Genomic DNA, 235,270 nt, shown 5'->3' with positions numbered 1-235,270 from the left:
AAGTACGCATACATTTTGGAATAGCTAAATCCAGCTGATTAACATATGTATTACTTCACATACTAACATTTTTTTTCTGGTGAGTATACTTAAAATCTACTTTCTTGGCAATTTTCAAGAATACTATACATTACTGTACAATGTATTTACTATGCATCATTATTAATTGTGTCATGTTATACAATAGAACTCTGGAACTCATTACCCCATCGGTCAGAAACTTTTTGTTCTTTGACTAACATATCTGTTATAGCTTCTTGATGATTGATTCTTTTTTTTTTTTTTTTTTGAGATGAGTCTTACTCTGTTGCCCAGACTGTAGTGCAGTGGCTCAATCTCGGCTCACTGCAACCTCTGCTGTCCAGGTCAAGCGATTCTCCTGTCTCAGCCTCCTGAGTAGCTGGGACTACAGGTTCATGTCACCATGCCTGGCTAATTTCTGTGTGTGTGTGTGTAGTTTTTTTTTTTTTTTTTTTTTTTTTTTTGCGATGGAGTCTCACTCTGTTGCCCAGGCTGGAATGCACTGGCACCATCTCAGCTCACCACAGCCTCCGCCTCCTTGGATTCAAGTGATTCTCCTGCTTCAGCCTCCCGAGTACCTGGGATTACAGGTGCCTGCCACAGCGCCTGGCTAATTTTTGTATTTTTAGTAGAGATGGGGTTTCACCATGTTGGCCACCAAGACTGGTCTCAAACTCCTGACCTCAAGTGATCTACCCGCCTTGGCCTCCCAAAGTACTGGGATTACAGGTGTGAGCCACTGCGCCAGACCTATGATTGATTCTTATGTCAATATATAATATCTTTGTCTCTTGCACCTTTTGACTTAAAGTTTATTTGTCTGACCTAAAGTCACTTAAGTCTGATATGAGTGTAACTACGCTAGCTCTCTTTTGGTACTATATGCATGGAATATTTTTTTTGCATACTTGCATTTTCAGCCTATTTGTGTCTTTGGATAGGAAGTGAATCTCTTCTAGATATCATAATACACTTGGATCATGTTTTTTAAATCTATATTACCAGTCTTTGTCTTTTATTGGAGAATTTAATCCATTTATATTTAAACTAATTACTGATAAGGAATCACTTCTGTTGTTTTGCTGTTTACTTTCTATATATTTCTCTTTTTCTTTCATTAATGCCACCTTTTATGTTTATTTTCTTGTAGTATATTGTTTTAATTGCCTCCTCATTTTCTTTTCTGTATATTTTTAAGTTATTAGTGATTACCCTGGAGGTTATAATTTATATCTTAAATTTATTTATTTATTTATTTTGAGACAAGAGTCTCACTCTGTCGCTCAATCTGGAGTGCAGTGGTGTGATTCAGCTCACTGCAACCTCTGCCTCCTGAGTTCAAGTGATTCTCCTGCCTCAGCCTTCTGAGTAGCTGGGACTACAGGTGCCCACCACCATGCTTGGCTAATTTTTTTTGTATTTTTAGTAGAGATTGGGTTTCGCCATGTTGGCCAGGCTAGTCTCAAACTCCTGACCTAAGATGACCCACCATCCTTGGCCTCCCAAAGTGCTGGGATTACAAGCGTGAGCCACCTCACCCAGCCTCATTATTATACAGTTTTAATATTTTGATTATTTATTGACCGTGTGTCATAGTCATGTTGATTTGAATTCTTTCACTATTGAGTTTGAATATTGTTGTTTTTTGTAAACTGCCATTTCCTTTGATCATTAGACTCTTTGTTAGCCTTTCATCTGTGTTGCAGTTTATCTGAGCCTTGGCTTGATCCAATGAGAGATGTCTGCATGTGTGGGATGGTCCATCTTGACTGGGGACAGGCAGTTCCTCCTGCTGCAGGACGCTTGTTGGGCCAGCCCCAGGATCTCTTAAATCACTTGTTCATTCAGTGGAAATGCACAAATACCTACCATGTTCCAGGTCTGTGCTGGTGCTTGGGAAATGGCAGGAACCAGACATCCCTGCCCTGCCCCTTGTGAGCAAACAGACTTACCGGGTGGCACCAAGTAAGTAACTTGTGTGGGGTGTCATCTCAGAACATAGCCTTTCTGCTGAACTGTGCCGGTTTTAATTCTGTATGGGTTTAGAAAAATGTTGATGTTGGCCGGGCGCAGTGGCTCATGCCTGTAATCCCAGCACTTTGGGAGGCCGAGGCGGGTGGATCACGAGGTCAAGAGATCGAGACCATCCTGGCCAACAGGGTGGAACCCTGTCTCCACTACAAATAAAAAAATTAGCCGGGCGTTTAGCACACGCCTGTAGTCCCAGCTACTTGGGAGGCTGAGGTAGAAGAATCGCTTGAACCCGGGAGGTGGAGGTTGCAGTGAGCCAAGACTGTGCCACTGTGCTCCAGCCCGGCGACAGAGCAAGACTCCGTCTCAAAAAAAAAGAAAAGAAAAATGTTGATGTCAACCAGGTGCTGTGGTGCCTGTCTGTAATCCCAGCTACTTGGGAGGCTGAGGCAGGAGAATTGCTTGAACTCAGGAAGTGGAGGTTGCAGTGAGCCAAGATTGCACCACTGCACTCCAGCCTGGACAATAGAGCGGGACTCCATCTCAAAAAGAAAAAGAAAAATATTGATGTCCTCACATTTGCCTGTCATGTCCTGGAAATGAAGTCAGGCTGAGTCCCCTCCATCTCAGCCGCTTGACCTTGGTAGGATCAGGAGGCCCAGTCCTCAGGGTGAACCTGGAGAAGGAATCCCTCTTGGGCACAGTGGGCCCAGGCCCTCCGCTGTGGGAAGCACAGGGTTTCAGAGGTTTTAGCTTTCTTCTGGAGGTTTGCCTCCCCTGACAGGCTCTTCCTTCCAGGACAGACATCCCACTGCTTGTAGATGGCTGGACCCCAGGAGACCGTGCCAGCCCTTACTCTGAGAGAAGGTAGGCATCCCTCACCTGCACAGGTAAAGCCCCACTGAGATTTGGGGGAAGAGGAAACAGAGAACCCATGCCTGAAGAATGTCCCTTACATCCTGCCTGCAGCAACCCCAAGTTGTTCCCTCACCCATGTGCCCCTCTTCTCACCCAGTGTGGCTTGGTGTTTGGGACGGTGGCAGGTGGGCAGGGGCACCACAGTATTCTGTCCTCTCTGCAGGGGTGCAGACAGCTGCCACCATGCCCGTCCTTCTGCTCAGCCTAGAGGATGACTTGTCAGACCATCCCCTGGACCAGAGGCCCCCCCACCCAGCCCGGCGGCCCTGCATTCCCACCTTGGCTCCAGCTCCCACGTTGCCAAAGAAGCCCAAGACGCAGGCGCCTGAGGAAACATTTCCCACCGACTGGAGCCCCCCACCCGTGGAGTTCCTCAACCCGAGGGTGCTGCAGGCTGGTCGGGAGGCCCCGGCCCAGAGGTGGGTGGGTGCGGTGGGCCCCCAGGGCCTGAGGAGACTGGCCGGTGAGCTGCCCGAGGAGTTGGAGCAGGAACACCTGCACTCAGACCCGGAGAGGGACCTGCCCTTGCTGGAAAAGCTGTTCTGGAGTGCGGCAGGCCCGAGCCAGCAGGCTGCAGCCCTAGAGGTGAGCCTGTGTCCACCCCTTGGCCTCTCCTCCTTGGCTACCCATCTTCAGCCACCCATTCTCAGTCACCCAGGCCAACCCCCTCCTTGGCCACCCCCCAGCTGCCCTTCTCAGTCACCTCCCCTTGACTACCGCTCTTCAGCTGCCACTCCCACCCCTCAGCCCTTGGGCCCTTGTGGCTGGGAGTGCAGGTCCCCAAGGCCAGGATGCACCTCGCCCTGTGTTTCCATCAGTAATTCCTGCTGACAGATGGCTTCGGGTGACACCAAATTCAATGCCACTTCATGGGGTCCCTTGAGGCTTTCATGGCCAGGGTTAGGGTTATGGCCCCGGAGCAAGAGGAACCTCAGGGCTGAGGTCTGGGCTTAGTTGTCCGCAGAGACTCAAGCTGACTCTGGTTCAGTGGACTGGAGTTCTAAATGGAATTTGAGTGATGAACTTCAAATTGGGAGTAAGCTCAAGAACACTTAATTCTAAGAATGGGCTTCAGCAGTTTGTAACAGCCTAAAGTAGGGGGAGGGAGAGGGGAAGGGGGGACAGAGGGAGGGAGAGAAGGAGGGACAGAAGGAGAGGTGGGGGAGAGGGAGAGAGAAGGGGAGAGGGAGGGAGGAGTGGGGAAAGGAAGGGGGGAAGGGAAAAAGGGGGAGGGGGAAGGGAAAAAGGGGAAGAGGAAGGGAGAGGAGAGGAGAGGGCAGTGGGGAAGGGGACAGTAGGGAGGCGGGAGGGAAAGGGGAGGGGAGAGGAGTTCTTTGTCTTTGATGGGGAATGGTGTTAGATCATGGAGAATGAAAAGAGTGCATGCAGGATAGAGCCTGGCGCAGGACAGGCTATGTGGTGTGGTGTGCTGGCACCTGTGATTGTTGTCGAAGTATCTCTGAAAGCATACGAGGAATGCCCACCCCATGGGCACCTGTGAGGAGAGAACAGGTGGGGGTGGGGAGACATTTTACCGTGCATCTTTACACTTTTTTATTTTTTAATCATATGAACATAGTATCTTTTCGGAAAAGCAAACAAAATAAATAAAGGGCTTAATTTAGTTTTTTTTTCTGTTTTCCCCATCTTTGTGCTTCTCTTCGGTCCCTCCTTCCCATGTCCTATTTCTCAGTTCCCCTCAGGGGGCTCAGGAAGCTACTTCAACAACCTGGACTACTTACTGCAGGAGAAGAGGTGAGCACAGGGCGGGGCCGTCAGGGGGCCCTGATGTCTGCAAGGTTGCAGTAGTCCTGGGACTCACTGCAGAGTCTGGTCAGAGTACAGCCGCCTCCCACCCAGACTCAGCCTGCCCTGCGTGCTCTGATCAGTAACAGGCACCGTGGGATGGTCGCCAGGTCAGGGGGTGGTATCACCAAGGCAGAGAGCCCCCAGACTCCCACCTCGAACAGACTCCCCCTCCGGGTCCTCTCTCCACCTTGGCTCTATTCTACCCGACTCCTGCCAGTTCAATGGTGTCTCCTCCCACTCAAGGGTTCCGTGAGAGGGAAGTGGAAAAGCAGACAGCTTTGCCGCTGAGGGTTACAGCCTGGCTATGACTGGAGAGGGTCATGCTGGGCAGACAGGACTTCCTAGCACTTCTGCCGCTGCCTTCTACCCCAGCGCGCAGGCACGCTTTGCCCATTTTCCCATCCACTCTGTGAGTTTCACACCTGCCTTCTCCCAGCATAGTAGCTTCTAACCAGCTCTCTCCGGGTCTACCCTAAGTAGTTTCCAAAGACAGCAGGTGTTCGATGAGATTGGAAATACCTAGGGAGGTGCAGGTGGCTGGGCCTGACAAGGGGCAGGGTGCCCTTCATAGGGGCATGCTCTTTGGTGGCACGTGAGCAGACTGCTCACATTTCCTAAGTCTTTGTCCTCTCCCATGGTTGTGTTGTGTCGTTTTCGTTCAGTGTATTGTGTTTGCAGTTAAGTGTAAGTGGGGGCGATGCCACCCTGGAACACTGGGGGTTCTTGCCCCAGCTCTCCTGGTGGGAGGACTGATTCCCACTCTCTCCACCTGCCTCAGGGTTCCCAGCCCCATGGCAGGGAGCTCCTCGTGCACTGGGATGAATTGTTCTTTGGTGTGTTCCTGGCCCCCGGCCTGCCCTGGAGTCATCTCGTCTGCCTCTGCTGTGCAGCCCTCTGGGCTCCTCCAACCTGGGGACTTGTGTTGTTTAGCTCCTTCCCCTGAATGGATTTTCTCCCATTAGATCATATGTTAGGGAAGAGACCATGCGTATATATTTCCATGGTGCCTAGCACGGTGATGTACATTTAGTAGATGCTTGAAAATACTGGCAGGAAATGAGCAGCTGGGGCCTCCTTGTGCCTACTCCTCAGTGTGCCTGGCATTGCGAGGGTCCTGCTCTATGCTAGTCAGCTTGGGCTGCCGTAACAGGATGGCACAGACCAGGGGGCTTAAACGACACAGTTACTTTTCACAGTTTTGGCAGCTGGCAGCCCAGGATTGAGGTTCTGGTCAGTTGGTTCCTGGTGAGGGCTCTCTTTCTTGCTTCTTGCTGTGTCTTCACTTGGCAGAGAGAGCACAAGCTTTCTGGTGTTTATTCTTTTAAGGATGTTAATCCTGTGGGTTCAGGACCTATCCTATGACCTCATTTTACCTTAATTACTTTCTTACTCCAAATACAGCTACACTGGTGTTAGGGCTTCAACATAGGAATTCTGGGGGACACAGACATAGTCCAGAACACACTGTGTGCTGTGCCATGCCAGACTCAGGATAGTGGAGCTGATGGTGCAGCCCCTGCTCCCCTGGCAATTTAGCATCATTATCTCATACTCCCCACACTGTCATGTTGCACAGAGGAGCCCAGAAGAGTGACACCTAACTTAACCTGGAGTTGGAAAAGGCTCCCAGATGCATCCTCGTCACTGAACTTTGCAGGAAGGGAAGTGTTATTGGTGGGAGGGGGATGACTGCACATGTAGAGGTGGGTAAGACAGACCATGCTGGCCAAGATCCAAATTCTCAGTGCAGAGAATTTAGATGGGCAAGGCAGGAGATGCAGCCAAGATGTGCATGGGGCTGGAGCCTGAGGGGCCTTGTGGGCACAAGGCTGAGTCATGGGAGAAATGTAAGCAGGCAGAGATATGTTTTCTCTTGTTTAAAAAAGTGCACAGCCGGGCACGGTGGCTCATGCCTGTAATCCTAGCACTTTGGGAGGCCAAGGCAGGTGGATCACGAGGTCAGGAGTTTGAGACCAGCCTGGCCAATATGGTGAAACCCCGGCTCTACTAAAAATACAACAAAATTAGCCAGGTGTGGTGGCATGCACCAGTAGTCCCAGCTACTCAGGAGACTGAGGCAGAAGAATCGTTTGAACCCTGGAGGTTGCAGTGAGCCAAGATCGTGCCCCTGCACTCCAGCCTGGGTGACAACAAGATTCTGTCTCAAAAAAAAAAAAAGAAAACGCGCAGGCTGCATTTGGAGAAGGAGTGGGAAGGGCAAGAGAGGGACAATGATGAGGGGCTGAGGGGGGCCTGGGACAGGGCTCACAGCCGGGAGGCCCCTGGGAGGAAGGCAGTGGGGCTTCTGTTGAGTCTGGTAGCCTGGGTGGTAGACATGGGGCATTGGAGGGTCCCAGTCACGTTCAGCTGGAAATCACCCAGTGAGTGGCTGTCTAGCAGGATCTGAGCTCACGACAGGCCTGGGATGGAGAGAAAATGTTAGGGAATTGAGGACCCATGGGCACAGCCAGGGTGGGGCAACTAGAGGGGCCGGACAAGGATTGGGGAGGCTCCCAGGGCTCTCTCCACAGCCTGGGAGCAAGGACAGGGAAGGCTGAGTTGGTTTGCAGGGCAGGAGAAGGGTGAGGGGTCGGAGCTCTGGCAAGGTAACAGGTGTGTGGGGCCTATTGTGGGGGCCAGTTGAAAGGAAGTGAGGCATGCAGGCGCTGGTGGCGGAAAACAGAGCCCCAGGAGCCAGGTACAAAGGGTAAGGAGAGAAAGGTAATGAGCAGGAGCAGAGGGACTGACCTAAGCGGCTGCAGATTGAGGCGAGCACATGTTGGGGATGCCAAGGAGCCAGGGCACGGGATCTTTCCAGGTTATGTGGCTGAGGAGCAGAAGGGCTAGGCCCAGGCTTTAGTGTGTTAGAAAAAAGAACTGGCTGGGCATGGTGGCTCACACCTGTAATCCAGCACTTTGGGAGGCCGAGGCAGGCAGATCACGAGATTAGGAGATCGAGACCATCCTGGCCAACATGATGAAACCTTGTCTCTACTAAAATACAAAAAATTAGCCAGGTGTGGTGATGTATACCTGGAGTCTTGGCTACTCAGGCTGAGGCAGGGGAATTGCCTGAACCAGGGAGTTGGAGGTTGCAGTGAGGCGAGATCACACCACTGCACTCCAGCCTGATGACAGAGCGAAACTCCATCTCAAAAAAAAAAAAAAAAAAGGCTGGGCGCGGTGGCTCACGCCTGTAATCCCAGCACTTTGGGAGGCCGAGGTGGGTGGATCACAAGTTCAAGAGATCGAGACCATCCTGGTCAACATGGTGCAACCCTGTCTCTACTAAAAATACAAAAATTAGCTGGGCATGGTGGCGCATGCCTGTAATCCCAGCTACTCGGGAGGCTGAGGCAGGAGAATTGCCTGAACCCAGGAGGCGGAGGTTGCAATGAGCCAAGATCGCGCCATTGCACTCCAGCCTGGGTAACAAGAGCGAAACTCCGTCTCAAAAAAAAAAAAGAACAGAGCTGGGTGCATGGCTGTTGTCCCTTGAGAGGCTGAGGCATTTGAGGCTACAGTACACTTTTGTCGTGTCTATAAAAAACCACTGCACTGTGGCCTAGGCAATACAGTGATGCCTGGTCTCTCTAAAAAAAAAAAAAAAAAAAGCCAAAACAGGGTACACAAGACACAAGAAAATATGCATTGGAAATCATGTTGTGAGAACCATCTCCTCCTGGCCTGCCTGCTCCTGTCTACTCATTTGGGGAAAGCATGGTCTATGTAATGCAACCCATCCCATTGCTTTAAAAATCTGTGTGAGTGGCAGGACAGCGTGGCCCTCTGGTCCCGAGGTCTTGCCGTTTTGGTGGGAATCCCTGACTCCCAGCTCTGGCTCTCATATTCCTGCAGGGAACAGGCCCTGGAGCAGGAGCAAGAGAGGCTGCTTCTGCAGAAGTGTCTCCATCTCAACCCCTTGGATACTGATGAAGATGAAATGCCACTCACACCCGAGCACAGGTGAGGGGCAGGGGCCTGGCAGCAGCCTCTGAAGGGGAAGGACTGAGGTGCCAACCCCCTCTAGTTTTGGAAAGAGTTTTGACCAAAATGGTACAGCAATTCGTGTACTATTTGTAAATTCTAAAGCTGCCTCCTTCTCTTAAAGCCACATTTACTCATTGATTTGAGAAATATCTGATCATCTACTGTGCATCAGGGTCTTGTTTGAGCCTTTGCTACACAGGGATCATAAACCATGGCTTGCTCTGCCCCAATTATCTGCCCAAATTCACAAAAACCAGATCTCTTGGGAAAATAACTACACAAAACCACAATCTAGATGAAATCTGCTTTCGAGGGGAGGTTACGACCACGTGACATTTTTCATCTTCCCCTGACGGGAGAAGAGAAGGTAGCTCTGGATGAGGGTCCTGATTTAATTGGGCCTTTGGCTGGAGGGAGGGCTGGCTTCATCTCTACCTCGGAGCATCAGAGATGCCCAGGCCACAACCAAATCCATCTTCAGGGCACACTGTTTTCCATCTGTCTTGGTCTGTTGGGCTGCTAGAACAAAGAGCCATAGACTGGTGGCTTCTAAGTAGCTGAAGTCTGTTTTCCATAGTGTGGAGGCTGGAGGTCTGAGATTGGAGAGCCAGCGGGGTTGGTCCTGGTGAGAGGGCTCTTCAGGGTTGCAGACTGCCTAAGTCTCTCTGTCCTCACGTGATGGAAAGAAGCAAGAGAGCTCTCTGGGGCCCTTTCATAAGGGTGCCAATCCCATTCGTGAGGGCTCCACCCTCATACCTCATCACCTCCCAAAGGCTCCACCTCCTAATACCTTCACGCTGGGGGTGAGGATTCAACACATGTATTTTGAGGGGGACACAAACATAAGCCCCTAACACCGTCCATTCACCCATTTGTCCATCTGTCCATCCATCCATTCACCCAACAGACGTTTATGGAGTGCCAACTACATGCCAGGCTCTGCTGTAGCTTCAGGATATGGCTGGAACAAAACCAGACAGATCTCTGCCTTTCCACTACTTGCGCTTTGGGTCCAGAGACAAACAGTAAATAAGATCAGTGAAGGTGTACCACAAGGGCTCCTGAGAAAGGCTAGTGCTGGGGACATAAGGAGTGCTGGGAAGGGTGTGGGGCTCTGATGAGGGCTCAGGGAAGGCCTTGTGAGCAGATATTTTAAGCAGCATCTGGGGGAGGTGAGAGCCAACTCTAGAGGCCCTGGTGTGGTAGTGCACCTGGCGTGTGGGAGGCTAGAGGAGGGGGCTGGTGGGGGACAGGAGGTCAGGGAGCCCAGGGGTAGACACAGGGGAAGCTCTTGGAGGCTTTCCTCTGAGCTGATCGGACATCGTCTGAATGGGACCCTCTGGATGCTGTGTTGAGTATAGACCAGTGAGGTGTGGGGGCCAGGGCAGAAGGGAAGGGTCCAGGGGCAGAGGAGGCCTCAGCAGGAATCCAGAAGTAATGACAGTGCCTGGGAATGGGGTGGATGCTGAGGAGTGGGCAAATTCTGGGTGTATTTTCAGCGTAGAAATGACAGGGTTTGCTGATGAATGGGTGGAGGGTATGGGAGAAAGAGAGGAACCAAAGCAGGGAACCCCAGGGACTTGGGTCTGAACAACTAGAAGGTTGGAGTTATCTTTAAATAAACTGGGGGAAGCTGGGCATGGTAGCTCATGCCTGTAATTGCAACACTTTAGGAGGCCAAGGCAGGAGGGTTGCTTGAGCCCAGGAGTTTGAGACCAGCCCCAACATAGGGAGACCTTGTCTCTCCTAAAATATTTTTTTAAATTACCCAGATTCTGTTACCTTGAAAGGTGAAAAAAAAATTACCCAAATGTGGTGGCACATGCCTGTAGTTCCGCTACTTGGGAGGCTGAGATGGGAGGATCACTTGAGCCTGGGAGGTTGAGGCTGCAGTGAGCTATGATCGTACCACTGTGCCACAGCCTGGGTGACACGCAAGACCATATCTCTTAGAAAAAAAAAAAAAAGGTGGGAGACTGAGTGCACACTGGGAATGGGGTGGGCTTTGAATCAAGGATTCATTTGGGGCATCCTGGGGCATCTCCATCCAGGAAGGCTACTTGGAGAGGCAAGCTTTGGAGTTACTGTGTACAGATGACATTTAAAGCCACAAAACGGGCTGGGCACGGTGGCTCATGTCTTATAATCCCAGCACTTTGGGAGTCTGAAGCAGGTGGATCACTTGAGCCCAGGAGTTCGAGACTAGCTTGGCCAACATGGTAAAAGCCCGTCTCTACTAAAAATACAAAACTTAGCTGTGCGTGGTGGTGCGTACCTGTAATGCCAGCTACTCAGGAGGCTGAGGCAGGAGAATCACTTGAACCTGGGAGATGGAGGTTGCAGTGAGCCAAGATCACGCCACTTCACTCCAGACTGGGCAACAGAGTGAGACTCCATCTCAAAAATAAAAATAAGTAAAAAATAAACAGAGCCACCACACTGGATGATCACCTGGGGAAAGAGAAGAGCAGAGGCCCAAGGGCATGGGGCCCATGGCATTTGGTGGCCACAAGGAGGAGATGGTAAAGGAGACTGAGCAGGTTGGGGGAAGCCAGATGCCCAGGTGCCAGGCTGCTGGCCCAGAGTGGGGATGATTGACATGATTTAGAGGTCGCAGTGCCCTGTGCAGGAGCAGCTCTGCTGGAGACAAACCTGACTGGAGTAGGCTCCTGGAAAAACAGGAGAGGACGAAGGAGAAGAATGGCAGTAGCTGAAACGGGAAGCGGGGTCAGATCCGTGGGATGGTTCCTTTCTGTCTTCTTTCTCTGTTTCTCTTTCTTTGATAGAGGGAGTAATAGCATGTCTGCAGACTAATGGTAGTAACCAAGAGAGCAGGGAATCGATGCTAGGGAGGCTGGAGGGGAAACTTGAAGAACATGTGCCTAAGAGAAGCTGTACTGAGCTGCAGGGGAGGAGGTGGCCCCAGCCTTGTGGCCAGGGCAGGTCAGGCAACACACCCGGCTCCTCTGCCATCCAGGCCTTGCTGCTTCTGTGAGCCTGGCCGAGGTATTATTTAGCGCTGCTGTAAGTACCACATGAGCGAAGTTCTGGTGCACACCCTAGGTTAGCAGTCTGCATTTACTCCTGAAGGGCCTGTTGAGTGACAACACACAGATTTCCTGGTGGTGGGAGGAGGTGGCCTGCTTTAGGATCCCCACATTGCATAGGTACCTAGAGATACTTATGAGCCACACCTGGGCTGGCTGTTTGCCTTTTTTTGAAGTTATTCTGATAATCTCTTCCCCTGCCCCTGAGATGGAGTCTCACTCTGTCGCCCAGGCTGGAGTACAATAGTGAGATCTCAGCTCACTGTAACCTCCGCCTCCTAGGTTCAAGTGATTCTCATGCCTCAGCCTCCTGAGTAGCTGGGACTACAGGTATGCGCCACCACCACTCCTGGCTAATTTTTGTATTTTTAGTAGAGACAGGGTTTTGCCACGTTGGCCAGGCTGATCTTGAACACCTGGGCTCCAGGGCTCAAGTGATCTGCCTGCCTCAGCCTCCAAAAGTGCTGGGATTACAGGCGTGAGCCACTGTGCCCAGCCTATAATCTCTTGACTAAATCAAGGATCAGCAAACTTTCTGAAGTTTGTAAATAGCAAATCTTTTAGGCGTGTAGGACCAGGTGGTCTCTGTCAACTCTGCTACTGCAGCAGGAAGCTCCCACAGATGCTGGGTGAATGAAGGCGCCTGGCTGTGCTGCAGCGAGCCCTTGCAGAAACAGGCCCGGTGCAGGACTCGGCCTGCAGGCTGTACTTTCGCTGGCCCAAATTAAAAGGACCCCTGCCTCCTGACTGGTGCTGGTTTGTTTTTTTGAGACAGAGTCTTGCTCTGTCACCCAGCCTGGAGTGCAGTGGCGTGATCTCGGCTCACTGCAGCCTCCACCTCCTGGGTTTAAATGATTCTCCTGCCTCAGCCTCCTGAGTAGCTGGGACTACAGGTGCTTATCACCATGCCTGGCTAATTTTTGTATTTTTAGTAGAGATGGGGTTTCACCATGTTGGCCAGGATGATCTTGATCTCCTGACCTCATGATCCACCCGCCTCTGCCTCCCAAAGCGTTGGGATTACAGGCGTGAGCCACCTCGCCCAGCCTGGTGCCAGTTTTTACGGTGGAAGTTTGGGAATGTGTTCTGACTTGAGCAGCTGTTACAGCTGGACAAAGAGCTCCTTGCACCCTGCCCGGAGATCCAGGGAAAGGCGGCCGTGAAGTCCCACATGGACTCCCACACAGGCAGATGCTGCTTCCTGTCTGATGCCACAGGAAGTATGACATGGTGGGGCATGAAGACTGAATTTAATTAGCGTGTTTAAGGCCAAAGGCCTCCCTCGGCAGGAGCACTTTGGCAGCATTATATTTGATGAAAGCAACTTTCTCTCTGAGCTGAGGTGCCTGGATATGGTTTCCAGGTTCTCCACTCACTAGATACATAGCCATGGACTCAAACCTTTTAAAACCTTTTTAAAATCTCTGCAGCAAGAGTAATTCTTCCAGCTCTGTATCTTTCTACCGAGTACATCAGCATTCCAGAAGTCATGGCTTGGATGTTTTGAAATTCCTCACAAAAAGGGAGTTGTCTGTGCAGCCAGCTTAACGCAGAAGGTAGTGCTGGCTTTGAAATCACTGGTAATTTGCTGGGCGCATGACGTTTTCCAGTGGTGCTTTGAGAAAGCCTCTTTGACAACAGCCACTTTGAGGTGGTGGTTTTGATGTGAGATCATTTGGATGGGACTGTTCAACTTTCTGTTTTACAAAAGTCCCTCACCAGTGTACAAAGCCAGCAGCCTCTTCCATCCCTGAATGGGGCCAGGGAAGGGGGTGGAGGTCAGGAAGGCGTGCTTAGGGTGGGAGCTGATCACTGACTGCCAGACAAGGCGTCATCTAATTGCCACAACTGCCCGTCACAGAAACGACCCCGGGAGTCCCAATCAAGCATCTGTGCATGCTCTAACAATTGGCTTGCATCTTGAATGGGTGGCATCCTCAATTCTCCATTTCTTAAAGTTAAAAGACCTTGCGTGTGTGCTGAGCCTGGGGCAGAGGCAGTTACTTAAACCACAACATCATCCTTTATTCTCAGCTCTAGGCTGCACGGGAAATCCCCAATTAGATGTGTAAGAGTCGCCTCATAACTCTTAATAATGTACATACATTACAGCCAACATCACAGAAGCCCCTTTAAAAGATGGTTTTGGGGACAGAGCTAGGACTCCTTTATAGATTAGCTTAGTTCTTACAGGGTTTTTTTTGTTTTGTTTTGTTTTGTTTTGTTTGGTGAGACAGAGTTTCACTCTGTTGCCTAGGCTGGAGTGCAATGGCGTGATCTTGGCTCACTGCAACCTCCACCTCCCGGGTTCAAGCGGTTCTTCTGCTTCAGCCTCCTGAGTAGCTGGGATTACAGGAGTGCACTACCACAGACAAAGAGAGCATGTGCCACCACGCCCGGCTAGTTTTTTATATCTTAGTAGAAATGGGTTTCACCATGTTGGCCAGGCTGGTCTTGAACTCCTGACCTCGTGATCCCCCCACCTTGGCCTCCCAGAGTGCTGGGATTATAATCCAGCACTCTGGGAGGCCAAGGTGGTGTAAACCATGGCACCTGGCTGGCTGCCTTTTTTTTTTTTTTTTTTTGAGACAGAGTCTCCGTCTGTCACCCAGTTGAATACAGTGGTGCAGTCTCGGCTCACTGCAACCTCCACTTTCCAGGTTCAAATGATTCTCCTGCCTCAGCCTCCCAAGTAGCTGGGATTACAGGTGCCCGCCACCATACCTAGCTAATTTTTGTATTTTTAGTAGAGACAGGATTTCACCATGTTGGCCAGGCTGGTCTCGAACTCCTGACCTCATGATCCACCCACTTCGGACTCCCAAAGTGCTGGGATTAACAGGAGTGAGCCACCGCACCTGGCCTAGGCCTTTAATAATTTGTACATTTTTTCAAACTAAAAAAGAACTCAAGGAATAGATACAAAACTAATGGCAAAGAAATGAACCAAACAGGAAATTGTTTCACCATTTGTGCAAAAGTTTGGTGAGATGCTTCCCGAAGCCTGCAGGGTCAGAGTCCTCCTGAGTCTGTAGCATCGTTCCCCTTTGTTGTGCCATTTCATCCTCGGGACCACCCTGTGATGTGAGGTCAGGACTTTACCTTGGGTCACTTGTCCAGAAAGTGAGACAGGTTCCACGTGCTAGGCTGGTGGGTCACAGGCGACACCACGTCACGCCCAGTGCCAGCTGCTCATGTCCAGATCCTAAGGAGGCTTCTAGGCTGTCTACCCTTGGGTTTGCTGTCTCAGACAGTGGACCTGGCTGGGAACCTGGGAATGGGCTGTCTCCTGCTCAGAGGAAGAGAGGCAGTGTCCAGAGCTTATTTTATTTTATTGTTCCTGTTGTTGAATATGTGTTATATTGCTATAAAATCAAGCAGAACACAGTTATATGAAGTAAACAGGAAATTGCCTTCTCTTCCTCTACCCTCCCTCTGATTCTGCTCCCTGGGGTGACCCTCGATCATACTGGGATATGTCATATGCTGCAGGTGGGTGCCGCATGTTCTGAGCACATCTGTGTCTGTGCATATGTGTGTAGGTGTGTGTGTGTACACACACCTCTGCTGCTATTTTCACCCATGAACTTAGTTGACTCAGGCACGTTGCTGGTCCTTCTTCATGTAAATTTAGCTCATTTTTGGGAAACATCTTTGCTGCCTCCCTTTTCCCCATCTTCATTTCAGTGGATCATTAAGTCCTGTCATTTTTCCCCTCTCTCCGATACTGTTGAAATGTATCCCTTCTCCCTGTCCCTTCTCCCTGTCCCTTCTCCCTGTCCCTTCTCTGTCCACAGGGCCAGCTCCCAGCCACTAAATCAGACTCTGTGCCAGGCCAGACCAGGATCTGCCTTGCAGCAACTGCCTGGGTGGTCCTTGGAGCCCTGGAGCTTGATGACTGGTGGCCCAGAGGGAAAGTCTGGGCTCCTTCATCTGGGCTTAAGACCCTCCTGCTGCTGCCTGCTTCCGCCCACCCTCGTGCTGCCCACTTGCTAGCCTTCCTGCCACTCCCAGGATGCCCTCCCTGACCCTCGCCACACCCAGTGCTCCTCTCCTGTGCCCTTACAAAGCTGCCCTGTAGGCCTCTCTGTCCACTTGTCGGAGGGGATTGCAGTGATTTGTTTATGCTCTTCCTGACTCACCTTCTGCACCTGGCATTGTAGACCTGCAGTGAAAGTTTGACCTGACAAAGCCACTGGGTGGGGTTGGATCTTCTGTCTGCTGGACTGGTGCCCTGAGCAAGGGATGGGCCATATTGATGGGAGAGTGAAGGTCTCCTGTGTGTCCGGATGAGCTCTTCCTCCAACAGCAGGTGGCACTGTCCCCCTGGGACTGAAAGGCAGGAAAGCCCCTGGGGCGTGCCCCTCCCCCCTTCCTCCCTTCCCCCCTTCCCTGCTTCCCCCTTACACCTTCTGATGTCCCGCCCCCGGTGCACCTTTTGATGCTCAGCCCTCCTGTCCCTTGCCTTGCCAGAATGCCGGTGGAAAAGTACTCAGTGTCCCTGGAGACCATCCCGCCGGTCCATCCAGGTGAGACGGTGTTTCTGGCCAGGCGTCACCCCCTGCCATGCATCCTGGACTCCTCACACCTGAAGCCACGTAGCCACCTGGAAGGGCTGTTCCTCAGGTAAGTGTGGGGAGGTGGGGTGAGGGGGTGGCACAGCCTGTCCAGGCCTCTTCCCTTCTGGAGCCTGGGGATACGGGCCACCCCAAAGGGGGAAATTTGAAGAGGTGATCAGGCCAATTTGAATGTATCAGCTTTCAGGGATATAGGTGACGCTGTCTACTTACAGTATTTCATTTACTAATTTTGTTGCACATACTTTAAAAATACCCACATTATAGCAGACAGCCAGTTGTGCATTTACAGGTTCATGTTGCTTTTTCCTTCCCCACGCCCCAGTGTCACAGAACAGCTTGATTCAGACTCACCATGCGTGCCTTGGCGCTGTGTCTTTGTCAGCACTGAGGCCCCTTCCTGGGCCATCCAGGGCATATGACGGGCCCTTCCACCTGCTTGTTGGAGGCACTGCACTTCAGTGTGTGTGATGCCGACGCTGAAAAGCCTGTCCCCAGCCACAGGCACGCACTCTAACAAAAGGGAGTAAATTCATGATCATTATCACATAACCACTGACTATGTTTCTTTTTGAGAGAAAAAGATTTACCACAATCATATCCAACACTTGGGATTAGGAGCTAATATATTTAAGAAGAAGAAGAAGGAAAGCCCGCAGGGTTCAGTCAGTGGCACCTACCGGGTGCTCAGGCAGGCTGGTGCTCCACGGGGCTGCCCTTGCCCACTCAGTGAGGAGCACAGAAGTGGGGCTGCTTCTGTGGTCTCTTTGGCCACCTGAAGATTTGAACACCAGAGTCTTGCTCTCTTTTCCAGTTATTCAGGGCTTATGTTTATTTCATGAATTCCAAGTCCATCTTATTGTACGAAACAAAGATTACTCTTAACATTGATATGCTTCCTTTAAAAGTTTTTATTGGGCCGTGCACGGTGGCTCACGACTATAATCCCAGCGCTTGAACCCAGGAGGCAGAGGTTGCAGTGACCAGAGATCACACCACTGCACTCCAGCCTGGGTGACAGAGTGAGACTTTGTCTCAAAAAAAAAAAAATGTTTTTATCATGGAAAGTTACAACATATCAAAGTATAGAGAACCATATACTGTCTCTGCACACACCCATCACTCACTTCCAACAAGGATCAACTCCAAGCCAATCTTGTTTCCTCTCAACCTCTGCCCACCAACACCATCAACTCGGGATTACTTTTAAGCAAATCTCAGACACACAAAATGTAATCTACAACTACTTCAGTTTGTTTCTAAAACATAAGACTCTATTTTTAGGCATAACTTCAATATCATTATTATACCTAAAGAAATAGTACTTTCTTAATAGCACTAATAACAGTGTTCAGATTTCAATGTTCTTTTTTTCTTTTTCGCAATGGAGTCTCACTCTGTCGCCCAGGCTGGTATGCAGTGGCGCCATCTCAGCTCACTGCAACCTCTGCTTTCCTGACCGAAGCAATCCTCCCACCTCAGCCTGCTAAGTGGCTGGGGTTACAGGTGTGTGCCACCACTCTAGGCTGAGTTTTGTATTTTTTGTAGAGATGGGGTCTCACCGTGTTGCACTGTGTTGCCCAGACTGGTCTCAATCTCCTGGGCTCATGTGATTCACCTGCCTCAGCCTCCCAAAGTGCTGGGATTACAGACGTGATCCACTGTGCCCGGCCTTCAATTTTCTTGAGATGTTTTTTATAGATTGTTCAAATCAGAATCTGAACAACATCTAAGCATTGCAATTAGATGATAAAATGTTAATAAAGAAATAATACTTTATTACATTGATGCCCTAACATATTTAACCATTTTCCTCATTTTTTGGACATAAGTGTTTTTTCCACCCTTTATTATAAATAATACATTAGGGAATATTCTTATATATAAGTATTTGTCTGGAGGTCTAGAATGTGTTCATAGCTGCAGTGTGAGGTATTGGGTCTGAGTGTAAGAACGTTAGTAAGGGTTCACATCACCATGTTCGAAAAGTATTTAATAAAGAGATAGATGATGAAAAAAGAACTAGAGAAAGGAGAGATTGAAAGAATGGTTGGGCAGGAACTGAGGCGGTTGGTGGAGAAAGCAAGGCATTTCCTGGGCTGCTTCAGCCACAGAGTTTGTGCCGACAGCAGGTTTTCTGTCCTAAACTGGATGGCAAGCAGGAAGTGTTTGACAGATGAGATGGCCCATGGAGCGGTGACCTGGGATCAGAGCAGGCCTGCCAAATGGAACCAGGTGGCTGCCCAGCTTCCCTGGAGTGAGGGCGTCAGACCCTCCTCCCTCAGATATGCTAATGAGGCTCAGTAGAGAGGATGTTGCCAGCGCCTCAGATCTGCAGCCTTGGGAATCCGCTTTAGGCCTTCTGGGGGGAATGCCCTCTGTGTGACTCTGACTCAGTCCTGGGACCTCTGCCAGGGAGGGGTAAGGCACACTACCTGGAGGTCACCATATAGCCCTGGGTCATCTTTCATTTCCTGCTTGTGCCAAGGACTTCAAGACCAAACACAAGAGTGTTCGAAAACACTAGTCAGTCGTCGAATAATGGCTTTACCATATTCAGCAGGAAACATGGCCATGGAGGCGGGTGACAAGGTTACTGGAACTCTTAAGAAGCAGTCAGCGGGCATGGTGGCTCGCACCTGTAATCCCAGCACTTTGGGAGGCTGAGGCGGGAAGATTGCTTGAGCTCAAGAGTTCTAGACCAGCCTGGCCAACATGGAGAAACCCCATCTCTACCAAAACCTCTGTCGCCCAGGCTGGTATGCAGTGGCAAAATGCAAAAATATTAGTCAGATGTGGTAGCATGCCTGTGGCCTCAGCTACTTGCCGGGCTGAGGAGGAACGATTGCTTGAGCCTAGGGAAGTCAAGGCTGCAGTGAGCCGTGATCATGCCACCGCACTCCAGCCTGGGTGACAGAGTGAGACCCTGTCTCAAAAACTAGTAACAAAAAGTCATCAGTCCAATTTCATACTCAGAGTTATCACTGTGGTCTGTGGCTGTGCCCTGAACATGCCCAGTGTTCTCTCAGAGGCTGAGCAGGGTCTGGCCTGGTTAGTACTCGGATGGGAGAAAGTTCACGCTGTGAGCTGACAGCCAGTTTTTCATTTTCCTCATTATACCCGCTGTATATTCCTAACTTTATACAATGAACATATATCATTTTTATCATTAGAAGGGGGGAAAGTAAATGCCATTTTTTAAAAAATCAGCTCTTGAAATAGATTCACTCCTTGCCCTTCTGTGAAAAGGGGAAAATATCTTTCTTCCCTCTGAACAAAGTAGGCAATGGCGCAAATTAAGCAGTTTGTTTTAGATTGCAGAACGAGCACGAGTGGGCTTGGTGTCTGCACCCCAGCAGCTGCCCTGTTGGATATATTCAGGTTTATGTGCAAGAACCCCCTTCCTGGGTAGCCTGCCTTGGAAATGCACCTGGTCCAGATGACTCCCTCATCCATCGCAAGCTAGCTGTGCATCCCAGGGTCGGTCCCCGGCCACCAGAGTCACATGCCATTATGCTGGAAGCTGGTACCAGCTGATTACAGAAATGGAACTTTTTCCTCCTCCCTTGACAGTAATTGAAAAGGAAATCCGATGCTCCTTGATGGAAAAGCGTCAGGACCAAAGCCCGCATCCCACTCAGGCAGAAGTTGGAAGGGTGGAGTTTGCCTGCCCTGCTCAATTAGTCATAGGCTCCTCCATGGTGTTTGCAAGGACATCGGGGTCTGCGTTTGTCCTCTGAGTTCATCTGCCGTTGGTGTAAGCGTGCTTTCTGGAAGCCCAATGCATGGGCCAGGGTGTTCCTCCATGAATATCCAGCAGGCAGGGGAAAGAAGGAGGTGGATGAGGCTGAGCTTCTCCCCAAGGCCTGGCAACCCCAACTCTTATTTTGCCATGAGTTTCTCTTCCTGGAGGAAGAGGCCAGGGTTGAAGCCCAGGTGCAATAAATCCAGCAGTTATGGAGTGTGGAGAGGGCTGAGCCATCCAGCTGGCTGCATCTGCCCCCCAAAATAAAGAGCAAGCGGAGGCAGCAAGCAGGGCTGTCGTGGGATCGTGGGATCCCTGAGTTTCTGCCTGTGGTAACCCTCGATTATTTTTATTTCATTTTTTTCTTGTCTTTAGACAGGCTCATGCTCTGCTGCCCCATGCTGGAGTGTAGTAACATGATCACGGCTCACTGCAGCCTCCAAGTCCTGGCCCAAGAGGTCCTCTTGCCTCAGCCTCCAAGTAGTTGGGACCACAGGTGTGCACTACCATGCTCAGCTAATTTTCATTTTTTTTTTTTTTTTTTTTTTAGAAACAGGGTCTCACTATGTTGCCTAGGTTGGTCTTGAATTCCTGGCCTCAAGCTATCCTCCTGCCTGGGCCTTCCAGAGTTCTGCAATTATAGACATGAGCCACTGCGCCTGGCCTCTCTTCCATGTAAACAAAGGAAAGAAAAAGAAAAGGGCCCTAGGTAAAAGCTTTTGGTTGCTATTGGTTTCTGTTGTATTTAGGCATTTTATTCAGACTGATTTGAGTAACTTGGCAAAGGCCCAGGAACTGATACTTATAAATAACTGCACTTGGTGTTTATCCTTCAGCCATCACTTGGGATTCTCAAGGCATTCAGAGACTTTGCCTTCTGGGACTGCTGCCCTTAAAATAAATGAGGTTGAGGCGGGAAGAATCTTCCCTTGGGCATCATGAGGAACAGAAATTCCAAGATGAAGTCAGTAGGAGCTCTGCTCGGGAAGCCCCGTGTGCTGAGCCCAGCTGCCCCCATTTGGTGTCACTGGTTCTGTGGGTTTCCCCGTTGTAGCTGACGTCCTCCCCTCGCTTCCTTCTGCTCCAGTGGGTGGCGAGGGTGGAGGCAGACACCTGGCCGCTGTCATTGCTGTCATGGCTGGGGATTAGCAGTGTTCTGACTGCGGCTGCTCCCTCCTCATCTCCAGTCACAGCTGGGGACTCCGATGGGAACCTCCCTTCGTGGGATCCTCAGGACTGACAGCTGGGGCTTCCCACTCAGCCAGGCCTGTGTGACATCTGCCGACGGAGACTGTCCCTCCGTCTCTCCCTCCGGGGTCCTCCAACATTCTCAGGATAACTTCTGACCTCAGCATTGGCTTGGCCATGGACAGAGGCACCCCCTTGGACCCAGCATCCGTGTTCTTGATGTGGGGATGTGACTCCTGACAACAGCTGATAATGTCACCCAAGGCGTTTGAGCTTTCACTGCACATGCCTCCCACCCGTTTCCCTTTTCCCTTTTCCTCCAGGCTTCCCAGCCCAAGTGCTGCTGTTGGGACCCTCCTTCCTTCCCCAGAGTTAGGGCATTGTCTGTACACAAGCCCCATTCCCTGCCCCCACTACCCTGTGCCATCTAGAAGGGCTTGTGGCTGAGCCAAGGAGACCCCTTTCCCACTGAGCGTGTACTCAGCCTTCAGAGGAGATTCCTTGCCTCTAACCCTAAACACAGAGTTCCTTGAAAGCGATTCACCCCAGGGCAGAGCAGGACTGTGTCCTTTCTGTCTTTCTCTTGCTTCTGGTTCCATAGACAAAATTTTCTCAGCAGCAATGAACTCAGAGGCCAATGAATCATTTCTCTGGCAGAAACTGCAAGGCCCACGTAGCAGAGGGGAGACATTGCAACTGTGGGGTCTCTCCCTTGGAGCAGCAGTTAGAAATGTGTTGATCTGAGCCAACAGGGCCTTGTACAGTCAATTCTCCCACTAAGAAACTGGCGGGGTGCCCCCTGCGGCAGAATGTCAGAGCCAGAATCTCCTCAGAGTCCCTGAAGCGCCAGCCTCCTCACCACATGGCCTCTCGGGGTTCTACCAATTTGCAAGGTCCTCCCGTCATTGTTTGCATAGGTATTGTCTGCATTCAGGCTGCTGTGCATGTTCTTGAACCGTGCATCTTGTTGGGGTCAGTCCATGAAAGTCTCCATGTGACCAGGCACGTGGATAGAGAGGAGCATGCCAGCAGTCCCGGGGTGCACACGTGTTTGTATGTACAAATGAAGGTCTATTTCAGGGCAGTAAACTTCACAACCACAGGAACAAAGCTGCTTTCTCCTCTGAACTTAAATGACTTAGAGAAAGAACATGCAATTTGTAAATTGCCTGGACATACTCAGAGAGACAGCAGCTTGACTCAGAGGATAATCTTTGTTTTGTAGCATTCTGTTCCTGGCAGATTAAAGTCTGATGTTCTTTTTAAAAAAGGAGGAGGAGGAGGAGCAGAAGGAGGAAGTTGGGCTGACTAAAAAACTTTTTATTTAGGGTGGCAATGTTAAGTACTATCTGAAACGTTCTTTGCGTGCATTTGGGCCATTAAAAAGAACAGGCTGGGCACAGTGGCTCATGCCTGTAATCCCAGCACTTTGGGAGGCCAAGGTGGGTGGATCACGAGGTCAGGAGTTTGAGACCAGCCTAACCAACATGGCGAAACCCTGTCTCTACTAAAAGTATAAAAATTAGCTGGGCACAGTGGCACGTGCCTATAATCCCAGCTACTCAGGAGGCTGAGGCAGGAGAATCACTTGAACCTGGGAGGCAGAGGTTGCAGGGAGCTGAGATCGCGAGACTGCACTGAAGCCTGAGCGACAGGGCAAGACTCCGTCTCAAAAACAAACAAACTAAAAAGACGTGAACTTACGTTTCCATTTCCTGGAATCCATGATAATTATCTTTGGGATGTGGTCTAGAGAGAGCAAGCAAAGAGGGTGGTCACAAAATGCACAGGACAGGAGAATCCTACCCCAAACCCAGCCTCTCTGGGGATGACCAGGAGCTCAGGAATGGTGACAAAGTCCAGCTAACCCCTCTAAAATGACTTCTGAAGCACCTTCTACCAGAGGCTCTACAACCACATGAAATATTTCAACAACTCATTTTGCAGAGATCTAGAACCGTGTAGCTCAAGGTGATCTACCAGGTCAGTGATTCCCAGTGCAGGACTCATCTCCACACCAGCGCTGATTTTGAGAGCTCCTGTTAGGAGGGAGAGGCCAGAGGGGTACACAGTCACTGCCACAGCCACGTGGCTGGTCTGAGTACACCCCCATCTCCGGAATCTGGGACACTTGCAGATCACGTGGTTTCTGAAGAATCCATGGAACTGTCGTTTGGTATTTCCTTCCCAGAATGTCTTCATCCCGGGCCGCTTTTTGTTATTTTCCCGTCTTCTCAGGTGTCCCCTTTGTGTCTGAAAAACATAAGGCAGAGCAGAAATGCCCTGTGTAGCCAGAGCCTGAGACCCTGGTCTTGCAGGGGTAATCCTGCCCACCCCTCGCAGCTGGAGGAATGCTAAGATGCCCGCTCCTGGGCTCACTCCTCACCTTTCCACACCCCTGGCAAATACCTCACTTTCCCCCTGTGGTCTAATGGAAAGGGCAGACTGCACTTTCCTGCTGTGTGTGTGTGTGTGTGTGTGTCTGTGTGTGTGTTTGAGTGTTTCTGAGTGTTTGAGATGGAGTCTCCCTCTGTTTCCCAGACTGAAGTGCAGTGGCACAATCTCGGCTCACTATAACCTCTGCCTCCCAGGTTCACGCAGTTCTCTTACCTCAGCCTCCCGAGTAGCTGGTATTGCTTGCTCCCGTCAATTTTTGTATTTTTAGTAGAGACAGAGCTTCATTATGTTGGCCAGGCTGGTGTCGAACTCCTGACCTCGTGATCCCACCCACTTCGGCCTCCCAAAGTGCTGGGATTACAGGTGTGAGCCACCACGTCTGGCCACCCACCATGTGTTTTAAACACTGTGAGGTGTGTTCATGCAACATGCGAGAAGAGCAGATGATTCTGATACTAGCCTGGGTTCTTTTCCTTCCCATAGATCCATGTATTGAGGTCTGGAAAAGCACATTTGTCTGTAGCATTACTGATATACTTCCCAAACAGCCAGTGAAGCTGGGTAGTGACAGTCTCCCGGTGTGTTGGCACAGAGGCCCCCCCTAACCTGAGCCCTCTTTCCCCAGCTCCTCACCGGCCCAGCAGCTCTCCTTCCTGCGGAGCGGCCTCCTGAGCACCCTCTACCTGCACGTGCCCGACTGCCCGGTGCCCCTGCTCCAGTGGCTGTTCCAGGTGAGGACTACAGGCCTGCCACTAGGTGGCGGGAGCGCTGCAGCCTGGTGGCCTGGCAGGCCCACAGGCCGAGGAGTGGGCATTTCACCTCTTCTTGCCTTAGATGCTACTTGGCTGGGCTCAGACTGGGAGGAGGCAGGAGAGCTGATTGGGCATGATCCCCACCATAGTGCTAAGGATGCCAAGGCCAGGGGGGTTTGCCTGTGGTCTCCCAGAACAGCGAGCACTGGGAGCTTCTGCTTCCGCTGAGGGTGTGTGTGTGTCTCTGGGTGTTGCCTGTGCCCTCACGTGGCTTTCCTGAGGGACCTAGTGGTCCCAGTGGTTTTACAGTCTAACCTCTCAATGAATCTGTCTAAGCCCCTCAACAAGTGCTTCCAGTGCTCCAAAGTTAATTTCTTCACCAATGGTCACAGGTCCTTTATCCCATAAGCAGCGGGAGGGCCACTCAGGGCCCATGGCAGCCTTGCAGTGCCCCTTGAAGTGTGGGGCTCTCATGAATTTGGAGCCGAGGGTGCTTGGGTGTTTGAGTGTGTGTGCTTCCCGTGTACAGTTGTAGGTTGGCTGGGAAAGCCTCAATCAGCTGCTCCGGCTGCCCTGTTTCTTCCCTCCTGGTTGCTGCTAAAACGTTTTGCCATGGGGGAACATACATTCTGCTTGGGACTTGACACCTTTGCACAGAGGGAGGCAGTGAGAAGCCAGCAGGGACGCCCAGGAGCTAACCGCTGTGATCTGAATGCCAGGCATGAGGATGCCATCCTGGCCTTGGCTTCCACCCAGAATCATCCCTGTCTAGGGACAGGCGGGTCACAAGTTCCAGCTGGTCCCATTCCTGCCAGTTGGAGCCTGGACCCCAGCTGTAAATCAGAGCCATCATGAGGGGTGGATTATTCCGGGAACTGCTTGGCAAGCTGGCTGCAGTCCAGAGAGAGCCCTCCAGCTCTCCCTTCACACTCTGAGTCCTTTGCCTTGCTCCTCTCCACCCTGGAGGAAGAAGACACACAGCTCCTAGGGCTCTGGTGTGTAGCTGCTAACCTTGCCAGCCCCCAGACCCTCGCCTAAGGCCCAGAAGGAACAGGAGTTAATGGGGAACAGTGGGGCCATTATTCTCCATGCTGGCTGGTGCAGCCCCTGCTCCTTGCACAGTGTATGACAGAACGCACAATTGAGCATTGGGAGGCACAAAGGGCCTGTCTGAGACAGTGCCCACAGAGGGGCCCTGTGTGACCCTGACACGGCGTGGAGTGCCTTCCCGGGGGCGTGTTGGTCTCCTCCAGGTTCAGAGACCCCCATCAAGGCACGGGCAAGCCCCGCCCTGTCTGTTTCCCCATCTCCATCATGCTGGGAGGGGGCTAGAGCAGAGAGGAGTGTGGGACCCAGCCCTGAGGTCAGACAGACACAGACTTGGTGTGAGTTCTGGCCCTGCCACGCTCCTGTATTGCCACGGACATGTTTTTTAGCATCAGCTCTGCGCCTCGGAGCCAGGCGTGATGGGCCCATGTGGAGGTGAGGTGGACATCCTGTGAGCTGCCTTGCCCTTGTGGTGCCCCCGCAGAGTTCTGCTCTGGGCCTGGGCGTCCTCTGCAAGGCACACTGTTAGTGCAGCAGTTCCAGCTCACACTCTGCAGGACAGAGAAACAAAAGCTCCTACCCCCATGGGTGAACTCAGATCTTGGCTTTAGGGGGCCTTATTGGCAGTATCCTCGGGATTTAGAACCTCGAGTAATTACTGGGGATGGTGGTTGTGGGAGGCAGAAACCCATAGGGGCTGCCTTCTGTAGGTGCAAGGGTGGTTCCTGGGATCCCAGGACGGGGGCGTGCTGAGCTCCAGGAGGAGCAGGACCCAGGGGTGAGGAAGGGTCAGGATCCTAGGACCGGCCTCTGCTGCTCTCTCACTTCAGGCTCCATGGCCAAGTATGGCCAGACTCTGTTCCCAAATCTGGTTCCTCAGGAAGGAGAATCTGGTTAGGCTAAGAGGAGTTAAGTGGTCCCCTTGTCCAGTCAAAGGCAGCTAGGGAAGTGGGGTCCCAGGGCTGCTGGGGCCAGGCCTGTACCTTCCGAGAGCCAGGGCGTGGGTGAGGTGGGCAGACTGCTTCAGCCCTTCTCCGTCGACATTCTTGGAAAGGACAGCCTGAGTCCTCTCAGGGACTTGATCACGTGCCTCCCAGAGGCTTTAGTAGGGTATGCATGGGCACTGGGTGAACTGTGCCCTCATGTGGGCCAGCCTTGCCAGGAGAGTAGACATTGGCAGGAGGCGTACACCCTCAATGAATGTATGTTCTTGGGAGAGACTCAAGCATTCAGCCATGAAAATGTAAGAAGTTATGAAAGGAGGCGGGGCTCTGTGGCTCACACCTGTAATCCTAACTCTTAGGGACGCCGAGACAGGAGGATAGCTTGAGCCCAGGAGTTTGAGACCTGCCTGGGCGATATAGTGAGACTCTGTTCTCCACAAAAAGACAAAAGTAATAATGATAATAATCATAAGAAGTTACGACAGGAGGAGAAAGGCAGAGTTCTAGATGCCGAACTGAGGGCTTCCGCGCAGGCTTACTGGGGAGCGCACTTTGGAATCTCACCTGTGAGGGAGGGAGAGCAGTTGGTCCCAGGCAGTCCCGCCAGACTCTGGAGCCCCGTGACCCAGTTGAGGCAAGCTCTCCAGCCTCAGCCAGTTATCAGACACTTGGTGAGGGCTGTGACCTCGGACCAAGTGCTCCCTCCAAGGTCAAGGCTCAGAGAGGGCCTGGACTCAGGGCCCCAACAGTGACAGTGCCCAGCCCCTAGGAGAGCAAGAGCCTTAGTCCTGAAAGGAGATGTGGCCACAGCACCCACACATCAGGCTTTTCTGGGAACTGAAAAGGAAGGATGTCCTGCACAGCGTGGTGGCCACGGTCGCTTGCTAAGTGCCCAGACCAGATGGATCCTGTGAGCTGCTGCTGTCCCATTGCTCATCCCCTTGTCAGCCTCTCTGCATGTTCCAAACCCCAGCTTCTGACTGTCAGGCTCCAGGAGCATTCAGGTAAGGATTCCAGAGCGGGGTTACCACCCCGCTCTTGTTTGAGGACCTGTGCTCGGTACCAAAGACCTTCCAAGCTGATGGTCTCAGATGACAGTGAGTGAAGGTGCTGACCTGGAAACGATTCGAGGATCTCAGAGAGGGTCCACCCTGTGATTGTCCTGCCACCTGTGGTCAGTGCAGGCATGCTTTCTCTCCCTTATCCCAGGTCCTTCCCTGGAGAGGCATGGCTGTGACCACAGGGAGCTAGGGGCAGAGGAACAAAGACTCCCATACCAGAGGTGGACAGAGTAGGAGGTTTCAAGTGACACAGACCTGGGTGTCTGGGCTTGAGTGCTGGCTTTGCTGCTCACAGGCTGTGTGACTCTGGGGAAGTTTGACCTCTCTGAGCTTGGTTTCCCCGTCTTTTAATTGGCAACAATGACAGTCACCTACCATACAGACTTGCGAGAATTAAATGGGATTTATTTAATGTGGAGTAATAGAAGTTTGCTAGCATTGCTTCATAGGAATGACCCAGGTAACCAGCTATTTTTTTCCACCTAGCTGCTGACATGGCCTCCAGAAACGTCTTTGGGAGCCTTTGGTCTTCTGTGGGATCTCAGTGTGGATGAGCTCTTCCTTCAGCCTGGTCAGTACTGGAATGCAGGGTGGAGACTGGCGTGCTGAGCTCCCAAGCCTTTGATACATGACTCTCAGTGCCTAGAGCCCAGCAGCAGGGGAGATGCTGGTGGGGACATTGCATCACCGGGATGTGGAAGCATCACGCCATCTTTGGCTCAGGCTCCAGCATTAGTAAAATGCTGAACCAACAGGCCCCTCAGCATCTTGAACTGGCCTCAGATCTCGGTCCCTGTGGCTATAGCCAGACTGACCTCACAGGCTCTTGGGAGCCCAGAGCAGTCCAGAACAGTGGGTTCAGACTGAGACAGTCTCTAGGTCTGAGGAGACGGCTTGCCCCCAAGTCCTTCCTGAGAGCACTGGTTAGCTTGGGAGGGTTTCAGGAAAATCCACATCAAATCAGGGTGCTCCTTGGGTTGGAGTCACCAAAGGGAAGAGTCTGAAGCTATCTCCCCCAGTGACAGCCTTCCTTGGCTGCTGGGACATCTGCAGTGCCCCTGAGTTTGGTCTGGGTGGGAATGAGAGCCTCAAGCTGGCACCTTGGTTATGGCATTTAGGAGGTGTATTTAATTCCTCTTTATAATACTTTTGGATGTTCAGAGTTCCACAGAAGGAATTAATTTCCTGCTCCCGCCACCCCAGTGGCTACACCCTCCCTAGGCTGTCGTCATTTGGTACCTGAACCTAGACACTTTGGCACCAAAAAATATCATGTAACCAGTTGAAAGTTGCTTAGGCAGACAGTGAGAGGGACTCCCAGGTGGCCAGACCCCACCTCCCTGCCAGTTGTAGGCTGCTCATCCCAGAGCACAAAAGCGCAAGGCCTGGAAGGCCTAAGGCTGTAGCCCCAGGGTGCACCATGAACCCCCAGCCCTTCCAGTTTCTGCTTTTGTACCTCTTCTGCTTCAGGAGTTGGCTGAGCTGAGGCCATCTGTCAAATTAAATCATTCCAGACTCCTCCACCCCCCACTCCATGAGCCCTCTAACTGAGGTCTTCTGAATAGCACCAGTCTCAGCACCCTCTCCCTTTTTATAACCTCTGCCCCTGCTGCCCCTGATGCCCTTTGGAGCCCCTGGGGCCGCCTCTGCAGCATGCCTGCCCTTTAGGGGAACAGAGGCCTCCCTTGTCCTGCTGTTCTGCTCTGTGCAGTGGTATGTGTGTCCTCCGCTGAGGCAGAGGGGACACCCCACTCTCCTTTGCTTCTTGCCGTGTTGTCTCTGGTGTGCCCCCATTAGGAGAGGTCAGAAATGGGCTCTTGAGTCCCCTGTCAGCTTAGCTTATCTCTGGCTCCTCCAACTCCAGAGCATCTCCTGTGGACACCACCTGAGAGCCCAGCCTGGGATTCTGTTTTCCTGCCTGGGGGACCAGGGGCTGACCTAGAGAATTCCATGCCTGAAGGTGGGATCTTGACTGGTATGGGCAAAGTGAGAGGCCAGGTCCATTAGAGAACTGAGGACAGGGTCTCAAGTGATAGTTGCGTACCCAGTTTCTTAGCAGCATTAGTCATAATAGCTAAGAGGCAAAAGCAACCCAAGTGTCCATCCATGAATGGATAAACAAAATGTGGTATATACATACAGTGGAATATTATTTGGCCTTAAAAAAGAAGGAAATTCTTTGAATGTCCATGATGTATTATTTAAAAAAAAAGAGGAGGAAATTCTGACATGTACTATAATACGGATGAATGTTGAAAACATTATGCTAAGTGAAATAACATACAAAAGAACAAACTGTGTGATTCCACATATATGAGCTACCCAGGGGAGTCAAATTCATAGACACAGAAAGTGGTGGTTACCAGGGGCTAGGGGAAGGAGAGAATGAGTTACTGTTTAATGGGTACAAAGCTTCAGTTTTGCAGGAAAAAAGAGTTCTGGAGATGGATGGTAGTAGTGATTGTACCACGCTGTGAATGTGCTTACTACCACTGAATTGTGCATTTAGAAATGGTTAAGATGGTAAATTTTATGTTATGTATATTTTACCACAAAGAGGAAGGAAATTCTGACACATGCTACACGATGGATGAACGTTGAAAACACTACGCTAAGTGAAATAGCATGCAAAAGAAGTTATTTTTAAAAAGCTAGGTCAAGAGCAAAAGGGCCAGGTTCCTAGAGAGAATCTGCCAGAAGTTAGAACTAAAGATCAACTGCCAATTCAGGAAGCATTTCCTTTTTTTTTTTTGAGACAGAGTCTCGCTCTGTCACCCAGGCTGGAGTACAGTGGCACAATTTCAGCTCCCTGCAGCTTCCACCTCCCAGGTTCCAGTGATTCTCCTGCCTCAGCCTCCCGAGTAGCTGGGATTGCAGATGGCCACCACCATGCTCAGCTAATTTTTGTGTTTTTAGTAGAGACAGGATTTCATCATGCTGGTCAGGCTGGTCTCAAACTCCTGATATCAGGTGATCTACCCGCCTCCAGCCTTCCAAAGTGCTGAGATTAAAGGCGTGAGCCACCACGCAAGGCCTCAGGAAGCATTTCTAAGGTTAAGTTAGATCCAGAATTGATGCAGAAGGAAGTCAAGCTCTACAGGGTTTCACTAATATCCTGGGGCTCTGAATGTCTGAGAGGACAGCAGGCCTCTGGGGCACAGAGCTCAGGGAAGACAGGCTGCATCCCTTCCCTTGTAGCTGTGATTTGTGTGTGCGCCTCCGTGTGTGTTCAAGGCGCTTCTCACGTGTAAACGGGAGATTTGTGTGTGTGTAAACTTCCATCCTTTCCTGGAGTTTGTGGTGACCAACAGTTCTTCCCAGACTGTCTTGAGGAGAGTCTTGTGCGATCGCCTTTATCCTAAACTGCTGAGTAAGAGAAGAGCTGAGGGGCCCAGGACAGGTCCTGGAACCAGGACTTCAGAGCATTGACTATTACGGGTGTGCTCCACTGACTGTGTGTGTGGAAGGAAAATAAAATGAAATAAAATAGAACAGAATATAGTTTAAACAATAAGCATAACACAAGTAGTAGTTAACTAAAAGTAAAGGCCATTTAGAATTGTACGAAGACTAAGGAATTTGAGTAACCTCCCCCTAGTGAAGCTGTAAGCTTATCTTGCATTCTAGGCCTAGTTATAAGCTGTATTCAGAAAAGGAACAGGCTAGCAGACCTGGCATCACCCTCTCTCTGTATAGATAAGAGCACCAGAGCACATCTTTAGGTCTGTAGCCTGCACATTCCTGCATTTCCTGTTCTTCTGATCTCCCTGGATGACCTCCCCCCACCTTTCGACCCCCTACCTCAGCTGCAAGACTATAGAGTCAAATGACCATGAAGCCCAAGATTGTAAAACTTGACTGTCTGTGTCTGAAACGCGCTTCCTGACTTGATTTCCTGCCTCAAACAGCATGTAAGCTAAACTGCCTTCTTGGTCGGGGTCGGCGGCCATTTTAGGTGTGAGCCTCCTCCTGGCCTGGGCCCAAAATGAAGTTCTCTTTGGTCTCCATCAGTCTCTTTGTCTTCTTAAGCTGGAGTTTTGCTATAACAGCCATGTTGGCCAGGCTGGTCTTGAACTTTTGGCCTCAGCCTCCTAAAGTGCTAGGATTACAGGCATAAGCTACCGTGGCTGACCAGGATATAGATTTTATGTGAGATGTCCTCTTGGTAACTAAGTTAAAATAACAGGCTGGGCGAGGTGGCTCACGCCTGTAATCCCAGCACTTTGGGAGGCTGAGGAGGGCAGATCACGAAGTCAGGAGTTCTAGACCAGCCTGGCCAACCAACATGGTGAAACCCTGTCTTTATTAAAAATACAAAAATTACCCGGGTGTGGTGGTGGGCACCTGTAATCCCAGCTACTTGGGAGGCTGAGGCAGGAGAATTGCTTGAACTCTGGAGGTGGAGGCTGCAGTGAGCCAAGATCACACCACTGCACTCCAGCCTGGGCGACAAAGTGAGACTTTGTCTGAAAATAATAATAATAATAATAATAATAAAGGGTAAGATTCAGTGGTTTTTAGTATATACAGAGTTGCTGAATCATCACCACTGTCTTCTTCCAGAACATTTCATCTCCCCAGAAAGAAACCTCTTTCCCATCAGTGTCACTCCCCAGTCCTGCCTCCCCTATCTCCTGGCAACTGTTAATCTACTTTTAATCTCTATAGATTTGCCTATTCTGGACATTTCATATAAGTAGAATCATATACTATCGTATATACTAATCGTGTACCTTTTGTTCCTCTTTTCTTAGCAATGCTTTCAAGATTCATGCATTTTATAGCATATGTCAGTCATTTTTCATGGCTGAATAATACGCCATTTTATGGATATACCACATTTTACTTAGCTGTTCATCAGTTGATAGACACTTGGGTTGTTTCAACCTTTTGGGTATAATGAATAATAACAAGTTTGGTGTGGTGGCTCATACCTGTAATCCCAGCACTTTGGTAGGCCAAGGCAGGAGGATCTTTTGAGTCTAGGAGTTCAAGACCAGCCTGGACAACATAGCAAGATCCTGTCACTACAAAAGTAGATTTATTTTAAATTAGCGAGGCATGGTGGCGTGCCCTGTTGTCTCAGCTACTGAGGAAGCTGAGCCCAGGAGTTAGAGGCTGCAGTGAGCCATGATTGTGCCACTGCACTCAGCCTGAGCAGCAAAGCAAGACCCTGTCTCCAGAAATAATAATATTCTGAACATTTGCATACAAGTGTTTTTATGGACATATGTTTTCAGTTCTCTCAGGTATATTCTTGAGTAGAATTGCTGGGTCACATGGTAATTCTACGTTTAACTTTTTTTTTTTTAAAATGGAGTTTTGCTCTCGTTGCCCAGGCTAGAGTGCTGTGGCGCCATCTCAGCTCATCACAACCCCAGCCTCCTGGGTTCAAGCAATCCCCCTGCCTCAGCCTCCTGAGTAGCTGGGATTATAGGCATGTGCCACCACGCCCAGCTAATTTTATGTTTTTAGTAGAGATGGGGTTTCTCCTTGTTGGTCAGGCTGGTCTTGAACTCCCAACCTCAGATGATCTGCCTGCCCCAGCCTCCCAAAGTGCTGGGATACAGGCTTGAGCCACTGTACCTGGCCTACATTTAACTTTTTTACAATTTATTTTTATTTTCTCTTAGAGACAGGGCTATGCTCTGTTGCTGGGCTGAAATGTAGTGGCATGATCATGGCTCACTGGAGCCTTGAACTCCTTGGTTCAAGTGATCTTCCCACTTCAGCCTCCCAGGTAGCTAGGACTGCAGCCACATACCACCATGCCTAATTTTTTTGTTTTTTTCAGAGACTGGGACTCGCCATATTGCCTGGGCTAGTCTCGAACTCCTGGCCTTAAATAATCCTCCTGTCTTCACCTCCCAAAGTTCTGGGATTACAGGCATGAGTCACAGCGCCCAGTTCTATGTTTAACCTTTTGAGGAACTGCCAAGCTGTTTTCCAAGGTGGCTATATAATTTTACTTTTCATCAGCAACATATGACAATTTTTCCACATCCTCCTAAATGTTTGTTATTGTCCATCTTTTTGACACTAGCTATCCTAATGGGTGTGAAGTGGTATCTCATTGTGGTTTGGATTTGTATTGCTCTGGTGTCCAGGCATGTTGAGCTTCTTTTCATATGCTTATTGGCCTTTGTATTTTTTTCTCCAGGGAAACTTCTAATCAAATGCTCTGCTGTTTTTGTTTTTTGTTTTTGTTTTTTACTGAGTTGTTTTCTTTTGTTGAGTTGCAGAAGTTGTTTATATATTCTTGATACTAGACCTTCGATTTGAAAATGTTTTATATCATTCTATGGGCTTTCTTTGCAATCCTTTAATAATGTCCTTTGATGTACAAACTTTTAAAATTTTGGTGAAGTCCAACTTACCTATTTTTTTCCTTTGCGGCGTCAAACTTAAAGACATCATTTTCTAGTCTCAGGTTATGAGAATTTTCATCTATGGTTTCTTCTAAGAGTTTTATAGGTTTTGTTTTGTTTTTTGTTTTTGAGACAGTCTCGCTCCGTTGCCCAGGTTGGAGTGCAGTCATGCAATCTCGGCTCACTGCAACCTCCGCCTCCTGGGTTCAAGCAATTCTCCTGCCTCAGGCTCCTGAGTAGCTGGGATTACAGGTGTGTGCCAACACGCTTGGCTAATTTTTGTATTTTTAGTAGAGACAGGGTTTTACCATGTTGGTCAGGCTGGTCCTGAACTCCTGACTTCGTGATCCGCCTGCCTCAGCCTCCCAAAGTGCTGGGATTACAGGTTTGAGCCACCGTGCCCGGCCAAGTTTTATAGTTTTAGCTCATAAATTTAGGTCTTTGATCCATTTTGAGTTCATTTTTGCATGTGGTTTGAGATAGGAGTCTAGCTTGGTTCTTTTGCATGTGGATATCCGGTTGTCTCAGCACCATTTGTTGAAAAGACTATTCTTTCCCTATTGAATTATATTGGCACCCTTGTTGAAAATCATTTGACCATAAATGTAAGGGTTTATTTTTGAATGCTCAATTTTATTTCATTGGTTTATATGTGTACTCTTATTCTAGTACCCTAAATTTTTTATTAGTATAGCTTGTAGTAAGTTTCAAAGTTGGGAAGTGTGAGTCCTCTAACTATACTTTTAAAAAAATTGTTTCAGCTATTTCGAGTCCCTTGCATTTCCGTATGAATTTTAGGACCAGCTTGTTAATTTCTGCAGCATTGAAAGCTGGGATTTTAATAGTGCTTGTTTTCAATCTACAGATAACTTTGGATAGTATTGCTATCTTAATAAAAGTAAGTCTTCCAATTCATGAACATAGGATGTCTTTCCATTTATTTAGATCCTCTTTATTTTCTTTCAACAATGTGTTGTAATTTTCAGTGTACATGTCTCACATTTCTTTGGTCAAATTTATTCCTAAGTATTTTATTCTTTTGGTGCTATTAGAAATGTTTTCTTAATTCCTTTTCAAATTGTTCGTTGTTCGTGTGTAGAAATACAGTCGACTTTTATATATTAACCTGCTGAACTTGTTTATTAGCTGTAATAGTTTTTTTGTGGTAGAATTTGGTTTTGAAAGCAAACATACTCTTGTGCAACTAATTGGTTATTAAGAGAAATGACCTCATGTTTTTTTAACAAAAATGTTTTGGGTGAGCCAGTGTATGACTGGCCGTTAACCTAGTGCCAGTCTTGAACCAGTTCCATAGGAAAAGGGGCTCTATCAGCAACATCAAAATGCTTTAGAAAAGGAGCAGAGCACGCGTAGGTTCTTTCACATTTGCTTCCAAGACAATTGTCCATTTTTACCTACCCATTCCATTCTCTATTGGCTTCTATAATATTTGTGTAGGAGGAGGGGGATATAATAAAATAGAATGACCCTTGCCAGTACATTCTTTGGATATTTTGAAAGTGGGCGAGAAGTTTAGCTCCAAGAACAAAATTTATTTCACGTTCTTGAGTAGAGTCTTAGGACACTTTGTTCTTCCTCACTTGATCACACTTTTCCCTTTGTTCCTGGAGCTCTGGGATCGCAGTCACTGGGGCCTTGGACTTCTGTACAGGCCCCTTTTTGTGGGTTACTTTCTTTTCTGCTTGTTGCATTCTCCTTCCTTTATCTTTATTCCTCCTTCCCACTCTTCCTCTCAGATAACATACATAAAGTTGCTTCTTGTAAAAAGAATAAAGTGCAAACAAAATGGCCAGTAATCTTACCACCCAGGTAACCCCTGTGATTTTTTTTTAAAGTACTCTATGTACCAAGTTTAGCAAATTTAAATACTAGAGAAAGATGTAAAATAAAGAATGAAAGCTTTCTTCCCAGCCATTCCCCACAACCACTTCTTCCTCCCAAGTACTCATTAGTAACAGTTTCTTGTGATTATTTCCAGGAACAAAATTAATGCACAATCCACATTTTATCTATATTTTTGTGTTTATGTATTTGTACCGTATTTCTTTTGCCACATTGGTATCCATCGGAAATTACCTCCAGTGTCAATTGCTCTTCTCAGAGTTTCCCAGTTCTCCCCACTGGTGTCTGGAGAAGCCACACCCTGCATGAGGAAGGTCAGGCAGGGCTTTCTAGACCAGGGGTCTGCCAAGTGGGGAGTCCTGGAGGTGGGATGAGCCACTGGGGTGTAGAAACAAAACATTTATACATATTTCTATTTTAGTTCATCCTTCTTTAAAAAGCAACTTTATTGAGGCATAACTGAATATATTAACTTGGGGACATTTAAGTGTATAATTTATATACTTGACTTAACATACGTACCTGTAAAACCATTGTTACAATCAAGCTAGTAAATATATTCCATGGCCTCCAAAAGTTTCCCTGTGTGTCTTCATGATTGATCCCACCCCTACCTCTTGTCTGTAGGAAACCACTGATCTACTTTCTGTCACTACAGATTAGTTTGTATTCTCTAGAATTTATATAAATGGAATTATGCAGTAGGTACTCTTTGTGGGCTGTGGGAGGAAGGGTCTGGCACATTTCACACGGAATAATTATTGTGAAATTTAAGCAGTCTTTAGTCTGTCTATCAGGTTGGCACTCTGTGTTCTTCACCATCTTATTAGGAAGTGTCCTCGCCTCAACCGATCTGCCTTTCTTGTGGTTCACAGGACAGCCTCCTGCTGTGGGGACAGGAAGCAAGCCAGTCAGAGCCCCCAGAGTGGAGGCCCTGCGACCCTCTCATCTGCAGGTTGCATCTCCCAGCTGCTGCCCACACATGTGAAGCACTTAAGTGCCTGGGCCCTGGACCCAATGCTGTTCTCATGCTGGGTGCCCTTCACTCCTGGGTTCCACAGGGCTGGTCCCATTGTCCCTAGCCCCAGAGAGGCTGGCTGGGATCCAGGTCTGCCACCCCAGCTCCATTCCGTCCCCACACTGGTGCTGTGAGAATGTTGTCTAGACCCAAATGGGCAGGAAAACACTTGGAGGACCACCCAGGAGACCACAGGACCCACAGCTTTATTGGAGCTGTAATGTGCTTGACATAGCCCCTTCAGTCTCCAGTTAAAATTCGATGATAACAGTAATTCAGCGTCATAATTTACCTCTGTTTTAAAAAAATGTATTATTCTTGGATATGATAATAAAAGTAGTTTAATTGAAAAGAATAGGTAACGTTTCCAGAGAGCTTAATTTGTGCTAGGCACCAAGACCAGGGCTTGGCCTATCTCATTTAATCACCACAACAACCCTATAAGTAGATACTTTTTTTAAAAAAATTTTTTATTTTTTTTTAGAGACAGGGTTTCTCCATGTTCGCCATGCTTGACTTGAACTCCCAACCTCAGGTGATCCACCCACCTTGACCTCCCAAAGTGCTGGGATTACAGGCATGAGCCACCACGCCTGGCCTACAAGTAGATACTACTATTGTCCCATGTTATAGGTAGTTGGGGGCTGGAATGCCCGCCCAAGCTCCTCACTGTGCATGCAATGGGCAGCATCTCCTCTGTAGTCGGCCAGCCCTTGTCCAGCTCATTTCACCTCACCCTCTCTGACTCTCTCTGCTGCAACCTTGCTGCGTTGCATTTCTTCCATCTTCCTTCTGCCACGGGGCCTTTGCATGTACCAGCCTCTCCACCTGGGACACTCTCCTCCCTCCCTGCAGCAGCCCCCTGACTTTGCCTTCTTAACTCCATTTCTTCCTCTCAGTTATGGACTTCTCTGGCATCACCTGCTCAGGGAGGCCTGCCCTGCAGGCATGTGCAGCCCCCTTGCTTCTATGCTACTCGTTGTAGCTTTAGTCATAGTTGATGGTGGATTCTTTGATTATATTGTCTCTCCCAATGGGCAGTGAGCTCGAGAGTGCAGAGACCGTGTTTTTGTTTTGCTTTTAGTTTTAGTTATCTGTTGGGTTCCTGGCAGCTACGTGAGCAGGGACACGGTAGGACTCAGGTGGTTTTTGTTGAACGAATGTGTGGGTCTCTAGAAATACCTGCATCACCCCGTGGACAGCAGCATCTTTTCCAGATGGCTGCTCTGATCCTTTGTGGCCAGTCGGCTGTGGAGCTGTGTGTCCCAGCCAAGCTCTGATGTGCTCTCTAGTCCTCCAAGGTCAGGACTGTTGGCCCTGTGGGGACAGGCATGCATACTTTACCCAAGCTCAGCCGGCATCTCCCCAATCTCTCTGCCTGTGTACACTCAGCTCCTGTCCCCTCCACTACATCCCACCACCTGTACAAGGGGACCCTCAGGTACTCCGCCATCAGTTGCTGCTGAGTGCATTCCCTTAGAATAGTACCTGTCACCAGGAATTTTTAAAGCCTTCAGGTGATTCTAATGTGGAGCTGGGGCTGAGATGCTCCAGGTTTTGAGGACTTTGGCCAAGTGCACGAACCTCTTGCAGGAGAGGTGTCCAGGCAGTCATGGGAGCTTAGCCTACCACTTCAGCTCAGGACTCTCAACTTCCACTTTTAAAATGAGTTACAAAGTAAATTTAAGTGACTTGAATTCGGAGAGCACTTTTCTGTTGTCGTTGAGATAAGGTCTCACTCTGTCACCCAGGCTAGAATGCAGTGGTGCCATCACGGCTCACTGCAACCATGACCTCAACCTCTTCGGCTCTGGTGATCCTCTTACCTCAGCCTCCCAAGTGGCTGGGACTACAGATACATGCCACTACACCCGGCTAATTTATTTGTATTTTTTGTAGAGACACGGTCTCACTGTGTTACCCAAGCTGGTCTCAAACACCTGGGCTCAAGTGATCTGCCTACCTGGGCCTCACAAAGTGTAGGGATTATAGGTGTGAGCCATCGTGCCCAGCCCAACACTTCTTTTAGACTCTGATCGGAGGATGCTTGCACTCCCCGAGTACTCAGCCTCCGGCTGTGGCAATTTAGCCATGGGCAGTTGGCCTCAGATGTGTGGGTGAAAGGGGAGCTGGGGCTGGCATCTGAGGATTCCTGCCCACCCCCACCACCCTCATCATCCACCAGAGCATGGGAGAGCCACAGCTTTCCCTAGCTCAGTGGAGCCCAAACTTGGCTGTTTATTAGATATACTGGGAATTTTTTTAAATTCCAAAACCTAGTTCATACTGCAGACTAATTAAACCACAGTTGCTGGGAATAGGGCACAGGTGGTAGTAATTTTTGACACTCCCTAAGAGATTCCAACATGCTCAAACAGGCTGGGTGTGGTGGCTCACACCTGTAATCCCCGGACTTTGGGAGGACAAGGCAGGAGGATTGCTCGAGCTCAGGAATTCCAGACCAGTCTGGGCAACATAGCGAAATCTCGTCTTTACTACTAAAAAAAAAAAAAAATAGCTGGGCATGGTGGTGCGTGCCTGTAGTCCCAGCTATTCTGGAGGCTGAGGCAGGAGATGGCTTGAGCCTGAAAGGTTGAGGCTGCAGTGAGCCGTGATTGTGCCACTGCACTCCAGCCTCAGCAACAGAGCAAGACCCTGTCTCAAAAAAGATAAAAATAAAAATAAATGCACAGAGAAGTCTGAGAACCACTGCGTTAGGTTCTCACATGGGTCCTTGATTGAGACAAGAGCAACCACCATCATTCTTTACACTACCAGGTCTGCTGTGCTGCCTAAGATACTGTGTATGGAGAAGCCCCCTTTTTCTGTTGTTTTTTTTTTTTTTTAATTTGAGACAGAGTCTCGCTCTATTGCCAGGCTGTAGTGCAGTGTCGTGATCCCAGCTCACTGCAACTTCCGTTGTCAGGTTTCAAGCAATTCTCCTGCCTCAGCCTCCCGAGTAGCTGCCACTACAGGCACGCACTACCATGTCTGGCTAATTTTTTGTATTTTTAGTAGAGACGGGTTTCATGTTATTATTTTTTTAAAGAATACTTTCGTTGGCCGGGCATAGTGACTCACACCTGTAATCCCAGCACTTTGGGAGGCCAAGGTGGGCGAATCACCTGAAGTCAGGAGTTGGAGAACAGCCTGGCCAACATGGTGAAACCCCATCTCTACTAAAAAATTAGCCAGGCATGGTGGCAGGTGCCTGTAATCCCAGCACTGGACAACGTAGCGAAACCCCCTCTCTACTAAAAAAATTAAAAAATTAGCTGGGCGTGGTGGTGCACTCCTGTAGTCTCAACTACTTGGGAGGCAGAGGCAGGAGAATTGCTTGAACTTGGGAGGCAGAGGTTGCAGTGGGCTGAGATTGTGCCACTACACTCCAACCTAGGAGACAGAGTGAGACTGCATCTCAAAAAAAAAAAATGTATGGATGTGTTCATCCTTACTGTATCATATGGAATAGTTTCATTGCCCTGAAAATGTTCTGAGTTCTACCTGTTCATCCTATCCTACCCCCTCCCCTTCACCACCCCACCACCCCTCCCTAGTTTCTGGCAAGCAGTGCTGCTGTCACTGTCTCTATAGGTTTGCCTTTTACAGATATCCTCTAGTTGGAATCATATAGTATGTCGTCTTTTCACATTGGCTTCTTTCACTCAGCAATAAGCATTTCAGGTTTTCCCATGCCTTTTTGTGCCTTGATAACTCATTCCTCTTTTATTGCTGAATAATATTCCATTATGTAGATGCACCATAGTTTATTTGTTCATCTCCTCAAGGCCATGTTGTTTGCCTCCAATTTTTGACAATTTTGGATACAGCTGCTAAAAACATTTATGTGCAGCTTTTTATGTGGACATAAATTTACAGTTCATTTGAGTAAATACTAAGGAGCACAATTGCTAGGTCATATGGAAAGAGTCTGTTTAGCTTTGTAAAAAGCTACCAGATTTTTTTTCCAAAGTTCCATTTTATATTCCCACCAGCAATGAATGAAAGTTCTTATTGCTCCACTCCCTGCTAGCATTTGATGTCTTCTGTTTCATATTATTCCAGAGATCAGGCATATTGCAAAACTCAAAGGTTCAAAAATCCAAATGGGCCAGCCAGGCACCATGCTGTAATACTAGCACTTTGGGAGGCCAAAGTTGGGGGATCACCTGAGGTCAGGAGTTCAAGACCAGCCTGGCCAACATGGTGAAACCCTGTCTCCACTAAAAATATAAAAAATAATAATAATAATTAGCCAGGTGTGTGTGTGCCTGTAATCCCAACTACTTGGGAGGCTAAAGCAGGAGAATTGCTTGAACCCGGGAGGCAGAGGTTGCAGTGAGCTGAGATTGTGCCACTGTACTCCAGTCTGGCAACAGAGCAAGACTCTGTCTCAAAACAAAAATAACAGAACCTAAAAATCCAAACTGGGAAAGAATCTTCATTTGTGGACATTACTGGGAAACTCTTTGGTTGAGTCTAAATCAGTCTCAACCTTTTGCTTTCCAAAGTTGGGAGGGTAGTTTGCTACTACTGCCTTCCTGAATCATGCTGAGGGAGCCCTGTATCCTTAAAAACAACCGAGAATCCATGCTTAGGTGGCCAAGTGAGAAGGTGACTGCCTGCAACTGAGGGGTAACAGCTGGGCCTTTACCAGCTGTGCTGGACCATGATGTGACCTTGAGCATGAGAGGCACATGCTAAGAACAGCAGAGCAGAAAGACAGGCTCCTGAGATCCTACAGGTACAGTCGGGTCTCTGCACCGGCTGTGACCTGTCTACCAAATTCTAGCTTATTGAAGCCTGGGTAGGTTTTTTCTTTTGTTTTTGTTTGTTTTTAATTTTGGTCCTTGAAGACACGAGCGGTTCTGTGGTTTGGCATGGTGCCGCTCTGTCCCACACACCGGGGGCCTCGAGTGCTTGCTGGTGTTAGGTGACACCAGGCAGTGGTATGAGTTACAGAAGGGCAGGGGAAAGCAGAGGTGGCCTGGGGACAGCATCACCTGCCTTGTACACACTCCTGTGAATAAGCAGGCCAGGGGCCTATGGAGATGGTGTTGGCAGGTACAGGGTTGGTTACAGCAAGGTAGGGAGGTTGTCAGCAGCACCACAGGAAAGGCCTCAGGCCCAGGGTGAGTGGGGAGAAAAAGGAAAATGAAGGCACCCTCGGAGCTGGCTGCAGGGCGGAGAAGCAAAAAGAAGGTTCGGAAAGAATGTGGGTACAGGTCTGGAAAGGAGCCGGTGAGAGACAAAGACCAAGAACAGCAAGCAGTCAGCATCTCTCAGAGTCTCCCTAGGCACACAGTTTTCTGCAGGGAGAGGCAGTGTCACATATTTGGGAGAATGCTCATCTGCCTGCATCCTGTGCTTACACTGTCATCAGGGGCAACAAAATGTGTATGTTTTTAAAATAGGAAATGGATGTGTCATGGTTTGGGGATACAGGATTTTTTTTTGTTGAGGACCTGGCTCCTTTTGATAATGACACTACCTGCTGATGAGTCCAGCGGCTTCCCTTCGTAGCCCTGGTCCTTGCCCTAGTCTCCTAGGCTGGCTGATATTCCCTCTCTCGCCCCACCTGCCTCTCCATCCTCACCCCCGACCCCTGGGCCTTGCACCCACTCCAGCACCCTGGGCTCTTTGCTCAATCTGGAAGAAAGCAGTGCTCCCTGGCCTCAGGTCTCTGCCAGGCTTCCTGAGTCACTCAGGGTGCTCCAGTGTCCCCCGACCACCCTTCCTCCAATCTGTGGATGCCACCCAGCGTCATTGTGTGTATTTATCTTTCATGTGTGCCTTGTGTGTCCCCCACCCAACACCAGCACCTCAACAGCAGGGCTGCTTTGTGTTCTGTTCACCGCTGGGTCCCCAGCATTTAGAACAACACCTGGTGTTTGCTTGCCATTTGCTGAGTGAATGCACTGTTGAAATGACTAAAGCTAAAGCTAATGGACTAAAGCTGGCAATATTGAAACAAGTTTAAATTTAAGTACAAAAATGCCACAGTAAGATAAATGATTAGATTTGGGAGGATACAAAAGGATTGGATTTTAGGCCTCCTGTAAACATTGTGAGCCCTGTACTCCAGTTAGGATGGACTCAGTGGGATGGGTAGCTTGCTTTAGGAACCAGCCCACTGGCCCCAGTGCCCTTAAGGCTACTGGGGACCTGCCCTCCTCCTGTGGTATCTCAGGGTCAGAGAACCAGAACTCAGGAGATGGTGCTGCTTGGCCCTCCCAGTGCAGCCGTCCAGCAAAGCTCATTAGCTGTTTGATTTGGGGGTTGGGGAGGTCAAGAACAGAACCTGCAGACCCTGCCCCCTCCCGACATAGCCCTAAGGCCCAGGATGGGGGGAGGCATGAGGGAGGGCCAGGGAGGTGGGCAGGAGCCAGGCCTTGAGCTGGGGCTGGCACTTCCAGCGGCCGAAGAGTTTCTTGGGATGTGCATGGTTTTCCCATTCCATATAAGCAGTGCCAGGAGGACGGTAGTGAATTAACAACTTCTTCCATGACACAGATGGAAAAGTCACTTTTATTTTAGGCCTGACAGTTTTCTTCCTCTGTCTCCCCCTGATGATTTTCTTCGTCTATCTCCCCCTCACCCCCAAGCATCACTTGCATCCCAGAAGAGTGACCTAAAGGGATACCTGCAGACATACAGCCTTTACACAGAGCCCAGAGCCTCGGGGCTGTTCTTCAACTGGCTTTTCTTTTGGATGGAGTCTCACTCTGTCGCCTAGCTGGAGTGCAATGGCAGCATCTCAGCTCACTGCAGAACCATCTCCTGGGTTCAAGCGATTTTCCTGCTTCAGCCTCCTGAGTAGCTGGGATTACAGGCACCCACCACCATGTCTGTCTAATTTTTTTTTGGATTTTTAGTAGAGACAGGGTTTCACCATGTTGGTCAGGCCGGTCTTGAACTCCTGACCTCAGGTAATCTACCCCTTTCAGCCTCCCAAAGTGCTGGGATTACAGGCGTGAACCACCATGCCTGGCCCATGCTGGCATTTTAAAAGACAGTGCTCTAATGCTCCCCTGGCATCACCTAAAATGACTATTCTGTGCCTGGAGGAACTGTGTTGGGGAGCTGGAGCCTGCAGCTTGGCGCCTGAGTTTCCTCTGTGTCAGCTCTCCCGAAAGCCCTCATCCAGGACAAACAGTGTTCAGGAAAAGCTGAGCGCATGGCCCACTTCTAGGCAGTGTTAATTATGGGCTCTAGGTGGTATTTTCCTGTCCTCAAGTCACTCAAGTCACCAACCTCCAGGGCTGCTGATGGGGACTGAATTGTCCCAAGGCCTCCCAGGCCCCTCCTCTGACACTATTCCTGACACCTTGGCCTGGGTTGTGCTGTGCCGTGGAGCAGTTGCTGGATAGGAGAGGGGAGAAGGGATGATGCCCGGGTGGAGGCTGGCAGAGCGGGCAATACTACCTGTGAGTCGGGGTTTCACAGCAGAAGATGCCCCTGCATGGGCTGGCGTGGGGATCTCAAGGGGAGGCGGGCACGGCCCCCTTCGGGTTTGAGGCTGCTTGGCAAGAGATTCCAGCCCACCTGGGCCTCCCGGAGCCTCACCCTAGGTTGATCGTCTTCCCCTCCCTGGAAAGTTCATCTGCCACCCACAGGTGCATGCACATACGTGCACAGTCCCCCGAAGGCCCTGGTGAACAGTTCTCTTTCCAGTGGAGTCTCATTGTGTTTTGCAGACTTCATTCTTCCCAGCTCGTTTGTGAAGTGAGTAAGGGGTATCATTACCATTCTTTACTTGTTAAGTTGCCCAAGAGGGAAAAAAAACAAACAAGAAAGTTTTTCCTCCTCCAAGAGTCTAATTACTTGTTTGGTGAGTCCCAACCCATATACATTTCCAAAGAGAGACACTCGATGCCTGCCGAAGAAATGTCCTTGGGCAGGTTTCAGAGACCCTCTGCCCGCCATCTGCTAGCACTGCAGCTGGGCAGGACTGTTGCCAGCACTTTTCAGTCAGCTTAGGAAACTAATTCTTGCCATGGTCCTTGAGGAAGTCCCCACCCCGCTGCAGCCCTCCCTGCTCTGTGCCCATTCCTGCCTCCAGTCTCGACATGCCATGCTGCTTTGTGCTGCCTTGCCTCTGTCCTTTCTGTCTCTGTGTCAGGCCTGCGCCTCACTTCCCATTCCACCTTCCACATTTCATATTCCTGTCCCCTCAGCACCTTCAGGTAACTCCCGCTCCTCTGAGCAGACTCTGTACCTTTTACCTGCTTTGATTTTTTCATAAACACATTCACTTGTATTTCTTTATCTGGCTTCTGTCCCTCCTATATTGTGAGCTCCCTGAGGTCAAGGTTTCCTCTAGCTTGCCTTTTTATCTTCCACACCTGGCTAGTTCCTGCACACGGTGGAGTGTGCTGAAGTGGGACCTCAGGGTGGGACACTCACCCTCTAGAATGGTGAAGGCTCAAGCATGTGCTTCTGATGTGTCCCTAACCCAGCTTCCAGGTTCTTGATTCTGATGCCTTACCCATTGTCAAATTTAACATCTGCCTTCTGGATACTGCCAACCCATCTTAGGACTTGTTTTTAGTCTCCCTGTCTTGGTCCATTTGAGCTGCTATGACAAAGTACCTTAGACTGGGTAATTTATAAACTGGGAAATTTATTGCTTACAGCTCTGGAGGCTGGGAAGTCCAGGATTAAGGTACCAGCAAATTTGGCATCTGGTGAGAGCTGCTCTCTGCCTCAAAGATAAGGTCTTCTGGCCGATTCCTTCTGTGGCAGAAGGGTAAAAGGGGCAACCAACTCCCTCAGGCCTCCTTTCTTTATCAGGGCACTGATCCCATTTGTGAGAGCTCCACCCTCATGACCTAATTTTTCTCCCAAAGGCCCCACCTCTTGATGCTATCACACTGGGGATTAAATTTCAACATATGAGCTTTGGGGGAACATAAACACTCAGAATATAGCACCCTCTTTACTGTGTACTACTTGGTCAGATTTGTTTTGAATTCTCTCCATTCATTCATTTTAATTCTTCCATGTGCCAGCCATGTTTTTAGGCATGGGGCCTACAGAAATGGACAAAACAGATATGGCTTCTTCCCTTATGGAACTTCTGTTCTATCGGGGAGAGACAGAAGAGAAGCAAGTAAACTGCTAAGTCGGATAATGTTGAGGAATGAGAGCAGGGTAGAGATGTAGGCTCTGCCCCTGGATGGGTTATGGGAGCTCACATTGCAGACAGCACGTGGGGTGGGATGTCTTGGACAGGCATCCTTGGAGAAGATACCTTGACACATTCTTTTTTATCTTTCTACTCTCGCACTTGTAAAAATGTCTTTAGTCTGACAAAAGAAAAGGCCCTGAGTATGTAAGGTTCTTTCTGTTAGTTAATGTGGTCAGATTTTATCATGGATGTTTGGTTAAATTGGTCAAGGGAAACTGATCCCCATACTGCACACTTGCTGAGGAGACATGCCCCAGGCTGTGGGAAGCAGGTGAGGTGTGCTCCCAGCAGGGACGGTGAACCAGGGGACGCCCAAATATTGCAGCAGTAAGCGTGCTGCAGAGGCAGCAGTGGGCTGAGTGCTGGCCTCAGTGCTTTGCAGTGGGGAGTCTAAGGACGTGAGCCTGGTGTCCAGTGAGTCTTGCAGCTTGGGGCCTCTGGCTCAGGACTGTTCATGTCACTTGGCTATGGGCAACCGAGCACCCTGACCATTGCCCGATGTGGATGGCCAGATGGTCAGGAAACGGTCATCCCAAGTGCAGCCATACCTTGAAGACCAGCTAAGAGAACATTTAATAAAACATTGAAATTCACAAAGCTCCAGAAGTACTTGGAAACCACCAGTTGCTTCATTTCCCCAGATAACACCTGTGGTGTCAGAGAAGGCAAAAACTGGTTACCTTGGGCCAGGGGTCACGGCCAGACCCCTTCGTGGGAGTGGTGTGCCCTGCCCTCCATTCCCTCCTCTAACTTTCTGCTCCTCTTTGGTTTGACAGATGAAGACATGTGCCTGTGGTGCCCCTCACTGCAAGAGATCAGGGAGGCATTCCACAGCCTGGGTGCCTACAGTCCTGCCCTCTACCCTCTGGGCCCCTTTTGGCACAGTGGCAGGTGAGTACTTCTCCTTCCTCACTGCCTTTTCTCTCTCTTTCGTTTTTTTGAGAGATAGGGTCTTGCTCTGTCACCTAGAGTGGAATACAGTGGTATAGTCATAGCTCACTGCAGGCTCCACCTCCCAGGCTCAAGTGATCCTCCCACCTCAGCCTCCTGAGTAGCTGGAACTACAGGCATGCACCACCACACCTGGCTAATTTTTAAATTTTTTGTAGAAGTGGGGTTTCCCTATGTTGTCCAGGTTGGTCTTGAACTCTTAGGCTCAAGCAGTCCTTCTGCTTCGACCTCCCGAAGTTCTGAGATTACAGGTGTGAGCCAATCCACTTCCAGCCACCTGTTCTCTTACTTATTTGGAAGTTGCTGGACTCAGGCTCTAGCCCATGTGTAGGGAATTACAGAACAACCACACACCCGCCACCTGTGGATCTGAGTATCAAACCAGGAAGGAATTTCCATGCTCCCAGCCTCAGGGAGATGGGAAGCACCCAAGAAGGCTGAGCGTGTTTTTGGCACTTCCTGACTCAGCCCTTGCTGCCCCCTCCTCTCCGGTGAAACCCAGACTTTGCAGCCTGGTTAGCATCCTTGCAGACATGTCCTAGTCCCTTGAGTCTCTTCAAGCCACTTGTTTGGCCCATTACCTAGTATCAACTCAGGAATAGCAGAGCATGCTTTTACGGTCCCACAACCCTCGGTTTTGTGTTGTGAGTGCCCCTGTTGAGCCTGGAGCTGGCTTTCTGGTGAACAGTGATGATCATTTGCCTATGCCTGGTCCCTGTCTGCGGGGAACAGTGCCATGTGATGCATAAATAGCTCTAGTGGGCGGATGGTGACTTAGCTTAAGGTCGTAAAAATGTTATATGTCATCATCTTGTTCTACAAATTTTAGCACATCCAAACTCTTGAGAACCCTCAAAGAAGGTGGTTTGAGATGGAACAGAGTGTTTTGAAGCTAGGGGTGGGGTGGGGGTGCTGTCATATAGGACTTCCCCAATGCTTCCCGCTGACAATCCTTCAGCTCCAGGAGGTGCCAGGTCCCCCTTCCCTCGCCTCAGCGGGCAGATGTTCCTCTGCATGGAAAGTCGGAGCTCTCCTAAGAACCTGTTCCACGACTGTGTTTAGCAATTGTCTGCCAAGCCAAACCACACTCAGCTCTGCTATAAATACCCCACACATGTGCCAGCCTGCCACACTCCTGCCCCTTTCCTCCCGGAGCTTGCAGCTCCATGTCTAGTGTAATGAGCCACTTGCCTCCTCCTGGCAGGGAGCTGCAATTGCACACCATCTTGGATGAGCGGGGGAGAGAATTACACTCAGAAAAACAAATGTATGTCGGAGGCAAGCAAGGGCCGTGGAGTCCAGAAGAGCCACTTGTGACTGCTGTGATGAGTGTGCCTGTGTCTGCCTAGGAGTGGGAGGCAGCAATGGAGACACAGCCACCAGGTCTCGCTCTACTCTATAAAGAGCCACTTCCCCACTGCTTCCTGGTTCTCCCAGGATTTGACTGCAGCCTGCCCTTCAGTGTGGGACAAATCTGTTGTCTCTAGAAGCAGAGGGGGCAGGAGGGATAAGAACTGTGGCTCTTTAAACATATCATCTCAAGTACTTTGGAACACAAACCCAGGCATGCAGACTTCAGCTTTCCCAGGCGCAGTTAAGCCTCGTGTGGGAGGAAAGCAGAGCCGTGTTGTCCTAGATCAGGGCCCAGGGAGCTGCCAGCACATCATGTCGTGCCCCAGACACGTCATTTTAACATCTGCCTCCTTTGGGCCTCACCTTGGCCTGGCTGTTGACACCATTTCCCATCAGAGGATTCAGAACTATCCCCAAGGATCTGGCTGACAGCCACAGGGGTGACTTCCTGCTCCTGGCTCTGGGAGCAGGCTGGGGACCACTTGCCAAGCCCCTCAGGGCTGGGGAGGCTTTTCTGGCTAGAGCCCCTCTCTATGTCTTCCCGGGGTAGGAGGATGGTAAAAATGCCTGGGTAGGTTTCCTAGGCTGCTGTGTTGTATCATGGGTTGGAGGGTGACCCCTCCAGAGTATTCAGGAAGCATCAAGAAGGTTCAAGCATCACTTCCCCAAGCATGGGATTCCCCAAGCATCCTTCATGGATGCCTGGGCCACAAGAGAGAGAAACCCCACAGCAGGCCATCTTCTCCCTGTGGTCCTTCTCATCCTGGCTCCTCACCAACTCAGAGGCTGTCTTGTGCCAGCTGGCTCCACCCAGGCATCTCTTTTCTGATGACTTCCAGGGATGCCTCCATCCAGGGGAACGGATGCCTCTGGGGCTTCTCCTGGGGTACCCACAGCACCTCACAATGGCCAGGGCTCAAAATGAGGGGCTCAGACGTCTGTGCATGACCCCACTAGGCGTCTAGGCTGTCTCTATAGTTGCTTTGAGAAAGACAAATCTTCTACCATTTCTTACTAATCTCAGATTTCCTTAAAAGCCATTACATCTCCCATCTAGTGCTTCTGGATTTCCTTTCAGAAACATGCAGTCCTTCCCCAGCTGGGCTGTACAGATCCTCTGGCGTCCACCTTGTTGGAACCAGTGGTCCTCTGCTCAGTGATGAGACTGTAGAGGGGAAATAGAAGGACGTTTTGGGGGAAGGGGAAAGGATGGAGCATGGATGTGAATAGAAAGCGGGTGGTAGGGGAGCTCATCAGCATCCTGAGAGGGGCTCGTGCCCACGTTGCCACACAGAAGGGCCTTGTCAGGTGCCCCCATCTCCCACAGGAGCACAAGAGAGGTCCTTAGGTAGCTGTGCATGGTCCTCCAAGGCCGTTCCTGCTACCAAGCCCAGCTGAAGTTAGAGCCCTGCACCAGTGCGCAGGCCTGGCCTCTGAAGACCAGAAGTCTGGAGCTGTTGCCTGGTGCCAGAAGCCTTGGCCACTTAGCTTTCTTTCTTTTCTTTTCTTTTCTTTTTTCTTTCTTTCTTTTTTTTTTTTTTTTTTTTTTGTTGTTGTTGAGACAGAGTTTTGTTCTTGTTGCCCAGCCTGGAGTGCAGTGGTGCAATCTCAGCTCACTACAACCTCCGCCACCAGGTTCAAGCTATTCTCCTGCCTCAGCCTCCCAAATAGCTGGGATTATAGGCGTGCACCACTGTGATGGCTAATCTTTTTTGTATTTTTAGTAGAGATGGGGTTTCACATGTTGGCCAGGTTGGTCTTGAACTCCTGATCTCAGGTGATCTGCCTTCCTCAGCCACCCCAAAGTGCTGGGATTATAGTCATGAGCTACCACACCCGGCCGGCCACTTGGTTTTCAAAGGAGCAGCCTGGTGAAGAGGCCAAAGGGTTAAATACATGACAGTTAACACTGACAGGGCTTCCTGTCAAGCACAGGGGCGATTGATTAAGGAGGCAGCTCTTTTTTTTTTTTTTTTTAAAGACAGGGTTTCACCATGTTGGTCAGGCTGGTCTTGAACTCCTAACCTCAGGTGATCCGCCTGCCTTGGCCTCCAAAGTGCTTGGATTATAGGCGTGAGCCACTATGCCTGGCCAAGGAGGCAGCTCTTGGTTAAGGTAGTAGTGGTGCTCATACACTGTACCTGCTGTCTTCTCTCTGAGAATGTCAGAATGCCATACAGATGGTAACTTCATTATTTTTTCAACTTTTGGCAGAAGAAGACGCAGAGACTTAGGTAAAGGTCAGTGACATGTCCCTCATAAGATTAATGAGTGTTGAACGGTGTCTCCAAGACACACACTCCAGTTCCTAGCTGCCGGCCACAGACCCTGGAGCTAGGAGTGGGACCGACAAGGCTGCTTTGCTCAACGGTGTTGCTGCTAGAGTCCAACGGTGGGGCCATCAGCTCACTCTAACCTGCTGAGCCCAGGAGGGGAACAGGGATGACAGATGGGCCGTTGAATCCCCTGGGCTCCATGGCCCCTTGCTGGGAGCAGTGGTGGAGTTTTGGGGATCAGCTGATGCTGCATCTCAGAACAGCAGCCGCAGATGCCAGCAGTTCAGTCAAGTGAGTCCTCTGAAAGACAAGGATTAGGGGACACCCATTATATTGCCCATGAGCCTGAGAAGGGGGCCCATGAAGTTCTGGAGCTCTGGCTGGTAAGCCAGCCAGGCATTCACTTGGGAAGACTGGCATTTCTTCCCAAGGAGGACAGGGCGCTCCTCACAGCCACACTCCCCTCCCCAGCTCAGAGAACACGTGTCACCACTTCACACCTTCTACACGCCTTCTCCCTTTGGCAGCATCTCTCTTCCACAGACTTTTTGAAGTTGACTCTGGCTGCCCTGTGCTGAGAAACCTGAAAGCACACCCACCTATGTCTGCACGCAGTGCCCACTCAAGGCTGGTATGAACCAGAGCTCCCCCTCACATACTGGTGCAGGGCCAGCTTGTGCCCAGATGTGCAAATGTCAGCCTCACCCCTTCAGTTGTGGCCCTAATAAATGCTGAAATCTGGAAGAAGGGCTGAGCCCAGCCCCAGCCTCCACTCCCCCACCAAATTTGGTTTGTTGGCACCTCCAACTTCCTGGTACCTCAGAGATATCTCTTTCCCCTCTGAGCTCAGCACTAGTGCCAGGCAGAGAAGAACTGAGATTTAGCAGGAGCTACAGGGCAGCACTCTTCTTGCCCCATGGCAGGGGGGCTGCACAGAGCCCATTGTCATCAATATCTTCACTTACCACTGTTAGCGGGAACCTTAAGCCAGTTCATAAAAGTGGAGAAGTGGGCGAGACAGCAGAGGGGAGCCTTGCCATAAGCTCTCTTTTTTTTTTTTTTTTTGAGACGGAGTTTCACTCTTGTTACCCAGGCTGGAGTGCAATGGCGTGATCTCGGCTCACCGCAACCTCCGCCTCCTGGGTTCAGGCAATTCTCCTGCCTCAGCCTCCTGAGTAGCTGGGATTACAGGCACGTGCCACCATGCCCAGCTAATTTTTTGTATTTTTAGTAGAGACAGGGTTTCACCATGTTGACCAGGATGGTCTCGATCTCTTGACCTCGTGATCCATCCGCCTCGGCCTCCCAAAGTGCTGGGATTACAGGCGTGAGCCACTGCGCCCGGCAAGCTCTCTTAACATACTTCAAATCAACAACGTACATTCGGCCATAGAGAAGTGAATGTGATCCCGCCCAGGCTCTCATCCCATGAGCGCGTGTCAGGGAGGGAGGCTTGTGGAAAGGGTGATGAGACTGCCATCCACTAAGACCCACGAAGGCCCCCTCACCATAAGCATCTCACCACCCTGCGTGTGGCTTGGTTTTTAAAGGAGGGATTTTTTTTTTTCCCTAGCCCTGGCCTCTAACATCATCTGGTGCTCAGCCAGATCCTGTCCGTCACTCAGGGAAACGCCACGCTGGGCTTGTCAGCATACAGCACATCAGCTCAGGGTGACATCTTTGGAGGGGGTTTTTAGGGATGTTTTTATTCTGATTTCTGCTATACTTGCTGACTTGCGAGCCAGCCCCCATGTCAGGCACCACATAGTGCACGTTTCAGTGCATGCAGGGTCGCCCTTGTCTAACAGACCGAGGGAGGACTCAAGGAAGACCCTTTGGTGGGATTGGAAGTGTTATTTTCTGGTTTCCAAGTCCTGGAAAACTAAAGCTGGAGGCCTCACCTGAATGGCAGCATGGGGAAGCCAATCCCCAAGAAGCCCCCCATGGGTCCCCTGTTCCTGGAGTTCACACGGTTCTGTAGCTTCCTCACCAAGTCACGTGACCAGCAGAAGAGATGGGATGTCACTTTCAAGGTTAGATTATGGGAGGCTGCGCCTTGGTCTCGGGCATACTCTCTTTTTTTTCTTCTTCTTCTTTTTAATTGCATTTTAGGTTTTGGGGTACATGTGAAGAACATGCAAGATTGTTGCATAGGTACACACATGGCAGTGTGATTTGCTGCCTTCCTCCCCATCACCTATATCTGGCATTTCTCCCCATGCTATCTCTTCCCACTTCCCCACCCCCCACTGTCCCTCCTCTATTTCCCCCCGACAGACCCCAGTGTATGATGCTCCCCTCCCTGTGTCCATGTGTTCTCATTGTTGAACACCCACCTATGAGTGAGAACATGCGGTGTTTGATTTTCTGTTTTCGTGTCAGTTTGCTGAGAATGATGGTTTCCAGGTTCATCTATGTCCCTACAAAGGACACGAACTCACCGTTTTTTATCACTGCATAGTATTCCATGGTGCATATGTGCCACATTTTCCCTGTCCAGTCTATCATCAGTGGGCATTTGGGTTGGTTCCAGGTCTTTGCTATTGTAAACAGTGCTGCAATGAACATTCGTGTGCATGTGTCCCTATAGTAGAATCCTTTGGATATATACCCAATAATGGGATTGCTGGGTCAAATGGAATTTCTATTTCTAGGTCCTTGAGGAATCGCCAGACTGTCTTCCACAATGGTTGAACTAATTTACACTCCCACCAACAGTGTAAAAGTGTTCCTATTTCTCCACATCCTCTCCAGCATCTGTTGTCTCCAGATTTTTTAATGATCGCCATTCTAACTGGTGTGAGATAGTATCTCAATGTAGTTTTGATTTGCATTTCTCTAATGACCAGTGATGATGAGCATTTTTTCATATGTTTGTTGGCCTCATGTATGTCTTCTTTTGTAAAGTGTCTGTTCATATCCTTTGCCCACTTTTGAATAGGCTTATTTGTTTCTTTCTTGTAAATCTGTTTTAGTTCTTTGTAGATTCTGGATATTAGGGTCTCGGGCATATTCTCTCTCCCTCTGTTTCTGATTGCTGGCTTTGGAGAACCAGCAGCCATGTGGAGAAACCCTGTGGAGAGGTCCTGGGGCCTGCGGATCAATGACTGTGTAAGTGAGCTGGGAGACAGGCCCTCCAGCCCAGTCAGGCTCAGCCCCACCTAACATATTGATGGACACATCCGAGAGACCCCTGAACCAGGACCACCCAACGGAGCTACCCCTGGATTCTTGGCCCTCAGAAACTACATGAGATCATCTGTGTGGAGGAATTTGCTGTGCCCAGCAGATGAGCAGCCCCAGGGCAGTGGTGTCCCACTCCGCACCTCGATCCTGCCCCCATGCCCACCTCCCGGGTTTCCTGTCGTCAGTTGTGGTTGTCTTCCATAGGGTGGTTCCAGGCGAGGCTGGCCTGAGTAGGAATGAGCATCAGGACACTCCCCAAGAGGTAGCCTTGGACATCAGTCTCAGCCACATCTACAAGGTGAGTCCAGCCGCCTGCTTCACTCAGGGCACTCTCGGCTCTCAGTCCAGACCCATTCAGCAGCTTAATTTGGGGAGCGTCACGGAGCATCTCCAGCGAGCTCAGCACCACGGCAGGCACTGTGCTGGCTGTGGACCAGATGCTACAGAAACCATGTTACCGGAAACGGGTCCCGATCCAGACCCCAAGAGAGGGTTCTTGGATCTTGCTCAAGAAAAAATTGGGGCCGGGCGCAGTGGCTTGTGCCTGTAATTACAGCACTTTGGGAGGCTAAGGCAGGCAGATCATTTGAGGTCAGTTTGAGACCAGCCTGACCAACATGGTAGAGCCTTGTCTCTACTAAAAATACAAAAAAATTAGCCAGGTGTGGTGGCAGGCGCCTGTAATCCCAGCTACTCGGGATTACAGGAGACAAAAGAATGACTTGAATCTGGGAGACAGAGGTTTTAGTGAGCTGAGATGGTGCCACTGCACTCCAACCTGGCAGGGTGACAGAGCGAGACTCTGTCTCAAATGAAAAAAAAAGAAAAAGAGGCCAGGCACAGTGGCTTACACCTGTAATCCCAGCACTTTGGGAGGCTGAAGTGGGCAGATCACCTGAGGTCAGGAGTTAGAGACCAGCTTGGCCAACATGGTGAAACCCTGTCTCTACTAAAAATACGAAAACTAGCCAGCCGTGGTGGCACATACCTATAGTCCTAGCTACTCGGGAGGCTGAAGCAGGAGAATCTCTTTAACCCAGGAGATGGAGGTTGCAGTTAGCTGAGATTGTGCCATTGCACTCCAGCCTGGGCAACAAGAGAGAAACTCTGTCTCAAAAAAAAAAAGAAAGAGAGAGTTAGAAGTTAATCTATAAGGCCGGGCGCGGTGGCTCAAGCCTGTAATCCCAGCACTTTGGGAGGCCAAGGCGGGTGGATCACGAGGTCAAGAGATCGAGACCATCCTGGTCAACATGGTGAAACCCTGTCTCTACTAATACAAAAAATTAGCTGGGCATGGTGGCGCGTGCCTGTAATCGCAGCTACTCAGGAGGCTGAGGCAGGAGAATTGCCTGAACCCAGGAGGCGGAGGTTGCGGTGAGCCAAGATTGTGCCATTGCACTCCAGCCTGGGTAACAAGAGCGAAACTCCGTCTCAAAAAAAAAAAAAAAGAAGTTAATCTATAGACTAAAATGAAGGAGGCAAGTTTCTTAAGAAAGTAAAGGAGGCCAGACATGGTGGCTCATGCCTATAATCACAGCACTTTCGGAGGCCAAGGTGGGCGGATCACCTAAGGTCAGGAGTTTGAGGCCAGCCTGACGAACATGGAGAAACCTCATCTCTACTAAAAATACAAAAATCGGCTGGGCGTGGTGGCTCATGCCTGTAATCCCAGCACTTTAGGAGGCCAAGGCGGGTGGATCATGAGGTCAAGAGATCAAGACCAACCTGGCCAACATGGTGAAACCCTGTCTCTACTAAATACAAAAATTAGCTCGGCATGGTGGTGCATGCCTGTAGGCCCAGCTACTCGGGAGGCTGAGGCAGGAGAATTGCTTGAAACCAGGACACAGAGGTTGCAGTGAGCTGAGGTCATGCCCCTGCACTCCAGCCTAGCGACAGAGCAAGACTCTGTCTCAAAAAAAAAAAAAAATACAAAAATACAAAAAGTTAGCCAGGTGTAGCGGTGCCTGCCTGTAATCCCAGCTACTCAGGAGGCTGAGGCAGGAGAAGCAAGTGCTTGAACCCAGGAGGTGGAGTTTGTGGTGCGCCGAGATCGTGCCATTGCACTTGCACTCCAGTCTGGGCAACCAGCGAAACTCTGTCTCAGAAAAAAAAAAAGAAAGGAATAGGCAGGGTAGGGTGGCTCACGCCTGTAATCCAGGCACTTTGGGAGGCCAAGGCAGGTAGATCACCTGAGGTCAGGAATTTGAGACCAGCCTGGCCATCATGGTGAAGCCCCGTCTCTACTAAAACTACAAAAATTAGTCAGGCATGGAGGCATGAGCCTGTAATCCCAGCTACTTGGAGGGCTGAGGCAGAAGAATTGCTCAAAACCCAGAACTGAGGGTTTCTCCCCTTTTTAGACCATATGGAGCAACTTGATGACATCACCGTGGCATGTGTAAACTGTCATGGTGCTGGTGAGAGTGTCTTTTAGCATGCTAATACGTTATAATTAGCATATAATGAGCAGTGAGGCCAACCAGAGGTCACTCTGGTCATCATCTTGGTTTTGGTGGGATCTGGCCAGCTTCTTGACTGCAACCTGTTTTATCAGCGGGGTCTTTGTGAGCTGTATCTTGTGCCAACCTCCTATCTTATCCTGTAAGAATACCTAACCTCCTGGGAGTGCAGCCCAGTAGGTCTCAGGCTTATTTTACCCAGTCCCTATTCAAGATGGAGTCACTCTGGTTCAAATGCCTCTGACAAGCTCACTTTCCATACCTGTGCTTGCCACTCAGGACCCTGCAGGGGCCCCGAATCCTGGCCTCACTGTTTCCTGAGCTCCTATCCAGCATGGCCTCAGGCTCACAGTGCCGTCCCTCCTGCCCAAGTGTCTCCCGGGTCCTCGATGTCCTCTCTTCCCCAATGCCCTGGCCACCCCTGCCCTCTTCTCTTTCTCTCCAGTTTCTGTCGCTGTGTGCCCAGGCCCAGCCGGGGGCCTACACTGATGAGAACCTCATGGACCTGATGGAGCTGCTGTGCCGCACCGGCCTGGATGTGGGGCTCTGCCTGCTGCCCAAGACCGACCTCCAGCAGCTTCTGCTTCTGCTTTTGGAGAACATCCAGGAGTGGCCAGGAAAGGTACTACACACCCAGAGCCTGGTCCTCATGCAGCTTCATCACTAGGGACCGAGGTGGCCCCTAGGGTGCCCTGAGTGGGGATAGCACTGCCTGGAGGTCATCGGAATGCCCGGGTCTCTGCCCACTTACTCCCCTGTACTGTGTGGGCTGGGTGGCCAGGGCAGAAGGGAAGGCGGTGTCCTCCTGCAGCCCATGGGGTGCCCCTCACCTGCAGCTCCAGGAACTGTGCTGCATCCTGAGCTGGGTGTCCGACCACCACCACAACCTGCTGGCCCTCGTGCAGTTCTTCCCGGATGTGACCTCTCGGAGCAGGTGCGTGCAGCTCCTCTGCCACCTCCTCCCTCTCCCACTCATCTCTTCAGGGTCTTGCAGGGATCCAGAATCCTCCCCGTCAGCCCCAACAAACCTCCCCCGCCCAATTTCTAATCCCCAGGAGGGAGAACTAAAAATATACTCACTAATGAGTTCTTTACAAATGAAAAAAAGCCTAATTTTCTTAACATGGTCTTATTAGCAAAACAATTGCCTTCTGCAATTAGCTCCTGCCTGCAGTGCCCCCACCCTCCTTTGTTTGGGGCTCCCTCCTGAGTCTTCAGCTCCTTCTTGTTATTCAGACCTCAGCTGAATTTTGTCCCCTGATCACCTCACTTGCGCTCCCACTCCCACACTCTCAATTCATCCTTCAGTTTTCTTTTCTGCCTAGCATTTACCTCTGCCAGAAATTATGTTACTGTTTGTTTCCTTGTTGATGGCTCTGGCTGTCTTCAAAGTCGTCACCACCAGAGCTGCCTTGTCAGGGTCACTGTCATATTGTCCCAGATCTAGAACAGTGCCTGGCATGCTGTTTGGTGCTCTGTAAATTCTTTGCCAATCAATGAAGTGAGTAAACAAACTCAGCCTAGGAGGAGCTAAGGCCCACTGGCTGGATCTGGCCCTTCATCTCCTCTCTCCACCTTCCTTCTCCCACTTTCGGCCACAGTCTTAGAGAATTGCCTGCCCTTCCCAGGAGCAGACCACTCCCATCCCCTCGTCTCCCTCTTCTTTCTCTTTTCCCTTCTTTTTCTGGGCCTGTCCCTCTGCAGCTCCTCCCGCCTATAATGACGCTTCCCACCCCTCACCTTTGGCAGATACCTCTGCATTACCCTCCACTGGGACCCCTTCCCCTGCAATGCTCAGAGGGTGGCCTCTGGGAGCAGGCTTGGAGTTTGAATCGCCTCACACCCCAGGGCCCAGCCTGGCAGAGACTCTGCTTGTTGACCCAGTAAGTCACCTTTGGTTGTCCTGGCCTCCACTTCAGTGCTGAGTGGGGAGTCCCATCTCTTTTTCTCTTTCCTGGGAATCTGGCTGGCAGAGAGGCAGCCTGTGCAGTTCAGAGAGGGCAGGTTTTACCCTCTCTCTGAAAGAATGAGACTTCTGGAAGCTCTGTCAGGGGACTCCACAGGCCTCAGTGCGGGAGGCTGCTTGTACCCCAGCAGCCTGGGATTTCTTCATGGGATGGAGAGGCTGACCCTGCCTCCTGATTCCCTGTTCTCCTCAAACTGTCCATCTACTCCACTGCACCAGCCAGAAATTACAGGTTTCTACCATCCCCACCTGTTACCCTCTTCATCCCTAAATCCCATCCTTTCTGCCTTCTATATCCTAAACCCTAAATCCAACTCCATGACAGCCAGGACCGTGTCTGGGTTATGTAAATCAGTCACCTCCTTTCCTGCTTTCATCTCACTAGCTCACCTGGAGGGCGGTGGAGGCGTTCTGTTTCTTCCTCTTCCCCAAAGTCTGTCTGCTCTGTGGGTTCCTGTGGTGATCATGTCTCTGCCTTGCCCTGCTCCCCACTGCCTGCAGGGCCAGGTCCAAATTCTTAGGCTGGCCCCCAGCCCCCCTCATCCAGCAGTTTCTCATTTACTGCATCCAGGCCATGGTGTTTGTGTCGTTTTCTTTTTCTCTCTCTCACACACACGATAAACCTCACTCTTTTTCATACCTGCATAGTATTTCCCTAGTGTGTGTGCCACTATCATCTACTAATACTGGACATTCTTCCAGTGACTATTTATATGAGCCTTGGGCATCTGGGCAGATATTTCTATGGGATAAATTCCTTGGAGTGAAATTGCAACCCTAAAGTATGTTAAGCTGGACCTATTAGTAATACCACTAAATGGGTATGAAAATGCGTATTTTTCTGCATTCTCATTAATGCTACATATTCTCAGTTTTGTTTTTGAGTTTTAGTCAATCTAGTGAGTAGAAAATGGCATCCCATGGTTCTAATTTTCATTTCCCTGATTGCCAGTGAAATGGAGTATCTTTTCATGTATTTATTGGCCTTTTGTGTTTCTCTTACTGTAAATTACCTTTTGGTATTTCTTACCCACGTTTCTATCAGGTAATTTATCTTCTTAACAACTGTATTGATCTTCATGTTGCTTATTATGTTACAATGTGTCTTCTCTGAAGGTTATAAATTGTCCTTTTTAAATCTTTATATATGATATCAGTGAACTGGAATTTTTTTTTTACTTTTTCAATACATGTTTTATTTTAGAATAGATTTAGATTCACAGGGCAGTTTTATGGATAATACAGAGAATTGATTGGGATTTTTGTGTGATTTAGTTTTTCTGTATGGAAGAGGAAGGGTTTTCCCACCAAGACCATAAAAATAGTGTGTTTTCTTTTCTTTCAGGATTGCATAACTTTGTTTCTTTCAGCTCTTAATCCCATCTGTAATCTGTTTGTCCTCCGTATGAGATAAGTATCTAACTTTTTTTTCCATCCCCAAAGAGCCAGTGGACTCAACATCAATTTTTTTGTCTTTTGTTTTGTTTTGTTTTTTGAGACAGGGTCTTACTCTATCACCCAGCCGGAGTGCAGTGGCACCATCATGGCTCACTGCAGTCTCGACCTCTTGGGATCAAGCAATCCTCCTACCTCAACCTCCTTAGCAGCTAGAACTACAAACACATGGCACCACACCATCTAGTTTTTAATATTTTTGTACAAAGTCTCCCTATGTTGTTCAAGCTGATCTTGAACCACTGGACTAAAGTGATTCTCCCACTTCATCCTCCCAAAGTGCTGGGATCACAGGTGTGAGCCACCACGCCTGATTTTTTGGTCTTAATGATTCATCCTTTTAAGACAGATTTGAAGCTACCTTCTCCATATCCTAAGTTTATGACTTCGCTTCTTCATCTGTTAGCCATGTTAAACTGATTTCATGAATCAGTGTCTTTTGTGGAATCTGTCTGTAGCTCCAGGGCCCGTGGCAATTGCCCTTTAAATGCCAAGGAATGAATGAAACAACATCCTGTGCCTGCGTTTCAGGCAGCCACGCCGGCAGGGTGATGCTTTGTGCCAAGAGCTTTACTAGGAAGGAGGGCGCCTTATCGGGATCAGTGTTGTCGATTGCATTTTTACTTTTCTCAATAGACAAAAGCAAATAGAACAAAATTCAGAAGGTACCAAGGAGTACCCTTTTGAAAGTACTCCTTTCAAATTTGATGTTGAAAATGCGCCCCTTCCCCTGAGCCAGAGCCACCTGGCGGGTAGCCAGCTTCTGTCTGTGCGCGTGTGAACGTATCCGCCGTTCTCGCACCTTCTTTGCATTTCAGGGTATGTTTTGGCCGTCATCCCTGATTGGGTTGTAAAGAGCTCCTAATTCTTTTTTCCTGCCGCCTTGTACTCACTGTGGGTCTTCAGTGAGCCGCTGCCCCACTGCACTCCCCGTGGCGGCCACAGAGCTTGCTGACTGCCTTCGCTGGTGGCTGCCCCACTGGGCTTTGTGCCCAGACTGACCCCACGAAGAAAGGCAGATTGTTGTACGAGGGGCTGTCACACTCTTTGTCTACTCGACTGACTGGTTAAGCACAAAGCAAGAGCTCCCGCTGACACTGGTGCAGTACTCCCGCAGCCCCTGCCTCAGCGCTCAAGACTTCATGGGATGCACTGCAAATTTAAGGAAGAGCTGGGCCTAATCATGAACATAAAAGTGAATACTAAGGCAGACCACCGAAACAGAGCCAAGGGGAAGAAAAGGTTCTTGGAGGGACATCCACCTTGGGAGGTGGCCCCACTAGGGCAGCTCGGGCAATTTTGGGAAGAGCAGCATACCATCCCTGCTTCTGTTCAGGGCTTCCACAGCAGCTCACACATCACTGAAAGCTGATGTCCCAGGCTCCGGGGACCCTCTTCCTTCAGCGCCTGCAGCTGTTGATTAAACATCCTGTGTGTGCTGCTTCAAAGCAGATCAGATGAAACCAGCTCATGCGAGCTGCCTGGTCAGATAGAGGAATGGAGGAAGCCTGCTTAACATGGCTCACAAAACTAGCCCTGACATTGACGTAGAGTTCTTTGCCTGGCGGACAGGAATGGATCTGAAAGGTCAGTGCCGTGCCCCGTGTTGGCAGGATGTGAGGAAACGCATATGCTTCCCTGCCCACAAGGTGCAGTCAGTGGTCTCTCTGGAGGCCAATTTGGCAAAATCAAGCAAATGACGTTAAAACGTGCAAACCCTTCAAAAAGCTAGATTGTTTTCCAGGGAACTAGATGGCAAGTGAAGTTTCATTGACGAGGGTGTTTGGCGTAGCGATGTCATGTTAGGAACTGGAAACCGCCTCAGTGCCCCACCATCAATGCAGTTCTCCCCATGGTACGGAGTATTTTATAGTACCTAAAAATGACATCACAGGAAAATGAGAAAGTTAATGAGATAAAGTTGAATGGAAAAAAGGCTTTGAAGCCATATATAAAGTGTGGTGCTAGTTCTGTTGTTAGGGGAAAAGAAAAGTCATCTTTGGATGTGAGGTTATTAGGGGTGGCTTTGGTCGCCTTGGGCTTGTTTCCCCTTTCTAAAGACCCTGTCGGCTTCCCAGCTCCCGCTCTTACCCCTACACCCAGTTCTTAACAAATAGCCAAAATCACTTCTATTTAATAAGTTCTTAAAGTTCTGTTGGCCAAGTACAGTAGCTCGTGCCTATAATCCCAGCACTTTGGGAGGCCAAGGTGGGTGGGTCACTTGAGGTCAGGAGTTTGAGACCAGCCTGGCCAACATGGTGAAAACCTGTCTCTACTAAAAATACAACAATAAACAATTAACTGGGCCTTGTGGTGTGCACCTGCAGTCTCAGCTGCTCAGGAGGGTGAGACAGGAGAATCGCTTGAACCCGGGAGGTGGAGGTTGCAGTGAGTTGAGATTGTACCATTGCACTCAGCCTGGGAGACAGAGGGAGACTTCATCTCAAAAAAAAAAAAAAATGGTTATAGATAATTTTAAGACATATACAAATGTTGAGAGGATAGTAAAATGAACTGCATGCACCCATTTTCTATCTCAGCAGACACAGCCATGGAGACTCCTCCTTCCTTCACCCAGTGCCCCCCACCCCTGCTCTAGATTATTGTGAAGCAAATGATAAGACTTCTTATTTTATTCAGTAGGTGTCTCTAAAAAGATAAGGCCTTGGTGGTTTATTTGTTGTTGTTGGAGACGATCTCTGCCGCCCACGCCGGAGTGCAGTAACACCATCGAGGCTCACTATGGCTTCAACCTCCTGAGCTTAAGTGATGCTCCTGCCTCAGCCTCCCGAGTAGCTAGGACTACAGGCGTGTACTACCCCACCCAGCTAATTTCTTTAAATTTTTGTAAAGACAAAGTCTCCCTGTGTTGCCCAGACTGGTCTTAGACCCCTGGGCTCAAGTGATCCTCCCACCTTGGCCTCCCAAAGTGGTGAGATCACAGGCATAAGCCACAGTACCCAGCCCTTGGTGGGTATTTTAAAACATAATTACAACATCATGATGACACCTAAAACATTGAAGCATAAAAGAGCTGTCATAAGCAATTGAGTCACTTCCCTACTCTAGAATCTTCCAAGACTTTGCATCATCTTGGAAGGAAGCCTGGAGTCTTTGAGGTGGCCACTAAGGCCCCCTCGCGGTGTGGCCTTGCCCTCCGCTCTTCTCCTCCCTGTCCCTGGGGTGCACTGGGCACTTGTGTCTTGATGCCCACCCTCCCCCATGCCCACTGTTGGTAGGAGGCTCCCATGTTCCCATCATGATGGTCTCTGCCCACATGTCACTGCCTCAGAGAGGCTTCACCTGATCCTTTTTCCAAATGTGTTCCCACCTCAAGGCTCTGCAGAACCTCCCTTTTCTTCATTTTTTTTCTACTACCAGGACCAGAAGTGAATTGTGACCTGGCCCTTCCCATGAGAGAGTGAGCTCCCTGAGCGGAGGGCTCCCTCCATCTCTCGTATGACTGCATCCCCAGCACCAGAACAGAGCAGGGACTAGAATATCACGGGTGCTGAGTAAATATTTAGTGAATAAGTAGAAGCCAACGTTTGGCTGTCTTCTAGATCTCTGTTCCTGTGATGGAAATACATTGAGGTTTGCAGGGGGTGTGGGCTTCCTTCCTGTGTTGGGGAAGCATCTTCCTCGCACCTCCCTCTGCACAGAAGCTGGGAGTCAGGCACTCCTTTGTTCCACCTCTGGGAGCGAGACCCAGGCCAGACCACTTGGATGCTCCCAAGGAAAGGACTCAGGGACACCAGTCCTCACAGGCTCTTCTGGGCAGGGACCTTGCTGCCCCACGTCCCTCAGCCAGGTTCTCCATCTTCCCTTGAATTCTGGAGCACCCCAGGATCCTCTGAGCATTCTTCTGTCTGGAGCAGCCAGCCAAGGAGGTTCTGTTTGGCCGCCAAGGAACTGACTGATGGAGTGGAAGTGAAGCCAGCCTAGGGAAAGAGCAGCCTCACACTTGTCAGGTCCTTGTGCACCAGGGATAAGAGTGGGGACAGGCACAGATGCACCATGGCCTCCCTCGAAGCCCTCCTCGTTTCCCTCCCACTCGCGTTCACTGTCCTCACTGCAGGGCCAGCGGGCCTCCCTTCCCTGCTCCCCTCACCACTGCCAGGCCCTGGGTCAGTTCCTGGACACTTCTCCACTGTGGACTCCCTGCCTGCCTGCTCTCAGACCTGAAACTACACGGCCAAACAGAGTGATGCCCCATGTATGTCCCTTGTCCCCACCTCAGCCCCTGACCCCTTCAGGCTGCCCAGAGCCACTGGGCAGCCTCCTGGGTACCTCCGCAGACTCCATGCTTCCTGCTGCTGAAGCCTCTGCACTCCCAGCCAACAGCCACCCCCACCACACAAACGCAGTGCACTCACAGCTCTCACCTCCCTGCTGCACCGCACCCTTAATTCTGGATCCCAGCAGTCCTGCCTCTCCCAGAACCTTCTGCAGTCATCCCTTCTTGTACTGTTTGCTTTTTGTTCACCAGCTTTCTCTGCAGCAAGTAAATGTGTTCTTGTGTCTCCTACCTTAAAACAGCCATTCCACCTCCACCCACGTCTCCCTCACGCTTCTGCCGCAGCGCCAAGCTTCCTCCCCCAGTGCTCACTCACTTTTGGATAAGTCCTGCCCACCCTCGGGAAGGTGGAATTCTTCAGAGCTCAGAGCATCATAGAGAGTTCTCACCGGGGGCGGGTGAGGCCAAAATGTTCTGGAAGGAGACAGCCAAGGCCCAGTCAACTTGGAGATTTCAGAAGGGCACCAAATCTAGAGGAACAAGAGGCAAGATGAAGGTCCCGTCTGGAGCCTGGGCTGGCCAGGAGGCAGACAGCAACTGGAAGATGGGCGGCAGTCAGGCAGGCTGCGATCGCCAGGAAGGGGATGTGGCTGGGGAGAACGCTGCTCCCTCTCAGGAGCAGGGTGGGATGTCTGAGTGACCCGAAGGGCCAGGAGCTGAGGAGACACCACCTGTGGCAACAGGCACTCCAGCCAAGCTGCTGCATCACTAGGGACTCCGTGGGTCCTTCCGGACAAGCAGCCAGCACTTCCTTCCCTGGGCTTCCCAACCCCTTCTGGCTTCCTCAGCTGCCCTCAGCGATGCCCCTCCCCCACCAGCCCTGGAGTCTTGGTGAGCCTCAGGATTCCACCCCAGCCCCTTTTCTCTTGTGGCGCAGGCCCATGGAGTCGGTGGTGCTGGGTGCCCCTAGCCTGCCCTGCTCCAGGACTGAGGTGCTCTCCCCACTGCTGAGGGTGTTGCCCTGCCAGCCTATGCCAGGAGTCGCTTCTGCCAAAGGTGGTCACCTTATCAGGGCTGGGCCCCTTTCCTGGCAGCAGCCCAGTGCTGGGTCACGAAGATCTTCCCCGTTGCCTTAGCTGGGGACGTCTCTGAAGGACCTTGACAGCTCTGGAGTCCTCATGGGGTTGGCTGAGGCCTTCACTGTGGCTGCATGGCAGCCCGGCTTCCTTAGTCTGTCTGTCCTCACATAAATTCCCTGCATCCTCTCTCTCCCGCATAAATTCCCTGCATACTGATAGCCATTTCAGAGCCTACTTTCTAGGGAGGCCAGCCTGAGACACCATCTTATCGGTTTCCCAGGCCTCAACTCCAGGCATATGCTGGTGGCTCCCTAATGAATACCTGTGGCTGGAATTTTCTGCTGAACATCAATCTGTGTGGCGAATGTCTAGGATTCAGCATGTGGGAAGCAGGAGCTACTGCATTCCCAGGAGGACCCTTTCCCTGCCTTCCATGGCTCCACGAGTGGCACCCCCTCCTACCCACTGCCCAGGCCTGGAGTCTTATGGACAGATTAGGTGCCCCAGAGCTCCCCAGTCTCCCATAGTGCTCATCCCTCCTCTTCACCCTCGCTGCTGCTGCCTCAGTGCAGCTCTTCCTCCAACACCCTTGAGTTTCCGCCGGAGCATCACACCATGTCTTTCCAGGCTCTTTCCACTAGCTCCACCCCATGCCATCCGGGAGTGTGACCTTCCTTCAGATGCTCATGTGGTAACATTGCTGATGTGCTTAAAATTCTTCAGACTTTTCCCCTCAGGGTGAAATGCCACAGCCCAGCCTGGGGTGGGGGTCCTTGGTGCCCCCTGCGTCCTGCAGGCTTCCACACTTTTGCCGCATCCTGGAACTTGGCAGCTACCCCAACTCAAGATGATCACTTGCCTCCAGGCTTTTCTGCATCTGTCTCCTCCTCCTGGAGAGGCCTCTTCCCATCCTCCTCCACTGCCTGGTTCACATCTCTTCAGCTTCAAGACTAGGCTTGGGCCAAGGCATCTCCTCTTCGAGCAGCCCCTGTTGCAGGCCCATCAGGCTGGTGCCCTCGCTGACTCGGGCCGTGAGCATCAGAGGGACAGTTGCTGTGGCTGTGCTCCTTGAGTGCACAGAGGCCAGCACGGTGGGGGGACTCACTGAGCACACTCATGCTGTGTCTGCTTCTGGAGGGCAGGTTTCTTTTTTTTTGTTTTTTTTTTTAGGTGGAGTCTCATTCTTTTGCTAGACTGGAGTGCAGTGGTGCGAACTTGGCTACTGCAACCTATGCCTCCCAGGTTCAGACAATTCTCCTGCCTCAGCCTCCTGAGTAGCTGGGACTACAGGCATGCACCATCACGCCCAGCTAATTTTTGTATTTTTTTAGTAGAGACGGGATTTCACCATGTTGGCCAGGATGGTCTCGATCTCTTGACCTCGTGACTTGCCCACCTTGGCCTCCCAAAGTGCTGGGATTACAGGTGTGAGCCACCATGCCTGGCCTAGAGGGCAGATTTCTTTTTTTTTTTTAAAGATGGGGTTTCACCGTGTTGGTCAGGCTGGTTTTGAACTCCTGACCTCAGGTGATCCGCCCGCCTTGGCCTCCAAAGTGCTTGAATTATAGGCGTGAGCCACCACGCCTGGCCGGGCAGATTTCAAAGAAGCATAAAGAGGAAGGACTTCAAAAAAAAAAAAAAAAAAGCAATTCTAGGGCTGAGTGCTATGGCTCACATCTGTAATCCCAGCACTTTGGGAGGCCAAGGCAGGTGGATCACTTGAGGTCAGGAGTTGGAGACCAGCCTGGCCAACATGGTGAAACCTGTCTGTACTAAAAATACAAAAATTAGCCGGTTGTGGTGGCGCATGCCTGTAATCCCAGCTACTCAGGAGGCTGAGGCAGGAGAATCGCTTAAACCCAGGAGGCGAAGGTTGTTGTAGAGAGCTGAGATTGCGCCACTGCACTCCAGCTTGGGTGGCACACCAAGACTCCGTCTCAAAAAAAAAAAAAACATTCTAAGAAGAGAGATGCCTCAGGTGGGCCAGGAGATCTTGCACTAAAACTTTGAATGTGTACTACAAAGGAATCCAGTAAGGAAAAGGAGGGAAGTATTAAGGGCTACAGGGGCTCCCCTCAGAGCTTGTGCGTGGTCTCGGGTTTGGAAAGAAGGGTACAAAGTAAGGCAACCGGACAAATGGCACGGACCAGTGGGAGTATTGTTGAGAAATGCCAAAGGCCATACAAGGAGTTCCCGTGTAGTTATTTTTGAACCAAGGAGTGTGGTTTGGGGCTGTCAGTAAAATGTTAGCCCTGATGCAGAGAGAGCAACACTATATAACTCCTGTTTTGCTTCTGTCGTCTTTGTCAAGAACAATTTTTTATCTGGAATCAAATATTGGTCATTGAAGGGGCTTAAAGTCTAAGAGAGTGTAGGAGGCTGCATGACCAACCTCACTGTGCAGCTGAGGCTGTCTTCACTGCTGCTGGGAGACGTGCAGATGGGGCCATGGCTCCATGGGGACTTTTGGAGGCGGAGGGCTTGCAGGAGATGGGGGCGATGGTGCTTGATGTGCGGGATTGGTGTGCTAGTCAACGTCATTCTCCAGGGGATGGCTTGGGAGCACATACATCGAAAAGGAAGCACTGGTTTCCAGGAGTCCTAAGAAGAAATCATACCAGGCAAGCCTCACTTACTTTTCCACAGGTCAACCAGAATCATACTACAGAGAGGACTGTGCAGTGCCTGTATGTAGGTTTCCTGGGCATTTGGTAGAAGCTGTCATCATAGCGTGGGTTCAGCATGAAGGAATGCAGCTGAATGAGGATAGAATGAAGTGGGATCATTATCAAAAGGTGCTGCTGGCCGTCAGAGTGTGCCCAGAAGGCAGAGCCTTTGGCCACTCGGAGTTCTGTCTCCACTCACAGGTTGGCCAGGGCAGGCCCAGTGTTTTAGATGAGGCTATTAATGGAACAATGGTCAGATTCACAGATGACATGAATACAACTGACAGCAGACTGAAGATCCCAGAAGATCTCAACAGACCGTAATGATGGACTGAGTTGAAAAGAGAGGCCCAGCTGCACAATTAAGAACAGGATCTGGGAAATGGGATTTGACAGCAAGAAGTGTGAAAAAAAGACTTTGGGCTCAATCTGTTAACTGCGTTGTGCTGTGGGGCTGCCAAGAAAATGAACATCAGCTTCAACTCCAAGTGTCTCACTTGAAAGGGAACATTGACAACCCCCGGGGGGCCCTCAGAAGACCCAAACCAAAATGCAAAAAAAGATGCCAAAAGATGGGAAGCGGGGGCTGTGGCGCCTGCAGGAAGGAGTAGCCATGGGAATGTAGCAGCTTCTTCCAAGTGCTCGGAGGACCTATCCTGGTGGAGAGCTCCCTCCCAGAGGATGGGATCCAGAAGCTGAGTGGAAGTCCCAGAAGGGCAGGTTTTGGCAAAATGTCGGAACAATTTCCTTTGGTTAGTCCAGTAAATGAATTTGGGCTGTCTTGGTAGATACTGCAGTTCCTTTGCTGAAGCAAACACTTGTTGGGGGTGTGGCAAAGGGAATTAAAATGGATAACTATGCAGAAGTTAGATTAGGTGACATCAACTTGTTTTCTAAGCCTGGGGTTCTGTGATTTTTATCATCATACAAAGAGGGAGATAAGGAGAATGGAAGTTGGCGTGATTGTCCATGTGTACCTTTTAATTTACTTATAATACGCACGAATGGAAGGACACATATCATAGGTGGACACTTCGTGCCCTTTGCAAAAGAGATCCATGTACCACTCGACCACGGGTCAGAACGTCACTCCACTGCTGCCCAGAAGCTCCCTCGGGCCCCTTGCAGGCATTCCCTCCTGCAGAGGTAGTCACTTTCACGGCTTCTATCACATGGGTTCATTTTACCTGTTTTGTTTGGTTGGTTGGTTTTTGAGAGACAGGGTCTCCCTATGTTGCCCAGGATGGCCTCGAATTCCTGGCCTTAAATGATCCTCCTGCCTCAGCTTCCCAAAGTGCTGGGATTATAGGTGTGAGCCACCGTACCTAGCCCAATTTTGCCTGTTTTTAAACATAATATACAAATGGAACCATGCAGAACATCCTCCCTTGGGTCTGGCTTCCTTGGCTCAACACTTGGTTTGTGGGACTCTTGCACATCAATGTGCATGCTTATAGACGGGACCCTCATGTTGCCCTGTCATGGTCCACTCATCTGGGTCTGTGGCTGGCTATGTGGTGCCGTCTCCTCCTATCCACGCTGTGTGCTCAGACGGGTCTGTTGATGCCCAGGCAGTCTGCTGGCCATGGGCTCACAGACCCCCAGGAGGGACACACCAGCCTCTAGCCCAGAGCCTCGTTCTTTGCACCAGGGCATTAGACAGGCGAGTGTGCAATGGAAGAGTCTGGGGAAGGAGTGCCAAGCAGGTGGCTGACAGGTGGCCTGATGGACGAGAGGCCTGGGGTGCAAGCCAGGCAGACGCCCTGAGGCAGCGTGTCAGGCAGCATTGCCATGGTGGAACAGGCCACTGCCGTTGCTTCCTGAGCTGCCCTGGAGACTGGAAAAGGCAATTCATGCCTTTGGCCAGGTGCCTGACAGCCTTTTTAGGGCAGTTCAGTCTTGGCAGGGCCCACTTCCCCTCCCAGGGAGTGAAGACAAGGGGCTCCAGAGGGGCTGTGCTGGCCTCTGTCACCGCCCAACATCCCAGCGGGCCCATGTGGTCAGTGCCTTTCCCTTCCTGGGTGCCCCTTGTGGAAGCTGGGAAGCAGAGCTCCGGCATTCCACTTCCGACTCTGCTGTGGATTTGGAAAAGTCATTTCTGAATGTCTCAGTGCCTTTGGCTCCTCTGAGTGCTAATCCAGTGTCCTGGTCTTGTGGAGGCCCGTGGTGCATGAAGGGGGACAGGGCGGAGGCAGAGGCTGGCCTGGCCTGGCTGGTGCACGCTGGGGCTGGAGCCTGTTGCCTTATATGACAGTGGCTGGGATGGCTCCCATGGTTTCTGCAGCCTCCTCTGCACCTGGTTGTAGTTCCTGGGAGGGCTTGCCAGGTGGGATCAAGCCCCTTCTGTGGGTGGGAGAGCCCACAGCCAGCCTTGGCCAGCCCCTCTGCTTGTCTCCTGCACAGTTTGGGTGGTGTTGGGTGAGGTTTTTCTTTTTTTCCTCCATGGAATAAGTTCTTAGTCTGTAAAATTAAAAAGTAGTCTCATCCCTCCTTGTTGTGTCCTAGTGGGAACTGAGAATGCAGGATTGGGTTTAAAAGGCAGGGAGGGCCGTTGGGATGAAAGGCAGCGGGCAGGTGGGGACAGCAAGGGGGCTTGCCACTCAGATGTGGGTTTCTTTTCATCCATTCACCCTCTCGGTGCTTTTTCTGGTGCTTTTCTTCGTTTCTGGATGACAGCCTCATCCTGACCCACCCAGGCCCGCCTCTTCCCTTCTGGAACCACCCCTAGCACTGCTTTGCCAGCCTGCCTGCTCCCTTCACCCCCAGGCCGGTCCTCCCCGCCCTCTGCAAGTAAAGGAGCTCCCTCGCAGGCCTCGGGTTTTGGATTAATGAAGCCCAGATGCAGGACTTCTGACTTGCAAGTTCACTGTGGAGCAGCTCAGAGGGGCCATTGACCTCCCACTGTGTTCCCGGCCCAGCTGCTGCTGGGGCTCCTGCAACAGCTGGAAAGCTGGCCCTGTCTGATAGGCAAAGGCCTGTTGGGGTGTGGGGAGAAAATGAAGCTTGGGGCTCTGGGTATGGGGCCAAGGGGTAGCCTGCACCCGTGGGGGTTTGTTGCAGGGGCAGTAGAGCGCAGATGAAGGGCTTCTGTTCGCCATCCTATAGCTCACTCTGGGTGGGGGCTGCCTTTTCTCAGTGCTCTAGCTGGGGTGGGGTGGGCCAGTGGAAATGGTTGAGTGAGTCCTCGGTGGTGCTGTGCAGAAAGGGGTTGAGACTAAAGGGAGCCAGGATCAGAGCAGCCCACGATGGTTCACATCAGGTCTCACCAGCCAGGTATGGAGGGAAATGGTTGATCCCTCCCAGGGTTGCCAGATACAATGCACATATCACATGGGACAAACGTATGTTAGAAAAATTTTCAGCCAGGCAGGGTGGTACATGCCTGTGATCCCAGCTACTTGGGAGGCTGAGGCAAGAGAATTGCTTGAACCCAGGAGGCAGAGGTTGCAGTGAGCCAAGATCGCGCCACTGCACATTAGCCTGGGTGACAGAGTGAGACTCCCTCTCAAATAAAAAAAATTATTTTCACTTGTCTGAAATTCACATTTAACTGGGCATTTTATATTTTAATTTGCTATATCTAGCAATTCTATCTCCCGCTGGTTTTTTTTTTTTTTGAGGGAGTCTCACTCTGTCACCCAGGCTGAAGTGCAGTGGCGCGATCTCAGCTCACTGCAACCTCTGCCTCCACTTCCCAAGTAGCTGGGATTACAGGTGCATACCACCACACCCAGCTTATTTTTGTATTTTTAGTAGAGACAAGGTTTCACCCTGTTGGCCAAGCTGGTCTTGAACTCCTGACCTCAAATGATCCACCTGCCTCAGCCTCCCAAAGTGCTGATATTACCAGTGTGAGCCATCGAGCCTGGCCTGAATTTTTTTCTTAATTATTTTATTGAACTACAGTATACAAACAGACCAAAGACAGTTAAGTGTATGGCTCAGTGCATTTTCACAAGTCCAGTGCACATGAAGCCAGCAACCAGGTCAAGAAATGAAACATGATCAGAATCTGCCCTCCACCCCTATCCCAGGGTCACCAGTATCCTGACTTCCAGCCGCTGAAGTTTGCCATTTGTACTTTTTTTAAGAGTTGAGGTTGCCATAATCCCAGCACTTTGGGAGGTCGAGGTGGCTGGATCATGAGGTCAGGAGTTCAAGACCACCCTGACCAAGATGGTGAACCCTTCTCTACTAAAATTACAAAAATTAGGTCAGGCACGGTGGCTCATGCCTGTAATCCCAGCATTTTCGGAGGCTGATGTGTGTGGATCACCTGAGGTCAGGAGTTTGTGACCAACCTGACTAAGATGGTGAAACCCTGTCTCTACTAAATTAAAATAAAAAAAAAAATTAGCCGGGTATGGTGGTGCCTGCCTGTAATCCGAGCTACTTGGGAGGCTGACAGGAGAATCGCCTGTACCTGGGAGGCAGAGGTTGCAGTGAGTCGAGATTGCACCACTGCAATTCAGCCTGGGCAACAAGAGTGAAACTCTGTCACAAAAAAAAAGAAAGAAAAGCAGTTCAGCACTCCTGCCTCTGTGGATCCATGGATATGTATTGGCAGAGGGGACAAAAAACTAAGAAAAGCCCTGCTCTGTGGGCCTCTGAAATTACCAGGGACTTTAGTTTTTGTGTGGACTTACTTTTTAATTTTCTGATCATGTTTCATTCCTCCTGGAATACATATAATGTTATAAACCAATGGAGAAAGCCCTTTGCCGAGGTACCCCAGATGGAGGGTGGCTTCCCCAAATTCCCTCTTCAGGGGTGTTCTACCCCGCCTGGCTCCCTGACTTCCAGCACTCCCCCTCTCAGGCTATCACTCCTTCTCCTCCAGGCAGCTTCGAAGCCAGCTCAGCCTTGTGGTCATTGCTCGAATGCTGGGCCAGCAGGAGACGCTCCCTCTCTGGCAAGAGAAGACCCAGGTGAGTGTTTGCTTCAGGCCTGGGCGGGAAGGCCTCAGCCAATGGGAATCTGGAGGCTTTCCCCAAAGGCCAAGAACCTCAAGCCCCAGAGCTAAGCTGGCTCTGAACTCTCTACTCATATTCTTTCATCAAGAATTACCACTTTCATGCCGACCATATGCTAGACACTGAGGATAGAGCAGTTAGCTGAGAGCCTGTCTTTTTAAAAAATTGTAGTAAAGGCTGGGCATGTTGGTTCATGCCTGTAATCCCAGCACTTTGGGAGGCTGAGGCAGGCGGGACTACCTGAGGTCAGGAGTTTGAGACCAACCTGGCCAACTAAAAATACAAAAATTAGCTCAGCATGGTGGCAGGTGCCTGTAATCTCAGCTACTCAGGAGTCTGAGGCAGGAGAATTGCTTGAACCCGGGAGGCTCAGGGTTGCAGTAAGCCAAGATCGTGCCATTGCACTCCAGCCTGGGTGACAAGAGCAAAACTCTGTCTCAAAATAATAATAAATTGTAGCAAAATAATATAAAAATTAGCTGGGTATGGTGGCACATGCCTGTAATCCCAGCTACTCAGCAGGCTGAGGCAGGAGAATCACTTGAACTGAGGAGACAGGTTGCAGTGAGCGGTGATTGCACCCCTGCAGTCCAGCCTTGGCAACAGAGCGAGACTCCATCTCAGAAAAAAAAAAAAAGACGGCATGGTGGCTCATTCTTATAATCCCAGCACTTTGGGAGGCCAAGACAGGTGGGTCACCTGAGGCCGGAAGTTCAAGACCAGCCTGGCCAACATGGTGAAATCCTGTTTCTACTAAAAATACAAAAAAAAAATTAGGCATGGTGGCGCATGCCTATAATCCCAACTACTTGGGAGGCTGAGGCAGGAGAATCACTTGAACCTGGGAGGTGGAGGTTGCAGTGAGCCGAGATCAAGCCTTGCACTCCAGCCTGAGTGACAAGAGCAAAACTCCGTCTCAAAAAAAAAAAAAAAAAAAAAAGTAAAATTTTTGATAACATAAAATTCATGATTTTAGTTTTTTCATAATCTTAAGCATAGTGTTTCAGTCATTTCTAAGTATACAGTTCAGGGGCCTTAAGTGCATTTACACTGTTGTGCAGCTGAAACCACTATCTATCTCCAGAACTCTTTCATCTTTCCAAATTGAAACTCTACACTCGTTGAACACAAGCCCCCCCCATGCCCCCAGCCTCTGTTTTTTGTTGTTGTTTTTTTGTTTAGTTTTGTTTTTTTGAGACAGAGTCTCGCTCTGTCACTAGGCGCTAGGCTAGAGTGCAGTGGCATGATCTCAGCTCACTGCAACCTCCACCACCTGGGTTCAAGCAATTCTCCTGCCTCAGCCTCCCCAGTAGCTGGGACTACAGGCACGCACCACCACGCCCAGCTAATTTTATATTTTAGTAGAGATGGGGTTTCATCATGTTGGCCAGGATGATCTCGATCTCTTGACCTTGTGATCCACCCGCCTCGGCCTCCCAAAGTGCTGGGATTACAGGCGTGAGCCACCGCACCTGGCCTGTTTTATTTTTTATAGTAAAGTGTAAAAACAAATACTATTTGTAAAGATGAAAACAAATACTATTAAAACTACTCCCTCTGGTGTCCCTTCAGTCCCCAGGGTTAGGTATCGTTGGGGCAGCAAGGGCATTAAGAGTTCTGCCTTCCTGTCCCGTTCCTCTTCTCTCCAAAAAGCTCTGACTGCAGCCTCTTGGCAGCTCAGAGGATATCACTTCACGGGGTGATCAAGGGGTCACTGGCAGCCCAAGGATAGATGGCAGGGAGGTTGAGCGCACCCTCACCTCCCCAGGAATCTTCCTGGAATCCTGGGAGAAGAGCTGCTGGGTACAACTGACCCTTCTGGCTCAGCAACGCTAGGAGTGCTCTGGCTACAGGCTGTGGATCTCTGTCCACTGAGGCAGCATAACCTCTTGCCCAGGGGGCTGAGAGAATGTTCCGGCATATCCCTGTTTGAGGTGGACCATATGGCTGAGTCCCAGATGCTGTGACTGCAAGGAGGGAGCTCAGATAGGTGGGGTTGAGCAGCTTCATCCTGGCTTTTGCCCCGGATGCCCACTTTGCCTTGAATGCTTCCCCCAGGCCTTAGTAGGGCTGGAACTTCTTGTCATTCCCACTCCTGCAGAAATGTCACCTCTGCAAGGGGGCCTTCCTAACCACCTGACCCAGAATGCCCCAGCACTGGATGTCATCCTGTCCTAAAGTCACTCCTGGTGGCCACCCCCTGATCTTTTCCTATTTGTTTCCTCAGCATCTGTGTTTTCCAACCCCTACTCTCAAGCAGAACATAAGCCCCTGAAGAACAGGGAACACATGGTTTCTGCCCCCTGCTGCCCCTTGGCACCTGGCAGTGCCTGGCACACCCTGGGAAGGTAGTGCATGTTTGTGGAAGGGACAGGCACCCAGGTGGGTCATTGGGCTGCACGGGAAGAAAATGCCACAGGCTGAGACCTTGGGAGGGGCAACGAGGAGGTGACTGGTACTAAGGTCACTTCACAGATGGTCTCTGAGGATGGGAAAACAGAGGGACCCAGCAGTGTTGCTGGGAAGAGCCAGCAGTTAGAGGCAGGGGGAGCACAAGATGGGGCGCTTGGGAGGGCTCTGGGACGCAGGCTGACAGACAGGCCCAGTGCAGAGTGGAGGCCAGAGGGGGCGCGACACAGGTGGCCGGAGAGAGAGTCAGGGCTAGTTAAAGGCTTGGCGTTTTGCTTCATTTTGTTTTTCTTGGCCAGCAGCTGTGCAGAGAGTGAGGAGAGGCTGGTGGGGCTGCCTTTCTGGTGGAGGTCAGAGTGGCAGAAGGGAAGTGTCATGGTGGAAGGGCTGGGTTGTTGGGCCTGAGAGTTGGAGGCTACAGTGAGCTATCATCACACTACTGCACTGCAGCCTGAGCAACAGAGCAAGACACCTTCTCTTAAAAAGGTGAGGGATGGGGGCACGGGGGCCAGTGGCTCATGCCTGTAATTTCAGCACTTTGAGAGGCTGAAGTGGGAAGATCACTTGAGCCCAGGAATTCTTTACAAAAATTAAAATAATTAGCTCGACATGGTGGCATGTGTCTCTAGTTCCAGCTACTCAGGGTAAGGATGCTGAGGTCGGAAGATGGATTGAGCTCTGGAGGTCAAGGCTGCAGTGAGCCATGATGGCTCCACTACACTGCAGCCTGGGTGACAGAGCAAGACCCTGTTTGTTTTTGTTTTTTTTTTTAAAGTACACGGGGTGGCTGCTGCCTCCCCTTGGGAGATCCTGGCCCGGCAGGTCTCCCAGGCTCCCCAGGGACCAGGGTCTTGCAGCCTGTCAGGGCCAAGCCAGGTCCAGCCCACCTCCCCACCTGCCATGTGCACACCATGGGCCTGTGTGTTTGTTAGACACTAGCTGAGCAGCCCGAGTGCCAGGCTCTGTGCCAGGCACTGGCACTGGGGAGACAGCACCAGATGACCTCAGAAGAGAGGGGTGAGCAAGTCAGCCACGGCCACAGTGACTAATTCTGCCCAAGCACAGTGCGGCGGCTGCTAGAGAAGATGCCCTGAGCCAGATCTTGGAGGCTGAGTCAGTGCTTGTACTGCAAAAAAGAGAAAGGGAGTGAGAGATTGATGGCGACTGGAGGGATAGGAAGGACCTGCAGGGGCCTGCCCATGGCCTTCCTGGAGCTCCTTCCCCGACTCCACTGCAAGCCCAAGGCTGCTCACAGCCTCCTCCCAGGTCTCCAGGCTGCCAGGCACTCCCCTTTCCAGTCTGGCCTGTCAGACCTTCCTGAAACACTCCTTCAAAGAGCCACGACGTCCCCACAGCCACCCACTCAGTCCACATGCCCCTTTCCCAATGTTTCCTCCACGGGGCTTGCCCATGCTGCATGTTCTCCTCGGCCCTCCTCGCAGGCCCCGCCTGCCCTCTGCACACAGCCCTGGCTATGTCTGGTCCTCTTCTTCCTTTCCACCTGTCACCCCCAGCCCGCAATAGTGGCAGCTCCCATGTGCACAGCACAGCTGTGTCCCAGCTGCTGCCTCAGCGCTCACCCCTCCTAGCAGCCCTAGGCCCTCAGACTTACTGTCATTCATAGTTTACAGATAGGAAAACTTTCCAGGGTCACTCAATAGGGAAGTGATACAGCTGGGATTATTTTATTTTTGAGGCAGGGTCTCACTTTCCCAGGCTGGAGTGCAGTGGTGCAGCCTCAACCCCCTTGGTTCAGGTGATCCTCCCACCTCAGCCTCCCGAGTAGCTGGGACTGTGGACGTGTACCACCACACCTGGCTAATTTTTGTATTTTTTGTAGAGTCATGTTGACTAGGCTGGTCACAAACTCCTGGGCTCCAGTGATCCGCCTCAGCCTCCCAAAGTGCTGAGATTATAGGGATGAGCCACTGTACCTGGCCTAGAGCTAAGATTAAAGTCCTGCCCTTGACCACTGCAGGGCACTGCCATAGCCTGTCCAGCTCTCTCCTCGGCTCTGGACATCCTGGACCACACCTGCCACTTCATGGTGAAGTGCCCTGCTTGGCCTTTAGGCTTTAGTCCCAGTTCACACACAGGAGGACAAGAGCCATTCCTCCCTTCCCTCATCAGTGTAGAAGTTCTGGATAAAGCCTGTCGATCAATTCATTGTAAAAGGGGGTGCAGGGGTTGACAATTGACTAGTGTAGGAGCAGAGGACCTGGGGGTGGATCTCAGCAGAGCAATTTGCAGGGCACTGCTGGACAGGAGTCCCTTATGCCCAAGTGTCTGGGCTCTGTATCTCCCCCAAGCTGTAGCTAAGGGCCCAAGGAGCAGGAGCAAAAGCAGATGCTGGAGAACTGAACTTGAAGGACAGGACTTACAGTGTTGAGGTCACACAGGCAAGTGCAGGCTCAGTTAGCCAGAGGCCATGGTAAGTGTTTTGACTCCCCCCACCACCCCAGACAGAGCCTCACTCTGTCGCCAGCCTGGAGTGCAGTGTTGTAATCTCAACTCACTGCAACTTCCACCTCCCAGGTTCCAGTGATTCTTCCGCCTCAGCCTCCCAAGTAGCTGGGATTACAGGCGTGTACCACTATGTCTGGCTAATTTTTGTGTTTTTAGTAGAGCTGGGGTTTCACCGTGTTGGCCTGGCTGATCTCCAACTCCTGACCTGACCTCAGGTGATCCACCCACCCCGGCCTCCCAGAGTGCTGAGATTACAGGTGTGAGCCACTGCCCAAGCCTAAGGGTTTTGACTTCTGTGCAGAAGTGGGGAGCCCCTGGAAGGTTTTGGGCAGAGAAGAAACAAAATCTGGTTTATAAAACTTTTAAACATTACTCTGGCTGCTGTGTTGAGAATAGACTATTGGGAACGGAGAGGAAGGAGGTGATTGCAGTAATCCTGGCAAGAGATGGCAGTGGTTTGGCCTGAGGAAATAGCAGTGTGGGCGGTGAGAAGTGGTCGGAGTGTAGGTGCATTTCCCAAGTACAGACAGTGGGATGTGCGATGCAAGAGAAAAGAGACAAGGACTCCAGGTCTGTGTAGCTGGCAGGATGGAGACGCCCTTTGCCTACCCTAGGCAAGATGCAGGTGGAGCAGGTTTGGGGAGGAAATCAGGAATTTGTTTCTTATCCTGGGGCATCTCTTGCAACACAGTAAACCTCTGGTCAAACTATGTCTTCCAGTTTGGGGTTTGGAAAACATGGACTTCAAGTGACTTAAGTCATGGGGATAAAGGTTTGCATCTACTCAGAAAACATTAGCTGTAGTCTTGACTATTCATTTATTCACTCGATCATTCATTCATTTGACAAATACTTATTAGACATGTACCACGTGCCAAGCATGGTGCTAGGTTCTGGAGACTTTGCAGTGAAAAAAAACTGCCCTCAGAGAACTTACATTCTAGAAAGGGAGGGGGAATCGGTGATAAATAATAAGCAAGTAAATTGCAAAGAGGCCAGGTGCTGTGGCTCACTCCTGTAATCCCAGCGCTTTGGGAGGCCAGGGTGGGTGGATCACTTGAGGTCAGGAGTTCGAGACCAGCCTGGCCAACATGGTGAAATCCTGTCTCTACTAAAAATACAAAAATAGCTGGATGTGGTGGTGGGCAATTGTAATCTCAGCTATTCAGGAGGCTGAGGCAGGAGAATTGCTTGAGCCTGGGAGGTGGAGGTTGCAGAGATCCAAGATTGTGCCACTGCACTCCAGCCTGGGTGACAGAGCAAGACTCTGGATAGATAAACAGAGACAGGGTAGCGGGGAGGCAGGCAGATGGGAGCTTGGGCAAGTGGGCCTCACTGAGAAGGTGGGCCTGGAGCAACGGCTGGAAGGAGGAAAGAGGAAGGTGCCATGTCTGGTCAGAAGGCCTGGGCAGGGCACCAGCTCCAGAGAACAGCAGGCAGGTCATTGGGACCCCTTGAGTCTTTGCAGACACTTAAGATCTTGGCTTCCTCTCCTAGGTGAGGAGGAAGCTAGGATTTGCACCCAGGAGCAACATAGTGTGAGGCCAGTTGCTTCTCTGGAAATCAGCCTTCACCACCTCTTCGCCGTCTCTGAGAAGGCTGGTGGAGGCCTGTCTTCCTGAGGGATCATTGCTTCTCACCCTAGGTGTCTGCCCTAAGTGGCTGAGTGTTTGCAGAGCCAGCTGCCAGCAGTGGAGTAGGGGTAGGGAGGGTTCTGGCCTGGCCCATCCCCACTGATTCCCGTGAGGCCCAAATAAGCCCTTATCCTGGAGAGGGGTTGCGTGTGGGAGAGAGGCTGGCTGGAGCATCCAGAGATGGAAACAAAAGGGAATAAACAATCAGAAGGCACAGCGGCTCAGGCAGATTGCAGGGGCAGCAGCTTGCTGCGCTGAGTACAGTCAAGCTGTTTTCAAGAGTGAGAGGAAAAACACAAGAGCAAGCGCCGAAAGAGTGCTGTCCTGTGTGCCCCTGCACAGCCCCACCCAGGCCTCCGTAGCGGGCAGGGAGCGGGGGTCTGGGCTGGGCGAGGCCTGCCCGAGGTCCATGCTGGGGCCGTGGGCTGCAGAGCCTGGCCCTGTGCTTGCACAGCTGTGAGCCCTGAGCGGGCAGGGCTGTTTTGGAAACTATCCTGACTTGTGAAGCCTCAGCAAGGCGGCACAGCTATGGTTTGGGAGAAACCCCAGATGGTGCCTCTCTTCGCCCAGAACCTTCCTCTCCCCTCCAAAAGGGATCAGACACTAGGCTGAGAAGTCCTGGCTGCCTTCCAGAGTCAGGCCCTGGGCCTGACTCGTAGCCCCCAGCCCAGCTGCTCTTGTGGGCTGTCTCAGCCCATAACCAGCTGAGGTGCTGAGCAGGTGTTGGTGGGTGAGTCACCGAAGGAAGCCAGGTGTGCCAGCCAGGCTAGCCTCAAGCGGGTGGCTGGGCTGCAGGGCTCAAGCTCCTAGCCCGTGGCCACCCTGCTCCTGTGCCATCTAAAGAGATGGCGCCTCTGTGAACTACCCTGGCTCTGCTCCTGCTTCCTCCTCTCTGCCCCAACGGCTGCTGTGGCCTCACAGAGGCCAAGGGCTGGGAGCCTGCCTGCCTCTGCCCCAGCTAAGAGTCAGCTTCAGGGCAGCTGGGCGGTCCTTGCTGGGGCTGGGCCCAGGCTGCCCAAATTGGGTGCATGGACTGAGCCAGAAGGAGTGGCTGACTGTAGACACCTGAACTTACACAGGTTACATTCCCTCCAGAGGGTTTCAGAGCCTATTTGTTCAGAGGGGTTGGGCAGTGTATTCAAAAACTAAATTGGGGGTGGGGCAGCTAATAGATTAGGTGACATAGTCAACCAAATGCACTGTATAGGCCTCTGGCGAATCTCCCTTCAAACAGACCAATTGTTCGAGGACATTTTAGAGACAGAAAAAACTAAACACAGGTGTTGGATGATGATAAGGAAGTCTCGATGATTTTGTTAGAAAATAAATGGTATTAGGATTAGATTGGGGGAAATCTTTATCTTTTCTGTAGAAGTTCTTTATGGGTAAAACAATACAATGTTTGTATTTGCTTTAAAATTCTCTGGAAGAAGGGCAGGAAGGGGAGTGGAAGGCAGGGGCTGAAGACACAGGCTAGGTGGAACAAAGATGGTCATGATCATCGCTCACAGTGAGGGACGGTTGGGGACTTAGTCTATGGTCTCTCTTCTTCATGGTGTTGCAAACCTCCACAGCGAAGGGATAAACCAAAAGACAGGGATGCGGGGGAGGGTGGGCCCACAGATGCGGAGCGGCCCTCAGGGTGGGCGGGAGGGGGTGTGGGGCTGTGGGGGGATGAGTGGCTAGGGGTGGGTCAGTGTGGATGTCGGTCTGTGGGTGGGTAGGAGGGCTGTTTATGTTTGGGTGTGGGGAGGATGAGTGGGTATGTGAGTGGGGTCTGTGTGGGGGATGAGTGGGTATGTGGGTCTCTGTGTATGTGGGTGAATGGGTGTGTGTGTGGGTGGTGGGTGGGGGGCTGGGTATATGTGGGTGTCCCTCCTCTCCTGGGAAGTATGTGGGGTCCATTTTACAGATGAGAACACTCAGGATCCGAGAGGTCACAGTTTGTAAGGGAGCGGGGGGTCCAGGTCTCGGAACCCAGTGCTCTGACCCACTGCCACAGCTGAGGTGTCCAGGCCAAGTCCTGGGAGCACCTCGGCTCTCAGCCTCCACCCTGTGTGAGTGACAGCCTCCCTTCTCCTCCCCAGCTGTCCTTGCTCAGCCGGCTCCTGGGCCTCATGAGGCCATCATCTCTCAGGCAGTACCTGGGCTCTGTGCCCTTGCCACCCTGCCAGGAGCAACAGCCAAAGGCCAGTGCCGAGCTAGACCTAGACCACAAGGTGAGCACCCGGCACCTGCCTGCACCACCACCACAGGTAGCAGGGAAAGGTAGGGCTGTCCACATTGCATGGCCTGTGGGTCCTTCCAGAACCCCAGAGCCATGCCAAGGAGAGGCCAACAGGCTGCCTCCCTGTGTTGGGCGGAGGTGCTCAGCATCTCTCCTGTAATTTGTGCTGTTATCCATGCCACAGGGGCAGGGGACACCTTGTATGGGGGCCGATATCCGCCTGTCCGTGCTCGTGTGCCTTCTGTCGATCTGGGGTTGTCTGTTAGTCTTACAGCACAGTTGAGGGAGGATGCAGGAGCTGAATGCTGGTGGGGGGATGGGAGCACATCAGGATAAGTGCAAGGTTGTCTAGACATGCAGGACACCCCTTCTGCAGGCAGAGCTGGCCCAGCCTCCCTGTTCATTTTCACTATGGTTGTCAATGAGACTGAGTCCTTGGCCTGTCCCCAGTTCTTCCTAATTGACTTTCCAGACATTGCCCAGCTTTCCTGAAAGCCAAGCTTTGGTGGGAGTCAGGAGCAACAGGGCGCCCCAGGGCCTGCAGGTTGTGGAGTTTGTAACAGTGAGGCCTGTGAGTCCCTGGGTGAACATCAGAGCAGGGATGATGGTGGCTGTGAGGGCTTCAGAGTGGGCATCCCAGGCCCAGCTTCCTGAGGAGCAGGGCTTAAACCTTGGTGCACTCTCCTGCCCCTGGGGACTCTGGGATGCAGAATGGAGATAGGGATCATCTTAATTGGGGAAGGTGGTAATTCCAAAAACTCACTTGGAGGCTGGATGTTGATGATACAGAAGTCCAACCTTTGGGCATCACTCTGCAAATCAGATAATTAATTACTTAATGAACACAAATGAACCATTAAGGAGATATGCTAATCCCCAGGTGCACGCTCCTCTCCTGGAACATGTGGGGAAGATTGTCTTTCAGTTGTGCCTGATATTAGTGTGTTTATGAGGCTGCTGCCTCCCAGGAGAGTGTGAGCTGTCTACATGCCCCTTCTCCTGTGCCAAGTATTTCCCCAGAAACTGAAGCTGCTTATAGGCTGGTTATGGGGCTTCTAGAAAGGAGGCGGGGGTCAGCCCTGGAGTGATCTGTCTGAGCAGGACTCAGGAGGCCTGGGCACTGGGGGAGGAAGAAGCAGGCGAGTGGCAAGAGAGAGGAAAGAGGCTCACGTCTGGGTGAGTGGAGAGCGTGGCCTGCAGGTACTTTGGGGGCCAGTCCCAGGCCTTACCTAGCAGAAACGTGGTTCCTGCCAGGCTCACTGCAGTTCAGAGGCTGTCCAGGCAGCAGAAGATATCCTTTCAGCAACTGGGGAAGAGGGGCAGTGAGCAGGCTGAGGGTGCCCTTTCTTTTGAGGACTGTTCTCACACACCTAAAGGTTTAAAAGCATCCCCTTGGTCGGCCACCATATTGGAAATGACCGTTTGGCCTGAAAACATGGAAGCACTGTGCAGCTAGGCAGAGCCCCAAAAGGGTAAGGTGCTCTGGTCCAGGGCATTGGAGGGGCAGGCGAGGCCCAGGCAGCTCTCAGAAGGCCTTTGCTGCAGCACAAGAACACCTTAGATTCTGCTGCACTCCCCTTCACCTCTGTCTCCAAGTGAGGGAGCCCTGGGCAGAGGAGGGTGCATGGGCAGAGCAGTGTGAAACAGGCCCCTGGGCTGGGCGCTGTTCTAACTGGGAGGGGCCAGGTGGGGCAGGTGACTGGGCTCCACTCCCACCCCAGTCGACTGACTCCTCATTAGGCCTGAGCATGTTTCATCTTCAAAGAGGTTAGATGGGCCACTCACCAGCCAAAACCAGCGGCGGCGGCAGCGGCAACATCCACCCTATTTTATAAGGAGTGGTGGTCCGGGCCATGGCTGAGCCTTTCATCCCCAGAACTCAGTCTTTGCCTTTTTGTTTCCCTTCTGTGCAGTGGGGAAACTGAGGCTAGAGTAAGGTTGAACAGAGGTGGCCCAGCCTGGAGGAAGTGGCTACTTTCCCAGCCTTGGGACTGCTGAGCTGAGCCTCTGCCCTTTGATGCCTGCCCATCCCCCAGGCCCTCTCACTCCTGTCTGGGAGATTTCCTGCCCTGTGCGGCTGGGTCACAGCCCTCCTCCAGCCCTGCAAATAAATACTTCTGCCTCGCTCCTTCCCCACCTTCTCTCCCTGCCTCAGGCCTTGGCCCAACCTCTCCCTCTGGGATGAGGCTGGGAGAGCTGCTCTTGGTGTCCAGGGCACAACTTTCTCTCCTCATTGATCCCATGGCAAATAAAGTTGTCCCTTTGCTTGCCCCCTGTCCAGCTAGACTGTGGGCACAGCCAGTGTCTCTCAGCACTGCATCCCACAATTGGCAGTAGATGAACAAATGAATGAATCCAGTTTTAATTCCTGTGTCCTTCTCTAAACTCCCTTCTTCCACCCTGTTCTGGCATCTGCTCTCCTGCACCCATTCTAGAAACCTCCCAACTCCTGCATGCCATCTGACTAGCCTCTAATGGTGGCCCCTTTTGTCTCTTAAGGTCTTTGTATCATTAAGGCCACAAGAGCTTATAGCCAGCCTGCCCTTCTCCTGCAGGAGATCCTGGACTAAAGAAGTGTTACCTGCGTGCGGCAGAACCAACCCCAGCGTATCATTTGTAATTATAAGCTGGTGAGGTCCTGCCTGAGAAAGCACCAAGGACTTCAGCAAAGGAAGCTATGCGCTCCTGCTGCAGCTGTGCATGGGGGTCAGGAACTGGAGAGAGTCAGGGGCAGCACAGGTTCCTGCACTGTCCGTGTGTCCTAGCTTTGACCACAGAGTCCTAGCTGAGCAGGCAGAGCTTATATGGAATATAAGAGCTTCTGTGAGCCGGGCGCGGTGGCTCACGCCTGTAATCCCAGCACTTTGGGAGGCCAAGGCGGGTGAATCACGAGGTCAAGAGATCGAGACCATCCTGGTCAACATGGTGAAACCCCGTCTCTACTAAAAATACAAAAAGTTAGCTGGGCATGGTGGCGCGTGCCTGTAATCCCAGCTACTCAGGAGGCTGAGGCAGGAGAATTGCCTGAACCCAGGAGGCGGAAGTTGCAGTGAGCCGAGATCGCGCCATTGCACTCCAGCCTGGGTAACAAGAGCGAAACTCCGTCTCAAAAAAAAAAAAAAAAGAGCTTCTGTGGACTATCCCGCTTAGTGAGCTGATGAGAATATTTTTAGCATTTTGAAGAGCTTCTGGATAAAGAAAACAAAGCTGAGCCCCTTTTCGTTATTGATGGCCCTGTGCATGCCTGGTTTGAACGGGGCTTTATTCCTGGAGAAGAATAAACATCTGGGTTGGTGTGATGCTTGGGGGTCTGGTACAGCCCATCGACAGGCAGAGACCCTGTTTGGCTGACAGAGGTGGGAGAGGGTGTTTTCCTGTAGGAGAGTTAAGACAGGAGAGTATAATACTTAGAGCTGGCTTCCAAGTGCTTCCCTTTGGCCCATGGATACCAATTTGCCCCAGTTGCCTTCCCAGACAATCAAGGGAGACTGTCCTTCTGGGTGCAGGCAGAAAAAGTGTTGCATAACTTGACTCAGTGACTCGATTTGCCACTGTTTCTCCAAGCTACCACCTGAACCCACCAACCTAGAACCCGGGGCTTCCTGGAGCAGATTGTTTCCTTGTAGCTGACTTGTATAAAACATATCTGGCCAGATGTTGTCTGGTGTGTTCTGTCCAGCTTCAGGACTCAGGGTCATGAGGGTCATGGCCCATTCACTTCTGTTTTTTGAGACAGGGCCTGTCTCATTCTGTTGCTCAGGCTGGAGTGCAGTGGCGCCATCAAGGCTCACTGAAGCCTTGCCTTCTCAGGCTCAATAGATCCTCCCACCTCAGCCTTCCAAGTAGCTGGGACAGGCATGCACTACCATACCAGGCTAATTTTTATTTATTTATTTATTTATTTGAGACAGAGTCTTGCTCTGTCGCCAGGCTGGAGTGCAGTGGCATGATCTCAGCTCACTGCAACCTCCGCCTCCCGGGTTCAAGTGATTCTCCTGCCTCAGCTTCCCCAGCAGCTGGGACCACAGGCACATGCCACCAGTCTGGCTAATTTTTATTGTTAGTAGAGATAGGGTTTCACCATGTTGGCCACGATGGGCTCGATCTCTTGACCTCGTGATCAGCCACCTCAGCCTCCCAATATTTATTTATTTATTTTTTTGAGATGGAGTCTCACTCTGTCACCAGGCTGGAGTGCAGTGACCCGATCTCGGCTCACTGCAACCTCCATCTCCCAGGTTCAAGCAATTCTCCTGCCTCAGCTTCCTGAGTAGTTGAGATTGCAGGCATGCGCCACCATGCCTGGCTATTTTTTGCATTTTTAGTAGAGACGGGGTTTTGCCATGTTGGCCAAGCTGATCTCAAACTCCTGACCTCAGGTGATTTGCCCACCTTGGCCTCCAAAAGTGCTAGGATTACAGGTGTGAGCCACCACACCCGGCCAATTTTTTCTTTTTTTTTATAGAGATGGGGTTTTGCCATGTTGCCCAGACTGGTCTCAAACTCCTGAGCTCAAGCAGTCCTCCCACCTCAGCCTCCCAAAGTGCTGAGATTACAGGTGTGAGTCATCTCAGCAGACCCCCATTCGCTTCCATTGAGATTATTGATATTTAGGCTGTGTCAAACCTGCCATTTAATACTACACTCCTTACCACACTTCCTAATTGTTTCTTGCTTTTCTTTTTGTTCTACTGATGCTGTTTTTTGTTGTTTTTGAGACAGAGTCTTGAACTCCTGACCTCAGGTTATCTACCTGCCTCAGCCTCTCAAAGTGCTGGGATTACAGGCATGAGCCAATGAGCCCAACCTACTGATGTTCTATTGATAAGATTTTTAATTCCATTTTTCCCCTTAGGGATTTGGGAGGTATAGAGTCCAGGATCTTTACGGTGGGGTGGAAGTTTTTCCCCCGGTTGGTTAAATTTGGGGACTGTGAAACTGTCAAGTGTTTCCCTTTGTATGGAAAGAAAACTAAGGACCACAAAGGGGGAAGGTCTCAGAGCCGGGGCAGAGTCAAGGCACCAGGAGCCTGGTCCCCATTTCCCCAGCTGCCTCCTGGGCATGTCCTCCTCCCAGCCAGATGATGTCCTCAATAGACAACTAAGGGACAGTCTGCTGGTTCTACACCTATGATGGTCCCTGTGGGGGGCACCACCCTGACCAAGTGCCCCCGACTGAGTGCAAGTGGCTCCAGTCAGCTTCCTTGAGGGGCACACCACTTAAGGTCCCAGCTCATGCTCCTGAGGCCTGGGGATGTGTGGCTTATTAGAGAATTGCATTCGTACAGAACGGAGTTATTGGGAGTGGGTATGTGCTCCAGGGATTGGGTGATGCTCTGGGGTAAACTTAGCCCAGCTGTGCCGACTCCACTGCACTCATGCTTATTCTGAGTAGCTCTGCCCATGTTCTGCAGAGGGCGTGGCCTCTGCTGTGTGTTTGTGTTTAAGTGCGTGCTGTGCACATCTCCCGTATATCCTTGTGGTGTGCCACGTGTGTTGATAGAGTTGGCAAACAAGTTTTACTGCTTCTTTCCTGCTGCTGTTACTGCAGTTGTCTGTCCCTGTGCTGGGTGACCCTGCCAAGAGCTGCCGTAATGGGAGGTTGTGATGGAGAAAGGCCTGGCTCTCACTGCGAGACCAGGCAGGGAGCGGGCTGCAGCCCTCTGGCAGCTGTGTGCTGGCCTCTGCCCTCTCTCACTGGCATGCTCAACTCCAGCAATGGGACATGTGTTCCTTTGGGCACCAGCCACTTACCCTCTGTCCCCCTGAAAGGCAGGTGGAGCCTCTGCCCCCATTCCCCCCATGCTCTCTGCCTTCCCACTTGGAAGTGTCTATCTCTTCCCTCCTGCCCCACTGGGCTGGGGACCTTGGTCAGGCCATGGTCAAGAGGGTTAGGAGGGAACTAACTGGTTTTGAGGAACAGAAAATGGATATTCAGAACTTGTGAGTTCCTCTCCTGGCGGTTCTGTCTTACTTCCTCCAAAGTATAGAACATCAAACATCTTTAAAAATAAACCTCAAAGAGGTGGCCTCTGGGAAGCTGACTCTCCAAGAGAGGGGGACCTCTCCAGATCTGGGACAGGCCAGTGCTCTGGGCATCCCAATGCCAGGCAGAGCCCAGGCTCAGGCCAGCTTTGTTTGGGTTCCCGAAATTCTGGTTTCTTTGCAAGTGTATGAGCAGGCTTGAAGTGACAGAGTTAAGCTGCGGAAGCAGGCTTGCATTCTTCAGCCAGCTTTTGCTCAGGGCCTTGGCAGTATCTGGGCCTGCTCCCTGCCCCACCCAGGCCCAGTCCTCCTGGAGACCCTTCTCAGCCTCTCTCCCTAGGCAAGTGACTCATCAGCTTCTAACCTAACACTCTACCTGGATCTCCTCATCTTTTAACTATTCTTGGACAACCCTGTGGATTGTCTTCCTCTCATTCTGACTTAGGAAAATAGACCCTAGTGCCTGTCACATCGTATGAAACTCTGCCATCTAGAGCCTCCGCCAGCTGGCCCGATGCACGGCTTCACTGCTGCACATCACACCGTGACATTTGAATTCAAGCAGTGTTGGTCTCCCAGAAACACTCTGCTCTCACACCATGTCTTTGCTCTTGCTGTCCCTCCTCCCTGCAGAGCCCAGCCTGTCTCTCTTGTCCTTGGATTGCCGCGGGCATGGCTCAACCCGTGGCTTGTTTACACGTTGCTTCACAAACCTGAAGAGCTACCTTTTAGGGTCAATCCAGAGTCTCACCTCAACCACAGCCTCCATGGCTCCCCCTGAAATGCCTCACCCTGTCCAGGTGCAGTGGCTCATGCCTGTAATTTCAACGCTTTTGGAGGTCGAGGCAGGAGGATCATCTGAAGCTAGCAGTTCATAGACTACCCTGCACAACATAGGGAGACCCTATCTCTGCAAATTTTTTTTTTTTAATTAGCCAGGTGTGGTGTTAGCAGGACACGTGGCACATGCCTAATGTGCTAGTTGTCCTAGCTAATCCGGAGGATGGTGTGAGCCTAGGACTTCAAGGCTGCAGTGTTTAAGGCTCCCAGCTGTGTTCTGAGGTGGGCCGGGTACAGTGGGGAAGGTCCATCACATGCTCTCCTCATTCTGCAGGAACAGCTGTCAGGGCACACCATGGCCTACCCAAGTGCTTTCTGCACACCACCTTTTCTGTCCTTCTTCCCTGTCTTTGCCAGGCCTTTTTAGTGATGGAAACACAAACATAAATCCTTGACAGCCCTGGGATAGCTCATCAGGCTTAGAGGGACCAAGGGCTAGACAGTATCATGAAACCTCAACGTCCCACCCTCCTCCTCGGGACTCTGGCCCTTGGCGCATTCCCAGACAGGCTGTCCCCTTCTTCCCTCAGCAGCCCTAGGCAAGTGACTCATCAGCTTAACCTAACATCCTTTAACCCTTCCTGGACAAGAAAAAGCTTCTTACTCCTATCATTACCAGAGTGGCATCTCATTGGCTTGGCTTGGGTCAGGTGCCCATCTGTAAGCCCGTCACATTGCCAAGCTAGCTTACAGTGAATAGCCAGCCTGCAACATGTGTCCACCCCTTGAGTCAGGGCTAGAGTCACCACCATGGAACAGTTTGGCCTCAGTGTAGGGGACAGGAGGCTGGGACACTGTTACAAAGGAAGGGAAAGGAAAGGACAGGACCCCTGGACGTCCACAGCATCTCTGTGGTTCAGTCATGGGCAGTGGCCTTGTGCTCTGGTGTCCCTGGGAATGATGAGTAGGGCAATCCAAGGCTCTAGCCAGCTGCGCCAACACCCTGGAGACAGTTCAGTAAGTGAAAAAGCGAAAGACAAGAGGGGGAAGCCATGGGGAAACCATTGAGGAAGCAACACCCTAGCTGGTGTCAGTGACCCCCTCCTGCACCCCACACGCTCACACGCACACTGACACGTACACCAACACACACGTATACAGGCGTGAACTCTTATACATATGCACCGAGAATCTTGGCCCTCTCTGGGCAGTCAGCAGAGCTAGGTTTTCTGGTCCAGATCTCCCTGGGGTCAAAGTCTCTGGTCCCAGCTGGAGGAGCAAGAAGATCTGGCCAATCCCTGCCTCTCATCTCCCCGACCCCCACCAGCAGGAAGCCAGAGAGGAAGGTGGGCTGGGTGGGAGCCCTCTGTCCTCCAGCAGGGACTTGCCTCCAGTGCCTTGGCTCCTGCCACCAGCAGACAGAGGAATGGGGAGATGCTCTGAGATAACCTCCCCATGGCAGATCTGCAGCCTTCCATCTCTTTCCCTCCCCAGCCCCGTGCACCATGGCCTCTATATTCCCTCCCTATATGCAGAAGCCAGGGTTGCTCAGGGCCCAGAACCAGCTAGGGGTAGAACTTAGGAGATCCCCGCAGTGAAGGGTCTCAGATCTCTGAACTCACCTCCAGGAAGCCAGAGGTGCAGGCAAGGGCTCCAGTTCTGAGGACGTAGAGGGTGTGGGCATGTGCTGGGCCCCAAGGCCTCTGCAGCCTGGAAAGAGACACCCACCTCTGCCCAGCAGGGCTCAAAAGCAAACTTCCATTCAATGGCCATTCATTGCAGTGGAGCTGGAAGTCCTACCTGTCCAGCTACTGCCAGCCCATCTCCCATCACTTTAAATGGACCTCACCCCTGCTTCACGTTTAGGATCCCACCCACCCCCACCCCATGCCCTGGCAGGCACTTTCATTGACAGAATTGGGTGTCTCTCCTGGCAGACCCTGTGAGGAGTCTGGCAGGCCCCATCAGTGATGCCTGCTCTCTGGCCTCTTAGCCCTGTGTCTTCCGGGACCCTGGGTTGGGAAGAGGTCTTAGGTCACCCACCTCATTTCCTAGTGGTCAGTCATATGTCTTCATTTCTTCCTCACTGCGACCTGTCCTGGTCAGAGTCACTTCTCAAGTCAGCTTGACTTTGGGAACAGAACTTTCGAAACCGCCCTCCGCTTCCTTCTTTAGTGCCTGCCAAAGTCAAGGTCAGGGGGTGCGACCTTGGAGCAGAAGCTGCCTGGGCAAGGGGAAGAGGTTATGCGATCTGCTCATGGGGCAGAGAAGACATGCCAGCCTCATCCTGGTGGCCAGTGCCACACTCCAGGATGGGCTCAGATGGCATGTACCTAGAAAAACGCATCCCCTCTTGCCTGGTGTCCTAATGAACATACCAGTCACCTGTGCCCTAGCTCCCTCCCCAGTCCGAGGCTCTTGGCCTGGGGCCTGAGTAGCCCTACCTCACATTACTCATGACTAATTGTTGTGCTCAACCTGTGTGGATACCTAGACCATGCCCCGGGGGCCCAGGCTGCAAAGGGCATTCCTCCTCCACCCTGGGGGAGCAGCCTCAGCCTCGCCCTATCCTGTGGACCCTTGCTTTCTCCCAAGGGTGATGTCCACAGTGTGAGTCCTCTTTAGAGACCCCACCACCACCCACGCACACTTGGGGAGCTTGTCCTGCTGAAGGCTCAGAGCCCAGACATCTGCTCTTGGGCCAGACCTGCCCTTCCTCGACACAGGGTCATGCACATCAAGGGACCTCCCCACACCACAGCTTCCGTGTCTGCTGAAGGCGGGGTCCCAGGCCCTCTCTGCCTGCCCTACTGCACCAGGATGCTGTGAAGTGGTACTACATAGGTTTAAATTGAACCAAAAAAGGGAAAAAAGGATTGTGGCCCAGCCGCAGCCTTGGGTCTGAAAGGGCCTGGGTAGATGAATGCAGCTTCAGCCTCTCCCAGACTCCACTGGCTCTAGAGTCCATCTTCAGTCCTGAGGGGACTCATGTGTGGCAATGATGACACCTAAGGCAGCATGCTTCTCCTGGGCTAGGCTGGACCTCTAGGCTGTCGAGATTGCCTAGGGCTGTGTGCATGCTCCTGGGCGGCCACCACCCAGGGCCCATGAGCATCGAAAGGGGAAAACGTAGGGACTGCCCTGATTCCTGGTACCCCAGGCCAGAATCCCAGCACCAGCAGACATCAGAGCCAGCTTCCTAAGTGAGAGGCAGGGATGCCTAGGGTTGATTCCCCTGGGCCGCAGCAGCCTGGCTGGGAGAGCTGTGCCCTTTGGGTCCATCTTTGTCCTTCCCAGCAGGTGTTCCTGGGTCAGCCTCGGTTCTCCCCACAACACACACACAGCAGCTGCCCCAGAGCCTGGCGGGACCTGCTCCCGCAGGGTCCTCCTGCCAGAGACAAGGTCTGTCTGCCCCACCCGGTCTGGCAGCCTTCAGGAGAGGGCTTGGTTTGAAGACTTGCCCAGGGTAAGACTGGATTCTTGGTCATGACCTGAGGGGGAAGAAAGGTTATACGTTCTGGCCAGCACGAGCGGCTTCCTGGGAGAATCTCTCCCTCCTCCTTTCCTACCCTCCTTCAGCGTAAATAGCCCAGGTCACAGCCCGCTCCCTTGGCATTGGCTAGAGGGGAATTTTCTAAAGGATGAAGTTCCTGGGAAATGTCCACCCTTTTCCCTTTTGTCTATGACAAAAGCGCTGCTAATGGATCCTGCTTGACTTGGGAGTCTTAGCTGGAGGTGCCTGGGGTCAGAACTAGTTGGACTAGAACATGGAGACGCTGACCTCCCTTCTTCTGGTGACAGTCCCTGTCTGCTCTCTGTCATCACTCAGCCTTGTCATTCCTTCCCCAGCGGGAGGGCATGACCTGCTTTTAAGGCTCTAGAGCCAGGAGTGAGGCATTCCTGCCTGGAACTTCTGAGAAGAGCCAGCCCACCAGACTCTGGGGAAAGACCCAGAAAATGGAAGCTGTGGGCCTTGCTGACAGCGGCGTTAGGAACAGGCCCGGCTTTCTCGTCAGATCTGGGCATGCCTGCAGACTCGGCCTGTCCCCATGATGTTGACTGAGGTTTCCGGGGTCCCATTTCCCATCAGGGCGTCCCAGCCTGACTAATGTGCCATGAGGGAGGAGCTAGGCTGCCCTAGCTGGCCAGGGTCCCATCTTCAGACAAGATCCTGAGGCCTGGAGGAGTGTAGCCTCCCAGTGCCCATGGAGGGCTAACTCTGAGGCAAACTGACGTCCCCACCACACCAAGCAGTTCTAAGAGACCTGGAAGGGCCTCCCTCTGGCATATGGAAGGGCCACCTTGTGTTCCCAGAGGGAGAGGAAGCAGGTAAGGCAGGGAGTACAGCCTTGGCCCAACCTCCCTCTCCTGCCTCCTGGAAGGGAAGACAAAGCGCCATGCCTCTGCGGTGCCAGCCAGGACGGGAGCAGGCTTGCTAAGTTCAGGAACTGGTCACACTGCAAAGGAAGCAGGAAGTGCAGCTCTCACAGGGGCCCTTGTCTTGCTGGGAAGGGCCCCCTCACTTGCCCACCCCTGCACCCCTCCTGGGCCTGCCCCTGCTCTCCCAGCTGCTGGCGGTTTAGATGGGGAGACTCAGGGTCTCCCTGCTCCCAGCCACAGAGTCCCCAGTTTCTACTGAGGTTTTGTTCCTCTGACCTTCACAGAGAGAGGAGTCTGGTGGCAGGGTGGGGACTCCTTACCCATTGTTTGGACAGGACCGGACTCTCTCTTACCTCTTCACCTTTGAAACCAAAAGTACTGGGGAAATGCAGGGAGGAGATGGAAGTGTGGACGTTTCCCATGCTAATAATGAAGGCTTCTTTTCAGAATCCCTACTGGGAACCCAGCTTCAGCCAAGCCCCTCCAGATGCTCCAAGGGAGGGGCTCTGCACAGCCACCAATCTCCTTAAATTGGGTCAATGTCTTCCTTAAAGGGCTTCCCCTCACTTAGACCCAACTACAGGGAACACCCTCAGATGCAAGGAAGACTGTACCCAGCCTCCAGGCAGTGGCAGGTTTAGTTTTTTCCCTTTGGAAAAAACAGCGTACACAATGTGGTTTAACAGGGCTTTTCTCTAGGACTGCCATTTCCTACTCACTAGCCACCCAAACACTAGGAATAGTTTTCCTGGGATTCCCCTCCCCCCACTCCCTGCCCCCTGCAGATTCAATTATGGGAATCAGCATAAGAAACAAGTTGTGAAACCAGTAACTCTCCACTGCCTGGTGGAGGTCCACTGACAGATTTCCTCCCTGGTATTCCTCCAGGGCATTGCCTAGATCTCAGACCCTCACCACCCCTCCTTCTAGGAGGGGAAGTTCTGCAGCCTCTGCCATACAAGCAGACGCCCCCATGAGCCCATGGGTGGGGCAGGCACAGTGAGCTGTGCCTCCAGGGACTGGGAGTGAAAGGTCTGAGAGGGACAGTCTCCCTCCCAGGCCCGCACATTCTCCCTCGCAAAGAGCCCAGGGTGCCTTTGATGGCCCTGATAACCCTTGGTTGTTTTCTTCGGCATCCCTGCCACCCCTCAGCATTAGCTTGCCCTCTCAAAAAGAGGGGCCTCAGCTGCTTTTTTTTTTTTTTTTTTTTTTTTTGAGACCAGCTCTTGCTCTGTTGCCTAGGCTGGAGTGCAGTGGCACAGTTACAGCTCACTTCAGCCTCAACCTCCCAGGCTCAAGTGATCCTCCCGCCTCAGCCTCCCAAGTAACCGGTACTACAGGTTACCACCATGCTGGATAACTTTTTGGTTTTGTTTTTTTGTAGAGATGGGGTCTCTCTCTGTTGCCCAGGCTAGTCTCAAACTCCTGAGCCACAGCCTCCCAGAGTGCTGGGATTACAGGTGTGAGCCACCTTGCCCAGCTTGGGTCTCAACTACTTTTCATGGCCAAGTCCTGCTCCTTTGCCCCACACCCACCCCAAACTCAGTTAGGTTCAGTGAATTACAATTGGCAGTATCTTGTTAAAAAAAATTGTTTTAAACCAACTTTCATTGTATTCCCACTGTATGAGTACACACATGGTAGAGAAATAAAGGCCGGGCACGGTGTTTTACGTCTGTAATCCCAGCACTTTGGGAGGCTGAGGCGGGCAGATCACCTGAGGTTGGGAGTTCGAGACCAGCCTGACCAACATAGAGAAACCCCGTCTCTACTAATAACACAAAAAAATTAGCCCGATATGGTGGTAGGGGTCTGTAATCTCAGCTACTCAGGAGGCTGAGGCAGAAGAATCGCTTGAACCCTGGAGGCAGAGGTTGCAGTAAGCCAAGATCACACCATTGCACTCCAGTCTGGGCAGCAAGAGTGAAACTCCGTCTCAAAAAAAAAAAAAAGAAAGAATCTTAAAAAGGAAAAGATAAGGATACCCTGCAATCCTTTCTCCCAGACAGAGCCCATTTCATACTACCTAGGACATTCTAGCACACCAGTGTGGCCATCTCCTATCACCTGCCTCCCCCAGACCCTCCCAGCCTATCCCCACAACTCTGCCCCCAGGTCGCCCCTACCACCTTACACCTGCACTGACCTCTGTTTCTAGAAGCACCGTCAGGGTCTGTTATTAGCCTTCTTCTGCCTGCACAGGGCCATCTTTGCCTCAAATCCTACTGTTCCTTTGAGGCCCACTTTAGCTTAGTCACTTTCTCCCTGAAGCCTCTAAGTTGTACTCTCCCATCCCCCAAAAACCCTGGAAGAGCCTTTTCTCCTTTTGGTCTATGCAGAAGCAGAGGTATGGTATTTCCTGACCAAATGGCTGCCCTCCTGAAGTATCTTTATCCCTCTGATGTCTGAGTTTGTCTTATGTCGCCGTTTATCGGTCTAGGCACAGTGTCTGGCACGCAGGCCAGAACCTGCTTTATGCCAAGGGGGCGGTGAACTGTTGCAGGACTGCAGAGGACTGGGCGGAGTACTGAAGGCAAGGCCAGGTTGGAGGGAAGGGGCACTGAGGGAGCCAGCAGTGCACTGCCAGCAAGCCAGACTCAGGCAGCTGCAGGGACCCGGCAGGCACGGGGAGCTGGGCTTCAGAGAGGTTGGGTCTTCCCCACCCCAGGGCAGCTCTCCTGGAGGCATGCCTCGGTTACCCCTACCATGTCTTCTCTGCCTGCCATGTGCAGAGCCACCTGGTCAGCCTGTGGAGTCAGGCCAGCTGTGGGCCTTAGCTGTTGTGTTGAAGAACTGGCTGGGGTCCCAGGCAGGGTGGGTGCTGCTGATGGGAGCCCCAGGTGGCCTCCAACCTCAGGATTTTGCATGGTGTTATTTGGGTTAAAGAAATCAGTTGATGGCACTAAATCTGATGCCCTCAGAAGTGGTCTGGCTTCTGTCCTGAGGAGACTCCTGGGCCTGTGCAAAGAAGCTTCGGCCATTGCTGGGGCACCACCTGGCACCCTGGGAGGGCAGAGGGTGATAAGGGCAGGGGAGGCTGGGGCATAGGGGCTGTGGGCTGGCTCTCAGCTCCAGCCCATTCTCACCTGCTGACATCTCTAGAGCCCGCCTCTCCCATTCCTGCTCATCCTCGGGGCTGGTCATCTGCCACTGATCCTAGACGGGAAGAAAGAGTGGAGAGGACGAGGCAGCAGGGGCCTCTGTGGAGGGGCGCACCTGCAGGCAGTAGTTGGGAATCCAGGGCAGGTTGTGTCCCTTCAGGAGCCTCATTCCCTCGGACACTCCCCATGGCTTGGTTTCTCCAAACAGCAAGCACATGTCCCATAATCGATTGGGTACCAAGAGAGTCCAGGGGTGCCTTGACATCAAATTGTTCTCAGGCCAGATGGAGCAGGCCTGCATCCTGTTTTCACTGCTAAGAGTGTGCAGTTGGCAGGAATGAGGGTGGAGGCGAGGTGTGCAGACGCCCAGCCAAAACCATCTCCCACCAGCTCCCGTCTCCCTACCTGCCTCCTCGAGTCAGCAAGGCAACTGTCCAGGCAGGCTGCATCTGTGTTGGTGCAGGTGGCATTCTGCCGAGGGGTAAGCTGAGTCCAGGAGCTGTGGGGCCATGGGCCACATCCCCCCAGAGGGGACTCCCTCCCTTTGCTCTTTGCACAGAGGCACCCTGGCCACAGTGCCTATGGTAAGGTTGGCCCAGGAAACAGAGACTGCAGAGGTCAGAGTGGATGAGCCCCTGTCCCCTGAAGGTACCCTCTGCTGCCCCAGCACAAGGCTGGGGGACAGTGTGCATTTCTGGATGGCTGACTCCTCCTGTTTCTGGAGGAAGGGAGGACAGCCCTTCATCAGAGGCCAGGCTGGGAGTGCCTGCTGGGGAGTCACAGCTCCAAGTGACTGTGGGCCTACAGCCTGACTAACCCAGGCCCCTTTGAAGATGCCTCCCTGGAAATTGTCACTGAAAGCCTAGGGGTGGGCTGAGCCCCTGCCCTGGCCCGATGCGCCTGACAGCAGCGTGCAGGTGGAGGGCCTGCCATGCTGCCCTGGGTGGAGTTAGAGAAGCAGTTCTCCCTGTGCTCTTCCTCCAGGCTTGCTACCTGTGCCACAGCCTCCTGACACTGGCCGGGGTGGTAGTCAGCTGCCAGGACATCACTCCAGACCAGAGGGTGAGTCTCCCAAGGGGTGGGGCTGGGGTGGGGTGCCCAGCTGTGTCTTCTCCCCGAAAGCGGCATGGGGTTGGCTGAGATGGCACCCAGCCTACTGTTAGGAACTGCAGAGAGTGGGAGGCTGAGAGAGAAGCCAGCCTGGGGGAGCCAGGGCCTCTTCCTCCCCGTGGTGTCCCACCAGCTGAGCCATTCCCAAGGGACACTGACCCAAGCCCTAGCAGTTGTGCTGGCCCGGTCCTCCTTTTCCTGCTCAACTTCTGAGCAGTCACTCAAATGTGCCCCTTCCTTTCTCTGAATTTGTTCTCCTCCTGCCCACTTTGGATGCGCCTGGCCTGGGCTGCACCTGGCCCTCGGCCTCCCTCGGCCTCCCTCCACCTCCGCAGGGCGAGCTGCAGCTGCTGTGCATGCAGTTGGACCGCCACATCAACACGCAGATCCGGGAGAGCCCCCAGGCCATGCACCACACCATGCTCAAGGACCTGGCTGCCCAGACCTACATCCGTTGGCAGGAGCTGCTGACCCACTGCCAGCCCAGGTGGTGTCCCCTCCAGCCCCCAGACCTGGGAGGGGCGGGAAGCGGTCAGGCAGGGCTGGCCAGAGCCAGCAGCGAATCCACCCCCACTGCAGCTGCTGAGCTCCTGGCAGGGACATGCAGTGGGCATGTGGGAGAAGGGTGGGAGCACCTTGGGGGGCATTCATCATTCTTATAAAGAATCCAGTGCCAAAGGCCAGGCACGTTGCTCTCGCCTGTAATCCCAGCACTTTGGGAGGCCGAGAAGGGCAGATCACAAGGTCAGGAGTTCTAGACCAGCCTGGCCAACATGGTGAAACCCTGTCTCTACTAAAGATACAAAAAATTAGCTGGGCATGGTGGTACACACCTGTAATCCCAGCTACTCGGGAGACTGAGGCAGGAGAATCCCTTGAACCTGGGAGGCGGAGGTTGCAGTGGGCCGAAATCACTCCAACCTGGGCAACAGGGTGAGACTCTGTCTCAAAAAAAAAAAAAAATCCAGTGCCCAGGGTGGGTGTGGAGGGAAGGGGACGCAGAGAAGTGTAGTCCTCAGGAAATGCAAAGAAAAATTGCCCTGGAGAGGGAAGAGTCTGGACCCAGAGTGCCATTCTGTTACGAGCAGTGCCAGGAAGGGGCCCCAGCTGTCCGCCTTCTGCCCACCTGTGCTGTGGGCCTGAGGCTGGCCTCCTACTGTGTTAGGAGGAAGGCTCGCAGGCTGCCGTGGTCCTCTCCACTGCACCCCACACCCCCACTGAGTTTCCTCAGAACCTCTAGATGTGTTATTCACAGCTAGTATTTATTTCTTTTTTGTGGGGGGGACGGAGTCTCACCCTGTCACCAGGCTGGAGTGTGGTGGTGCTACTACAGGCGTGCGCCACCACACAGAGCTAATTTTTGTATTTTTAGTAGAGATGGGGTTTTACCATGTTGGCCAGGATGATCTCGATCTCTTGACCTCGTGATCTGCCCACCTCAGCCTCCCAAAGTGCTGGGATTACAGGTGTGAGCCACCGTGCCCGGCCCACAGCTAGTATTTCTTGAATGAAGATCCATTTCTGCAAGAACCCACACAACCCCCATAAGGCAGGTGTTGTCAGGAGCCCATTTTACAGATAAGCAGGCCCCGAGAGGCTCAGTGGCTTGCCCCATCGTGCAGGCAGCTTGTGTGAATGTCAGAATCAGGGCATAAGCCAGCCTGACTCCCAAGCCTCTGACCTAACCAGCTCTAGCCCCTGTGCTGGTGCCCCCCCTTCTGGCCCCTTCTCTCCAACAAGCAGCTGGGCCAGCTTAGGGTCTCCTCCCTTCCTGAGCCCCCAGCCCTCCATGGAGGAGCACAGGACCTGGTGAGGACCCCCACCACCACCACCAGTGCCCCTCCGCTTCCAACCTGCCTCTCCTCAGACTCCTCTCTCGTCCTTCCCCTATAACCTCTGACTTAGGGCTGACACATTGGCCACAGGCTGTGGTTTGGGTCTCATATTTCGCCAAGTCTCTGAGAAAACTGAGGAGCGAACCTCACCCTCACTCCCCAAGGAACTAGATCTCACCAGCCTCTGGTGGGAGCAGTGTGCTTGTCATGAGAAGAGGGAAAAGTGATTTGGGGCCCGGTAGAGGGGCCCTGGCAGACCACTTAGACGGTCATGTAGCCTGTTGACCGCTGTGTTCCCGCCAGGACTATGAACCCGGCATCCTGCTCACTTGGCACCTGGCATGAGCCTGTGATGAGTGCTGAGTGGACACCGCCAGTCTGGGGAGCTGCAGGGCAGTGGGCAGCACTGGGCCCAGGCCCTTACAGCCTGCTTCCCTCCTTGCCGCAGGCCCACTACTGCAGCCCCTGGAAAGACATCTGAAGGAGCAGGGTCAGGACAGCCCAGGGCTCCTGGCTCCAGCAGGAAGTGGAGGAAGCGAAGAATCAAGGCCAGAGGAGGCCACATGCTGACCAGCCTGATGAAGCAAGAGCCGGCCACCGCCCCTGACTCGCGCTCCTCTTGGCAAGGGATGGGCCTCTCTGCCTGGCCCACCCCTCAGGCCTCCCTCAGGCCTCCCTCCTCCTAGCCATCTCCTCCTCCCTAAGGCCTATGTTTCCATAGCTCTGGTTTCCTTGGGCCTCAGTCCTCGCCACCCTCCTTCCTCTCTCTCCCTGTCACTAATGTGAGGTTTCTTTGTGCACATTAAAGTCTTCTTTCAGCATCAGTGGTTTAGAAGACTTCTTTCAGTCCCTGTCCCGAGGGCTTGTGCCAGTGTCCAGTCTCCTGATGCCTCTGCCTGTGTTCTGCTGGGTTCTCAGCTAGACAGTTACAGCACTGGGGCCCAGGCCCTGTGTGCAGCAGAGGGCTATCTGCAAGTCCCCAGGGAGGGGCATTGCTCCCCGCAGCCCACTGTGGCCCAAGAGCTGTCAGAAACCCAGGAACTGGACGTTTGTTTGGACCCAGTCTGGGACCGCTCCCCATTCCCCGCCCCTGCTGAGGAGGACGCAGAGTGAGATGTGGATCAGGGCTGTAATTACACTTAATTCCATTTAGTGCTGAGCTCTGAAATCAACTCCCCAGCCTCAGGAGTGGGGGCGGTTCAGAAGACACTTCGAGATGCTGTTTTTGCTTTTCCTCTGGCTCGCCCCAGATGAGTTCATGGGACCTGATCCCTAATGGGGTGCTGGGTATCTTTGACCTGAACCCCTTGAGAAGCGAGTGATCTCTTTGGACTCCAGGATACCACTGGGTATCTACTTTGCCCACTCCTCCAACCCTGAGAATCCACGGTTAGTCCCTGGCCCCTCCTGACTCTTCCTGGGTGGGGATGGGGTTTTGCAGGGTACACAAGAGGTAGGTAGGCAGTGGCAGAGGATTGCCCTTGCCACTGGACTGTGCCCACTCCTCACCTCAACCCTGGCTGTCTGCCAAAGTGACTTCCCCATGGCGGCTGTGTACAACTCTGCTTTCATACATCCCCCTCTTTGGCTTTCATGTATGTGGATGGGGTGGCCAGGCTAACTAGGAGAGAGACTCCCCTAAAATAAAGGACTTTCAGGCCAAGTAGCTCAATGTGCAGAGCCAGAGTGGAGCTCATCACTTCCTGGGCCTGTTTCAGACACAGCTGCGCCCCTCACCGCATCCCCAGAATGCTAGGAGCTGGGGGCATCTATTATTCAGGGGCACGGGCACACGCAGGGCACAGTGCTGGATACCACACAGGACGCCTTTCTGCCTAGCAGCCTTTGCCAAATGTGAGATGGAAGAAACCCTCGGCCGGGGTGCCTTCGATGCCAGGCGACCTGCATGAGAGTTCTGGTTTCTGGTCCTGGCTGTGTCACGTGCCCCCTTGGCCCGGGGAACCACCAAAGCCCCAGCAGCATCGTCAGCCTCAGATCCTCCAGTGAACAAGTGGAGACTCTGGTGAGCCAGCCTTCTTTACCTGCCCTCGGGGCTGCCTTGCGACCACACCAACACTGACAGTTCATCTGTAGCTATTCACTTTTCTCTGGAAACCTGGAAATCACCTTTGAAATTTCCCTTCTTTGTTCTTACTGCCAAGGGCAAAGAGGAAGTAGGGAGGCCAGAGAAGCTAAACTCCGGAGTTTCCAGTTTTCGAAGGTAGCCCTACCTGGCTCTGAAAAGGAGCTGAGCTGTCCATCAGCGTCGACAACTGGAGCCTTCCTCCCCAGTCCTGGCTGTTGTCCACTGACCCTCCTCTCCTGCTCCCCAAACATACCCATCCCCAAGAGAGAAATAGATACCCAGGGGAGAGGAGGTGTCGGTGACGACTCAGTTCCTCCAGAGACCTGGCTGTAACCTGAGCAGAGGTGTGCACTGCAAGGTCGCCCAAGGGCGCATGCTGTCCTCTGGGGTGTGTGATGGGCCTTCTCTGGGACTGGCTGGGAGCTGACCAGATCTTCTAAAACTAGTCTGGGATCAGTTAGAGAGATTCAGCCTCCCCAAGGCCAGATTTCCACAGTGGTGCTGGCAATGTGACCACTTGCTCTCCAGATCTTTGACTTTTCCAAATCCCTAAGCCCTTGGGAAAAGGCTGGGGGATATCCTGATAGGAGCCACTGGAAAATTCGCATCCGGGGCTGTGATGACGGATGTTTTCCTGCTTCCTTTTGGTACTGGTGACAGGGAGGGGCTGGGAAGGGAAAGGAGTCCCAGGTGGGCGGCTTTGATAACTCTCCTTTGGAGGAAGTAGGGAGGGAGAGTCCTTTTCCTATGTCCCCAGTAACCTCAGTCCCCAGGAGCTCAGGAAGACCCTCGAGGGGTAGCTGACCCAAGCTTTTTCACTTCCTCATCTATGAGTTGACAGCAGTCCTGGCTGCCTTGGAAACCCACCAGGCAGTGTTCACCAGAGAACCCAGTGTGCACCCCGGGCCTCCCTCCTGCTGCCTAAGGAGAGCTGGCAGGTGAGTAGCTCAAATGAAGGGCACTGTGACCCACAACCAACATCAAGAGATGGGGAGGGGGACTGGCTCTTCAGGAAAGACTCCTAGGTCATCTCTAGGGGCTGGCCTGAGCTGCTGGGGGATCCTTGGAGACTTGAGAAGCAGTTAGCACAATTTCTGTGTCTTTCCTTGATTTGACCACAAGCAGTTGTCAAGACCTGAGTCCTAAAGGGTGGATACCTTCCATAGAATATACCAGGCCCTAGGGAGACTAGCAAGGTACATGCACTTCCCACCACCCCACCCCACCCCCATACCTGTATTAGTAATTTTTTTCTTAATTGAAGACCCAGAAATCCTTTTTTTCTACCAGTTGTACTTTCATTTAGAAGTATGAATCATGAACAAACAGTCATGCAGGAAACTGTATCCTCTGCCCGCCCACCCACAGAAAGGGCCAGTGCTGGAATGGACAGAATACAGCAGAAGGTACATGAAGGTGGAAAAGGGGAGGTAGCTGGGAGCTTATCTCCAAGAGCATTTGGGAGGAAAGGCTCATGGACTCTGTTAGCTGGAGGCTTCTACATCCCTGGGCCTCCAGAACCCAAATGCCTGCCGCTGCCCTGCCAGTGAAACCAAACCGGTTGTCTTTTCAAACTTTCCACCTTGGAGTCAGAGCCAGGGAGCACAGGTCTCTGAGGTCTCCTTGCTTCACACGTAGAAGCGAGGGGATGGGGGAGGAGTATTGAAGGGGAGGAGAAACAGCAGGAAGTGGACCACTGTCAGGATAGATGGTGACTTTGTGGAAAGACAAAATTGGCAGTCCCAAGACCTGATTTAAAAATCTGACCTTTCCCGTCTGGGCAACATAGCGAGACCCTGTCCCATGTGTGATGGCATGCACCTGTAGTCTTGGGAGGCTGAGGTGGGAGAACCACTTGAGCCCAGAAGTTCCAGGTAACATTGTTTCTGTCTCTTTTGAGACTAAGTCTAACTCTGTCACCCAGGCCAGAGTGTAGTGGTGCAATCTCGGCTTACTGCAACCTCCACCTCCTGGGTTCAAGCGATTCTTTTGCCTCAGCCTCTTGAGTAGCTGGGATTACAGGCGTGCATCACCACACTCGGCTAATTTTTGTATTTTTAGTAAAGACAGGGTTTTACCACGTTGGCCAGGCTGGTCTCAAACTCCAGACCTCAGGTGATCCGCCCACCTTGGCCTCTCAAAGTGCTGGGATTACAGAAGGGAGCCACTGCACCCAGCCAAGACCCTGTTTCTTCTTTATTTTTTAATTTTTTAAATTATTTTATTTATTTATTTTTTTTGAAATGGACTTTCGCTCGTTACCCAGGCTGGAGTGCAATGGCGTGATCTCAGCTCACCGCAACCTCTGCCTCCTGGGTTCAGGCAATTCTCCTGCCTCAGCCTCCTGAGTAGCTGGGATTACAGGCGCGCGTCACCACGCCCAGCTAATTTTTGTATTTTTAGTAGAGACGGGGTTTCACCTTGTTGACCAGGATGATCTCGATCTCTTGACCTCGTGATCCACCCGCCTCGGCCTCCCAAAGTGCTGGGATTATAGGCGTGAGCCACCGTGCCCGGCCTCTTTTTTATTTTTAAGTCCCTATTTCTAAAAAAAAATTCTGACCTTTCTAATTATCTACATGACTTGGGCCAGTTGTTTAACCTTTCTGACAGATCTCCAAAAGGGGAGCAACAATACTTATTTCCTTATTTTGTGGAGGCAGGGTCTTGCTCTATAGCCTGGAGTGCAATGGCACAATCACTGCTCACTGCAGCCTCAACCTCCTGGGCTCAGGCGACCCTCCCACCTCAGCCTCCTGAGTAGCTGGGAATTACAGGTGCTTGCCACCACGCCCTGCTAGTTTTTTTTAAAAAAAATTTTTGGGCTGGGTGTGATGGCTAACACCTGTAATCCCAACACTTAGGGAGGCTAAGGAGGGCAGATCCCCTGAGGTCAGGAGTTCGAGACCTGCCTGACCAACACGGGGAAGCCCTATCACTACTAAAAATACAAAAGATAGCTGGGCTACTGGGGAGGCTAAGGCAGGAGAATCGCTTGAACCCAGGAAGCAGAGGTTGCAGTGAGCCGAGATCATGCAACAGATCTGGTGACAGAGTGAGACTCTGTATAAAAATAAAAATAAAAAAAATTTTTTTTGTAGAGACAGGGTCTCAGTATGTTGCCCTGGCTGGTCTTGAACTCCTGGACTCAAGTGATCCTCCCATCTCAGCCTCCCAAAATACTTACTTTTTAAAGGGTGGTCATAGGGTGGAGTTAGAAAATGTATATCAAGGCAAGTTGTGAAAGTCTAAAATATAGAACACAAGTGAGGGCACTCAGTTTAACCGCCCCCCTCATCCCGCATGAATAGATAAGGGGTCTCTAATCAACACGAGGGGTGGCACATCTTCTCCCTCCTTGTCAGCTGAAGCAGGAGGCCTTCCCTGCCCCGCCCATGGTCATCATCTCCAGCATCTCCAAGGCCACAGCTTTTTTTCTTTTTCCTAGTGGAAAAGAGCTGGGAATTGTGGCTTCGGCCAGCAAGGGAGAAGGGGCCTTTATGTGTACCAGCAAAGATCCAATTGTTACTGAAACCAAACTGGGCTGCTTTTCTCAATTATCTCCACTACTCTTCTGGTACCTGCTTTTCAGATGCCAACCCAGAATAAAAGCTGCTGTCGGACTGATTTATGATCCAGATCTGCTGACGCGGCCTGAAGTGTTCCTCCCCTCCAGGACTGCACTCTGGCTTAAAGTTACCTCCAAGCCTCAGGGCCTCAAGTCCCTTTACCTCTGTCTTTTGCCCTAGCCAGGAGGTAGCACCTGTCTCCAGATGCCCGTGGAGTGTCCTCCATGAGGACCACCTCTTCTGACCACCTGTCCAGCTCAGAGGACCAGCTGGCAGAGAGGACGCTGCACTGTCCATGAGGCCAGAGCTACAAGTTGCTTATAGGAGTGGCTGTGGGCGGAGGCTGGCGGTTCTGAAGGTGGCTGGCGGTGGTTCTGAAGCGTGGCTACCCCCTGCCCCTTTCATCTGAACAGTCAGTTCATGCTACTTGTTAATCAGCTTTCCGGTGGCACCAGGAGTCATTTTCTGGGGATAGGCGCTTTGCCCGAAGTGTGAGAAGCAGGGGGAGACCCTCTCTGTTGATTTAAGGGTCTTCCTGGCTGGTGAAGCCCCTTCCAGACTTGAGGGCAGGGACCAGCGGTCCTCCGGGCCTAGAAGAGGGGAGAATTGGGAGCTAAAAGGCAGACCCCTCTGGTCAGCTCCAAGAGAAGCCTCGGTTTCCCCAGTGCGCCTCCCCCGGCACTCGCCCCGAGGTGGCTCGCCCGCGTTCGTTCCTGCAACTGGAGGGTCGGGAGCCCCTCTCCCGAGCCCAGCCCGCCGGGGGTCTTCGGGGGACACTTCAGAAAGACCTGGTGAGTGTAATTACCCCGCGGCCATACCCAGAGTCCCTCCTCCGCCCCATCTCCCTCCGGGCGCTGTGGCGCAGCCCGCGACTCCGAGCACTGGGGCGGCTGGGCACCCGGAGGGGCGGAGGTCCGAGCCCCGGGGCGGAGAACGGGCGGGTCCAAGGGTCCCAGCGGGTCGCAGCCCCCTCCTGAGCTAGCCTTCGCGTCCCGCCCCCGGCCTCCGCTCGACCCCCCCACCAGCCTGACGTCAAGGGGAAGGGGGCGGAGAACCGTGGTCGCGCTGGAGAAAGAGCAGGCGCCCGCCGAGGTGGCGCGGGGAGCCCGAGCCCAGGGGCGCGGAGCCGGGCGGGGACCGTGGGGCGGTGGCAGAGGGGCCGCGGAGGTCTGGTGGGCGCGCGCGCAGGCAGGGGCGGACCGCGGTCGGAGCCGAACGCGAGGGCGGCGCCCGGGGACTGGAGCTGCGCGCAAGAGGTGAGCGAGGCCGGGCTTGCGTGGGGCGGGAGACGCGGAGCCCCGGAGCCGCTGCTTTGTCCGCTTGCTCAGGCAGGGGCTGCGGGACGCGGGAGGGACAGGGGCTGGGGCGCAGGGAGCCGCGGCGGCGGAGACGGCTGTCCGCGAGGATCCTTCTTGCGCCCCCCGTGGCAACCTCGCGGGGTCTCGGGAGCGGGACGCACAGCGCCTGCAGCCTCACAAGGGGCGCGCCAGCGAGGGGCCACGGGCAGTGAGGGTTCCTCGCGCGGTCCGGTCCGCGGCCGGGATCCTCGCCAGGCTTCTGGACTGCCCTCGGCACTCCCACCCCGATGGAAAGTTTGGGGCGGGCTTGGAGCAAGGCCGATGTTGTGGGATCGGATTTCCCTGCCGCGGCCCCCCGCCCGCCCGCCCGTTCCGCTGGGGAGGCGGGTTGTCCCGGAAAGCCAGGCCCCCGGGCCGAATCGTCCCCGGCTGGAGCGCTCTCCCTGCAGGGAGCGCCGCGGTCCACGGCTGGCCTCTCGGGGTGGGCAAGGGTGCGGGGCGCCCCGCCTGGAGTCCGCACCCCTCCCCCAAGTCCCCCGGCAGCCCGTTTCCTCACCCTGGGGGGGGAGTTTAGTGTGCGGGCACCGCTGCCGGGCGGATCCTCGGAGCACGCCACGGGGTGCAGCCCGAGTCTCCGGAAAGGAGCCGAGATGGGGCCGGGGGCGTTTTGCTGGGCTGGTTGGGGGCGCAGCCCCCACCACCCGCCCTCCCGCGCCCGGGCTCTGGGCCGACAGGGGGCGTCTGCAGGCTGGGCTTGCCACGCTCCCCGCGCCGACGCTTTGTTTGCGTTCAAATCCCTGGAGCTGGGGGAGGGGAGAACCTGGGGGGACCTGAGACGGGGTCTTGGCGGGGACCCTTTGTTTGGGGGTGACGAGGTCCCTAGTTTCTGCGTCTCCGCCCCAGGCAAGGGAAGGCTGGAACGGGGGAAGCCAATCCCGCTGACTCGCCCAGGCCAGGGTCCCTGGGGCGCAGTCCCCGAGTTGGGAAGGTTCGTCAGATCCGCGGGAGCGCAGCAGGCGCCGGCCTTGCGCGTCGCGTCGCCCGCGGCCTGGGAGGAACCCCCTCGGTCCCCGCCCCTACCTCCCCCCGCCACCTTCCCGCGCCGCCGGAGTCCCCGATTCGACCCGAGCTCGGTCCCCCTGCCGCCCCTCCGCCAAAGGGCTGGTGTCTCGGAGGAGGCAGTGCGAGGAACAGGATGAGGCCCTGGTCATTTCCACGCCCATCCCACCCACTTCCTGCCTCCCTCTTGGGCAACAAAGGGGCCTCGGGAAGCTGGGCCCCTTCGCTCCCGGCCTTGCTCCCACTCCTGCCCTACTGAGGTGGAACCGGGTTTGGGGTTCTGCCGGGCTATTGTCTGCGCTGGGGGAGGGGACAGACCGGGACCGGGACCTTCGCTCGCTACCGTCCCTACCAGGACCCTCTGTGGGGCTTTCCCGACAGCCTACCCCACCGCATGCCCCTCGCCACCCTAAGGAGTTTTCCTCCCAGAATTAGGTGTTGGGGGGGCCGGAGCCCCAGTGGCTGCAAGGCCTGCTGCTTGAGGTTCTTTTAAGAAACTCAAACTCTTAGTCCTGAGGGTGTGTGTTGCGGGGTGGGGGGGGTGTCACATTATTTATCAAATTACTTCCTGTTGCAAAGAGGGAGTGGGGGCTCTGGAGGCCAGGAAGGGCTTCCCAGAGCCTGCTTAGCCTTCAGCTGACTCAGCTCCTCCCTACTTCCCAGGGAGACTGTGGTCTTTTAGGGGATGAGAGGGCAGGGGCCAAGTGTGGGGACTTAGGTCCACCTCTGAAGAGAATAGGAAGAAGGGCACCCAGCGCTCCTTGGAGAGGCCTGATGAGGAGTCCCGTGGCCTCTCCTGCTGCGGGCCCCTCTGGTTTGCTTTCTCTGGCCCGAATTCTGACCATTTCTTTTCCCTCAGCAGGGCGGCTGGCCTGGAACTCAGAGCCGGGGTGTGCGCCATGGCCCCACATTGGGCTGTCTGGCTGCTGGCAGCAGGGCTGTGGGGCCTGAGCATTGGGGCTGAGGTGTGGTGGAACCTTGTGCCGCGGAAGACAGTGTTTTCTGGGGGTGAGTGCCTGGAGGGGTGTGGAGGAAGGTGGGGACAGGCTGCTGAGAAGTTGCCCCCATAGTGTACTGGCTTTATTCTGATGTGTGTGGCACAGCTTTCTAAGAAACTCGAGTGACCCCAGGGGCCCCAGAACGGGCAATGCAGGTTGGGACCTGGGATTAGCCTCCTCTGGAGGAGCTCTGTCCAATTCCCCACCCCAGACTGCCGGCCCAAGTGTGCGAGGGAGAGCCCTGTGCCTCACCTTCCCCTGCCTCGCTTCTTGAATTGTCACTAGCGCTGGGAGCCTAAAGAGAAACCATAACCAGGTTAGATATAAACTGGAGGCTTGCTCCTCAGGACCCCCTAAGACCTCCTCTTGCCCAGTACTCATCATGCCCTCTGGTGGCCCCGGAAGGATGTGTGTATATGCAGGAGCTCACATGGTTGCCAGGGCACAGCAAGGACCTGTTAGTGCCCCATGTGCACACACCCGTGTGAAAGGTGATGTCAGGTGTTTGTATCAGCTGTGCGCTCTGGGGACCTGGGATGAGCTCACCTCCCACAGGCTCCACTCAGGTGCCTATGAAGCCTTGCCATGCCGGCCTGTGTCTGGATCCATCGTTGCCTCCAAAGACTAAGGCTGGTTTGGGGGGGACCCTGAAGACAGGTCAGCAGCTATATTTGGCAGCTGATGTAGGAATCACGTGTCTGTGTAAATGTCATGGTGCCCTGGATGCCGGGTGGCAGCAAGATTTCCCAGGCCCCAGCCCCATCTCCAGTCCCTGATCCTCTGGTTTCTCTGGACCTCCCTGGCCTGGATCACAGCCAGGCTCCCCTCCTTCCATCCCTGCCTGTCCTAGTGGCCTGCTGTGCTCATATCTCTGGCAGCCTGGATTGGGGTTCTGCTGGAGTGAAGGGTTTCCTGAGGTAGGGAGTACTTGTAGCCATCTGTGGCTCCTGCCCTGCTGGACTCTGATAGAGGCAGTGGGCAGCAGGGCAAAGAAGGAAGCAGCGGGCAAGGAAGCGAGGGTGGGGTGGGGGTGCCCAGCCCTGCGGCTGGAGGTGCCATTGACCCTCAGAGCAAGAGCTCTGGCCGGAAGCTATGGCTGAGATATCCTTCCTTCCTCCCAGCAGCCTGGATTTGCCTCCTCCCAGGCTGGGAAAGGCCAGGGAGGCCTGGGTGGAGCTGTCAGGGCCAAAGGCTATTTCAAAAGTGTCCTTTATCAGGGGGTTTGGCTGGCATCTGCTTATGGCATGGTGTGCTGGCTCTAGTGTGGGGAACTGGGGTATGAGGCCCAGGAGACTGTTACATGGAGGAAGACTGAGGGGTGTCTTGAGCCCCAGGGGCCCTGCCCATCAGCAGCCATGCTTACCCTGCAGAACTGGCCACAGTGGTACGGCGGTTCTCCCAGACGGGCATCCAGGACTTCCTGACGCTGACGCTGACGGAGCAGACTGGGCTTCTGTACGTGGGGGCTCGTGAGGCCCTGTTTGCCTTCAGCATGGAGGCCCTGGAGCTGCAAGGAGCGGTGAGAGGTGGGGCAGCGGGAGGCAGTCAGGCCTTAAAGAGGGTAGGACTCAGAGGGCCTGTGCTTGGCCAGGAGGTCCCTCAGCCTGGCTGCCCCCACAAAAGTGCTGCTGGGCATCCGGGGCCTGCCCTCTGGTCAGGGTCAGCATGTGGCCTTCCTCTCCTCTCTGGCACTTACTGGATTCTGTGTAGTGGGGCGGTCGGGGGCTTCTGTTCTGTACTGAAAGAAGCACCCAGAGAATGGGGACCTGCCTCTGCACTGGGAATCCTTGTGTTGCTGCCGCAGGCTGTGCTTGTTATGTGTGCTCAGTCCATACCTGTGATGAGGCTGATGTCCTCTTTCCTGTTCTCAGATCTCCTGGGAGGCCCCCGTGGAGAAAAAGACTGAGTGTATGCAGAAAGGGAAGAACAACCAGGTGGGTGCTTGGATGCGGTTCCTGGTGCTGCCTTCACCCCAGGATGTCTCCTCCCATTCCAGCCTTGGTGCTTTCACTAACCGGACTCCTTTCTGCCCCTAGACTGAGTGCTTCAACTTCATCCGCTTCCTGCAACCCTACAATGCCTCCCACCTGTACGTCTGTGGCACCTACGCCTTCCAGCCCAAGTGTACCTACATCGTGAGTGCTGCCCTCTCCTCTTGGTGTCCCCAGCCCCCCTCCCTCCTCGCCCTTCTTTGGACTATTGGATGTGGCCCAAAGGGCTCTGCTCTTGAGCATCTCCTCATCACCTCTCTCCCGGTTCCTAGGACATGCTCACCTTCACTTTGGAGCGTGGACAGATTGAGGATGGGAGGGGGAAGTGTCCCTATGACCCAGCTAAAGGCCACACTGGCCTCCTTGTGGGTGAGTGGCTGCCCCTCATGCAGGCTGGGCAAGTCCTTGGGGCTTGGTTCCACTTTGGGCTGTGTTGGCCGGATGTGTCCATACCTCATGTGTGGCCTGGCTGACCTCTGTCTCCCATAGATGGTGAGCTGTACTCGGCCACACTCAACAACTTCCTGGGCACGGAGCCCATTATCCTGCGTAACATGGGGCCCCACCACCCCATGAAGACAGAGTACCTGGCCTTTTGGCTCAACGGTGAGCCCCCGGGCACCTGAGGGAGCTGTGGGTGGGAGGCTTCCTGGGGCCCAGCCCCTCCCTGCTGACCTCCTCCCCTTCCCACAGAACCTCACTTTGTAGGCTCTGCCTACATACCTGAGAGTGTGGGCAGCTTCACGGGGGACGACGACAAGGTCTACTTCTTCTTCAGGGAGAGGGCAGTGGAGTATGACTGCTATGCTGAGCAGGTGGTGGCTCGTGTGGCCCGCGTCTGCAAGGTATCGAGTCTCATAGCGGTGGGCCCTGGGAGCCATGCTGGCCTGGCCGGGCTGACTGGCAGTGTCCCCTTGCTGTCTGCCAGGGAGATATGGGGGGCGCGCGGACCCTGCAGAAGAAGTGGACCACGTTCCTGAAGGCACGGCTGGCGTGCTCTGCCCCAGACTGGCAGCTCTACTTCAACCAGCTGCAGGCAATGCACACCCTGCAGGACACCTCTTGGCATAACACCACCTTCTTTGGGGTTTTTAAGGCGCAATGGTGAGTTGGCCAGGCTCCTGCAGAGTGGGGAGGACCTGGGATTCAGGTCAGAGATGGTACATGGGTGAGAGTATGGACCAGGCCTTGGGGGCAGTCCAGGAAGCCAGGTGTCCAGAAGCCAAGGGGAATGCTGGCACCTGCCCTTTTCAGAGCTGCCTGCGAAGGGGCAGATCCCCATGCCAGGTTGCACTTTTGAGCTGCCAGTGCATTCTGGTGCCCATGGCCGGTTTTTGCCAGGCTCTGCCTTCCTGCTGCTTGCCCTGAGCTGGGGTGAGAAGGATAAGGTGGGTACCTGACCCTGGGGCTCCCTCTTGCTGCAACAGGGGTGACATGTACCTGTCGGCCGTCTGTGAGTATCAGTTGGAAGAGATCCAGCGGGTGTTTGAGGGCCCCTACAAGGAGTACCATGAGGAAGCCCAGAAGTGGGACCGCTATACCGACCCTGTGCCCAGCCCTCGGCCTGGCTCAGTGAGTGCCGGGGTAGGGATGCGTCTCCCCACCCAGCTGTGATGCCATCCCTTCCTGCTGATGGCTTGACCCCCACATTCTACCCCCAGTGCATCAATAACTGGCACCGGCACCATGGCTACACTAGCTCCCTGGAGCTGCCTGACAACATCCTCAACTTCGTCAAGAAGCACCCGCTGTTGGAGGAGCAGGTGAGGCCTCGGTGGGGCCGCCCCCTGCTCGTGAAGAAGGGCACCAACTTCACCCATTTGGTGGCTGACCGGGTTACAGGGCTCGATGGAGCTACCTATACAGTGCTGTTCATTGGCACAGGTAGGTGCGTGGGTATGCAGGCATGGCTACTCGAGGCTGGGCGGAAGCCCGTGTGCCCAGGGCAGGGAGATCTGGAGCTGCCCCAGAGCCTTGTGCCCTCTCATTCATACCTTCCCTTCCCCTCTGCACCCCGCAGGAGACGGCTGGCTGCTCAAGGCCGTGAGCCTGGGGCCCTGGGTTCACCTGATTGAGGAGCTGCAGCTGTTTGACCAGGAGCCAATGAGAAGCCTGGTGCTGTCTCAGAGCAAGGTAGTAAGTTGGGCCCCATCTGCCACTGCCTCCAGCACTGTCCCATCTCACTCTCTCTGCCTGCCTCTCCCATTTGGGCCCATGTGCTTGACCAGTGCAGAGGTAGGGACACAGATATGCATGCATGCACACCTTGCCTAACTTGGGGTGGGTTCCTGGAAACGGAACAGAGTCTGCGCTGCACAGGGCCATCGTATATAGCCAGGTCGCGGGGCCAGGGGCCGCACTCCCAGCATCAAGCCTTGGCAACTGTTCCCATGTTTCCTTCAGACCCTCCATCCAAGCTTTGCTGTGGTTCTGGCTCTGGCCTCTTGCCTGGCCATGCCCCTGTGACCAGACCTCCCAGGCTGTGAGATGTTTATGATGCCCTCACCATGGTGGTTTCCTTCCAGTCCCCAGTTGCTCTCTGGTCCCAACCCTCCATTTCTGTGACCATTTCCCTCAAGTGCTTGCATTTAACCTTGTGCAATAAATACTCTTTTTAAAAGTTTTTTTTTTTGAGACAAGAGTCTCACTCTGTCACCCAGGCTGGAGTGCGGTGGTGTAATCTCCGCTCATGCAACCTCCACCTCCCAGGTTGAAGCTATTCTCCGACTTCAGCCTCCCAAGTAACTGGGACTACAGGCATGTGCCACCATACCCAGCCAATTTTTGTATTTTTAGTACAGACAAGGTTTCGCCATGTTGGCCAGGCTGGTCTTGAACTCCTGACCTCAAGTGATCCACCCAGCTCAGCCTCCCAAAGTGCTGGGATTACAGGCACGAGCCGCTGTGCCCCATTGCCTTGTGCAATACTCTTGTTTCATGTTTGCTACACCTCCTGAACTTTGATTTGTTTGCCTTTTACCAACTATTGTGAATCAAAATTGTCCCCCAGAACATGGAATAATGGCAGAAAGAAAGTGTGTGGTTGAATAAACACACAGATCGGCGTCCACCGTTGAAACGGGAGAATGTCTTATGTTACGTTGCTGCTGTTGTGAGGGCTGATGGGCCTTGAGAGAAATGTATTTCCTGCACTAAGTGTGTGTGAGTGAGTGTGATTATACTTTTTGGCCTCGCAGCCCCATCATCCTTTTCTAATCAGGTCACATCTGTAAGGGGCTTAGGATTGCGTCTGGCCTGTGTAAGCCCTCTGAGTTCTGTGGTTCTTAGATTTCCCTCTTCAGCACTATAGCTCTGCCTTGTTCCTCCTTCTGGCACCCCATCCTATGCCCCCTGTAGGAGTCCAAGCTTCCCCCACGCATCTTTCTGGTCCGGCCGCCCCTCCTGCGGTGTGGCCCTGGCTGACCCCACCTCCTGCGCCTCGCTTCTCTTGCAGAAGCTGCTCTTTGCCGGCTCCCGCTCTCAGCTGGTGCAGCTGCCCCTGGCCAACTGCATGAAGTACCGGTCCTGTGCAGACTGTGTCCTCGCCCGAGACCCCTATTGTGCCTGGAGCGTCAACACCAGCCGCTGTGTGGCTGTGGGTGGCCACTCTGGGTGAGTCGGGCTCTGCATAGGGCAGGACCAGGAGGGACTCAGGGTGGTGGGAGCCAGGCTGCTGATGCACCCTACATTCCCTACCAGATCCCTGCTCATCCAGCATGTGATGATCTCGGACACCTCAGGCGTCTGTAACCTCCGTGGCAGTAAGAAAGGTGAGCTTTTGTATTGCTCTTGCATTGGGCTGTGCCCTGGACCAGAGCCAGAGTTTCTGTTCTCCTCTTCCCCAGCCCTGGTTTCCCGCACTAACCCTCACTCTGTTTTCTCTGCCACTACAGTTAGGCCCACTCCCAAAAACATCACAGTGGTGGCGGGCACAGACCTGGTGCTGCCCTGCCACCTCTCTTCCAACTTGGCCCGTGCCCGCTGGACCTTTGGGGGCCGGGACCTGCCTTCGGAACATCCCGGCTCCTTCCTCTACGATGCCCGGCTCCAGGCCCTGGTTGTGATGGCCGCCCAGCCCCGCCATGCTGGGGCCTACTACTGCTTTTCGGAGGAGCAGGGGGAGCGGCTGGCTGCTGAAGGCTACCTTGTGGCTGTTGTGGCAGGTCCATCAGTGACCTTGGAGGCCCGGGCCCCCCTGGAAAATCTGGGGCTGGTGTGGCTCGCGGTGGTGGCCCTGGGAGCCGTGTGCCTGGTGCTGCTGCTGCTGGTGCTGTCACTGCGCCGGCGGCTGCGGGAAGAGCTGGAGAAAGGGGCCAAGGCTGCTGAGAGGACCCTGGTGTACCCCCTGGAGCTGCCCAAGGAGCCCACCAGTCCTCCCTTCCGGCCCTGTCCTGAACCGGATGAGAAACTTTGGGATCCTGTCGGTTACTACTATTCAGATGGCTCCCTTAAGATAGTGCCTGGGCACGCCCGGTGCCAGCCTGGTGGGGGGCCCCCTTCGCCACCTCCAGGCATCCCAGGCCAGCCTCTGCCTTCTCCAACTCGTCTTCACCTGGGGGGTGGGCGGAACTCTAATGCCAATGGTTATGTACGCTTACAACTAGGAGGGGAGGACCGGGGAGGGCTCGGGCACCCCCTGCCTGAGCTTGCGGATGAACTGAGACGCAAACTGCAGCAACGCCAGACACTGCCCGACTCCAACCCCGAGGAGTCATCAGTATGAGGGGAACCCCCACCGCATCAGCGGGAAGCATGGGAGGTACAGCTCCTACTTTTGCACAGTCACCAGCTACCTCAGGGACATGGCACGGGCGCCTGCTCTGTCTGGGACAGACACTGCCCAGCACCCACCCGGCCATGAGGACCTGCTCTGCTCAGCACGGGCACTGCCACTTGGTGTGGCTCACCAGGGCACCAGCCTCGCAGAAGGCATCTTCCTCCTTTCTGTGAATCACGGACACGCGGGACCCCAGCCGCCAAAACTTTTTAAGGCAGAAGTTTCAAGATGTGGGTGTGTTTGTCTGTATTTGCACGTGTGTTTGTATGTGTGTATGTGTGTTTGTGTGCGCGCTGCAGCGTAGCCTTCCTGTTTCTGTCAAGTCTTCCCTTGGCCTGGGTCCTCCTGGTGAGTCATTGGAGCTATGAAGGGGAAGGGGTCGTATCACTTTGCCTCTCCTACCCCCACTGTCCCGAGTGTCGGGCAGCAGTGTACATATGGGGGTGGGGTGGGCAGGGTGCTGTGCCCCTTCACGGGGAGTTCAGGGCTCAGGGTGGGCCTAGTCCTGCTCCTAGGGCTGTGAATGTTTTCAGGGTGGGGGGAGGGGGATGAAGCCTCCTGTGTGTTTGGGGGGAAGGGTGGGTTCAGTGGTATTTTATACTTGCCTTCTTCCTGTACAGGGCTGAGAAAGGCTGTATGAGGGGAGAGAAGGAAGAGAGGGTGGGCCTGCTGTGGACGTTGGCATACCCTCTTCCAGCCCTAGGAGGAGGGCCTCCTAACGGTGTAACTTATTGTGTCCCCGCGTATTTATTTGTTGTAAATATTTGAGTATTTTTATATTGACAAATAAAAATGGAGAAAATGAAACGATTACTGTGATGGGGCTAAGACATTTGGGCTAAAACCTTTCTGGGTGCCAAGAGGGAAGGCTCTTTGGGTAAAGGGAAGCCGAACTGGGCCTCCCCCACAGCCCAGAGCAGCCACCTCTTTGTGGTTCCTGCCTGTCTGTGGGAGGGAACAGCCCAGCTCCAGTGTTTTCCCACAGTGGTGGCTGTGGGGCTGGGAACCAGACATGGCCACAGCCCCTTGGGAGCCAGCCTTGGCTTCTGGCCAAAGGGGGAAGTCAGGGCAGGGGAGAAGTGGAGTGGGAGCGAGGGCGCCTTCCCAGAACTCAGGACAGTTAGTGGGAGTGAGGGGGCCAAAGGAGGGGAAGGTTGTGGAGATGAGAGTTGCTTGTGTGAGGATGCGGTTCTCGACCCACTTAGGAGAGGAGAAATGACGTTCAGCCTTCTACCCACCAGGAATGCTAGGGTCTTCAGGGCCCCAGCTAGGTGGGGAAGGAACTTAAACCCACACCCAGTGTGCACCAGACCACTGTCCTGGAGAGAGAGTGGCACAGAACCCCTCCCTGTCATTTATGCACCCTTTCTAAGCCTACCAGGCGGTGGAAGTGAGGTCTCCCCTGTACACTTGACTGTGGCTTCAGCAGGTGGCTGCCTAGGTTTTAACCGGGAATTGAGAAGGCTGGGGTCGGCTGAGGAGCACGTTGCGTGGGTGCACCGTCCACAGACGGCCGCCCAGATGATGTTTTGATCAGGAAGATGGATTCAGTAAACTCGGCGCCCACTGTGGGGCCGTGGGGTTCTGCACAAACCACGGTCCTGTCCCTGCCCTGGAGGTGGAGCTAGAAGCAGGACAAGTTGTGGCCACCTGCTCCTTGCTGGACTTTTAAGAAAGCGGAGTACAGGGTGTCTCGGGGCCTTTCCAGCCGTCACTTTGCCGCTGCCCCAGGGGCGGTCGGCCTTGGCCAGAGGTGGCCCCGGAAGAGGGGGTAAACACCGTGGAGCGCGGCCAGGAGCCGTGGCTCACGCCTGTAATCCCAGCACTTTGGGAGGCCGAGGCGGGCAGATCACGAGGTCAGAAGATCGAGACCATTCTGGCTAACACGGTAAAACCCCGTCTCTACTAAAATACAAAACATTAGCCGGGCATGGTGGCGCGCGCCTGTAAGTCCCAGCTACTTGGGAGGCTGAGGCAGGAGAATCGCTTGAACCCGGGAGGTGGAGGTTGCAGTGAGCAGAGATCGCGCCACAGCATTCCAGCCTGGGCGACAGAGCGAGACTCCGTCTCAAAACGAAGCAAAACAAAAGACCGTGGAGCGAGTCGGCGCCCCAGTCCTGGGAGCCCGGCGGTACTAGGGGCGGTAACAAGAGGAGCCTGCGAAGCCTCTGGAGGGCTGGGTCCCGGCGAAGGAAAAGGGAAAACTCCCCTCCGGGCCCAGAGGCCTCATCCCCACACCCTGCAAGACCCGGCAGCCCCGCGCGCCCTTTAGCGGCGCGCGAATCGCGGAACTCAGCGCCTCTGCCTTCAGCTTAGCCTCGGACGCCCTCGCGCGGCTGCCTTGGGGTACAGCCCGGCGCAACAAGTCCCGCCCTACCACTGCGATTGGGTCGCGAGCTAAGGCCTAGGCGTTTGATTGGTCAGCCTTGGCAAGGAGGCGGGACTAGGATGATAGCCGTGGACGCCGACCGACCAGATACGGGACGCGGGGCGGGCCTGAGATCCCGGGTCGGTTGGCTGGGGCCGGAGCCGGGATGGCGACGCCGCGGCCCTGCGCGGACGGGCCCTGCTGCCCGCATCCCAGCGCGGTGCTCGGTGTACAGCAGACGCTGGAGGAGATGGACTTCGAGAGGGGTGAGGCAGCCGCGCGGCCCTGCCGGCTCTTCCCAGGCCCGGGCCTAAGGAGGAGGCGCCAGGTTAAGGAGGGGCGGGTGAACTGGGCCCTGAGAGCTTGGGGCCTGATGAGAGACGGCGGGCGGGACTCGAGGCTCCCGCATCCTGAGAGCATACCAGGTGTCTCCCGCACGAGCTCTGTCCCGCGGGCGGCGGCGAAGCCGACGCACTGGTTTCCGTAACCTTTCCGAGTGACGGGGGACAACCCTGCTTGGGAGACACAAGTCAGCTCAGGTATTGGAGAGAGGGACCGGGGAGCAGAATCTGCACCTGGGGCATTGCGCCCATCCTGAGGGGTATGGAGCTGCAGGCCTGGGGGCTGCTTGGTAAAGGAGCACACTGGCCCTTGCTTAACCCCGGGTGCCAGGCAGCCTGCATGCTTTAGAGACAGCCAGAGCTTAGCACGGGCAGCCTTCAAGTCAGGGCACGGTATCTCACCTGTGGGACCCAGAGAGGTAACACGTTTGCCCCGGATTACACGGAGATTATGTTGCCAATAGGAACAGAGGAAGGCGGGAAACCACGGTGCTTCTTCTGGGTGTTGAGAACCACTGTGTGCTACTGTGCTGTGTCATCTGTCCGTGCAGATGCAGCCAGTGCAGTAACAAGAGTGCTGCCCTTGATTGCCACTGCTGTGTAAGCATTCGCATGGAACTCTTCCTTTACCATGGTTCTGGCACCTGCCTACTTCCCTCCACCTCTCCTACCACTGCCTTCTGCACTGCTGAGGTGGTTGCCTCAGAAGGTCTTTCGGCTTCCACGCTTGCCCTCCTACAGAGTTTTCTACTCTCACACAGCAGCCAGAGTGGCTTTTTGAAAATGAGAAATCGCTGTGGCCAGGCGCAGTGGCTCACGCCTGTAATCCTAGCACTATGGGAGGCCAAGGGGGCGGATCACCTGAGGTCAGGGGTTCGAGACCAGCCTGACCAACATGGAGAAACTCCATCTCTACTAAATGATTTTTCCCCGGCCCCCTCCCCCGCCATCTCTACTAAAAATACAAAAAATTAGCCGGGCGTAGTGGCACATGCCTGTAATCCCAGCTACTCAGGAGGCTGAGGCAAGAGAATCGCTTGAACCCAGGAGACCGAGGTTGCAGTCAGCTGAGATCGTGCCATTACACTCCAGCCTGGGCAACAAGAGCAAAACTCCGTCTCAAAAAAAAAAGAAAGAAAAGAAAAAGAAAATGAGAAATCGGATCATTCCCTGTTATGGCTTACAAAGCTCTGTAAACCCACTGCTGCTGGCTCTACTTCACTCCCTCATTTTATTTCTCATGCTTTTCTTCTCCCAATCACTATGCTGCAGCCACACTGGTCTTGTTTTGGTGTCTCAAATATGCAAGACCTTTTCCTGAATTAAGGCCATTGGACTTGCTGATGGACTTCCTACAACTGTTAAACTAGCTGATGTTATTTTTCAGATCCCAGCTCCAATGTTACTTCTTCAGAGGCCCTCCCTAAACACCCTGGTTCTCAACTGGGGGCAGTTCTCCCTTTTAAGGGACTTTGGCAGTGTCTGGAGACATTTTGGGTTGTCACAATCTGGAGGCTGCTACAGGCGTGTAGTAGGTAGAGATGAGATGCGTTATACATGGTACAATGCACAGGACAGCTCCCTATGGTAATCATCCAGCCTAAAAGGTCAATTGTGCTGTTCTTGAGAAGTAACATTGCCTTGTGCAAAGTTAGGTGCTGGTTACTCTGATGTATCTATCATCTTGCTTTTTTTTTTTTTTTTTTGACAAGAGTCTCTCTCTATTGCCTAGGCTGGAGTGCAATGGCACAGTCTTGGCTCATGGCAACCTCCGTCTCCAGGCATATGTCTGGCCCTTATAGAGTTCACTTGCCTGGGTCAGCTTTTATGAAAGATCCAGATTATAATAGATTCTTAGCTTGGAGTTTTTGTTTTATAAAGGTACAGATATCCTTTCCATACCTCCAATTTGCATAGGTCAGGGTAGCTGGTTTTTTTTTTTTTTTTTCTGCCTTTGCTATCTTCTCACACCTGTTTGAATAGTACCTTTTCTCATGATCTTTAGGTTTCTGTTCTAAGCTTGCCTTATCAGAGGGGCCATCCCTGACCATTGCTCATTCCCTCCTATGGTTTTTCTTCAGAGCATTTAGCACCACCGGACTTATTATTATTATTATTATTTTTTGAGATGGAGTCTTGCTCTGTTGCCCAGACTGGAGTGCAGTGGTGCAATCTCCGCTCACTGCAACCTACACCTCCTGGGTTCTAGCAATTCTATTTAAGCCTCCTAAGTAGCTAGGACTACAGGTACATGCCACTGTGCCTGGCTAATTTTTGTTTTTTTAATAGAGACGAGGTTTTGCCATGTTGGCCAGGCTGGTCTCGAACTACTGACCTCAGGTGATCCACCCACCTCAGTGTTCCAAAGTGCTGGGATTACAGGCGTGAGCCATTGCGCCCAGCCCACCAGACTTATTTTATAAAATTTACAGGCTATATATGTGTGAAATTATAACAATTGTATATAAAATGTTTATGTAGTATACATAAATATATAACAAATATATATGTATGTTATATAACAAATATATAGATGATATATATATTTGATGGTATATATAAAGAAACAGATATATTTGGTGTCTGTCTTCTTCAGTTAGAATGTAAGCTCTCTGATGCCTAAAATTTGTTGATTTCTAGTGCCTAGAACAGTGCCACACACACAGTAAATAAAAACTTGCCGAATGAATGAATTACCTGGGCATGGCAGCTTGCTTTTCAAGGCAGGAGATAGAGACTGTCCAGCTCCAGTTTGTCATGCTAGAGCACTTCCCGCCTGCTGGCTTTTTGCACAGATCCTTGCCCTAGCTCCTGCCATGTGTGTAGCAGCGGCTTTCCCTCTAGACCCTGCCTGGGTGTTTGCACCAGAGCCCCTGAGCTGAGATGGAGTTTCACTTTTGTCACCCAGGCTGGAGTGTAATGGCATAATCTTAGCTCACTGCAACCTCTACCTCCTGGGTTCAAGTGATTCTCCTGCCTCAGCCTCCTGAGTAGCTGGGATTACAGGCATGTGCCACCATGCCTGGCTATATTTGTATTTTTAGTAGAGACAGGGTTTCACCATCTTGGCTGGGCTGGTCTCGAACTCCTGACCTCAGGTGATCCACCTGCCTCAGTCTCCCTAGGTGCTGGGATTACAGGCATGAGCCATGCACCTGGCCTGAATTTCACTCTAGATCTAAACATTTTAAACATTACTTCATCCAGCACTTCTGTGTTTGAAGTGAGATGGAGAGGTCTGTGTCTGCCCAGTCTTTCTGTCCTGAAGAGACGTGCCCCTGTCTGTCTTGTTCACAGCTAAGTCACCAGCACCCAGAACAAACCTTGACACAGAGGAGTACTCAGTTGATATTTGTTGAAGGAATGAATATTCTCTATTTTATAGACAAGAAAACTGAGGTCAAGAGGCAAAGGAAGCTCTGAAACTCCCAGTCATTCAGCATCATTCAGTGCTTTGGTTGATTTTCTGCAGGAATCTGGTCGGCAGCCCTGAATGGAGACTTGGGCCGAGTGAAACATTTAATCCAGAAGGCCGAGGACCCAAGTCAGCCTGACTCGGCTGGCTACACTGCGCTGGTGAGCTAGGGAGGAACACGGGGTCGGGAGAAAGAAGTGTTAAGTCAGGAGACACCTGCTCTCTGAGGAGGGGGATTAATGTTTACCTTTTATCTTCTCCCTCCCTTTCTTTTCTTCCAGCAAAATTTCTGGATTTTTAAAATTAGTATGAAAGCTTTACAGCAATAATTTAGTTGTTTTTTTTTTTTTTTTTTTGAGACGTAGTTTCGCTCTTGTTACCCAGGCTGGAGTGCAATGGCGTGATCTCGGCTCACCGCAACCTCCACCTCCTGGGTTCAGGTAATTCTCCTGCCTCAGCCTCCCGAGTAGCTGGGACTACAGGCACGCACCACCACGCCCAGCTAATTTTTGTATTTTTAGTAGAGACAGGGTTTCACTTTGTTGACCAGGATGGTCTCGATCTCTTGACCTCGTGATCCACCCACCTTGGCCTCCCAAAGTGCTGGGATTATAGGCGTGAGCCACCTCGCCCGGCCTAGTTTTTTTTTTTTTGGAGATAGTCTTGCTCTGTCACTCAGGCTGGAGTGCAGTGGCACGATCTCGGCTCACTGCAACCTCTGCCTCCCAGGTTCAAGTGATTCTCCTGCCTCAGCCTCCTGAGTAGCTGGGACTATAGGCGTGCACCACCACGTCCAGCTAATTTTTGTATTTTTAGTAGAATTGGGGTTTCACTACATTGGCCAGGCTGGTCTCCAACTCCTGACCTTAGGTGGTCTGCCTGCCTTGGCCTCCCAAAATGCTGGGATTACAGGCATGAGGCACTGTGGCCAATGATTTAGTTTTATTTTCATAACAATTCTATGAGATAGGAATGATCATTTTCCCCATTTTTCAGTTGAACAAACCCAGTTTAGTTATGCAGAAGCTTACCCAGGTCACATGACTGCTGGAGGTGGCACCTGAGATGACTCCAGGCCCCTCACTGCAGGGGGCCGTGCTCTCACCTCTCCACCATCCTTGTTGCCTGCCTGGCTTCTGCCATCTGACCTCGGTCTCTGTTCCCTGCAGCACTATGCCAGCCGCAATGGGCATTACGCTGTGTGCCAGTTCCTGCTGGAAAGCGGAGCTAATTGTGATGCCCAGACCCATGGGGGTGCCACTGCTCTGCACCGAGCCAGCTACTGCGGGCACACTGAAATTGCACGGCTCCTGCTATCACATGGGTCCAACCCCAGGGTGGTGGATGACGATGGCATGACAAGTCTGCATAAGGTGGGCCCCTTCCCCCTTCCAAAAATGTTGTTTCCCTTTTTTTAAAGTTATAACATGTTCATGTAGAAAACAGGAAAACAGGAAAGCAGAGATAAGACAATTAAAGTCATTTGTAATCCCCTTGCTCACCTGTCATCACTTTAGGACTAATGGATAATTCTCTAGCCTTTTTTCTGAGCATATAAATTACAATGTACAGTGGCACTTTAGTTTTCTTTCCCTTAGTGACATATCATGAAGCCGTTTCCATATAGTTTTCTGAAACTTATATATTCTCTCGCCTGTCCCTGTAGTCCATTTGCTGTGTTAGCCGGAGTGATCATTTAATTAAACTCTTTCTTGCTGGAAATACCTGTGCATGGTAAACAATCTGAAGAGCATACAAGGGCATCCCATGAAAGCAAGTTTCCCTCCCATCCAACTCCTCATCCCTGTCTTCTTTGAGGCATTCACTATACCAATTTTTTTTTTCCTTTTTTTATGGGGAATGGGGTCTAGCTGGATTGCCCAGGCTGGTCTCAAACTCCTGGCCTCAATCAATCCTCCTGCCTCTGCCTCCCTAAGTGCTGAGATTACAGGTGTGAGCCACCCTGCTTGGCCACTTTACTGAGTTTTCAGGCATCTTTGAGAGGTGGTCTGTCATATGTGGCATATTTGTATAGCTCATATATGTGTATAAATCATGTGTGTAAATCATATGTGTAAATCTAGTCCTCTCTCGCCCCTTCTTTGGTTTTCTCCCAGAGCAATGGTTTAAAGCAGTTCTGATTGTGCCATGCCCTGACTGGGAGTCCTTCAGAGGCTTGCTTTCTTCAGGTCCATGAATTATTTTGAAGGTTTCCTTGGGTTTGATCTTGCCCCCTTCTCCAGTTTTTTTCTCCTTGTCTTTTTTTCCCCCACCCCTCCAGTTTTCTCCTGAGCAGTTCCCTTGTCTCTTACACTCAGAGGCCCTACTAATCATTCTTCTTTTCTCTTCTCTTTTTTTTTGAGAAAGGATTGTGCTCTGTCACTCAGGCTGGAGTACAGTGGCATGATTACAGTTCACTGCCGCCCCGACTTCCTATGCTCTAGTGATCCTCCCACCTCAGGAGGCTAAAGTGGAACTACTAGGACTATAGGCATGCATCACCATGACCGGCTATTTATTTGTTTTTATTTTTTTATTTTTTGAGACAGAGTCTCACTTTTTCACCCAGGCTGGAGTACAAGTGCATGTTCACAGCTTACTGTAGCCTCGACCTCCTGGGCTCAAGCAATGCTCCCATCTTAGCCTCCCAAGTAGCTGGGACTACAGGCACATGCCACCACACCTGGCTAATTTTTGTGGAGACAGCTTCACCACATTGCCCAGGCTTTTAAAATTATTATTATTAGGAGTAGTAGAGACAGGGTATCTCACTATGTTGCCCAGGCTGATCTTGACTCCTGGGCCCAAGCGATCCTCCCAAAGTGCTGGGATTACAGGTGTGAGCTACCACATCCAGCCATTTTAATTTGCTTGAATCTACTACTCTGTCCTCTCAGAGCCATATATAACAAGCCGTGTATAACCCTGTCTGGGTGCCTCTCCCCTCCCGTTTTTTTATCTGGCTTTTTTCTGAATCTCAGCTTACACATCACACCCCATGAGAGCCTTTCTTGATCCCTAGACATGGTTAACTCACCTGGATGTATGCCTAACTGTATATACCATGGACTCAACTTTTCCTAATTCCGGTACCTCTTGAAATTCCCCGTTTGAGGTCTGCATGTCTCAGTAGAGTCAGCTCAGGCTTTGTCCTGTTTAAATTGTTGCAGCCTGGCTGGGCTCGATGGCTCATGCCTGTAATCCCAGCACTTTGGGAAGCCAAGGCAGGCAGATTGCTTGAGTCCAGGAGTTTGAGACCAGACTGGGCAATAGGGCGAAACCCATCTCTACTAAAAATACAAAAATTAGCCAGGAATTCCAGCTACTTGGGAGACTGAGGCACAAGAATCACTTGAATCCCGGAGGTGGAGGCTGCTATGAGCCAAGATTGCACCACTGCACTCCAGCCTGGGCGACACAGAGAGAGTCCATCTGAAAAAAATACAAACAAAACACATTGCAGCCTTAGCACTTAGCACAGGTGCCCAGTGAATAATGCTGAGTGAACAGCCCAATGTTGGGTTTTTAAAAAAATCCTTACCAATTGGATAGACAGATTATTTATTTCTTAATGAAGTTGCTCAGGCATTTTTCTGTTATAATTCGCATGATGGATGTAAACAGCCAGGATGCTGCTGTGGGTATACCTGGCTGGTGTTTCCCATAGTTAGGTGCGTCTCCATCCCTTTTTCTCTCATGCAGATAATGCAAATGTGAGATATTTGAATTGTTTATTGTGTATGTTTTTGGTTTTGTTTTGTTTTGTGACAAGAGTCTCACTCTGTTGCCAGGCTGGAGTGCAGTGGCACAATCTTGGCTCACTGCAACCTCCACCTCAGGCGATTCTCCTGCCTGAAGCTCAGGCGATTCTCCTGCCTCAGCCTCCCAAGTAGCTGGAATTACAGGTGTGCACCACCACACCGGCTAATTTTTTGTATTTTTAGTAGAGACAGTTTCACCATGTTTGCCAGGCTGGTCTCGAACTCCTGACCTCAGGTCATCCACCCACCTTGGCCTCCCAAAGTGTTAGGATTACAGGCATGAGCCACTGCACCCAGACTGTGTATGTGTCTTTTAAAACTATTTGCAAATATTGGTGCTTTTTGTAAAAATTATTTGAGATGCATCTCACAACTGCTCACAATATCCCACTGCCTGAAGGCAGTGGAATTGAGAGCTTTGGGTCTGTACTCATCAGGAGGACCAGCTGAGTAAAGCTTTGGATTCAAATTTGGGATGGCGGTTGCCTCTAGTTTAATTTTGATACCTCTCAAAAGCCCCTGTAGTCTATCAATTTGTCTGTTGGGAGGAGTAGGAAATATAGTGGTTCACAGAGTTATTAAGAGTCCAGGCAAACCTGGTTTAGAATCCCAGGTGGCCACATTAGCCCTGTGACTTTGGGCAAGCCACTTATTAAGCCTAAATTTCTTTATCTGTAAGATGGGAATAATGATGATTCTTGCCTGTGAGGGCTATTGTGAAAGTTAAATAAGATAATCTGTGTAAATCACTTAACTGTATTTTTTGGAGGAGGTAGATTAGAAACTGACATCCAGACTAGGATCTTCTACCTTAAAAAAGAAGAAGAGAACACAGAGACCTGGGCCCCAGTCTTTCCCTACCTGTCTAAAGGTTTCCTGGCCAGGCACTTTGGCTCATACCTATAATCCCAGCACTTTGGGAGGCTGAGGTAGGAGGATTACTTGAGTACAGGAGCTTGAGACCAGCCTGGGCAACATGGTGAGACCCTGTCTCTATCTTTTTTTTTTTTTTGAGATAGAGTCTCATTCTGTCGCCCAAGCTGGAGTGCAGTGGTGCGATCTTGACTCACTGCAACCTCTGCCTCCCAGGTTCAAGCGATTCTCGTGCTTCAGCCTCCTGAGTAGCTGGAATTACAAGTGCACACCACCATGCCCAGCTAATTTTTGTATTTTTAGTAGAGATGGGGTTTCACCATGTTGCCAGGCTGGTCTCGAACTCCTGACCCCAAGTGATCTGCCCACCTCGGCCTCCCAAAGTGCTGAGATTATAGGTATGAGCCACCACACCCAGCCCTGTCTCTATTTTTTAAAATTCAAAATAAATAAATATATATATTTTAAACTTTAGCCAAGTGTAGATGAGGTGCAGTGGCTGTAATCTCAGCTACTTGGGAGGCTGAGGCAGGAGGATCGCTTGAGCCCAGGAATTGCAGACTGCAGTGAGCTATAATTGCACTACGAACTCCAGCCTGGGCAACAGAGTAAGACCCTGTCTCTAAAACATAAAGATAAAAAATTTAAAATATAAGAAAATAAACAAAAGTTCCCAAAGGGTGGGTGCCGTGTCTGGTGCCTCCTGTGCCCACAAAGCGCAACTCCCTGTAGGTGATGTGTGCAGGTTTGTGAGCGATGCCTGGAGATACAAGGTGCTGTACCTGTTTTTATTTATTTAGGTATGTATGTATGTATTTATTTCTTTTTAAGATGGAGTTTTGCTCTTGTTGCTCAGACTGGAGTGCAATGGCATGATCTCGCTCACAGCAACCTCCACCTCCCGGGTTCAAGTGATTCCCCTGCCTCAGCCTCCCCAGTAGCTGGGATTACAGGCATGCGCCACCACGCCTGGCTAATTTTGTATTTTTAGTTGAGATGGGGTTTCTCCGTGTTGGTCAGGCTGGTCTTGAACTCCCGACCTCAGGTGATCCACCCACCTCGGCCTCCCAAAGTGCTGGGATTATAGGCATGAGCCACCGCGCCCAGCCTCGTTTTCAATGTGTAGGTCTGGACAAAGACAAGAATGGCCAATCTGGCAAAGAACACAAGAAAGGAAAACAGGCTAACTGCGAGAATGGCACTGGGATACTCCACAAATATGTATAAAGTCATTGGGATTTGGTGGGAATTAAGATAAATCTACTCAAACAGCTGTGTCTCTATTTCCATGAGGCCCCCTTTTTAGAAGGAAGAAGTCCCTGAAGGTGGAACAAGAAAGAGCAGAGCCCAATGTGGGGTATGCGCTTTGATTCCGGCCTCTCTCTCTGCAGGCTGCTGAGAGGGGTCACGGGGACATCTGCTCCCTCCTCCTGCAACACAGCCCAGCCCTGAAGGCTGTCCGGGACCGAAAGGCACGGCTAGCATGTGACCTGCTGCCCTGCAACAGTGACCTGCAGGACCTGCTATCCAGCTGAACCGGCACCCTGTCTCCAGCTGCCTTTCAAGGGTACACAGACCAGTTCTCCAAGCCCCTGTGTTGGTCAGCATCCATGCTACTGGGTAGAGAACTGAGGCCAGACGACCTGGGAAAAGCTCCAGTCAGGTCACTGTGGAAGCGAGGGAGTAGATTTGGTGTGGCTGAAAGTATTTAAGCCTGGACAGATGATCATATTCTAAATTAGTTCATATGAGACATCTATTCATTTGGAAAAAAATAAAGTTATATCCTTACCTCATCCCACACACCAAGATAAATTGCAAGATTAAAGATCTAAATATAAAAACACAAAACTATGTAAGTATTAGAAGAAAATAGGGACTATGTGACAAGCTGCTTTCTAGCTGAATGCCCTTGGTAAAAGTCACTTTAGCTGTCTGCCCCTCCATTTTCTCTTTTGTAATGAGAATGGTTATCATAGGACCTGCCTCAGAGTCATCGTGGGACGAGGTGAGTGTGCACTGGGTGAGCCCTCGAGAGAGTGCCTGGCACGTGGTAACCAGCCTCAGGGAGGCCCACTTCCCCAGCTCCTCATCAGTCCTTCACGTATACCATGATTTCATTCATTTTAACAGTCCGATGGGAAAAAGGGCTGTGGCTTTCATTTTTCATTGCTGGTTTGAGCACCTGTGTCTTCTGTGAGCTGCCTGCCCAAGCCAATTTTAGAAATGCTTCTTATTGATTCATAGGAGTGTTTATATTTAGATCCTGATCCTTTGTTTTATATATGTACATTTTTTTTTCTTTGAGAGAACCAACTCCTTCCTAATAGGGAGTGGTTGAGTTCTGCAGACCCGAGTTCTCTGCCATGCAGCAGAGCACAGCTTGCTGACAGGAGAGTGCTGCTTGTGTCCACAGTGGGACCCTCTTCATACAGGACACGCCTGTAGAATGTGATTGCCTGTCAGCCTTTTGGCTAAGATCAAGTATAAATGTATGGATCTATACGTGGAAGTAGGCCAGGTGCAGTGGTTCACGCCTATAATCCCAGCACTTGGGAGACTGAGGAGGGAGGATCACCTGAGGTCAGGAGTTTGAGACCAGCCTGGCTAATACGGTGAAATCCTGTCTCTGCTAAAAATACAAATACCAGCCAGGCATGGTAGCACATGCCTGTAATCCCATCTACTTGGGAGGCTGAAGCAGGAAAATTGCTTGAACCTGGGAGGTGGAGGTTTCAGTGAGCCAAGATTGTACCATTGCACTCCAGTCTGGGAAACAAGAGCAAAACTCCATCCCCCCCAAAAAAAAGGAAGGAACATCATTGTCTGAAAAAAGCACCCTAAATTTAGCCTAAGAACTGAGTTTTTGGCTGGGCACAGTGGCTCACACCTATAATCCCAGCACTTTTGGGAGGTCAAAGCCAGCAGATCACTTGAGGTCAGGAGTTCAAGACCAGCCTGGCCAACACAGTAAAACCCAATTAAAAATACAAAAAATTAGCTGAACGTAGTGGTGGGCATCTGTAATCCCAGCTACTTGGGAGGCTGAAGCAGGAGAATTGCTTGAACCCAGGAGGCAGAGGTTGTAGTGAGCCGAGATCATGCCACTGTACTCCCAGCCTGGGCAACAGGGTGAGACTCTGTCTCAAAATTAAAAACAAACAAACAAAACAACACAGAGTTTTCTAAGAAAGCTCTGCCTTTCCTTGAGTTCTCTGAAAATGTGGAAGCCCTTCCCAGAAGCCAGTTCTGGGAGCTGGGCAGCCATTTGGGACTTGTGACTGTCCTTGGCCACAGTTCTCCCTCCTTGTGCCCTGGTCATCTCTGCTCAGGTTGCTCCAATTCTGGGGTCTTATTTACTGGCTCTCTGATTTCCTTGCAAAGGCCAAGGCAGAGTTCAATGTCCAGCTGGGTGAAGGGTGTGCCTGAGTACCTAATTCTTCCTGAGGAGAATTAGGAAGGGTGATTGGTGGCTTGAGACACATTGCTCTGTGGCTGGATTTCATGGTTACTATTCCATCCTGGGACCTGGCGCAGATCAGTCTCCCCTTCCCTGTGGAGAGGCCTGTTCCTTCCCTGGAGAGCATCTGGTAGGAGCCTGTGGAGGGGCGGGAAGGACTTCCAGAGGCCTGAGGACAAGCACCAGCCTTGGCCCTGGAGCTGGGGTAGCTGCCATGGGCTCTCAGAGCGCTGGGGGAGGAGCAGGGAGCCCAGGGGCACAGGGAAGGGCATCCTTGAAACTGCAGGTTGGGAGGTCACAGTTTCCTCGTGTGGCTACCAGGAGGGCTGAGGCTATAGGCTGGCCGCTCCTGCCCTCCTGACCATCCCCTCAAGCTTCTGGCCTCCTTGCTCAGCCTCCCAGGCTGGGCTTTCAGGTTTGCAGGCAGATGGCCCTACAACATGGAGGCCCAGGCTGAGCTTTCTTCATGAGTGGCCTGTAAACTTAGGAGAGGGGGACACGTTTCACCTGAATCTGGACTAGCAGCTTGTTGGTTAAATAGCCCGAGTAGGTGGGGGGCATGGCAGAGATGCGGGAGTGGGTGTCGGAGGATGTAGCCAACTCAGCTCCAAACAGCTCTTTTTCCTGTCCCCAGTGGGCTGCATTCCCAGACTGGTATTTTGGTTGGTGTGACAGAGTCCCAGAGTCATCTGGCCCAGGCGCAAGCCTCTGGGCCAGTCCTTCCCTTCCCACCCCCAGGTGCTCCTATAAAGGGCTGAGCAGCTTAGTTCTTCTCACTGGGGGGTGTGAGGAATAGGGGGGACCATGGACTTCCTCAGCATTCAGCAGTTGGTAAGGATGTGGGACGGAGGCGGGAGGCACCCCGGGACTGGCTTGGCAGGAGGAGGCTGTCTGGCTAGAGGAGCGCTGGCAGTTTCTTTCTGTGGTGTGAGGGTCAAGTCTTAGGAGCAAGGAAGCATGCAGTACTTTTATAAAAATCTCTGTTTTTTGAAATGGAGTCTTACTATGTTGCCCAGGCTGGCCTTGAACTCCCAGGCCCAAGTGATCCTCCCACCTGGGCCTCCTGAGTAGCTGGGACTCCAGGCGTGAACCACCACACCCGGCTGAGCGTGCAGTTCTTCTGGTGTGTCTGCTGGGTGCTCATGTGAGGTGCTGAGGGGGTTAGGGAACAAGTCACAGGGGAAAGGAGACATGAAAATCCTTGAGTTCAGTAAGTTTTGCCCTGGATGGTGATGGCAAAAGAGGAATGGGTAATGGCAGGTTACTTTGGAAGATGCAGGTGTAGCCGAGCATCATGGTAGTTGTTGCTCTGGAAATGGCCAGGGGGCCTGGCTGCCTTGGGGATGGGGAATGGTGCTCTTGTGCTCCCTGGGCAGTGAGAGAAACAGTGGTGCTTAGGGATGTCAGTTTGCGTGAGGAGGGGCGTGGAGGGTGTGTGGTGCAGCCTCTGCCAGGAGACCAGTGCAGGGAAGTGTTAGGTTGCTAGAGTTCTTTAGAAGGAATATAGTTCTACCTGGAAAGCCCTAGGCTCTGTTACCCTATTATTCCAGCCTATTCTTTCCCCACAACATGCCAATTCCTCAGTGTTCCCCAGCTCCTGAAGTCCTGAGGTGGGGCCTGGCAGGAGGCAACATGGATGTTTGCTGCAGAGGCTCTGCCCCAGGCACAGGTCCCAATAACTTATAACCTTCACAACTCCTTAGGCAAGTGCTTAAAGTGTTTGAGCTTAAATGTAGCTTCAAAAGGAGCCTGAACTAAACCCAGGCATTTAGAATTTTACCACAGGGGCTTCTCCTCTGTCCCTCTGAGCTTGGAGTCAGGTGGCAGTAGGTGTGATCTGGTAGGAATCTTAAGGACAACAGCATGGGGGAAGCTAAGGTGTCATCTGCCTTGAGGCTACCTGGGCACACGCCCAGCGGTATAAATAGATAGTGGCCTCTTGTCCCCCCAGCCATGTTCCTGCTGACAGGAGCAGGGTAGGTGGGGATCTGTTGTCCCCCTGGGTGTCAGCTGATGTCAACCTGATGCCACAATTGTGGAGCCAGCAGCACCCACAGGGCGAAGGAGCTTGCCAGCACTCCGGACTGCCAGGGCTTTGAAACTGACTCCCATCCCGAGCACCAGCCTTGTGACATCCGCCCTTGTCAGACAGTTCCCTGGTACCGCACAGCTGTTTTCTAAGGAGGGTTCCTCCAATTTTCCTGACTCGGTACTCATATACTATTCCTACAGGTAAGTGGAGAAAGAGATGAAGGGAAAGTGTTGGGATTTGGACATGGAGTTCCTGACCCTAGAGGCTGGCCTAGTGACTGGAGGAGGGGACCCCACGAGGCTGTGGCCCGGGAGAAGCTGAAATTGGAAGAAGAAAAGAAGAGAAAAGTGAGAGAGGGGCAGGGATGGGGTTGGGGGGTGGTTAATCCCTGAGGCCGGCTGAGTAGTGAGGCCTAGAGGGGCTCTGGTGGGGTGAGAAGCTGGTGTCTCCTGTCGGCAGGGCGGAGAGGTCTCTTGACCAGCGGCTGATGGCTGGCATGGTCTTATTTTTTGCCCACATTCTGCTCCAGCTGGAAAGATTTAGCAGTTCCAGAGTTAATCTGGATAATCTGGCTGACTTGGAAAACTTGGTTCAAAGACGGAGAGAAAAAAGACTGAGACACAGAGTCCCCCCCAAGAAACCTGAGCCCCTGGTTAAGGTGAGTGGGAGTTCAGGACTAGGGCAGTGCACACACCAGGGCTCCAGTTCCAGAGGAAGGGATTGGGGAGGAGTAGGCACTGCAGGCCAGGACCACACAGCCAGTGAAATCCACTCCAGAGCCCCCATGGATGTGTCCACCAGGGCTGCCGCAACAAAGTCCTACAGCCTGGACAGCCTCAACAGCAGGCGTGTGTCACCTCGCAGTCCTGGGGGCTGGAAGGCTGAGCGGAAGGTGTCAGTGGGGCTGGTTCTGAGAGCGGTGGGGGAAGAATCCCTTCATGCCTCTCTGGCTTCTGGTGGATGCTCGAGATCTTTGGCATTCCTTGGCTTGCAGATTCATCACCCGACTCCACCCTCATGTCCACTGGGCATTCTGTGTGCATGCTTGTGTCCACATGTCCCCTTCCATAAGGACACCAGTCACACTGGATTAGAGCCCACTTTAACACAAGTCGTATTGGTAAGGGGCCCATCATACTCAGGCATGACCTCATCTTAACTACATCTTCAGTGGCTCTGTTGCCAAACAAGGTCACATTCTGAGGTACCTGGGGTTAGGACTTCATGACTTCATATGACTCTTGGGGAGATAGAAGTCAATCCATAACACACACACACACACACACACACACACACACACACACACACACGGTGTCTATTCAATCTCTTGGAGTGGGATTAGAATAAGAAACTGCATTAGTACAAGCCAGCAGTGTGCCAGTCCTTGGTTGGCTGTGTAGGACATGCAGGCCAGGTGGTGAAGCTGTGCCATTTTGGGCACCTGTGGCCTTTGGGAGTGATTTGGTCTTGTTTTCAATTGACCTAGCTGCAGCCCCAGGCCCAGGTAGAGCCTGTGGGCCTGGAGATGTTCCTGAAGGCAGCTGCTGAGAACCAGGAGTCTCTGATTGACAAGTACCTGGCAGACGGAGGGGATCCCAATGCCCATGACAAGGTAGCGCAGGTGGGGTGAGTTGGCTGGCAGCAGCTGCAGCTGCAGGAGCACCACCTTCATTGTGTTCAAGTCCTGGCCTGGGAGGCTGCAGGGCTCTTTACTCTTATGGTCCCTCCAAAGAGGGAGGGGAGGGAGTGGCCCATTGTGTGGTAGAGGAAGCAGCGATTTCTTTCAGGGACCTGGCCTTGGGAAGGGGACCCCGTGGGGTCGTTAGGGGTGGCTGCGCTCCCTCTCCTAATCTCCCGTCTCTACCTCCAGCTCCACCGCACCGCCTTGCACTGGGCCTGTCTGAAGGGTCACAGCCAGCTGGTGAACAAGCTGCTGGCAACAGGTGCCACAGTGGACGCTCGGGACTTGGTGAGGACTAGAGAAGGCCCAGCCTCGGGTCGATGCCCTCTTAGCATCCCAGCAGCTCTGAGTGCTTGGATGCTTTTGTTTTGCAGCTGGACAGGACACCCGTGTTCTGGGCCTGCCGTGGAGGACATCTGGATATCCTCAAACAGTTGCTTAACCAGGGAGCCCGGGTCAATGCCCGGGACAAGGTATGGGGTACAGCGCTTTGGGGGCCTGTCAGGGACACAAAGGAGCAGGGAGCGGACACAGTTCCTGGAGAAGAGAGCACGTAGTCCGGTGGGTTGGGGAGGCCTCACCAATCCAGACCCAGCACTGACCCCCAACTTGCTCTCAGATCTGGAGCACCCCCCTGCACGTGGCAGTGCGCACCCGGCACCCTGACTGCCTGGAGCACCTCATTGAGTGTGGCGCCCACCTAAATGCACAGGATAAGGTAAGGCAAGCGACTGGTCTTCCTGCTTGGGCAGTTCCACTGGGGCAGAGACTGAGGAGCCCCAGCCAGGACCAGAGGTGCTATCTGCTCAGTGATAGCAGCCCTGACCTTCCCGTGTGAGGAGGGCAGGATGCGGAGGCAGGAGCTTGACCACCTGCGTTTTCAGCAGGAAGGGGACACGGCTCTGCACGAGGCTGTGCGGCATGGCAGCTACAAAGCCATGAAGCTGCTGCTGCTCTACGGGGCCGACCTGGGGGTGCGAAATGTGGTGAGTGTGGGTGCAGCCCCAGCTCCTGTCCTGAGGGTGGGCGGGTGGAGCGCCTGCAAGGGACTGACCCACACTGTTGCTCCCAGGCCTCAGTGACCCCAGCGCAGCTGGCTCGAGACTGGCAGCGCGGCATCCAGGAGGCCCTGCAGGCCCATGTGGCACATCCCCGCACCAGATGCTGAGGTGCTGACTGCAGCCCCATGCCTCACGCACTGCCACCATTCCGTCCCATGCCCCACCCCGACATCTGCATCTCTGTGGTTCCTGCCCTCAGCTCTGGTTCCTCCCTCTCATGGCTGTGCCTCCTCAGGCGTCTGAGGAAACCCTGGCAGAAGTGAGGTGCAACACCGGGCTCAGCGTTCAGAGAGAGGCCTCCCTGGCTTCGAGTGTCAGGGGAGTCACCTTCCCTGCCGGGAGCAAGAGGCGGGGGAAAGTGTGGGTCCAGACGAGGGGAGGAGAGTGGGGGCCAAGGGCAGAGCCTGAAGGGAGCAGTCCTGAGCTGGAACCACCCAGAGCTGGGTCCGGGCATCCTCAGTGTCCACTCATCCCAGGTTAGGGGGCTTGCCTTGCTCTCCCTGGGGCCAGTCTCTGCTGGTGTGAACTCAGCCTGTGGCCAGCAAATGCCATCCAGGATGTACAAGGAGCAGCAGAGGCAGGCTGTGCAGGGCCAGGCTGGTCTGCGCTGGCGGATGCCCATGGGCAGGGCTTTCTCCTGGGACTCCATTCCTGTCAGCAGCAACCCTGGCAGTGTCTGGAGCGGCTCTAGACTTTAGTCATAGGGACTCTGGAGGTGGGTTCTGGCTGTCTGGTGCAGGCTGCTCAACAGGTGTGAGGTCTCACAGCAACAGAAGTCGAGGACCCACCAGGTTGCCTCAGAAGCCCTAAGCCTGATGAGCTGGAGTGCGTGTTTGAGAGACGCCTTGCATCCACTGTGCACTGGTCCCGTTCAGGCTGGCCTGGCACACTGTCGCCTGCTGGTAGCTCTCATGGGGGAAGTGCCTGGGCACTGGGGATTGCTTGTGGCCCACTCAACTCTTGGGGCGGTGGCCCGTAACCCTAGTTTGCCTGAGGCTTTTATGCTCCTTTATGTCCCTGGTACCGGAGCTTGAGCTCTTGCCTGGAACTCTGCAGCTGCACCCACCCTGCTTGATCCCACCTCAGAGGTCAGGACACTGAGGGGCTCTGAACCCAGCCCACAGGGAAGCAGGGGAAGGCGAGGGCCCCCCTCCCCATCCCTTCCTTGCTCCCTGGTGGTCTAAGGACCCAAGCTCCCTAGACTTCTTCCTCTGCCACTGGCTGTAGTTTCAAGTTTCACTGCTGTAGACCTGTACTGCTGGCGGGGCTGGGTCCCTAAATGCCAGAAAGTGAATCTTAACAAACTCTGCCCTCATCTGAGAACCACAGGCTGAGGGAAGGGCTGAGAGCTGCAGGCTCAGCCTCCCTCACATGGGTCCTGGCTTACATTAGGTACGACTGGGTTGATAGGCATTTGGCCGTGGTTCTTTTTGGTCTACCTTTGGTGGCCTTCTCAGGCCCAGAACAAGGCTGTTGTTACTATGTGGAAAAGGTGACCAGTGCTCCACACTAGGGGCACACACCTTTCCATGGGCAGCTCCTGCCCTGTGGCGACAAAGCCAGCGTGCACCCAGACACTGGTGCCATGGCGAAGCAGGCATTCAAGATCATGAAGACATCTCCTCATCTAGAAAATGAGGACACCTCAGTGACAAACACACCTTTTTATACTGATCAGTATCTTCTGTTCATTAAAACTGGATATCCATTACAGCCTAACTGTCTTTCCTGGACTGGGGGAGCCCATACTTTGGTCACCAGGGACCTTCCGGTAGGGCCCAGGCCTGCTAGCCATGCCGGCTGACAGCAAGATGATAGGCTGAGCGCAGAGTGGGCAGGACGCAGGGTCCCAGCACTAGGCTCTTGTGCTTAAGGCAGCTCAGCTCACTGATGACAAGATCAAAGCACAGTGGTTCTCCACCTGAGCTGCTTATCAGAATCACCAGGAAGGTTTAAAAAGTCCTGCTGTCCAGACCCTAAGTCAGAAGCCCTGAGGGGAGGGCCCAGGTATTCTTATGCAGAGGCCACGCTTGTCTATGTGGGAAACCATAGGATTCTATAGAAAGCAGACACCTAGGGAGTGCAGCAAAATCTCAGGTACAAGATGATAAACACACAAAACCTGTTTCTACCTCCTGGAAATGAACATGTAGACACAAAAGTTAAAAATATGTAGTTTACAACTGCTTAAAAAATGAAATACTTAGGCTTAAATCTAACAAAACATGCAAGGACTCTGTATGGTGAAAATTACAAAACCTGATGAAATCTAAGATTTAAATAAACATGCCATGTTCCTGGATTGTTAGACACAATAAAGATATCAATTCTCCTCAAATTAACATACAGGTTGAATGCAGTTCCTATCAAAATCCTAGATGATGTTTTGTGGATGTAGACAAGGTTATTCTAAAATTCATATAAAAACTGATAGCGGGCCGGGCGCGGTGGCTCAAGCCTGTAATCCCAGCACTTTGGGAGGCCGAGGCGGGTGGATCACGAGGTCAAGAGATCGAGACCATCCTGGTCAACATGGTGAAACCCCGTCTCTACTAATACAAAAAATTAGCTGGGCATGGTGGCGCGTGCCTGTAATCCCAGCTACTCAGGAGGCTGAGGCAGGAGAATTGCCTGAACCCAGGAGGCGGAGGTTGCGGTGAGCCGAGATCGCGCCATTGCACTCCAGCCTGGGTAACAAGAGCGAAACTCCGCCTCAAAAAAAAAAAAAAAAAAAACTGATAGCGAAAATATTTTGAGAAAGAATAATCAGTCTGATTTCGAGACCTACTATATAGCTATGCGAACCAACAGTGCAATGCAGGCAGAGGGACAGATGTACAGATCAACAGAGCGGAGAACCCGACTGGGAACAGGACCACACAAATATGCCCAGCTGACTTTAAGGTGCAAAAGTAATTCAATGGAGGAAGGACAACCTTTCAACAAACGGTGCTGGAGCAGCTAGACATCTATAGGCTAAAAAAAGAACTTTGGCCTAAGTCTTACACATTATACAAAAATTAACTCAACATGGGTCAAATACTTAAATGTAAAACTATAAAACTTTTAGGAAAAAACAGACCACCTCTGGGATCTAAGACTAGGTAGAGTTCTTATATGTGACACTAAAAGCAACAGTCCATAAAGGAAAAATCAGTAAGGTGGACTTTATCAAAGCCGAAAACTTTTGCCCTGTTAAGAGGGTGAAAACGGCTGGGTGAGGTGGCTCATACCTATAATTGTAATACTTGGGGAGGCTGAAGTGGGCAGATCACTTGAGCTCAGGAGTTCAAGACTGGCTGTGGGCAACATAGTAAAAGCTCATCTCTACAAAAAATTAGCTGGGCGTGGTGATAATCCCATCTACCTGGGAAGCTGAAGCGGGAGAATTGCTTGCATCCAGGAGTCAAGTATGCAGTGAGCCAAGATTGTGCCACTGCACTCCACCCTACGTGACAAAGACTCTGTCTCAGAAAAAAAAAGGGGATGGGGTGAAAGATAAGCTACACACCAATGCAAACCAAAAATCTCATAAAGGAATCTTAAGAACTCTCAAAACTCAATAGAAAAAAACAATCCAATCAGAAAATGGGTGAAAGACAGGGATATTCCACTGTAATGAAACACAGGAGGTGTCCATCACTGGGAAACACAAATGAAAAACCACCGTGAGGCATCATGACACACCTGTCAGAAAGGCTAAAGTAAAAACATGTCACCACTAAGTGCTGCAGAGGATTTGGGGAAATGATCATCCTAGGTTGCTGCTGAGGACATAAGAGTTTGACAATTTGTTTAAAAAAGAAAACATGCAACCACCATATGACCTGGAATTTATCCCAAAGAAAACTAATCTTTACACAGAAACCTATACATGAATATTCGTAGCAGCTTTATTTGGAATAGCCCAAAACTGGAAACATCCCAGGTGTCCTTCAGGGGGCCAATGCGTACACCACAGAATAATACCACTCAGCAATAAAAAGGAACAAACCATTGACACATGCAACCCCTGGGTGATCTCCCGAGAATTACAGAGTGAAAAAAGACAATCCCGAATGATTACACACTATGCTTCCATTTATAAAACATTCTTGAAATGACAAAATAAGAGATGAAGGATTAGGGGTTGCCAGGGGTTAGGGAGGGTGGGGAGGGAGATCCTTGAGGGGATGGCACGTCTTTATCTTGATTGTAGTGGTAGTTACACAAATGTACATGTGACAAATGATTTGGCCTGTCCACCCACACTGCACCAGTGTCAAAGTCTTGGCTGGAATACTGCATTACAATCATGTAAGATGTAACCATGGAGGGAAACCGGAGGAAGGGTGTGTGGGACCATTATCTTTAGAACTTCTGATAATCTGAAATTATTTCAAAATATAAAGTTAGAAAAAAAGAAAGCAATAGCTTTAAGTGAGCATGGCATCCTGGATTGGCTGCTGCAGCAGAAAAAGGACATTATTGGGAAAACTGGTAAAATCCAAATAAACTCTGTACTATTTTAATAGTATGATTGCACCAATGTTAATTTTTTTAGTTTTGATAAATGTACCAAGGTTATATGTAAGATGTCAACATTAGGGGAAGCTGGGCAAAAGGTCTATGCAACTTTTCTGTGAATCTAAAAATATCTCAAGGCCAGGCATGGTGACTCACGCCTATAATCTCAACACTATGGGAGGCCAAGGCAGGAGGATCGCTTGAGCATAGGATTTGAGACTAGCCCAGGAAACATAACGAGACCCAATCTCTATAAAAAATTAAAAGAATTAGCTGGGTATGGTGGTACACACCCGTAGTCCCAGCTATTCAGGAGGTTGAGGTGACAGGATGGCCTGAACCAGGGAGGTGGAGGCTGCAGCAAGCCATGATCACACCACTGCACTGCAGTCTGGGCAACAACAGACTGAGATCTTGTCTTTTAAAAAAGGAAAAAAAGGCCGGGCACAGTGGCTCATGCCTGTAATCCTAGCACTCTGGGATGCCAAGGCAGGTGGATCACCTGAGGTCAGGAGTTCAACACTAGCCTGGCCAACATGGTGAAATCTGTCTCTACAAAAAAAAAAAAAAAAAAAAAATGCTGATGCCCAGATTGATTAAATCACAAGCCCTGGTGGCAGGTCCACGTATTAATTTGCCAGGTGATTCTGATTTGCAACCAAGGTTAAGAACCACTGTTCTTAGCTCATGCCCGCAATCTCAGCACTTTGGGAGGCCAAAGCGGGTGGATCACCTGAGGTAAGGAATTCAAGACCAGCCTGGCCAACATGGTGAAACCCCATCTCTACTAAAAATACAAAAATTAGCTAGACGTCATGGCACAGGTGCCTGTAATCCCAGCTAGGGATCAGGGGCTGAGGCAAGAGAATCGCTTGAACCTGGGAGGTGGAGGTTGCAGTGAGCCAAGATCACACCACTGCACTCCAGCCTGCGCAACAGAGTGAGACTCTATCTCAAACAACAACAACAACAACAAACCCACTGTTCTGGAGAGGACTTTAAAGCATGTTTCCCACCTGGGCTTGCTCTTGGAGTTGATTCCTTGAGGACAATTTCTAAGCAAGCATACCACTGTTCTTTCGGCCTTCAGTCCCATTTCTAAGGGTCCAAATTCCTTTGAGAAAAGTTCCACAAATCCTCCTCCCTCCCTACCCCCAATCTATGATCCTATGTCCTTGTAATGCCCCGGTTTCCACACAGCTCAAGAACTACGGAAGGAAAATATAGTAAATTAGAAGAAAAAGACAAATGCCTTCCTGTTCCCACTTCTCTAAAACCCCATAGCCAGGAACAGAAAAAAAGGAAAAGACTTGGAATGTTCTAGAGATAGAATAAAAACTGATTTTTTTTTTTTTAAAGAAAGGTCATGAGGATCTACCTGGTTCATAAACCCTCCCTCAATGCTCTCTGCACATCATGGCCATACAGCACCTGCAGGGAGGCTGTGGGGAGGTGTGCAGCAGGTGCAACAGGCGGCCACTCTCCCCAGAGCCACACAGTGGAGAGAGGATTTGATGCAGCATGACTATCCCTTCCTTCCAGGTGTGACCTCTTCTCAGAACACAGGAACTGACAATGCTGTGAGTGGCAACTCACCAGGTGGGCAGAGAAGCAGAAAGGGGCCCTTGGCACCACTAGGCCAGCTCTCAGGGTCAGAAGAGCAGCCTCCAGGGAGGGAGAAGGGCTACAGGGACAGCCTACAGGCAGCGGAGCTTCTGGTTTGGCACATGGGAAAGGCTGGGGCGCATGCTCTGAAACATGGCACCATCAGGGAAGCTGGAAAGGACACCATGGACAAGGTCATGGATTTGAACCCCCAATGCCAAAACGGGTGCTCTCGGTTTGCTCAAAAAGTGCTGCCAGCAGTGGTAGGCTGGCAAATTAAAAGCAAAGCGAGTACAGGTCACGGCCACATAAGGCAGTAACTGCACTCACAAGGTGGCTTGGCCCAAAGAGGTCTGAATATGCTGCAAAGTCCCAGCCTCTGGGGAGACGGGGAAGCCGGGGCCCTGGGGACTACAGATGGTGCTCCTTTCGTTCCTTCCTGACGCAGGGCTGGAAAGCTATGCCCTGGTGACCCCCATCTTCTAAAGGAGGGCAGGGCTGGCCGAAGGATCCAGGCATTGATGTCAAGTTCTGAGGACACCCAGGACCCACATCTACAAGGGCCATCTAAAACGTGGCCTGGAGGGGATGGGGGCAGGCAGGCATGAAGCTTCTGCTTGGCTCACTCCAGTTCCCCACATGCTCGTCTGTTCCCCGTATCTGGGGCTGCCTAGCAAGCAGTTAAACACCTGGGTTCCGCCCAGGGCTGCCTTCCACCGGGATGCCAGGCCTGCTGTGGTTGGACCCTAGAGACAAGAGGAGGAGAATTAGCATCAAAGCTGGTAAAGGTCCCATCAAAACTAAGTGCCAAATCCTCTGTGGGACAGGAAGGGGCAGGTGGGACAGGGGCCTCGGGATGCCTTAGGAGGTATCAGAGCAGAGCCAGGAGCGGTTGGTTAGCAGATAGTCAGCCAAACTCGCCTCACAAGAGGAAGCCACTGAGGACAGATGACTTTCCTGGGAGACAGGGAAGCTGGGGCTGTGAATTTCTGGCCCCAGGGGGCCCAGGCCATTATGCTAAACAAGAGCCCCCTGCACAGGATGATATAGCACCCCATGCTAGAAGAAGCACCATTTCCCATAGTGGAGGTATCTCATGACCCCTCCTGTCTTCCAGAAGGATGGGAGGGAGTGCCCACCCCGTACCCCCGGAGAGAAATGCTCCCCAGCCTAGGGAGCCGTGGGATCTGCTCCTCCCACAGGTGAAGGGCCAGGAAAGGAAAGTGAAGGGGTAGGGAAAGGGAAGATATTTACCTTGGGTGTGCTCTGAAAACAAAAAACGCGCACTAGTCCACAGTCATTTATCAACTGCAGTTTCCAACTGTGCCAAAGAGGGAAAGGTCTACTGGGAAGGCTAAAGAGAGCAGAGAGAGAAAGAAGAGGAGAAGCTATTGAGCAGAAATGGTTGTGCCTCTTGGCTCCAGGCAACACCACGGAGAGGCCCAGCGCCACAGGCAGGGGGAGCCGAGGGGGAACCACGGCACTGGGGCTGTGCAGCCCCACAGCTTGCAGGACAGTAGAGGAAGCCAGGAGGACAACATGGAGGGCTGCACAGTGTGGGGACCGCCTTTCCCTCAGCATACAGTTCCGTGAAGAACTGACATGGAGGACTTGCCCAGGATTTGAAATGGTAAGCCAAGGGTCGGACAACTTTTTCTGCAAAGGGCCAATATTTTTAGTTTTTGTACGTCATACGGTCTGTGTCACAACTACTCAGTTTCACTGTTGTAACTCAAAGGCAGCCGTAGCAATCCACAAACAGATGTGTCGGTTCCCATTAAACTTCATTCTCAAAAACAGGCTGCTAGTCAGATGTGGCCCTTGTATCACCATTTGCCAACCCCCGCTGTAGGCAATTTAAAATTACTGTGCCTTCCAAGTCTCAAGAAAGGCACTTCTCTGGTGGGAATCTAGTACCAAGGTTTCCAGAAACTGGTTCTCATCTGCACGACCTAAGCAGTGCCCCACTGAAACTTACAGGTGTGCAGCCACGCCATGCTCCTCCGGACAGTGAAGTGCCAAGCTCACAGGACAAAAAGCAGGACAACCCCAGAGTTCAGGCAAGAAACAGAAAGAGAGCAGGCCAGCCTCACTTAGGTGAAAATAACCAATATTATGTCAAGACAATAATGGATAATCCATTACAACGAAGAAGTAACCCACAAAGCCACTATAAACTATTCTCTTACAGGACGGCCCAGGGAAGATTTTTTTTTTTTTAATCTCTGGGTATAGGATAAGAGATGCAATGATGAGAAAAGCAGTACTCTTATAACTCGATCAAAACAGTTGCAGGTGGGCAATAAAAAAAAAGGAAAAAAAGAAATTAAAAAAAAAAGCATTATTCTGGGATTAGGTCTGTATGTTTAATACAACGCGTGCTGTCTGGGTAGCAGTTGGAGCCAGAAAAGGCTCACACGTGGGAAAACCAAAACCAAAAGGCTCACATTTTAAAAAACACAACATCTTGGTCTCTGCGACCCCAGTCTAATGTGAGTGACAGTGGGAATTTCTATATAAGAGGCACCCCATAAAATAAGAAACCATCACAGTGGGTAAGCACAGAAGCATCAAGAACCCTAAAAAATGCAGCACTAGCTGGTCGTCCAGCTACTTTGGAGGCTGAGGCAGGAGGATCACTTGAGCCCAGATTATGAGGCCAGCCTGGGCAACATGACAAGACCTTATCTCTTAAAAAAAGTGCAGCACCATCCTTAGAGAGATCTCTTTAGAAAGAGATGCAACCCATCCCCAGATCCAGGACTTAAGCACCACAACCTCTCCTACTGCTGTTTTGCCAACACCCAGATCTGGAGCCACAGAGGCTGAGGCATCCACATGGCCCAGAATGGGGTTTCTGTCCCTTACACCTGCACATCACCTCACAATTCAGAAAGGACTTTCTATTAGAAAAACATGTTTGTGCTCTCAAGTATGGGTCTGAGTAGCCAGAGCTGCTCCGTGGGAGGCCTACAGGAAGCAGATCAGAGTGCCAGGGCCTTCTCTCGGGCTCTCAATCCTGCCCTGTAGAACGGGCAGAACAACTAGCACCCCTCCAGCCACAGAGGGGTTAGCGGAGTTAGACATGGAAGCTCCTAGTGCAGTGCGTGGCGGAGGAAGCGTTGATAAGGGCTTGTCTTCCTCACGGTGAGGCAGGTGGGGGTGCGAGGAAGCAAGCCTGCAGCTCCCTCCACAGCCTCTCCAGAAGCCCCACCGGCTCCTCCAGGAATCTCAAGTTCAGGCATATCTCTAACCCCAACCTTAGGAACTCAATCAGAATAAAAGTATCTTCTTGAAAAACAAGAACAAGAAAGCCTGACCCTTCACCACTCCTACCCACAGCCTACACTTTAGACTCTTTTCACCTCCCTCCTGGCACTGACGGGGGATGGGGTTTGATATCCCACCACCTCTAGTTCCATTTGCAAAATTTCTTCCAACACAATCTTCCTGTTCACAGTGGAGCCCCGGATGGGTCTCATTTATTTAAACATTAGCATAAACTGACCAAACTCCTCACAAATGCCCTTCTAATGTCTAGGATGGAGTCTACCAGCCACCCACCCTCTGAGCTAGGCCCACTGCTGACTCCAATCTTCACTTACCAAGTGACCTAAACTTAAATGGCCAAAAGTGTCTAAACTGAAACTTACTCCCACTTCCCAGCAATTCTCTGTTAAGTCAATCCATTCTAAGAGGACCTTGAGAGAAAATATTGACTTACTATAGTCTAAATACCAGTTAGTCTATAGCTTGGTGTCATCCAAGCTGTTAAAAACAGCAAGAAGTTCAAATTGAGCAATGAAGAAATAAAAAAAAAAAATAGCAAGAAGGGGGCCACGTGCAATGGCTCATGCCTGGAATCCCAGCACTTTGGGAGGCCGAAGCAGGCAGATCACCTGAGGTCAGGAGTTTGAGACCAGCCTTGGCCAACACGGAGAAACGCCATCTCTACTAAAAATACAAAAAAATTAGCAGGACTTCATCTCAAAAGAAAAAAAATAATTAGCTGAGTATGGTGGCAGGCGCCTGTAATCCTAGCTACTTCAGGAGGCTGAGACAGGAGAAATGCTTGAACAAAGGAGGCAGAGATTGCAGTGAGCCAAGATCACACCATTGCACTCCAGCCTGGGTGACAGAGCAAGACTCCATCTAAAAAAAAAAAAAAGGCAAGAAGGGAAAAGGATGGGAAAAAAACAGAGAAAAAAGATGGAGGGCAGGGTGGGGCGGTGAGAGTGCAAGTCTGTGTGTGCAAGTTCATGGCCCCTGGGTCTAGACACAGTGCACGGCATACCACTCGGCACTCACCTGCCGCTATGGCCGTCTTCTCACCGAGGAGCCTGGTCTGGCTGCCTGGGATGACCTGCAGGTCAGTGTTCTCGGGAGACTGTGGCAGGTTCTGGGCTCGGGTAGCCAGGAGTGCGTTGAGGTACTGCAGCCGTGTAACCTAGAGGATGAAAATATTACTGGCAGACCCAACTGGTGAAGTGAGACACAGAAGGTAGACAGTAGAGTCCACACCATGCCAGAAGAGGACAGAGGCACAACTTTAAGCTAGTTAAGGGGAGAAGAGCAGCTGAGTCAAGTGTTTTTAAGACCTCGCATGGAAACTGGGTGCAAAGGTCTGTGTCCCTCAGGATGAGTGCAGGGCCTTGCTCCGGGCAGTCTTAGACAAGCCGGTAGCCCCCAGTGACACAAAGTCAGCTAAAGTCAGCACCCGTGAGCAGCCCAGGCAGTCACCTTGATGAGCTGCAGGTCAGAGAGCGCCCTGACGGTGTAGTCGGGACAATATGCAGATGAACGCGTGCCGTCTGGCTCAGGCTGCAGGTCATGGCGGATGGGCTGGAGCGAGGACACCGGGGACTGGTGAACTATCAAAGGAACAATCAGTGACGGCAGAAGCCAGTGCTGGCAGCTGGGAGCCCCCTCCCCTGGTGGGGACAACTGTACAGTTTCGAAGACCAGCCCCACCAATCACCCTGGAAAGGCAATGTGTGTAGGAAGCCGAGACAGGATGATGAACACAGCTGGGAGACGTTTCTCAGGGATGGAGTGAGCCACAAAGATGAGTGATGAAGAATGCTGCCCTCCCTCCCGGAAGCCCAGGGGCCACACCACCTTATAGGGTGGTGGGCTCAGGTAGAAGGGGAGGCGAGGAGGGGCACTGAGAGCCAAAGCGACAACAAGGGGGGACAAGGCTCCGCAGCCTTGACCCTGGCCCTCTGCGCCAGCAAGGGCCGAGGCTTACCAGAGGATGGTACGGTCAGGGCCGACACTCCATAGTATGTGAAGGCCCCATTCTCAAACTTCAGGCCCTCTTTCCCGATCTCCACTTCAACCCTGCCCTGGGAGGAACAGCAGGGAGAGAAACAGATGTGGCCAGACTGCCTTTCCCATCAGAAGACGGCGCAAAGAGAAACCCATGAACTCAACTGTTTTGGGGTAGGGAGGTATCTGCATGCCCCTACTCCCCTCTTCTCCCAGACCCTTCCCTGGCCTGAGGAAGCAGGAGGCTCCAGGCCTGGTACCCACAGCTACCTGTAGGATAAGAATGAAGTAATCCACCGGTTGGCTGCGCTGGTACAGGTAGTGGTGTGTGGCCAGGCGGTTGCTCTCGTCAAACCTCACTTCCTGGTTGACGCTGGGATGCTTCAGCAGGTGCAGCAGGACCTTCTCAGAGATGCGCAGTGGGCTGAATACATCCACTTCTGCCCGTGGTGGAAAAAACGGACGGTGTCCACCGGGGCCTAGTGTCCCGTGGAACCACATCCAACACTTTAGGCAAATTTCAAGTTACTGTGCCCACCGGGGCTCTCCTGGGTAGCCTGTGAACAGCTAACCCCCACCCCCAATCTCAACACAAGAGAACTAGACAGGGGCTGGGCGTGGTGGCTCATGCCTGTTATCCCAGCACTTTGGGAGGCCAAGGGGGGCAGATCACCTGGAGTCAGGAGTTCAAGACCAGCCCGGCCAATATGGCAAAACCCCATCTCTAGTAAATATATAAAAATTAGCCAGGCATGGTGATGCACACCTGTAATCCCAGCTACTTGGGAGGCCAGGGCAGGACAATCACTTGAACTTGGGAGGTGGAGGTTCCAGCTTGGGTGACAAAGCAAGAACCTGTCTTTTAAAAAAAAAAACTGGACAGGGCACCCCACATCCACCCAGCTGAGAGCTGAGGCCGCCTGGCCGTGGCACACCAGGTGTGGCACTGCCATGGCCCTGCTCTTGGCCGTCTGGCAGAGAGGAGCTGCCTCTCCCAAGACTCAAGATGCTGGCATGGCTGCAGAGAACACGGAGGTCCTCAAGATGTGCCTGCTTGTGAGGAATGGGGAGTAGAGTTAGTGTCGGCCCCGAGCAGCCTCCTGACCCACAGGACACTGAGGAGAGCAGGGGGCATGGACCACCCTTGCGCCTCACCTCGGGACAGGAAGCGCTGGGTGGCCAAGAGCAGTTGAGGCGAGATTTTTACTTTATATTCATCATCAGACACCTTGAACAAGGAGAACTCCTCCTTCCGCTTGAGAGGGGCCATCAGAGAAGCAGGCTTCCTCTTTACCACGGTGTCTCCTAAGGTGGAAAAAGAGGGCACACTCAGGCATCGGCCACCTGCCAATCACATCAGGGAACGGTGTCGTCCTCTCCTTCCTCCTGAGGCCAGCAGGGACATGTCCTCAGCACCGCTCCCTCCATGGGGCCTGCTGCCACCCCAACCACATGGATAGAGGGGTGGCTCCCTGCCTTGGAGCTGGCTGAAGAGAATGCTGATATAACAAAGCAGCTCTTACAAAATAACAGGCCTCCCTGATAGGTCACTGGATGTGAACCAAAGTTTTTTTAAATTTAGGCCAAATGTAGTGGTTCACACCTGTAATCCCAGCACTTTAGGAGGCTGAGGTGGGAGGGTCACTTGAAGCCAGAAGTTCAGGACCAGCCTGGGTAACACAGAGAAACTGTCTTTACAAAAAATAAAACAATTAGCCAGGTGTGGCAGCACGCGCCTGTACTCCCAGATACTCTGGAGGCTAAGGTGGGAGGATCCCTTGAGACTGGGAAGTTGAGGCTGCAATGAGCCATGACTGCGCCACTGCACTCCAGCCTGGGTGACAGGGCAAGACTGTCTCAAAAAAAAAATAAAAACAGGCCTCCTTGGCCACTAAGCGCTACTTCTCACTAAAAGTGTGTATTCAAGGATTACCAGTGCAAAAGGGCTGCAATTAACCTGGAGACCCCATGCCTATGGCAGTCTCACGAACAAGACTAAAGATGCTGTGATTGAAAACTGTGGGGCAGGCAACCCAGCCATGAAGCACAGGTTCTGTGCTGCCCTGCAGACCTCAGCCACCATCCTAACAGGCAGACACTTTTAACATGCAATCAAGGGCCCTGGGATCAGCTGCTTTGGGAAGACTTTCTTCATGGTAAAGAATGGGTTCTTTCAGGGGACATTTCTGTAATGTAGAAAAGAACCTGCAAAAACAAAAGCACCTAGGGAGACAGAAGACTGCAAAGACCCATGAAGGGCAGGGCCCTCTCAGTAATGGAGGAAACAGGACGGCAGCTAATGGAGCCCCAAGTGAGCCCTGGGATTGCAAGGCCATCGCTGGCACAGGCTACCATGCTTGTGTGGAGGTGCAGGCGTGAGCCCTCCTACAAGGGGGCTCCCTGCCAGCACCCATGCAGGGCTGAGGAGAAGGGGGCCTGGCTGCGGATCTCGCTGCGTTCCAGCAGCACAGAGGTCCATTGGCCTCTGACACAACATACACCTCGGGAAGCATGAGGGCCCAGTGGAGGTAGAACTGCCAGGAGTCCAGACTCACGGTAGTCTTCTGACTCGTCCAGGATCTCGGACCTGATGATCTCCTCGATCACATCCTCCAGGGTGACCAGGCCCAGGACCTCGTAGAAGGGGTCGCCCTCACCCTCGTTGTTCACCTTCTGCACAATGGCCAGGTGGGACTTCCCTGTTGGGGGAGGACACTCGTGGAACAACTTGCTGGGCCCCACCTCCATTTTTCTTTGTCTCCTCTGGGTATAGGCTCACTAAAAGGACATGGCTAACGTTCATTTTCCTACAATGTGCCGGGAACAGAGCCAGACTCTTTTCTAGGTTTTTACTTAAGACTCCCAGCATGCTTATGAGGACTGGCCTTATTTTCACATAGGCTGAAAATGAAGCATCGGGCTCATGCTCATCTGCACGAAGCCCCCCAGGCAGAGTATGGCAGAGTGGGATGCAGGCCCAGGTCCTCCACGCCATATATGTGGTTCAGACAAGGATGCATCCAGCTGAGAACACAAACGCTTCACACAGCAGCCAGCCTGCAGACACATGTGAACAAGAGACCAACTCCAGAAATGCAGGCTCTCCCCAGACAGTCCACACAGGGCAGCCGAGTGGGGCCACCCAGCCTGACTCTCCTTGGGAGGTTTTCCTAATTCATAAAGCTGCTCATGGCCAGGCGTGGTGTCTCATGCCTGTAATCCCAGCACTTTAGGAGGCTGAGGTGGGTGGATCACCTGAGGTCGGGAGCTCAAGACCAGCCTGACCAACATGGAGAAACCTTGTCTCTACTAAAAATACAAAATTAGCTGGGCATGGTGGTGTGTGCCTGTAATCCCAGCTTCTCAGGAGGCTGAGGCAGGAGAATTGTTCGAACCCAGGAGGCAGAGGTTGCAGTGAGCCGAGATCGTGCCACTGTACTCCAGCCTGGACAACAAGAGTGAAACTCTGTCTCAAAAAAAAAGCTGCTCATTAGGGGCTGTCAACCTGGGGATGAGATAAGTGGTAACTGGCCACTTGGGAGCCAAGCTGTGCAGGGAGGAGGAGCACCAGGCTGAGATTTTTCACCTTATCCTATGTGTCTTTCTCAGGTTAGCTTCCTATTTGGTTTGTTTGCTTAGTGAGGGAATGTAAGCTTGGAAAAAAGCCCAAGTCTTAGAGTGTTGGGGAATGCTGGGGAAGCTTCAGGAATTTAGTGTGTGTCAGATAAGTGCTTTTCACCCATACTACTTTAGACCTGTCTGAAAAAACCAGAATGCAAGCCATCTATGTAATTTAAAATCTGAATAGCTGCATTTAAAAAGTCAAAAGAAACACATAAAATTGTTTAATAATATATTGTAAGTAACCCAATGTAATCAAAATAGCATTTCAACATGTAATCAATACAAAAAATAGTCACAGACAATTTGTCTTTATTTGCACTTTCTGAATCTGGTGTCACAACTCAGACTCCACCTTCAGGTACCACAGCCCCAGGTGGAGGGGGGCTGCCGGCCTGGGCTGCGCAGGTCCAGGACAGAGGGCTGGAAACAACTCATTCAACCCTCCTTTGTCACTAGCAGAAACACTGAGGGGAAACTGGCCTGGACCTGCCTGTGACGGGGTACCTGCTTCGAGACTCTTGGACTCTTGGAAAATCAAAAAGTCAAGTTCGTGTTGTTGTGTGAATCATACTTTACATCCTGTGGGCTTGATTAAATAAAGCACAATTCTCCAGGATGCTTGTGTTCCCCTGGACAAAAAGCTGGAAATCGCCACATCACATCATCTCCCCGCTTTCCAGGAGGTAAAGCTAAGGCCCTGGAGATTTCCACTCAGTCCTGCTGAACCATAATTCTAGACACCTTCTAACCCTCAGTGCTTGTGCTGGGTGCCATCTCTACAATGGCCACGGCTGCCCCGCCAGAGTACCAACCTGTCAGGCCAGACCAGGAAGGCCAAGCATGACATGTGGTTTTGGTTAGTGTCTTGGATTCTAGCACCAAAGCCCACGATCTAAATGGCCAACGCAGCACAGAAAGGCCTCATCTTGGCTCGGCTTCCTTCTCCCAGGAAGCCAGACCCTTTGGGAGGTTTCCTACAGAGAGGGACTCACCCTTTGCTTTCAAACTTCTCTAGAACAGGCACACGATTCCCCATGGCCTGCCACACTGGGATGATTCTATCACGAACAGAAGAAAGCAGACACTGGAAGATCCCTGGGAACAGTGGTTGTGTGACTGAATCCCAAGAACATCTGAGGGGTCTAGATGGCAGCCAAAGATGGCAGCAGGGGGACAGAGCAAGGGCAGCTGGAGGGACTCAAGGTCACCTCTCATCTGCTGAGCCAACAGAGTGGAACCACTCACACCAATGCTCACCTACAGGCCAGCTCCACAGAGCCACAAGCAGCTGTGACAGTGTGTCTTGCCAACATCAAGCAGAAAGTCCTGGAAAAGCTTGAAGTTTAATTTTAGTTAGCAGCCTCCGGGGTACCCCAATTATTTGAATGCCAAAGTACCCTTTCATAATGCCCAATTTCTATGTTAGTAACAGTTGGAGTGTACGTTCTTCCACCTTCTCTCTTCTGTTTTCTAAACCACCTTGGTGAATGAATGAATACTGTGAGAAAGACAAAAGTAGTTTGCTAACATGCTTCACTGTGGTTGGAGCTGGTTGGACTCTTTTCAGCATCCCGGCAATCATCTGGCTCCCAGCAATCATCTGGCTCCCAACAGATAGGAAACCAGAGCTCCATTCCTTTAAAGCAGAGACTGCGGCCGGGCATGGTGGCACACAACTGTAATCCCATCTCTTTGGGAGGCTGAGCTGGGAGGATTGCTTGAGGCCAGGAGTTCGAGTCCAGCCTGGGCAACACAGGGAGACCCCAATCTCTACATAAAATTAAAAATTAGCTGAGCATGGTGATGCTCACCTGTAGTGGGAGGATTGCTTGAGCCCAGGAGGTAGAGGCTACAGTGAGCCACGATCGTGTCACTGCACTCCAACCTGGGTGACAGAGCAAGACTCTGTTTCAAAAATAATAATAATGTTCTTGGGGCAGGCATGGTGGCTCATACCTGTAATCCCAGCACTTTAGGAGGCCGAGGCAGGTGGATCATGAGGTCAGGAGTTCGAGACCAGCCTTACCAACATGGCGAAATCCCATCTCTACTAAAAATACAAAAATTAGCCCAGTATGGTGGTGCATGCCTGTAATCCCAGCTACTCAGGAGGCTGAGGCAGGAGACTGGCTTGAATCTGGGAGGCAGAGGTTGCAGTGAGCCAAGATCACACCATTGCACTCCAGCCTGGGCAACAAGAGCAAAACTCCGTCTCAAAAATATAGTAATAATATTCTTTTGTACATTAAAGTCCCTGACTTAACAATGGTTCAAATTATAATTTTTCAAATTTGATGGTTCAAAAGCAATATGCATTCAATAGAAACCATACTTCAAATACACATAGGCCATTTTGTTTTCACTTTTAGTACAGCATGCAACAAATTACATGAGATATTCAACACTTTATTTTAAAACAGCTTTGTGTTAGATGACTTTGCCCAACTGCAGGCTAAAGTAAGTGTTCTGAGCATGTTTAAAGTGGGCCAGGCTGAGCTATTTTGTTTGGCAGGTTAGATATATCAAACATATTTTTGACTTAAGGTATTTTCAACTTATGATGGGGTTTTTCAGGACATAACCCCATTTGTAAGCTAAGGAACAGCTGTCCAAGTTATTTATTAGTGCTCCAAAGCACTCACTCTTCCTGGTGACATCTGCACAAAATAATCAGCGTGTCATCTCAAGTTGGCACTGACTGAGGGGCGCCTTGCCGAGGAGGGTACTTTGTCCCCAGACTACAAAGTTCCCTAGCATAGCAGCAAAAGAAACAAGACCTGGAATGAAAGCTGCCAAGATGGCAGGGACTCCAGCTCCAGGAAATTCAGAGGCTCATATACTTGGCAGAGAGATGGGAAGGGAATCGATTTTTAAAACCTCACGTGCCACAAAGACTGCAATATGCCCTTTGTTCCTAATCGGAGGAATGCCTAAGAAGGTTAGGAAGGACAAAAAGGAGTTTAACAAGAAAAAATAAAGATATTTGCCAAAGGATTGCACTGAACTAGAGAGGCAGCGAAAAAAGCTCTCGGACGTCATCAGAAAGACATGGCCAGTCTGCCCACTAATGGCCCTCACTCACCACAGAAGTGGGGAAGTCAAGGGGGATTAAAGTGCTCCTAATTCAACCTCTAGGTTTCAAAAACCTCCCCCACTGTCTTCCAAGGGTATCCTTTCAGCGTGTTGTCAGGTAGCTTTTAGAACAGTCTGTTTCAAGCAGAGGTGGTCATCCCCAAACCTTCCTGCATCAGGCTGCCTGTGACCTGTCTAGAGGCCACCAGGCCCAGAACAGGAGCAGCCTGGACCCTGGCCTCTCTAATTTCCTTTCTAGCTATATTTCAACCTGCATTTCAATCTGAACCTGCTCAACCCGTCCATCTTCAAACAGCAGAAGGCTTCCTCCCTCCCCTGCCCCACGTCTTCTGCCGGTCACTACTCTCTGGCTTCTCTGCGGCCACACTCTGTGGAAAGCTGTCTACACTGTTTCTCATACCTTTCCACACCTCATTCATTCCCCAAATGGCTCACTTGCTGTGGGCGCCAAATCTGCTCTTGCAAAGGTCAAGGGCATCCTGTTTGCTGGCCACCTCTCCTGTCACTTGCCTTCCCTGGGAAAGTGGTCTCTTTCCTTAGCTTCCAGGACATTCTGCATCTCTGGCTCTCCTCCTTCCTTGGTCTTGCCGCCCCCTGGTCAACTTCTCCTGGGCTTCCCTTGCCCCTGATACACCTGTGCTCCTGGGAGGCTGAGGTTCTCTGCCTCCCTCCCATGGCTTGAGAGACACTCCTATTCTGCCTCCCACTTGTACTTCACATCAACGGCCTGCTAGGAGTTTGCCTCTTGGGACATTGCACAGACACAAATTCAGTGGCCAAAACAAGTTTACCTGCTCCCCACACCCAGCCCTTGGTGAAGGTCACTGCCACCACACAGCCAGAAATCAGGGCCTCATCCTTGGCTGCTCCTCCTTGCTGCACAGTCCCGCTGTCAGACACCAATTTTCCCAATTCCACCTCTGCTGCCCTCCTGGGGCTCCTCTCCAGGCCTGCCGTGAACCTTGTTCAGGTTATCTTCCCCTCTCACCTGGATCCCTCACACTGCTGGTCTCCCTGCGCTGGTGTCCACAATCATTACTGATCTGTAAAACTAACTGACAGTGCTGCTTAATGCTCATAGCCCTGGTGATCAAGTCCAAGTTCCTTACACAGCACACAAGCCCCCTAGGGGACATCCTGCCTCTAGGCTCCTTCCCAATCAATGTGAACGTTTTTGATTCTTCCCCAGGTAGAATCCCCAACCACCCTAGGCCAAGCTCATCCATCACATCTGAAAGGCAAGACTATGGCAGGGAAGATCCTGACACTAAGGGTTTGGAAAATTAAAGACCACTTTCACCAACCTCATCCTGAGTATATGACCAACCATGGAAGTTCTCTTTAGTACGAAAGGGGCAACCCTTCCATCTCCACTGCCCCAAATCTCCTCCCAGTGACTGACTGCTCAACTGCTGAAAGCATCAGCCAGCTGAAGACAGATACTAGAGTGAGTTTTTTCTTAAAGAATTTAGAAACGTGAGTGCTTAGAACACCAAAGGAACAGCTACCATCTTCCACTTTTTCCCTATAAAGAAGGAAATCTGGTGACCTGCCTGGAAAAAATGGAAATCTGCACTTCTAGGTTCACCCCTTGCTCCTGAATTGGCAAACAACTCACCTACCAGCAGAGCCTGCCGGGAGTGAGAATCACCTGCCCAGGAGTGAGAACTGCCTTCTAACACCAAGCACACAGCACGTGCATGCCAGGCACTGGCCAAAGTGCTTAATAAGTCTCCCCCTTGCAGGTCCGTTTACCCCACTCTTATCATTAACAGCAGAGGACCTTGTGCCATGAGAGGCTGAGCAGCCTTCCAGGGCCTGGGAGCAGGCAAGGGCAGGATAGAACCTACTCCGCTGATTCCAGGGTCGCACTGTTGGCCACCACACTAGGAGAACCACCCCTCCCTCAGGGGGTCCGGTGGCCCAGATGGAGTACTTACCACCGCTAGGCTCTATCTAGACCCCTCCCTCCGCAGGGCAGGGTGGCATGGCCATGTTCTAGGGACTCAGACAGAGGCACCCAAGAGTCTAAGAGAATAGTTAGAGCTGCCCACCCAAGCCTCCCACCCATTCCTGAGCTACTGTAATAACAGTAACTTAGTACCCAGGCCTCCTGCAAGGAATGAGGGATAAGATACACAGAGAGTGCTGACCAGCGCCTGGCACACAGCAGTGCTCGGTCAGGAGTGGCAGTCATTATCACAAAGCCTGGCTTCCTGTGCCAATGGGCCAAGGGCTCTCGACAGAGTGCCAGAGATGTCCTGCCACAAATATCAGGGGGCTTTGCCACTTCTTGGCCTCACACCAGGCAGCTTTTAGGGTCAAGCCCATCCAGCACTCTGGAGTGCCCCCATCCTTACTCTACAGGAGTGCAGGTGTGAGAAGCATGGCTGTTGGCCAAGGGATGAGCCCCAAACTCTGGTGAGCACCCCCAAGGATGACAATGGAGAGGAATGCTGAGGAAACCACACCTTCACATCTGGAGGGTACAGTTTTACCTTCAACCTCCGAACTGCTCAGATAAAACAGAGTGAAAGGAGGGACGAAAATGTGGAGTTAAGGGAGAACTTGAGACCTTAGGGTTAGAAAAGAGAAGGTCAGGCTGGGTGCAGCGGCTCATGCCTGTAATCCCAACACTTTGGGAGGCCAAGGTGGGAGGATCACTTGAGGCCCGGAGTTTGAGACCAGCCCAGGGAAAAGAGTGAGACCCTGTCTCTATATAAAATTTTAAAAATTAAAAAGAAGATTAAAAAGCAAAAAGAGGCTGGGCACGGTGGCTCACACCTGTAATCCCAGCACTCTGGGAGGCTGAGGAAAGTGGATCGCCTGGTCAGGAGTTCAAGACTAGCCTGGCCAATATGGTGAAACCCCATCTCTACTAAAAATACAAAAATTAGCCTGGCTTGGTGGTGGGTACCTGTAGTACCAGCCACTCGGAAGGCTGATGCAGGAGAATAGCTTGAACCTGGGAGGCAGAGGTTGCAGTGAGCCGACATCACGCCACTGCACTCCAGCCTGGGCGATACAGCCGGGAGAAAGGGAGACTGACTCAGCATCCATGGAGTTGCTTTCTGTGAAAGCAAAGTGTAAGTTTCCCTGGCTTTACTGCAGATAAGGAATTGGCTCCTAAATACCCTTATCTGCAATAAGGCCAGGAACCTTAAGAATGCTCTGGAGGAAACATCACAGGTTCAGTCAATTTGATGTCCTGTGTGTGCAGATACCAACATCTCAGATACCTGGAGACTACCTTTTCTATGTTCTTCTAGTTTCTATCCAAGAATTCGATTAGAACTAAGCGGACATACCCCTCCCTCCAAATGGGAGGGCGGCTATCCTGACACGGGTGTTAAAGTGTTCGCTTCTAAAGCACTCCGTCCCTCTCTGATGCATGGCCTTTAAATATTTCAAAAGGTCATTCCAAGCGCCAAGGCCAATACCTTCTTGAAAAGGGACCTTAGAGGTCTCACTGCTCTCCACGGGGTTGGGACCCTTTCCTGGAGGCTTCCATAACTCTCCACCCCTTTTCCAGGAGAGGGTACTGGCATGAGCGTCCCCTGCACCAAGGCCGGGCCGTTACCTCGCTTGAACTCCTCCAGGACAGCGTCCAGCTTGGTGTCGTTGAAGACGAAGTGGAGGGGATGGTTGTAGAAGCGAGTTATGGTGCTGAGCGGTGTACAGTCTTCGGGATCCACGAAGGCCAAGTCCTTGAGGTAGAGCATGTCCACGATGTTGGAGCGCTCCTCCTCGTACACGGGGATGCGCGTGTGGCCGCTCTGCATGATGCTGGCCAGGACGCCGAAATCCAGCACGGTGCTGGCGTCCAGCATGAAGCAGTCTTCGAGGGGTGTGAGCACGTCCTCCACGGTCCGGCAGCGCAGCACGCCCTTGCTAAGATCGCTGTAGGGGTCGCCGCCGCCGCGCGCCAGCTCCAGCACCCGCTCCCGCAGCCGCCCAGGCCGCGCCGCCAGCTCTAGCAGCTGCCCCACGGGCAGCGCCACGGGCAGGGTGAGCAGCAGGGCCAGGCGGCTGAGGCCAAGCGCGCGCGGCGCCAGCGCCAGCGCCCAGCGTCCGCTCACGGCGGCCGGCACCACCTCGCCCACCAGGAACACGAGCCCCGCGCTGCCCAGCACGGCGGGCACCGCACGCTGGCCGGCCGCGCGGTACATCAGCACCGCCAGCGCCGCCTGCGCCAGGCTGGCCAGCAGCAGCAGCGCGCCCAAGACGCAGCCAGCCCAGCGCCGCACTGGCTCCAAGCGCCGCGCCGCCGCACGCTCTGCCTCCGAGCCGCTCTCGCGCAGCACCTGCACCTCGGCCGGCGCCAGCGCCAGCGCGCTCAGCTGCAGGCCCCGCGCCAGCGCCGCCAACGCCAGCAGCCCGGCCGCCCCCAGGCCCAGAGCCCAGGGCGGCGCCGCCTCCTCAGCCGCCCCGCCGCCCGGCTCCACGCGCACCGCCAGCAGCGCGGAGTGCGGGCGCACCGCCTCTGCCCGCAGGCGCAGGCGCAGCAGCGCGAGCCACTCGCCCACGGGGACCGCCGCCTCCTCCGGGCAGCCCTCCCCCTTGGGGGCCACCCAAGACCAGGAGCTGTTGGCAAAGCCCGGGCCGAAGAGGCGCAGGAGGAAGGTGGCGTCCGGCGTGTCCCGCGCCGCCCCTCCGCGTACCCACCCCGCGCCCACCGCTCGGTCCTCCTCCAGACAGAAGCCCAGCACTCGCGGGCCCGGCGCGGCCTCCCCCGCGGCGTTGCCCAGGCAAAGCGCGGCGAACAACCAGCCTAACCGACCCGCCGCCGCCGCTGCCGCCGCCATCGCCTGCCGCCCCCTCTCGGCCTCTCGCGCAGCCTACCCCGCTCGCCCCGCTTCTCCCCGGACCAATCGTTGCCTGCCTTCGCGCATCCTCGGCCAATAGGCGGTGGGCGGGGGCGGGCCCCAGGGTCGGACTAGGCTGCGTCGGGCAGTAAACAAGCTGCGGCCAGGGGCAGGCCAGGGGCATGGAGGTTTGGGCTTTGGGCTTTGGGTCCCGGGCGTGGGGCTTTGGGCCCCGCCGGGTCCTGCCGCAGCTGGCGATGCGCAGGGTGGCGGTGGCCCGGAGGACACAGGGCGGCGGGTAGGGCCTCCCAAGCCTGGCAGTCCTTGGCCTGCGCGGGGCGCCCGGAATCCCACTCCTCCCGAGGCCGCCCCCCGCGCCGGGAGGTGAGGCCAGTGTTCTGGGAAGTCCCCGGCTCGGGAACGGAGTGGCCGCTCGGGTGAACCTCGGGTCCTGGCGCATCTGAAGTTGCAGACCAGACAGAGACTTAAATGTACAAGAGATGTGCGTTTTCTTGGGAAAGGCCTCCAGGTACCAGAAAGGTTTTTAACTTGCCTACCTACGTGGCTAAGAGAGCTGAAATAAGAACCAGTGACTGAGCGCCGGGAGGTTAAGGTTTATGGAAGATGTTCATCGCGCCGCACCCTACTAGAGGTCTGGGGACATGGGACAGTCCCCGCGTTCCCGCCGCGCACTCCGTGATAAATACGCAGACACACAAAATCACTACCGCCTTGGATCTGGACAGCTACCTCAGTTATTAATCGCTTACAGGAGAAGAGTGGAGCTCAGAAAGACTCAGCATGGGTTCTGGGTTCCCGTGCGACCGGCCTAACACCCGGGTCAGCATCCCAGCCACACAAGGAGGCGGCAGTTCTGTCAGAGATTAGTTTGGTGATTCCACTTCTCACAGCTCACCGCTGGGAGAATGATTCCTCAGGACTAACAAGATCTATTCGAGAGGATCCTCACTGTTGAAGCGATTTTAGAAGACAGTATGGTCTGTTGACAATATGAATGTTCTTTACCCACTAGATATGATCTCTGTGTGATTGAAAGGAAATAGACCAATTGCTAACAAAACTTCTCTATAGGTGTTCAGGTTCAGTGATTTTTGTATTTTTCTCTCTATATATATTTTTTAATTTCCTAGCACAAGAAGACTTTGACTTACTGCACATGGCATTTTAAATGACCTTTATAAGGATTCTATTGAAACAATTTGCTGTGTCATGAAAATAACAGTTAAAAAAAAGTATACACATTGTGGCTACTAGTAAAACGTGTTTGTGTGAAAGGTAATGTGCAAAAAAAAAGAGTAAGCTGGTGGTGAATGACCAAAGGAAAAAGGCATTGTAAAAAACTTTTTAAAAGATGGTAATGTGTTTCTTCTGCATTGTAAACTCAGAGCTGTGACTAGGCCAATGGCATCTCGGTGCAGATGATGTTCTGTGCCCTTTCAGTTTACCTTACTTTTGCAGATTGCATACTAAGCCTACAGCAGAAGCAATAAAGACATTATGGGCCTTTCCACTGGATCATCATGCCTCCTTTATAGAAAAAAAAAGTGCAAACATTACAATTGATTCAGCTCCTTTAGTTCTCACTTCTGTCTCCAAGTCAAGATAAAATGCTGACATTGAAATAGAATGGATGACATGCTTGAAATGAGTCCTGTGCCTGAAAAGTCCTTCACTAGCAAAGAACAGTTCCAGAGGAAAGCCAGGAAAATTTCCCCATGGATTTAAAGACAGGGCCCTCACCTTTGACATGTTACTTTTTCCTTGTCTCAGCCTTCCTTGGAAAACAACCTATAACCAACTTTCTGGGAGTAAAGCTTCAGGTGAAAGAACAATTGGCTCAAACTTGGAAAACATAAGTGGTCATTTAAATTGTCAGTACCCAAAGATACTGACAAAAAACCCAGTATGGGACATGCAGAGCTGCTCCTGGAGTGGTTTTCCATTTGCAGTAGAGGCCTCAACGGTCCTTTGCCAGCTTCTCCTGTGGCTGTGCCATTGTTTATTCCACCCCTGGTTAGCAACAGTGGAGACACAGCCACTTAACCTTCAGGCCATCGTTGGTCCTCCCTGGGCCATTTTCCTTACTGGTCTTTCGGATCAAGACATTTCCATGTTAGAGCTAAATATTTATTCTTGAGTTTTAAACCCATTGGCTAATTCCTGCTTCTCTCTCAAGCCTTAGCTCATATGCTATTCCCTCCAAGTGGTCTTCCTTGACCCTCTTGACTACGGAGCTATGGCTCTCCCCACGTCATCCAGGTACATCCCCTATTGTAGCATATTCATTTATTCATTCAACAAGTATTTCCTGCATTGAGTCCCTGCAGTGTACCGGGTACTGTTCTAGTGTTGGGACTGTAATGGGAATAAAATTAAGTCCCTCCCCTTGTGGGGCTAGATTCTAGTGCAAGGACAACAAAAAATACTCAAGTATATATATATATATATATATTTTTTTTTTTTTAACTATTTTAAATGTCTTTAAATGCCTCTTTGGCTAACATTTGGAAGATCATTATTTAGTCCTACAACTGACGCATTGTTCCACTTTCCCATCATTTTGTTTGCAAACCACTAAAAGTCTTATTTCCTCATCTTTTTGACACATACCAAAATGGACCCTATGCTGTAATCACATAGGATAATGTTGCGAAGTATGAATATCTAAATTGTTTTTTAAAGATATTATTTTTTTCCTTCTGTTTTCAAATCATTTCTGACAGTTTCTAAAGACATGGTCACAGCTGCCTGAAGCATGTCTTCTTCACTCATGGCGTCACCTAGATCACTCCCAAGAGCTCCTGAACTGGTGGTTGGCCTTTCACATGGATGTGAACTCTGTCCTGATGGGTTCCCCTGCTGCTGCTGCTGCTGCTGCTGCTGCTGCTGTTGCTGTTTTTCAAAGTAGGCTTCTCATCTCTTCCGAAGCTCTTCTAAAGTAAGATTTGTACCTGATGTCTGTGGAATATCTTGAGATATATTTCTGGAACTACCTTGCATACTTAGCTGAATAGCCCTGCGGAGATCTGCTTCCTCATCTTCCATGTCAATTTCTTGGCGGCTTAGTGCCAGAGCCCTCTGCAAATCCTCCTCGTCTTCATCTAACATTCCTGAGCCATCATTTGCTTCTAACACTCGTTCCAGGTCTGTTTTATGGACTCTTTGCTCTTTTAGTTGTGCTAATTCTTCTCCAATAAGTTTTGGTCAATGCATTTGTTGGACCCTAATCATCTGCAGAAGTTGGTCAGCTTCACAATCTGGCAGGTCACCCTTAACAACAAATACAGAATAACCTTCCTGTTGTAACTGAGCCAAGAAAAGTGCAAGGTATGTATCTGATATTAATTCTGGACCCGTCAAGAGAGAATTCAAGTTAAACCACTGTTTTCCTAATTTTCTAACTGTAAACCAGTGTTCCTTATAATTGCATATAAATGATCTTTCATTTATAGGATCGATCCTGAGCCTCTGATACTCGGGACTGTTGAACAGGATTAGTTCTAAACTCCAAACTTTCTTTTTTTTTTTTTTTTTTTTTTTTGGCTGAGCACAGGGGACTTTATTGATGGTACATGACAAGGTGGGGCTCCCTAGGCCCCTCCCTCTTCAAGGGGTCTGCATGGAAACTGTGAGGAGGAACAATTCAGTGTGGTGGGGGACTCAGTGTGGTAGGGACTCCCCAGCAGTGAGGGCCTCTCTTCCTCTCGTGCTCTCGCTGGGGCTGGTGGTCCAGGGGTCTTACTCCTTGGAGGCCATGTGGGACATGAGGTCCACCACCCTGTTGCTGTAGCCAAATTCATTGTCATACCAGGAAATGAGCTTGACGAATTGGTCGTTGAGGGCAATGCCAGCCCCAGCATCGAAGGTGGAAGAATGGGTGTCACTGTTGAAGTCAGAGGACACCACCTGGTGTTCAGTGTAGCCCAGGATGCCCTTGAGGGGACCCTCTGACGCCTGCTTCACCACCTTCTTGATGTCATCATATTTGGCAGGTTTTTCCAGACGGCAGGTCAGGTCCACCACTGACACGTTGGCAGTGGGGACACGGAAGGCCATGCCAGTGAGCTTCCCGTTCAGCTCAGGGATGACCTTGCCCACAGCCTTGGCAGCGCCAGTAGAGGCAGGGATGATGTTCTGGAGAGCCCCACGGCCATCACGCCACAGTTTACCGGAGGGGCCATCCACGGTCTTCTGGGTGGCAGTGATGACGTGGACAGTGGTCATGAGTCCTTCCACGATACCAAAGTTGTCATGGATGACCTTGGCCAGGGGCGCTAAGCAGTTGGTGGTGCAGGAGGCATTGCTGACTATCTTGAGGCTGTTGTCATACTTCTCATGGTTCACGCCCATCACGAACATGGGGGCATCAGCAGAGGGGGCAGAGATGATGACCCTTTTGGCTCCCCCCTGCAAGTGAGCCCCAGCCTTCTCCATGGTGGTGAAGACGCCAGTGGACTCCACCACGTACTCAGCGCCAGCATCGCCCCACTTGATTTTGGAGGGATCTCGCTCCTGGAAGATGGTGATGGGATTTCCATTGATGACAAGCTTCCCGTTCTCAGCCTTGACAGTGCCATGGAATTTGCCATGGGTGGAATCATACTGGAACATGTAGACCATGTAGTTGAGGTCAATGAAGGGATCATTGATGGCGACAATATCCACTTTACCAGAGTTAAAAGCAGCCCTGGTGACCAGGCGGCCAATACGACCAAATCCGTTGACTCCGACCTTCACCTTCCCCATGGTGTCTCAGGGATGTGGCTGGCGATGAGAGGCAAGCGACGGCTATCTGTGGAACCGGAGGAGCAGAGAGCAACTCCAAACTTTCAAGGCATTGCTTATAACCTGAATAGAGAAGAAACCACTGTCATCCATATTTCCAGAAGGCTGTTGTAAAAATGTGCAATAATCTTCACTAGTAACTCCTCCTTCTGCCATTCTCATCCTTTCTTCCTCATCCAGCTGATGTGCAATTGAGGATAATTCCACAGGGCTAAAATATTCTCCTTGCAATAAATTATTCAAGCAATGTTGAGCACAAAGTGAGCCTTCTTGTTTCTCGTGGAAGATGGCCTCCATGTTTATTTGTCTCAAGTCTATATTTTAATACCTGGTAGTAAGTGCTATAGTGGGAAAAAGGCAGGATAAAAAGACAGATGCTGGGGCGATGCTGACTGAGATGGGCTAATCAGGGAAGGCTTCTCGAGGAGATGGGATTTGAACTGAGGCTTAAATAAGGGGTGAGTCTCATCAAGACTTAGGAGATGTGTCCAAGGTAGGGATACAGCAAGTCAAAAAGCTGTGACTGTCCCTTCTAGGGTCAGAGGAAGGTTCTTCACTAAATTCAGAGGGGTTGTAGTACCTGGAATGCAATAGGTGCTTAAGTGTGTGGAACCGGTGAAGATAATTTATAGATCTTGCCCTATACACAAACTTTTGCATGTGTACCTCTTTTATCTGAAATATCTTCTTTTCTGTGTTGTCTACCCATATGCCTCCCTTTCTTCAAGCATGCCCCCAGTTTGTCTACTACATTAACCTTTGCATGCTTGGAGTCCCTGGCCTCAGTACATTCCATTGCACAAGTGAGCCCGCAGCACCTAGACAGCACCATAGAGTTCCCTGCAGAGCTGCAACTTCGAAAGTGGGTGTAGTGAGTAACTCAGGTTCTTCAGGGGATGAACACTCCCAACTTTGAAACCACAACCAGCCTGTAGGTGTGGACGAAAAGGCAGCTGCATGTTATAAAACAATATACTTATACTTTTGGTTCAAGCTTCTCTCAGTCCCGTGGGTAGGGAGGAGGGGCAATTTGCTGAAGTTCACTGCCCTTCCAGTACTCATAAGCCAAGGAGCCTATGGGATCTGTTTCACAGGACTCATGGTTATGGCAGCTGAGCACATCTGTCCTGTATGTCTGCCAGCAGCCACAACCCTCTTACTCCCGTGAGAACAGCCTTGACTATATTTTAGAAATTCCATTTCTGATTGCATTTCACTGCTGAATTGTCTTACAGTCCTTCTTTGCCCCTTACCCCATCACAAGAGCCAGCCTGCCACAGCCACTTTTATCTCGACAACATACTTAATACTGACAGAATTCAAACAGGCAAGTTGTAGACTCACCAGGATTTATACATACTTCATTTTTTATTACCAATCAAAAATAAATTCCATATATCGCTTAGCAAATATTATCATTGTTTTGTGACAAAAGACACAAGAGTCATAACAACAAAACTCCCCGAGAGTCAAACTCATAACGCCAAAATAAATCACAAAAATATACAAATTAAAATCTTATGCAAAATAAATACGGCAGCTGTGACCTGCCTACCCATTTGGATGGCATTTGCAAAGGTCTCCCTTACACAGAAGACATGTCGGGTGGGCCAGTTCCAGGGTATGGCTCATCCCAGGAACCAGAGGTTGAAATAGGAAGTGAAAAATTGCACTGGGAAGAGGAAGTCATCAGACCAACAATATTTGGAAATAATGATGATCCTCTGTGAGAAGGGATTATCAGTGGGCCAGGGAAGAGGAGTAGTACCAGCCAGTTGGTGGTAACCATGTGCACAGAGGTCAGGTGGAGGTGTGTGTGCACCTGCCCCTTTTGCTTCACATACCCCCACCAATGTCTTTTGCTCCACCTGGTAGCCAGGGCTGTCAGGAATACAGCTCTGCTGGCTTCCTAAAGGATTTGGGAGCAAGCTGCTCCTGTAGAAGACTAAGAGCTTTCCCCTAATAAGGAACAAAGGTCTGTGTCTTTTTTCCTTACAGTTGAGAACCCATGGGTGTCATCACCTTCTCTCCCGGCTTCCAGGAGACAGTTCTATGGCTAGGAGACCTCAGACTGGCCAGGGGTAGGCATACTTGGTACAAGACAATCCCTGGTCCTAAGAGTTAGGATTCTCTAGGCACCTGGAGAGCAGGGCACTTGGGGTGAGGAAAGGAGTGAATAAATAATACTCAGGCGGAAGGCCTGCAGAGTCTCACCCGCCTGGCTCTTGGGCCCCAGCTCCTACTGCACCCAGTGGAAGGGCCGACGTGGACCTTGGTCCCACAGCCTCTCCAACTCTGGGAAGCCTGGAGCTCTGCAGCAGCGCCTGATTCAGCCCCAGGGAAGAGGTGCCGGGGCAGGAATTCACATGGGGCAGAACTCTTGGTACAGTACTACTAAATTCAGCAAGGGCAGGACAACCTCTCACGCTAGGATCACAGGTGTGAGAAAGCGGGGCTACCAGGTGCATGCCTTCAGGAGGAGCCCTCCTCTCCGGAGGTTCCATAAGTGGGTGGACAAGGCCAGGTAAGCCTTGCCGGCCGCAGATGAAAGGGCATAAAGAACCTGCTTCGGTGGCTTCCAACATGACCTCTTGTCCCCGCCCCCAAGAGGGATCGGGGCTTGGGGATTCAAAAGGAGTCTGGGAAAAAGGCATCAGTCAACAAGTGAGCCTTGACTCTCATTATGGGGCAGGGTGGTACTGACTGCTAGCAACGCAGATGCCGATGGCAGTTCCTCCCGGAACCAAAGGGAAGAACGCAGACAAGTCACCTTCAACATAGATGCCCTCCCGCCAAGGGGGAACTTTGGTAAAAGTGAGGTCAGGGCCTGTAGAGCAGGGGTGAACAATCCAAGGCCTGAGACCCTGCCTAACACTTGAGCCAGCCCCATCACAAACGGGCAGTTGTCCAAAGGGCCAGATGGGAGGCAGGGTGGGGATGTGTCCTCAGCCGAGTCCCGACTCACCAGGAGAGGCTGTTGGCAGAGTTCTAGGAGCTTTCTGGGTACAGTGGTTGAAAGCAGATGTGCTCCTCTCCATAGCTTGGGTTGTGTCCCTGATCACAGCTACCCAGGAGCTCTTGGCCTCAGAATCATCAGATAAGCTACAGCACAGGTGCCCAGGCAGCTGATCTCCCCATCATTTGGTTCTTTGCTTCCTGTGAAGAGCTGCCTTCCTCCCAAGAGACGAGCCTCCTCTGGCAGGTGCTGGAATACCACCTCTGGAGGAGAAGGAGGAGGCGGCAGAAGGGAGAGCTCCCTGAATTAGGGACATAAGCTGGAAGGTTATGGCTGGGAGCAGATTATGGCCGTTGCTTCCTGGGGCAAGAAACCCTTCCTCTTTTATAGTTTTTTGGAAAAAAAATTTTTTTTTTTTTAAATAAAGTTCCTTAACCCTGTCTTCCCTTCCCAAAATGATATTTAAAAAGAGGAGCGATGAGCCTAGTTTAGAAATTCTCTCAGTAAAAAACAGCCTTTGCTCATGGTAGCTGGCCCACTGCCCCACCAATCCAGGGCTGGATAGTGCTACCTCAGAGCTACTCAGAGGTCCCTGGCAGAGGCCAGATCCCCTACAGGCTGGGGGCCATCTGGATTCTCAGTCAGACAGGCTATATCTATCCGCATCCTTTCTGGACTAACAGGTTCCCTCTCTTCATGTGGGCCCACTGGGGAGGCCCCCGCAGGGTGGGCAGGGGGCCCCGGGCCCTCCTGTCAGATGGCACTCTCGTGGGAGGCTTTGTGCAGCAAGGAGTTACGCTCATTGAGAAGGGTTGTGGTCTCGTCCACCACAGGCAGCTCAGACTTCTCGGCCAAGTTCTCCATGTGGGTGGTGCACCCATCTATGGGAAACTGAGGGCTGTTCTCCATGCGGGAGGCCAGCAGCCCGTTCTGGTACTGCTGCCGAGTGATCTGTGGGAGGAAGGGATGAGTTCATGCAAAGAGAGCTGGGAGGCAGACCCTATCTCCAGGCCTGGGGATACAGGGCAAGGATTGAGGCTGTGAGTCGAGAGAGGACATAGCCAGTCAGGGTCTCTGGAAGCCCTTACAAAGAACAAGGTGTACAAACAAGAGGAAAAAGGATCTCAGGGCTGTGCGCAGTGGCTCACACCTGTAATCCTAGCACTTTGGGAGGCTGAGGTGGGCAGATCGCTTGAGCCTAGGAGTTTCAAGCCAGCTCAGGCAACACAGTGAGATCCTATCTCTATAAGAAATAAAAACAACAACAACAAAAAACCAAAGCCCTACCTGAGCGTGGTAGCTCACACCTGTAATCCCAGCTTTGGGAGGCTGAGACAGGAGGATCACCTAAGGTCAGGAGTTCAAGACCACCCTGGCCAACATGGTGAAACCCCATCTCTACTAAAAATACAAAGAAAATTAGCCAGGCATGGTGGCACATGCCTGTAATCCCAGCTACTCAGGAGGCTAAGGCAGGAGAATTGCTTGAACCTGGGGGTGGAGGTTGCTGAGCCGAGATCATGCCTTGCGCTCCAGCCTGGGGAACAAGAGCGAGACTTTGTCTCAAAAAAAAAAAAACCAGCAACAAAGCCATATGCACACCTTTAGTTCCAGCTACTCAGGAGGCTGAGGTGGGAGGATTGCTTGAGCCCAGAAGTTCAGGGCTGCAGTGGGCTATGATCACACCACTGCACTCCAGCCTGGGCGACAGAACAAGACCCTGTCTCCGGAAGAAAAAGGTACCACTGCACTCCAGTCTGGGCCCACCATACTGGGTTGGTGGATGAAAGAAGTAGCTGATTCTTGAGCAGAAGATGGCACTGCCCAGACAGGGCCATGGGGCAATTACCTTGATGTACTGCAGGTCCACGAGTGCCCGGACGCTGAAGTCGGAGATGTACTGTCCCAGGACAGAGCTGCCAAACTGGTTGCTGCTCCCTGCCAAGGTTGATGCAGTTGAGATGTCCGTGCGGTCTGGGTAACTGAGGGAGGCTGAGCGACTGAGCGGGGTCGGGTGGGCTGGGGAACGGTCTGCAGGGAGAGCAGAGGTTGTCATGCCAAAGGCCACCCTGGTGCCCACTCTCACCCTCTTGTCGGACCTCATCCCATGGAAGCCCAGGGACACCCCACCCAGGAACAGGAAATCATTCTTAAGGACAAACAGAAGCATGTAGGTCTGACTGCAGAAGGTATGACCTCATTAAAGCAATGAATTAGTTTGTTTAGAACTGTTGTGCAACAAGTATTAAAAAGTCTACGAAAACACATCAACCAAACAGAAAATAAAAACCACAGACACAGAAAGTTTATGGCTACAAAATCTCTAATTTCCCACAACAACCAATCAGTCAAGAGCAACACAATGATCATCCTAGCAGGACAGACAAACTGCCATCCTTAGGCCAGGCACGGTGTCTCACATTTGTAATCCTAGCGCTTTGGGAGGCTAAGGCAGGAGGATCACTTGAGATCAAAAGTTTGAGACCAGGCTGGTCAACATGGTGAAACCCTGTCTCTACTAAAAGTACAGAAATTAGCTGGGCATGGTAGGAAACACCTGTAATCCCAGCTACTTGGGAGGTTGAGGCAGGAAAATCACTTGAACCTGGGAGGTGGAGGATGCAGTGAGCCAAGCTTGCACCACTGCACTCCAGGATGGGCGACAGAATGAGACTCCATCTCAAAAAAAAAAAAACAAAAACCCAAGCAAACTGCCATCCTTGTCTCAATACCAGCTTATGTCAAGTGACATAAACTGCATACTTTAAATAAAAAATATGTATTGAAATGAAGAATGTATAGTTTGCACTCTCACATTGTGAATACACAACCCCTCACATAAGATGCCCTGTCACATCTTAAAATGCTCTTATGGGGGGCTGGGTGAGGTGGCTCACACCTGTAATCCTAGCACTTTGGGGAGGCAGACTGCTTGAGCCCGAGTTCAAGACCAGACTGGGCAATACAGCAAAACCCCATCTCTACAAAAAATACAAAAATTAGCCAGGCATGGTGGCTCTTGCCTGTGACCCCAGCTCCTTGGGTGGCTGAGATGGGAGGATCACCTGAGCCTGGGAGGCTAGGTTGTAATGAGCCAAGATTGGACCACTACATTGTCTCAAAAAAAAAGACAATGCTTTTATGGAGTCAAAAGTATGTTCTGCACGTAATCTACTCAGCATGAAACACAGTCCTAGTCACTTCCACCTACACCCCAGCCAGCCTGGCCTGGCAGGGGGTAGCAGGCGCTTCTCCCCTCTCATGAGGCAGAGTCGGGTGGAGGTGGTACACACCTCTTCCGGCAACTAGAGGAAGCACAGGCTGCCCTACTGGGAAATGGTAGTAACAATCTCGAATAAGGAAGGAATGCACATCTTATTTTGAAAAAGAAACTGCTTTTTTAAATGATATACATTACTGTATATCATTAACTTGTTTTTGAGAACACTTAGGAAACCATGAAATACACAAAGAAGTTAATTGTGAAGGCATGCAAGATCTTTTTAAACAAACAGGAAGCAGACTAAGCTGATTTGCTTAGTTAACTACTAAGTTACTAAGTTAGCCATTCTAATAAATTGCCAAGTGAAGAGAACAAACATACTGAATCTAGTGACTCAATGACCGATACAATTTTTAACTAAGTGAGAGTGAACTGAGTAATACTCTTTGTGCTTAAGTAAAGCTTTGATTTTTATATATAAAGCTAGCAAACTATAATCTGGCTACTCTATGATGAGGTTGTGGTATTCCCATGGAACAGGAAATATTTAGAGGATCATAAGAGGATTGTATGCAAGTATCTAATGAGTAACGCCTCTGATTAAGTTCTAGAAAAAGCAGAAATATGAGGGGTATTACTTAGTACTTCATATTAGCTATCTGAATAATGGAATGCTTTTAATTAATGCTTCCTAACATTCTAGAAACAGGACTGAATTTATTTTATTTTTAAAAGAGAAAAGGTCCAACTGTGTTACCAGGCTGGTCTCAAACTCCTGGGCTCAAGTGATCCTCCTGCCTCAGGCTCCCAAAGTGCTAGGATTACAGGAATGAGCCACCAAGCCTGGCCAAGAAACTGAATTTAAAACCAACACAAATCAGTGACATGGGCCGGGTAAGGTGGCTCACAGCTGTAATCCCAGTACTTTGAGAGACCTAGGCAGGCGGATCACCCAAGGTCAGGAGTTCAAGACCAGTCTGACCAATATGATGAAACCCTATTTCTACTAAAAATACAAAATTTGGCCGAGTGTGAAGGCTCACACCTATAATCCCAGCACTTTGGGAGGCCGAGGCGGGTGAACCATGAGGTCAGGAGTTCCAGATCAGCCTGGCCAACATGGTAAAACCCCATCTCTACTAAAGATACAAAAAATTAGCCAGGCATGGTGGTACACACCTGTAATCCCAGCTATTTGGGAGACTGAGCAGGAGAATCACTTGAACCCAGGAGGCAGAACCTGCAGTGAGCCGAGATTACACCACTGCACTCCAGTCTGGGCAACAGGGTGAGACTCCGTCTCAAAAAAAAAAAAAGCCGGGCATGGTAGTGCACGACTGTAGTCCCAGCTACTCGGGAAGCTGAGGCAGGAGAATCACTTGAACCCGGGAAGCAGAGGTTGCAGTGAGCCGAGATCACACCACTGCACTCCAGCCTGGGTGTTGCAGCAAGACTCCATCTCAAAAAGAAAAACAAAAAAACAAATTAGTGACATGATCTATTAAGATTAGAGGTCCGGCCAGGTGTAGTGACTCATCCCTATAATCCCAGTGCTTTGAGAGGCTGAGGTGGGAGGAGCCTTTGAGTTTGAGACCATCTTGGACAACACAGTGAGACTCCCATCTCTACGAGAAGTTTTTTTAAAAAAAATTAGCCCAGCATGGTGGCACCTGCTTGTAGTCCCAGCTACTTGGGAGGCTGAGGTGGGAGGATCGCTTGAGCCCAAGAAGCTGAGGCTGCAGTGAGCTATGATTGCACTATTGCTCTCCAGCCTGGGTGACAGAGAAAGAATGTATCTGTTGAAACAACCCAAAAAACAGAAGTCCTAGAAAAAATTCACCAAAATACATTTTGTCTCTGATGGATGAACTTATGATGCTTTTTAATTTTCTCAAGACTTTTCTATTTTCCGAATAAGCTACCTTACTTTTTTTTTTTTTTTTTTGAGATAGAATCTCACTTTGTCCCCAGGCCTGAGTGCAGTGGTGCGATCTCAACTCCTTGCAACCTCCACCTCCTGGGTTCAAGCAATTCTCCTGCCTCAGTCTCAGTAGCTGGGACTACAGGTGCGTGCCACCACACCTAGCTAATTTTTGTATTTTTAGTAGAGACGGGGTTTCACCATGTTGGCCAGGATGGTCTCAATCTCTTGACCTCATGATCTGCCTGCCTTGGCCTCCAAACTGCCAGGATCACAAGCGTAAGCCACTGTGCCCAGCCCAAAAAATAAATAAAACAAAAACTACAAGGTTTTGACCGGGTAATTTTATTGCTAAAAGGATATCCTAAGGACGTAACCTTAAACAAAGGAAAAGTTTTTTGCTTTTTTGCGTAAAAAAGTTTATATCATGGTATTATTTATAATAGAGACCTCCATAAATATGCATAAATATGCAAGAACTAATCAATGAGGACATACCTGCTCTATGGAACACTGTGAGACTGACCAGAAAGCTTATGGCAAATTGCCTCTGTCCTCACAGTGGATAAAAACGTCAGGATTCAAATCACGGGTGCATCACCTCCTGGCCATCCATGAAACCAGAGCAAGCAAGGAGGAGGGGAAGGAGACTGAGGTCACACTGGGGAGGTCTGAAAGGGACAGGGAGTAACTGCTTCGAAGTCACCTTTTCATCTACTTATTTATTAAACAGAGGGTCAAAATAGCAGAGCATGCCTTGGAACAGTTCAGATGGAAGAAGGCCCAGCTGTACAAATGTAAAATGGGAATCCCCAGGCTGAGGTGATGGGTGTTTAGGGCTGCTGGGGTATGAGGAGCTCAAAGATGCTGATGCTGCTCCTGAGGGGCACAGGCCACAGTTGATGAGACCAGCACCATCCTGTGCCCTCTGCAGCCTGGGTGCACGCAGGAATCCCAGCAAACCTCAAGCTGAATGAGTCTGGCCCCATTATTTCCACCAACTCCCTGGACAGGTATCAGGAACGTGACATATCCAAGGCCAGAAGCAGCATATGGCATTGGCCTTTCCTGAAAGACTTTCTGGTTGGAATGCCACATTTTCATTGTAATCAGGGAAAAAAACACCAGCAATAATAATAATTGAAGTCTAACTCAACATTTTACATCAATTCCCTCACATACTCTCCTGACAACTCTATGAAGTGGGTACATGTATTGTTCCCATTTCACAGAGGAGAAAGCAAAGACCAAGACTATTATTTAGCCAGCAGCTGTGGCGGTGGCTCTTGAATGGACAGTGTGACCCGCGGCCATGCTCCTCAGGGCCTCACAGTTGCCTACTGGGCCAGCAGCTGAACGGGAAGCTGAAGAAAGTCGGAAAGTCTTTTAGAGAAAGCTGATGAGATGACAAGTCACCCTGCCAAGGTGTGTGGGTGGCCTGGAGCAGGAAGTGCTGACCTGCTGGGGTGCATCTCCTCTCAGCTGTGGAGGGCAGCAGGCTGGCTGGTGCTCACTTGGCTGGGCCAGGAGCATCCCTCCACTCCCAGCCTATTCTCTGGGTGCATGTGTGTGTGTCTGTGAGTGTTTCTGTGTGTATGTGTCTATGGATGTGTGTTTCCATTTCTGTGTGTGGGATCTCTGTGTGGTGTCTGTGTGTGTCTATGGGTGTGTGTATCTGTATGCATCTGTGTGTGTTTCTGTGTGTAGTATCTGTGTGTCTCTGTGTTTGTGTGTCTATGGGTGTAACTGTATATATGTATATATATATCTGTGTGTGTGTGTCTGTGTGTGTGTCTATGGATGTGTATCTGTGTGTGCCTATGGGTGTGTTTCTGTGTGTGTCTCTGAGTATGTGTCCATCTGTGTGTGTCTCTGTGTGTGTGTCTCTGTGCATGTGTCTATGGATGTGTATCTGTGTGTGTGCCGATGGGTGTTTCTGTGTCTATGGTTGTATGTATCTCAGTGTGTCTATGGGTATATCTGTGTGTGTGTGTGTGTGTGTGTGTGTCTGTCTGTCTATGGATGTGTGTATGTATGTATGTATGTCTATGGGTGTATGTGGTACCTCTGTCTCTGTGTATGTGTCTGTGGGTGTATATATCTGTGTGTGTGTGTGTCTATGGGTGTGTGTATCTGCATGTGTGTTTCTGTGTGTAGTATCTCTGTGTGTGTCTGTGGGTGTATCTGTGTGTGTGTGTGTGGTATCTCTGTGTCTCTGTGAATGTGTCTATGGGTGTGTGTGATATCTCTGTGTGTGTCTCTCTATAGGCACGTGTATGTACCTGTATGTGTCAGAGTGTGTGTGTGTGTGTGTGTGTGTGTCTATGGGTGCATGTATCTGTGTCTCTCTGTGTGTGTGGTATCGCTTTTTGTGTGCATGGTATCTCTGTGTGTGTGTGTTTTATCTCTGTGTGTGTCTCTGTGTATGTGTGTGTATCTGTGTGTGGTATGTCTCTGTGTATGTGATCTCAAGGACTAAGAGACCTTTGAGGGGGCCCTTCAGCCATTCTAGAACTGAGGCAGCAAAGCTGGCCAGAAATTGGGCCCCAGCCAAGCAGAGCCACTGAGGTTGGGCAGCCCACATTGAGCAGGCGGGCGCCCGGTCACTGTGGGGAGGTTAATGCAGCTGCAGTGTGAAGGCTTAGGCGGCAGGTGGCAGCGTGACCCTCAGCCATGCCATGTTACCTGTAAGCCAGCAGAGCAGGGAGTTCCGCTTGCCAGGCGGACACCCAACCTGGACTGAAGGCACTGGAGCAAAAGAGAAGGTCAGTGATGGGTGCAGTCAGGAGACAGGACATGGAGTCACAGGCACAGGACAGAAGCAGACCTGATGGGGTCAGGCTGCTTTGGGCAGACGGGCCCAGTAGAGAAAGGGACATGGCTCTGATGGGAAGGGTGCTCAGGGCAGAGCCATGAGCCCTGTGTGGAGATGGGCAGAAACTGGTTGAGTGTGCCTAGTCATCTCCCCTCCCTTCCAGCCACATCAAGTGGGAACGGAGAGACTGGGTAGAGGGGCAGAACCCAGGCCCTGACCAGGCCTCTGAGACTTCACTGCATGAAGAGTGCCTGGGGGAAGCCTCCCGTGCCTGCCCGCCTGCCTTCTGAATGAGATTTCCTCAAGCTGAATGGGGTACAGGAAGTCCTCCCTGGGCCTGAGGTATCTGGCAGGGTCCAGCTGCTCAGAGCCCTGCTCTGGAGCCCTGTCTTTCCTGTGCCCAGGGAGCCTGCTGTGCCCCACTCATCTGGGGGAGGGGCCAAGAACACAGTAGATAAGCTGAGCAGGGTGTCAATATTCATGGGTGCCCTACCCCCATGCCCCTCTGGATCCTTTTTGTCAAAGGACAATGACAGGCACGGCACAGAGGTTCTCTGGGAGCTGTAGCACACATCCCACTGGTGTGGCCTGTTCTCCAGCACCAAAGTGGACTTTCTCTGTCTACACTGCAGCAACCCCCCCACTCCAGGACCAAAGGCCGGAGAGGAGCAAGGAGATGAGCTGGCAAGACCTGGGCCTGCAGGGCCTTGCCTGTGGGGCTCTGTGACAGCCTGAGCCACTCAGCATGGGAAAAGGCACCAGGGCGGCCAGAGTGGTGTGTCCCCAAACCTTCCATAACACCTCTCGGAGGGTGCCCAGTCTCCCCTCGCTTGTCTGTCCCCAAGGCCCTTTATTCCATTGGAGCTGACCTCTAACCAAAACCCAGTAGCCGCGTCCCCTGCAAAGCCAAACCCATCTGTAACCTGCCCTGGCAAACAGGCCCTGGCCTGGCTCCTCATCCCAGGGCACTTTGGATGCCTAGATTCCCTTCCTGTCCTCAGGAGCAGAGCCCTGGGCCTTCCTCCCCACAGGCCTCTTCCCCAGGCAGGCTGGTCTCCTAACACCTCTGGACATGCCCCCTGCTGCCTACAGGCTCTTGCTCTAAAATCCCTCTCTCCTCTCTTCCCCTCCAGCCTCTGGACCCTGTTCAAAGGTGCAGCTCCCTCTCCTCTTCCATGCCACCCGCTCCAGGCTCTGGCAGCTCCCGCCTCAGCAGCCTCCCTCTGCCCCAGCTGACTGTCTATGAGCTCTGGGGCCCGCACTCAGCTCTGGTGTTGGTCCATGGCCTAGCTGCAGGAGAGCCAGAGGGCAGCACAGACCCTGCCCAACAACTTACCAGAAGGGACTGAGGTCAAGGCCATAGTCCCATAGTAGGAGAAGGCACCCGTCTCAAACTTCATGTTCTCCTTCCCTGCCTCCACCTCCACCTTCCCCTGAAAGAACACAGGGCCGGGGTTAGAGACAGAGTGAGGGAGGAAACACAGGATGAGGCAGGAGGGGGAGTGAGGAACAAGGACAGTGGGGCTGGAGGAAGGGCCAGTACTGGAGCCCTGGAGAGCTCAGGGCCTGACCTGCGAGCAAGGGTAGCCTCTCAGGGAGAGGATGGCTGTGTAGGGCAGGCAGCAGGCTCCCCAGGCTGGGAAGCCACGTACCTCTGCAGCAGGTGGGAGAGAGGGCCTGAGGTGCGGGGGGCAGCTGTGGTGCCAGGGGGAGCAGGCAGCAGGCCCAGGACTGAGCGGACTCACCTGCAGGATGAGGATGAAGTAGTCGGCTGGCTTATTTCGGGTGTACAGATAATGGCGGGCATAGTACTTGTTGTGCTCGTCAAACTTGAGCTCCTGAATGACGTCTGGGTACTTGAGCAGCCGCAGCAGGATCTTCTCTGATATCAGGGAGGGACTAAACTGGGGGACCTCTGTAGGAGGAGAGAGACGAGACCTCACACAGGGCCGGCCAGGCGGCCCTGAAGTTTCATCACTGCTATGCCTCCACCCCAGCCACGGCAGCCGCACTGTGCTCGAAGGGCTCCCTCCCTGCTCGGCCCACCCTCAGTTCTGCACCTCCCTGGGCAAGGAGCACACTTGGTTTCTGACTGCTTGGACCCAAGGCTGCCTGCCTGCCCAGGCTTGAACAGTGGCTCCTGCAAGAACAGCATGTGACGTTGGGCAAATTACTCAACCCGTGTCTCAGTTTCCTCATCTGTAATATGGTGGTAAAAGCTTCACAGGGTGGTTGTGAGGGTGAATGGGATAGCATATGGACAGCGCTTAGTAAATGTGACTATAATTATTGCATCGGCATTAATATCCCACAGGAAAAATAATGGAGAGGGAATTACCACCCTTTAGCAAGTAAGGAGTGGGAAGAAAGATGAATTGGGTGGGAAGGGGACACAGTGGGCAGAGCAGGACCTGTTACCCAAGTCCCCAACAGAGCTTTGAATCAGGGCTGAAAAGAGAAAAATGTTTCTCAACTAGAGGTGAATTCCTGCGAGAACCAGCACACGTCTGCAGAGGGGAGGACCGGAGATATGAGAGCAGAGCTGGATGCAAGTTCCTCAGAGTGCGTGAGCACACAAGGGGTCTGGCCACACCTAGCAGGCCCACAGAAGAGGAAGGATCCCTTCTCCTTCCCATTCCATAAGCCCTGAAGGGCCTGGCCAGCCCAGGGGCCCACCTCAGTGGTTATTTTCTTTTTTGTTGTTTTTGAGACAGAATCTTGCTCTGTGGCCCAGGCTGAGTGCAGTGGTGCATTTACAACTCACTGCAGCTTCAAACTCCCGGGCTCAAGTGGTCCTCCCACCTCAGCCTCCTGAGTAGCTGGGACCACAGGCATGCAACTGTCCAAGTAGCTGGGACTACAGGTGGGCACTACCATGCCTGGCTTTTGTATTTTTTGTAGAGATGGGTTCTCGCTGTGTTGCTCAGACTGGTCTTGAATTCCTGGGCTCATGCAATCCTCCTGCTTTGGCCTCCCAAAGTGCTGAGATTATAGGTGTGAGCCATAGTGCCCAGTCATTATTTTCGAAACTATTAAATATAATAACTTGGATGCTTCCTAGAAGTTTGCAGCAGCAGCCAATTAATGGCAAACGAATTGGAGGGAGATCCCCAATGGTAGAGGAGACACCTGGCCCCTTCCAGGGTGGCTGTGTTGTCTCTGCACCCCTCACCTGCTGCAGCCCTCATGCTATGGGGGGGATGTAGCCAGAGAGCCAGGACTTCTTCCCCTGTGACTGTGCTTCCACCAAGACCAGAAGGTCCTCCTCACACTCCTACCTGTGGCCAGGAAGCGATGAGCAGCCAGGAGGAGCTGTGGGGAGATTTTCACTTTGAGCTCGTTATCTGCATCCTTGAAGGCAGAGAAGTCCCGCTTGTTCTTCTCAGACACCCGCTTCCGGCTTCGGTTGTCAGCTGCCGGAGGAAGTGTGGAACTGAGAACACAGCTCCCCGAGGACCCAGGAAGAGACTGGAACCCACCTGCAGCTCCTGCTCTCCAGCCCCTCATTCCATGCAGGAGCAGCAGGCTCTGGTTGGCAGGGTCCCAGGCTGACACCGAGGCACAGAGGCTGAGGGTGAAGGCAGCCTCCAGGCATTGCTCTCAGAAACCTGCTCCCTGCTCACCCTGGCCAGTGTAGGGCACCCAGCCACTGGGCCCCAGGGTGCCGGGCCCCCAGTGTCCCTAGCCCTTCAAGCTAGGGACACCAGATTTGGATGCAAGCAGGAAAGGGGTCCTGGGCCCTGCGGAGGGCTGCACTCACTGTACATGTCGGACTCGTCCAGGATCTCGGACTTGATGATCTCCTCGATCACGTCCTCCAGGGTGACCAGGCCCAGGACCTCATAGAAGGGGTCGCCCTCACCCTCGTTGTTCACCTTCTGCACGATGGCCAGGTGGGACTTCCCTGTGGGGACAATGCAGCAGGTCAGATGAGAGCCCAGGGGCCAGTCCTGAGACTCCCTCAACTAAAACATTAATTCTACACCTAGGGTCATAAGTCACCAGGTGGGGTCATGGTGGTTTTTCCCTTTTCCATCTTTCCTGATGTTTCTACTGCAAACAGACATTGCTTTTATGGAAAGGAAAACCAAAAGTAATTTTTTTTTTGAGATAGAGTCTCGCTCTGTCACTCAGGCTGGATTACAGAGGAGTGATCTGCAACCTCCGCCTCCTGGGTTCAAGTGATTCTCCTGCCTCAGCCTATTGAGTAGCTGGGATTATAGGTGCATGCCACCATGCCCTGGTAATTTTTTGTGTTTTTAGTAGAGACAGAGTTTCACCGTGTTAGCCAGGATGGTCTCAATCTCTTGACCTCGTGATCTGCCTGCCTCGCCTTCCCAAAGTGCTGGGATTACAAGCGTCAGCCACTGTGCCAAGTCCAAAAGTAATTCTTAGAAGCATTTCATTAAGGACTGCTTTTTCGTTTTTCTCTTTTTTTGCGGGGGAAGGATAGGGTCTTGGTCCGTCACCCAGGTTGGAGCACAGTGGTGCAATCATAGCTCACTGCAGCCTCCAACTTCTGGGCTCAAGAGATCCTCCCACCTCAGCCTTCTGAGTAGCTGAGACCACAGGCATGTGCCACCATGCCCAGCTAACTTTTATTTTTTGTAGAGGTGGGGTCTCGCTATGTTGCTCAGGCTAGTATCAAACTCCTGGGCTTAAGCAATCCTCCCGTCTCAGCCTCCCAAAGTGCTGGGAATACAGGCATGAGCTACCACGCCAGGCCAGGACTACTTGTTTAAATAGGATAAAAATGGCAACACCAAGCACAGTGGCTCATGCCTGTAATTCCAGCACCTTCAGGGGCTGAAGCAGGCAGATTGCTTGAGGCCAGGTTTGAGACCAGCCTGGCCAACATGGTGAAACTCCGTCTTAAAAATACAAAAATTAGCCGGGCGTGGTGGTACACACCTAGTCCCAGCTACTTGGGAGGCTGAGGCAGTAGAATTTCTTGAACCTGGGAGGCAGAGGTTGCAAGTGAGCTAAGATCGCACCACTGCACTATAGCCTGGGCAACAGAGTGAGACTCTGTCTCAAAAAAAAAAAAAAAAAAGACCCTTCCTGGTGCTTATCAGGGGCTTCTGGGACTCTTGGGAAGGGGAAAGACTCACACTGACAAGGCACAGAGAGGCCGAGCACTGTGATTAGGCGGAACAGAGACTGATTAGAGAGGGGCCACCCCCTCAACCCAAAGTGAGAGAAGGAGGCTGGGGTGGGACAGGACCCTCCACAGAAACCTTGTGGGGTGGTGGGTCTTCCCAGACCCCTTTTTGAAGGCTGTACCCTGCTCTTATGGCCCCAGCCCCAGCGCGTGGTAACAGTGGACAGTCAAGAAGGGCTGGGCCCACAGTCTAGGCGAATGAACCCTGTGTGCTGTACCCCACTCGCAGGAACACAGGTTTAGAGCAGCCTAAGAGAAAAAGTCCATGGAAATCTGTGAAGGTCAAGTCAGAGTCTCCTGCAGGGCTTCCCCTTCACAATCCAAGGGCCTCACTCTAAGGACTAAATAACTCATCCTCACCCGGGGCCTGTCAGGGTCGGGGGCTAGGGAAGGGATAGCATTAGGAGAAATACCTAATGTAGATGACAGGGTAATGGATGCAGCAAACCACTATGGCACGTGTATACCTATGTAACAAACCTGCACGTTCTGCACATGTACCCCAGAACTTAAAGTATAATAAGAAATAAAATAAAAAATAAAAAAAAGAACTCATCCTAAATACTCTCAGTAGAGGATGTTTTCCAGGTCTTTAAGGCCACAGAAAACCCCCCAGCCCAAGATGGGCTGTTCAGAACTCCTAAGGGCCTCTTAGGGAAAACAGAGAGAATGTGAGGTCTCATGACTAAAGCAAAAATTCTCACAATACACTCCATGTGATGGAGGAGTACTGTATTGTGAAAGTTTTTCACACACATATGTATTTCCCACTACAGGTTCTGGTCAAAAAAAGTTTAGCGCCTTGTTAGACAGAGCCATGGGTGGACTCAATTGGAAATTCCCCAGTATCTTCCTAGAGATGAGCCAACAAGTTCAAGAGATCTATGAGGCCTCTAGCAGAGCGGCCGCGGGCCAGGCACAGACCCCGGGATCCATTCCCAGGCCTCAGTGCCTGCTGAAGTCTGTCCATGCAGGAGAGCCCTCGAGAAATAAAGTGCCTGGAAGGGCCTGGGCATCCAGATAAACGACGTCACCACTTGGGGATGGGAATTAAAGGAAGGCAGCTTTGGCAGGCTGAGGATCCCTTATCCCTCACTGGGGACCAGAAATGTTTTAGATTTCAGATTTTTTTTTGATTTTGGAATATTTGCAGAATACATGCCATTAAGCATCCCAAATCTGAAAATCTGAACTATGAAATGCTCCAATGAGCATTTCTTTTGAGCATCATGTTGGTACTCAGAACATTTTGGATTTTGGAGCATTTGGGATTTGGGATTTTTGGATTCAGGATGCTCAACCTGTACCCCCTTCCAGATGGGCACCCTCTAAAAAGCCTGGTGGTTCCCAGTTATGGCAAAGGATAGGGAAGACAAACAGGCCCTCACTTCTATTTGGTTGGTGGCCAGGTAAAAGGGCACAACATTTCAGGGGGCCAATTGGTCAGGATGTTACAAAATCAAGGGTTCCTAACCTTGGACTTGGAAGTTCCACTTCTAAGAACTTGCCTTAGGGTTCTTCACAAAAGACACAAGAGAAGGGGGCTTTTAGCAACTTTTAATAGCCCCAAACCAGAAACAACCTAAAGCGATAGCAACAGGGCACAGAGACTCAGCAGGGGCCACAGCCACCCAAGGGAGAACACGGCGGAGGCGGCTGAATGAAGTGCAGAATGAAATCCAAGACACGCTATTAGTGAAAGAGCAAATCACGGAACAGAATGCATGCAGCCATCTGCCTGCACAGAAACAATGGGAGTGTGTGGGCTTGAACTGTCCTGGAAACCTCCAGAAGCAGTAAGAGTGGTCGCCTCTGGGGGCATTTGGAGTTTGGGGAGGAGGCTATTACACCTCTCTCTATACCCTTCTATACTGTTATATTTGATGGGCATGTTTTACTTTTATAATAAAAAAAAAAAAACTGAGACAAAACTAAGGGGAAAACAAAATTAAGGAGAACAAAGGGAAACTGGTGAGAGTCTCTAGGGTGGACAAGGGCCCTCTGTGCCTTCCACTTCCACAGATCGAGCCCCATGGAATGGGGGTATGTCCTTTGACAAGGTTCAGTGAGCAGAACCTTGTTCAGACCCCCAAAGCCAGAAAACAACCTCCCCACTACATTCTATCCCTAATTACTCCACAGGCTCAGACCAAATCCTGATCAATGAAAGGTTCCTTCACAGAGAAAGGCTGGTGGCCTCTCTGTCTCTTTTTTTTTTTTTGAGACAGAGTCTCCCTCTGTCGCCCAGGCTGCAGTGCAGTGGTGCAATCTCAGCTCACTGAAACCTTTACCTCCTGGGTTTAAGCGATTCTCCTGCCTCAGCCTCCTAAGTAGCTTGGTGTGCACCACCACACCTGGCTAATTTTGCATTTTTAGTAGAGACAGGTTTTCACCATGTTGGCCAGGCTGGTCTCAAACTCCTGACCTCAAGTGATCTGACTGCCTCAGTCTCCCAGGGTGCTAGGATTACAAGCATGAGCCGCCACGCCCGGCCTGCCAGCCTCTCTTAAAGAGGAAACAGCCTTCCTGAGGATGAAATGAGCTGATTCCCTGAGCAGGGTCTTGACGTCACTTTCAGCCCCCACCTCCTCTCTGAGGCCCCTTGGTGGGATCCACTGCTGTGTATGTGCACCCTCGGGTGGCAGCCAGCTGCACAACTGGCACCTTGTAGGTGGCAGCCCTGGGCTCTGTGTACACATTCACCACTGCTCTGCAAGCTGAGCTTTGAGCACTGGCTGATAGTTGGCCAACTGGAGTCCCACACAGAGGTTCCAGCCTAAGGGGCCACTTGGTTACCCTCTGCAGAGTGAGCTTTGGGCCTCTGTGCTGTTTTTGCCTTTGTCTAATTTGTCTGTCCAGAGGGGACAGCTTTTTGTCCTCATAGAGTCTTCCCTCCCTGGGCCAGAGAATCTCTGGTCAAGGTCACCAATGACCTCCCATGGTGGAGTGTTATTCTCAGATGACCTGCTGACCAACAGTCACTCCCTCCTTTCCCCTGGAAACCCTTCCTGCCCAGGGCTTCCAGGACATAGCCCCTCCCAGTGCTCCTGATCTCAGGGGTCACTGCTTCTCCCTGACCCCTTAATGCTGGAGACACTCAGGACTCAGTCGGTGCCCCTGGTCTCTTGCCTAGCAACTTCAAATATAAGTGTACAAGTGTCCCAAATAAATCTCTGCAGCCCTGTGCTCTCCTGTGCCCTCCAGATTCCTCTATCCAAGTGCTGCCTAACGTCAGTAATACCTTGAAATTAACACAGCCAAAACCCAGCTCGTGCCCATCCCCCAATACTCCTGTCTCCTTTCAAGGCAGCTCCGTCCTAGTTATCAGGCCCAAGGAGCAGTAAGCCCGACCTCCTCTTTTTTCTTTTTTTTTTTTTTTTTTTTTTGAGATGTAGTCTTGCTTGTCGCCCAGACTGGAGTGCAGTGGCGCGATCTCGGCTCTCTGCAACCTTCCCCTAGAGGCTTCAAGTGATTCTCCTGCCTCAGCCTACCGAGTAGCTAGGATTACAGGCACCTGCCACCAGCCCAGCTAATTTTTTGTATTTTTTAGTACAAAATTTTTAGATGGAGTTTCACCAGGTTGGCCAGACTGGTCACGAACTCCTGACCTTGGGAGATCCACCCGCCTCAGCCTCCCAAAGTGCTGGGATTACAGGGGTGAGCTACCACACCCAGCCCCCACAGCACCCGGCCCCTTCTCTCTTTGTGCCTCTACATCCATTTGGCAGGAGAAGAAAAGTAACCAGTGAGGGGAAGGGGAGTGAGAGAGGGGAAGAGGAAGGGAGGCTGAAGACAGAAAGAAGTATTTTTTAGATTTTAGTGGAAGTTTCTGTACTTCAGAAATTACTGCTAAATGATTTAACATCTAAAATAAGCAGATCAATTTAGTACTTATATTAGGATTCTCACTACATACATTCTAATAAAATTGTATCTTGTGCGTGTGTGTGTTTTTGAGACAGCGTTTCACTCTGTCGCCCAGGCTGGAGTGCAGTGGCATGATGTCAGCTCACTGCAACCTCCACCTCCCGGGTTCCAGTGATTCTCCCACCCCAGACTCCTGAGTAGCTGGGATTACAGGCATGTGCCACCACATCCGGCTAATTTTTTGTATTTTTAGTAGAGATGCGGTTTCATCATGTTGGCTAGGCTAGTCTAGTGCTCCTGATCTCGAGTGTTCTGTCCACCTTGGCCTCTGAAAGTGCTGAGATTTCAGGCGTGAGTCACAATGCCTGGCCCATAAAGTTATATTTTAATGAGCTACCTTATGTTATAATTGGTGTCCATTCAATTGGCTGATTAGATTCTGGGGGTGCCGTCGGCCGAGTGCAGTGGCACATGCCTGTAATCCTGGCACTTAGGGAGGCTGAGGCAGGTGGATCACCTGAGATCAGGAGTTGGGAGACCAGCCTGGCCAACATGGCAAAATCCCATCTCTACTAAAAATACAAAAAATTAGCTGGGTGTGGTAGCAAGCGCCTGTAATCCCAGCTAGTCAGGAGGCTGAGGCAGAAGAATCGTTTGAACCCGGAAGGCAGAGATGACGCCACTGAACTCCAGCCTGGGCCACAGAGTGAGACTCCGTCACAAAAAAAAAAAAAAAAAAATTAAGAGAATACATCTACAACTGAAAATCCATTTTTCAAAGTAGTCCTTAGTCAATGAAAAATGACTAAGGAAATACAGCAAAATGTTAATACTTGGTTGAGTCATATAAAATTACTGATATTCAATTATTTTTTACTAAAACCAGCAATTCATATGGCTTAATCTATGTATAGGGGATTCAGGATGGTTTCTGTTTTCTTTTTATACTTTCCTATACAAAAATTCCAAAATTTTCATAATTAATAGTATTAATTTCTTTCTTTCTTTTTTTTTTTTTTTTGAGGTGGAGTCTCACTCTGTTGCCCAAGCTGGAGTGTAGTGGCGTGATCTCAGCTCACTACAACCTCCACCTCCCGGATTCAAGCAATTCTCCTGCCTCGGCCTCCCGAGTAGTTGGGATTACAGGCGTGCACCACCATGCCCAGCCAATTTTTGTATTTTAATTTTTTTTTTTTTTTTGAGACAGAGTCTCACTGTGTCGTTCAGGCTGGAGTGCAGTGGCACGATCTCGGCTCACTGCTGCAACCTCCGCCTCCCCAGTTCAAGCAATTCTCCTCTCTCAGTCTCTTGAGTAGCTGAGACTACAGGCACACACCCCCATGCCCAGCTAATTTTTGTATTTTTAGTAGAGACAGGGTTTCACCATATTGGTCAGGCTGGTCTGGAACTCCTGACCTCGGGTGATCCACCCATCTCAGCCTCCCAAAGTGCTGGGATTATAGGCGTGAGCCACTGTGCCCGGCTGGATTTTTGTATTTTTAGTAGAGATGGGGTTTTACCATGTTGCCCAGGCTGGCCTTGAACTCCTGACCTCAAGTGATCTGCTCGCCTTAGCCTCCCAAAGTGCTGGGATTACAGGCGTGAGCCACCATCCCTGGCCAATAGTATTAATTTCATAATCAGAAAAAAAAATCCATTAAAGTAACTTAAAAAAAATTCTAAAAAATTCTTCCTCTAGGACTTCAGGGTTCCTGAGCCTTCTCAACCACCTTTCAAGCACTGCTATAAAGACAGACCCAGAAAGAAGGTGCCTGGCACCCTGGCTGTCCCCGCTGTCTCCTCTAGGCTTCGCCTGGTGGCATGCTTGACTACTCTGCCCTTTACCAACTTCTGTCCAGTAGCAGCCAGGTGGGACCATGCCCTCCACAGTCAGAAAACAGCACATGAGGCCTTCAGAAACCCTGGAGGGCTGGGCAGACGGCAGGTGCCAGCCTCAGCCTCCCTCAGGGCTCCCTTGCAGCTGGCACAGGGGCAAGGAATGAGAGGATCCCAGCCCTGCCTGAGTCGCTCACAGCTCTTCCTGCTCCCCAGCCTTCATGTCACACCTCTTTATCCTTCTGCCCTGGACTCAAACATCAGCCCTGGGTGCCCCTGTTAGCTCTCAGGGCCCTGGCCCCCAATCAGTTTCTTCCTTTCACAGCTCTGTGCCGTCGGCTGACCAGCGTCCATCTCCCACTGACCAGGCTGCAGCGAGGCTTCAGCAAGGCTTGAGTTATGCCCTTGTTTGCCATGCCACCCCAACCCCTCCCACCGTGCCTGGCACAGCAGGTGCTCCACACCCCTGCTGGATACAGAAAGGATGGCCCCACCCTGCACAATGCCCATTTTAGCAAACTGCTATGTCCTCCTTCCCCGCCCTCCATAAAAAAGACTTTACAGTCCCTCAAAGCCCTTAAGAAAAACATATTACTAGGTGCCATGTTACAAAGTCCACAGGGGCCCTGAGAGGGCCCTACTCACCACCTCCAGTTGCCTTTTCTCATGGGGAAAAGCCAGGGGCCCCAGAGCAGACTAGGGATTTCCACCACCAAAGAGGGAGTCCTCTGAATCTTACTCTCCTGGGAAGGTCCAGCCTCTGAGATCCCAGGGGTCCAGGATGGCCCCACGCTCTCAGGCCCTCCCATGGGAGGTGAGGGCCTGGCTGACTGGAAGACACAGGCTTGGGCCCTGGGTCCACACCTGCAGATGGCTGAGCACCCTGATTTCCTGGTGATCCTCTGCTCTTTCCTCCCTTCACCCAAGCTCCCAGAGGATTAAGCTGGCTATTAATAGTGCTGACCTCAACCACCGGGGTGAGTGGCAGCCAGCCTAGCAAGAAGGCAGAGCCAGGGCAGGAGAGGAGCCAGCCAGAGTGACAAGCCTCTGTCCTCCAGCCTCAGGGAGGGCAGCTAGGCTCATCCATAATCCTAAGCAGGGCTCATCTATGTTGCTCCCTTCCTCCCAGAGATGCAGCTGGCAGTAAGGGCGGTCAGTCCAGGCAAAGGCAGAAGACCAGAAGGCTGAGGTAGCCCAGCAGGCAGGCTATACACTCTACACTTGCTGGGCTCTGAGACACAGTGAGACCCTGTCTCCAAAAAAAAAATAACTATGATTAAAACAGTGCAGTACCGGGCTGGGTGCAGTGGCTCATGCCTGTAATCCCAGCACTTTGGAAGGTCAAAACGGGCAGATTGCTTGAGGTCAGGAGTTTGAGACCAGCCTGGCCAACATGACGAAACCCCTGTTTCTACTAAAAATACAAAAATTAGTTAGGTGTGGTGGCACAGGCCTGTAGTCCCAGCTACTCAGCAGGCTGAGGCAGGAGAATCACTTGAACCTAGGAGGCAAAAGTTGTAGTGAGCTAAGATCGTGCCACTGTACTCCAGCCTGGGTGACACAGCAAGACTCCGTCCCCAAAAATAAACAAACAACAACAACAAAAACAGTCAGTACTGAAGAGCACAATGGACAGAATTATTTATTTTAAATTCTTTTAGACAGGGTCTCATTCTGTTACCCAGGCTGCAGTATAGTGGCATGATCACAGCTCACTGCAGCTTCGACTTCCTGGGCTCAAGTAAACCTCCCACCTCAGCCTCCCAAGTAGCTGTGACTACAGGTGCATGTCACCAAGCTCAGCTAATTTTTTTTTAATTTTTGGTAGAGATGAGGTCTCATTATGCTGCCCAAGCTGATCTCGAACTCCTAGGCTCAAGCGATCCTCCTGCCTTGGCCTCCCAAAATGCTGGGACTGCAAACATGAGCCACCATGCCTGGCTATGGACAGAAATAAACTCCAACAAATTGGGAATACTGTATATATATATATATATATATATATATATATATAATAAATCTGGTATTTTAAATCAGTGGCGAAAAGAGAAATTATTCAATGAAAGGTACTAGGCTAACTGGTCCAAAGTCACTGTTTTATACAACACTTATAAATCTATAAGAAAAACCATTATCTTAATTTTAAATAGAAATACAATAAATACAAACAAAATCTAAGGAAATAAAAATTTGCAAAATAAAGTCATTTTTTACCCATCATATTAGCCAAGATTTCAGAGATTGGTACTCTCAGTTTTGGCAAAACTACTCACCAGTGTTAGAAGTTCAATTTTTTTCTTCAGAAATTTGGCAGTATGTGCCAAAATGTAAACTATGCAAGACCTTGGACTCTGCCATTTCTCCCAATCCTAGGAAGTGACCTTAATACAAAGGAAACACCCAGGCCAGCATGCAAGGTGTGCCCAGGAGGGCCCGCCAATATTGCTTATAACAATATTGCAGGGCTTTTTAAAAGGCTGATTCAGACATAAATTTATCTCAAGAGATGGTGATTCACCATTTGTGTAAAGCAAAAAGTTCCAAAACAGTAGAGTAGGACGGACTGCTGGTTTCCTTCACTTTTGCTTAATGTATTTTATACTCAACATCTGCTACTTTCACTCTTATAATTAGAAACTATTTTCATATTGGGGAAAAGCAATATAGTTTGTACTTGGTAGAAGAAAATACACCAAAATATCCACATTTTGGATGGTGGGAGAAGAGTTTTGTTTTGTTTTGAGACAGTCTTAGTCTGTCATCCAGGATGGAGTGCAGTGGCACAATCCTGGCTCACTACAACCTCTGCCTCCCAGGTTCAAGTGATTCTCCTGCCTCAGCCTCCCAAGTAGCTGGCATTACAGGCGCCTGCCACCACACCCAGCTAATTTTTTGTATTTTTAGTAGAGACGGGGTTTCCACCATGTTGGCCAGGTTAGTCTCCAACTCCTGACTTCAAGTGATCCGCCTACCTTGGCCTCCTAAAGTGCTGAGATTACAGGCGTGAGCCACCTCGCTTGCCCAAGTGACTTTCATTTCTTAATCATTTTCCACTTTTCTAAAAGTTTCTATACTACTTTTTAACAACTTTTAAGTTAAGAAATACAATATGCACCTTTCCACACCTTGCTTTTTGCACTCAGATGTCATTGGAGCACAGAGCTCCATTTGCTTCATCTGTGGGGTGTTCCACTGGCTGTATGTGCCAGGATGGATTAAACCTTCTCCCTCCTAACAGTAGACACAGACGACTGCCAATCTTTCTTCTACTGCAAACAATGCTGCAACATAAATCCCCATATGTTCATCATTCAACCCATGTGTGATTACAATATGTTGAGAATTTTCTTGTTAATTGGCGAAAAAAAAATACAGCCAAAAGGTTCCTGCCTTGGTAAATTTGGCAGAAATCTCCCAGTTGTTTTCCCCATCAGGGGCCCCCGTTTACACTCTCATCAGCAGAAATCATATTCATTAGTTCTTGATTTGTTCCTCAATGCCCAGCAAAAGGCTAAACATACAGCAGGTACTCCATCAATAAAATATCAATAAATACCATTGATGAAAACTCTGCATTGGGACTGAATACATGTATTTTCTGTTGTTATTTTACATTTTATTTTATTATTTTATTTTGTTTTGTTTTGTTTTGCTTTGTTTTATTTTTTTGAGATGGAGTCTTGCTCTGTTGCCCAGGCTGGAGGGCAGTGGCATGATCGCAACTCACTGCAACCTCCACCTCCTGGGTTCAAGTGATTCTCCTGCCTTAGCCTCCCAAGTAGCTGGGATTACAGGTGCCCACCACCATGCCCGGCTAATTTTTGTATTTTCAGTAGAGACAGGGTTTCACCATGTTGGCCCAGCTGGCCTTGAACTCCTGACCTCAAGTGATCCACCTGCCTTGGCCTCCCAAAGTTCTGGGATTACAGGCATGAGCCACTGTGCCCGGCCTACTTTATTTTCAGATATGGGGTCTTGCTATGTTGGCAGGCTAGTCTCAAACTCTTGGGCTCAATTGACCCTTTTGCCTCAGCCTCCCAAAGTGCTGGGATTACAACTGTGAGTCATTGTATTCAGCTGGTTACGTTTTTTTGTTTTGTTTTGTTTTGTTTTGTTTTGAGACGGAGTCTCGCTCTGTCGCCCAGGCTGGAATGCAACAGTGCACTCTTGACTCACCGCAACCTCTGCCTCCTGGGTTCAAGCAATTCTCTTGCCTTAGCCTCCCAAGTAGCTGGGATTACAGGGGTGCACCGCCAAGCCCAGCTAATTTTTTTGTATTTTTTTAAAGTAGAGACCGAATTTCACCATGTTGGTCAGGCTAGTCTCAAACCCCTGACTTCGTGATCCTCCTGCTTCAGCCTCCCAAAGTGCTGGGATTACAGGAGTGAGCCACCGCACCCTGCTCCTTGTTACGTTTTTAAAAGGAAAGAAATGAAGATAAAAGAGAAGAAAGACAAAGGGAAAACAACAGAGTGAAGCATAATAAAGAAGGTGACAGAAGGTGGCCACACGGAAGAGTGGCCAATGGAAATGCAGGTGCTGTGGCCCCCTTGCCAAAAATATAGACAGGATCTGCACGTCATTGACAGAATCCCTCGAGACGTTCCCAGCCACTCAAGCAAGACGACACAACACAGCCAAACACCTGCACAGACTCGAGACAGAATAGAGTCTCCAAAGGAGGTGCTCGCCCCAGGCTCTGTTTACACTTACTTTCCAATCCAAAATCAACACATTTAGCTTTTGTTCACATACAGACAGTGGGCCTGATGAGCACTGCATGTCACCGCACACTCCTGCTCCAGCAAACGGAGGTGAACTGCAGGTGAGGTGTGCTCAGTTACACAGATTTATAGGCTAGGGTGAGTACAGTACTTTTAAGCAAATAAACCCTCACCAAATGGACAGTGGCTTAACAAGCAAAGCAATGGCAGATTGAGGGCATGAAGCAAGTGCAAGCTGGCTAGAAAGGCCAGAGCAGACCTTCTCCTTCTGAGCCTTTGTCAACCACAGCATGGGGAAAAATAATAGCATCTAGCTAGGGCTGATGAGTGGTTGGCCAAAGTGATTCCAAATTGTTAAGAAAATGATTTGAGGCCAGGTGCGGTGGCTCAAGCCTGTAGTCCCAGCACTTTGAGAGGCTGAGGTGGGCAGATCACAGGGTCAGGAGTTCGAGACAAGCCAGGCCAACATGGTGAAACTCCGTCTAAAATACAAAAAATACAAAAATTAGCCAGGCGTGATGGTGGGCGCCTGTAATCCCAGCTACTTGGGAGGCTGAGGCAGGAGAATCACTTGAACCCGGGAGGCGGAGGTTGCAGTGAGCTGAGACTCAGTGAGCTGAGACGCCACTGCACTCCAGCCTGGGCAACAGAGCGAGACACTGCCTCAAAAGAAAAAAGAAAACAATTTGAAATAGACTTACAGCCACTGTCATTAATGATGAGTCCTACTATAAGTGTATGTGGTGCTTTGAAATAACACAGGGTATGCTAGAGATAATACGAAAAAACTATTAGCAAAATATTTAAAAATAAGAGTTATTTTATCTTTACTTTTTTTTTTTTTTTTTTTTTGAGATGGAGTCTTGCTCCATCACCCAGGCTGGAGTACAATGGCGAGATCTCGGCTCACTGCAACCTCTGCCTCCCGGGTTCAAGTGATTCTCCTGCCTCAGCCTCCCTGAATAGCTGGCATTACAGGCTCCCGCCACCACACACAGCTAATTTTTGTATTTTTAGTAGAGATGGGTGTTTCACCATGTTGGCCAGGCTGGTTTTGAACCGCTGACCTCAGGTGATCTCCCCACATCAGCTTCCCAAAGTGCTGGGATTACAGGCTCACGTGAGCCACCGCGCCCAGCCTATCTTTACTTTTTTTTTTTTTTTTAAGACATGGTTTCACCATGTTGGTCAGGCTGGTCTTGAACTCCCAACCTCAGGTGATAGCCCGCCTTGGCCTCCAAAATGCTTGGATTACAGGCATGAGCCACCACACCCAGCCTCTTTACTTTTTAAAAATTATTTTTGTCTTTTTTTAGAAACAGGATCTCGCTCTGTTGCCCAGGCTGGACAGCAGTGGTGCGATCATAGCTTACTGTAGCCTAGAGTTCCTGGGTTCTAATAATCCTCCCACCTCAGCCTCCAGAATAGCTGGAACTACAGGCACGTGCTACCATGCCCAGCTAATTTTTGTGTATGTGTGTGTTTTTTTTTTTTTTTTTTTTTTTGAGACAAGGTCTCATTCTGTGGCTCAGGCTGGAGGCAGTGACACGACCACAGCTCACTGCAGCCTCGGCCTCCTGGACTCCACTGATCCTCCTATGGATCTTCCCACCTCAGCCTCCCAGTAGCTTCGACTACAGGCCATCATGCCTGGCTAACTTTCATATTTTTTGTAGAGATGGGATTTTGCTGTGTTGCCCAGGCTTGTCTCAAACTCTGGGGCTACAGGAATCTTCCTGCCTCAGCCTCTCAAAGTGCTGGGATTACAGTGTGAGCCACCACACCCGGACTTCGGTTTTACTTCTTCAAATTTTTTGTGTGTTGATTCTCTAATACATGTACTAGTACAACAACACACATATATAATTTTTGAATGAATGGAGGCAGGCACAAACTAAAAAGAAAAATGGTTTTAAAATAGAGGCAAGATGAAAAAAGCTTGGAGAGCTCCCTTTAGAATATCCCCATAAAGGCTGGGCATGGTGGCTCATGCCTGTAATCCCAGCACTTTGGGAGGCCGAGGCAGATCATCTGAGGTCAGAAGTTCGAGACTAGCCTGGCCAACATGGTGAAATCCTGTCTCTACTAAAAACACAAAAATTAGCTGGGCATGATGGTGCCCACCTATAATCCCAGCCACTTGGGAGGCTGAGGCATGAGAATCGCTTGAACCCAGAAGGCAGAGGTTGCAGTGAGCCGAGACCATGCCACCAAACTGCAACCTGGGCGACAAAAGCCAGACTCTATGGCGAAAAAAAAAAAAAAAAAAAAAAAAAGAATAGCCCCATAAAGATGGCTGTGCCTCAGCTGCCTCTTCACACAGGACATGGTCTGCCTCCCCCTGCCACCAACCTGTCAGGGTGACTATGTTCCCAGGAAAGTGTTGCCCTATATCTACTGCCAATCCCACTCTTCCTAGGAGAGAGCTAGGGCCCAGAGTAGTCATGCCCAGGGTCATGTCACAGGGAGTGATCAGGCAGGGATACAGAAATGGGACTTCTGCTACAGATAGCCTTCTTCCTTTAACACAAGTCCACAGTGGGTGAAGCTACTGACAAACTGACGATGGGGACTCTAAGACTGGCCCCTCACCCTGGGGACAGGTCTTCATGCCTCTGATTTTCCATTTAGTTAGTAGTCTCTAGTTTTTTAAGCTTTTACTATGGAAAATATCAAGCATCTACAAAAGTAAAGATAAGGCTGGGCACAGTGGCTCACGCCTGTAATCCCTGCACTTTGGGAGGCCAAGGTAGGTGGATCACTTGAGGTCAGGAGTTCGAGACCAGACTGGCCAATATAGTGAAACCCCATTTCTACTAAAAATATTTTAAAAATTAGCCAGGCGTGGCAGTGCATGCCTGTAATCCCAGCTACTAGGGAGGCTGAGGCAGGAGAATTGCTTGAACCTGGGAGGTGGAGGTTGCAGTGAGCTGAGATCATGCCATTGCACTCCACCCTGGGCAACAAGAGCAAAACTCCATCTCAAAAAAAAAAAAAAAGAGAGAGAGAGAGAATAATAATCTAATTAGATCCTCACCTAACAACACCTCCTCATGGCCAGCCTTGATTCCTCTCTACTCCCACTTGCTCTACTTGCTGATTTTGAAGCAAAGCCCAGATTTTATGTGTAAACATGTACACATTTTACCTGCAAATATTTAATATTTCAACATGTATCTCTAAAAGACATGAACTTTTTTTTCTTTTTTTGAGACAAGGTCTTGCTGTCACCCAGGCAAGAGTGCAATGGCACAATCCTAGCTCACTGCAACCTCGACCTGCTGGGTTCAAGTGATTTTCCCAGCTCAGCCTCCTGAGCAGCTGAGGCAACAGGCATCAGCCACTGCACCCAGCTAATTTTATTTTATTTTATTTTTGTAAAGACAGAGTTTTTTTCTGATATTGGTAACAAAAGTGGAAGGAAGAAAATTAAGATTGCTTATAATCCTGCCTTCCAAAGATAACTACTGTTAACTGTATATTTTCTTTGGTGTTTTAAAATGAGTATACGTACATAAAATATTTCTACTACAAATTGGATCACATATATAGTTTTGTACCCTGCTTTTTAAATTCTTCACATATTTTTGTATTTTCCCATGTCACTAAAAAGTATTATAAAAAATGGAATGGCTTCATAATACGTCATTGTACAGATGCATACACAATCCCTGTCCACATTGGGCTCTTAAATTGTGCCTTCTCCCCGTTTTTGCCATATGAAAATCCTTGTGTATAAATATATGTAACTATATCTCCATGTCCTTAAGATAGGAGTCAAAGAAAGGGTTTTGTTTAAGTTTCTGAAGTTCTCTAATAAGTCAGTTCAGACTTAATGCTTCCTGAAAGACACAGTCAGGACAGTTAGGAAATCAGGCATCAAGAGACTGAAAACGGCAGGTTTCAGAAGCCAGGGCTGTCAGAAAACCAGGAGAAAAACAAGGAACTTGAGCCATCTGCTGAAGAAAAAGAACATGAAGTGGAGAGAGGAGTGAACCGTGTCCTGCCCAGATTCTGGTCCCTGGGAGCAGGATCTCTCCATGGCCAGGAGGTGCAGAGGGTCCCAGCAGCCCTATCAGCACCATAGGCCTCCTTTTGAGTTCAGACCCTTCCAGCAAAAAGCTTCTTCCTTTGCACCCAGTCTGTATTCTCAGAAGCCCCTTGGGCCTTTTCTCCTGAAACTGCAGAGCTGGAAGCATGGCTCATAGCCATCTGGGCCCTACCCTAGCATCCCCTACCCAAGGTGGAGGGGAAGACCCTTCCCCGGTATACCTTTTCTCAATTGCTTATAGAGATGCACAGCTCACTCACTGCCTTGTGAGGCTTCATTCTTTGAACCTTTTTGGCAACCAGCTAATAATCCACAGGCAAATCAACCTAAAAGTGGGATCATTGATTTTTTTATTTCTGATTTTTAAAATAGAGAATGAGTCTCACTATGTTGACCAGGCTGGTCTTGAACTCCTGACCCCAAGAGATCCTCCTGCATTGACCTCTCAAAGTGGTAGGATTACATGAGTGAGCCACTATTCTCAGCCTGGACCACTATTAATGAGCCCCCAGGTCCCATGTTAGTCCTAAAGACTTCACATATATTCTGCTAAACACTTTGCTGAAATACATCTATTCTGGGACTAGCTTTCCATTGAACTAACCTAGTAATCCTACCCTTCTCAACACACAAAAAAGAAATGAAAATTAGCTTGTTTTCCCCTTAGTAAACCCCAGTTGGTTCCTGGTAATCATATACTGTTTCCAAATGTTTACAAACTACTAAAATAATTCCAAAGAATCATTGATATCAAAGAGCGAGAAAAACTACAGCAACAGTTGATGTGATGCCAGAAGCTGATGCTGGTTGTTAAATGTAGGAACAGAAGGGGATGAAGAGGACAAGAATATTACTTGCTCACTATCAAACAATTATTTTTCCTGCCATTAAAGCAAAAAAAAATGACATGTACATGTCATGTTAAACTTCCCTCAGTTTAACAGCGGGAAAACAATTATAGACTCATGTTTCATGAACATAAATGCCAAAACTCTGTTTGTTTGTTTATTTTAAAGACAGTATCTCACTCTGTCACCCAGGCTAGAGTGCAGTGGTGCAATCCCAGCTCACTGCAACCTCTGCCTGCTGGGCTTAAACGATCCCCCCACCTCAGCCTCCCAAGTAGCTGGGACTACAGGCTCATGCCACCACGCCAGGCTAATTTTTGTATTTTTTGTAGAGACGGGGTTTCACCATGTTACCCAGTCTGGTCTGAAACTTCTGGGCTCAAGCAATCTGCTCATCTCAGCCTCCTAAAGTGCTGGAATTACAGGCATGAGCCATCGCACCTGGCTGATGACAAAATCCTAAATAAAAATATTAGCAAATCAAATACAGTGGTGTATAAATAGAATAATTTCACTGTTAGTTCTACTCCAGTTACATAAGAAATTTGGGATTAACATTCAAAAATCAATCAGTTTATTTCAGAATAAAGAAAATAGGTTATTCAGTCACCTCAACAGATGCAAAAAAGAGCATCTGGCAAAAGTTAACATCATAAAAATTCTCAACAAGCTAGGGGGAGAAGGGAACTTCCTTGATCTGATAAAGGAAATCTACAAAACACCCTAGAAAAATCATTCAAAATGATCAACTTTAAAAGCCTTTCCAGGATTTCCAGAACAGCCTGGGCAACATGGTGAAACCACGTCTCTACAAAAAAATACAAAAATTAGCTGGGCGTGGTGGTACATGCCTGTGGTCCCAACTACTTGGGAGGCTGAGGTGGGATGATAGCTTGAGCCCAGGAGGTTGAGGCTGCAATAAGCTGAGATTATGCCACTGCACTCCAGGCTGAGTGATAGAGCAAAACCTTGCCTTAAAAACAAACAAACAAATAAATAAATACAAGAAAAAGGAAGCCTTCCGCCAAAGACCAAGAGATGAGGCTTGTCCACTCTCATATTTCAGCGCAATCCTAGATGCCCTAGCCTGTGAAATAAGACAAAAATATAGAAAATGTAGAAGGTTTAGCAACAAGTAAATTTGCCATTATTTATAGGCAACATATTATGGATCTCAAAAATCCAAAAAAATCTAAAATCAAAATTATTAGCATTAATGAGTGAATTTATAGTGAGACCAATATACAAAAATTAATTATATTTCTCTACACTTGTGTGATATAATAAAAAATATAATATGGTCTTTCACCCTTGTTCTTGGCACAGAGCTTCAAAAACCCTTGGAATCTTTTTTTTTTTTTTGAGACGGAGTCATGCTCTGTTGCCCAGGCTGGAGTGCAGTGGCACGATCTTGGCTCACTGCAACCTCTACCACCTGGGTTCAAGCAATTCTTCTGCCTCAGCCTCCTGAGTAGCTGGAATTACTGGCACATGCCATCACACCTGGCTAATTTTTGTATTTTTAGTAGAGATGGGGTTTCATCATATTGGCCAGGCTGGTTTTGAATTCCTGACCTTAAATGATCCACCTGCTTTGGCCTCCCAAAGTGCTAGGAATACAGGTGTGAGCCACCATGCCCGGCCCCCCTTGGAATTTTCTGAGTAATAGGGGTGTCTTTGTTTGTGGATAAGTGACTCAGGGTGGGCTTCTGGATAGCTAGGGATGGGGACTGGTTACCAGGAAGACCAGGCAGATGATTACCCAGTTTGGGTTTTGAATTGCCCTACCTCCAGGGAAGAGAGGGGTGTAGAGATTAGGTTCAATCCTGTGGTGAACAACTTAATCAATCATGAGTATGTAATGAGGTCAGGATAACTCTGGACCCCAAGCTCACTGAGCTTCCTGGTTGGTGAACACATTAACGTATCTAGAGATAGTGCCCTGATACCACAGGCAGAGGGCATCAAGCTCTTCTAGGATAGACCAAGCCTCATCCTATGTGTATCCTTCAAAATAAAACTGTAATCAAGGTCGAGCATGGTGACTCAAGCCTGTGATCCCAGCATTTTGGGAGGCCAAGGCAGAGGATCACTTCAGCCCAGGAGTTTGAGGCTGCAGTGAGCTATGATTTAGCCACTGCACTCCAGCCTGAGCAACAGAACAAGACCCTGTCTCTTAAAAAAACAGAACAGACAAAACAAAAACCTATAATCCTAAGTGTAACACTGTCCTGAGTTTCGTGAGTTGTTCTAGTGAATTACTGAACCTGAGGTCATGAGAATCCCCAAACACAGAGTCGGTTGGTTAGAAGTGCACAAGTAAGGCCAGATATAGTGGCTCATGCCTGTAATCCCAGCAATTTGGGAGGCCAAGGTGGGAGGATCACTTGAAGTCAGGAGTTTGAGACCAACCTGGGCAATATGGTGAAGCCAGTGTTTTTCTCCAAAAATAAATTTTAAAAAAGAGCAAAAGTGGGCAGTCTTGGGGAGGACAGAAACCTTAAACCTGTGGAATCCGATGATGCTAACACTCCAGGCAGCTGGCGCCAGAACAGAACTGTAGTATACCCCACAGTACACCTCAGTTGGGGTAGAAATGGAATAACCTGTAACAAACTTTGGAAAGTCAAATTTTAGAACCCTCATTTATGATCACCAAATATCTAGGAATACACTTAAGAAAAGATGTGTAAGATTTATACACAGAAGACTTATAAAATATTTTTGAGGCCAGATGCAGTGGCTCACACCTTAATTCCAGCTCTTTAGGAGGCTGAGGCAGGCAGGTCACCTGAGGTCAGGAGTTCGAGACCAGCCTGACCAACATGGAGAAACCCCATCTCTATAAAAAATACAAAATTAGCTGGGCATGGTGGTACATGCCTGTAATCCCAGCTACTCAGAAAGCTGAGGCAAGAGAATTGCTTGAACCCAGGCGGCAGAGATTGCAGTGAGCTGAGATTGCACCATTGCACTCCAGCCTGGGCAAAAACAGCGAAACTCTATCTCAAAAAATAAAAATATAATAGGCCAGGCGCAGTGGCTCATGCCTGTAATCCCAGCACTTTGGGAGGCTGAGGTGGGTGGATCACGAGGTCAAGAGATTGAAACCATCCTGGCAAGATGGTGAAACCCTGTCTCTACTAAAAATACAAAAATTAGCCGGGTGTGGTGGTGCGCGCCCTTAGTTCCAGCTACTTGGGAGGCTGAAGCAGGAGAATCACGTGAACCCGGGAGGCAGAGGTTGTAGTGAGCCAAGATCGTGCAACTGCACTCCAGCCTGGCAACAGAGCGAGACTCCGTTTCAAAAAAAAAAAAGAATTATAGATCTAAATGTGAAAAATAAATGATACAGTTTCTAGAAAATGGCACAGGAGCCACCTCAGCCTCCCAAAGTGCTGAGATTACAGTTGTGAGCCATCATGCCTTGCCCTCTGTGCCTTTTTCTCAACCATGTTTAGGCCAGGCGTAGTGGCTCACGCCTGTAATCCAAGCACTTTGGAGGCCAAGGCGGGCGGATCACCTGAGGTCGGGAGTTCAAGACCAGCCTGACCAACATGGTGAAACCCAGTTTTAAAAAAACAAACAAACAAAAAAAAACATGTTTAAGAGTTCCTTATGTATTCTTTATATATTTATGTATATCTAGACCCCTTAAAAATTCATCCCTAGGTATTTTTTTTTTTTGCAGCTATTGTAAGCAGTATTGCCTTAAATTTTTTTTTAATATGAGGGTCTCACTATGTTGTCCAGACTAGTCCTGAACTCCTGGGCCCAAGTAATCCTCCTGCCTCAGCCTCCATTTATTTTTTATGTCTCAAAAACAAACAAAACCCACAAAGTAGCCAGGTGTGGTGGCACGCTCCTGTGGTCCCAGCTACTCAGGTGGTTGTAAAGTGGAATATTGCTTGAGCCTGAGAAGCTGAGGCTATAGTGAGGATATTGCATGCGCTCGTCTTCCCTTCTCTTGCCAGCACTGTGCATGCTGCAGCAGGATGCCTTGCCAGATGCAGCCCCTCATCTGGGTCTTCCCAGCCCCTGAAACTAAGCCAAACAAACTTCTACTGCTTATAAATCACCCAGTCTCATAAACCAGAATTAGACAGTATGTAAGGTCATGTACATATTAATTAGCTTGTTGTACACCAAAACTATATATGGTTTTTGTCAATTAAATACTTAAAAAAGCTATTTAAAGGCCCAAATCCCAAAAATGAAAGAGCGAAAAGGAAATCTGCAGAATGGGAGAATATATTTGCAATATATACGTCTTCACAAAAATTAGCTGGGACAAGTGGCATGTACTTATAGTCCCAGCTACTGAGGAGGCTGAGGCTGGAGAATTACTTGAGCCCAGGAATTCAGGACCAACATGGACAACATCGTGAGACCCTCATATAAAAAAAATTTTTTTAAGGCAATCCTGCTTACAATAGCTACAAAAAAAAAAAAATACCTAGGAATGAATTTTTAAAGAGTTTAGATATACATAAAAATATAAAGAATATATAGGCTATATAAAGAATATATAGAATAAAGAATATATAAAGAACTCCTGGACCAGGCACGGTGGCTCACCCCTGTAATCCCAGCACTTTGGGAGGCTGAGGTGGGCAGATCACTTGAGTCCAAGAGTTCAAGACCAGCCTGGGCAACATGGTGAAACCCCACCTCTACAAAATGTACAAAAATTAGCCAGTTACAGTGGCACATGCCTGTGATCCCAGCTACTTGGGGGACTGAAGCAGAAGGATTGCTTGAGTCAAAGAAATCAAGGCTGCAGTGAGCCAAGATCAACCACTGTGCTCCAGCCTGGGTGACAAAGCAAAACCCTGTCTCAAAAAAAAAAAACAAAAAACGAAAAAGGCAGAGAGTTCAAGACCAGCCAGGTCAACATAGGGCAAACTCTCTCTCTACAAAAAAATACACAAAGTTGGCCAGGCACAGTGGCTCACACCTGTAATCCTAGCATTTTGGGAGGCCAAGGCAAGTGGATCACTTCAGGTCAGGAGTTCAAGACCAGCCTGGTCAACATGGTGAAACCCCGCCTCTACCAAAAATATAAAAAATTAGCCAGGTGTGGTGCCACACAACTGTAATCCCAGCTACTCAGGAGGCTAAGGCAGGAGAACCACTTGAACTTGGGAGGTGGAATTTGCTGCAAATGAGCCAAGATCTAGGTGACAGAGAGAGACTCTATCTCAAGAAAGAAGGAAAAAGGAAAGGAAAACAACCTCTTAGAAAACAGGCAACAGAGACATCAAGAAAAAGAATAGTCAAATGGAAAATAAGTATATAAAAATGTGTTCAATATCATACTTCACTAGGGAAATCTAAATAAAAACTACAATGAGGGGGATGAAAAGAGATTGATCAATACATACAAATGTACACTTAGAATAAATAAGACCTGGTGCTCCATAGATCAGTAGGTAATGATGGTTAACGTTAGTCAATTTTACATTTCAAAATAACTAGGAGAGAATAATTCAAATGTTCCAAGCATAAAGAACAGATAACGTGAATATCCCAATTACCCTGATTTGATTACATGAATCTATCAAATAAATTATGTACTGTGAGGATATGTTCTGTGAAAATAGCTATTATGTATCTATAGAAATAAATTAAAAAAAAAAAAAAAACACAGGCCGGGCGCGGTGGCTCAAGCCTGTAATCCCAGCACTTTGGGAGGCCGAGGCGGGTGGATCACGAGGTCAAGAGATCGAGACCATCCTGGTCAACATGGTGAAACCCCGTCTCTACTAATACAAAAAAATTAGCTGGGCATGGTGGCGCGTGCCTGTAATCCCAGCTACTTAGGAGGCTGAGGCAGGAGAATTGCCTGAACCCAGGAGGCGGAGGTTGTGTGAGCCGAGATCGCGCCATTGCACTCCAGCCTGGGTAACAAGAGCGAAACTCCGTCTCAAAAAAAAAAAAAAAAAAAAAAAAAAAACAATGGCACAGTGGCTCAGGTCTGTAATCCCAGCACTTTAGGAGGCTGAGGAGGAAGGATTGCTTGAGGCAAGGAGTTTGAAACCAGCTTGGACAAAAATGCAAGACCACATTTCTATACAAATGGTCCCAGCTACTTTGGAGGCTGAGGTGGGAGGACTACTTAGGCCTGGGAGGTTGGGGGCTGCAGTGAGCTGTGTGTGCAGTGAGCAGTGAGTGCTCCTGCACTCCAGCCTGGATGACAGAAAGACCCTGCCTCAAAACAAAAAACACAATGAGACACAACCATGCACATACCTGAATGGCAAAATTAAACAAATAAACACATACTTGACAATACCAGAATTGGCGGGGATGGGAGTAAACACTGATATAAGCACTTTGGAAAACTCTCATCTCTACTTGTCCCTGCGCCTTAGCAATTCCATTCCCGGGTACATTCCCAACAGAAATGCCTTCATGTGTTCAGCAAGAGACATGGATAGGAGTGTTCTTAGCAGCATCATTTGTAATAGTCCCAAACCAGAAACAATGCAATGTCCATCCACAGTATTACTATGGTATGGTTATATAAGGGAATATTATAACAGCAACAAAAAGGAATGAACGACAGCTACACACAACATGGATGAAGCTCAGACCGTTAACATTCAGAAGCCAGACACGAAAGTGTATATATATGATTCCCTTACAAAAGTTTAGAAATAGAAAAAAATTGACCCATGAGAACTGAGGGAGCATGGCAGGGACTGGGAGGGTGCATGGGTTCAGGGGTGGGCTTCCAGGGTGTGGGTAATGTTTATTACTTGAGCTCAGTGGCAGTTAGGGGTGTTTGTTTTGTGAAAAACTATCAGGCTGGACACTTACGATTTATGCAGTTTTCTCTATATTATGCATCAACAAAAAGTTTACTTAAAAAAAAATCTAGAACTGACAGTAAATTTTTTTAGTCTGAACTTACTGGAATCTTCCAATCTTCTGGCCTTTTCCTTTTTTTTTTTTTTTGAGATGGAATCTCAATCTGTCTTCTGGGCTAGAGTACAGTGGCACAATCTCTGCTCACTGCAACCTCCACTTCCCAGGTTCAAGCGATTCTCCTGCCTCAGCCTCCTGAGTAGCTAGGACTACAGGCACACACCACCATACCCAGCTAATTTTTGTATTTTGAATAGAGACAGGGTTCCACTATGTTGACCAGGCTGGTCTCGAATTCCTGACCTTGTGACCTGCCCACCTTGGCCTCCTAAAGTGCGGGGATTACAGGTGTGAGCCACCGTGCCCAGCCTGGTCTCTTTCTTTTTTTTTTCTTTTTTCTCCCTGAGCTCCATCTTGCTCAGAGCTTCATCTCCTCTGAGCTTTATCTTGCTCAGAGCTCCATCTGCTCAGAGCTCCATCTTGCTCAGAGCTCCATCTTGCTCAGAGCTCCATCTGCTCAGAGCTCCATCTGCTCAGAGCTCCATCTGCTCTGAGCTTTATCTTGCTCAGAGCTCCATCTACTCTGAGCTCCATCTTGCTCAGAGCTCCATCTTGCTCAGAGCTTCATCTTGCTCAGAGCTCCATCTGCTCAGACCTCCATCTGCTCTGAGCTTTATCTTGCTCAGAGCTCCATCTTGCTCAGAGCTTCATCTCCTCTGAGCTCCATCTTGCTCAGAGCTCCATCTTGCTCAGAGCTCCATCTGCTCAGAGCTTCAGCTGCTCTGAACTTTGTCTTGCTCAGAGCTCCATCTTGCTCAGAGCTTCATCTCCTCTGAGCTCCATCTTGCTCAGAGCTCCATCTTGCTCAGAGCTCCATCTCCTCTGAGCTTTATCTTGCTCAGAGCTCCATCTACTCTGAGCTCCATCTTGCTCAGAGCTCCATCTTGCTCAGAGCTCCATCTTGCTCAGAGCTCCATCTGCTCTGAGCTTTATCTTGCTCAGAGCTCCATCTTGCTCAGAGCTCCACCTGCTCAGAGCTCCATCTTGCTCAGAGCTCCATCTTGCTCAGAGCTCCATCTCCTCTGAGCTTTATCTTGCTCAGAGCTCCATCTCCTCAGAGCTTTATCTTGCTCAGAGCTCCATCTGCTCTGAGCTCCATCTTGCTCAGAGCTCCATCTGCTCAGAGCTCCATCTGCTCAGAGCTCCATCTGCTCTGAGCTTTATCTTGCTCAGAGCTCCATCTACTCTGAGCTCCATCTTGCTCAGAGCTCCATCTTGCTCAGAGCTCCATCTTGCTCAGAGCTCCATCTCCTCTGAGCTTTATCTTGCTCAGAGCTCCATCTACTCTGAGCTCCATCTTGCTCAGAGCTCCATCTTGCTCAGAGCTCCATCTTGCTCAGAGCTTCATCTTGCTCAGAGCTTCATCTCCTCTGAGCTCCATCTTGCTCAGAGCTCCATCTGCTCAGAGCTCCATCTTGCTCAGAGCTCCATCTTGCTCAGAGCTTCATCTCCTCTGAGCTCCATCTTGCTCAGAGCTCCATCTCCTCTGAGCTTTATCTTGCTCAGAGCTCCATCTCCTCTGAGCTTTATCTTGCTCAGAGCTCCATCTTGCTCTGAGCTCCATCTTGCTCAGAGCTTCATCTCCTCTGAGCTCCATCTTGCTCAGAGCTCCATCTTGCTCAGAGCTCCATCTTGCTCAGAGCTCCATCTTGCTCAGAGCTCCATCTGCTCTGAACTTTGTCTTGCTCAGAGCTCCATCTTGCTCAGAGCTTCATCTCCTCAGAGCTCCATCTTGCTCAGAGCTCCATCTCCTCTGAGCTTTATCTTGCTCAGAGCTCCATCTTGCTCTGAGCTTCATCTCCTCTGAGCTCCATCTTGCTCAGAGTTCCATCTGCTCAGAGCTCCATCTTGCTCAGAGCTTCATCTCCTCTGAGCTTTATCTTGCTCAGAGCTCCATCTTGCTCAGAGCTCCATCTGCTCCGAGCTCCATCTTGCTCAGTGCTCCAATCACTCTGAGCTACTGTTCTCTTTCTTAACAGCTACAATCTCACTGCAAGAGGACACTGCATAGTGCTTTAGAGCATGGCTTCTAGGACCACACAGCCTGAGGTTGCCACTCAGCTGTCATGTGACTGGGAAAGACTTGGCCTCTCTGAGCCTCAGTTTCCCATCTATAGCACTTGGAGGACTAAATAACTATTCCATAAATGTTAACCATTAACACAGGCACAGGCATTTCCTGTTCTTTTTTTTTTAACTTTTTAATTTTTAAAAACTTTAAACACAGTCTCATTCTGCCACCTAGGCTGAAGTGCAGTGGTGCAATCACAGCTCACTATAACCTCAAACTCCTGGCCTCCAAGGAAACAGAGACTCACCTGGTGGCCTCTTCCTGCCCTTCCTGAGACACCTGGGAGGGAGCAGAGGACCAGTGAAGCTGAAATGAAAATACATGACTGGCAAATTGGACTGTGTTCCTTCCTTCCCCTGCCCTCTCCCACAGGGCAGCCCTTAACATGATGCTTTTGCAGTAGGAACATGGATGTGCTGGTGGTCAGGACGATAGGCTTAACCTTCCCCAATCTGGAAGGGGAGGGAAATTAAGTAAATGAGGAGAATTTCTTAGTTTTGCTTTCATTTTTTTCCCTTAAACGCTGCCTTTTGTTACCCTGACTATATACACTAGGGTCCAGATAAGATAGTATCTGAATTAGCACATAATTATATAGTGGGTTTTTTTGAGCCCAATGTTTTTATTTCTTTTTAATAAGCTTCCTATATTTTATTTCATTTTTTTTCTTTTTTAGACGGAGTGTTACTCTGTCACCCAGACTGGAGTGCAGTGGCTCACTGCAACCTCTGCTTCCTGGGTTCAAGTGATTCTCTAGCCTTAGCCTCCCAAGTAGCTGGGATTATAGGAACATGACACCGTATCTGGGTAATTTTTGTTTTTTCAGTAGAGGCTGGGATTCACCATGATGGCTAGGCTGATCTGAAAACTCCTGACCTCAGGTGGTCCGTCTGCCTCGGCCTCCCAGTGCTGGGATTACAGGCATGAGCCACCATGCCCAGCCATTTCATATCATTAAAAAAAAAATTTTATTATTATTATTATTTGAGACAGAGTCTTGCTCTGTCACCAGGCTGGAGTGCAATGGCATGATCTTGGCTCAACGCAACCTCTGCTTTCCAGGTTCAAGCAATTGTCCTGCCCCAGTCTCCCAAGTAGCTGGGGCTACAGGAGCATGCCACCCACCACGCTCAGCTAATTTGTTTGTATTTTTAGTAGAGACGGGGTTTCACCACGTTGGCCAGGATGGTCTCAATCTCGAACTTGTGATCCACCCACCTTGGCCTCCCAAAGTGCTGGGATTACAGGCGCACACCACTGCATCCGGATAATTTTTGTATTTTTAGTAGAGACTGGGTTTCACCCTGATGGCCAGGCTGGTCTCGAACTCCTGACCTCAGGTGGTCTGCTGCCTCAGCCTCCCAAAGTGCTGGGTTTACAGTCATGAGCCACCACGCCTGGCCATTTCATTTCATTTTAAATTTTTGTGGGTACATAGTAGGTGTATCAGTGTATTTACAATTCCAAAAAAGGCACATCCTGAACAGTAGGGCAGCCTGCCAATGGAGACAATGTATGAGAACTGCTGTGGCCACAGGTTGGCATCAGTGCCAACTAGGGCACCCTTTGGATAATAGCAAAACTAAATTTAAAAATAACTAATATTTGCCACATGATTACACAGTGCTAGGCAGAGGCTAAGTACTTTGCACACCTTACCTCACTTAGTCCTCACCACAAGGTCTGAGGGGGACACAGTCATTAATGTGGATGACCAGATCACTAGCAGCTGAAGAGAAACTCACTATTTTGAACATTTCATGAAATAAATTGCACTGAACAAGCATTTACTCATTTTTGAAACTTACTTCTTTTTTTTTTTTTTTTGAGACGGAGTTTCGCTCTTGTTACCCAGGCTGGAGTGCAATGGCACGATCTCGGCTCACTGCAACCTCCGCCTCCTGGGTTCAGGCAATTCTCCTGCCTCAGCCTCCTGAATAGCTGGGATTACAGGCACGTGCCACCATGCCCAGCTAATTTTTGTATTTTTAGTAGAGACGGGGTTTCACCATGTTGACCAGGATGGTCTCGATCTCTTGATCTCGTGATCCACCCGCCTCAGCCTCCCAAAGTGCTGGGATTACAGGTGTGAGCCACCGCGCCCGGCCTGAAACTTACTTTTAACTCTTAGCAAAGTTTCATGAGAGATGAGCTTCAGTTTAAGGCAGAACTCCTGGTGACAGTGTATGTGTGCATGGATGTAGGCGTGTGTGAACCGGTGTGTGCACATGGGGGGTTAGCAGGTGGGTGTGAACATGTGTAAGACTGGCCCTTCCTGTGCCTATGTGGGGGTTATGAGTGTGTTTGTGTTCGCACAGGTGGTTGTGGCCCTGCCTGTGCCTATGTGGGGGGTATGAGTGTGGGTGTGTGCACATGGGTGGGAGTGAATCTGCCTGTGCCTATGTGGGAGTATGAGTGTGGGGCATGGGTAGGAGTGGCCCTGCCTGGGGTAGGGGAGGCATCCTCCTTGCACTGAGGCTCCAGGCTGCCTGCTGGCCAGGGACCAGGCATTTTAGAGAGCCCGGGAAACCAGTCCTGCAACAACCCTGCCCCTTCACAGTAAATCAGCCCAGAAGCGTGGAAGCAACTCTGATTGTAACCTCTGGGGAATGCTCCAGCAACACCAGGTTTAACCCTCAGCAAAACAAACTAGCAGCTGTACACCCAGCCTCTGGGCTCAACTTCCCGCAGAGGCACACAGCACTGCCCAGCCCTTGTCCTGGTGCAGATTCTCTGAGAGATTCCCAAAGGATGATGGGGATAAAAAAGGATTTCATTTCTTATCAGACAGAAATCTGAAAAACCCATCTAAACTGTATTCTAAGAAACAGGACATAAAATTGTATTCTTGTAGCCCAGGCTGGAGTGCAGTGGCACGATCTTGGCCTCCTGTAACCTCCACCTCCCAGGTTCAAGTGATTCTCATGCCTCAGCTTCCCAAGTAGTTGGGATTACAGGCATGCACCACCATACCTGGCTAATTTTTTTTTGTATTTTTTTAGTAGAGATGGGGTTTCACCATGTTGGTCAGGCTGATCTTGAACTCCTGATCTCAGGTGATCCGCCCACCTAGGCCTCCCAAAGTGCTAGGATTACAGGCGTGAGTCACCGCACCTGGCCCACATTCAAGAATTTCAGTGTGAAAATACATATGGGCGGCTCATGGGAGAAAATGTAGCTGTAAAATAAAAATGGTTTTGATCCTGCTGTTTGTTATATAAGGGGTTTCTGCGTACATGTGTGAGTGTGTGTGTGTGTGTGTGTGTTTTGACGCAGGGTCTGGTTCTGTCACCCAGGCTGGAGTGCAGTGACACATTCTTAGCTCACTGCAACCTTTGTCTCCCGTCCTCAAGTGATCCTCCTGCCTCAGCCTCCCAAGTAGCTGGGACCACAGGCATGTGCTACCACACCCAGCTAATTTTTGTATTTTTGTAGAAATGGGGTTTTGCCATGTTGCACAAGCTGGTCTCAAACTCGTGAGCTCAAGGGATCTGCCTGCCTCAGCCTCCTGAAGTACTGGGATTATAGGTGTGAACCACCACACCCAGCCATGCTGTTTGTTATAAGGCTTTTTTGTTTTTAATAGAGACAAGTTCCAGCAATGAGATGTATCTCTTTTATGGCTAGACAAAAATAATAAACACTAATAAAAAAATCATCTAACAGTGGAATAGGCACAGAAGTAAGCAGTCCAGACTTCAGCCTGTGACATAAGCCAGGGATCCTTTTTTTTAAAAATTAAATTAAATTAAATTAAATTAATTTATTTTTTCCCCTTCTCAGTTCTCTTGTTTTTTAAATTGCATTTTAGGTTTTGGGGTACATGTGAAGAACATGGAAGATTGTTGCATAGGTACACACATGGCAGTGTGATTTGCTGCCTTCCTCCCCTTCACCTATATCTGCCATTTCTTCCCATGCTATCTCTCCCCAACTCCCCACCCGCCACTGTCCCTCCCCTATTTCCCCCCAACAGACTCCAGTGTGTGGTGCTCCCTTCCCTGTGTCCGTGTGTTCTCATTGTTCAACACCCACCTATGAGTGAGAACATGTGGTGTCTGATTTTCTGTTCTTGTGTCAGTTTGCTGAAAATGATGGTTTTCAGGTTCATCCATGTCCCTACAAAGGATACGAACTCATCGTTTTTGATGGCTGCATAGTATTCCATGGTGTATATGTGCCACATTTTCCCTGTCCAGTCTATCATCGATATGCATTTGGGTTGGTTCCAAGTCTTTGCTATTGTAAACAGTGCTGCAATGAACATTTGTGTGCATGTGTCCTTATAGTAGAATGATTCATAATCCTTTGGATATATACCCAGTAATGGGATTGCTGGGTCAAATGGAATTTCTATTTCTAGGTCCTTGAGGAATTGCCACACTGTCTTCCACAATGGTTGAATTAATTTACACTCCCACCAACAGTGTAAAAGTGTTCCTATTTCTCCACATCCTCTACAGCATTTGTTGTCTCCAGATTTTTTAATGATCGCCGTTCTAACTGGAGTGAGATGGTTTCTCAATGTGGTTTTGATTTGCATTTCTCTAATGACAAGTGATGATGAGCATTTTTTCATATGCTTGTTGGCCTCATGTATGTCTTCTTTTGTAAAGTGTCTGTTCATATCCTTCTTCCACTTTTGAATGGGCTTTTTTTTTCTTGTAAATCTGTTTTCATTCTTTGTAAATTCTGGATATCAGCCCTTTGTCAGATGGGTAAACTGCAAAATCTTTTTCCCATTCTGTTGGTTGCTGATTCACTCTAATGACTGTTTCTTTTGCTGTGCAGAAGCTGTAGAGTTTGATTAGCTCCCATTCGTCTATTTTGGCTTTTGTTGCCAATGCTTTTGATGTTTTGGTCATGAAGTCCTTGCCTACGCCTATGTCCTGAATGGTTTTGCCTAGGTTTTCTTCTAGGATTTTTATGGTGCTAGGTCTTATGTTTAAGTCTTTAATCCATCTGGAGTTAATTTTAGTGTAAGGTGTCAGGAAGGGGCCCAGTTTCTGCTTTCTGCACATGGCTAGCCAGTTTTCCCAACACTATTTATTAAACAGGGAATCCTTTCCCCATTGCTTGTTTTTGTCAGGTTTGTCAAAGATCGGATTGTTGTAGATATGTTGTGTTGCCTCCAAGGTCTCTGTTCTGTTCCATTTGTCTATATCTCTGTTTTGGTACCAGTACCATGCTGTTTTGATTACTGTAGGCTTGTAGTATAGTTTGAAGTCTGGTAGTGTGACGCCTCCCACTTTGTTCTTTTTGCTTAGAATTGACTTGGCTATGTGGGCTCTCTTTTGGCTCCATATGAAGTTTAAGGTGGTTTTTTCCAGTTCTGTGAAGAAGGTCATTGGTAGCTTGACAGGGATAGCATTGAATCTGTAAATTACTTTGGGCAGTATGGCCATTTTCATGATATTGATTCTTCCTAACCATGAACATGGAATGTTTCTCCATCTGTTTGTGTCCTCTCTTATTTCATTGAGCAGTGGTTTGTAGTTCTCCTTAAAGAGGTCCTTTATGTTCCTTGTTTGTTGTATTCCTAGGTATTTTATTCTCTTTGTAGCAATTGTGAATGGCAGTTTGTTCTTGATTTGGCTCTCTCTAAGTCTGTTATTGGTGTATAGGAATGCTTGTGATTTTTGCACATTGATTTTGTATCCTGAGACTTTGCTGAAGTTGCTTATCAGTTTCAGGAGATTTTGGGCTGAGACGATGGGGTCTTCTAGATACACAATCATGTCGTCTGCACATAGAGACAATTTGACTTCCTCCTTTCCTATTTGAATACGCTTTATTTCTTTTTCTTGTCTGATTGCTCTGGCTAGAACTTCCAGTACTATATTGAATAGGAGTGGTGAGAGAGGGCATCCTTGTCTAGTGCCAGATTTCAAAGGGAATGCTTCCAGTTTTTGCCCATTCAGTATGATATTGGCTGTTGGTTTGTCATAAATAGCTTTTATTATTTTGAGACATGTTCCATCAATACCTAGTTTATTGAGGGCGTTTACCATAAAGGGCTGTTGAATTTTGTCAAAGGCCTTCTCTGCATCAATTGAGATAATCATGTGTTTTTTGTCTTTGGTTCTGTTTATGTGGTGAATTATGTTTATAGACTTGTGTATGTTGAACCAGCCTTGCATCCCTGGGATGAATCCTACTTGATCATGGTGGATAAGCTTTTTGATGTGCTGTTGTAATCGGCTTGCCAGTATTTTATTGAAGATTTTTGCATCTATGTTCACCATGGATATTGGCCTGAAGTGTTCTTTTCTTGCTGAGTCTCTGCTGGGTTTTGCTATCAGGATGATGTTGGTCTCATAAAATGATCCCTCTTTTTGGATTATTTGGAATAGTTTCAGAAGGAATGTACCAGCTCCTCTTTGTATGTCTGGTAGAATTCGGCTGTGAACCCATCTGGACCTGGGTTTTTTTTGGGTGGTAGGCTCTTAATTGCTGCCTCAACTTCAGACCTTGTTATTGGTCTATTCAGGGTTTCGACTTCTTCCTGGTTTAGGCTTGGGAGGATGCAAGTGTCCAGGAATTTATCCATTTCTTCCAGGTTTACTAGTTTATGTGCATAGAGTTGTTTGTAATAAGCTCTGATGATGGTTTGAATTTCTGTGGAATCTGTGGTGATATCCCCTTTATCGTTTTTTTTTTTTTTTTTTTTTTTTTTTGAGATGGAGTTTCGCTCTTGTTACCCAGGCTGGAGTACAATGGCACGATCTCAGCTCACTGCAACCTCCGCCTCCTGGGTTCAGTCAATTCTCCTGCCTCAGCCTCCTGAGTAGCTGGGATTACAGGCACGCGCCACCATGCCCAACTAATTTTTTGTATTTTTAATAGAGACGGGGTTTCACCATGTTGACCAGGATGGTCTCGATCTCTTGACCTCGTGATCCACCTGCCTCGGCCTCCCAAAGTGCTGGGATTACAGGCGTGAGCCACCGCGCCCAGCCCCTTTATCGTTTTTTATTGCATCTATTTGGTTATTCTCTCTTTTCTTTTTTATTAATCTGGCTAGTGGTCTATTTTATTGATCTTTTCGAAAAACCAGCTCCTGGATTTATTAATTTTTTTGAAGGGTTTTTTGTGTCTCTATCTCCTTCAGTTCTGCTCTGATCTTAGTTATTTCTTGTCTTCTTCTAGGTTTTGAGTTTTTTTGATCTTGCTCCCCTAGCTCTTTCAATTTTGACGGTAGGGTGTCAATTTTAGATCTCTCCTTGCTTCTCATGTGGGCACTTATTGCTATATATTTTCCTCTCAAGACTGCTTTAAATGTGTCCCAGAGATTCTGGTGTGTTGTGTCTTCATTCTCTTTGGTTTCGAAGAACATCTTTATTTCTGCCTTCATTTCATTGTTTATCCAGTCAACATTCAAGAGCCAGTTGTTCAGTTTCCATGAATCTGTGCGGTTCTGAGTTAGTTTCTGAATTTTGAGTTCTAACTTGATTGCACTGTGGTCTGAGAGACTGTTTGTTATGGTTTCCATTCTTTTGCATTTGCTGAGGAGTGATTTACTTCCAATTATGTGGTCAATTTTAGAGTAGGTGTGATGTGGTGCTGAGAAGAATGTATATTCTGTGGATTTGGGGTGGAGAGCGCTGTAAATGTCTATTAGGTTTGCTTGTTCCAGGTCTGAGTTCAAGTACTGGATATCCTTGTTAATTTTCTGTCTGGTTGATCTGTCTAATATTGACAATGGGGTGTTAAAGTCTCCCATTACTATTGTGTGGGAGTCTAAGTCTCTTTGTAAGTCATTAAGAACTTGCCTTATGTATCTGGGTGCTCCTATATTGGGTGCATATATATTTAGGATCGTTAGCTCTTCTTGTTGCATTGGTCCTTTTACCATTATGTAATGTCTTTGTCTCTTTTGATCTTTGTTGCTTTAAAGTCTATTTTATCAGAGACGAGAATTGTAACTCCTGCTTTTTTTTGCTCTCCATTTGCTTGGTAAATCTTCCTCCATCCCTTTATTTTGAGCCTTTGTGTATTCTTGCATGTGAGATGGGTTTCCTGGATACAGCACACAGATGGGTTTTGGCTTTTTATCCAATTTACCAGTCTGTGTCTTTTGATTGGGGCATTTAGTCCATTTACATTTAGGGTTAATATTGTTATGTGTGAATTTGATACTGCCATTTTGATGCTACCTGGTTTTTTTACCTGTTAGATGATGCAGATTCTTCATTGTGTTGATGCTCTTTACCATTTGGTATATTTTTGGAGTGGCTGGTACTGGTTGTTCCTTTCTATGTTTAGTGCCTCTTTCAGGAGCTCTTGTAAAGTGGGCCTGGTGGTGACGAAATCTCTGAGTACTTGCTTGTTTGCAAAGGATTTTATTTTTCCTTCACTTGTGAAGCTTAGTTTGGCTGGATATGAAATTCTGGGTTGAAAGTTCTTTTCTTTAAGGATGTTGAATATCGGCCCCCACTCTCTTCTGGTCTGTAGGGTTTCTGCTGAGAGATCTGCTGTGAGTCTGATGGGTTTCCCTTTGTGGGTAACCCGACCTTTCTCTCTGGCTGCCCTTAGCATTTTCTCCTTCAGTTCAACCCTGGTGAATCTGATGATCATGTGCCTTGGGGTTGCTCTTCTTGAGGAGTATCTTTGTGGTGTTCTCTGTATTTCCTGGACTTGAATATTGACCTGCCTTGCTAGGTTGGGGAAGTTTTCCTGGATAATATCCTGAAGAGTATTTTCCAGCTTGGATTCATTCTCTTCATCACATTTAGGTACACCTATCAAATGTAGATTAGGTCTTTTCACATAGTCCCATATTTCTTGGAGACTTTGTTCATTCCTTTTTACCCTTTTTTTCTCTAATCTTGCCTTCTCGTTTTATTTCATTGAGTTGATTTTCAACCTCTGATATCCTTTCTTCTGCTTGGTTAATTCGGCTGTTGAAACTTGTGCAAGCTTTGCGAAGTTCTCGTGTTGTGTTTTTCAGCTCCATCAATTCACTTATATTCCTCTCTAAGTTGTCCATTCTTGTTAGCATTTCATCAAATCTTTTTTCAACTTTCTTAGTTTCTTTGCATTGGGTTAGAACATGTTTTTTTAGCTCACAGAAGTTTGTTATTACCCACCTTCTGAAGCCTGATTCTGTCAATTCATCACACTCATTCTCCATCCAGCCTTGTTCCCTTGCTGGTGAGGAGTTGTGATCCCTCATAGGAGAGGCATTCTGGTTTCGGGTGTTTTCATCCTTTTTGCGCTGGTTTCTTCCCATCTTTATGGATTTATTCACCTGTCATCTTTGTAGTTGTTGACTTTCAGATTGGGTCTCTGAGTGGACGTCCAGTTTGTTGATGATGAAGTTATTTCTTTCTGTTTGTTAGTTTTCCTTCTAACAGTCTGGCCCCTCTGCTGTAGGACTGCTGAGGTCCACTCCAGGCCCTGCTTGCTGGGGATCACCTGCAGTGGCTGCAGAACAGTAAGGGTTGCTGCCAGTTTCTTCTCCTGCTATCTTTGTCCCAGAAGGATACCCGCCAAATGACAGTCTGAGCTTTCCTTTATGAGGTGACTCTTTGGCTATACGGGGGTCAGGGAGCTGCTTGAGGAGACAGTCTGTCCTTTATAGGAGCTCAAGTGCTGAACTGTGAGCTCCGTTGTTCATTCAGACCTGCTGGGCAGGTACGTTTAAGTCTGCTGCAGCAGAACTCATAAACTCCTTTTTTTTCCCAGGTGCTCTGTCCCAGGGAGTTAGGGCTTTACTTATGAGTTTCTGTTGTGCTGCTGCCTTTTTTTCAGGGCTGCCCTGCCCAGCAGGGAGGCAGTGTAGTCACTGTCTGCCTGCAGAGGCCTTGCTGAGCTGCTTTGGGCTCCACCCAGCTGCCGTGTGAACTTCCCTGCAGTCCTGCTTATACGTGTGTAGTTAGAACTGCCTCAGCAATGGTGGCCCACCTTTGTAATAGTGGACTCTCTCTGTAATGGTGGGTTGCCTGAGCAATGGCAGGCTGCCTTAGCAATGGTGGACTACCTCTGTAGTGGTGGACTGCCTTGGTAATGGCGGACACCCCTCCCCCACAGAGCTGGACCTTCCCGGGTTCAGCTGTGCTTGTGGTGAAACTCTCAACCCAGAGTGTTTCCAATTGCTGGGTTTTTATTGTAGGGGTCGGACCAGCCGCGCCTGATCACCTGGCTCCCTGCCTCAGAGACTTTTTTTTTTTTTCAGTTGAACGGTCGACTCTGTCCCAGGTGTTCCAGTCGCCTGCTGAACAGGGGCTGGGATCTGTGTGATTTTCTGTGCAGCGATCCACTGCAGCGGCTGAAACAGCGGCGCTGAGATTCGTGGTGCTTTTTTGCCCGGGAATCTCCTGGCCTGGCTCCCTGTTTCAGTCCCCTTTTTAATCAGATGAATGGGCGACTCTGCCTTCCCGGAGCTCCAATCGCCAGCTAAACCCGTGTATTTTGTACGGAGGACTGCTGTGCCGGGGTGCCGGCAAAACAGCTGCGCCGGCCGAAACAGCCGCACTGGCGACCCATGGGGTTCCTCTGCCTGGGAATCTCCTGGTCTGTGGGCAATAAAAATCCATCTGGAAATGCGGCGTCCACTCATCCTCTGCGCTTTCACTGGGAGCTGCAATCCTGAGCTGCTCCTAATCGGCCATCTTGGATCTTCCCCCGCAGGGATCCTTTATGGAGCCTCCAACCCTCTCACAACAGGACGTCCTGGTGAGAGGAGAGGGGTAAGCAGGCACAGGGCAGGCATGGCAGCAGACAGGACTGGGAGCTGCACCACAGCAGTCTAGAACAAATGGCAGCTACCAGCCAGACAGCTGCTCCCCACCCTCTCAGCCCAGGGCCAGCCGAGTACCTCTGGAAATTCTAGCACCTTCAGACATCTCAGAGTCAGTTCTGCTAAGGAGTTCCAAGAATCCCTAAGAACACAGGAAAGCTTCAAGACAGCCTGTCCATCCCCGATGGGCTGGGGGCAAAAGAACCAGGAGGCTCTGCGAAAATCAGTCACCAAGGCAGCGACAGAGGCCTGACCCAGGCTGCCCTTCCATATAAACTCTCCCTGGCTGTGTAGCCTTTCAGAAGCCAGTGCTCAGTGTGTGACAACCATGCTGGCTGCCCCTGCCCTCAAGGAGAATGGAGGTCCGTAGTAGCGACTCCTTCAAAGGGGCTGGGCTTCCTTCCCCTCAAAGATGTCCTTGCTGTTCAGTCAACCAGGTTCATGTAGGAGGGGTGCAGAGAGAAGGCACCTAGGGATCTGCACCCTTAAGTCCCTCCTTTAGAAAGGGATGAGTAGCAACCCAGGAGGCCCCAGCAGCACCTGCACAGCTGCTGTGGATAATGGCCAGGCTCACCTCTCAGCCCACGGGTCTTGTCCAAGCTCTCCCAGGACAACAGATACCAGAGTGGAAAACGCCATGTCTACCCACCCTAGCAGATTCCATTGAAATGTCTTCCCAGACTTTTACTAACAAGACAGGCCTCCTCTTCCCAAAGGCCCCCCTGCTGATCCTGTAGGGCCATTCCCTGATGTTGTGCTCCTGCATATTCATCCATTTTCAAGGTTAAACATCTGCTCGGTGCTTCCTGTCCTGACAAGAGGAGCAGAAAAACATTGAAGCGGGATTTCTGAGTTAAAAATCTGAGACCTTTGAAAAGTAAACACCAGAATAACCTAAGAGCCCATTATGGCCTTGATGCACAGCAGTGCCTTCCATCGCACAAACAGCTCTGGGAAGAGAACTGTCAAGTGAAGACATGTGAATCTACTCTCAGTTCTGGCTCCTCTTTGGGAACCAGCCCATAGGCTGTGCGGGGCCTGCCAGGAAGGAGATGCAGCTGCCCACCAGCTGGCACGCACCAGGCCCCTCCACATGCCCATGTTCCCTTCCCACAGCACCACACTAAAGGGAAAGTGAAGAGGAGCTTGGCCACAGCTCTGTCAGCTGTCCCTGCTGGGACCTCTGCCTGCACCCAGATTATCAACCAGCTCCTGTCACTCTCAGATACACCTGCCCCTGGGCAGCTTCTCAAGATCAAATCACCATGTTGAGGCTGTTACCAGGCAGGGATGATGGAGAGCTGGTGCACAGCTGCCTTTGGGCTCCAGTTGTCCAAGGCTGCTCTCGCTGGGTACCCAAACCTAATATCCCATCTCACAGTCTGTGTGTGGTCCTCACCCTATCTGACCTTCCAAGGAGGCTCCCGAATACCCCTTGGTTCTCTTTGTCTCTGCCAAGAAGTTGCCTCAGCCTGGCTTTTACACACTGACACCCCCTGCACTGTCCTCGCCTCTCTCACAGTCTGCCTGCTCTCCACCAACTCTTAAACCTTTTAGCCTAGTCCCAGCCTCGCTCTCCAGCCCCATATGGGCATTTTCCCCTGCATGCCTGCCTAGATGTTACTTCACACTGGCGTAGTCCAGGGCCAGCAGCATGGGCATCATCTGAGAACCTGTCAGAAAAGCAGACTCTCAAACCACACTGAGTTCAAGTCTGCATTTTTGTTTTTTTTAAGATGGAGTTTTGCTCTTGTTGTCTAGGGTAGAGTGCAATGGTGCAATCTTTTTTTTTTTTTTTTTTTTTTTGAGACAGAGTTTCGCTCTTGTTACCCAGGCTGGAGTGCAATGGCGCGATCTTGGCTCACTGCAACCTCCGCCTCCCGGGTTCAAGCGATTCTCCTGCCTCAGCCTCCCGAGTAGGTGGGATTACAGGCATGCACCATCATGCCTGGATAATTTTGTATTTTTAGTAGAGATGGGGTTTCTCCACATTGGTCAGTCTAGTCTCAAACTCCCGCCCTCAGGTGATCCGCCCACCTCAGCCTTCCAAAGTGCTGAGATTACAGGTATGAGCCGCTGTGCCTGGCCTCAAGTATGCATTTTAACAAAATGTTCAGGCAATCCGAGTGTGAGAAGCTCTAGTGTAAACAATGCTGGGAACAGAGAAGGAGCTCAGTAACAGGTCACACCGCCATTATCATTATCACCACTCACCTCCTTCCACCCTCACCAAACTACCTCTTCATCCTCCTCTCCCTATTGCAGTTAAATGATGTCATCAACCTGAATCCCAAGCTAGAAACCTCCTGGCCCTGACTCCCAGATCTCCATAAGAATCAATGAGTCTGTTTACTCTCACTTCAGAAGCATCTCACAGGCCTGCCCTCCCTGGGTCCCACAGTACCCTATTTGTGAGCTCTGCGCAGCTAGGCTTGGTTTACGTGTCTATCTCCTTGGCAGACTGTGATTTCTGTGAATAGGGCAGTTTTATTCATCTCTGATTTCCAACAGCCAGCACAGTGTCTGACACACAGGCTTCAAAATGGTCACTGTTGGTTGAACAAATGAATGAACAAGCAGGTGCGGATGGGAGGGTGGGCTGGGGAGGATAAGTTACTTAAGGTGTGTCAGATGATAGGAACCAAAAGTGAATGCAAAAATCATGCAGTGTTTTCAAAAGTGAATGCAAAAATCATGCAGTGGTTTTTTTTTCTTACCTTTATAAAGCTGTTCTAGGAATAAAATTAAGTCAGTGGGAAAATCTGAAATCTGACACGGCCTAAATGAAAATATTGGTTTTTTTTTTTGAGATAGAGTCTCGCTCTGTCACTCAGGCTGGAGTGTAATGGTGTGATCTCAGCTCACTGCAACCTCTGCCTCTCGGGTTCAAGTGATTCTCCTGCCTCAGCCACCCCATTAGCTGGGATTACAGGCATGTTCCATCATACTTGGCTAATTTTTGTATTTTTTTCAGTAAAGACGGGGTTTCACCATGTTGGCCAGTCTAGTCTTGAACTCCTGGCCTCAAGTGACCCAGCCAAGAGCTCCCAAAGTGCTGGGATTACAGGCGTGAACCACAGCTAGGAGGGGTTTTTAACAAAAATATTTCTAGCTTTTTCCCACCAATTTATACCTCACTAACTTGCTGAGAGGAGCAGTAAAAGGTCCAAGGCCACCTCACAGGTCAGTGACCAGGCTGGCTGGAGTTACACCCAGGTCTGTACAGGGTATAGAGGGTTATAAGGTGGGTGGGGAAAGATAAGGTGTTTAAAGATGAGCTAAGTACCTGGGAGGGAAGGGTGGGGCACAGCAAGAAGCTGGAAGGTGGGCTGCAAGAGGGGGCAGAGCTCTGCCCTCTTTCTTCATTACTTTGCTTCAGGGTCTGGGAGAGTGGTGAAGGCAAAACACAAATGGGCAGGAGGAGCTGGCGGCATCTTTGTTCTGAGATTCCAAGCTAGACAAATCCACCCACAACACCCAGTACTGTAAACAATTCTAGACGAGGTTTCAGCGGAAGGGCCAAGGTTCAAATCACAGGAGACTCTCAGGCCTGAGGGCTTGTCTCACCAACTAGATGATCTTACTCCTGTGGTCCTGCAGCACCTAGCATCATGTCTTGCACGTAGCACGGGGTTCCACAGATATCTGACACTAACTGCTGTGAGCTGGGAGACGGAAGCCTTGCAAGGCTGTATCCGCCTGTCTTACTCCTAGGGATGCTCAGCCCCTACATCTGCATGGATGCCCCTAGCCTGTCTCTAAGTGTGCAGGAGCACATTCATGACTCATCTAACAAGGGAAGCTGTGTAAACTCCCAGTGGCCAAAGACCATTTATTGGTGGGGAAACTGAGGCCCGTGGAGAACCATGCATCACACTCAAGGCCCCAAACTCTACTTCTCAGTCCCTGACATGTCATCCCAGCCACTCCTCCTGTCTGTCCTGTGTGGCTGGAAATCTGAACCTGGTAAGTGCACAACACCCATTTTTCTTTGCCCTCATCAGCTCCTCAGAATTCTAACACTATTAAAATGGGAATGATCCTCTGCCAAACCAGACAGGTATTCATTCACTCACTTATTCACTCAGTGCCATGGATGGAGATCTTACTATGTGCAAAGAGCCATTCTAGGGGCTAGAGCTACATTGGTGAGCAAAACAAAGAGACCTGCCTTTTGAAACTTATATTCCAGTGGGAGGAGACAGACAGTAGACAACACAGTAAGTCAGTAAATTGTACAGATGCTAGAGAGCCATGCATGCTATGAGAAGAGGGGAAATCAGCACAGGGCAGGGAAGATTGGGAAGCTGGAGTGGGATAGTGGGTACAGTTTTAAACAGGGTGACAGAAAGGCTCCACTGAGAGGTGACCTAGGAAGACAGTGAGCCATGCTGACTTCTGGGGAAGAGTATTCCAGCCCAAGGAAACAGCCAGGGCAAAGGCCCCAGGGTGGGAGCATCCTGGTATGTTTAAGAACAGCAAAAAGGGCTGGGCATGGTGGCTCCCACCTGTAATCCCAGCACTTTGGGAGGCCAGGTGGGCAGATCACCTGAGGTCAAGAGTTCAAGACTAGCCTGGCTAACATGGTGAAACCTCATCTCTATTAAAAATACAAAAATCAGCCAGGTGTGGTGGCATGTGCCTATAATTCCTGTTACTCGGAAAGTTGAGGCACTAGAATCTCTTGAACCCAGGTGGTGGAGGTTGCAATGAGCCAAGATTGTGCCAGAGTCAAACTCCACCTCAAATAAAAAAAAAAAAAAAAAAAAAAAAAAAGGCTGGCCGCAGTAGTACACGCCTGTAATCCCAGCACTTTGGGAGGCTGAGGTGGGTAGATCACCTGAGGTCAGGAGTTTTCGACCAGCCTGGCCAACATGGTGAAACCCTGCCTCTACTAAAAATGTAAAAAATTAGCTGGATGTGGTGGCGGGCACCTGCAATCCCAACTACTAGGGAGGCTGAGGTGGAAGAATCACCTGAACCTGGTAGGCGGAGGTTGCAGTGAGCCGAGATCACGCCATTGCATTCCACCCTGGGCAACAAGAGCAAAAGTACGTCGCCAAAAAAAAAAAAAAAAAAAAAAAAGAACAGCAAAAAGGCCAGTGGGGCTTGCCAGAGAGTCATCCATTGTTCATTCATTTGTCCAACACTTACTGAAGACCCCTCTCTTTACCAAACACTGAGTGGTGAAAACACTAAGAAGGCATGGCCTCTACCCTCAAGGAGCTTATAATGCTGGAAAGGGGAAGGAGGGAATACAAAGACCCTAAAAGAGGACTATTTGTGGGGCAGAAGGACTCTGGCAAAGTTAGGTTCAGGGTCCATGCCCAACCTGGGGTGGAAGAGGGTCAGGCTGGACCCTCAGCGAGAGATGCTGGGCTAAACAGTTGCCCCAGCTCTGACTCTGGTACTGTTAACAACGCCAGCTGTGCTAACCTTGCTCACTTGTTTTCTTAGCTTAAAAAAAAAAAAAAAAAAAAAGCTTCCCAACACCAGACTCCTAAAGAAACTCTTAAATTGCAGACGTACACTAGGTGTGTGCTGTGTCCTGGGCAATCTCAGACTAAGAAGGTGAACCCAGATGGGAAGGTCTGGGAGAGGCCACACTGCGGGGAACCCGAACCTGGTGTGCAACGAGTTAAAACTGGTTTTCTGAGACCTCTGGGAATGGGGAAGTAAGTGATGGCATAAAGCCGCAGGGCCTGTTCTGGGGAGCGGGGGTGGTGGTGGGGGGGGTGACCATCACCATCTCCAGGGCAGCCAGCTGTGCTGGGCAGTTCCCTGGGATTACCAGCACTGCTCCAGGGTGTGGCCTCAGGCTATTGGCCTCTGTTATGGAGGAGACTAAACTGAACCTGGGGACTTCAGCTCAGCAGAGCTCTGCTCTGGCCTAAGAGATGCTAGCTCTGTTGTCCTAACTTAATGAAAGGGCACTTGACAAGACAGAGCCCAAAGATAGCCTTCTCAAGACCCAGGGAGGCTCCCACCCAAGAGAGCTCAGCCTTGCTGATCAAGGCTGGGAGACTGGCCAGGCCAATCCATACTGGTTGGATCCAGATTCCCAAGTAAACTGATGGGAAGGTGCTGTTGGGTGTGTCGCAAGCCATAGTTCCAAACACTACAGAGGCAGTGAGGAGGAAGCCGCCCTGGAGGGCCCTAATCATGTTCCCAAACAAGCAACAGGAGAAGTCTTCAGGTCCCAAGGCTTGGGGTGAGGGTGGGGCACAGATCCTCACTGCTTTTCTGTCCTGGATCTGCACTCCCAAAGCTGCCCCCACCCCCAACCCACCACAGCCTCTGCCTTCACCACCAGGGGTCTGTCTCACCAGTTTCTGCAGGGAGGCCACCTTCCCCTGGGCTCTCTCCCACTCTGGCTTACTTTACTCAAGTGGTCCTCCGATGCAGTCTGTTGAACTTAAGCGGGAGGGTACCAGCCCACCACCCTGGCCCTGACCTCAGCATCTTTTCAGACCAAACCTGGCAAAGCCAGCTCCTCCCTATCCCACTCCAACGCTGTCCTCCACTCTGTTCTAGAAACACCTGCCAGCTCACTCCCTGCTAGGATTCTAAAGTCCCTAAGAGCCCTAGGTCGGCCTGAATGGCCTCAGCCAGCAGGAGCTCTCCTATGGGAATGAAGGCTGGGAGGGTGTTTAGGAAGCAAAGTCTTTAAGTTTAGGATGAGCCTCCAACCCCCATTCCTCTAAAAAGAGCTTCCCTTTCTTCCTCTTCACTTTCTTCAGCCTAGGAGCGTTCCACTCCATAATTGGCTTGTTTACTGCCACTCTAAGGGCTTCTGAATAGCAGAGGTGGGAGGAAAATTTTGCTGGAAGAAAAGGAGTGTGTGCCTTGAGCTTTGAGACTGATGAGTAAACCCTCCAAATGCCTCTCTAACTACCTGCAAAATGGCCAAGAACCCAGGTGAGAAAAAAATACAAGGCAGTGCAAGGCCAGCTGAAGATTTCCAGCAGACCACAGGAGGGAAGCTTACGTTGGCGCCAGGGAAAGACAGAACAATAACTAAAACTTAATCTGCTTGCTTCTGCTGAATAGTCGAAAGCATTATTTGGCATTGTTTTGAGCAGGGAGCCAACTAGAGACTCCCAATTCTGCTTCTTTGGGCTAGTACCTCCGGTGATGTCACTGCTCTGCTCAAAAACTTTCTGTAGCTCCAAGCTCGGAGCAAACTTAGCATCCACTACCGGACCCCAAACTACTCCAGCCATTGACCACTGAGCATCAGAGCGACTATGCCCACCAAACAGGACCACCTGCTGGGCCACAAACACCTTTGCTTCTCCACTCAGGTTTTCTGCTTTCGGGGTTCCCTCTGCCCCAAACAACAAGTCTCTCCACCTTTTAAGGTTCTCCTCAAATGCTCCTTCCCCTGTGAAGGTTTCCCCAACTTCCCAGCCCCTTCCCCACTCCAACCCATACTCTAAATCTCCATTGCCTTGGCCTCTTTTCAGGCATCTGTCTTACGCTGTCTTGCTTCAATAGTTCCCTGAGGCCTTGCTCCAGCCCTCCAAGGGAGTGAGTGTGTCTTATTTAGCTTTGATTCATCAGGAGCACACAGTGCACTACCTGGCAGATGGTGGACACTTGAGAACGGGTCTACCGCTCTAAAACTGTCCTCAGAGGCATAGGAAGTGATGGGTAAAGGGACACAGAGTCACACAAACAGAACACTAAAACCAGCAGACACAAAACATGCCGGGGGACGAGAGGCATCACAAGGAAATTGAACCAGGGAACCTATATCTGTCCTTACCCTTCTTGAATTCCTCCAGCATGGCATCCAACTTGGTGTCATGGAAGACAAAGTGCACTGGGTGGTTATAGAAGCGAGTGATAGTCTTGAGAGGGGTGCAGTCATCGGGGTCCACAAAGGCCAAGTCTTTAACGTAGAGAATATCTACAATATTGGATTGCTCGTCTTCGAACACCGGAATTCGGGTATAGCCGCTTTCCATAATCTCCGACATGGTATTGAAGTCCAGGATGGCATCGCTGCGGATCATGAAGCAGTCCTGGAGCTGGGTCATGATATCCTCCACGGTTTTGGTCCGTAGTTCCAGGGCACCCTGGATCATATTGAGCTCCTCTTTCACGAGGTCATTATAGGGCTCCGTCACCTTCAACATCTCCATCAACTTCTCCCGGTTGTAAACAGTACGAATCTCCTGGCCCAGAAAAAAGTCCAGGAGTTTGCTGATGGGAAAACTGAGGGGGAAGGTGAGTAGCATAAAGAATTTGGTGAGAACGATGGTGTTGGCACCCACTGCCAGCCCGTGTCGGGAGCACAGGGCCTGAGGTAGGATCTCCCCAAAGATAACAATGCCAATGGTGGAGGAGGCCACCGCCATGAGGCCGGACCCGATGAGGTTGTCTAGAAGGATGGTGAGGGAGGTGTTGACCAGCACGTTCCCCAGGAGCAGCGAGCAGAGCAGGTAGTTGCCCTTGCGCCGGATGGGCTCGATCTTGCGGGCATAGCGCCTCTCCTTCTCGGTGCCACAGTTCTGCACGATGCGCAGCTCCATGGGGTCCAGGGCCATAAGCCCCAGGTTGAGGCCAGAAAATATGCCGGACAGCACCAGTAGCACCGTAATGAGGAGGATGTGCAGCCAGAGAGGCAGGAACCTCCCAGGCTCCTCTACCATGAAGAGTAGTGAGTCCTTGTCGGTCCACCTCAGCCAGGGGCCGTCGGGCTGGGCCCGGGTGCACAGTGCGTATAGCTTCATGTTCTCGCTCCTCCGGAGGAACTTGGTGAGCACCACCAGCACGCCGGACGTGTTCCCGCGGCTCACGTTGACCAGCTGCTGGACGACCAGGTCCTTGGTGACCTCGAGACAGTTGGTGGACTTGTGGCCGTTCTCGGCGTCGTCCACCTCGGTGAAAGAGATCAGGCTGCTGGAGATGTTGCCCAGGCTGTAGCCGTATAGCCTCAGGTTGACGGTGCTGCCCTCGGACACGAAGATGATGCCATCCGGGTTCGTCCCACACGACTTGTTACAGCTCGCCAGCCTCATGCCCACGATCGCGCCCTGCTGGGGGCTGCTCTGGCCCCGGGCCCCCCGCGCCCACAGCAGCACCAGCAGCACCGGTGCCGCCAGGAGGAGGCGCCTTCGGGCCGGCCCGCCGCCCGGGTGCCCGCCCCCGCCCACCGGCGCCATGTTGCTCTGGCTCTGCTGCCGTCGCCGGTCCCCGCGCGCCGCCGCTCCGGCCGCTCCGCTGCCGCCGAGCCAACTGCCCGAGCCGCGGGCCTGACGTCAGGTCAGGGCCCCGCCCCGCCCCGCCGTTCCACGCCCCTCATTTGCATTGGAGGCCCCGCCCCGGGGTGAGCGGCTCCAGCGCCCGCCCTTAAGGGGGTCCAGACGCTTAAGGTGGAGCAGAGCCGGAGCGCGAGAGCAGCTGTGGGGTACCCACCCAATGCTCCGCCTCCGCGCCCTTCCCGCCTTCCTCTTCCTGTGGGATCAGCTCTCCTCCGAGACCCAGCTTTTCGCCACGCCGTTCCTGTTTCTCGGTCTCGCCCGGCTGCACGTGCAAGGCTCCTTTCCCTTCCCGGCAGCCTGCAGCTCAGCTAGGGGTGGCCCGTTCTGCAGGCAGGGCGAGAAAAGTGTTTTTCCTGATGTAGAAAAAGAAAAAGGTAAAAATAAAAAAGAAAAGAAAAATGGAACCTGAGAGCTTAGGCTGGCATTGCAGCCTGCCCCTTGGAGACTTTTCTGGCCTCCTCACTGCTGAGACTTTTGCTGACCTTGGCCCAAGGCCAGAAGTAGGTTCCCCCAGCCCCAGCCAGGCGATGCTTCTATCAACCGTTAAGTGGCTGCTTGATGTGGAAGGCAAATCTGGGGAACCAAGGTTATAGAAGGGCCAGGCTCTGGCCTAGACTTGTCTCCTGTTGCTTCCATTTAGGCACGGATATTTATTATTTTTGAGATGAACTCTTACTGCCCAGGCTGGAGTGCAATGGCGCAATCTCGGCTCACTGCAGCCTCCGCCTCCCGGGTTCAAGTGATTCTCCTGCCTCAGCCTCCCGAATAGCTGGGATTATAGGCGCCCGCTACCACGCCTGGCTAATTTTTCGTATTTTTAGTAGAGACGGGGGTTTCACTATGTTGGTCAGGCTAGTCTCGAACTCCTGACCTCAGGCGATCCACCTGCCTCCCCTCCCAAAGTGCTGGGATTACAGGCGTGAGCCACTACGCCCGGCCAAGCACGGATATTTATTGAACACCTACTTTGTACCAGGCACTGGTTCCACGCTCTGACAGTAGAGCAGTGAACAAGCCAAAGTCGCTGCCCATTGGGGTTTACAGTCTACAACAAAAAACAGGAGATAAACAAGTAAACACATATATCATATTCATTTAATTGCCCCAACAACCCTCAGAGTTAGTATTAATTCCATTTAGAGATGTAGAAACTGAACCGAGATACAAATCCTGGTCCCTCCAGATTGTCATCTCCCAACCCATTTCTCCATCTGTAAATGGGGGTAAGAATGATACGGTATCACTTTGCTAAGCTTGCAGGAACCATGGGCCTAGATGTGGAACAAGACAGGACAGCTCTTTATGAATATTCTTTGACTAGGTAGTAGTTGTGACCAGAATTCTAACCCCAAGTTGTGGTGATTGATTAGCTGGGGCAGCTGTTTATGGAGATGAGCTGACAGGCAGCTGCTTGTGAAGATGAGCAGGCAGGCAGGGCAGTGGGCATATCCCTGAAATGACCACTTCCTGGATGGCCCTTCCCTGATGTCACTAGGGTGTGTGGGGAAGAACGCAGCTGCCCGCCCTGTGAGAGGGAAGGAGACAGACAGACAAACATCTTTGACTGGGCATGGTGGCTCACGCCTGTAATCCCAGCACTTTGGGAGGCCAAGGCGGGTGGATCACTTGAGGTCAGGAGTTCAAGACCAGCCTGGCCAACATGATGAAACCCCATCTCTACTAAAAATACAAAACAAAAACAAAACAAACAAACAAAGAAAAACCCCATCTTCACAACAATCGCAGAGGTACATGGAGAAGCTCAGGTACTGGGTTGACCCCCAGGTCTCACAGCAAATCTTTTCCCAGTACTGGAGACACAGAACCCACTAAATTTGTGTTTATTTTTATTTTGGTATACTGTTTGCTAATAAAAGCAACAATCAATACCAACTGGAAGGAACCTAAACAGAAAGGAACCATCATACAATGTTGTGGGAGGAGGTGTGGTAGCAGAGAGGCCCTGACTCAAGAAAGCCCTGTTAGCCGGGGTCGAGGGTTTGTGAACTAGGCCTGGAGAAGTCTGTTGCAAATAGGGGCCCCATGTCATAGTGGACACTTTGTAGTGAGTGTACAGCAGGCCAGTTTTTTTGAGGAATAGGAGCCTTGGAATGGAATAATACCCTTGGGGCCTATGGGTAGGAAATGAGTGGGAAGCACTTGGGCAGTGGCTTTATATGTAAAATTACAATTCTGTTTCCTGAGACTAGATGCATTGATACCATTTCCGTTCTTTTTCTTTTTTTAAAATCTGTGTCTTGATCCAACTAAATTGATGTCTTGACTGATGCACATTTGAAAAACACTAGTCTCATACATTGCTCGTGGGCATCCCAGTGGAATTCCCCTGGAGGAAGCCTGCAGGGACTGGTGGGCGTTAGAATGCTCCAGTCTATGTAAGCAGCACCCACACCCACAGAACTTGGCACAATCCACATGTGGTAATAAATCACTTCAGGCATACTAATGAGGCAAGTTCCTGATTCCCCAGTCTTATTGTGTCCCAACTCACCCAGAAATCCAGAGAGCCTTTGAGATCTTCATTCCCAAGTATCCAGATTTTCTCTGGTTTGTACCAAACAATTGTCAAGATGCCAATTACCTGCAGACATTTAGCAACCAGCTCAACTTGCTGGGCCTTGGGGCCTTTATCTTTAACATAAGAGGACTGGATCAGATAAACAGATTCAATGCTAATTTAAATTCCTGGATGTGTAATTCTTCCTGGGCAACACAGGAAAGAATTGCAACTGACCTCTGTAAGGTGAAGGCAAAATCAGCATCATCAGATGTGATGGGCACCTGTTATTTGGATCTGTCCAGCTTCCTGTCCTTTTTCTTCCAAGTGTGGTACCTCCCCTTTCTCTGGAGACTTGTCCTTCCTCCATTTCCAAGGGTTCCAGTAGGGATAGGCAACTGGCCAGGCATGGACAATCAAAGCACCCCTGGCTGCCGCTGATCTACAGTGGGCAGGGAACCAAGACAGGTAGATCAGGAATCTGACTTGGGCTTTTATATAAGGAGGAGGTCCCTAAATGGAGGTAATGGAAGCCTCAAGCTGTCAGCTGCAGTGTCCCCTCTCCTTGCTAAATGCACCGCTTCTGTCCCGCTTCATCTCAGCCCTGCAAGGAGACCGGGTTGGGTACCATTCTTAGTCTCATTTTCCAAACAGAGATTTGGAAAGGTTAAGAATCCTTCTCAGGGTTGGGTGCAGCAGTTCATGCCTGTAATCTCAGCACTTTGGGAGGCTGAAGAGAGAGAATCATTTGAGACCAGGAGTTCAAAACCAGTCTGGGCAATATGAGACTACCACCATGACCCCACCACCACCCCCATCGCTACAGTAGTTAAAAAATAGGCCGAGCGTGGTGGCTCACGCCTGTAATTCCAGCACTTTGGGAGGCTGAGGTGGGCAGATCACCTGAGGTCAGGTGTTTGAGACCAGCCTGGCCAACATGGTGAAAAACCGTCTCTACTAAAAATACAGTAAATTAGCCAGGCGTGGTGGTGGGCACCTGTAATCCCAGCTAATCAGGAGGCTGAGGCAGGAGAATCACTGGAACCCAGGAGGTGGAGGTCGCAGTGAGCTGAGATCACGCCATTGCACTCCAGCCTGGGCAACAAGAACAAAACTTTGTCTCAAAAACAAAAAGTTAAGGTCAGGCGTGGTGGCACATGCCTGTAATCCCAGCATTTTGGGAGGCCGAGGCAGGCAGATCATGAGGTCAAGAGATCGAGACCATCCTGGCTAACATGGTGAAACCCTGTCTCTACTAAAAATACAAAAATTAGCTGGGCATGGTGGTGTGCACCTGTAGTCCCAGCTACTTGGGAGGCTGAGGCAGGAGAATTGCTTGTACCCAGGAGGCAGAGGTTGCAGTAAGCTGAGACCACGACATTGCACTTCAGCCTGGGCAATGAGAGTGAAACTCCGTCTCAAAAATAAATAAATGAATAAAACAAAATTAGCTTGGCATGGTGGCATATACCTATAATCTCAGCGACTTTGGAGACTGAGGCAGGAGCAACACCTGAGCCCAGGAGTTGGAGGCTGCAGTGAGCAGTGACTGTGCCACTGCGCTCCAGCCCAGGCAAAAGAGCAAAAACCTGTCAAAAAAAAAAAAAAAAAAGGCCAAGTGCTGTGGCTCACGCCTGTAATCCTTGCACTTTGGGAGGCCGAGGTGGGTGGATCACCTGAGGTCAGCAGTTCAAGACCAGCCTGACCATTATGGTGAAACCCCATCTTTAAAAAAAAAAAAAGAAAATCCTCTGAATCACACTGAAATAGATTTCAATACCTTTCAAATCTGTGTTGACTCCAAACCTTAGTAACCCATGCACTGTGCTGCCCCTTTAAGGACTCAAGGTAAAGGAACAGAATTGTAACCTTTTAGGCCAGGTACTGGGGCTCACACCTGTAATCCCAGCACTTTGGGAGGCTGAGGCAGGTGGATCACCTCAAGTCAGGAGTTTGAGACCAGCCTAGCCAACATGGCAAAACCCTGTCTCTACTAAAAACATAAAAATTAGCCGGGCATGGTGGCAGATGCCTGTAATCCCAGCGACTAGTGAGGCTGAGGCAGGAGAATCGCTTGAACCTGGGAGGCAGAGGTTGCAGGTTGGGCCACTGCACTACATCCTGGGTGACAGAACAAGACTCCATCTCAGAAAAAAAAAAAAAAAATATATATATATATATATATAAACATATATATATATATATAAACATTTATGTATATTATAAACTTTTTATCAGCGATCTCAATGCAGTGGGCACTCAACATGACATGGTTTTATTTCTTTTCCATTCAAGGCTTTTAACTAATTTCTGTCACATTTCCCTTTCTGTATCCTTCTTGAGGTCTTGGATAGATTCCATAGCTTTAGTATGACTTTTAGCATTAAAAGCTCAATCAGGGCCTGTAATCCCAACACTTTAGAAGGATGAGGAAGGAGGATTGCTTGAGCCCAGGAGTTCTAGACCAGCCTGGGCAATATGGCAAGAACCCATCTCTGTGAAAAATTTAAAAATTATCCAGGCATGGTGATGCACACCTGTGGTCCTTGCTACTTGGGAGGTTGAGGCTAGAGGATTGCTTGAGCCCAGGAGGTTGAGGCTGCAGTGAGTCATGATTGGTCTATTACACTCCAGCCTCAGAGCAAGGCCTTGTCTCAAAAAAAAAAATCCATTCAGGTCCACAAAAAACTGCCATCTCAACCAGGCATAGTGGCTCACACCTATAATCCCAACACTTTGGGAGGCTGAGGTGGGCAGATGGCTTGAACCCAGGATTTTGAGACCAGCTTGGGCAACATGGTAAGACCCCATATCTACAAAAATAAAAAAAAATTAACAGATGTGGTGGTGTGCACACTTGTAGTCCCAGCTATTCAGGAGGCTGAGGTGGGAGGATCACTTGAGCCTGGGAAATTGAGTCTGCAGTGGGCTATATTCATGCCACTGGATTACAGCCATGGCAATAGACCCTGTCTCAAAAAAACAAAACAAAACAAAACAAAACAAAACAAAAATCCCTGCCATCTCGTTTCTGATATATGTCTGAGAGAGATATATATAATATGTGTCACCTCTCTATCATCCTTCTCCAGGCTTGGGGATCAGTTTCTGCTGCAGTGACGTGGAGGTGGGGAAGGGCTTTGGTCAGCCTTTCACCACTCCATTTGCTGCAGTTGGCTGTAGGGGGATAGATCTGTGTGTGTTCGTTTGTGTCTGGTGTTGAGTGGAGGCGGTCATGGGATGGTTCTGGTACATGTCCCCCTTCCTTTTCAAGTCTAACTTATTCAGTGTTGAGGAAAGAGAAAAGAATGGTAATTTCTCTTTACTTAATTTCCCACAGCTTAATCCCCACTCCTTTTTTTTTTTTAATTTAATTTAATTTTTTAAAGATGGGGTTTCACCATGATGGCCAGGCTGGTCTTGAACTCCTGACCTCTGGTGATCCACCCACCTTAACTTCCCAAAGTGCTAGGATTACAAGCGTGAGCCACTGCGCCCGGCCAATCCCCACTCCTTTTGTGGTTGTTACTGCTTGACTGAGTGTGATCTGGAATTCAGATATTGGTTCTTTTTTTTTTTTTTTTTGAGACAGAGTTTCGCTCTCGTTACCCAGGCTGGAGTGCAATGGTGTGATCTCGGCTCATCGCAACCTCCGCCTCCTGGGTTCAAGCAATTCTCCTGCCTCAGCCTCCCAAGTAGCTGGGACTACAGGCGTGCACCACCATGCCCAACTAATTTTTGTGTTTTTAGTAGAGACGGGGTTTCACCATGTTGACTAGGATGGTCTCGATCTCTTGACCTGGTGATCCACCCGCCTCGGCCTCCCAAAGTGCTGGAATTATAGGCGTGAGCCACCGTGCCTGGCCCCAGATGTTGGTTCTTGTAGCGGAAGGCTCAGCCCCTGTCAGGTCTCCTTGCTCCTAGCTTCTGCCTGTTACGGTACCCTTTGCCTGGCAGGTAACCCTCTTGGCGGAGTCCACCCTAGGGTTGTAGTAGAGACCACTCCACAGCCAACCCCTCTTTTAAAAAAATTTTCGAGATAGGGCTTGCTTTGTTGCCCAGGCTAGAGTGCAGTGGTGCATTCTCGGCTCACTGCAGCCTCAACCTCCTGGGCTCAAGTGATCCTCCTACCTCAGCCTCCTGCGTAGCTAGGACTACAGGTGTGCACCAGTGCACCCTGCCACCAACCCCTCTTTCTGCCCACCTCTCTCCAATTCCCTCCTCCCTCTGCTGTAGGAGTGAGGGAGGGCAGAAGAGCAAGTTCACTGCCTGAGCAGAGGTCTGATGCATAAAAAATTATCCCCAAAACTCAATGGCTTAAAACAATAAGCATTTATTATGTCACAGTTTCTGTGGGGAGGAATTAGGAAGCAATTTAGCTGGGTGGTTCTGGCTCAGACTCTCTTATGGGTTGCGGTCAACATTGGCTGGGGCTGCAGTCACCTGAAGGCTTAATTGGGGCTGGAAGATCTACCTCCAACCTCACTGTCCTGGCTGTTGGCAAGAGGCTTCAGTTTCTCACCATGACGGCCTGTATGTAGGACTGCTCACAACATGATAGCTGGCTTTCCCCAGAGTAAGTGATCCAGGGAGAAGACCGAGGTGAAGGCCACAATGTCTTCTACGGCTTAGCTGCAGTAGTGCCATATCACGACTTCTTCCATATTCCATTGGTCACAAGGACCAAACCTAATATTATGTGGGAAAGAACTACACAAGGGCATGAATAGCAGGAGAGGGGATCACGGAGGCCATTTGGAAGTGACTATCACAGTAGGCATGGGAAGATTCTCTTTACTGAGCACTGACCCACTGATAAATTTCCTGCCACCCTGACCCCTAACAGTGTCTCTCTTTCTCTCTCTCTCTTCCTCTCACATACACACATACACACATACACACTCTCTCTCTCTCTCTCTTTTTTTAGACAGAGTGTCCTTCTGTCACCCAGGCTGGAGTGCAGTGGCATGATGATAGCTCACTACAACCTCAAACTCCTGGACCCGAGTGATGGTCTGGCCTCAACCTCCCAAGTAGCTGGAACTAAAGGTGCTCACCATTATGCCCGGCTAATTTTTTCAATGTTTTTGTAGTGATGGGGAGTCATTATATTGACCAGGCTGGTCTCAAACTCCTGGCCTCAAGCCATCATCTCTCCTCAGCCTCCCAAAGTGCTGGGATTACAGGTGTAAGCCATTATTCCCTGACCCAACAGCTTCTCTCTCTTTCTGTTTTGTAATTGGACAGCCTCCTGAGCCAGAGTAGGCTTAGAGAGACTTTCCAGGGCCAGGCACAGTGACTCATGCCTGTAATCCCAGCACTTTGAGAGGCCGAGGCGGTGGAACACCTGAGGTCAGGAGTTTGAGACCAGCCTAACCAAAATGGTGAAACCCCGTTTCTACAAAATAAATAAATTAATTAATTAAAATAAATTAAAAAAGAGAGACTTTCCAGCTTCTATTAAAGACTGAAAATTTGGTCTTGCTGGGGTAATCATAGGGATCTCAGGACCTGCTCTTAGCTTAGCTGTCCAATAGACATATAAACCTAGTATCACAGAAATGAAACTACTGATCTTTTCTCCAAGAAGATGTGTCTCCCATAATTTCCCTTCTATCAGCATGTGGCAATTCCATCTTTTCGGTTGCTGAGGCCCAAAATCTTGGAGTCATCCTTCTCCTTCTCTCTCTCTCTTTTTTTTTTGAGATGGAGTCTCGCTGTGTCGCTCAGGCTGGAGTGCAGTGGTGCGACCTTGGCTCACTGCAACCTCCGCCTCCCGGGTTCAAGCAATTCTCCTGTCTTAGCCTCCTGAGTAGCTGAGATTCCAGGCACATGTCACCACTGGCTGATTTTTGTATTTTTAGTAGAGATGGGGTTTCACCATGTTGGCCAGGCTGGTCTTGAACTACTGACTTCCAGTGATCTACCTGCCTTGGCCTCCCAAAGTGCTGGGATTACAGGTGTGAGCCACTGTGCCTGGCCCACTCCTCTTTTTCTCTTAGACCTCTGTGTGTCCCATCAGCAAACCCTGCTGGCTGTACCTTGACAACACATCTAAGACCCATTCAGTTCTCCCTGCTCCTGCAGCTCCATCCAGCCCCCAGCCCTTCCCTTTCTCACTGGGTAACCCACACAGCCTCCTGCTTAGCCTCTTTGCTCCTGCCTTCCCCTCTACAGGTCACTCCTGAAGTCAGCAGCCAGAGTGATACTTTAAAAATATAGGTTAGATTACAACCTCCTCTGTTCAAAACTTTATAGAGAATCTCCAGCTCTTCTAAAGTAATGGCTCAAGTCCTGACATTGCCCCACAAACTGAAGAGTTTGGTCTTAATATAATTAGGGAAAGACAGAAGGTTCTTAGTGAAGTGATGGTATGGAGACTAAAAATTTGGAAGGTTAATTGGTGGGTAAATGGGGTAGAGAAAAGTCCAGCTTGGGAGGTACTACTGCAATCCAGATGTGAAGGGACAAATAACTAGTGATGAGAGAATAGTTCTCATTCCTGGGGTGCTGGCAATATGCCAGACACTGCTCTTTCCATCTCTGACCTCATTTCAATCCTTATGGCAGTTCTTTGGAGTAGGCATTATTGTTATTCCCCTTTTCAGATAGAAAAACTGGGTCCCAGTCCAGGCATCTGTAATCCTAGCACTTTAGGAGGCTGAGGCGGGCGGATCAGGAGGTGGGGAGTTCCAGACCAGCCTGACCAACATGGTGAAGCCCCGTCTCTACTAAAATTACAAAAATTAGCTGGGCGCAGTGTTGCACACCTGTAATCCCAGCTACTCTGGAGGCTGAGGCAGGAGAATCACTTGAATCCAGGAGGTGGAGTTTGCAGTGAGCTGAGATAGCGTCATTGCACTCCAGCCTGGGCAACAGAGCGAGACTCTTGTCTCAAAAAAAAAAAAAAAAAAAAAGAAAGAAAGAAAGAAAAGAAAAGAAAAACTGGGTCCCAAAGACATTAAATAACTTGCCCGAGGTCATGCAGCTAGTCAAGGCCAATAGGGCCAAGTATGAAACCCAAACCTGTCTATGTCCAATGCATTCCCAGGTATCATTTTCATTAAGAAATGTTGAAACTGGCCGGGTGCTGTAGCTCACTCCTGTAATGCCAGCACTTTGGGAGGCTGAGGTAGGTGGATCATTTGAGCTCAGGAGTTTGAGACCAGCCTCAAGACCAGCCTGGGCAACATGGCAAAACCCTGTCCCTACCAAAAATACAAAAAAAAAAAAAAAAAGCTGGGCGTCGTGGTGCACATTTGTGGTCCTAGCTACTTAGTGGGCTGAAGTGGGAGGACTGCTTGAGCTCAGGAGGTGGAGGTTGCAGTCAGCTGAAGTCACACCACTGTACTCCAGCCTGGGTGACAGAGTGAGACCCCATCTCAAAAAAAAAAAAAAATTGTTGGCCAGGTGTGGCCAACACTTTGGTTACAGATCACACCTGTAATCCCAGCACTTTGGGAAGCCAAGGTGGGTGGATCACTTGAGGTCAAGCGTTCGAGACCAGCCTGTCCAACATGGTGAAACTCTGTATCTACTAAAATACAAAAATTAGCTGGACATGGTGGTGGGCGCCTGTAATTCCAGCTACTAGGGAGGCTAAGGCAGGAGAATTGCTTGAATCCAGGAGGTAGAGATTGCAGTGAACTGAGACTGCACCATGGCACTCCAGCCTGGGCAACAGAAAAAAAAAAAGTTCACTAAGGAGCATTCCTTTTTTTTTTTTTTTTAAGATAGAGTTTCACTCTTGTTGCCCAGATTGGAGTTCAATGGCATGATAGTGGCTCACCGTAACCTCCACCTCCTGGGTTCAAGTGATTCTCCTGTCTCAGCCTCCTGAGTAGCTGGGATTACAGGCATCCGCCACCACACCTGGCTAATTTTGTATTTTTTTACTAGAGACGGGGTTTCTCCATGTTGGTCAGGCTGGTCTTGAACTCCTGACCTCAGGTGATCCACCCACCTCAACCTCCCAAAGTGGTGGGATTATAGCTGTAAGTCACTGCTCCTGGCCTAAGGAGCATTCTAAAAGTCTTCATGACAGGAGTTAGAAATCTTTATTTAGGCTGGGTGCGGTGGCTCACACATGTAATCCCAGCACTTTGGGAGGCCGAGGCAAGTGAATCACCTGAAGTCAGGGAGTTCAAGACCATCCTGGCTATCATGGTGAAACCTCGTCTCTATTAAAAATAAAAAAAAAATTAGCCAGGCCTGGTGGAGGGTGCTTGTAGTCCCAGCTACTCCAGAGGCTGAGGCAGGAGGATCACTTGAACCCAGGAGACAGAGGTTCCAGTGAACCAAGGTCGCACCACTGCACTCCAGCCTGGGTGACAGAGTGAGTCTCTATCTCAAACAACAACAACAACAAAAATTAGCTAGGTGTGGTGGCAGGGACCTGTAATCCCAGTTACTTGGGAGGCTGAGGCAGGAGAATCGATTGAACCCAAGAGGCAGGGGTTACAGTGAGCCGAGATTGTGCCGCTGCACTCCAGCCTGGGCAACAGAGCAAGACTCTGTCTCAAAAAAACAAAGAAAAAGAAAAAAAACTTTAAGAAAAAAAAAGCCGACCAGGCGCAGTGGCTCATGCCTGTAATCGCAGCACTTTAGGAGGCCGAGGCGGGCGGATCAAGAGGTCAGGAGTTTGAGACCAGCCTGACCAACATGGTGAGACCCCATCTCTACTAAAAATACAAAATTAACCAGCCATGGTGGCGTGTGTCTGTATTCCCAGCCACTTGGTAGGCTGAGGCAAGAGAATCACTTGAACCCAGGAGGCAGAGGTTGCGGGGAGCCCAGATCTCTCACTGCACTCCAGCCTGGGTGACAGAGCAAGACTCCATTTCAAAAAAAAAAAAAAAGCCATGTGTAAATCTATTTGTTTAAAGAAATACCAAGTAGAGTACAATGTAAAGAAACACCACCATGTGTTTATAACTGGGCTCCTTACACATTAATCTTCAGTTTTTATCCATTCATTTTCAGTCTAACCTTAACTGCCTTCCCCTCAGAGCCAACAATTCTGAATCTATCTTTGGGAAGTTGCCAACATCAGGCTGGCTCAGGATTTTGAATCAGGTTAATTTCTGAAGGCCCAGACTGGTTTCCCCAGATCCTGTGGCTTCTGCTTCTCCAGAAGAGCCTGCCGTTCCTTGCAGCCATGTGCTCTGCCTATGGCACAGTTGTGGGTATTTCCCAGTCTTGTCCACACCCTTCCTTGGCTTCTGTTTTAACTGTAGGTCAGCTTTTTTAAAAAGTGGGGTTTTTTTTTTCTGTAGAGATGGGAGTCTCACTTTATTGTTCAAGCTGGCTTCAAATTCCTGGGCTCAAGTGATCCTCCTGCCTTAGCCTCCCAAAGTGCGGGGATTACAGGTGAGCCACTGTGCCCAGCTTGTAGCTAAGCTTTAAACCCACACTTCCCCACTCACCCAGGTCCTGGGGAGCTCAGGGCTCCTCTGCCTGTTGGTATTCCACAGGCCAAAGGCAAATGAAGAAAATTTTACTCACCAAAACTTTTTTTTTAGTTGTTTGATCTTTGAAGCTGTAACTTATGATATTTCTGGACTCCAGTGATAGGATTTGCACATTACTCACTTCTTTTTTTAAGAAAATCTCCCCCATTCTCGTTTTTTGAAATGGAGGAGTCTCAAGATGTTGCCTAGGCTGGTCTTGAACTCAAGTGATTCTCCCCCTTCAGCTTCCAGTGGCAGGAATAACAGGTGCATATCACCACAGCTGGCTGCGCATTATTCACTTCTACCCTGCACCTCAGATGCCTGAGCAATAACCCCAAATCAGCCAATGGATTCTCTTTCATTTATAAATCTACTTCTATATGTGCTTTCTTCTAAAGGGACCAAACCCTCAGCTCACAGGTCAGGACACACGGAGGCAAGCCATAACAAAGCTTTACAAACAATAGTAATGTGTATACTGATACTTACAGAATTCTTATTTAATTTAATTTAATTTGTTTAGAGACGAGATCTTACTATGTTTCCCAGGCTGGTCAATGTTCAGTCTAACCTTTACTGAAAGGTTAGTCAAGTAATCCTCCCAGCCTGGGCCTCCCAATTCTGGGCTCAAGCAATCCTCCCAAAGTGCTGGAATTACAGCGTGAGCCATTGTGCCAGGCCTACGGAACTCTTTTGTTTTGTTTTGAAATGGAGTTTTGCTCTTATTGCCCAGGCTGGAGTGCAATGGGCAGTGAGTGATCTCAGCTCACTGCAATCTCCGCCTCCCAGGTTCAAGCAATTCTCCTTCCTCAGCCTTCTGAGTAGCTGGGATTACAGGTATGCGCCCTCACGCCCAGCTAATTTTGTATTTTTAGTAGAGATGGGGTTTCTCCATGTTGGTCAGGCTGGTCTTGAACTCCTGACCTCAGGTGATCCACCCGCCTCAGCGTCCCAAAGTGCTGGGATTACAGGCGTGAACCACTGTGCCCAGCCCTACAAAACTTTAGTGGGCAGTGTGCATGTACCCTCATACAGTCCTTCTTTTCTTTTCTTTTTTTGAGACAGTCTGCTTTGTGGCCCACCAGACTAGAGTGCAGTGGCACAATCTCAGCTCGCTGTAACCTCCACCTCCTGGGTTCAAGTGATTTTCCTGCCTCAACCCCCCAGAGTAATTGGGATTACAGATGCATGCCATCATGCCTGGCTAATTTTTGTATTTTTATAAGAGATGGGGTTTCACCATGTTGGCCAGGCTGGTCTTGAACTCCTGACCTCAGGTGACCCACCCACCTCAGCTTCCCAAAGTGCTGGAATTACAGGTGTGAGCCACCATGCCCAGTCCAGTCCTTCATTTCATGTTCTCAGAAGTCCAGTGTGGTAGGTTTCGTCACACTCATTTTACAGAGAGATTTGAGACTCAGGGAGATTATGTAATTTTCCTGAGATTATACAGTAGAGCTGGGTCTCAAAAAGGCAGATATTTCATTTCAACTCCAATCAAATATGCCAGAGTTCTCCTCCCTCACCACATCCCATTCTGTGATCCTTGGTGAATCTTAAGCCCTATTATTTGAATAAAGTTATAAGGAGACATAACACAGGCTACTTAGAAGCACTCTCTTCCCTGGACAGAACTGATACAACTCTGACTTATTTTCCATCCCTTCACTGTTCTTTTTCTAGCTTGCAAACACCTCTCTCTTTAGTTATGACAACATTATATTGGATGGGTCACGATGAACTTTACTAGATTATAGTTAATTACAGTTTTCCTTCCCTTGGGGAAATTTAGAAAACACCACAAATGCACACTTAGCATATTTCCTCATCATCTCCAGGGGAGACATTGAGAAGCTGTTTCTTACGCCAAGTCTTACACATCCATGAAGCTGGAGGGAGTGTTGTGCACCCATATCTCAGCTCCAGCAGTTCTCAACATCCTGATGCTTTTTTTGTTTATCCATCCTACCCTTC

General features: G+C 50.6%; 7 protein-coding genes and 1 pseudogene across 10 annotated transcripts; 4 read left to right on the top strand and 4 right to left on the bottom strand.

Moving 5' to 3' along the window:
* The first annotated feature begins 1,874 nt into the window (after positions 1-1,874).
* On the top strand, positions 1,875-105,068 carry FAM178B (family with sequence similarity 178 member B). The gene is given in 24 exon segments (XM_064371345.1): positions 1,875-1,986; positions 2,791-2,859; positions 3,074-3,495; positions 4,604-4,665; positions 8,578-8,685; positions 16,230-16,382; positions 24,289-24,394; positions 27,954-28,038; positions 46,683-46,797; positions 53,877-53,970; positions 56,580-56,756; positions 56,971-57,068; positions 72,378-72,465; positions 81,107-81,238; positions 96,476-96,553; positions 96,937-97,088; positions 98,342-98,410; positions 98,885-99,058; positions 99,158-99,218; positions 99,355-99,545; positions 100,408-100,459; positions 103,888-104,026; positions 104,530-104,582; positions 104,757-105,068. Coding segments are annotated over 24 exon segments (3,102 nt in total).
* A 1,540-nt stretch (positions 105,069-106,608) lies between these two features.
* Positions 106,609-115,021, top strand: SEMA4C (semaphorin 4C). Of its 2 annotated transcripts, XM_012436811.3 has the most exons (15): positions 106,609-106,708; positions 107,311-107,456; positions 108,817-108,965; positions 109,318-109,380; positions 109,483-109,581; positions 109,710-109,806; positions 109,927-110,043; positions 110,131-110,282; positions 110,366-110,541; positions 110,865-111,009; positions 111,099-111,321; positions 111,458-111,570; positions 112,892-113,049; positions 113,137-113,207; positions 113,331-115,021. In XM_012436811.3, exons 2-15 carry the CDS (start codon positions 107,348-107,350, stop codon positions 114,158-114,160), a joined length of 2,502 nt encoding a protein of 833 aa, XP_012292234.1. In that variant the 5' UTR covers positions 106,609-106,708; positions 107,311-107,347; the 3' UTR covers positions 114,161-115,021. The 2 variants fall into 2 exon arrangements, with proteins under 2 accessions (XP_012292234.1, XP_021527453.1); XM_021671778.2 differs by lacking the exon at positions 106,609-106,708 and having other exon boundaries at positions 106,992-107,456.
* Positions 115,022-116,742: 1,721 nt separating this feature from the next.
* ANKRD39 (ankyrin repeat domain 39) lies at positions 116,743-126,775 on the top strand. The gene is made up of 4 exons (XM_012436810.2): positions 116,743-116,848; positions 120,396-120,499; positions 121,508-121,711; positions 126,364-126,775. Exons 1-4 carry the CDS (start codon positions 116,749-116,751, stop codon positions 126,505-126,507), a joined length of 552 nt encoding a protein of 183 aa, XP_012292233.1. The 5' UTR covers positions 116,743-116,748; the 3' UTR covers positions 126,508-126,775.
* A 2,389-nt stretch (positions 126,776-129,164) lies between these two features.
* On the top strand, positions 129,165-134,919 carry ANKRD23 (ankyrin repeat domain 23). Its single transcript, XM_012436808.2, has 9 exons — positions 129,165-129,263; positions 130,665-130,811; positions 130,994-131,122; positions 131,951-132,076; positions 132,335-132,433; positions 132,520-132,618; positions 132,765-132,863; positions 133,033-133,131; positions 133,218-134,919. Exons 1-9 carry the CDS (start codon positions 129,237-129,239, stop codon positions 133,311-133,313), a joined length of 921 nt encoding a protein of 306 aa, XP_012292231.1. The 5' UTR covers positions 129,165-129,236; the 3' UTR covers positions 133,314-134,919.
* A 4,707-nt stretch (positions 134,920-139,626) lies between these two features.
* On the bottom strand, positions 139,627-156,107 carry CNNM3 (cyclin and CBS domain divalent metal cation transport mediator 3). 2 transcript variants are annotated; one of them, XM_021671779.2, is made up of 8 exons: positions 154,883-156,107; positions 147,141-147,284; positions 145,741-145,890; positions 144,856-145,025; positions 144,566-144,662; positions 144,058-144,188; positions 143,626-143,764; positions 139,627-140,063 (listed from the first exon to the last, which is right to left on the bottom strand). In XM_021671779.2, exons 1-8 carry the CDS (start codon positions 156,105-156,107, stop codon positions 139,999-140,001), a joined length of 2,121 nt encoding a protein of 706 aa, XP_021527454.2. In that variant the 3' UTR covers positions 139,627-139,998. The 2 variants fall into 2 exon arrangements, with proteins under 2 accessions (XP_021527454.2, XP_064227379.1); XM_064371309.1 differs by lacking the exon at positions 147,141-147,284.
* Positions 156,108-158,583: 2,476 nt separating this feature from the next.
* Positions 158,584-159,447, bottom strand: LOC105706409 (ataxin-3-like; annotated as a pseudogene).
* Positions 159,448-159,668: 221 nt separating this feature from the next.
* On the bottom strand, positions 159,669-160,950 carry LOC135272723 (glyceraldehyde-3-phosphate dehydrogenase-like). Its single transcript, XM_064371310.1, has one exon. The coding sequence runs from the start codon at positions 160,872-160,874 to the stop codon at positions 159,867-159,869; it is 1,008 nt and encodes a 335-aa protein (XP_064227380.1). The 5' UTR covers positions 160,875-160,950; the 3' UTR covers positions 159,669-159,866.
* Positions 160,951-162,262: 1,312 nt separating this feature from the next.
* Positions 162,263-221,302, bottom strand: CNNM4 (cyclin and CBS domain divalent metal cation transport mediator 4). Of its 2 annotated transcripts, XM_012436800.2 has the most exons (8): positions 219,826-221,227; positions 175,589-175,732; positions 175,107-175,241; positions 173,574-173,743; positions 173,165-173,261; positions 171,699-171,761; positions 165,719-165,900; positions 163,578-164,820 (listed from the first exon to the last, which is right to left on the bottom strand). In XM_012436800.2, exons 1-8 carry the CDS (start codon positions 221,225-221,227, stop codon positions 164,623-164,625), a joined length of 2,391 nt encoding a protein of 796 aa, XP_012292223.1. In that variant the 3' UTR covers positions 163,578-164,622. The 2 variants fall into 2 exon arrangements, with proteins under 2 accessions (XP_012292224.1, XP_012292223.1); XM_012436801.2 differs by lacking the exon at positions 171,699-171,761 and having other exon boundaries at positions 162,263-164,820; positions 219,826-221,302.
* Between the last annotated feature and the right edge of the window lie 13,968 nt (positions 221,303-235,270).

Source organism: Aotus nancymaae, unplaced genomic scaffold, assembly GCF_030222135.1.
Source record: "Aotus nancymaae isolate 86718 unplaced genomic scaffold, 86718_ANA_hifiasm-v0.15.2.pri h1tg000131l, whole genome shotgun sequence".
Lineage (NCBI taxonomy): Eukaryota > Metazoa > Chordata > Mammalia > Primates > Aotidae > Aotus > Aotus nancymaae.
The sequence above is the reverse complement of the archived record's forward strand: the minus strand, read 5'-3'. Positions and strand labels throughout refer to the sequence as shown.

Bases quoted from the DNA above. Each gene is read 5' to 3' on its own strand.
- CNNM3 (XM_021671779.2), bottom strand. From the start codon at position 156,107: ATGGCGGCGGCAGCGGCGGCGGCGGGTCGGTTAGGCTGGTTGTTCGCC. The intron at 147,285-154,882 runs GTAACGGCCCGG...CTCCCCCAACAG, and splicing joins CCTGGAGGAGTTCAAGCGAG to GGAAGTCCCACCTGGCCATT. The intron at 145,026-145,740 runs GTGAGGCGCAAG...CACCACGGGCAG, and splicing joins CCAGCGCTTCCTGTCCCGAG to AAGTGGATGTATTCAGCCCA.
- ANKRD39 (XM_012436810.2), top strand. From the start codon at position 116,749: ATGGCGACGCCGCGGCCCTGCGCGGACGGGCCCTGCTGCCCGCATCCC. The intron at 116,849-120,395 runs GTGAGGCAGCCG...GATTTTCTGCAG, and splicing joins GGAGATGGACTTCGAGAGGG to GAATCTGGTCGGCAGCCCTG. The intron at 120,500-121,507 runs GTGAGCTAGGGA...TGTTCCCTGCAG, and splicing joins CGGCTGGCTACACTGCGCTG to CACTATGCCAGCCGCAATGG.
- SEMA4C (XM_012436811.3), top strand. From the start codon at position 107,348: ATGGCCCCACATTGGGCTGTCTGGCTGCTGGCAGCAGGGCTGTGGGGC. The intron at 107,457-108,816 runs GTGAGTGCCTGG...CTTACCCTGCAG, and splicing joins GAAGACAGTGTTTTCTGGGG to AACTGGCCACAGTGGTACGG. The intron at 111,322-111,457 runs GTAGGTGCGTGG...TGCACCCCGCAG, and splicing joins AGTGCTGTTCATTGGCACAG to GAGACGGCTGGCTGCTCAAG.
- ANKRD23 (XM_012436808.2), top strand. From the start codon at position 129,237: ATGGACTTCCTCAGCATTCAGCAGTTG. The intron at 132,619-132,764 runs GTATGGGGTACA...ACTTGCTCTCAG, and splicing joins GGGTCAATGCCCGGGACAAG to ATCTGGAGCACCCCCCTGCA. The intron at 133,132-133,217 runs GTGAGTGTGGGT...TGTTGCTCCCAG, and splicing joins ACCTGGGGGTGCGAAATGTG to GCCTCAGTGACCCCAGCGCA.
- LOC135272723 (XM_064371310.1), bottom strand. From the start codon at position 160,874: ATGGGGAAGGTGAAGGTCGGAGTCAACGGATTTGGTCGTATTGGCCGC.
- CNNM4 (XM_012436800.2), bottom strand. From the start codon at position 221,227: ATGGCGCCGGTGGGCGGGGGCGGGCACCCGGGCGGCGGGCCGGCCCGA. The intron at 173,744-175,106 runs GTAGGAGTGTGA...CTCCTCCTACAG, and splicing joins TCATCGCTTCCTGGCCACAG to AGGTCCCCCAGTTTAGTCCC. The intron at 173,262-173,573 runs GTGAGTCCGCTC...GTGTTCTTTCAG, and splicing joins ACTTCATCCTCATCCTGCAG to GGGAAGGTGGAGGTGGAGGC.